The sequence below is a fragment of the Chrysoperla carnea genome, chromosome 3 (genome assembly GCF_905475395.1).
Source record: "Chrysoperla carnea chromosome 3, inChrCarn1.1, whole genome shotgun sequence".
Taxonomy (NCBI): Eukaryota; Metazoa; Arthropoda; class Insecta; order Neuroptera; family Chrysopidae; genus Chrysoperla; species Chrysoperla carnea.
The window spans coordinates 83592516-83829391 of NC_058339.1; the positions used below are offsets into that span (position 1 = coordinate 83592516).

At 27.5% G+C, this 236876-nt stretch overlaps 2 protein-coding genes across 4 annotated transcripts; both read left to right on the forward strand.

Annotated features, from left to right (window-relative positions):
• The first annotated feature begins 15283 nt into the window (after positions 1 to 15283).
• Positions 15284 to 232755, forward strand: LOC123297006 (hemicentin-1). Of its 2 annotated transcripts, XM_044878755.1 has the most exons (11): positions 15284 to 15408; positions 109809 to 110004; positions 123509 to 123783; positions 149273 to 149455; positions 227171 to 228325; positions 228713 to 229281; positions 229354 to 229783; positions 230031 to 230423; positions 230822 to 231166; positions 231398 to 231426; positions 232337 to 232407. In XM_044878755.1, exons 1-10 carry the CDS (start codon positions 15348 to 15350, stop codon positions 231412 to 231414), a joined length of 3624 nt encoding a protein of 1207 aa, XP_044734690.1. In that variant the 5' UTR covers positions 15284 to 15347; the 3' UTR covers positions 231415 to 231426; positions 232337 to 232407. The 2 variants fall into 2 exon arrangements, with proteins under 2 accessions (XP_044734690.1, XP_044734689.1); XM_044878754.1 differs by lacking the exon at positions 231398 to 231426 and having other exon boundaries at positions 232337 to 232755.
• LOC123297007 lies at positions 21086 to 25210 on the forward strand. Of its 2 annotated transcripts, none has more exons than XM_044878758.1 (3): positions 21086 to 21208; positions 21520 to 22414; positions 25071 to 25210. In XM_044878758.1, the coding sequence occupies exons 1-2, from the start codon at positions 21160 to 21162 to the stop codon at positions 22410 to 22412; spliced, it is 942 nt and encodes a 313-aa protein (XP_044734693.1). In that variant the 5' UTR covers positions 21086 to 21159; the 3' UTR covers positions 22413 to 22414; positions 25071 to 25210. The 2 variants fall into 2 exon arrangements, with proteins under 2 accessions (XP_044734693.1, XP_044734692.1); XM_044878757.1 differs by lacking the exon at positions 25071 to 25210 and adding an exon at positions 24223 to 24254.
• Positions 232756 to 236876: the final 4121 nt, after the last annotated feature.

Here is a 236876-nt window from a genome sequence, read left to right on the forward strand (position 1 = left end):
GCTACTCGTTATCGAATGGTAGTCAGTGAATGAACAAATGTATCAATTTTTGCCATATCGGCATCTCCTAAATTAGGCCTCAGATCCAAATTTGGACAGAAGTTTTTTTGTTGCTCTTGATTAGCTTATTTTGGTAAGCTGGGTTTCTGCACTCAATAAAAAGACATGGTGTATATGGTAGTCATAAATATTATGTTGTAGCAAATAATATTATTTTTAAACCTAAGTGTATTGTTGTTAATTAAGTGAAATATTCAAAGGTTTACAAGTATGAGTAAATGTATAATTGTTGTAATATATATAAATATAAAGATCTTGTTTAAAAAGTCTACTTATTAATCATAACAACAATACAAAAGCAGTAATTATTTTTATTAAAATACAATTGAAATATGTATTACATATTATTATTATTGTAATATGTATGAAATATTTTAATAAATAAAGAATTGTTCAAATTATATTATTATTGTCTTGTTAAGTTAACTACTAACTACATTTATTTTTAAAATGCCTACACAAATGAAATTACCAAATATTCTGTGAACAATGACCGTAAAAATATACCCATGAAAAAATAATCGTTGAAATTTGAAATGAATATTACATGATCTCAGTGACTTTTATAGCTAAGTTTCCAAAAATCGGTTTACAAAAAATAAATCGCATTTGTCGGGGGTTTTTTAAATTTAAAATTTCACCAGCTTACGTGTGACTATACTTATTATTGTTTAAGGCGTTTCGATACCAAAAGGAAAAGTGTTACCAAAAATCTAAAATTTTGTGTGTCAATTAATTAAAAAGTATTTAATACGTCTTCTTCTCAACATTTATTTCTTCGTAATAAATGTTAGTTTTTAGTAAACAAGTGCTTTAAAAAATGTTTCCATTTACATTAGGACTTTTATCAATATTACTCAAGTTTTCAGCTGCATAATCATACCAAAATTAAGAACTTTCTCTTTTTAAAAAACAAGTTTCGAGCAACATTTATGATCATTAATCTCTATCCAAAAAAATATGATTGCATCACTCAAAAGGAAATGAATGCTTTGTGGTAATTCAGAAAAAAATTCGAAAATCGTATTTATTCCATATTTTGATGTACAAGGCGTAGAAACCGCCATATCAATGGTAGATAGCAATATGTGGCCCACTGGCCCACAAAGAAAAGAAAATACACTTTCCTCACATACAAAAAAAAAACAAAAACAAAAACTTTACTGTTAGCCCATTTTTATAAATTTAATTAAAAAAAAGTTAAAATTTTATTCAAGGACAATTTATTTTTAAATAAACGTCTATCCCCAATAAATAAAAACAAGACTAATAAATTAAAGGTATTCGCTTTAATTTTTCCGATTTTCAATTTTATGGTTAATTGGTACCATATTTGGCAATTTAATTCAATTGTCGGCCTTTTTAATAACAAAAATACCGAAAAGTCCCAACGCTATGACGAAGCAGGCTCTCGAAGAGAGTTTTGATATGGGACTCCTTCAGGGCTAGATACGCCCCTGCCTAGGTACCTATAAAATACGTGATACATTTTGAAATAAATTATAGAACTTGTACCTATTATGTTTACATTTTCTTCTTTTTTTGGAAATGATATTCGGTATTGTCCATTTTATTCCAATTTATTGCTTCATTACAAAATAGTGACTTTTTAGAAGTATAAAACTATTCAAATATAGGTACAAGCAACACAAAAGCGACTATTAAAAGTATTGCACGCAAACGTTTATTTGTAATATGTTAAAAGGATTGGATCATGGATAATATTAAACAACTCGTTTTTATATAGTTTAAGAGCTGACCGGCTGGAAATTTACGGTAGTTAAATTTTTTAAAATTGGAAACCAGTTTAAGTATAAGTTTTCCATTTTATAAAATTCAAACTCTAATCTAAGAAAAACCTCTGTATGAGGAAACCTATTATTAAAATCATTATGAGTCGGTAATTTTTTGAAAAAACCATATGCTTAAGTCACGCTAGGTTAAGCTTAACTTTAATTTAAATAGTTCATTTTTTTAATTTCCACCGACTAGTTTTGGAGAAATTTATGGAAACATATCATACATCTACCGTTTTACAATAAAACCAATGTTAGTTATGTGTGCTTTTGAAATCATTTATTTATTTAAATAATCGAGCAAACCCCACTAAAAATTTTTGGAATTGATTTAGAAACTTCCTGGCTTTCACCCAGGAGGCTCGAGTTCGATTTCCGATATCGGAACCATGATGTAAGAGTTTGCTCTTACATTTTAATGTGGAGAAGAAATAATAACGACTAATAGACGTCTTGAAATCCACTTTTTAAGAATAATTGGTTGTTTATGTAACCAAAGTAATATATTGGAGATAGTAACCACAGATCTCATTCATAGAGATCAATTGCATTCGATCAATAAGAAATAAGAATTACCAGGTCGTTACAACTTCCAACTTCATGTAAAGAAAAATCAAGCCTTTTAGTTAAAATTGCCTTGGTGCTCGACTGCTCCTACATTCTGATCTGATCCTCTTGATGAAACTGAAGTAGTTTTTTTAGCTTGATTAAGTACTTGCTCTTGCACTAAATACTTGAACTATAGTTGTAGTGTTTTGTTTGGTATAATAGTGGTCTGGTTTTAATTAATGTCCTTGTAAGTTACATTTTAGTATTATTATTATTATTATTATTATTATGCATTGTAATTATTTCAGTAAATAGAATTGAATAGTATCATTCTACTGGTAATGGAATAGTTGGCGAATGGTGAAGGAGACTGAATACATTATTTAGTTGCATACAGATAAATACTGACTGTAGTATTTCATAAATAAAATTTATTTGTACTTGTATCTATTTGTAATTTTTAGACCATCATCTCATAATCAACCGAAAATTCATATGATTTCACGGTTTTTTTAAGTTTGAAAATGGCAAAAATTGAATTTTTAATCGTAAATTGAGTTTTTAATCGTGAATCGAGTGTCGAATTTATGGAATTAGAGTTTTTCCCTTTATAAAGGTGTATAAATTCGCCAAGTAAAATTGGTGAATGGCCATATTTCAAACAAGAATGGCTAATAATTCAAACCAGGTCGAATCGAATATTTGACAATCAAATATGGCACGAAACTCTTAAGTTCGAACCCGACACATTGAAATTTGAACGTGGTGAACTATAGACACACCCTTCTTTGTAAAGTGTACAGCGAATGTTTACATTGTCGGACGGAGTCAAATTTCTCTAGTCCATAGCTTAAAAACGATAGCTTCAACAAGACGCGCCCCTTCTCTATGTTGTTATAGTATCCAAAGACTATGTTGACACAAATACTTTACTTTTTGCAAACAAGCCTACAAGAAATATTAAATATCAGCTAGCCTTAAACCTAAACCCTCTTTACTGCAATTTTGAAGAAAATAGGGAAGTTTGTCGTCAATTTTGTGACTGTGGTTCCTATAACTTACCGTTTTGGAGGATTTATAAGGCTCAAAAATGGGAAAAAATTCGGGTACTAATCGTAGCTTGAAAGTTGAATTTATAAAATCCGAGTTTTTTTTTATGCCGTAAAAGATACGGGGAAGTCATTGACAACACAAAACGTGAAACAAATGGAGGGGATTTTACATCTATCGAATGCATGGAAAAATTTTTTTTTTTTAATATGATCTCCAGTCGCGAACTTTCTTCAATTTTTTTCAAGTAAAATGCCCGTTTTTCATAAATTCGATACGCAAGCTTCACTTATCTTTATTATTTCTCAAAAAAGTATCCAAAAATAATCATAGAAATATCGGTTCATTTTGGGCTCACGATCAATGTTTACAATTTATAATTGTGTAATTGTATACAATTACTAGTTGAAGTAAGTTGTAGCTTTTTGTAAAAATAAAAGACAACTACCACTCTTTGAAGACTTCTCTTATTATTACTGTTCTTTTCTTTTACTTCAAAGATATTGATGGTTTTCTTGTTTTTGGTATTTATATCCAAGCTAGAACCAATTTTGAACAGTAGAATAACTTTTTTGAATAAGAAAAAATAAAAACAATGTAAAAAATAAAGAAAACTTAAAATAGGATAAAATTTGTAAGCATTACTTAAGATTAATAACTGAAACGAATGACTTTTTTTTATTTAAATGACTTTTGGGCATATTGTTTCAAAACGACTTGGAACGGCATTTTTGAAACACCTTTTTATGTAAAATTTTTTTGTGCAAATTTATGACTACAGTTATTTTTTGATTTTTCGATTTTTTCTAATAATTTCTTCTATATTAATAGTGAACAAGTAAAATTTAAAAATGTAAAAACCCCGACTGTTTCGGGTACGGAACCCTAAGATCGCACTTGAAACATGGCTAAGAACACTCTCCATTATCTTAACTTTTAAACAAAACAAAAAAATTAAAAATCGGTGCATCCATTTGTGAGCTACAATGCCACATACACACAGAAAGATAGGCACACACAGCAGTCAAACTTATTATACCCTTCTTTTTGGGTTCGGGGATTCAAAATTACTCGATCGCATTGAGTCAATGTTAAAACTACGATTTTAAATTTTCAATATTTCATTAAAAAAAGTCGATAAGGCAGCCTGAAACTAGAATCAAACATTATTTAGATGCATGTCTTTAATATAAAAAAAGGCTAACTGTTCTAAGTTTATTTTTACATTTTACCCATACTACCTTAAATGCATGTTAAAGATTATGAAATTTATTCATACAATTAATTAAATTACCCCTCTTCTAAACTTCAATCGTTTTGCTATTTACAACTATTTTGAATATAATAATTGTACTTTAATGACAGAGCACCCTTGAGTATCGAAATATCTAAGAATATTTATACGCACTTTGATATTCTAAGTTAATTTCACGTCTAATTTCCGATGGATTCAAAGTAAGTCAAAATGATTTTCTGCTTCGTATAGTTTATGGATTCCAATTCGTAAATAAAATGTAATTGGTATGGATTTAAATATATGAATGTAAAGTACCTATCAATGTTCATTATATGTATAAAAGTAATTGAAACATGTTTTATTTAAGGTAGTTCCTCCGCGACAGTCCAGTCAAAAAGTTTTGGACTAATACTATCATTCAGTGCATTAACTGTGCTATGACTATTATACATATACCATATATTATTTTCACAAGACTGTAGTTACACACTAATTTATCTCCTATACGTATACAGACACACACTATGATATATACGTTTACCATTAGTTTCTATATCCTTTCCACAAAAAACATCGCTAAAACGAGTTATTTATTTAAGTTTTTTATCAAAACTATATGGTAAATAATTTTTATTTTTATTTATATATTTTCTAAATATAGTATTCTACATTATATTAGTTTTTCATAGAGATGGTGGACGTCATTCATTGGTAAATAAATATAATATTTGTAAATTTGTGTATTTTTATACGCTTCTCCCATGTACACGTACAAATTGCGTCACTTTTAATTGCTAATATCTCATGTATGGCATGGTAAATCATCTTCTAATTTTAACAGCATGTGTATTATGAATTAAATATTTTATATTCTGAGTTTTGAGAAATTCTTGAAATATCACTTTCGTGTAGGTACTACCTTAAAGCAATAATATATACATATACATACACATATAGTATTTAAAATTCATGCACGCATATTTTAGAGCGGGCGATCGTCGATTTTGAGGATGTAATTCCCGGTGAGTGCATATTTTTTCATTGGAACATGTAAAGGATGATTAAAATTGAGCTTCCTAACAAAATACCAAATAAAATGCGATATACAAAATTGCAATAAACACACAAAATGTAATATTATCTAAGTAATATTTTTATTAATCGAATATTAATTTTCCAGCTAGTCCCGAAAGATTATTTCGGCTATAACATGGCGGATGATAGCTTTTAGGTACGCCAATCTTGTAGGTGTGTTAATTTACCCGAGACTCTTAAGAAAACCTCCACAAAAAGAAATCCAATGGCGTATTCTGGATTGAATTGCTCACTAGGGGGATTAAATTAGCCATAATTTTCTCGAAAGAGTCTATACACACCTTTTTACAGATTTTTTCTTTCTACTGAACAAGTGAATAATTTCAGCGCTGAGTGTTAGTTAAACGATTCATATCATAAGAGGAATGTTTCAAACTAACATTTGACGTTTGAAAGATGCGAAAGTATGCATAGAATTTTATTTCTCGAGTTGCAAACATGGGAAGCAGAAATTGGATCACTCTTTATTACCATTCGTTAATTATTATAATAAAAATTTGTAAAAGTTTTGAAAAATATCGGATATAAAACACCCAACCGGTTTTCCTCGAGTGTTAAAATTTAGAACATTTTTATGGTGGAAAAATAGAAAAGTAATGCATTATAATAAAAAACCAATTTTGTATAAAAATAATATATCTTACTTACACTTCTTGGTGCTTCCATATAATTTTTAAAGACCTTGCACAATTTTGGAACGATTGTGATATAGCTGATACGATTTCTAACAAACCTGTTGGTCAACTTACGAAACTCCACCTTTTTTGTCATTTGTCAGACGATTTTGGTCAATATCAACGAAATCGAAAAAACTCATAAGTCCTTGAGTTTTCCATCCACTCAAGGTTCGCGTTACCAAGTTGCCAAGTAAAGTTCTCAAATAATTTATCGGTTCTTTAAAATGGAAGAGATGATTTCCGGTCATTCTATTCATATCTGAAGAACCTGGAGTTATAGATATAATGAGGATGATTTGTGTAGGTATCATTGAATACAAACACTAGAAGGAAATAGGAGGGTTTAAAATAATTCGAGTTATATCAAAGAATTCCAGTTATTGACGCTTTGCCACTATTTGACTTTTTCTTGGCTAAAGTGAAATTCATCGTTTCTTTTACTTCGCATCATGTATCAAATATACTAAAAATTTTTTTTTTTTCGTTCATTTCAAGGTATAAATTGAACGACTTTAGCAAATAAATGGTCCATTTTGATAAATTTTGGTCTAGAACAGAGAACTTTGCTGTTTTAGCCCCTGACTGACAAAGAGGTGTGTTATAAGTTTAAGCCATCTGTGTATCTGTGTCCCTGCCTGTTCCGAGTGCTCTTATATATGTTTCAAGTTCGAGATAAGATTTCCCGACCCGATAACAACTAGAAAAGAAGTGATGCATGATCTTCAAACGGATGAGCAGATTTTTTAGAAACCTATCAACTTACCTTTAAAACAAAAATCAAAACTCGGTTCAACCACTTAAGAGCTACGATGCCACTAACGAACTGATGAAACTGTGCTATTTAGAAAATAATTGAAAAACTTTAAAAAAAAAGTTAATTCTGCCATTTCACGTTCAAATTTTCGACTAGAATGAATGATATTAACGTAGGCTACCGAAAACATGAGCTCAACTGCTTTTTGAACACTCCTCTAAGTTTAGTAACCCGTTCTATCCACTTAAAATTCATGCACGCATCTTTGTTATAATGTTAGAGCTATAATATTTTAAGTTGAAGTAGCTTATATTTGTATATATTTATCTATATCAATTATAAATTATCATACCAGACTTTATCAGCAAATTTATATCTTATGGTACAAAAGCTAAACGATCTTTTTTTTTTCGAAAAAAATGGCGCATTACTTCTATTGTTTTCGATTTGTATATATGGTACCGCAATTATTGATAAGAAATTTCTTGTTCGGTAACTCTATCTCTTTGACGCCGTCTATCATTATTCAAGTACAAAAACTTGTTTTTTAAATATACCGTTATTAAGATAATTTTATTCCAATCCATAAAAAAATGATTTAAAAAAAATTGGAATAGATTTGCATATCTTTAAAAAATTGATTTGCTAAGTTTAAAAATCTTCCGATGTAAAAACTGCAAAAACACTTTTAAAATCTTACAATAATAAAAATCTTATCTTTTACTCTTCACCACTCTTTTTATATCAGCATCCAATCGGATGTTTTTGATAAGGCTAGTCCCATTTTGCATCAATTATTGACTAGGTATTTGCAGCAAATTAAAAATTGTATTATAATAGATTTTTTTGTAGGGGTAACATTCTAGTTTGGTGGTCACCATGGTTTGCATGGTCATCTCATACTCGACACGCATATTCACGATCGATCACTGAAGTTAAGCAACATTGGGCAACATTGAGCACTGCTTGAGGACATTCTGTTTTCTGTGCTGTTGCTTTTTATACCATGTATATGAAATATGCATAGAATATTAAGTCTAGTCCCAAGTTTGTAACGATTAAAAATATTGATGCTACGAACAAAATTTTGGTAAAGGTGTTCATAAAATAACCTAATTAGTCCATTTCCGTCTGTCTGTCTGTCTGCCTGTCGTCTGTCGTTTGTCGTCTGTCCGTCTGCCATCACGATTACTCAAAAACGAAAAGAGATATCAAGTTGAAATTTTTATAGTGTGCTTAGGACGTAAAAGTGAAGTCGAGTTCATAAATGAGCAACATAGGTCAATTGGATCTTGTAACGGTGGTGAATATAAACTATTGGCTCCAATGAGTACCCCTTCTTTAGCTAATAAATCTACCGTTTCATTTCCCCTTATGCCGATATGAGAGGGATGTCATATAAAAGAAACCAAAAAAAGTGGTCTAGGTGCGACCCGAGAGGCCCACACGACTAACGTCCCAGTGGAAAGGATAAAAAAATATCATATGTTTTAATATTTTTTTATTTTTTATTTAAATTAAATTATTGCATATCCACTTTTATTATTTTATATAGTTTTTATTATTTTTACAATTATACAATTTTTTATTCGGTACAAAAAACGGCTGGACCGATTTTGCTCAAAATCTAATCAGGTCTACGTTACATAATTAAATTCCCAATGTCAATATCATCATTTGTTCTCGAGATACGAAATTGAATCCGAACATACACACATACATGTGCACACACGGACATCCTTTTAATGATGATATGTCAAAATTTTCAATTTGAAAAATTGGACCTCATTACAATAACTTCCCATTGGGAAGTTAAAAATTCTATTTGTAATTTTGTAGAGCTCATGCTAATATAGGAATTATTAGGATTGGAAATTGGATTGGATAGGGTTGAATCTCCACTAATTGGCATAAAAATATTATTATTAGTGCTAATTTTAATTACCCAACCAGTTAAAATAATTTTTATTGATGGTCGTGTTAAAAACGCAGGACCATTTAAAATGGATATTTTAGAGTATCATCAATGTAATTCATCGTGTCTTTTATCATACTGTCCATTCCAACGAACAACCATATTCCAAAGGTATAACATTCTCTATCGGGTAGATGTGCGTATGGATATACTTTTTTCTATCCAGCTTACTAATTATTTCCATGATGGAATCTAGAAACGGGGTGAATTAAATTATACAGTCATAACAACTTGTAATATAATGATATTAATAATTGGTAACACGTTTAACCCATTACGTATATTATTTAAAACAGGATTCTATTTTATATTATATTTCGGTTGAGTAACTTCTCGCACTCACTTATCACCTGTTATTATGTGCGTTACCTGTAAAATTTAAATTTATTTATGTTTTTTATCTAAAGGTAAAGTGTGGAAAACCTATTGAAATGTCTATTTGAGTCTTTTTTTTCGTATTATAAATTCTACACTGTAGTCATCATCAGTATGAACAAAACAACCGAAATTATCCTCGTACGAGTTGTTACTATTCGGTTTTTCCCTAGTTTGGAGACAATTTTATCGAACTTACAATTATATAGGCTGTTCAAAAACTTCGAAAACATCCTAAATTTTAGAAAAGAATGACTGGAAAAAAACCAAAAAAATATTGTAGAATTTCGCTCAAACAATTTAATAATGCCGTGGATTTGACCTTAAACTTCAAGGTCACTTCAAGGTCTAGTCGATTTTTTTTAAATACATTTAATTTTGCTTGAGAAAAAGCACTGCAAATTTAGTTTTGCTCAATCACATCCAAGTTTTATTCATTTTTGATAAACCAAGTATGTCATCGTACTAAATAAGGTCATAATTTTCAAATTTGTGATCAAAATTAACCTAGCTTTAACAGGTTTCAAGAATGTGGAGTCCTGGTCCTGGAATTAAGCAGATATGTGATAGCTAGCCAAAAACTGACAAAACAGCTGAAAATAATGACCCAAAATTAGTGGATTTCAAAAAAAATTCCAAGAAGATCGAATCAAATTTGCCTGTCTTATCAAAAAAATCGAATTTTTTAACTTTATGACGTGATCAGAATTCAAAAAATTTAATTTTGCTCTATCAGATTACCAAACTAAATTCCATGGATCTTTTTGAAGTAAAATCTATGCCCATATGCAACAAAGTTTTTGGGTTGATATATATTTGTATTGTTAGAGTTGATCATCGAATGTGCATGATAATACAATCTTGTATCATAGATTTTTTTCTAATATAAACACTGCTTTAACTGCAATTATTTTTTGGTCAAGAAAAAAACAGCAGGTGATAATGAGTTGAATTCAATCTGCATTACTAATGATTCAAGAGTTTTTTGTGTGTGTTCTTCAGTTTGTTCAATAAGTTTTATGTGACTATTTTTAAACAATAGTATATTGTCAGATGTTTAAGTGAATAATTGTTATGCGCTATTTAAGATATTCAGCATGATTAAATCGGTTAAAATCTGAAGTGATCTAGCTGTCTTTTCTTCACAAGGATTTTGTATAAGCATTTGTAACAAAATTCCAGAATGTTGCAGGTGAAATTTTGTAAGCGTTATCCTACTTACGGACGTTAATCGAAACAATTTTAGTTTGCGTGGATATGATTTTATTGAGTATACTCATTAAAACATTTTCCAACGACTCCTATAAAAATCTACTGGTGCGAAGCTCATTCTGGGGAAAAAGACTGTTTTTTCGGTTTTATTTCTTCAACTATACATACAGAGTCTTAAACTATACAAACTTGTATAGTTGAAGATTTACAAATAATGTATGAGAGAAATTTGAAAAAATTCTCATTGATGTCGTGTTTAAATAAAAAACACTTCTTCACATTCTACGAATTTTCTTATGAAACGAAAGTTTTCGCATAAGAAATCAAAGAAAATATATGTTATTTTTTGCTCAGATCTCAAAATATATGTATTAAATAAAATTTAAATTTAATTTTTCTGCAAATGTCAAGTTAAACAAGTGAAAACAAACAATTAACTGAGTTAATTGTTTAAATACCATGTATAGCCAGTGTTGGTTACTCTATCACATTACACATAACCTATACATGTCACACAAACACAACTGATAATCCCATATTAATACGTACTATAAAATTTGCATCTAATGTGTGCCCTCGTGAGTAAACAGTGATGTTTACAAGAAAATGTTTGAAACAATAGTTGTTTATTTTTTAACAAGGAACATTTCCTACATTTAATCTTTTGTTCTATCTCTAACGGTTTACGAGATAGTTCCTACTGACCCAATTCTATATTGCTTATTTACGAATTCGACCTCTCTTTTCCTCAGCTTGATATCTTTTTTCGTTTTTGAGTTATCGTGTTCACAGACGGACAGAGGGACGGACAACCGAAAATGGACTATTTAGGTGATTCTATGAACCACCTTGACCAAATTTTTTTCGTGGCATCAATATTTTTAAGCGTTACAAACTTGGAACTAAACTTAATATACTATGTTTATTTCGTATATACACGGTATAAAAAGAAACCCTGTATAGCGACTGATAGGCGTTAATTTTTTATCTTTTTGCTATTTGTTTGGGGTATATCGACTGTATAAATATCAATAGTGGCGCCTAATAATATGAGAAAATGTTTACACAATCTGGTACGGAATGCTAATAATAAAAACACAGTTAAATGTTTTTTAATTATTTTTTTGTATTTTAAAATTTTTATCTGTCGTGCATCATTTCATCCGTGTGTTTATAATAATAATTAGTAATTTATTGACATAAAGTTGCAGATGTTCCACTGTTCGATTTGTAAATAAATTTTTTTTCTTCTCTCTTAAAAAATTGTTCAAATTTTTTTAACAATAGAGCAATACCTAGCTTGAAAAATTGATTGGAAGAGAGCGAATTGACTATCGTTATTTTTTCGCCATTTTTACTATCAATAAAAAATGCAAAACTGATGAATGGCGAAAGGATTTTTACATATTTTAAAGCGAGACCGACTATTAAGTAAAAGTCTATGTCTATCAATTTCTCAACCATATATTTGAAATCGGTTTTATATACGAGCTATATAGGTAACTTTAACACAAATGCGATTAATCAAACACTTCCAGTTTTGTAATAACATAAATGGCGTTCAGATTTAAGAAAGCCCGTGAATATAAATTATCGGAGGAATTCTAACGATTGGCGATGCAATTAGGGTCAAATTCAGGACCGAAGTTTCAAGTATGTATTGACCACTTAACAAAAAGGGTGCCATCAAGCGGACTATTTACGTTGAATCAATTCACGTTGAATCAATTCTAGCAATATCCAGCAACTTCGAAATTTTAATATTCGATATGATATCTAAAAATATTTGAGGCTAACGTGTAAGAGATTTGCAAGCTTTTATGTTACTCTAGATTTTAAAAAATATCCCCCTTTCTAAACAAACAAAAAATTTCATTAAACTGCTTCAATAAAAACATGAAGAATTATTACATTCCAACAATAGAAATAAATTTTAATAGTTGCAATTAAAATGGATAAGACTGTACAATCTCTACTCACAGAGAGAATCAAACATTAAAGTTTGCAATATGGTAAAAATCTAATAAAGGAATTCGATATGGTGAATAAAAATATTTCTACGTTTAAAACAAACCCCCAAAAATATATATATATATATAATCAAATACCAAATTACTTTACTGCACATACACAGAAGGGGAAATTCAACAAACACATAAATGTATATGTATAGCAAAAATACTTTTATCCCTTTCTCCCCCTATTTACCGTACATAAAACGTTATAACGTTATATTATTGTGTCGACTTTTTAAATCAAACATGTAATATTCGAAAGTAATATTTTTCGAACATCATTTCAGTCGTAAACCAGCTTGCATTTTGGTTACATGCAATTACATTCAGGTCAAATACATTTTGTTTTTTTTTTTGTCTGTTTTCTTCAAAGTCAGTTACAGTGTTGAGGGTATTTAAATTTCAATTGGGTTGCGTTCATCGAACGCTTGTTGATAAAGATTATAATAATAAATATCAGGAGAGAGATCTTAGTAACTGCTGTTAGGCTATTTTGTGCGCGCGGACTTGATGCTGTGCTGTGTATATGTTTTGTATGTATATTTTACTTTTTACCAACTTGGTGGTATCAAAAGTGCGGTCGGTGGTAAGATTACATGCAGGTGTTCATTTACTTCTTGGTTTAGACAACGTTGTTGACCTCGATGGTTGGCTGTTCGTTTGTATTTCTTTACTTAACTTTTTAGTTAAGTCAACACTTGGGCTTGAGTATGCTAAACCCGATGAGCAAATTATTTTATAGTGTACAGTAGCGTCACACATATTCGACACTATTAAAATCAGAGGGTGTCGAATAACTAGGATTGAATAAAAAAAATGCGTAGCGCAGGAGCTGCGTTAGCCAAGCTAATTCCCTCAGATGTTAATTTTTCAAAATTTTGGATTTGAAAACTAAGTGCCTAGAGAAAAAAAAAACAAGAGTACTTTTTTGCTTAAAACTGATCAAAAACACAAATATATTTTTTACTTTGAACAAATTCAAAATTTTGTACTTTGCGCATCTCCCCACCCCTTGTTATTCTATCGATTTTCTCATTCAATGAACTTCACCTTTCAAATACCAAAGCCCCTCTTCATACCAAATTTTATTCATATCGGACTTAAATTGATACGTATGTTCATATATATTTGTAAATTTTAACTATGGTCATTTTTGACATCTATTAGGTAGGGTCGATGAACATTAGAAGAAATTTTATCACCAATACAAAAACAATATCTTCATTTCCTTCGAAAATTCGCTAAAAAGTAATCGTTTTTGAATAAATGTTAATTATATTTGCTTGCTAACATAGTTTACCTCGGTCCTTAGTTGACGTTGAGCAGTTTCTCTAAAATCATCCAGAAAAAAGTTCATTGTTTAAGGTTTAAAATTTGAAAAATCAATTTTCTCGAATTTAGAGCGCTGTCAAAATTTTTTTCCTACGCGAATTTTACTTTTAAACTTATAAATGAACTGAAAACTTTCGCGGAAAATAAGAATCTTGGACGAAAAATCTATCGCTGTGAGCTCATTGGCTGGGTAAGCTTTTGAATTCAAACAAGGCAAAGGAGGCACAGTCTTCTTAAATAATTTTCGTTGGCATCGTATTGAATTATGAGAGACATTAATTTTTTTGAATCGACGAAATAGGATTGGTTTTTCTCTTATTTTAATTTGAATTTGAATCAATCAGTTGCAAAAAGTACATTGGGAAAATGCAAATTTTTTACATTGGGAAACAATCGTTTTTACAGCGTCTTATATAATTCTGCGACCCCAACCGAAAATATGAATCACTTACAACGAACATCCATCTAGGGGAAGCTAAAGAATCTGTTCAACGGACTTTGTATACTCAATCCCAGATAGATATAACAACAGCATTAAGTTGGGTTTACTTAAGTAAATTGTATGTGTGTATAAGGTATATGACTTATCTTACCTGGTGACCGCGCGCATATGGTATTGCTGTACTTAAATATGGCAACATTGATATACAAGTTTTTGTCGCCGATATAATAAACATACACACTATACGATATAATCCGAGCACACGATTCGGCTACCTTCGTATACTGTCTTGTTGCATTAGTAGAACTGGCATTGCTGTAAACAGTTGTCTTATGTATAGAGAGAGTTCGTTTTGTTGACTTGATGCGTTTGTTATAGTGTTACTTAAATAAAGTGTGTATTGTGTATACATTTTGAATTTTATTTTTAAAAAAGGCCTGTTTTTTTAACGAATTTTTATTGAAAAACAAAATTTTTATCAGTGATTGTTTTGTGAAGGCAGTGAATTTTATTGGTGGTTGAAAATATTTGAACCGACAAGGATTAATCGTGAATTTGTGTGAAAAAATAACTACATATGTGAGAATTCCAACACATGTTTGGATTAATTATTGTGGATTTTGAAAGAGTTTTTTTAATCCAGAAAAATGTTGTGTTTCAAAAAATGTGATTTCAATATTTTCTAAATAAAAATATGTGCAAAGTGTGATTACATTTTGTTTGTTGTTTTTTTTAATGAAATTTCATCAAAACTAAAAAACCCCAAAATTTACAAATCATGATTGGAATACGCTTTTATTCATCGAAAGGACTACTTCTTCAATTATCTTCAATATTATGTAAGTTTAAAATTTTTTTTGTTTATGATTGAGAAGTGATGGCGCGCGGAATTATAACGAACTTTTTTTTTGTAACGTTCGTGGAGATATCAACGCAACGTTAGACGCTATAAAGTTTTTTTTTTCTAAACTTTTTTTTTTTGAAAAAAGGTACATCGTAAGATATATATTCATTGCAATAAGATTTTTATGAGACAATTCAAACTGTTTTATAGTATTTCGAAGATAGATGTGAATGTCGTTTTGTGCCCATTTATAGTTTTTAGTACCTAAACTGAAAATTTTTATCATTTTTATTAGCTGACTCGTACCAACACGAACGTTCAATAAATTTTTATAACGTAAACTTATTATTTGTCACGTTAAACTGTGTATTAATATCTCGATATTTTTCTGTATGAAATATATCTACTTGGCTATAAAATAATATTTTTATTAGAAATTTCCTTAAAACGAACAAAATTTAATCGATGTGTTGTATTGTTAAGTATTGGTACAAATAGTCTAGTTTATTCGGGTGTTAAATGATTATTTCTCTTGAGACCGGCTTGTTTCCACTTCAATTTTTTGAGGTTTCTTGGCTAATCTGCATTATACATATACAGTGTGTCGCATTTAAGATGAAGACATCTCATATTTTCGTTATTTATAGGAATATCGATTTGAAATTTTTTACAGTCATCTAGGGTGAAACGTCACATTTAAAAAAAAAACTATTAGCGTCAGAGATGATTAGAGATATCGAAAAAAATTTGCCAATTTATAGTAGGCTGAGTTTAAAGTTTAGATTTTAAAGTTTCAGTTAAGTTTCCTATAAAATGTGACCCATCACCCAGTACGACTATGGCAAATTTCAAATCGATATTCCTATAAAGAAAAAATCAGGATGTCTTTATCTTAAATGCGACAATGGTATGTTTGAAAATTTGATAGTTTTAGCTCCAAAGAAAAAATTACGAAAAAAAAAAAACATGGCTTGTACTTTGAGTGCCCTTGGCAAAAAGTTTAGCCTGAAGAAATTCGTGGCTTATTACCGGACTGAAAATTGGTAGAATGTCGAAAAATTGAGAAATCAATTTCTGGCGAATCTCTTGTAGATTTGTTGATCTCTGTAGATTTCTTGTCTGATTTTTGTGCTGATTTGTATCTCATCCAAGTTTATTTCCCAGATAGCACAAAAGTCTTCATTTTCTTTAAATTTCTATTTAGAAAAATTTTGAACTTTAGTCAGTACATGATGCTCAAAATCTGAAGCCACTTATCGTATATTAATTATTCGAAAATTCAAAAAAATATAACTTAAAAAATACCAATTGGACGGTTAAATAATTAAATAAGTGATTTCCTTTTAAAGATTAGAATTTTATTAGCAGCAATATGTTAGAGTATTAGAGAGAATAATTGCTATAGGCGCCAATAAATGTTTCGGTAATAATTAAAATAGGAAATAACATATGGTGACCATTTTTATGGCGTAATTACAATGTAATAAACTTAGCTTACAATCTTAAATTTTAAATACATTTTATATGAATAAAAATCATTAATTAATATATTAAAATCTTATTAAAGGTTTTTCATTAAGGTTGTCTGAATCGAAATTAGACATATTATGAATGATATATATGATTAAATTTATTTATTTTTTAATTTATTCGAAATCGTATGAATTTATGCTATTTTATGTGATACGAGAGTTTTTTATTACAAATAAATAAAGTAAGATTTGCAACTTATTTTAGACAGCAGTTGCTTTAATCAATGCGGTTATGCGCGCAAGTAACCGAATTTCTGTCTGCCAAATTAACATTAAAATTTTAAACATTAGACATTCTTAATGGAAAACACTTTCAAGTTTTTGTTTTTTTTTTTTATTAAATTAAGTAAAAAATTAATAAATAAATTTTTATTATGGTTTTAATATTGTAAGTAGGTGAACGTAGGTGTTTGCATTTGTCAACACATTAAAATAAAAAATCAATTTCGATTATTTTTTGTTTGTAGATAATTTTCTCAATAATCGTAAAAATTATAATTTTAATGAAGTCATATTTTTTATCGATTTTTTTTACTTAAATGGAGAATAGTTTCTAATGACTTAATGGTTTCCTTATTTAATAAATGTATGGATTTGTTGTGATGAAAGATTTGTATAAAAGACTTTTTTAAACTGTGTTTAAATCAAAATGGTTGCCGCAACTTCAGTTAACTTATTAAAAGGAAACATATTCTAAGAGTCTGTTTATGATTTCTTACTCGTGTATTGATTCAATAATTTTCAGTTATAATTATTCAGAGATAATATTTTTGTAGCAATGGTAAAATTACCATGGTTAAAAATTGTCTGTAGATTTTATCACATCGAATAAAATACGACTTTTAGTTTATGAAAGCTTAAAATTTCCACAAACTTTATATTTTAAGCCATGAAAGTTTATTATTTAAGCAATTTACTTTGTCAGTTTTTGTTTTCCCGATATTATTTTTAGTTTTTCTGGAGTAGAAAAGATTTTTATACTCACGTTTTCTTAAAATCATTCTTAAATCGTGTATATGCATTTTCCTTAATTCCCTTTATAAGCAGTCAAATCTTTTAATACGCTTTAAGGTGTAAAATTTTTAGATTTGATATGTTAAATTTGGCGTGTTTAACATATATCTTCCTATAATGAAGTGTTTTTAAAGGTATGCTTTATTATATGTAACAAGGTTAACTATTTTAAGATTAATTTGGACAACTAATATTCATTAGTTAAAAGCATGATAAATAATTTCCTAGAAAGAAAATTATAATAACCAGCCCTTTTTCCATAAAATACACTTAAGGTAAGGAAATGAATGGTATTTGTGTATTATTTCTTGTCTTTAGTGTTTTTCTCTAAATATTTAGCCATCAATATTTCAAAAATTATGTTATATTTCGAAAAGTTTTTCTCTTAATTTTCGTCTAATTTTCTCAAGTTCTAACAAAATACACCCTCAAAATTTTAAACGCCAATTTAATTTTTTGGGGACGTCCTTAATTTTTAAAAGATTATTTCCTGGACATTTTTAGAAAAATATTTTTAACTTATCTACGTGATTAAACCTTCAAGAAAGCTGTTTAAGTCAATTATCGTTTTATATTAATTAAATTGGAAATTAGATCCTTTTGTTTAATTTAAAAAGGAAACACTCAGCAAAAATATTGATTATAAAAACAGTTATTACTTATAATATAAAATTTATTTTATAATAATAATAAAATTTATAATTTTGCTGCTTTGACTATAAAATTCTGAAAAACGACAATTTTCTATCAAAACAATTACAGTAATTACATTATTACTAATAATAAAATATTATTTACAATTAAATCTAAACAATACTGAGAACAATTTCAAGGATATTAATCTATAATGATAATAATTTAATATCATAAATTTTATATAATTTTTAATAAATGAAGGAAACTGTGATTCATACAATTCATTGATTAATAATGCTTTGCTATAGAAGAAATATGAACCACAAGTGATGACTACATGGTGGAATTATTTGAATTATTTTTAAGAATATTAGTTTCTCTTTAAACTCAGATTTGTACGTCAGCATTAAATACCAAATTAATAATATATTTATTAAAAGTAGATTTAAGTTAATGTATTTTACAACTAACTGTATTAGTTGTTTTAATACTTTTGGAACTATAACAAATATCGCAGGATATTTGTTTGCTGCTTGGGAGTTAAAACCAAAAAAACTTATTACCTATGAAACTAAAAAAATCTAGCTAAGAACACTCACCGTTAAATTACTTTTCAAACGAAGCCAAAAAGAAGCAAAATCCGTTTAGGCGCTACAATGCCACAGAAGACGGACACACACACATAGCGGGTAAACTTATAACACCCATTTTTTTTTAGTTGGGGGGTTAAAAATGAAACTGCGGTTCAATTTATTTGTTTTCTACAATTGCTTCTAACAAATATTTCCGGCCAAAAAATTTTATCATTTCGAGAAATAAAATAATACATAATATTTCCTAAAATAAATACAAAATATTTTGTGATTCATTTCAATGTCAAAGAATTTGTTGCAATTTAAACTTAAGATTTATTTTAGGGTAAAACAAACAAAATACTTAAGAACATTATAAATCTGAATAATATCAAACAAAAAGTATGCAAATGCTGCATACTTCCGACCTTAAATGATATTATGACGCACACTGTTGTTGGAATTATTTTCTAAAAATAGTTTTCTCTTTAAACAGAACACAGATCATTCAGTCAATCAGTGTTAATACCTTAATTAATATCATTAAAAAACATCAATAAAATTATGTCAAGATTAAAAAAAACTTTCTCTTGAAATTATCACTTCTTTTTTTAATGTATCATATTTTTATAAAATAATTTCTATATCTCTACATATTATTAAATATTTTTTAATAAATTATTCTCTTTGGAGTAAGCATTGTGAAAGGGGAGTTTTTTTTTTCTGAAAGAAAGTTTATTAAAAGGGAATGAATTCTCTTTATCCTGTAAAAGAAGGGTATTTTAGGGGTTGATATATTGAGTAATATTTCTTTGATATTTACTTATATCATCCACTCTCGAAATTGTAGAATATATAGAAACACTTGTGTCTACAGTAATTATTATGATGCAAAAATTTTAGTAGCTGTGTTAAATAATAGTGATCTATTGTTCAAAATTTTAAGGGATATACTATAATTGTGCTCTCAAATATTTTTGTATTCTTTACATCTGCGTTCAACCGTGATAACAGCTTCATACTTTACCGATAATAATCTCTTTGGATATAAATATGAGTCTTTTAGGATGTATGAGCATGACGATCAAGTAATATCAGGTAAACAAATTAAAAGGTATATATTTTTTCAATTTTGATAGTGAATTATGTTATATCTTGACGATATTGCAAGAAAAGTAAGAATAAAATTTTTCGACATTTAACGTAATAAAATATTGAAGTTTTCTTTAATTATTCAGCTTTAGATATTTCCAAAACCAAGGCAGATATCGAAAAATTTTATTCTGATTTTTTGTCTACATTCATGAAGTTATAATAAAATTCATCATCAAAGTTGAAACTAAGATAAAAATAATTTCAACCCTAAATCTACCCTGCTCGTACATCCCTTATATGGACATGTTTACTTTTTTCATTCGTTCCAAGTGAAAATTATCAAAAACTTATAAAAAATGTCATTTTTTGAGATTTCTTCGTAAGAGCAATGTATTTTACGTCGATTTCCGAAAATTTATATCGTTAAAATATGAACGAAGTTTTATTAGTTTCGTAACAAAGTTCTAATAAAATTTTATAATTTTTTTTACTAATTATTTAAAAAAATGGCACAAGTAATGATTGTGTAATATCTTGAGTCATATTTATTATATTTCAAGTTTCGTTCTCGAGATCACTGTGTGTAGTACCGCCTTTGTGCGCTTATTCATTACCACATAGTTCAACCATAAAATAAAATTAAGTAAGTGTATCCATAACAACTGGTTTATTTACCCTTCATTACGTTTTTTGTGCGTTTCAAGTAACATCGTTTTTTGATTTCTCTTCAAAAAAAAAAAAAAATCAAATATTATAATCTATCAGATATCAGAAGTAAAACACTAATTTGTTGCTTGTTCATTGATAAAAATGAATAAACGTAAATTGGAAAACAATTCTCATTTGGAGGTACTCCAAAAAAAATTAAAAAAATATCAGCATTTAATTGATCAGGAAATGTCATCAAATTTAGTCGACGATTCTGTTGATAATTCTTCATCTGAGGGTAAATATTAAAATATTAAAATACCTAAATAATTAAAAATATATATACCAGCATTTAATTAAATGATCTGGAAATGTCATCTAATTTAGTCATTGACTCTGTTGTTAACTGTTCATCTGAGGGTAAATACTAAAATACTTAACTAATCAATTTTTGATTGTTATTGGGCAACATTTTTTGTTGTACCTTGGGCAACAAATCTTATGTTAATAAGTTGTTGTACCTTTGACTGGGCAAACATTAAAAAAAAAAAAAAAAATTGCGTCAGGAAAATGATAGCTTGTTTTGACCTAGATCTTTTGCTCTTGCAGACTCAGATGTTGACGACCAAGATCAGAGTAGTAAATCTGATATTGAAATGGAAAATGCCTCAGATAAAAACTTGAAGGCGTCAGTGGAGTTGCAGGAGACGAAGGGTTCTGAAGTTCCCACCCTCAGTGAATCGGTGCTCCAAATCCTGGGCTCGGAAAAGAGACTTTTAAAGGATAAATGCTTTGTTTTGCACCCTGAACTAGCGTCATGCTGGAAAGATTTATTAGCTTCAGGCATGAACAAAGAAGATAAGTCTAAAATGATTGAAACTTATCCTAACAAAGGAAACTGTCCTCTAATTGCACCAACTCTCAATCCGGAATTACTCCCTCTTTTACATAAAACGGCTAAATCTCGTGATAAATTTTTTGCTAATCATCAGGATGTGTGTGGCCGTAGTTTAGTGGCTATTGGTACAGCCATCTGCAATATTTTGAATGATGAAGAGGAACCGGTAGATAAGGAACAGCTTTTAAAGCTTCTTTGTGACTCCAGCAGCATGATGTGTGACCTGTTTTTCCAGTTGTCCAAGTCCAGACGTGCACAATTGTACTCATGTGTTGATGGAAAAAGGAAGTCTGTTCTTGAAGATTCACCCACAGATGAATTTCTTTTTGGCATCGACCTTGCTAAAAGAATTAAGAATGCCTTAGCTGTTGAAAAAACAAGCTTGTCTTTAAAAAATCAAACTCCACGAAGAGATTCAAATCGACCTAAAAACTCTTTAAACTGGAGAAGCCCGTCTGCTTCAAGGATCAGCTCCAGTCAGACGGGCTACAGACGTCACTTCAACAAATCATCAGCTGCAAACAATCACAATCAAATCACAACTCGATCCCGATCAGGGAACCAACTCCCTCCAGCTCAAAATGCTCAGACACAGAAGAAATAAAGGTGAGTCCTACTGCGGGTAGGTTAAAGTATTTCGTACATGCTTGGGCCAAAATCACCTCCGATCCTTTTATCCTTGAGACGATCTCCGGATACAAAATTCCATTTATCTCTACACCAACTCAATCTTCAAAGCCCTCCAATAATCATTTATCTGAAAATAAACTTGAGGTACAGAAGGCTGTGAATGACCTTTTATCAACGGGCGCTATCCAGCAGTGTGCTGAGGAGGAGGGCCAGTTTTTATCAAGAATTTTTCTTGTACCCAAAAAAAATGGTAAAATGAGATTTATCCTTAATTTAAAGCATTTAAATAATTTCATAGAAACTGTTCATTTTAAAATGGAGGATTATAGAACAATTTTAAAATTAATATCAAGAGAATGTTTGATGGCTAATTTTGACCTGAAAGATGCATATTTTATGATTCCAATTCATAAAAATTTCTGGAAATACCTAAGATTTACCTGGAATAATTTCCTTTATGAATTTATTTGCTTACCTTTTGGCCTCTGCACGGCCCCATGGGTCTTTACTAAAATTTGTAAACCTATTATTTGCCACCTGAGAGGGCTAGGTTTGATATCAGTAGTATATCTTGATGATTGGTGGTTGGCAGCCGATTCTACTGCCCTGTGTTCAGAAAACATAAGAATTTCTCGTGAGTTAATAGAATCTTTAGGTTTTATTTTAAATGAGAGTAAGAGTAATCTTAACCCTTCAACATCATGCAAATTTCTGGGTTTTTTATTTGATTCAGTTCAAATGACAATTGAACTTACAGAAGAAAAAAGGTCTCATATACACAATTTAGTATTGAAATTTAGGGATTCCACTCATTGTACTATCAGAGAATTTTCCCAATTTGTGGGAAATATCACAGCAGCCTGCCCAGCAATTAATTATGGCTGGTTTCACTCTAAGGCGTTTGAGCAAGAACGTTATTTGGCCTTACTAAAATCTAATAATGAATACGATCATGTTATGAGTATATCTCCTTCTTTATTAAATGAATTTAACTGGTGGTCGATTAATATTATAAATTCTAAAAATCATATTAGAAATTCAACTTTCCCCTTCACTATATATTCAGATGCTTCAACTACAGGATGGGGAGCGTCGTATGATGGACAGGTGGCTTATGGGCGCTGGAGCCCCATGGAAAGATCGTTTCATATTAACCATCTAGAACTTTTAGCAGCTTTTAACGGTTTAAAATCATTTGCATCTGATTTTGCTAATTGTAAAATTCTCCTAAGAATTGATAACTCGACTGCAATTGCTTACATTAATAAAATGGGCGGTACCAAGTTTAAACACCTGAGCGTTTTATCCTATGACATTTGGTCCTGGTGTGAATGCAGGAATATATGGATATTCGCTTCATACATTCCTTCTAAGGATAACGTTGATGCGGACAGAGCTTCTAGAATAGAAAATATAGACATTGAGTGGGAACTGTCTTCTGGTGCGTTCGATAAGATAGTTTCTCAGCTGGGCAGGCCAGACATTGATCTTTTCGCATCATCTTCAAATAAAAAATGCAAAAGGTACTGTTCCTGGCATCGTGATCCTGCTGCAGTCACTATTGATGCATTTACAATCAATTGGAAACATTTAAATTTTTTTGCTTTCCCTCCTTTCTCATTAATCTTAAAATCACTTAAGAAAATCCAAATCGATCAGGCTTGTGGAATTGTAGTAGTTCCAAACTGGCGCGGTCAGCCATGGTATCCTGTATGGCTTTCGCTGCTAGACTCAGAACCTATCATTTTTCAACCAGATGTTAATTTACTTCTCTCTCCTTGTAGACAAGTTCAACATCCGTTGGCTCAAAAACTGTCTTTGATGGCTGCCCGATTATCCACCAGGCATTTAAAAAAAGGGGTTTAAATGATGAAGCCATTGACATCATTATCAAGTCCGTCTCTACTTCAACCCTGAAACAGTACTCCAAGCCAATAAAAGACTGGTTTTCTTTTTGCTCACAAAAAAAAAAAAAAAAAATTGATATGTTTAATCCCAAAGAAGAAATGTTGATTGAATATTTCACAAAAAAATTCAAGGAAGGTGCACGGTATAGTATTTTAAATACTACTCGTGCCGCAATATCCCTTATTTGTGACAAGGAGATTGGAAAAAATCCTTTGTTATCACGCTTTCTCAGGGGTGTTTATAATATTAAACCTGCTAAACCCAAGTATGATAGAATTTATAGTTTAGATCCTTTAATTGAAAATTTAGAGCGACTAAATCCGGTAAATATACTTAATCTACAACAGTTAACAACAAAATTAGTCGTGTTGATAGCATTAGTTTCTGCACATCGTGTCCAAACAATTTCTTTAATTAAGAGAAAGAATATTATTAAAAAGGATGTAGACTATGAAATCGAAATCCCAGAAAAAATTAAAACTTCCAGGCGGGGCGCGTTTCAACCCCTATTAATATTAAAAAAATTTAATAAAAATTCAAATCTTTGTGTGGCATCTACCTTAGAACAATACTTACAGGTTACATCAAATTTAGCCGATAACATTGAGTACTTATTTGTTACAACTCGGAAACCATATAAAAAAGCATCGAAAGATACTATTAGTAGATGGCTCCGATCCTTTTTATTGGAGTGTAAGGTTGGCGATAACTATGCTTCTCATAGTTTCAGACACGCTTCGACTTCAACTGCCTTCAATAAAGGAGTTGACGTAAATATTATCAAAAGTCTGGCAGGATGGTCAGATAAATCAAAGGTATTCGAAAAATTTTATAACAGACCAATTGTTAATGATAAAAAATCTTTTGCTGAGTCAATATTATCCTGATAATGTTAATATTATTTATTTAAACTTTGTTTTTGTTCACTTAAATTATTTTGCATATGTTCGTATTATTTATGTTTAATTGCTAATTACTAATATTTTGTTTAAAAAAAAAAAAAAAAAAAATTAATATTAATAAAGATGTAATTAAAAGGTCTCCCATTTAATTGATACTGTTAACTAATCAAATTTTAATTTATTAAATATGATTAACACAGCTCTGAACATCTACACAGTGATCTCGAGAACGAAACTTGAAATATAATTGTAAGATCGAGCGAGCCCGCCGAAGGCGGGTGAAGCTCGATCATAATTATATTGATAGTTTCGTTCGAAGAGATCACTCCCCCCCCCATTATACCACCCTCCCAGTGATCTCTTCTACCTAAACTAAAGCACTTCTGAACTGTATGAAGGGTAAATAAACCAGTTGTTATGGATACACTTACTTAATTTTATTTTATGGTTGAACTATGTGGTAATGAATAAGCGCACAAAGGCGGTACTACACACAGTGATCTCTTCGAACGAAACTATCAATATAATTATGATCGAGCTTCACCCGCCTTCGGCGGGCTCGCTCGATCTTACAATTATACGACATTGTTCATTATTTTATAAAATTTTTGTTTCACTTATTCTTTCAAAGCAATTTAAAAGTAAGAATTTAGAATTTTTGGAAAAACAAGGGTCACCATGAAAATTCAATACTTCTTAATTATAATATTTCTTTGATTGTTTACAAAGAAAGTATAAACCCTATTTCCATCTAATTTAAAAGAAAGCGTAAGATTTCATTGTTAATCTTTTCAAACCGTGTTAAGTTTTTCCCATTAATTCATAACTTAGCGGTACAAATTAAATTGTTCCTACTTTTATTCAAATCAAGATTAAGCGTTAAGATTAACAGTTTCCATTATTTAAATTTTATTATAATGCCCTGAATAAAATCTACAGGATCTTGAATGAATGAATTCTTTTTAGAAAACAATGATTCATAAAATCATGTATTAAAAAAAAACTAAATATTTTTTTATAATCTGAAATACAAAATTTATAACCAATTTCAGACTGGACCATATCAAATACGAGCGCCATTAAAAATTTATTGTTTTTATAATATTATTATTTCCATGCATCAATTCCCACTCACGTGCTTTTATCTCGTTTATACCTAATTCGATACATATATACAGTGTGTATAATTAAGTTGCCACTATACGAAATATTTTATGTTTGTTTTATGAAAAAAAGTTATTCGAGTTCTGCATGGCTTAAAACGCAAAATAAAATAATCAGTTTTTTAAGTATATCGTCAATGTTTATTAAGAAAAATTGATTCTTATTGAAATCTTAGTTCTGATATCCAATGTTGTCCACCTGCCACACGGGAAAAAAGTTTATTTTGATCTTCTAGGTATTAGAATTGATAATGTATGTCTACAGATAGACACAAACGCCAAAAATTGATATTTTTTTATTTCATATTTCGTTCTAGGCAATGCAGAACTTTTACGTTTCCATATGGTGCCTACTTAATTGGACACACTGTATATTCAATATTTTTTATCAGATCGTTTTTTCAAGTTGAATAAATATCTCTTGTAAAACTTATCTTGTGATAAGAAGTTTTTCTTGCATGTGCATAATTAAGATAAGCACCTGCTTACACAGTATTGCAAAATTACGTTTTATAGTTTCTTAATAAAGTAAAGTAAATGACCTGATACTTTTTTATTCAGTACATTATAAAGAATCATTTTTTAGCCAAAAAAGTGGACGGCGGCTTACATTTTTTTTTTATAATTTTCAGTTAATAACTAGTTGAAACTTCAGTTACATGTTTTTTCAATGATTTTTTCATCTTTTTTTCCATCTTGGGTTGATATATTTGATAAATATCAAAACAACAGTAAAATAATTTATATTTCGTAAAATTATATTTATAATACGAGTTTATTTCTAGAACATAATCTCTCCAATCATGCTTTTTTCACTCAATCGTATTTTTCTACGATATTAAGAATTTCTGAACCAATAGTTAGCATTCTGGATTAATATTACTTCACAATTTTTTTTTGCTGTCTAACTAACGATGCGATCGCTTTTGTGATATTCTGTATTAAATATGCACCTGTATGAAATCACAGTAATAAAAATAATAATGCATTATAGATATAAAACCTTGGTTCAATTTTCTCGATGTGCATATCCATATAAAATGAATTATCGTGTAGTTTTCATTGATAACAATTTTTATAAGAATTGCATAGCTGAACAAACCTTTAGAATATAATTTTAAAATCATTCCACCGTACAGCACATTAAACACTTAGAATGTCCTTAATTTGTATTCAATAACATTTCTATTTGATGGTTAAATACAGTAGTTATAAGTTGAAATTAAGGAGTAGCAAGATTTCTGGTAAAATCACATAAATCGCTTTTGAAGGATCAGCACTCATAGCCTGAATACTCGTCCACTAAACTGCGTAATTGATTAATATTTCTCTTGGAATTCTTTTGTTATTTACTCATGTTAAGTTCATTCTGTTACGAAAATTCTTGTAAGTGAGGCGTTCTTTTGCAAGGAGTTCGGGAAAATTTTGTGATATATATCTGTTTTTCACCTCAAATGCATTATTTTTCTTATTCAAATGGTGGTGGAGTACGTCTTGTACCTGGGAGCATTTGCGCGTTTGTAAAACAATCAAATTTCTGACTGGCAAATTAAAATTACAATCTTTAATAATAAAATGACTTGAATACGACTTTTTTAATTTTTAGAATTGCATCTGGTACAGTGCTAGCAACTGCAAAACTGTCTGTAATGTGTAATTTAAATTGATAAAAAGGCAAGAAATACCATGTAAAAAATTTATAGTAAAATGATTTTAAAAAAAAAGTAATTTTTGAAGCTGTTTACAAGAATTTGCGCTAGTAAACTTAAGGTAATCTTTTTCACATGCCAGACGTACTTGATCCCTTCCAAATTTCAATAAAAAAAGAATTATTCTCATTCCAACCGTTTTAAAATCAACTTCTTTTTTTTACGTTATCAGTTATACCGGATTTGAAGACATATGCAAATTATGATTAGTAGATACCGAAACTCCTTAACTAATAATTAAAAATTCTTATCATTATTTTTGTTTGCATATATTATTTAACGTTTATAAATATAAATTTAAAATAGCATTTTATTTATAAACAATGAGAAACTTGATATTTGTTTGCTTACATAGTAAGTTTTTGTATTTTTTATTTTAAAGTCGTTGGAATTTTTTAACGTACACAGAATATAATTATTATTTAAATACATGACGCGCCATTTTGTGCTGACCACACCATTAATTAAATTATATAACTTCTGTATTACACGGAGAGATAGATTATATGGTTTGCATACCTAATTAGTATAAGATTCCATTTAAAAATATTAGAATAGCTGGTCATTAAATCTATCGATAAGAATTTTTCATTAAGTTAATAATACTAAAAAGAAATTATTTTTGATAAAACTCGTCTTCTTAGAATATTTTGATATAATCGCGTTCACGTAACTAATTGCCTATAGCCTTGAATTTAAGCTATAAAAAGGGTTATTTTGGGATGAATTTTTTTTAGAGATCAATTTTGAACGTAGATTTTTTATTTTAGAACTCAAAGATCTATCAATTGAAATCTTTTTGAAATTCTTCTAAACTAAATTCATTTCAAAAATCAATTGTTATACAATCTTCGATATTTTAAAAGTAGTATGTTCTGGCTTTCATATTTAATCTAAAAAAATATTATTTGACATTAAATTTTCATAACTTTCTCGCTTATAAATTTTTCAACTCGTCAATAACAGGCGATTTTGCAAATTTCGAGCAAAGACTTACAGGCTTGAAAGGGCGAAAATAATATTGTTCTCATTCAATCCACTTTACTGCTTTAATAATGTTGTGCTGGTAAATATTGTCTATATTTGTATCATCGGAAAGGATGATCAATTATAATCCTTAGATTCAATTTACAGTTTTATATAACAAAACATTTTTAAACTTTATTTCCGCCGTACCTTTTCGCCCTCCTTTATCTTTTTTGATTGAGTTCCGCTATTATTGTAAATATTTCAAGAATGGGGATGATGACTCAATATTTTTTTGATCATTTAAAATCTCCACAAACGGGAAAGTAAAGGTAGTTTTTTAAAAGCTCAAATTTAGAATCAGTTATTTATCCAATTAATGAAACTAAAATCTTCAGTATGTCTCGCAAAAAGCTACATTTGGTGAATGAGAGCTGGATATTTAGAAAATGTTACATTTTTTCCGCTACGAAACTTTTTATGACGAGTTGGATACGAACCGGAATCTCGTTCCAATTTAATAAATTATTCTGGCTTGTATTTGTTTTTTCATTCACTTTTTAAATAAAAATTTTTTATTACAATTTTATTACCATTATTCCTTCAATTATTTTCGATTAAATATCGAAAGGTACTCTTATCGAGTGTCTACAAATTCTCGTGTACTATTTTTGATATGTTTTAAATTTACTTAAAAGGAAATAAAAATATATTTTTAAAAAAACATTGGATGAACGCATTGTTATTACACTTTAAAAAACATGGAGTCATGTAATAATATTTCGTAACGTATATATAATAATATTTTCCCATTAAAAAGATGTTACATTTTAAATTATAAGTAGTCTGTCTTGATTCTCACACATTTTAAATAGAAATCATAATACACTACCACCTTATTCATTGTAAATAATAAAACAATAATTCATTTAATTATTACTATAGTAAAAAAAAAAACTGAGAAAAATTAACATAATAAATATACATAGCACAGCATTTTAAATGTGTTATCATAAATTGTTTTACTGTATGCTTAAAAATATTATTATACCTTATAGCGTTTTTTTAAACGACCAATGAACAACCGTTGTAAAATATCATGTCCAATATGAATACAACGTTAAATTTTATTTAGGTTTTTAAGGGATATCTCGGAAATTACACATCCAATCGTATGTAACTAATTAACTTGTAACTTATAAACTGAGTTTTACCAAATTGCGAAAAAAATAATTTGGGTAATTTTTTTCAGATGGGTAAAGTTTAGAAAATCAGAAAAAATTTACTAAATATATAATTTTATTTATTATGTCCATATAACTTTAACACTCATTTGGACTCAAAAATTGCAAAAATCGGGTTCATTTGAGGATTGAATGCGTAGTTTCTAAGATATCTTCTTAAAATCACATAGAAAAAGCTTTTTCACGGCTCGATTTCGGACAATTTTTTAGAAAATGTTTGTCGGATCTCTTAATAAACTATATTTTCACATTATATTTTTTGAATCTAATTACCATAGAATATTCAAAAAAGAACAGTTTTTTGAAGTAGGTAAAGATACGAATCTATCACGTTTTTAAATTATCAAACTATCTGGCATCCATGTAGACAATACTTACAGGCACAGCACCATCTACGAGATTTTAATGCTTTTTTATCAAATTTAAAAAAAAACAATATCTTTAGTTGGTCCCGATATTCTGTATATATAGAAAAACATCGCCAAGAAATTACAAGAAAGTACTTGCTCCAAAAAATAATAAGGTTCAAGTAATAATTTCTTGGTTCAAGAATATCTTTAAGCATTCAAATACATATTTTCTTGAATTAGTGATTGGAATCGTTGACTCAAGAAATATTAACTTGTTATAAGAACTCACAGAACATACTATGTCCTTATTATTTACACACTGTTTCACTGTTTCATAATATTTTTATGCATTCAGTTAATATATGTACCACTACATAGCTATGTGTTATATATATTATTAATAGGGAACAAGCCATTGTTTTCACAAATAATAATTAATAAATTTTAATTATATATTCAAAAATATATTAATTATAATAAATTAGTCTGCGTATTATTATTATTATTAAAATTAATTAAGTGAACAGAAAATAGAATAATAATTATTGTCAACAAAGGTAATTTGTTTTGTTTCAATAATAACAATAATTTTAATAATGCAATTGACGAAATTCTGATACAATCACTATTTTCGATTAAATACAACAGGATAGGGGTGAAGCCACGAACGGACGGAGTGTTTGTTTTGATTGAAAATGTAATTATGATTTTAATGTATTTGTCGTAGATCGATTGTCGAATCGGCTATTTTTAATAACCGTTAGTTAGTTTAACAAAACAGTTTTTATACAAAAAATCTGAAAGCCGTTTAGCGGGTTTTAATAATCATTGAACTTTAACTTGCCAAATTGCATAAACGTTTTGCATTTATCAATGGAGCGGATAATGTAAATCAAAAATGAATAAATAAAACAAACTAAAATAAACAATTGACTGAGTTAGTTGTTGAAATACTCTGTATAGAAAGTTTTGAATGTCAGTGTTTGAAAATGGTTTAAGTTTTGCGTTTATTTTGACTCAGAGATACGCATATCAGTTTTAAATCATAGTAACTTACAGAGGCGTAGTGAGGGGTGTGGAAAGAACCGACCAAAAGTGTTCGAATTATTGAACGTTTCGGATTATCGAATGGTCAGATAACTGAGACTTTGCTAGATTTAAAAAGTACAAAGAAGGTTTAAAATGATTATCCAAATCTCCCTTTTCAGTTATAAGCAATGCTCATCAACTTTTTTTCTCACCAGGTTAGTTAAACGTTCAAATCAAAAACCTTATTTAGCAGTTATCAAAGTATTTATAATGTGTTTAGAATTCCATATACAATTTGCTGACTTCTAATAAATAATTAATTGTTATTATCTCTTAGAAAATAAAAAAAACCAGCCCAGTAGAAAAATACTTTTGATATCATATTCTCAAGCATTATTATTATTATATAACAAAGACTTCCTCGTAAATGGCTTTAAAAGTTATTCCATGTTTTGTCTATATTTGGACTTAACTTTTAACGTTTATTGTTTTAAAAACTTGATCGAACATTATTTTAATGAATCTTAAGTTCTATTTTTGGACTGCAATCTTGAAAGCTCAATAAAATGATACACTGTAAAAAAAACTTGTTATAAGGAAGTCTTGTGCTTACATAAAATTTTTCGATTTATCGTTTATTTGACCCGATTGACACGAGACAGTATTCAAATATCAAATTTTAATCGTCATTAAAAATTGAAACAAAATATATATAATCGGTCACATGTATCTTAAATTCAATAGATTTTTATTTTTAGTGTTCCATAAATTATTTTTAAAAGTCGTAAAATTTTGACATTATTTATGGTCTGAATAAATGAGTTTTCGTAGAAATTTAATAAATAATATAATTATAAAGAATTGGAATTTAATAATTTTAGAAAGTTTAACTCAAGTCATACATTCAGGTTAATTACAATTTTTATGAATTGTCACCAAACATATAAATAATTATAATGAATTCGTATTGAAAATTAATCAATTCGTATTGAAAATTAATTTATCGAATTTATTTTTATTTTCAAAATTTTTAATGAAAATTGATAGACAAGACAATATTTTTTATTTTTAATCCCTGACTAAAAAGAGGGGGGTTATAAGGTTAAAATGTCTATGTATCTGCGTGTCTGTGGCATCGTCGATTCTAAACGGATGAGTCAATTTGGATTTTTTTTTTGGTTTCGAAATGTAATTTTGATCGAGAATGTTATTATAGCTATGATTCAAGTGCGAGTTGCGAGATGTGGTTAGAAATGAGATGATGATACTTTTCAAACAAAAAAATATCGAAGTCGGTTCATGCATTTAACAGCTACGATGCCATAAACAAATCGATTAGATCTAATTTTGTGTCGAGAGTTTCTATAAATTTATTTGTTTTTATCGTATTCAATAGACATTGGGAACAAATTGACATCGATTAAACTCGCCGTCAAGCCGAATGTGGTCTATTCATAATTCTGAACTCACCAGTTTTGCAACTAATTAGTTTGATACCTAATTAAAAAGAAATCCAAAAATGGTATTGGTTTTCAGTTAATTAATAGAATATTTATCAAATTTATATCCACCCAACTGTTATGCCACAATTTACGTTCCAATTAAATATTTATTTCTATTAATCAACAATTCATTATTTATCCTATAATTGTGTTGTAAAAAAAAATATGTATCAAAAATTAGAACAAAGACCATTGTCAAAACAAAATGAATATGACATTTTCATATCATATTTATGGTATGATAATTAACAAAATTAAAAATACTTTTAATTATAATAAACACTCATTATTATAAGCATTTAAGTCATCATACTGTAAGAGATAAAAAAAAAAGGCATTTAAACGATCAAGCGGTGAAAATGGAATCTCTGAAACAAGAGGTTCCGCTTTTTTTATAGAAATAATTGATCCATTTTTTAACACGCTTTTATTATTTTAACCTGTATATATGAACTAGCCTCGTACCAGTTCGCTTCACTGGGCTTAAAATTAAAAACCACCGCTTTATAGCCTCCACCTCTCTTGATTTCACTTATTCCCCTTCCATAACACTCGCTGGTATTGTTTAACACAGCTAAAATATATGCACAGTTTTCATTTTTTTAAGTGTAAAATAGTGCTATCTCATTAAGTATATCAAAAAAGATGGCCATGCATTCTTTTACATATACTATTTTAAATTTTGACAGAAATCTTTAATTTATGGTAAAAAATCATGACAATAGAATTTTTTAATATATCTTTATAAACTATAGCTCATGTGTTGTTCTGATGTATGAGCTATATTGTTGTACTGTTTCATTCAAATCCATTCGGTAGTTTTAACAAACAAATAAACATCCTTACTTTCACATTTATACTATATGGGGATGTTACGGAATCTTTCAACGTAACTTTACCCTACTTCCAGGCATCCGATTGACTTAAAAATTTGCCCTTTTATCAAGGATCGTTGAAAGTACAATAATTAAATAACTTGCTATCCTGTCCAGGATCACTTGGATAATTTTCTTTCTAATTTCCTTACTAAAAATATATCAGAATACGATTGGAACAATGAAAACTTTTTTGTAGAGCTAAGACGAATACTTTCTTTACTGTTGCTCGTCGCATTTAACTTAATCGCATGTTTTAAGATGGTATCAATTAAAAATGGATTAAAATCTGAACTGATTCGATACGGAATCTTTAAAAAATCTACATAATTATATCTAAATATAACAACCAATTACAAATATGGAATGTTAATTATTATCTTCAAAAAAATAATAATAAAACTATGAAGTAACCTTTTTAAAAACCTTAAATTAGTAGCTGAATGATGAATAAGGAAAGCTAAAGTTTTAGAAAAAGATCCCAACACAAAATGTATATAGATTTTTTTTAACATACAAAACACTTAACTTTGATAGATTGGAAATTATAATTAACCTTAAAAAAAACGTACATAGGTATACAAAGTGGAGAGAGGACAAGCAACAGGCTAAACAACAAACAACAACTTGACAACACAACACTAAAATAAAACTGGTTAACTTGATGACCGGATCGTCGCCGTTTAAAGTTACGAGACTCCATTTAATAACATAACTTCATGTACCGGGTGGTTCTTTTAATAATGAAATAAGTAATTATATACTGACTAGTGATGTGCCGAATATTGTATGTTGTACATTCGCGGATGCAAATGTTTATCTCTATTATTCACGAATGCGAATGCGATCTTTTAAATGATTTTTTGACATGATGGAAACAAAAAATTAATAAAGAAAGCGATTTTCTTGATAAGAATTGTTTTCTGTTGGAAATGAGGGAAAAGGGAAATTTTGGATAAAAGGCTTAATCAATACTGAAAATTTAAGGGGGAGGGGGGGGTTGCCCGATTATTTAAATAATTACATAATTAAATGAGTTCAAAAGTAGACAAATTTAACATTGGTCTTATGGGAAAACGGTAGATGGATGATGTGTTTTCATAGATTTCTCCAAAACTAGTCGGTGGAAATTTAAAAAAAAAACTATTTAAATTAAATTTAAAACTTTAATAAATTTAATTGAAAACAAGAAAAAACCTGTTGTGCCCGACTAATTAAGGATGTATGAGGTTGCTAGTGGGAACACAAATTTTAAAAAAAGTATGTTTTCAATTTTAATGGTGAATTATGTTATAAGTTGACAATATAAGACGAAAAGTAAGAATAAAAATTTTCGATATCTGGAGTAATTTTTAAAATATTGAAATTTGAAAATTGGCTTTAATTATTTAGCTTTCAATATTTCGAAAACTAAGGCAAATACGGAAAAATTTTATTCTTATTTTTCGTTTACATTCAAGTTAAACAAAATTCATTATCAATGTTTTAAATAAGGTACAAATAATATCAACCAGAAAGTCTAAACTTGCCTTGGCGTTCGTACTACCGTAAAGTTACAATTGAATATCAAGCACTGCGATTATACCCTTTACTGTATCGATTTGTTATCGTAGTTGTAATTTCAATATGTTATCGGTATTTCTTTTCTATCTGCCCTTTTATTTTTTCGAAAATCCTGAAAATTTTCCCAATTTTCATTTTTCACACCCAGATACATTGTAATAAGACAAATTTTTATTGGTTTAGTGCAGGAAAAATACCCTCCCATTAAAATGCTGAAAGAAAAATTGTAAAATTTTCTTTCACCATTTTAGTAGAACATAGCCTATGGTATTTTTGAAACAATGCAAAGAAATTTTAAACCGACAATGAAGTAAACAGTAAATTCATTAAAATCCATCATACTGATTTTAAGTGAAATCTGTTGAAAAATGAATTCAATTTTAATAAACATAAAAGATATAGAAGCCATTCTGTATATATATACGTTAGACAAAGATAAATGCATGTGTTAATAATCGGCCTTCCGAGCGGTAGCTATTTTTTTTTGTTTTTTTATTTCAACGTTAGGTTGTTTAACCAGTTTTTGAAAATTATCCCGCTCTGTTAGAGTAAACACATTACACACACACATACATGCATACGTACATGTTCTTTGTACATCATTACAAAGTTCTTCACTTCGTCGTCATGATTTGATATAAACTATAATAACGTATATATAAAAGTTATTATCGTAAATTATTAGTGATGATCGTTAGCTTAGCTACTTTTTGTAAAATAATAAGTTACATTCGTATTGTATAGTTATAGGCTGGGTATCAGGGGCGCTGAGTGTTATTTTGTAGTAGACAGGGTTGATAATGGAAATCTGAGACACCAGGCATTGAAATATCATTTTTATACGGTAGTCTGCATGGATGTGTGGTAAAAAATTTCTCCCAAACGAAATAGCCAGATCATTCAAGTTACGCATTTCTATAATTTAGGGATGTATAAGCATGACAACAATGTTTGATTTAAAGGCTCAAAATTTTTTTATTGGTAGACTTTTTTTTTATTCAAAGAATTATATATGGTTAAAATTTCAGCTTAGGTATCTATGCAAATTAAAAAAAAAAATCATTGAAAATAGATATAAAATACCTTGTTCTTATGGAGAAATCTCAAAAACCACATATTTTGAAAGTTTTTCATAATTTTCACTTAGAAAGAATGAAAACAAATTTAAAAAAGAAAAAAAAAAAAAAAATTGTTAACAGAAAGTAAACATATAAGCAATGGCAGGGTATATTTAGGCTTGAAATTATTTTTATTTTATGTAGAAGAAAAAAACGAATAAAATCTTTCGATATCTTTCTTGTTTTTGAAATATCGAAAGCTGAATAATTAAAGAAAGTTTTCAATGTTAAATATCGAAAATTTATTCTTACTTTTCGTTTTATATAGTCAAGTTATAACATAATTCACTGCCAAAATTGAAAAAGTATATTTTCTTTTTTTTTTTACCTGAAATTACTTTATACACGCTCATACTGATCATATTTCCTTAAGTATTGAGAAAATTACGAATGACAATCAATCAGGCAGTCAATATTGTCAGTCATAAGCAGGCTTAAACCTTTAAAAAACAGAAGTGGTCTATATAATGACTAGACCTTTAAAAGAGTGTGCTATTTTTTATTAGACAGTTCATTCATGCATTTGAACAGTATTGTAGTCAATTGCTATGGTTGATTAGTGTCCAACTATTTATTCAACGCTTGCTGAAACCCAGTTGAAACCTTTTATCATACCTGGATATTTTTAATTTTTTTTTTAGCTATCTCGGTATCCCTCAAGTAAATCCTTTGAAAGGGATGAACAACGTAAAAAATTTGGTTTTTTTACTATCCAAAAAATGTTTGTTTTATTTTTCTTGTCTGTATGCTTTGTGGAATTTACATATTTTGAAATAATTTACACATGTAACACTTAAGGTAGCACTCTCGGTAATAGACTTTGCATTCAGAATTTAATGAAACTTGGCATAGTTGTCCATTATTATATCATAATTAACCAGTTACTTTCTAGGGGCCTTCAGAGAACTGAAAATCTGAACGTCCAGTTTTGTGAAAAAAAATAATGCAAAGTCTATTACCGATAGTACTACCTTAAGTTCCAAAAATTTTTTTTTTTTTTAACTTTCAAAAGATTTCTAAAATTTAATATAAAATATACATAATTTGTATTCCTCTATTTATACTTCAAAGAAAATTTTTATTTACAGTGTTGAGACTAAATTTAAAAAAAATACACATTAAAATATTGATTTATGGTTACAATACTTTGATTTCTTTTCTCGTTTCTTATATCTCTGATCAGACAGAAGAATTTTAAGCTTTACGAATAGCTAGCACCCATATCATCTAGTCTAATATCTAAGAGAGTATCTACTAATAATAATTGTATTCGTAATAAGTAATTTATTTATTAACCATAGAGTTAGTTCTATACTATGCAGTGAAATCAATTTACAATATGAATATTTGATTGGAATATGTAATTTCACTTGATTATTATTATGTTTCAATATTGTTTAGTTTAGTACATCATACCTGTATGTATGTATCAGTTATAGTTATGTATCTATTAGAGAATAATTGATTATTATGTAATTATTGTAATTGGATATGTAATTTTTTAATAAAAAAAATTTGTTTACAAATTTATGAATGTTATGCATATTATAGAATAATTTATTAATAAAAAAAACAATTCCTGATTTCAATATGAATAATTTAAAATAATGCATAAATGAGACAAAAGTCCGTTAATAAGTGAAATTCACAAAATTAAAAAAAAAAATCAGACAAATTTTTCGGTTTCAAAACCCTAAATTCACACTTGAAACATAGCTCGAAATATCCTCCATTGAATTACCTTTTTTCTTATATCGATTTAGAAGATCATCGCCTCTTTATTAGTTGTTTCGGGTACGGAATTCTTAACTCATACAAATTCATTCAAATTAAAGAAAAAAATCAAAATCGGTTCATCCAAATAAACACACATAGGGGTCAAACTTATAACAGCCATCTTTTTCGTTCGAGGTTTAAAAACAGACCGAGAGGTGACGCGAAGCGAGTAGCTACACTCTTTTCACTATAATTTATGTATTTTAATTAGAAATTTTTTGTTAATATGTCTGTTAAACACCAAGATATTCTGAAGAAATATCAAAATTTAGATTTACTTATACAATCAGAATGATAAAATCCATCGCACAACCTTAATAATTCTGGACAGTTCATTTTGGAGCTATTGCCAATAAACATGACTGTAATATTTTAGTTTTGATAAGAGTAGTCTCACATCCTTAAAAGCAATGTTTTGTTTATACATATTATTTGAATTATTTCGGCTACTTAAAAGTAGTTTCAAAGAAAGGCGGTGTACAGAAATTCAGGGTACTTCATTATTGAAAAAATACTTGAGTTCGGAATTTGGGAACTATAAAAAATAGAGAAGGTAATCCATTAATACAATATCGGTGCCTACAAAAGAGACAATATAATGAAAAAAAAAAAACTACCCTGTACTTCAAATGTATTCTAAATTTATTTCCAATTGAAAAGAAGCATTAAGGGCGTTATTTTAAAATTTAAAATCATTTAAGGGCGGGGAATAAGAAGCTAAAAGTTACACAGGTGAAATCACCAATACAATTTATTAAAGTTATGTATTTAGAAATGGGAACACTTTAAAAATAATTTATTTCAACTTTTTTTGGAATTAAAATTTGTGAAAATAGAATGTGGGTAAAAATATTACGTCTTTGTTGTGATTGTTAAAATTATCTTTGATTGAAAACAAGTTTTATTTTACAAAAATTACACTGACATGGTGTTCATTTAATTTGTATACTCTATGTCATTAAAAATACATGACATAAAACATTCTAAATATTATTACTTTAACGTTATGCGATATGTGTAAACTAAGAATGTCACTTACTTTTGTTACAAATATATTGACGAGGAGTATACTTACATGTTTACATGTCTTTAAATATTAAAAGGACTTTTAAATTTCCAAGGTAAGCTGGTCTACAAAAGTAATAATAAATATAATTAATTATAAATATTATTGGAAATAACATAACAAATGAATTCAAAGTTCAAGTCAATATTGATTTTATATAGATCACATTTTTTCCACTAATATCATTTTTATTCAAATGGTTTTTCTGCTATTTTCTTTTTATAAGGAAACTAGTTAATTTGAATTTTCCTAATATTTCGTTTAAAACTCACTTTATGTGAATTATGAGAGTACAATCTAAAAATAAATTCGATCAAGGTTTTAATAAATAGAAACCAAAACCAAAATAGCATCGAATACTGTCAAGTATTAAAAAACAATGACTCATCAAAATCGAGCATTCAGAGAAATTTTTTCATGAAAAATGATTCTGATAAACTGTATTTTCAGGTATTATTTTCATTCATCAAAACAATCTCTCAGATTGACATCAGTTCCTACGCTATAATAGGTTAAAGTGGTTGGTTCAGACTTAAACCATAATGTCCTTAGTGATATTCTATAAATAAAGACTGATTCCTTGTCACAATTCCATGAACTATCTAGATCTGTTAAAGAACAGAAAAAGCGTTTTGTTGTGAATGGACAAATATCAGAGAGTTCGCAAAATAATGGTTAACAGAAGGAAGTTGTATTATCAATATTATCAAAGCAAGAGCTCGCAATGACAGAGAAGTTTAGTTAGCGTATCTTTCAGCTTTTTGTCTTGGCAACTCCTGTGGTGTGCTTTTTAAAATTATCAGTATTTAGATAAAACAAGCATTATAAAAAATTTACCCAAATCGAACAGCCTAAGACAAAATTAAACTGAAATTAACATCATACTGCGATTGCCTTCTTGGAGATCTCCTTTCCCATGTCACACCTCGTCACGCAATATCTCTCCGCCCCCCGGCTGGCCTGGCGTATTTTATGGATAGCTCCTTCGGTGTAGAAATCTAAAATTTGTTCAAATCGATGTTATATTTATTCCGAGACACTGGTTATGTACCATCTGTATCGGTTTTAAATCGAAAATCTTATACAACCTCCTATCCAAGACATGCACTAATAATAAAAGGAAAATAATCTTCATCATTTAGAAATATTCTGATCTATAATAATACGATGTCAATTCAAAAAGTTTTATCAAACATTAAGCAAAGAAAAATAAAAACGATAGATTTTCCTTGAATAAAAAGTTTTTCAAATAAAATCTATTTAAATTCTGAATGCATCTGAATGCGATGTCACACCCACCATACCATCACCAAGATGATATGAACGAACGAACAACGATGTTGTCGCGCCATATTCCGAAACTAAATAGGACATCTGTCACTTAAGCGTCTTCTGGCTGTCATTCAAACTATTTAAAAACGATATTGTGTGATCTGTAATAATATTAGAGAGATATTGAATGCATATCATTCATTCATCTATATCTATCTTTGTGATTGATCAATATGTACAAAAATTCTACACCGAAATTATTTTTTTAGTTTTTTCTTATCTTTTTTAGACAATTTTAATAATATTTAATCTTTAAGAAATGAATATTTTTTGATGATAAATAGAACTGAGTGACATTAATGTAACATCTGGAATTTTTTTTATGGATTCAGTCTTGAAAATAAGCATATGGTTTCTTGTTCTTGTTTTAAAAAAAAATCTTTTGTCAATTTTTTATAGACGAAGAATCAATGAACTATTTTCTTCATAAATTATATTAGCGAATTTCCGAAGAAAATGGAGCTATTGCAACGTTCGCCATAAGATTGTGGCTGTAAAATTATTTAAACCAATTATTATTAATAAATCTCTCCTTTTTTTGTTTGGAACCCAATTAAAATAATTCCGTATGTAACGTAGCAATTTTTGATATAAAAAAAACTGCCCTACATAATATTTTTACCACAAAAGTTTTGATTTCTCTACCTGGCTAAATTATTTAAATTTAAGCGATAAAAAAACAACATCTTCAATAAAAAACGGTGCAAAAAGACACCAAAAATATAATTTATTCATTTCATTGATTACACTACAAAAAGTAACAATATTTCATGAAAGTTTTGTGTTTTTTGTTTGTGTACGTACAATAGTATGCTAAAGAATAGGTAAAAGAAACATGGTTAATATGAATGTAAAGGGAGAAAAATAGAATTTATTGACGGGTTTTATATGAAATGATTTTGTTGTATTTTAATTAAAAACACGTCAAAAACGTTCTGTTGTTGTTTAATAAATATGGAAAGTATAATATTTTTACCTCTATACATTCATATAAAGCTGGTAATATCAGAAACAAGTAAAATTTACAAAATTTAAAAAACCCTTAATAAATTTTTAGTGTACGGAATCTTAAACTCGAACTTGAAGAGCCTTCTCCAAACTGAACCGATTTTGAGGATCATTGCCTATTTTTTAGTTGTTTCTGGTACGGAACCATGCTAAGAATTTGAAACATTGCTTAGAATACTCCCCAATCACCTACCTTTCAAACGAAACAAAATAATCCAATTCGGTTCATTCGTTTAGGCGCTACGATATCACAGACAGACACACATAGCGGTCAAACTTTATAACACCTCTTTTTTTGCAATTTTCTTTTTGGAAGTCCTTATGATGCGTTTGGTGGATAGAGGCAAGACAAAAAAAAAGTGCCCGATACTGATCGATACTATTATTTTGAAATATTAAAGGTATTCTCAACTAGGCCTTGGTCTTATGGATGCTTTACTCTATTATCATGCAGAATTTCGTTAAATCGAAACCCATACATGGCAAAAAAAAATTTTCGATTGAAAATACATTATTTATGGCGAAAAGAACATAGTTCCTACCGGTTGTACCACAACATCTCTTGTTCTTTTGTCTTATTATAAGTTATTAAACATAATTTTGGTACGTCTGCCATCAGAGAGTAATTGTGTTTATTTGGGCGCATTTCCGATAAATTTTTCTTGTCTTTTTAGTGAAATTATATTATGCAGTTTTTAAAATAACACACCAGATATTATTTTAATAAGTATAAAAACGTTTACAAATCATAAATAAGATTATTTTGCAAGTGCACCCTCGCATGGAGGTCACGTGACGCTTACATAAGATTTTCGTTTTTAAAATAATAATAAACGTCAACCACATTAGTATATAAAAAATAAAAATAAAAACTAATAAGAATTTTAAATTAAAATTTCTATATATAAACATGGTATTAAATGTGTTTTTGGTTTGATAAAAAAAACGCCCATATAACCAAAAAAAATATCTTGGCTTGGCTTCTAGAACAACTATACAATACGGTTAATAGTGGAATGAATACAGGTATATATAAATTATTTTTTCAAAATGGAAAAAAAGATCCTTAAATAATATTACAAAGAATGGAGAATATAATTTTGTTTACCTGTGTGTATAGAAATTGTATTTACAAAAATTATTTTTTTTTAAAATTAAGGTTTAAACTTACACCTATAAGGCATTCAGGTAAGTACAGTTATGGTCGAAATTTTGATAAATAAATATTTTATTTTCAAAGAATAAAATTTCTTTTTGAGAAAAATTATTAAAAAAAGGGGAATTGAAATATGAAGTATCAAAGTACTTTTTTAAAATTTAGAATATTTAAATAATATTTGGTATTTAGCATAAATCTTCATTTTTATTTTAAGAACTTCGTCATCTATTTGTTTGTTGTTCCAGTTTGAGGAATTTTTAAGGAAATCACTATTGATATCATGTAGTCAATATATCAGTTATAATCTTGAAAAAAAACGACAGATCACTAAAATAATGGGATACTTTTTATTAGACAGTATTGCTGTATATTACTGTGGTTTTTATCATCCAACTATTTATTCAACGTCTACTTAAGCCTAGTTTAAAACTGTTATCGTAGTTCTATTTTATGCTATCGATTGTCACATGGCAAAATGATTTCCTTAATATAATTTTTGTAAAATATTATTAGTTTTTTGATACGAAATTATTTTAACGTTTCGACATTTTTTTGTACCGTTTTGTAGGAAGTTTTATCGGACCTGAGTAGTAGAGATTGCTTGTAGGAGATAAAAAAGAGTTATGCGTGTTAAAATTTCTTACAGTTAGTCAACGATAATTAAAATATAAAAAATAATTCTTGAAAACTTAAAAATATGAAAAATTATTTATCTAAAACTTTCTACTTGAATGAAAGAAATAATGATTTTGACATGAGAAAGATATTTTTTTCTTAGAAAGTACAAGAATAAAATAAAAAATGGTATAAAAATGCACTTGAAAGTCCTTGCACAATAAACATACGGAATATAAATATATATTCTCTTGGTTTTTGTTATAACGTTTTCTAACTGAAATTTTATCTATATCAGAGAATTATTTGTACGCTTAAGTAAACTTAAAAACTTTATTCTATTGCACAGTGAGTGCATTCATTGTATACGTTAGTTGTAGTTATTTGGAGAACGAACCCCACACAACAGCAAACAACTTTTTGTGTGTGTTATAAACGAAAGAAACACCTGGCGTTTTATTCTATAGTTTCAGATAAGATTACCTGCGATTGAAAAAAACCACTTCTTGATAAATAAAACGAACCATTGCAAAAAAATAAAGACTTTGTGTATATTATATATGTGTATGTAATTTAACAAACTGAATTTTTGGATTTTTATTAAAAAAATTGTTTATTATTTCACGCAAAGTTGCATGCAAACGATTTTAGTTTGTTAAATTATACTAAAATAAAAACACATCGGCTTAATTTAATCATCAAACGGATTCAATTTCTTGGAAAGAAGTTTAATTGACTCTTAGAGAGAAAAGATAATTATCCAAACAATTACTTTATGTTATTAAACAAACTATTAGTTATTTGCTTTAGGCTTTCTTTGCAAAATGAAAAAGAACAGTAAAACAGAAATTATAATTATTGTTTAAATTTTAGATAATGGTTAGATTGTGGCGCCCATTGCAACAACTATAAACTTTAAACTTCATTTTCCACGTTTCCCATCTGTTCAACTTTTTGGATGTAAATTTCACTAAAGTCCAAGATTAAACTTCAAAGCAATCTAATGATTTAAGGGTGTATGAGCATGACAACAATGTTTGATTTAAAGGCTCAAAATTATTTTAAAGGTAGACTTTTACTCAAAGAACTATGGTTAAAATTTCAGAATAGATATCCATGAAAGTTTTTAAGAAAAAAATCATTGAAAATCGATATAAAATACATTTGTTCATATGGAGGGATCTCAAAAAACGACATATTATGAAAATTTTTGATAATTTTCACTTGGAATGAATGAAATCAAATGAAAAAAAATATTGTAAATATCCATAAAATACCTAATTTCTAAGAAATCTTTAATATTTTATGAGTCAAAAGAATTTGAAACACTCACAAATTCATTAAATTATTGAAACAATTCAAAAATTTGTTATGCCACATTGTGAAAGTTTAACTAATTACAAAATAGTTTCAATGTAATAACTTAATATTCCATGTCTACTTCAAAATGAAATCAATTTACTTTTAAGCCCATCATAAAATTTTATGTTAAAATTGATTGATTTCAAGATGTCTGTCTAATGTAGTAAAATCATTTTGTCACATTTCAAAAAAGGGGTTGTAAGTTTTAAATATATTGAAACAAAACGCAATTCACTGATTTATTTATGAGAACAGGCGCTGGATGGGGTTGAGTGTGCAAAATATGAGTACCGCATTTTGTCAAATGATTCAGAAAAGTTTATAGATTTATATTGTGAATCTTGCCAGAAAACCTATTGGTCCAATTTTTGTATACCCCTCCCCCCCAAAGAAACACTTAAATGACAATTTTTCTGAATCAAGTAAAAGTTACTTTTGATTCTATGGGTTATTTAACGTCTTTGTGATTTTTTCGTAAACTTCTTCGTTTTCGAGATATTAACAGTTTAATGTTTGGAAAAACTCCAAAAAGTTCATTTTAAAATCTGAAAATTGAGTCTTAAAATTATATTTCAGAGCTTATCTAAATTTTAAAATAATGTTTGAATATCCTTTATGAAGGTCTGAAGAAAAATGACGATTCTTTAATTCTAAAGCCTCAACTTTTAATTCTTTAAAGATGTTTTAATTCTTATTAATAACAGTGAAGCCTCAACTTTTAATTCTTTAAAGATGTTTTAATTCTTATTAATAACAGTGTGTAAGACTGAAATATTTAGTATCTCTGTCTTACTCATTGTTAATAATGGGAATTATACATTTTAAGACTTGAAAAATGAGCCTCTAGGATGTTCAAACATTATTTTAGAATTTTGATAAACTCAAAAATCTAATTTTATGCCCTTTTTTATATTTTAAAATAGCCTTTTTGGAGTTTTTCCAAACATTAAACTGTTAATATATCGAAAACGAAGAAGTTTACGAAAAAATCACAAAGAGCCTTTTTGACGTTAAATAACCCATAGAATCAAGAGTAACTTTTACTTGATTCAAAAAAAATGTCATTTAACTGTTTCTTTAGAGGGGAGGAGGGGTATACAAATATTGGACCAATAGGGTTTCTGTCAAGATTCACAATATTAGTCTGTAAACTTTTCTGATCAAGAATCAATTGACAAAATGCGGTACTCATGTATATTTATATTTTCTGTTCTGTATATTTAAAGTATAGGTATATACAAATTTAAAATGCCACAAAATATGCCGAGGTACAACAAGTTAGGAAATATGTTTAGCACCCTCCTCAAGGATATTACACATTTGATAATGACATGTAAATTTTAATTCTATATTTCATTCAATTAATCCCTATTGGCATTAAAATAAGCATATTACAACATATTTACTCATATAAGAGATGATGCCATTTTCTTCCCCCTTTTATCTCATTTTCTCCCTATATTTATAATATTAAAACTTTCGTATCATAATAATTTCATACATGAGGCCTTAAGGCCAAACATATAACGTATGACGTATATTATATTATGTTACTTAAATAATAGTCAAGTTAAAAAAAAGTCCCCGGTTCTTATTATGAAGGGGGAATCATTCTAATTACATATGGAGAATTTCTCATGTACGATCTTAATATTTCCTATTATTTTTTTAGATTAGATTTTTTTTTTGTAAGGTAATGATGATCCTACGCGCCATTTAGAAAATGAAACATCAATTTTGTTATTTTTTTAAAAAGGGTCGTTGTTGTCGATTTCATTTATTAGTTTTTTTTTTTATATGGCTACAGGGGCCGGGTAAATAAATCTCTTTTTGATTAAATTGAAAAAAAACAAAATCGATATTAATGTTATTGAATATTTGTTTTGTTATGATAATATTTTTTTCTCTCTAGTTTATGAAGTGGGGGACCTTAGAAAATACATTTTGTTTCGTATTAGTCGAGCGTAGAAATAAATGTGTTGTATGTAAGGAATTTTTCGATTTAAAACTGTATAATAATATTTGTATATGCGATGCAAAATATTTTTTGGGGCCGAGTACCCTCCTTTGCATTGTTTTTTTAAAATTCAATAAAAAATAATATGCTTTATCCGTATTCGATTGAACTAAAATTGAGATAAATTGCATTTTTACAAAAAGGCACAATAAATTAGTTTTATTTATAAAAAAATAAGTTCGATAAAAATTTCTTCGCTACATATATCGCACTGGGGTTTGTAAAAATTTGTAAGACAATCAACACTCATAATTTGATTTTGTTCCAGTTTGTAACAAAATCAAATATAATGACATTCCCAACTAATTACGTTTTCTTAGGATCATCTTCTCATCAAAAACTATCAAATATTTTGTCTAAACTTTCATCTTATTTTCCCAAGTTCTAACAGAATCCACCCTCAAAATTTGAAAGCCTCGAATATTTTCATACACTCAGTTTTTTGGGACTTGAATAGCAATTCGTGATATTTAACTGTAAAAACAAGTAAACAGAGTTTCGATGATCGAAATACTTGATAATCGGAACACTTTTCGCACCGCTCGCTAGTAATTACTCAAAAATGATATTGTTTATTAGTATAATTTGATTCATTGATATGATTATAAAAAACACAATAAAATCTCAACATGTGATGCTATGTATTCGCACCGTGCGTGAGTTTTATTGGAGGCGTTTCCATGGTAACGATACACTACTTTAATTATAGAATTGTATGGATGCATATATGATTGTATGGATTGCATTTATGACTTACATTGAAAATTTAATATTATTGTCTCACAAATTTAAATAAAAAATTATGATTAATTTACATTTGAAAAATAATATTTGTGCAATTTGATTTCTTATTTTCACAAGTTTTAATGCATTAAGTTTAATTAATTAGTGTTTTTCAATAATTGTAATGACATTTTCTATAACATTAAAATGTAAAGAATTGCAAATTAGTCATAACAGCCTCCTTTAACGCCAAAATTTTTTCACTGGAAGCGCTGGCATCGATTTTATTGTCCCTACCATGACTACGCACACAACGAATACAGTCTCGCTCAAATACATACATTTTAATGCTGTGTTGCAATCCATTATTTTATTTACAATAAAGTTTTCCGTGTAATCCCAATTTTCAGAACAAATCCAGTAATCGGTATACTCCTGTTTTTTATGGAGTCGCGATTATCAAGACTACTGTATTTCTATATTTTCTATATGAGTTTGGCTATATATTTTCTGTTTTCTTAAAATATTTTTCTATTTTCTTTACATATCTTTTGATCAATTTCCATGAACAATTGAATAGTTTGTACAACGGAAGTAAAGACGATAATCCGATTAAGTAATTTGCTAGATTATTTGAATATGAAATGATACGTCATTTTTACAGTATAATCTTTCTATATTAAAGAGATCACAGTAGATTATAATTATCTGACTTGCCATATTTCTTTAGACATTTCGTTTCTCCCCACCATGTAAAACCTACATAAAATAAATTTTAAAACAATACATCGTTAATGTGTTAAATAAAAACCGTTAATGTTTACATAATTTTAATCTCAGTACGATATTAACGTATATAATAATTATTTATATATAAAATACTATTAAATTCGTTAAAAACTTACGTTCAAGATTTATGACTTTTAAACTCTCAACAGAATATATAAATGTAGGTATATTAAGTATAGTAATTAGTGATTATCTTTTACATACATTTCCGGTAATTTGAAATAGTTAATTGCATTTTGAAAATAAATGCTAATTTTCTTTTGTGTATACAATTTTTGATTTTAAATAAACTATTTTCCAAAAATATTATGTTTTAAAGTAATTATTATTAAAACATTTTATTTTATTTAAAAATTAATAACTCGTTTTTGTAATTAACTTTTCAAGATTTTGACACAATTTCCACACAAGTATAAACAGAGAAGTCGGGATATAGTTAAATTAAAGTAATTTTATCTCCGAATCACATAAAACTGATGGATTTTTGATGATATGTATATCCAAGTTTTCCATAATTCAAAATTCAAATAATTTAAAATAAAAGCTGCTCAGAACTGCCTTATTTACCTGAATATGAAAATAATAATTTAAAAAAATTCAAAAACTCCAATTCGTTAAATAAAATCTGAAAAGAAAGAAACTACTCCAGTACTGGACAGCCGTTTCCATTATGTTCATATTATGCTTTGATGTTCATGGACCTCGGCTGTTATACTACTGGACTTGTTTTTCATTCTTTTCAGATTTTATTTAATCCAGTCGGAATTTTTTTTACATTATTTATTTTATTTTAGACTTTTTAGTGTCTCGGCATTAAAAAATCCCTTTTAGCATACTATATTACAATTTTTTAACCAATTTATGATTCCTTATTAAATTTAAACATACAATTTAAATAAATTTTTATAATTACCTTTATTTTCGCGCCAAAAATCCGCCATTTTTTCCGCCATATACGAGTTAATAAAGAAATTCACAAACAAATATACATGCGAGATAGGCGCGAAAAACATAATCATTTCTTGACAGTCGGGTAAAAATAATCAAATATTGGTTGATGTTGGGAGTCGGAAGAAATTAAACATTTTCTGGAGTCTCCCTGTTACAGAGAACGCAACCCCTTGATTTTGGTGTGGCTAATGATTTGAACTACTTGATGCTTTCCATTTGTTGTGCGGCAATATTGTTCAGCTATACTCAACCTAATTCCTACATCGTTCTTCCTTAACAATGTTTTTCATGAATTAGAAAGTTAATTAAGTAAAAACGTTAAAACAAACAACATACAAATAAATCTCGCTAATTTACCTTCGAAATAAAACAACAGCAAAGTTTTTTTTTTAATGAAAAAATAAAAATAAAAAACCATTAAAAAGAAAGTAATTAAATAAAGCAATTATTAAAAATTTAAAAATAAAATTACAGTAGAAAATTATTTTTTTAATTCACCATATAAAAAAAAAACAACTAGCTAATCTTTCTCTAATCAAACAGAAAAATAGTTTTACAACGGAAATTTTAAATTTAATCTATGAAAAAAAAGATACCCACAGATTTGATGATCAATTAAAATTGATTAATTTTAATTGAATTGAGGAAACATTATAAAAATTTCTTTCACATGTGTGTGTTCATCAAATGTAGGTTTATACTGCGGATACTAAAAAAAACCAAAGATTTTTTTTTGTTAGTTGTTAAAACCAATATTGCATGTAAACGGATTTTTTTGTATGTCTAATTAATGGGTAATTGTACTATGTAACGGTTTATTTGCACTCAATATCTTCTTTTTTTAATTATATTTTTTTTTATTAATTAATATATTATTCTCATTTATTCATAACTCTGTTTATATGTAGTCGCCTAAAGGTATATTTTTTTACACATGATAATAATATGTAACTCTATTGTTGATATAAAAGAGGGCAGTATCATAATTGTAATAATGTATGAATGAAATAATTATGACAAAAGAGGTTATGTAAAATTTGTTATTCAATTATTTATTATTATTAAAATTGACAGGAGATCGAAGATAATGTATAATTTTGAATATTATGTATAGTTAAATTTCTAAAATATATTAAAACTGGCTGTGAACATCCCCTTTTGCTGGACAACTTCACCGTTCATCCCCACTTCCACTCCTCCCCTCACATGTCTTTGCGACGGGGTTACAGTTTTTTAATGCATACGTCACGCTCTTTTTTTTGATACCCCCACTTGGGAATATTTCAAAATATCCGATTGTTCATTCCCATTTTGTCGTTCCACCTTTTCACCCCCCAAAAGGTTAAAAATATATAAAAACAATCCTTTGCTGGTAGTATATCGTGTCAAAATTGAAGCTTAATCGATGCTTACAGCGTTTTTTCACATTTAAGTGTTTTGCTGTGTTCCAAATTTCATCCGAATCCGTTCAGTCGTTCTGGCGTGATTAAAAAAAAAGAAAAAGTTTTGTACTTTCGAAAATTATTGCCTGTCTCTTACTTGCAAAACGTATGAAATCTATATTTGTAGATGTTCCGTCTATTCATTTTTATATCCGTGAAGTAAAAATTATTCACCTAAAAAGAATAAAAAAATTAATCATCGTCCTTATTAATATACTAAAAACAAGAAATATAACAAATAATTAATGTGTATCAATATTATAAACATTTGTCGTGAATTAAAGTAGGAGTGCCACAAGGATTAATCTTAGGACCTACACTTTTTGAACTTTATATAAAACGACACTACTAAAACTTCCAACTATCCTTTTATTTGCCCCAGGTATACCTGTATTTTGTGATTCGAAAATAATAAGGGAAGTTTAGTTTTTAGTTGTATATTAGGTATTTATTATTAATTTTAAATTACTCAATTTTATTTCTAAGGAATAAAAATAATAAATATTTTAAATAAATTTTATTTTAAAACAAATGAATAAATGTGAATATTCGAGTTTTTATGCAAAATATTATTTAAAAACATAATTTAATTTATAAAAACATAAATTTGTTTTAAAAATTAGGTTAAATATTGTTCATATATAGCTGGTTTCATATTTTTGTGTAAATCGTTTTTTTTTTTTTGAAAATATTATTGATTTAACATATTTTATAAATACGTTACTTAAATTACAAAATTAAAATCCAAATTTCATGTGGTGTTCGTTAATTTGTTTTTATCAATGAAATTTAACTGACATATGGAAAGTAGAGTTTTATTGGGTATTTTAAAAATGACGGTTTGATTCTTACATAAAACTTATTTCAACAACAAGAAATGTCGTTAGACAAACACATCTGTTTTTAGAATAAAAATATTCTTATAGCTGGTGTTTCAAATGGCTTTTAAATATTCACTAGTGCAGTAATATGTTCTTAGACTAAAACATTTTAGACCAAAATAATGGGTCGGGGCTTTGATTTGATTTAAATTACCAAAAATCATTTATAGCCTACCTTTCGATAATTCTCAACATGTTTATTTCGAAAAATACCGAATCGATTGTCGCAACAAAACCTTTAACGAAATTTAAGTAAGATAAGTAATACATGCGATTTATAAAGCACTTTCAGTTTTGTGTGGACGAAAATAGCGCTCAAACTTAAGTAAAAAAATTTAATATTAAAATTTAATACGTTTCAATTAGACAATAATGTTATATGATACACATTTTAGATCAAATTTTCGAATTTAATCTGGGCATATGTTATCACTTTTCGTTGGTTAAATAAAAACCTTAGCCATGGCTAAGGTTTTTGGTAAGATAATTAAATTTAAAATATATAATTTGGAAATAATGATTCATTTAAACATAAATTAATTGCAAAATATAACAACAATTTCCAGTACTAAATAATTCAAAAACAAGACATAAGTAAATTATTTACTAAATAATACAATAAATTTTAGTTGTTAGGTCTATATTTCGTAGTGTCAGTATTAGTACAGCTGAAGTCGATTATAGCGACATTGAAGGGATCAACAATTTTTGTTATTATAGCCGATATTCGATAACCGATTTGTCTATTTTGATATTCTAATTTGATATTCTTATAGTGTGCACATCACACATGTTAATCGTTATTGCTGATTAATTCCAATGACAATTGGTCGCTGAAACCGATAAATGGATGAATAAGGTTCAAAATACAGTTAATAAGCCGCCTTAAAATAAAGTTTATAATAAGGATGGGGTATGTACAAAAAAGTATTATAGCTAATATATTTGCTTATAATTCCAATGAATTGTTCACTATAACCGATACAATCATTTACGTGGTTAAATAAGGATACAGCGGGGATCTTTCATTTTCGTCGTTATAACCGATGTCATTATAAATAACTTCGACTGTATTTCTAAGGTAAAACATTTTACTTGTGCGTGAGTATGAGAATTGTGCCTAACAGCTGCATAGAATTTATAATATAAATGTTTAATTTAGTTACTTTAGTTTTAGTGAATTGAGTTTTTGATAATAAAGTTTGTTTTTGATGTAGGTAAAATTAGTAGCTCTCTTTACAGTAATAATAAGTAGCTCCAGCGCCGCTCAGTTCCCAACATTACTCTTGTTCAGTATATATTTATATAACTAACATAATACATAAAGCTTTTCATCTGATGTGTATCTGTCATTCTATGTACAGATCGTGTATTATGTTCGTTTCTATATATTGAAGGGCTCAACTTATCTAGTTAGACAAGTTTTTTTCTAGAATCTGAAACTATAAGCTGCTGTTGATAGAGTGCAGTCCCAATCAATGTCTCGATCCAAATTTCTGACTCACTGGCTTACAGTAATTGGCTTGTTAAATAATAAAGTTTTTCAATTTTGAAAATGATCGTTTTTACAAACGCTAAACTATTTACAACTTGAAAACGGTCTTGAGGAACATACTGTGGAATCACTATCAGTGTAGAAAAGAATTGAAAATTGAAAACTTGAAATTTAGGTTTTCCATAACAAAATTTACTGATAAGAATTATGTAAGCATATATTTTTTTGGATAATTTTCAATCGATATATTACACACAAATTTGATTGCCTAATCAGATTTTATGAATTTTAATCTTTATTAGAGGTAATTGCACTTTCATTGTTTTGAAAATCTGTAGGTATGTATTTATTTGTATTGTGGCTCAATTTAAGCGTGTTTTATTAGAAACATAAATTCAAATTATTCAATGTCAATCATTGTGATTGATAAAACACATGTATTGTAAGTTTGTTATCAGAATAACGAATTAATTCATTTTTCATGATAATATTCAAAGACTTGTGTTGAACATTGAAGATATTTGATACGTACCAGGATTTATGAATCATAAACTAATGTTTGAAATACTGTTGTGAAACGTCTAAGTTTGCATCAAGAAATATTTACTTGTAACAAGAATTTCAACTTCTAAGTAAACCAGTAATTTAATAATAATAATCATAATAATGGGGTTTAACCTCGGTATCTCTGACATATGCCTCTGAGACCACCCATATCATTATTTGTTAATCTTTATTTATTTAACTACATGTATATAATTACATTTTTATGAAGTGGGTGGAATCGGTTACTTCTTGATCAATTCTGCACGCCTATTAATTATAATTTGTTCACACTGTCGCTGCCTGGATTCGAACCCGAAACGTCCCAGTCAGTAGCTCGACCACTGAGCCGGTTAACCAGTAATTTTACTTCAATCCAGTAACTTTATTTCTGTGCAAGAAGGTCTCTTCCTGTTTGAATGTTTTAGTTGGAAACGGTACGAAAGATGCCAATAATCTGCCAACTTCCTTATCTTGCCACAATGTCCGTAATTATTAACAAGTGTCTCATTTCGGCTTGTGATACCGAATTTCGGATACACAATCAGTATTAGGCTGTTTATTGTTGTGTACTAATGATTTTACTAAGTGTGTATATCATTTTGTTTGGCTTTAGAACAACATAACAACATATTGTCATCGTCAGAGAGTATAAACAAACATCCATTCACATACACATACAAGAAATGCCGCCCTTCAGTCCCTCGCTTTACTCCCTTTCATGATGCCTCACACAAATATTATAAACTAAATCTGTAAAATTATTAAGGCGTCACATTAATTACTTCGTTACATTAATCTCCCAAAAAACTGGTGGACCGTTATTAAAACTTTCATACAAGTACTCTATACAGACATGTTTCTTGTGTTGTTTTGTTAGTTTTGTTATCGTGTACAGGCTGCTTTATTTCATTTAGAACATCGAAATATTGGAGATATTAAAGTCCAAATAGAATGAATTGAAAATATTAGTTTCACATTCAAAGTTTTGAAAGTTTAAATGTTCCAACTATTCAATAAAACACATTACTTAAATACCAGAAAGAGTCCCATACTCATCTTATGGAAACTGGATCTCGGTCAATTTTGCTGATAATGTGAGATTTTATACATCTTGGAAAACCTTTAACTATAAAGCTATATTTTTTACAAAAAATATTTAATAAATAAAAATTCCACACGGTGATTATTGACATTCCAGCACCCATAGCTCAGAAACGTTTGTATTTGGATCGTCTTGCCCACTGAGAATTGTGCTCATGATGCTGTGATATACAAAATTTCGCCATATGAGCAAATTTGACCGAGCCTTAATTCTCGTAGGAGTAAGTCTTGTATATTTGACTCGTGGTTCTAGGAGCAGATTATTTGATAATCAATTCAAAAAAGCATGTATGAGTGACTCATAGATATAATTATTTTCTACCTTTTAGTACAATAAAAGCTTGCCTTATAAACGCTTTTTTTATTTCAATTTTTTTTTGCTTCGACGAAAATGCGCAGAATATTTTGTAGTATTCAACTTTTGTTTTATAAAGATTTTTAAAGAATTCAAGTGGCTTTTTTTTTACAAATCTACTTTTTTAAATGAAGTATTCGCAGTGTTTGACTTTGACTCATTCGCTCTAAATGAAGCACCCTGTACTTCTTATGGTGTAGTTGTGATATTAGGTTTTTCATACTTTATGTAAGCAGTAAACAAGAACACGGTTTTTGAAGCAATAATAAATCCATTTACATTTCAACTCCTTCAATTGTACATAAAATGTTACTTTACTATTATTATAGCTAGCAAGCTAGTTCTTATAGTTTTGGTGTGACATGCTAAAGTTTTTAGTAACGTGTAGTAGTAATTTTATTATTTTCTATGAAAAACGAATAGTTTTTCCATATGAAAAAGTGAAATTTTGACGTGAATAAAAACTTTCTGACATAAAATTATGTAAAGAATGGGATTTTTATCTTTACGATTTAATTTTGATAAAACTTTTTGAGAAAAACTATTAAAATCTTTTTGTGGCGCAAACTTTTTACACCCTCATTTGAATGTAATAAATTCTGTATATGTTTTGTAGAGGCCGAAGGGAGGAGGTAAAGTTTGGTACAGCTGTTTTAAAAATGATCTAATAACAACCTTTTCCAAGACTATGATATATTTTGCAGATATTTTTACACCTAAAACAACGAAATTCCATGTGTCAAATGCGATTTATGGATCGATTTGTTGCTGAATCATTCCCTTAAATTGTCCCTAAATATTTAGATTTGGAAGGTAATAACCGTGGGATGAAACTTAAAATTGAATTATATATTCGATTAAATAACTGTAATATGATTTAGTTTCTTAATATTCAACAAAATTGCGGATAAAAACAATTACATATTCAATTTCCCAAAACAAAAACAAAAAAAACTAATTACATTCATAATTCATTAATTTTTCAAAATAAATCATCTTTATTCTGACATTTAACTTATTATCCATGATGCGTAAGTAATTTACTCCAATTATCTTTCTCTAAATCCTAAATCGATTAATTTTTTTTTTTATAAATAATTATCTTTCAATTTATGTACTTCCCTATAAAATGATTTTTAAATTTATGATAGAAAACTATTTTTTTCATCTCGAAAATGTTTCTGGCTATTTTCTCTAACTCACTGATACTAAAAAAAAATTTAATGGTCTTTTGTCCTGAAATTCGCTAAAATTTACCGACACATCGGTACCAGTGGCACAAGTAGGCACTTTCGATTAAAATATTTCGAGTTTTTTGCATTTTTCTATTTTTAACCGACTTTAAGCAAAAAAGGAGGTTCTCAATTCGATTGTATTTTTTTTTGTAATGTTTGTTACCTCAGAACTTTCGACTGAGTGTTTATAAATTCCACTCGACAATGAAATATATTTTTCATCACTCATTAGCTAATTCACTGAAAGTTAAATTTTCCAGTAAATTATGGATCGGTTCTCCGAAAGTCGTTTCCATTATGATTTAATTTTTTACTTTGATTGAATATTCATGGAGGTTTACGTAGAAACATAGCCTAATTGATTTATTTAACATGGGTTTAATTGATCGTAATAAAAATTGATGAAAAAAAAACCATCTCCGAGTATCAGAAGACCCACAGTAGTGAGTCTAACTTATAATTACAAATTTAAAAAACATTGTTTTTTGACGTAGTGTAAAACTGAGTATCGCATTTAAATAATAATTATTGGAATTAGAAGACCCCACACAAATCTCTGATGATGATGTTAAACCATCCGACTAAACTACCATCAGATATACGTGGAGATCTTGAATTGATCACGTATTAACTAAAAATAATAATAATCTACTGTTATTTTTTACCTTAAGCATATTCATTCAAATACAAGAGAGTCGGATTGCCTGCTTGCTGTCTGTGCTAAGTTATGTGTGATGAAGAAGAAATCTTGTTTTGAAAATGTTGCTCTGATCTGCCTTAAGCAACATGACTTTTTGACACAATTTAATTTTAACATTCAAATAAATAATTTTCAAACTTCTTACAATAATTATTTTATGGATACAAACCCGTTAAATAAGCGATAATAATCTGTTTTCGATCGAGACTGTTTTTCCTGATAAATAATAATTTTTATTTTATGTTTTTTGATTTTACTCTATCAAAAAAATTACTTCTTTCAAGAGAATATGTTCTAAACATGATAGCAAGTAAAAGTTTTCTTTGTCGAAGCAAATTTCTCAGCAGTCCAATACTTAATTTTTTATATTAAGTATTCAGATCGTTGACTCAATAAATATTTACTTGTTATAAGAACATCAAGTAATATTTGCTTTAATTCAGTAATTTTTTTAACTGTGTAGAAGGCTGAAATCACACGATCTGTCAATAACGTACGTTTTAGAAATATTAAAATAACATTAAATGAAGTATTTCACACTGATGTCAATTTATGTTGAAGTTCTATTCAACACTCTGTAATTCTCTACCAAACGTTCGTTTTAGTCAGCGTGCTGACGCTTGTATGACCTCAGCCTTACGATTAAAAATACGTTTTGTGTTTATTGAAATTTAAGTTATTAAATTAGTTTATTTATTTGATTCACTTGATATTTTCAAACAGAAACTAACCTGCTAAAAATGAATGCCGCAACTACATGTTTTATCTTTTAAATAAGTTGAGAAATCGAAATGGATTTACTAACCTCTATCGAGTTTCTGGAATGTTTAAAAATAATCCTTTCCTGTAAAATTATTTTATAAGAAAACTAACTTGAAACCCGCCCGCTTCGCTGGGTTTAAAAGTATAGATTGGTAAAGAGCACCGTGTAATACCTTTACCTTGTTCTCACTTATCCCCCTTCCATAACATTCGAAATAATCTTAGGGATTGTTTTACACAATATACGTGTATACCTTTGATTTATATATTATAAGTGCGCATTGTACGGAGGATGTTCAAGAAATTAATATGTGTTCTTTTGTAGGTTTATTTAACTCATCATTTTTATAATAAAATTTGATTGTCAATATCAATGCTAAATATGATTTTTGTATTTAACTAATTTAAATATTCTGTTTTTTCTTCACCTTGACTTCTGTACAAAGTGGAGATGAACTTGAATGATTTTTTTTTAAATGCTGTGAACATCTTCTTCATAAAAGGTTAAATGCTTGGTTAAATTCTTTTAACCTTTTAAATTAAATATTTAAACACAATGGTTTTTTTATTAAATTGAGATAAAAATTTATTTTACATATAGAAAAAAATCCAAACATAATCTTCCATTTTTTATATCTGAGCAATTTACTTAATTTTTTTTTTCTTTTTCAGGTAAGTTATAAAACATTTGGAACAACTTTTGGATTTAACCAACATTATCTGTAATGAAAGGTTTGCCTGTTTAATTTAATTTTTTGGTTATTTTGGGAATTTAAAATAGTGGAATATTCAATTCATCACCAGCAACTGTCCCTTATGATCGCCAAAACTAGATTTCAAAGTTAATAACTTCTATAATAATTTTAATTGATCGTGGTAAGAAATTTGATACTATTTTGGCCTTTGTCGCTATTTAAATGCAAAGCTGATTCTGATTAATTATTTTTAGTTCATTCATACTTAATTTTTTTGGAACTATAAAAACGCCCACAATAAATTTAAACCCAAATGAAATCATATTTCTACTAAGAATGGTTCCATAAATAATCTTTAACGGCCAATAAACTAGACCCTTAATATTAAAAACTATCAAATTTGTAATGTGTGACTAATCCGAGTTAAATTAAAATCTGTAATTTTAAAAATGCTTTTTAAATTCGTTTCCATTTTTGTTTTTATTTACTATTGACAAAAAAAAATCTTTGTCAACCGATTTAAATTACTCCCACTCATGATAAATCGATATACGATTTTAAGAAATATGAAATAAACTTTTATTTATTATGTTTATTTACAAGCTAATGAAGGGAAATAATTTCAAAAGTAATTTACACGTTAAAAATTGCATTCGATAATTGATGTGTACTTCTCGAAATATCATTAAATCTTTCCAGAAGAAAACGATATGTCTGATTACTGTTTGGGACGATATTATAGAAAATTTATGAAAGTTTTGTTAAATTCCTGAACAAAAATCTGTGTTTTTATCGATTTTTCAAAGGGCTCAAGGAGAAATTTTCACTTTTCTAATTAAATAGAAAAAAATGTTTAGACTTCAATTTCAAGAAGGTTGCGTTCATAAGGCAATTTTGACTTAAAAATACAAAAATTGAATCCATTTGAGAATTAGATACATAGTTTCTAAAATATCGTCTAAAATCCCATTCCATGAGTGATATTTTCGACACAATTTCAAACCTGAATCAATGAAAATATTTTCTGTTTCTACGTACTTAATTTGAATATCTTTCCGATATTTACTTTAGAAAATATTAAAATGGTACGGAAATTTTCGTGTGGCAGTAATACAAAAAAATTAAATTTGACTTGTAAATGTTTATAATCAATTTTACGAAATTTCTAAGCTAAGAGAAATTCTATCTTGATATTTTTACCAAATTATTGCCAAGATGACAAAGTTAGTTTATATAATTATATTAATGTTTTGAAATGACGTGAAAGCTACCGTGTAAATAAACTCTACAAACTTCTTTTTTGTTAATTCAGATTTATTGGTAATAAACATTACTTCATGTACTAACAAACGGATATTACTTTCAGAGTAATTTTAATTACTTCATATAAAAATTAATGTTGATTCATGATAATATTATTTATATTTAAAATAAAAAAAATATTATTAAGTTTGATGTGATTTCAAAATGATTTCATTTAATCATTTCTAAGTTAATATCTAAATTAAAGTTTTTATTAATTTTTTATTAATTAATTAGTTTAAGTAGTACCAATTTATTTTAATTTTAAATTAACTGCATAGTCTTTAAAATATTATTCTTTTTCAATTTTTAGTTAATTAATTTTTGCGTAATCATGATTTTATTTTTATTTGATTCATTTTTACATAATCATTTACATTCCAATCTGTTTAAGATAGTACGTCCGTAAACCCATTTTGCTATAGAATTAACGTTCGCTTGAGCATTGTAAAATTTAAAAGTTTTTAACCGCCTAGTAAAAGAGACATTTGTAATAAACATTTTGATTGGGTTAAATGTACCAGTTTACTAAAAGTAGGCACATTTTACAACATAACTAAATTTTCCTTACATATTTTTAACCTCCGAACAAAAAAAAAGGGGTGATATAAGTTTGGCCGCTATGTGTGTGTGTCTGTGTTTATCGTAGCGCCTAAACGGATGAAATGATTTTAATTTTTTTGGTTTCATTTGAAAGATAATTTAACGGAGAGTGTTCTTAGCTATATAGAGTGCTTGACGGAGAGTGTTTCAAGTGCGATATTAGTGTCCCGTACCCGAAAAAACTAAGAAATTATGCGATGATCTTCAAAATCGATTCAGTTTGGAATGACATATAACATATAAATAATTACTATGGAAATGAATGGTCAAATAAACCTGGCTCCATTCATTTCAAAAAGTGAAATGGTAAAATAATTCAGAAATTCAAAACAATAATTCAAAAGAACAAAACCAACTCAAATATTTCAATTTCAATTAAAATATTTCCAAAAATTTGTCCCAAAAATTGATAGCTCTCAAAGTATCCTTTTCATCTCATCTGATGCCCTTGACCATCAATTTGGTATTGATTTAAGAAGAAGTTTAAAGTGTTTATTTGTGCGTCTATGTGTTTCTCAGAGGCATCGTAGCCCCTAAACGGTTGAACCAACTCGATTGAGTACATTTCATAGCTAAGTTTCCAAAAATCAGTTTTCAAGGAATAAATTACATTTTTCGGGGGTTTTTAAATTTTGTAAATTTCACTTGTTTTCAAAAACAACTTTATTGCTACGTTAATTTATAACAAATTCTCTGAACTTATAAATATGAAATTGAATGTATGCATACAATGTCCCAGTATAAAGTACAGTATCACTACTGATGTCATTCAATTGATGTACTATTATTAAAAAAATGATAAATTGGGAATAAAATAGGAAACAAAGTTCTCATATAATTCCATTTTCAGAAAAAATTCAGTAACCATACGCTATGTTATCAGAAATTAATGACGGGTAAATGATATTTAATGTATATTTTATAAACACGAGCTATCTATATATATAAAAATGTTATGTTGGTTTGGGTATGCTTCAAAAACTCAAAAAGTTCTATATCGATTCAGCTCAAACTTTTACACGATATACAACGCGGTTTTTATCTATTTCTACCCTCGGCGCAAGTGGGTTATGGAGGGGGAAGTGGAGATGAACAATCAATTATTTTCAAATATATCCAAGTAAGGTATCGAATAAAAGAGCATGACGTGTACATTACCTCCCTTACTAAAATCCCCGACGCAAGGGGATATGGGAGTGGATTGAAAGTGGGGATGAACAATCTGAACTCTTTTATCGGGAAGTTGTCAAATTTTATAAAATTTACAAGCTGTTAAACTTCTCATCTATTTCCATGCAACCATTATGTGCCACAGCGAATCGTGAAAGGGTACAGCTAGTTTGTTATAAAAGTATACACAAAAATGATATGAATAACATAATTATTTTCATTACTAGAGATCCGTTATTTCACAATATTTGAAATTTGAATATTTTTAAATCAGAATCAATATTTTAAATGAATCAAATGAATTCCTGGAACTGCTTTTTAAAAAAAAAATTATTAAATATCAAAAATATATAATTTTCAGAAAAACAAAATTTGAAATTTATTTTTATAAAATAATAATATGCATGAAAACATAATTATAGAAATATGAAAAAAAAATGTAAATAATTTTGTCTTAAATAACTAAATTATTTCTAATGTGCCTCAAGTGTTACACGAATCATAAATGTTTTACGTCATGGCAGGTTCTAATATTTACAAAATTCGTAACCATAATATTGTTTCAAATAATTTTTCATTTAAAATGATAGAACTTTAAACTGAAATGACTTATGTTAGACATTATTATACTTTTTATAACTATGTTCCTTATTGTATTGTATTTGGGAATAATACAAAAGTGTCTGACTGACACTTTATAATGTTGGAATATTAATGTTTTTAAATGAGGCTGTTGTCTCATGGTTAGGCTTTGTGTCTTGTGGCAAGCTTGCGGAAGATCGTCAGGTCAAAATCCATCCACGCCAATAAATTAAAAAAAAAATTATACTTCGTTTATTAACATCGGATTTTGATCTTTGGTAACTTCTGATACTTTTTGGTACATGGATGGGCTTTTGACATAAAATTTGAATAATATATTTTCTTTTGATTACTATTTTTTAAATGTCTCTACTTTTGATAAAATGGTATCTACTTTTGATTAAAATGGTAAAATAATAGCAAAATTTTTCAAAATTTGTTTCGTTTAAGCGTAGTTTTGTTTAAGAATACTACGCTCAAAAGAAAGGTAATTTTGCAATTTTTCTGTCACCATTTTAATGCGAGGGTATTTTTACCTGCCCGGGAACTGTAGAAAAGTTCTTTTCCACTGAACCTGGGTGTAAAAAGTGAAAATTAAGAAAATTAACAATATTTAATATAACAAATTATTTATATATTAACAAATTATTTTAATATATGGGTACTTTTTAACTATAAAAGTACTGCTTTTAATTATAACATTCTTTTATGAAAAATCGCCTTCCTTTCCACCAATGAATATTTAAGAGGATTCTTTAAAAAAATTATTAAGTTTCACGCCAATCAAAAATTTGTACTTAACAGTCTTAAGTTTAAAGTCTATCATTTAGAATGAAAAACTTTTTATTTAGCTCTTCCATCAATCATCAATGATAATTTATTTATTTATTTTTTTGTATAGAATTTGTGATATAAAATGATTTTAGTTCTATTATTAAATAATATTAGAACAGTATGATTTTTGTGTGCTACGGTATAATTTATTTAAATTCATAAACACTACTCCACTCACATAACATAATAAACGTATGTAATATTTTTTTTTTAAATTATTATTATTCAGTGCAGGTAAATATGCACAATTAAGAAAGTGAGTTGGAGTACATAAATAAATAATATTATACATTTTCAATGAAAAAAAAAAATTTAAATCATGAAATATGAAATATAACCGAAGGTTCCGTAAAACTTCAGTTCTTATATTTTTCTAAATTAATCTTTTTAAAACATTATCTTGCTATTCCCCGATGCTTTCATATTTTAATCAAATTCTTGATTAATTAAAGTCATTAAGTTTATACTAATTCAATGAAAATCTTTTGGCTCGCGTTTAAAGTACCCGGTACAGTAGAGTTAAAAATATTGCAAAATTCAAAACAATTGTACAGAAATTAATTTCAATGGGTAATTTATTTTATTTTCAAACTATTTATTATTTATTTATGATTTTGAAGACCAAAATATTTAAGATATTACGGATGATGCTTGTTTTCGCTACGGAATACTATTAATTGCAATATTTTTATATATCATAATTTATTTTTTTTCTTTATTAGTTTCATTTGAATAAGTTTCAAATGAAACTAATACTTAGTTATTTTTTGTTTAAAAAAATTTCATGTAGGTATGTACTTTTTCCTTTATTGATCATCAACTAAAGAATGAAAATAATTTTTCTTTTAATATTATACACTGGAAAATATGAAAACATATTTTTCGGATTTTTAAATGAAAAAATGGAAATTGCTGTTTGAACATTTTCGATATTATTTAATATCCCAATCAATATATTGGTTCATTTCTCTATAACAAAATCTCTTTGTACACTTTGGTACTTATATTTCGAACCTATACAAAAGCGCACCCCTTTTCCTTCACTCATATGTTTATGGCGTGAAAGAATAAAATAGTTTCTGTTTGTTACTCAAGAATGTTTGCTAGTGATAATTTTTTATGTTGCCTACTTTTTGGGTTGATGTCTGCGCCACAGACGAAGCACAGATGAAGATTTTGAGCTATCTGATAAGGTTTCGTAATTATTTTGCTCGGCATTGTTATGCAAACAGTTTTCTGTCTACCAATTCTTAATTTTGTTTTCAGTTAAGCTTTTGTAATATCTTTTTCATTCCTTTCAATCATGCTCAAAAAATCTTTACGAACTGTTTTAACTATTTTAAAATAACATGAAATTTCCTATAATTCTAGAATGGTGGTTAATGTTTAAAAAATAATTCTGAATAAACTTTTATGAGCTCAATTTATCAGGACCGTACTATATTTCTATTATAAATTAATGTAGTGTTTTATTTATTTAGCTCGCAAACATTCAAAGCATTCAGTCATCCAGCTATCAGTTATGATGACGAGCGCGATGATTGGTGTGTCAAAATATGAAAATGTACAGAAATAAAAAAAAAAAATAAAAATGAAAAACGTGAAATTTATTTTCTCCCCAAAAAAATTTAAATTTTCAATTTGATTAGTTAAACACTTTACTATATACAATATATTTAGCTATCTAGAGTCGTCAGTTGTCGTTATCATCAGTCAGTCCTCATTCATTCCACATCTGTGTACATGCACGCTGTTACTGTCAAGATTAGCTATTGCCATTTACAAATTACCCAGGTTTATAGTTTAAAAAAAAGTTCATTTTAAATTATATAACAGTAATTCACTTTATAGAAGTTCTTCAACTGTTTAAAATTAAGTTTTAAGAAGTTACGAAATCCAGTTCAATTGACTTAGAAATTGTTGAAACTTGACTGTCACGAATATATGAGTTTTTAATTTTGGATCTGTATTGTTGATATTTCGAGAACAGCAACTTTTTATTTTGCCAATGAACAGCAACTTTTAATAAAATTAATTTTTAAATGTAATTTAAACTAAACGAAAATCGCGTTCGTTTTCATCGAAAATGGAGACAGATTTAAAAAAATTGTCAATTGTTATTGATAGTGGCGTTTTCAGTTTTTTGAGGCAAAAAATACAAAATTTGAGTTGATTTGACTTCAAAAGCTCGGATATTATCTATGATATCTGCAGAAATTTGTAGCCCTGTATACTTTGGTGACATTGAGGCACAACCTACTGACAGAATCATTTTCCATGCGATAGCCGGGTCAATATATAATTGTATATAAAGGAGTCATAGTAATTTACAACAATATTGCTACTAAGAATGAACTTCCTAACTAAAAGAGTCCATTCTTTTAATCATCTAGTTATTCCATAAACTGCTACTCCTTTTTTGAAGATTTAAGTTTGCTTATGAGTTTCACCACTGTTTTACGTCATGACTGAAGAGTGGCTTGATTTAATGGTAACAGCCAGAGTTTATGCTTTATGTTCATGAATAATAAAAATTATTTCCATTTATTTCCCGTCTTGATTTCGTTATACAAAAATAAAATTGTGAATAATTTAAATAAATATATTGTACATAAATTAATTTTCTATTTTAATTTTCTGATCATTTGGCCTACTGTAGTAGTACGTTTACACAGAAAATCAAATAACTGTATATTTCCATATTCATCAGTGCCCTAATATGACTTACAAAGTGTCAAAGATGGTATTTTCTTAATGATGAGGGAACAAGTTTTATATTTCAGTATTTCATCATGTTGTTTACCCAAACAACTTTTAGTAAACCGTTGTTTAATATTTATAAAATCCTTTTTTGGAATATTGGCCTTAAATAAATGTCCACAAATTTAACCTACTTCTTTTAGCACACAATTCCTAATAAGTTCAAAAGTTTAGCTACTCGCCAAAATTCATCAAACAATTTTCAATCATAAAATTCCCGAAATATTTATTATTAGTATCATCTCTGGTTTTTTTAATACAAAAGAAAAATAAAACACAAAAATTCAATTCATTTGACGACTAGTACGTTTGCTCTCCAGATATCGCTAAAATTTTGTCAAAATTATTTTGATTTTGATAGAAAAATGGTAATTATTTAGCCTTCAAATTAGAAAAGATTTTTTTGATGATTGGATGGATATTTTCTGGTACATTGTGCAAAATTACCTTCGAAGAGGTAATCCTCAAATCGATTTCGGACAACTTCTTAAAAAATATTCTTTAAATAGTGAAATTAACTAGATTTTCGCAACTTTTGGAACTAATAATAATAATTTTTAACTTCCCGCTAAGAAAATAGGGAAGTTATTGTTTTCATCCCGTTTTGCCAAAATCGAGTTTTCATCAGATCTCGACGTTTTAAGGTGTCAGGAAGCTTCCCTGACTACTTCCGCGAGGGTGTCTGTATGGCTGTATGTATGTGTGTGTGTGTGTGTGTGTGTGTGTGTGTGTGTGTGTGTATGTAAACCTCTCATAACTTTTGAACAGCTTGTCCGATTTGATCGCGGTTGGTGCCATTCGAAAGGGCTTGACCAAACTTAGATTTTGTCTCAAAAAAACTGCAAAAAGAATTTTTTTAAAGTGGTTTTTTTTAAATAACTTTTAAACGGCTGTATCGATCAATTCCAAAAACTAATCAGCTCTCAACATCCACGTCGATCACCACCAGTCCGGTCAAAATCGGTTGATTCGTTCGTGAGCTATCGTTGACGAAAGAAAACCCAAAAAAGCGTTTTTTCGGAATTACATCAAAATTTTTTGTTCTATCAATTGAAACTTAAAGATTCTTCATGAAGCTTCAAAAACTGCGTCGAATGTCACCAACCGCGTGAAAATCGGTTTATTCATTCTAAAGTTATCGCGATTTGAATATTTAAAAAATAGTGTTTTATCAAACGCTTATGAAATTTTTGAGCTAGAAGCTTAATATAAGAAGGTTAAGAAATATAAAACAAAAAAATGTCGATTTAGTATACCATACCCAGTAATGAATTTTAGTATGATTGTAAAAATTTAATCAGATTTTAGTCTAAGATCACATCTAATTACAATAAAATTGCGAGTGGATTTAACATCATAATAGATAAAATTTTTTACACTTTATGAGTCAATACTTAGCGGGAAGTTACAGGGATGACCTGCAGGGTCAATCGTTTTCCAAATTGTTTTTTATAATTTAATTACTTTTTCGATCACAAAAATCCGCTCCTAAATTTGTCACTTCTTTACCGATTACTTTCTATATCTAAGACTTTAATTTCTTGACAAATAATCGCTCCAATTGGTATTCTCTTTGTCGTTAAACAGTTTTTAGATACGGCAGCTACTATTAAAATGTAATATAAAATATAACATTAAAAACATTTTTTAATATAAAAGTAGTAAGTTATAATAATAATAATATGTTGGAAAAAAAACCCATATTATTATTATGATTATTAAAAAATGCAAGCATTGCATTTTAATGAGGACGAATAATATGTGCAGCTAGCTAGGCACACAGTTTGGTTACCGTATAAGAGTCATAATATTACCCGAGTCAAGTCAAGTCGAGAACCACCACATATGAATATGATCTTTACTCTTCACGTTTTTACAACCAACGAAATGTATTTATTATATGTGTACATATAATATTTATATTTATGATACGTATATCTGCTCCGTTTAGTATATATGGGGCTAGAAATGGATTAGATGGGTCACGAACAATATTACAATGTGATACAGAAATTCGAGCTCTGAAACGAGATACCTCTAGACTAGAGGCTTAGACTTAGCTAGAAAAGTCGGCTTTACCATAGTTTTGATCAAAATCTTAGAATCCCCTTTTCCTTGTTCTATAAGTATCGCCGAAAATCGTTCCTAAATGAAGACGTTACCGGATCATTCGACTAATCGATGAACAAAACACAATTTGGTATTTTTAGTCAAATTAATGAAAGATTTCAAGCAATTTTTTTAAAAATTTTTGTCGAATATTCAATAGATGGAATCGGTTTTTACTTTTTGATCCCAATTTCTCCAGAAAGTCTATAAAACCATTATCCGAAATTTTGTTTTTGATAAAAAAAACACTAGCTTGATACCCACCTCCTTCGCTGGACTTAAAAGTAAAAATCACCGCGTTATAGCCTTCATCTCTTTCTCTTAGGGATTGTTTTACACAGGTTAAATATATGTACCGATTTAAATTTTCTTGATTTATTGAGTGTATCAGAACAGGTGGCCATGAATTGTATCTCGGTCAACATTTATGATTCAAATGATGCTCATAGATGGTGAAGTAGAGTGTCACAGACTAAATTTAATTTTTTTAATTTAATAAAAAATATATATTAATAAATTATAGCTCATGTGTTATTCTGATTTATAACAGCCAACACCAACAGTAATTTCTGTGCAATATAATTCTAAGCAAAGTTTTTCATAAATATGCTTATGAACTTAATCGAAAAATATGCAATCAAATTGAAAAACGAAAATAAATATTGTCATTTTTAAATATTGTCCTAAACTCTCAAGGTTAATTACAAAACTTTATATACCTAGTTTGTTATTTTGTGTGTGCGTTTTTGAATATTTATTTTATTAATTCATTTATCAGGTAGTACCGATAAAAGTTTATACCTACATTGAATAACTAAATAATTTATGGATATTACTATCAGTCACAGCAGAGGTAGCTTCAGCATAGAGAATCTGACTCCATCATCATGAGAGTTAAACATCATCATCAAATCAGTGTATAAATACGGAGAAAAAAATGGATATACACTTGTAATCAAAATGTTATAGACAAACAGAATATAAATGAACTAATTATGTAACTCACTGTAGATATAGATAGGTAACGACCAGGGAATAAGGTGGCCCTACGCTCAACAGAATTTGGCAAACAATTTTTAGATTTCATGCAAAAATTTGTCATAGTTTGCTGTAATCTGACAACAAAAAAAAAATCATATTTAATAAAACATCTAAACTTAAAACATTATATAAAAAACCCTGAATAAATTAAGTTTGCTATTGACTCCCATGGTTACCAAACTTGTTTGACTGAAAATAGCGACAGTGGCTTAACTCTTCCTGGAAAATCAACTCTTTTTATGGGCTTTATACACATCATATAAATAATCTCAGAAACCAGTCAAATATTCTATTGAGAGTTGGCCTGTTGAATTTTTGTAAGGGAAAAACAACGCAAATTAGAAAATGGAAAATTTATTTCAGAAATCTGTTTCCTTAAAAATTTGGAATTACTATTATTATTAGTCACATGGAAGAATCATAATCGAAGTTGTAGAAATTAAATTTTACTATAGCTTTGCAATGAATACACTATTTTTTTTAAGCATACTATCATTATTTCATTATGCAATAGTCTAAGCTAAATTCGCATTTCCCCCTATCGGAAGCAGTTCTATATCACCTTTGATCGTGTTAAGTCAGTTGCTTTGAGAACGCAATATATTAAGAAATTTACAAAACTTGGAAAATAAGTAATTAACTATAATTTTGATGGCGATATACTACATCACAAAGCTAATGAGATAATTGCGATTAAAATTGGCAAATTTTACGCGTACATCGTGAGAGAAGCTTGGGAAAATATAAGCTCTCCATTTTTTTGCTCAGTAGTAATATCAAAATCTTTATCAAAAATTAATATATATTAAAATTATAATATGTTAAAAATAAGTCTAAAAAAAATTGAAAATTATATACCAAATAGTTTCAAAGAAAAACTAAAAATAACAAAACATTTTGGCGATAATTTTTAGTGGAAGGAATACGAAAAAAATTGTGTGGAACAAGATAACTATGGTAGAGTATTGTGGTTGTAAGAGAAACAACTATAATAATATATTGTAAACATTTTTTTACACATTCATGAAGCTTAAGCTGGTACAGTATTAAACAATAAAAAAAAAAAAAATAAAAAGAAAACCGACTTCAAAAGAAAAAAGTTTCCAAAACAAATTAATATGCATTAAAAAGTAAAAAAATAACGCTAATATAATGTAGTTAAAATTATTGTTATTTTTGGAGTCAATAATAGACTTCGATTCAATAAATGTTATTGTAGTGGAGCAACTACCTTAAATGAGACATTGTGGAAATGTTTTAAAATATTTGATCTCTTCCAGTGGTTCCATGTGGTGAAAGGACATCCAGTAAATGCGATAGTTACATATTCAATACTACAAATGTAATTACATAACAAATTACCAACTAAAAAATAAAAAGGAATACCTTGCTTGGTATATAAAATAAAAATAGTTTGGTATACATATAACAAGCATCACTGAATAATAAAACTGGTAACAACAAAAACAGTTTGTGTAACCTAAATCAAAAAGTCGCAAAAAAAAAAACAAATTCCCCGCATTGTTGTTGTTGTGTGATTATTATTATTAATAAATAAATGAGATGTTGTTGTTTATGCAATGACACATATTGTATAAAGCTTTAAAGCTTTTCGTGAAATTCGAATTATGGAAAGTATATAGGATGTTAGTTTAAAATATGGATTTTGTTTTGCTAGCAATTTATATGAGAGTATCTATAGGATGGAATTTCATTGCTGTGTGTCAAATATTTAAAAATAATAGATAAAATGTGAAAAAATAGTTACAAGTTTTTATTTCACGCACCTCCACTTATAATTTAAAACTTGGAAGCGATGGAAAAATCAGGTCATACTTACACAAATTGCATTGTCACGATAACTAATCAGCCTGTGCTCAATTTCAGCTCGATAGCTTTAGTGGAAGTGAGTGAAATACTGATTGGAAAATTCCCTAAAAAAGTTAAATTTTTTAAAAATATAATTGGCAAATTTAGTTTGATAATTTGAAAAATATTGTCAACAAATTTGTGATATCAAGGAAATAATGATTTATTAAAAAAAAAAAAAAAAAACGAACAAAATTTTAGTTCTTTTGGCTGCTATCACGTGAAGAAAACGGGTTGTTGAAAATTAAACAATTTTTAACAATTGAAAATTTAGGCATTAGAATCAAACAACCTGTAGGTTATTACGCTTCAGAACCTTTTAAAAGATGTTCAAAGATGAATTTAAGATTTTGAAAAGCTCAAGAATTTTATTAAATTAATTTTCAGTTTTGAAAATAAAGTTTCTGGAGTTTTTCGAGTAGTTTTATTTGGTTCCAAAAATTGACATTTGACTGTTTCTGTGGAGGGATATACAAAAATAGGACCAACAGGGTTCCTGACAATTTGCGAAATATTAATCTAAAAGCTTTTCTGAACAAGAATCAATTGACAAAATGCGGCCCTCGATTTTTATACACTCAACTCTATTTACCGGCTTCTCTAATAAGTCTACGATTGACCATAGCTTTTATACTACCATAGATACCAAATTTATTAGGCTGAAAATTTCTATCTCTGTCTTTTACAACTCTAGTAAATATTAAACGTTATATGCTTATACCATCACAATTTTTAGTTCATTGGTACCTACATTACAAATACTGTTTTAATTCTTAATTTAATTCGAGTATTTTTATTTGTAATTTGTTTAAAATAAATTTAAAAAATAAATAATGAAAAATAAATACTTTTTATGGGAGAATACCATCTAGTCAAGCCTGGGTAAGTTATTTTAAGTCACCATTGTTATAACTTTATTGAGTACCATTTACTTTATTGTGTGTCTCGTTATGAAAGTCCGCATCGCTCATAGAGGAGGAAGCTAGACGGGTATACGACTCTTCTACCTATCTCAGTTTCTCTAATAGAAATGAGATAAGTATAAAAAAAATGTTGTTCCTTTGTCTTACTCATATTTTTGGTTGACACTGGTTAGGTTGTCGCTGTCTTGCTCGTTATTTAGTTACAGAAGTGTTAGGGATTTCTCTGAGTCACATTTGCCAATGCCTAATCTAGTTACTATATTCTAGTATATTCGGAGATTGTTCTCAGAAACCAATCTAACAAATAAAATTTTTTAATGTTTTTTATTTTAAATTGGTAAATCCGATTTAATTTTATTTTCATCATGTAAATATTTTCTCCGAATATCTCAAATTTCATGTATAGTATGGTTTTAGTCGGTCATGTATCCAAATACAATCTGCATTTTGTGTATATCGTATAGTTTTGTAGGTATTTGCTTCTATATGGTTTTTTTTTGCGCTTGTTGTATTTTAATTTTTATTATCATGTGTGTTTGTTGAATGCGGATTTTTCGTTTTAATTGTCGTTGTTATGAAAACAATAATGTATTTATTTTTTAACAAAGTAGATTTTCAGTAATATTGGTTCTCTTGTTTTTTTTTTTTTTTTTTTGTGTTTGTTATTGTATTTTGTGGATGTTATTTTTGTTTCCCATAAAAAAAAATAGAGAAAAACAACTATAAATATTTACATCCGTATTCAGATTATTTCATGCTATGTGAACATTTTTTACCCGAAATTTTACTTTAAATCAAGCTGCTGGGTTCTGGCTGTTCACAATTCTCGATAAATATGGTGTGAGCGCAAGTAAATACATAAGTAGATAGTAAAGTAATATAAAGCAATATTTATTTGCGTTTCCACCATTTATTGCATTTAATATTTTTTCGTAAATTTTCTAATGTTCCTCTCAACTTAATTTTTTCTGTCATACAAACCTTCTTCTGACAATAACTAACACAACAAAAAGAATTAGCGAAATTGTTCCATTCGTTCACGCGTGATTGGGTGACCAGAAGAAATAGGGATTCATTTTTATACCATGCGTTTAATTTACATCTTAACATAGGTATCTTCCACGAGTATGACAGAGTACATGCGTTAAGCAATGTGTATAAGAAAGAGGTATTATAGATATTTCTTGCAAGTTTTGTAGCTTCGGTTCCCTTTAAGCTATACGATGATTCTACTCCTATAGTGTGTACATCTCAACGCGTATCGAAGCAACATTCAACTCAGAGCAAGAAAACATGCCTATAACTCTTCTTTCTTGTACGCATTGCTTAATGGATACATGCGAACTCTCTCTTACTCGTGGAAGATGTACTATGCAAATTGTAAATTAAACAACCAGTATAAATAGATTTGAAAACACAAATATTCCAAAAATAATAGCCAAAAAATTAATTTTGTTAATTATCAAGAATTTTTATTTAAATTAACAACCGTTACGAATCTGTCAATATTATCGTGTAAAGCCGCTTTAAAATTTAGATCAGTAACCCGGAAAACAGCTGCATTCGCAACCCATGCCTGCACATATTTATACAAATAAAGTTTGTATATAGAGGTAAGGTGGCGCTCAAACCATATATTATTTTTAATGTTATTTTATTCTTGGATTATTATTCTATATTTGTTCTATAAACATCACAATTATTATGTAATCATTTATTAAAAATGAAGTTTCTCATTTTTAAGAGAACATAATTTAAAATGATTTTAAAGTCAAATTAGAAAGTTTCAAATGCGTTAAATTGAATTTTTGAAAACGTTTTAATGCTTTCAGTTTTAATTTTTTTGTAGATTCGATCCAATTTTTAATAACACCAGACCAGGGGTCAACGTTTATTTAATTAATTTTCAAATTTAATATAGTTTTTTGGAACAATTCTTTATCGCGCTTTTGACGAATGGAGGATAGATGTAAAAAAAAGGTGTGTCCGTCTCTTGTTTATATACATTTTGCTAAAAGATATCCCCTTCAGGATCTACAATAAAAATATTTAGCTAAATTTATAAAAAATTATTTTTATTCATTAGATTTACCGCTTTCCGGATGAATTTAGGTAAATATTTTTTTGTTCTGGGTCTTGAAGACGATATATTGTAACAAAATGCATAATACAACCCACAGAAATTTTTATCTTAATTTGAGTAACTTTTTCTATAGTTATTATCTTTTCTATAGAAATTATAATAGTTTTTTTTTAATGAGAGCCTGGTCTTGTGGTTAAAGTGCCCACTCCTAGCGAACGGGACATAGTTTCTGCCTTTTTTTAAGTTCAACTTATGTGGTGACCCAAATAAACAACAAGAAAATAAATTTTTTAGGAATGTATTGTTATTTTATTATGCTTGACAATAATGTTTTACCTGAGACATGTCCACTTGAAAGGGTTAAAAGTTATACAAAAACTATTAAATGCGAAAAAAAATACAGTTAACAAACTTGAAACAGTCACATGGTCATTTTAAAGTATATAAAAAAAGTGTAATTTATAAATAATTACAAATATTAAAAAAGAATACCATATCTGGTTTTCATTTCACAGAATTACATATTTCTTTTTAAAGTATACATTTTTTTTTTAAAAAGTACTTCTTTAAAAACAATCATTATTACAAGAGTTTTTAAGTTATATGGTCGGTTGTAGTAATAACGACCTTTAATGACACAAAGAAGAAACAAACTGCAGTTATACATAAATTGAGGACATTAAATAACAATCGACCTTATATAGACACACATACACAGAAGAGAGACACGTCGAAAATGGACATCATTATCCATCGTAAAACCTTCTTATTGCTGCATTCATTGTCGTCATCATTGTTAAATGTCTGTTTGAGAAAAGTTCTATGTGTATTCCGACCGATTCAACCGATGTCATTTAGAAGATGATGATGGTTCTTATTCCGCATAAATGCAATTACTGCATAGGTTTAAGATCCGATCACGATGTAGGGACAATGGGTATGATTATTGTACGATGGTTTTTCTTTCGTGAAGAAGCACTTAACTGAGAATCAATTAAATTCATAAAAATGTATGAAAATATTGTGTTTACTAATTTGAGTTCATGTTTACATGAACGAAGATAAGTAATGCGAGTTTCTCAAATCTGTAACACTAAACAAGCGCGTTATTTAGAAAACTAGATTTTCGTGATGCAGTTGTTTTTTCATTACTTGTGGCATTTTAGAATTATTTGCAATAGGTACATACTCATAAAACTTAAGATAATTCCATTGTTTGAACTATTGTGAAATCCACTTTTCGACAGAATTTAACGAATTTTTTTCACAGGCTAAGAATAGGGCTTATAATTAAATCCCAAAGTTTCAAAAATTTTGATCGTTTAGGACGCGAGATAATTAAGGCCAAATTTCAACATTTTTATCAAAGTTGAGAACTTAATTATCTCGTGTTCTAAACGGCATTAAGTTCTGAAACTTTGGGATTTAATAGTAAACCCTATTCTTAACCCGTGAAAAAGAATTCGTGAAATTCTGTTGAAAAATGGATTTCACGATAGTTCAAGCAATGGAACTGCTTTAAACAAAATCCAAATCTGTTTCTTTTTTGTGGATCTTATATGGAACTTGTGTGTGTGTGTTTTTTTTATTATATAGAAGTTAGAAAAACAAAGTTAACGAAAAATTTAAAAGATTATTAGTTAGAGATTATACTAAAAGCTACATGGAGAGAGAGGTTCTAAATTGAGCCGCATCTGGAATTGAGTCACGTAGATAATGGACGCTCCCTTTCTAGTACGTACGCAAGAATAATAAGACGCCATTAGTGTTATAAAATAATTATTTGCAGCAGTTTGCAACCATTACCAGTACTTTTGAACGATTATTTTGATAAATTTACATAATTTTCTAAATCTTTTTAAGTAAAAAAATAATTTTTTTTAATGATACATTTGATATTCTTATGCCCATAAACTCACAAGCAAATACAATATCTGGCATAACAGACCTATTGTTTTTATACCATGGATACAAAAATTTTTAGAAAAATTCTCTCAACGTTTTGATTTGTATTATTATTATAAATAAAGTTTTCTTAAATTATAAGAGCTCTTGACATTTTAGTATTTTTTTCTGTAATTTTTAATGTAATTTTAAACGAATTAAAGAGATTTTGTTGTATAACATGACGTCTTGTTATTACAAAACAAAATGCATTTATAATTGATGTAATGGCATTCTCATTGTCTTAATGACATTTCTTCCTTCATATGACTCTTGTTTTTAACAACATTAAATAGTTCAGGTCAATTATTAAAATTATAGGTTATAGAAGTTACCTTTTTTTTTTCTACTTCGATGAATTATTCATTTTTGTTTGTTCGTTGGATATATCTTGGGAATTAGTTTCTAATCATGGTGCCGATCGTTTGAAGATCATAGACTTTGATTTTTTTTTTTTACAAAAAGAAAAAAAAAATCATTACTGGGCTATTTAAATGCTAATTTTATGATTTTTTGAAGAAGAAATCATTAAAATTGGGGAAAAAATGTTGTTATTGTCTTTAAATGATAATCTTTGAAAGAAACGTTTTAAGTAGGTACAAAAAAAGTTAAAGCATAGTCAATTACAATCTCATTTCCTTTTACACTCGTCAAATAAAATAGATCGCACGAAAAATGGAATGGTACTCTGATGTGAGGCGCCACTCACATCAATTGCTTAAATCACTCCAAAAAAACATTTATATCCTACATCCAAGCACGTTTATCTCGAAAAGTAACGGTTTTACGATTGTTTTTGTTTTTTTTTTGCTACCCAAATTTTACCTCTCTTCAGAAAAAAAAATGGCCGCCAAAAATTTTTATATATTTTAAGTCGAGACAGGCTATTAAGCAGAATTCTATGTGTGCATATCAAATTCTTGGCCCTTTTTGGAATTGGTTTTCAATTTTACTTAAATAACTAACTCATATGCGGTTTATTAGGTTATTTTCTGTTTTGTATTTATACAAACAGCTAATAGTAACATACTTTGCATTCCGAAATTATCACGGGAAGACATATTTAAAAATAACTGAAAAATGAAATGGTAATATCAAATGTGATTCTAGACTACTTTTATTTACTCCCCTTATATATCAGGGCAAGTTACAGCAAAACGTGGCCGGGTTTAGCTAGTGTATTAATAATATCTGTAATCTTTTTCGATTGAAATTTCCGTGAATTTTTTTCTCAGCTTCATGATTGCCTTTGGGTAATAAAATGCCAAAATGTTTAGTTTTTTTTTTTTAATATTATTTCTTTTAAATATGAATCATGCAACGGAAATTCCAACAATTAAGTATTATTGTAAGATGTATTTTGCATTCATCACATTTGTTAATCACTCAACACCAACCCATTCACTAAAACACTGCTGAATCAAGAGTTCTCTAGTACACAACGTGACACTGAAAAGTGATCACATAATTTGCAGATAATATAAACCGTGGGATGATATCATTTTATAATAAATACCTCGATGACAAATAGTAGCAATTAATTAAATTAAAATCATTATTTTATTTGTATTGAACACTTTTTTTTCGAAAATAAATTTAAAACAATTTTTAACCACATTTTTGTTGATGATAAATTTTATAAATGAAATGCAGTGAAATTAGTTTACATCGACCTTTATTGTAACAGGATGCATTGAATATGTGTTCAATAAATTGTTAATTATATGACTTAGCTATCGACTCATGGTCGGTGAGTTAAACGATAAGAAAACAAAGCCGAAATGTTCTTCGATCATTTTTTTTATGATAACACTGTAACATATACCCATGGAAACAAATGATAAGCAATTGGAATTGATAAAAATAGTGTTGTTTTAAAATATACACTACTTTAATTATACAATTGTATGGATGCATATATAATTGTATGCATTGGATTTATGACTTACATTGAAAATTTAATATTATTGTCTCACAAATTTAAATAAATAATTATGATAATTTACATTTAAAAAATAATATTTATACAATTTGATTTCTTATTTTCACAATTTTTTATGCATTAAGTTTATTTAATTAGTATTTTTCAATAATTTTAATTTGACATTCACTTTAACATTTGCATGTAAAAAATTGCAAATTAGTCATAATAGCCTCCTTTAACGCCAAAATTTTTTACTGGAAGCGCTGGCATCGATTTTATTGTCCCTACCATGACTACGCACACAACGGATACACTCTATTCAAGAATTAATTAAAATTATGACGTTATAACGAAAATTTTTTTTGTCTGGCGTTTTCGTTTCTCTTTTGAAAAGTTCGTAACTGCCTGTAACTCTAAAATTATCATCAAAAAGTAAAAAATAAAAATAATATTGTTATAAAACTTACATACGATCTTTCCATTTTTGTCAAAAAAAATAGAAAAAATATAAATATTTGAAAGTAGATATATTTAAGTGCGTAAATCTTTGAGAGAAGAATTAGTGTGTACTAGAAAAATAATACAGCAGGTTTTTTGCTATGCACAGGCTTGTTCAGTAAGATGTTACCACGTAAATGTTAGAATCTTACTGAATAACCCTGTGTTATTTTGTTTGGAAGTATAATTTAGTTAAAGTTTAATTCTTAAAAAGTATAAATATATTGGAATCGAAATATTTTAACGTGATCGAACAAAATTAAATAAACATTTTTCACTGTATTTCACAGGTATAAATGTTTTTAAAAAAAAATTTATTAGTTTTTATGATAGAACAAATAAATATTATATTTTTGAGTATTATAGTAAATAAATAATTATTATTTATTTTAAGTGTTCTAATTTTTTTTTATTTTTAATTATTTATAAAATAAAATGTAAATAATATACACAAAATAATACATTTTTCACAATTGAATTATTAACTGTAAATAGTAATTTAATAATTTATTGAATTTTATAAAATATATATAATATACAAAAATAATAATAATAATAAATAAATTTTAATAAAATTAAATCGAGAAAATAATCACAATAAACAAAACAAAACACGATCCAAATATGTACGGAGTGGTCTAGATAAGTGAACGATTTTATAAACGCTGTAAAAAGTAAAAATCCTATCATTTTTTACTCAAATTATCTGTTTATTATCTTAAAACACAAAACATTTAAGAAAATTGAATAAAGAAGAAAATAAATTGTATTTTTAAGCAAATAAATAACATTAAGTTAATTTAGTAAATGAAGTTTTTAAGTACTTCGGCTGTTTGAGCAAGTAAGGTGCGGTAATTGATCGTTCAAAGTCCCTTGATCACAATTTACACAGTTTTTGACGTTTAAATGTCGAAAACTAGTCAAATTGCTCCTCAATTTCAATTAGTGGAATATTAGGCTATCTACCACTCCATTGTGACTGAGGTCTGGAGGATAGGAAAAACGTCTTAAACGAAATAAAACAACCTACTGATTAAACACAATTTACTTCATTAATATACTTACTTATAAAATTAATAAAATTTGTTTAAAAACACACTTAATTTTTTCCAGTATTTATTTTCTTAATTGCTTTTTATATAGTTTAAGATGGTAAAAAGATAATTTGGAACAAAATTGGATGGAATTTCATTTTACAAATCTTTTCATAATCGCACATAATTCTCTACGCTATCCCCTATAACAATAACAGTGAACTAAACTTGATTTGTTGCAAAAATAAATGCACTCTCATATTTTATTTTATTAGATTTCGAATTAAAATCATCATAAATTACTGGTCAGTGGATTGATATTTAGGGGTTATAAAGTATTTAATTATGGATTAAAATAAATACTATGTGAATAATATTATTGAATTGAAATTTTAAATTATTTATGGATAAAAAGGGAGTGTGTGAGGTAGAATTAAATAGTGGGATGAGAGTTTAATTATTTGCAATCAATTATCATAAATTTAATTGTATATGAAAATAATATTTAAAACAATAGTAAAAATTCATATTGATATAAATGTTGGTCAATTTTGTGAGTTCTGTTAATTAGAACTTAAATAATTAAACTACACAGTTAACGCTCTTGTTACAAGTAAATATTTCTTAAGTCAACAATCTCAATACTTAATACAAGAAAATAAGTATTTCGCTGCTTAACAATTTTTTTGAACCAAGAAAATATATGTACGTGCTACCATGTTGTAAATAATATATTTTCTTGCAATAAGTACTTTTTTCCTGCACGGTTTGCAGTTTTCTAAAATTCAACAATGAAGTCAACAATGTCGAGAAAAAATCTTTAAAGCCTTTCATTTAAATTATTAACGACAATCACCAATCCTTTTTGACATATCTGGTGTTAAAATGAAGTGTTTCGAAAAAGTGCCCAATATGAGCAACAAATTTCTCTTGGGAACCATGTAGGAGTTGGGTTTAATTCATGTTTGACGGATTCTTTTCTCATTTTGTTTTATTTTATTTTATATACAATCAAAAAATAAGTCAGCAAAATTTTTATTGAATTTAAATAAAAATAAATTTTTTTATCCTATTGTTTCTATACAGAAAAAATATTAATCACAATCACCTTTTGACAATTTATCAAATAAAAATTATTATAAAACTAGCTGGGAACTACCCGCTTTGCTGGGCAACATCCCCACTTGCACCCCTCCCTCCACATTTCCTTGCGTTGGATAACAGTTTTGTAATGTACACGTCATGCTCTTTTATTTGATACCCCACTTAGGTATATTTGTAAATATTCGATATTTCCTTCCCACTTTCTCGCTACATCTTTCTACCCTCCGAAGGTTAAAAAAATTTCTAAATGTAATTTAAAACATTCTGACCAAGTTTTGAACTATTAAAAGCCATAATTGAAAAATATGAATTTTTTATTCATGAACACCCCCGCAACCCCCCTTGTGGGTGGAATTTCGTAAAATCCGTTCTTAGCTGACCTCTACTTGGCAAAAGGAATATTCCTGCCAAATTTCAAGTCTCTAGGTCTTATAGTTCCAGAGATATCGTGATGAGTGACTATCTATATCTATAGAAAGTCTCCTATATATTTATAGAAGATTTAGGTGGACTGATAATTTAAAGTATATTTTGAGCCTTTCTTTGTATTTATAAAGTAAAAATGAAATTTTAAACCCATTTCATTTCATCATTTGATTGTTTCATTTATATAATTTATTTTAAAGTTTTGATTTTTATTTTTAAATAATGTAATATTAAAGTATTAAAAATGTATATAAAGTAGAATATAAATTATTAAAAGTAATTAAAATAAGAGTAATTTTAAATTGTATTCAATTTTTTATTACACACATAGCTTTTGTATACAGTGTTGGGAAAAGTAAATAATATCCATTAATTGCTACTACAATCATTTCAGTTTCTTACTTCTCAAAAATAATCAATTCGAAAATTGTGAGTTATTGGAAAAATAATTTATTTCGTCAATCCATTAATATTGATCTAATTAATCTACGCTTGCTGAAATCCAATTCAAGCATGTTATAGCAGTCCCACATTAAGGAAAAGGTGGTTCTATAAAAATCACTCAATTATAACATAATTATCAATTTGAGGAAAACTTTTTTGTGAATTTAAATGTTTTGTTCCTTTTAAGAAAATAAAACTTGAGAACTTCATAAATAGCCTCGAAAATTACTTACAAATAAAGAATTTTTGCATTTGATTTTTAACTTGTAATATGTATTATATCATTTCCAGTACTGTATAATATCAACGATTTATTTTATAAATACATAAAAAAAATAAATATCAATTTTTATTCTTATTTCGTACGATTATTACACGTTTTAAAATAAAAATATTAAAATTTATTTATTTATTATTTAAATTTTTAATCGTTTGGATATTCTGGTATCCAATTTTATTTTATTATAAAAAAATTAGCATTTTTTAACTACCAAAAAATTATTATCAAATATAAAAATAACCGCATTTATTAAAGCTTATAAATATTTTAAAACTTTACGATAGTTTTATTTAAAAAGAATTGATTCATAATCAATTTTTATCAGCTTATGTCTAGATTTTTTTCGAATTTTTGTGAAATGAAGCAATTGCTCATAAAAGTAAATGTAAAATAACCACTTACCAGAAAATCAAAGGTTATTTATGATATATAATTGAAAAAAAAATATGTTAAAGCACCAGCCACATCGAAAATATGGAATTATGGGTTAAAAAAATTTTATATTGAATAATTTGTTCAATCTAGCATGTGTTATTAGGTCATATGTAAAACCTATTCGAAAAGTAAACCTTTTTTTTATTGTATCAATGGTAATTGAAGTGAATTACGCTGTTATGTGTTGCATGTATGTATTGGCCTGATATTCGTGTGTAATAATTATTGAGCCATGTTTGTATTTAGTCTATCGGGTGTTTAAAAAGTGCGGAACCCTTTGTTGATTTTGTAAACGAAGATAAGAACTAAAGAAAAACGTGAAAGAAGAGTTGTTTTTTTTGCTCTGTTATAAGTTTGACTGGAAGCTCTTCGTTTCCGAAACCAAGGAAAGTTCGAAACTTTTTGACAACTCTGTCTTATATATTTTATTCCTTATATTCAAAATAATATCCATGCATATTTTCGAGTTTAAGTGTGGGGATTCCTCACGCCTTTTCATTTTCAACGAAGTTTAAGAGGACCTAAAGCAGATAAATTAATTCGCTTTAATCATTATTTTCTTTTTTAATTCATAATTTTTGGCAATTTGTTTCTCGAAATGTTGTTACTAAAAATTTAAAAATTTAAATAATTTTATTATTAATGCTTTTTTTTTCTTTTCAGGTAAGTAACCAGATATTCGATTTGTTCGAAAAAATATCTACGTCAGGTTGTGAGCTCAAAATGCATTGAACTGGTACAGGTTTGAATATTTTGTTTATTATTAAAAATTCCCTTAAATTCATTAAATCAATTTTACAAACCAGCTTTTGACTTTAAAATTGCATTTGGAGAATTAACTGAAATGGAAGAAAGAAATTTATGTTCAAATTAATTATACTTTTATTAAATTTCTAGGAAGTAGATAAAACGCTTAACAGTCCATAGGTTAAAGTTTAATGTTAAAAATTATCAACGGAACCTTATAGTTAGAATGCCGTTCCATGAAATCAAAAATACACATTTTAAATGCACGTACACATAGGCACAATTTTATTTATATGTTTATCAACATTGAAAAGCAACATAAAAATGCAGTAATAAAAAAAAATCTACAAAACCTGTTTAACAACTATTTTACTATACACATACAAGCATACTTACATGGAGTGCGAAGTACTGGCTGTTCAAAATTCTTGGCAAATAATGTTATATCAATATCATATCAATACTGCAGCCTCGTGAGATGCGACACTTATTGAGCTTGTAAGAAATGAGGCGAACAACTGATTCGTATTTTTCATAATTTAAAAATTGCTATGAGTTATTGAGAAATTAACGACATTAAAAAAGAGACTTTATAGTAATTGTTATTTTTTTAGATTTTGACAGTATTTTAACTTATTTAAATGGATGAAAATTCATGCGGTAATAAACTATTTATTCCATGCAAAATGAGTGGGCTAAGTAGTTCTTATCTCACGGGCGTAGATATATATCTTAATGGTCCTGTATGTATAATAAAAAGTTTTAGAAAGAAACCTGATTTCTGGTGGTATTGCTCTTTGAGCGTAACTAATCAATATAACATTTATCTTGAATATGAAATAGGTTTTTGTCCACTAGGAATAAATCAGTTTGATAAAAGCTTTAATGATTAATCATGACATGTAGATATCAAAACACAAAATTAATTTTTATAAAATATAAGGATTTTTATCTTTTAAAAATGATTTCTTTTAAATTATTCAACCGGTCACGTGACAGCAAACACCGGTCAGATGTATTTTGAAAAGCTGTGTAAGCTTACAAATACAAAAACTTGTAAACTTGGTAATACTTGTAAACTTGCATAGACAAAAATAATTGCATGTCACGGTTTGATGTCATTAAAGACGCCATGACACTCTACACTGTTTTCGAAGTAAATTTGAATTGGTTTTTTAAAATGCAAAATACAGAAGGTAAATAGTTTTCTTTTATTTTTTAAATAATACTTTTTTGGTGTAAATCAGATACTAATGTAACGTATAAACCAATTTGACTTTAGAACAAAAGCCTATTACCTACTACTATAACACCACCACTTTACTTTTTTCAAATTTTAGGCAGTTGAATTCAAAATCAGTTGATAATGCCAATCAATTTTATTGTGACCGTTATTGAATCATTCTGTACGTATTCAACATGTCTCTCTATACATACAATGATGTTTATCTAGGTTGAATGTTAAAATTGTATAGTAAAATAAATTGTAAATATAATTCGAAATGATGTGAACGATAGATGGATGATGTGGATTGTGGACGTAGATGATGACTATGATGATGATAATGATTGTGATATGATGATGGTAACAGTGATAAACAATTTATTGTTAATGATAATGATTTGTAATAAAACTAATATTTATTTTAATTGATAAATATATTTCAATTGGTGCATCATACAACTACATACTTTGGCTAGTTGTTACATTCAAATTACATTGAAAAAATGTTGATAAATATTGTTTAATTAGGGGAAACATGTTGAAAAATCAATTGGAACAATTACAACAATTTCCAACGTAAATCAGGAAACCATTTCTTTTTTATGAAAAACCTTCTTCAGTAGGAATTGTGATACTAGGAACAAATACTTACAAAATGAATGCAATAAATATAAAAAATTCAGTCGCAAAAATCTAATCAAAATTATGGCGAGCGAGAGGTATCGTGGGACACCCGTCAGGAAAGATTAACATCAAAATAATTTTTTTTAATTTTAAGTTTCGACCTAACGATCTGCTCCTCATGCGGAAGGTCTTTAATCACAAGACCACAACTTCATTGTCTTGATCAATAAGTGTATGTTTGACACTTTTTTTTGTCAAGAACGCATCCGTCGAACGCACGATATTGTATCATTGTTCCAAAATTTCCAATTCGGGCTTGATACTGGTTCATGCGCTAATCTAATCAAAGTTATTTGGATTAACTGAGTGGTTTTTACTGCTCAGTTTCATTTTATAAGGATCTTATCATGGAAGGAGTTCTATGCTATGATCCCTATTCGTTAATTGAATTTTTCACCATTTTAGGAAAGTACCTAAACTCTTGTTAGCTATACATACTGACAAATTTTTGAGTCTTTTTCGAGATTTTTGAACAGAGACTATCGTACATAGTACATGCAAGAAAATTATATATATGTGGTGTACATCATATGATTCCCACAAAATACTGTCATTGAGAGATTAATGGGATAAAATATTCACTAAATGAATCTAAATAACTTCGAAATTCGAAAACCGCAAACAATTGTAGGACAGGATCTGCATTCAGTAGTTTTTACAACCATTCGTGACAGAATAGCGTTCGTGAGTTGTATAAAAGCTTTAGTTTAGTGATAAATTTTTGTTCATCACCGTATATTTCGAATTTGGTTCAAGTTGATGTATTTGTTTAAAAATATTTTCAAGAATATTGAAATTCAAAAACTGTTAAAATAGAAATTTAAGTCTGATCAAACCAGTTGGAATGAATTTTATATTTCATAATAATCGCATTGTTTAGGGATACCTTATAGTGTTTTATTTTAAAATATCGAATTTCTTCGAAGACATTTATTATGAAGGCCACATTTAAATAACACGGGTATGTTCTCAGTTTACTGCATCGTATTCATCATTTAGATGGTAGAGATAAAATTCTTTTATAATTAGTCATTTTTGGACCAAAGTGTTACAGATTTACTTATAGTTAGTCGAATCTTACTATTCTTGTATTTTTTGAGATGATGAGAATTTTTGGGAAAAATGGGATGATAGTCATATAATAATTAATGCCTATCAGACAAGCCGGGTTTAGCTAGTATGTTAATCATTTAAATTTTCAAATTATGAAATTTTAATTATTCATACTATAATTAATTAAAAAAATTCAAAAAAGCACAGTTATTTCAAAGTTTTAAGATTTCACTCTTATCGGCAGGTTCCATGACTACCTATAATTTTTTCTTTTCACAATCAAAGCGTAGGTATTGAATTTTGAACGGATATTTCAGGAAATAATAATTGTTTAACATAAAAATGTTTGTTTAAATATTTAAAATACATAATATTGCGTCATTTTTTTCTAAACATTTTAGATAACATTTAAAAAACCACAATTTTCAATATAAAAATATTACTGTGTAAAACCAAAATTAACATAAAAACAAGTATTATATTTGGCACGAGTATTGTACATCTTATAAAAAACAATTTGCTAAGAACATCTTCTTTCTTCCATCTCTCTCCCGCATAGATTTGTTATTTGATAGTGTAATTAAAGTTTACATTTAAACGTCGTATTAGATAAAAAATACTTTGATAAATTGTTTAGAGATGTGAAGATGATTTAAGAACCGTATAAACAATCTAACGGTTGACTCTCTTCTTCAAAAATATAAAACCATATAAACTTTTAAGCCTAGAGCCGGCCGTAGTATAGTCTGTCATTTCAGTGCTGAAAGTCTGAGAGGGGTTGTTTAATTGATGCCTAATAATTTTTAAAGTGAAAAATTATTTAACCAGACTGAGCTATTTTTAACCCCCGAACTAAATAAGGGGTGTTATCAGTTTGACCGCTATGTGTGTGTGTTTGTATGTTTGTCTGTCTGAGGCACCGTAGCGCCTAAACGGATGAACCGATTTTAATTTTTTTGGTTTCAAAATTTGAAAGGTAATTTAACGGAGAGTGCTACTATGTTTCAAGTGCGAGATTAGTATTTCGTACCCGAAAAAACTAAAAAATTGGCGATGATCTTCAAAAGCGATATAGTTTGGAAAAGGCATAGCATATAATTTTAACATATAAATAATTACTATGGAAATGAATGTTCAAATAAACCTGGCTCCATTCATTTAGAAAAGTTAAATGGTAAAATAATTAAGTAATTCAAAACAATTATTCAGAAGAACAAAGTCAACTCAAGTATTTCAATTACAATTAAAAAATTTCCAAAAAAATTTTCCAAAAAATGATAGCTCTCTGAGTATCCTTTTCATCTCATCTGATGTCCTTGACTATCACTTTGATATTGATTTAAGGAGTGTTATAAGTTTAAAGTGTTTATCTGTGCATCTGTATGTTTCTCAGTGGCACCGTAGCACCTAAACGGTCGAACCGACTCGACTGATTTCACTTTAAATTATCGAATTTCGACCCGTTCTAATATGACTGTCAAATACTACACCTGGCCGTAGGTTTATTATGTATTTATGCTTTTAAAAAAAATATAAATTTTATTGACCTTAGGTTTTATAATCCGGTTTGCAGTGTCAAAGAATACCTGTATGAAAAAATACAACACACATGTAATAAAAAGAAGATGCAACTTTGTTTGTGTTATCGCAATTAATAACTGTATATTTCATATTTACATGACTCTGCGAAGAAGATGATGGAATCTTTATGTGACAGTTAAAATACTTATATAATGTTGTACAGAATCTCCCAGATTGTGAAAAAGTTTCCACTTCTATAATATTCTCGTTTTCCCATAGAATTTCTTTTCGAATTGGTTACATTCGGTTAGATTGTTATCGAATTCTTATTAAAAGTAAAAAATATTCACAATTTCATAAAAATCACTTCATAGAAAGTGCATTAAAAACTAATAATAAAAAAATAACGAGACGCCCGTTATGAAATAATTTTTTTTCGTAATAACTAAAATTTATGACGTGGATAAGTTTCGACCTGAAGACCTGTCGTATGAAGAGCGAAGTCAATACTTAAAGTATAAAAAAATTTTCGGTCGGTCGGGGTGTTTTGAAATCTGCGCTAGTTTTAAGAATTTAAAGGTTGCCCTGTATTTTTTTAAGATTGAAATTTACAATAACGAATTGTGCCTAATTTGTAATTAGAATAAAAACTTGAAATAGTAATGCTGAGACATTTTGTACGTGATATTCGTGGACACGTCTTTTTTAACAAGAATTCATTATGCAAATATGATTGTAATTTTGTTACAAGTTGTTTTATTGAGGTAACGGCAAGTTGATTGTTCCTTTTAAGTTTAATTTTCTAATTAAGGTATCTATCAGTATCAAGGGACGCAGATAATTACTTTTTTTTTTAAATTTACTCGTAAGGTCATTAAAATTATGCAAAATTACATGGACTTTTATGTGAGTGTCTTAAATTTTAGTCGATTGAGTTTTTAAAAAATACTTTAAATTCAACGAAACCAATTATTGGAAACTATGTAAACTTTTGTATTAAATAATTGAAATCAGACATACTCGAGGAAAAAACATTTTTCGACCGTTTAGTATATTTGACTTGTTTTAAGGTAGTACCTACACGAAAGTGATATTCCAAGAATTTCTCAAAACTCAGAATATAAAATATTTAATTCATAATACACTTGCTGTTAAAATTAGAAGATGATTTACCATGCCATACATGAGATATTAGCAATTAAAAGTGACGCAATTTGTACGTGTACATGGGAGAAGTGTATAAAAATACACAAATTTACAAATATTATATTTATTTACCAATGAATGACGTCCACCATCTCTATGAAAAACTAATATAATGTAGAATACTATATTTAGAAAATATATAAATAAAAATAAAAATTATTTACCATATAGTTTCGATAAAAAACTTAAATAAATAACTCGTTTTAGCGATAATTTTTGTGGAAAGCATATAAAAACTAATGGTAAAGGTATATATCAAAGTATGTGTGTGTATACGTATAGAATATATAATAATGAGTAACTACAGTCTTGTGAAAATAATATATGGTATATGTATAATAGTCATAGCACAGTTAATGCACTGAATGATAGTATTAGTCCAAAACTTTTTGACTGGACGGTCGCGGAGGAACTACCTTAAAGAAAAAAAGTTTCAAATAATTTCACATATTTTCAAATAAAATGAAAAATATTTGCATTCAAAAAAATTTACAGTAAGACAAAACGAACCATTTAAAAAACTTGACAATCTTAAAAATATACATGACACAAAAACAAATAACACATTCTCTTCATTATTCCCATACCACCATTTTCATCAGAAAACGACAAGAAAGCACATAGAAAATAGAATCTCAAGTGGTTTCACGAAAATAGTCAAGACAAAAAAAATAACATGTTTGGATATAAATTCTCATTTAAAACCATACATACATAACGTCATTCCTATAGCACAAATTTTTACATTTTTTTTTTTGTTTTTTTTTGTAAGAATTATTACTTTTTTTTATTGTTTTTTTATTTCTATTGTTTTTTGTTGAATTTTGTGTTATGATATGATCATTATTATTTATTCCGTCTAATTACAATGTGTATGTGAACACTACCGTGTAATAACAATATTAAAATAATAACATTACCACAAATAATTACCGTGTGAACTTACCATCATATTATATGTATAAGACCTTTTTAACAGTTGAAAAACACTGACTCCGCAAATGTATAACAAATATTACAACAACAACAAAAAAGTTAAAGATTCTTAAAAATGATTCATAAAACTTAAGGTGGTACGATCACTGTGCTTCATAGAGTATTAAAAGGTTATAGAAATAAAGCCAGCGAACAGTTTTTCAAGTCGTTTGCCTTCGATTGCTTCCTTCATGAGGAGGACTAAGTCCACATACATTAAACCACATACAACAAATAATTCGGAAAAATTGAATTGGATTTATAATTTTTCGAATTCTAGTTTGTCTATGTTTTTCCTGAATAACCAAATGCTTGGGAAAATCACGAACGATGTCCAGCTATCAATGCTTGAGTCATTAGCAGGCTTTAATCTTAAAAATACTGCAGGACATAGACCATTAGAAGAGGCGGCACAATTTTTTATAAGATATTTCTTGAAGCACACATTTGAACTTTATTTTTGTTAATTACTATGGTCGTCTAATATATGTCTATTCAAAATCTGCTGAAACTCGGTTTTAACCATTTTAAGCTTATAATCGAAGTTAATATATATTTTAAACCTGTTATCGCATGGCAAAATGGTTTTCCTATATATATATTCGTTTAGTTAAATAATTCTCAACTTTTCAAAACCGATTCATGAATGATATTTTGGACGAAAAAGCGTTTAATATCCATTATGCAACGTGATTGTACTGCCTTAATAAAGAGGAAAACTCTTGTAAATTATATGATAAAGTATTCTTTTAAACCAATTATAGTTTTTTTCATTCTGATATGCAACAGGAAATACTTTTATATCTAAAGAAAAAATCATTCATAATTATGATTTTTTATTATTTGTCTGTTCTTTGTGATCTGTTGTCGCTTATTTTAAAAATATGTTTCTTTTCGCGCTATCATGATTTTAATGTAAATAAATTTTTACTTCAGTAAATTTAATATGACACCGTTAGCGAAAATAATAACTATTTTTGTTAAAAATGTTATTTTCGAAGTGTTGACAACTTTGATAAATTAATTTCAATTATTATATTTTGTTTATCAAATTTTGAAATCAAAATATTTGAGTTCCAATAATTTTAATGTTTTAATAATACATAATTGGAAATACTAGGCACAAACTCCAATAATATTGTTCCGCTGTGTCGAAGTACCTGTTTCTATTATTGTTAAGAATTTTTAATTGATAATTTCGTATCTTTGAATTTCAAATTCATATACAAATAAATAAAATTACCCACAATTATAAAGCTCAGTTGTTGCAATTTGACTCAAATTGAATCGAAATACTCCGATTATTAAAAACCAGGTTTTGTGCCAAATTATTGTCAGCTTATGTTTTGTGAAACGATCCAATTCTTGCTTCAATTTTTAGCAATATATTAAGAATAATTTTTTTTTAAGTGTCTTTTAAACTGTGAGAATAGTTGTAAAAATTAACAGGAAGTACCAAAAGTGTTATTTTATATAATTAAAAATAAGACCGGTGCTTGTGCAATTAACAAAATTTCATAAAATGTACACTAATTTACTTAATTTCTGGTCTAGACTCTTTCCGGTTTAAAAAGTGAGAATTCATTTCATTCACCTATGGCAAAAAGTATCCTAGTTTGAAACGTATTTTAGCTTGTGTTCACGTGTTTTAGCAAAGGCTGATTTGATCGGGATGATTTCCAGATATATTTGAGGAAAATTTTAGTTCAATAAACATTTTTTATAGAGATATCGGAACGGAAATTCATACCAAAATATGTAATTTTAGTAAAGAAATTCGACTAAAAATTAATATTTTCGAAAAAAAAATTTGTATTTTTGAAATAAAAATATAATTCTATGATAATTGTCAACTTAAAGCATAAATAACTCAGGGCTAGATCTTTAATGATTTTGTTCGGAACAATTATTTGTAAATTACCCATGAAAACAAAAGGAGAGCATTTTTACCTTCAAACCAAACAAAAAAACATTCTTATTAAACCACAAAAACAACCAATCATTTAAATAATTTTCAATTAAAATTGAATAACGAAGGATAGACTCAATACAAGGGAAGTTAAATGTCATCAGATTATTTTAAACTCATTGAAATGCAATTATTCCGATTAAAAAGGTTAAAAAAAAAAAGTTCAATCAAGTTTTCTTTGATATTATTTCCCATTTTCATATATAAAATAATGAACGGCTATGTCTTCTGAGAATAAAATATTTATATCTTACAGGCATCTTTTATAACATGTAGAGTCCATTTGTCTGTCGAGTCTGTCTGTCTGTCTATATGAGTGCATAATAATTTTTCCCCAACTAATAGGTTAGAGCTAATACAAGAAGCTAACATATAACACACACTAATTGGAAAATTCATTTTATAAAAAACATTTTTCAATCGTTAATATTGCATTTATGTTATGGGTTTTTCATTGAGTGTGTCTGAACTTAAAGAAGTTGTGAACGAGATACCATAATTTTTTAATTTAATATAATTCTATCGAAGTTAGAGGTAAGGCGATATCTTAGAAAGAAAAAAATTATAGATCTCAAAATAGTAGTTGTATTAGTGCAGGAAATCTGTCAACGCTACAAGTGAAGCTACACAGTGAAGCTGCGGTCACCATTTGCTTGGTATTATTTATCACACAAATGGCCTGACATACTCCTGAAACTTAGTTCTAATTTTAAAATATTTTATGATACCTCTCTTAAATATGGGCACTCCTAATGGAAAACTCTATAACAGAAAAATTATAATAATAGGAAGAAAAATTCATTTATTATAACTTTAATAGCTTTATGAAATATAGAAAGAAAATGGAGAAAACATGACTTCATTCTCATTTGTATAAAATATAAAATATATTTTTATCGAGAAAATCTTTGAATATTATTTGAAATTGTTCTTTGAAATACTTATGTACATACCGTAGGTATTTGTTTTCTATTTTATCATGATATTGTCATATATTTGTTTGTTTATAACAAAAGTTATAATCAAGATATTTAATTAATTAATTAATTAAAATACTGATGACATTTATGAAATGTTAATTTTAATAAGTTTTTCCACAGTATTTTTTATTTACTTTATGTTATATTACATAATTCTAATTTAAAGTTTTGATTAAATAGGGTGTGATAATTTTTAGTCAAAAATCTGTAACATTTCAAACATTTTGTAATAAAATTCTGATATGGAAGTTAGTTATTAACAAAATGATTTTAAACAAGAGAAAACAAACAATTGACTGAGTTAATTGTCGAAATACCATGTATGGACAGTGTTGATTACTCTGTCTGATACTATAACTGATATAACCATAACATACATACTATACAATTTTGTGCTCTCACGGGTAAACAGTGATGTTTACGAAAAAATGTTGTTTAATATTTTATAAGGAACATTTTTTACATTTAAATTTTTGTTCTATCTCTAACGGTTTACAAGATAGGTCCTACGCAGCAAAGACCCAAATGACCTTATGACTCCTTAGAAAAATTCGAAAAAATCGTAAAAAATTATTTGTTTCGGAATTTGATGAAACTCAGTTTATAAGGTAATTTTGACCCAAGAAATTCAAAAATCGAGTTAATTTGGCGCTTGGCCGAGTAATTTTCGAGAAAAACGATATTTCGGATGGATTTCCGGTATTATCTCGAGAATTATTCGCCCAATCGTTAAATGAAACCGATTTTTGTATTTTTTGGGTCAAAATTACCTTATAAACAGAGTTTTATCGAAATTGGAGACGATAAATTTGTATCGATTTTTTGCAATTTTTTCAAGGGGTACCCCTTAGAAAAATTCGAAAAAATCGTAAAAAATTATTTGTTTCGGAATTTGATGAAACTCAGTTTATAAGGTAATTTTGAACCAAGAAATTCAAAAATCGAGTTTATTTGGCGATTGGCCGAGTAATTTTCGAGAAAAACGATATTTCGGATGGATTTCCGGTATTATCTCGAGAATTATTCGCCCAATCGTTAAATGAAACCGATTTTTGTATTTTTTGGGTCAAAATTACCTTATATACAGAGTTTTATCGAAATTGGAGACGATAAATTTGTATCGATTTTTTGCAATTTTTTTACTTGGCTGTTACAACAAATAAATATTTTTGAATCAAAAATCATAATACTTGATTCAAGAAACTGGGTATGTAGATGCTTAGAAATTTGAAAAAAAAAAATTGAGTTTGTCAGAAATTCTAAAGGAATAATAATTGAAATATCAAAAATGTTGCAAATTTTAATCCCTCATTACTAGACAATTCTATTTATCCATCTTGATAGTAATATCTATAAATCCATCTCATTAGTTTGATAAACTAAATATAAAATCTTTCTTTGAAAAGTAAAAAAAACAAGGAGAAATGCATTTTGTAAAGTTTTATAATAAAATAATAAGAATACACAGTTTGCTAAACTAAACGAAAAAAATTTTTAATAATAAAATTTAAAAAGATTTTTTTTATTATTTTCTCTTTTTTCTTTCGTTAAAATATAGTTTTTAAAAAAAGTGTTACAGTATTTTTAAGAAAGATTGGAAAAAACTAATTTTAATAAAGTTAGCCCACCCTCCATTCTCGATTTAATATGTAGTTTACTTTATAATAAAAGAGCGAGGGGTGTCGTGGTACACCTGGTAGGAACAAAATTTATGTATTTTTTCTTAAATCAAATTTAAAAAATCTAATAGACTTGGTTGGTTTTTGACCTGACGACCCCTCGCATGAGGCGGGGGTACCGTAACCATAAGATTACGGCCTAATTAGCAATAATACTAATAATTCAAGATAATAAACGGTAAAATTATAGTTCCAAAACAAAATTGAATATGTACTTAAGGTAGTACTATCGGTAATAGACTTTGCATTCAGAATTTAATGAAACTTGGCATAGTTGTCCATTATTATATCATAATTAACCAATTAAATTTTTAGGAACCTTCAGAGAACTGAAAAAAAAATATTTTAACATTGACCCTTATGGGAAATCACAGATTTTATTTTATTTCAAAAAACTGGACGTTCAGATTTTCAGTTCTCTGAAGGCCCCTAAAAATTTAACTGATTAATTATGATATATTGACATTTATGCCAAGTTTCATTAAATTCTGAATGCAAAGTCTACTACCGATAGTACTACCTTAACACGTATTCGATAGAAAATATCTTGTTAAACGCATATTTCTATTTAAATTTTTGTCGCATATTCTGTAAGTACAATTTTGGTACATTTTGTTTTGAACCGATTTTTTTTCTATTTCTTGTTAATACACTTAATTTACGATATAAACAACTTTCAAGGAAAGTATCTTAACCCATAATAATATGGTTAGTGAAATGAAGTCTTTTTCTTAGGAAAGAGCAAGTCTCCCTTTTAGCTCAGTTGGTTAAGGCGTAACAAATTCCATCCGCGGTATACTTAGGGTAGGGGGGTTCGATTTCTGCCGTCGCAACAAAATAATTTAATTAATAGTTGTGATGGGCTGGTGTAGTGCATGGTATATGGATGAAGGAGATGCACTCAAACTCTGAAATTGAGGGGCTGATAAATGAAATTATCGGAAAGGTGTTAAAACACATGTATGGTATCACAATGGGATCTATAGCCTAAGTGTATCCTTCGTGGACAGCCAATATAACCTAACCTATTCTAGGAAAGAGCAAACTTCATGCATGCCACAGTAAAAACTATGACACATTATGTATGGAATATAAATCAAGAATAACAATTTTTTTCTCTAAAATTATTTAAATGTTGCATTTAATATTCTTGAAGATTTTTTCCTCATCGTTGCAATAAAATTGCAACCATTATATCTCAGAGCAGCTATCCTGGTTGATACTTTTTACTAAAAAAAATTGTTACACTCTTCTTCCTTCCTTATAAACGACAATATTTTCATAATTATTATACAAGAAATTTGTTAGTATATTTTCTTTCTTTTCTCTCTTATAATTGTAGATAGAAGAATGTCTCCATCTTGTTTTAAGCATTTAAGTGTTTTATTAATTAGTTGAGTAAACATTTTTTAACAATTATAAAAGAGTGGTTTAACATTTTTACTATAACAATGTGAAAGAAAACACAGACTACTCACATCGTAAGTTGTTTGGAATGGGGATGATTGTTATTTATTTTCTGGGAAAAGTGCATAACAAAAAATATTTTTATATTCGTAAGCCTATAGAGTAAATAACAAATCGCGCCAATTTTGTTTTAAACTTGGAGATTTTTGAGCGTCGAACAATGCTTAAACCAAAGTTGGATAAGTTTTGTATTAAGATCGTTTCAAGCTTAGATGTCAGATATTGAAGCTTGAAACGCCAAAGCCTGGGATAATTTGATAATTGATCTCGCCTTGGTGCCGTATATGTATCTAAATAGTCGTGGTCTCTGATGCAGACACTGGTAGAGAGCATGGAGTCGTTCTTCTGGGACGTTGTAGGTTGCGATATTGGCGTTGTTGTTAGGTTTCGCAACATCGAATTCAGCGAGAATTCCTTGTTGTCCTTGAGCGAGAATTCCTACCGGCAATCCAAGTTGTTGGCCTTGGATTGCCGGTACCGGTAGATCGGCCGGCTAATGCCATGGCCATGATCTTAACAATTTTTTTTGTTGGGCGTTTTCGTTTATCTTTTGCAAAATTCTTTTAAAACTATCTGTAACTTTAAAATTATCATGAAAAAATAAAAAGAGTTTTGTTATAAACTTGTATAAAATTTGTTTCAAAATCCCAATTCCATCGTCGGGTTTGACATTTCCTACTTAAGTTGGACATAAATTGAAATATAAATTTTACTCTGAAATAAATGAATCATAAATTAGCTTAACAATAATTTCCATAGTAAATATTTTTTATTATTTTGAGAGGTGTTCTTTGTTCTAAACGCATAGACAGCCATTCACTTAACCTAGTTAATACACCTACATTTATTAAAACAAATATAGAAATAATATTTCTATAATTTTTAAATGTCAATTTTATTTAAAATATCATATTTTTATGATAAAAGAAAGTGCATGATAATGAAAAAAAGTACAAATTATAATAATTTATTTCAACTCGTAATGAAAAAACTAATTAATCATTATTATTTTGTGTCTGCTGGCCATTATAGATACAAATATATGATTTTGATATAACAATAATTGTTTTAGAATAATAACCATATAAGTCGAAATATGTAACAATGTGTTGACATTTGTAACATTTGATAATTAGTAATTTTTTTAAATCGAATATAAACCAATTTATTTAATTATTATTATTAATAATTAATTAATCATCATTTTTGACCTATTAAAAAAAGGTTTTTAATATTTTGAAGTTGAATGTCATTAAAAATGATTTTTAAGAATTTGTTTCGAGTTGTTTTTTAATAATGAATTACGACTATAAGTTCATTGCTCTCATTATTGATGAGATTGATTTCGTTAAATTTCGATTTAATATTTTTCCAGGTTTGTCGTATTACTCATGAAATCAGGAAACTTAATGGGAGTTGATTTTGACTTAAAGGTTAAAACTTGAATAGGCTGAGCTTTCGAAAATATTAAATTATCGAAAATATCCTATTTAATGAAATTTTATGTAAGCTGTAAAAGCTGGTGCCATTTCCCGTGTGATCCCATTTCATTTTGATTCAGTTCTGACGACGGCATCCATGAGAAAACTATAAAAGTCTTAAATTTACATTAAGTATGCACGACAAGAGGACGAATAACTCAATATCACGCCAACCGATTTGTGTACTTCAGATTTACTAAAAATCACAAAATAAAAAAAACTTTTCAGACACCGACTCCAAAAATAACAATAATTTTAACTACATTATATTATCGTTATTTTTTTTTTACTTTTTAGTGCTTATTAATTTGTTTTGGAAAAGTTTTTCTTTTGATGTCGGTTTTCTTTTTTTTTTAAATTTTTTTTTTTTAATATTTTTCGTATTTTTACATAAAATTATATTTCAATAAGAAGTTCAACTAAAAAATTTTCATTTCTAATAAAGAAAGAAAAACTGAACAATATAATCCTAGATCATGCTAAAGTGTTTGTATAAAATTTCCATTTTCAATATATAATAATAATATGACAACAAAATATTTTTCGTAAATCCTTTTTCAGGTATATATATTTTATCCATGTGTAGGATAAAAGATAAATTTAACGAAAATGTCCTTTAAAACTTAATCCAAAATACGAGATGTACAATTTTTATTTTTTTTATGAATGGTTGTACTTTTTAGCTTTTTAAATGATGTGCTAGAATTGTGTATATATATATTTTTTTCATATATAAATTCCCTAGTTGATTTCATAGTCGACTGACGACAGCTAACGAGAGCGCTGTGCCATCAACCGAAACGTCATCTCATCATCTTTCTTCGTCTGTAATATAACTTCTGTGTATGCTCTCATCATAATAAACTTGAGTGCTGGTTATTCTATTTCTGTTTGGTTTATCTAACTACTTCTTATAAACGTTTTTAATATTTATAATATGAGAGATCTCTCGTTGATGCAATCAAGGATATCGGTTTAAACTGTTTTTTTTTCTTGTAAAAACTATTACATATTTCTGTTAGGTTTCTGTAAATGCTCTCGACAATGTTTCATTTTATGATGCACATAAATTTTAATCGAAAAATAATATTTTTTTAGATTAAATATTTATATGATAAATGATTTTTTAACTTGAGATTTTTTTAACTTAACTAGGTCATGTGAAGGTTAAAAGAGCTCAGGGTTCATAATCTACATGTAGAATCCCTTTTAAGAACGTTACGCTTTCACGAAAAAACTACCGAAAGGGTGCATCATTATTACCGTGACTAAAATAAGAAATGTGACAAAAACGAAGGAAAGCCGCTATACCAATGTAGCCCAAGAATGTCCTTTTTCTTTCAAAAGAGCATTTTCCTCAGTTGCAAAGTTTGTTAACTTCAATGTCACAAATTTGACAATTATTTGAGTAAAAGAGTTTTATGCGATACCACGAAAATTTCGTGAAAACTGTTGTTTACTTCTTGGTATACCTTGTTTTGATTATTTTGGCTTGGGTCCAGAGTCAGAATAAATAAAATAAATATTATGTTGAAATAGTTTTAGAAATGCATATATCACTAATAGTACCTCGAAAATGAATAATTTGAGAAATGCATATTTCATGTAAGCTAATATATCTTCATGAAAACCAAACATAGTTTATACAATAACAATTTTACATTTAATTTATATAAAATACCACTGGACAAACAAAATTTAAACCATATAAATTTATCAAATACAATTTTAAACAAACAATAGTTTCAAACTTTTTAATTTAAAAAAAAATTCATCTTATTCAAAAGAAATTGAAATAAAAAAGTAGAGAATTTAAAGTGAACCGTATCTTAATTTCAAAAACAAATATAATAATGGAAAAAAAAACCCAAATCATTGGAAAAATTATTGAAGCAGAACAAAATCGTTGTTGTTGTTTATTGTATTCGTGATCATATCAGATCGTCAGATCCACTGTATTTTTTTTTTTTATTAAAGTTTGTTTGATTGTTTTTGATATGCTTGCGCGCGCAGAAATAGATGAGGTACGTCACGTGCTCATGATTAGAGTTTATAAGAAATGTATATTCAGTGTCATCTTTTTGTGGACGCATTTATATACAGTGTGGTCTACCAAAAATACAGAAATATTATTTTTGTAAATCGAAACCCTATTTTTGATTTCTACGGGTCCAATTAATGAAAATATCCAAATTAATGAAATAATGAAATTCGGGGTGGTGTTTTGATATCAGCTCTTAAAATAAGTTTAATTTTTTTTTTAAATTGATTTAATAAGTATATTGAAGTTTCACGTCGGGGGTCACCATTTGAGATGGTAAGGGTAGGTTTTCAATCCTCAAATACTCTCAACGCTTAATATGACTTAAGATACCTTTCTATTCAAATATCAAGTCGAGGAACCACATTAAAATGGCTTCCTGTAATGTAATTTATAATTTAAATAATATTACCTTGAATTATATCAATCATAATCATAACACTTATGACTTTTTTTTAATGAAAGATGCTAAAATTGTTCTTGTAATATTATTATAGTTATGTTGCGATTTATAAAGTAGGGGACGCCCTGTATGTGTGTTTGATTATACCTTTTATATATTAACTGTACATAGTTATTGAGTACAACTTGTTAAATATCTTTACGATATCTATAGCATGCATTGAACCACAAAACTCGTGCTATGAAGTGGTTGATTTTTCTTACGTGTTCCTTTTATACAAGCATTCTTCCTGTGAGTTTGTTTTTGTTATTTTTCATCCTCTTTGTGGTTCTTATTTATTCCTTAATGATTGTTTTTTTTATATTTATTTCGTCAAACGAAATATGTTCGGGGTTCCGTATAAGATTCTAGTAAGAAGTGAAGCGATTAAAAATTTTAAAAAATTGTTTTGTCTTATACCAGACAAAACAGATGCCCTTTGCCTGACAACTAAAAAATTTTCCACTCCTGTTTTTCGAGTATCGATCAAATATTTTCGAGTATCGATCAAATATTTTCGATTATTATTCAAATTTTTTTTTATGAAAAACGGATTCGAACAATTTTAAATAGCGTGATTAAAAAATTTATTGAATCCCGTGGTTTTCTGCCTAAGTCCGCCTATACTAATGCAAATTTTCGACTTATGATTAATAATTCCAAAAAAAAAAATTGGTTATTGATAAAATTACTAATGACTTCAAGCAGTCAATATTGGCAGTTATTACCAGGCTTTATTCTTAAAACAAAACAGGAGTAGTCTATTGAATGACTAGACCATTAAAAGAGCTATTTATTAGACAGATCATTCACATACCTGAACATTATTGTTGTAAATTACTATGATTTCTTAATATACATCAATTTTTTCAACATCTACTGAAACCCAATTTATGCCCCTACCGTGGTTCTATTTTAAGTCACTGATTTTCGAATGACTAAATGATTTTCTCAGTATACTTAGCATACTTTTGAATTCTTTGAATTCTTTCTAAAAATTTCGAACTTCAATAATAATTCTTAGTTCATTTTTACGACATACTTGACCGATTTTATTATATTTTTTCATCGGCTGCTGATTATACCATCATCACCCTTTATAAATATAGTTTTCGTACTCAATCACACGAACATAAAAAAAAAATTTCCAAACTGTAATTGCTGCTTTGCTTCATAGAACGTATATAATAACAAACGCTAGCTTTTATATACAACATCCCCTATTTACTTTAATGACTCTTCGGAAATTAGTGGTTGATTACACATAATATTTTTCTGTACTTTGTGTGTGGTTAAATTAGGGAATATATATTTTTTTTATTGTCATTTCGATGGTCATTGATTTGATAAAGGTTTTTTTTTGGGTGTTTTTTTTTATAATATCCAATTAAATTGAACAATCATTAATAATCGCTCCTATATCCGTACGCTGTTGCACTTGTTATTATCCAAACATGAAAAACTTTAATTATATGGAATGACTTTTCAAAAATATGATAATAATCTATGATTTTTTATTTTTTAAATTTTGGGGGAGTTTTTAATTTTGTATAATGACCAAGAGAAATTTGCTATGCAATAAATGCCACTTGGTAATAGGTAGGGAGTTTCATGGAAAGTTAGAATTAATAGTAACTGTTTGGAAGAAAAAATTCATTCAACGTTTTGGATTTAGTCATCAAAAAAATTTCTTACGATCTCGAATTTATTAACACTTTGTTTACGAGTTACTTTAACTTTAAAAAAATTATTTCTTTGCCTACATATGTTTTTCGCCCTGTTTATAATAATTAAACATGCTCCTCCTATGTTTGGAAAATTGTTTCTTTTCAAACTTGAAATTATAAACTTCTCAATTTATAGCGAATGGCATGAATCCGCAATACCTTCATCATGACCCATGACGGGATGTGCACAGGATATTTAACAAGCCAATATTTAACAAATGCCTTTTATACGGATATTCAAGGTAAATTAAATGCGGAAACGATAGTAATTTTAGATAAAAAATAATAATAACAATTTTTATTGTCTCGATTGTATGAACGTGAAAACGAATTTTTACACAGAAAATATGTAAGATTTCCATAAAAACGAATAATATAAATATTTATGAATTATACTTTCTGATATGATAATTAATAAATATAACAAAAAAAAAAAAAAAAAAACTGCCGTTATGCAGTTTATATTATATTAAATAAACAATAAGAAATTATCTATTTATTAATAATTTATTTTTTTGTTAAAAGAGACATCGGAATACACTAAAGTGTTCAATAAAATTTTTATTAATTATAAATTATTTATAATTATCTATGTAAAATCTCAGTCCAGATTATTATACACTTTTTAATTTTTTAAAATTATTTCTATTAATTAATTGTAATTACAGCATATTTACATTAATTAATTTAAATGATACATATTCATTATTTATATTTACTCAATTTATACGTTTCATATAATATTTAAAAATATATGATAATTTATTATTGGCTTTCTACAACCATTAATTATCTTTTATATTTACTTTTCTCTTTTTTCACACGACAAAAAATTTATTAATTATGCCGTTATTTTATATGAAAATGTTTTCCCCAATTAAAATTGTCATAATTTTTATTTCGTTTTTTTACTCGAAGTATTATGTATTAAAAAATCGTTCTAGTTTTTGTTCTTGAAGAAAAGTTAAAAATATTTTAATTTTCTTATTCCAGGAAAAATATCTTCCGCTTTTAAATTGTATTTACATCTATATTTCTTGTAAAGGAAATAAGTTTTTTAAATAAATGTTCTTGAAGATATAATTAACACAGAATGTTTATTTGATATCTGATATATATTATAATCGTATAACCAGAGTTCGGCATATAAATGGTACTTTATACAGCACACAGGAACCGCATTTTTTAAAGGAATATTGTAAAAGCTCTTGAAATGAATTTTATGCGCATTTTTCTCAAGAAGGCTTGATCAATTTACACAGTAACGTCAAATTACACAATTTACAGTAACAACTCTTTTTTAATTGCTATTGTCTGAAATACAACTCGTAGCGAATAAGAGCGAATATTTTGTTAGCAAAGCTGTTTTACCGAAGATTATGGATGATATTTTGCATTATGCTCTCCTGAAAAATCAATCGGAAATCCCAATTAAAACTATGCAAATTCAAAATAATCGCATTCCTAACTCATATGATATCTTCATTATTTTTTACTCCTGAAATATATTCCATTCGAATACCAAACATTTTTTTATCTTTATAAGGCAGTAGTGCTCGTTTAACCTTAAAATAAAAATTTTAAGATTAAAATCATATTGAAATGATTGAATTGATATAAAACACCTAACCGTTTGAAAAATTCTAATAAACACAATAAAAGAATGGATCCCGTTATAATCCAATCACATATTATTATTATAATTTATTTGTTCTTGACACAGTATTTGTTATATTTGATGCGTATAGCGTAGCAAATAATCGCTTATCTAATCCAGTAATTTTGAATAATCAAAAATATATAACACAAAAAACAAAATTGATTTTATTTATTTATTTAGAAGATTATTATTTATTTGTTCTATATTAAGAGAATAATGGTCCACGCAAAAAAAAATTTACAATTGTGTTGTGTAAGTCTTGGGTCAGGCATAGTAACGGGTGTTTGTTTAAGAGGTTCGAAACTCCAAATTAAAAAAAAGTCGTAGCGTGAAAGCTGCGTTATTTAAGCGAATTACCACAGAAATGGAAAAAATATCACCTTTTTCTTAAAATCGAATATGGCATTTCTAATTTTTCAAGAATTTTTATTTCGAAAACTAAGCGTCTAGATAAAAAATCACAATAGTACCTTTTTGCTTAAAACTGATCAAAAATTACAAAAATTTATTTTGGAAAAATTCAAAATTTTATACTTTGCTCTTACCATTTTTGGATAATCGGACAAGTGACTTTTCATATCCGCAAAGAAAATAATTTAATGGGTCTAGATCGCACGATCTTAGGTGCCAATTAACAGGGCCATTACCTGTAATTAATAAGGAATTTCATAAATTTTCATACAAATAAAAAATTTCAATTCTTTACTAGCGTTGCGTGAGTCTTTTCATCATGAAATGCAAACCAAACTATAAGCACAAAGCAACTGCCTACTGTCCAATTAGTTATCAAACAAAATAGTGTTGCCAATTCGAAGAATTTGAACCTCTAAAAAACACCCCTTATTTACTGTTATTCCAAATTGGCGGGAATTTTGGTAGGTGTTTACCAAGGTGTCTAATTTCTTCTCCATGAAAATTTTCGTAAAAGTTCTTGTAGATCTGGGAAATTTTTTTTCGCAAAAATAATGCAGAAATTATTTCTTTGGCTCTCGCCCAGGACCTATAGAGTTTGTATAAGCGAATTAAATAAAATTACAGGAAATGATTTTATAGATTGGTTAATATAAAACTACTTAAAAATATAACTCCAAATAGGTGTGGTTGAGCTGTGTCTTACAATTGATTTTGAAAAAAAATTAAATATTGAATGGTTAACATTTATTACAATCAAAACTGGTTTTAAATAATTATTTTATAAATATGTGTGTGCCGTTCATTTAATCTAGTAAAAATAATTTTAATTTGTGTAACAGAAAAAAATCTGATCCAAAATATTCCATACGACCTCTGTGTATAAACAAAAAATCGACTTAATTTGAAATTTTTACAAAATTACCTGTTTAAAAAAAACCGAGAGGTGTCGTAGAACACTCGGTAGGAACTATATTTCTTTCGTGCCTTGGTATATTATAAATGTGGCGCTTACTTTTTTTATTTACAATATCTTTTTCTGAAAGTTTAAAGTATTAATGTCTATCGATAAATTTGAATGCAGTATTTCGCTCTGAACTTCGCATCTATTATCTTCTGCATAAAGACGCAGAAAAAATATCTCAGTATTATTTTAAATACCCAATCATCAATTATCGCTTCCACTCTTACAAATAAATCTATGCTCGTCCATATAATTTCAGTCTGTCCATGATATCGCATTGTCGTTCACTATATGAATAAATATGTGAAACATACACGTTTTTTTGAGGTCATAATTTTGTTATAACTGTTTTTAATTTTATGTGTATATTTGTACACCTGTACTCGAAAAATGTGTACAAAAAAACAAAAACAAAAATGCCCTCTAGGGAAATATTGTTATCAATACATACACGCTGTGGTTTTTTAAATACCATTAAAAAAAATTTTTTTTACTTGTCAATCTAATGAGAATCGCATTTGAATTTTATTTCCATAATATGATTTAAATACATGTTCGTTCGATATGAGATATTTAATTGAGTCTATTTGGGTTAATTAAATTCAAAAATGTGTTAAAAATATTGTTTTGTTTTTTATTCTAATTAGGATATTGTAATTATTTATAGATTAGTAGTGTCTGACCGAAAGTCGATTTTTGGCCGAAGCCGATTAATCGCCTATCGCCACAACCTTCGGCCGAAGCCGCAGCCGAGCCGAAGCCGAAGGTTTAAAAACATGATTTTAAAACTTTAATATTAAAGTTTATCTCTAGAAGTTGATTTAGAGGTTATGATCTTGAGAAGTTGATCTAGAAGTCAATCTAAAGATTATTAAAAATATTACCTTGAAATTTATTTCAAAATAATAACATTTAGAACAATTCGTTCAATTCCGACGTTTGCTAAGAACCTTCGGAAGGTGGCCGAAGCCGAAGCTTCGGTCGGACACTATAGATTAGTAAACATTTAGATAGATTTGCTTCTTTTTTCGATATAAAATAATCAAAGATTACTTATACCACACCTAATTTTGATGTCTGTCAGTCAACTAATACAAAGAAAGTTTTAATCTTGTGGCATAAATGGCTTGATGGATTCTTATAACTGAGAAATCGTATAATCCCTTTTAAGTGAGAAACGCCTGGAAAAATTATATACCACGAAAAATAACGGATTAAAGAATAAAAAATCAATTCATTACGATAGTAATATAGAATCAAAAATATCAGAATAAAATGGGAAAAAACTTTAGGGTACCACCAAGGTATTAATACTTTAATTAAAATTTTTCTTTGATTTAATACATTTATCTAAATAACATATTTCTGAAAATCAAACATTCATTATTGAGTTTAAGTAAACATTATATTTAAATATATTAATCAAACAGCAAAGTAAATTCATTAAACAAATGAAATGTAAATTCTACGTAAAAGTGATGACTAATGTGATTGAAATAATATCAGTTTAGTCTAATTTTATCTTAAAATCATTTGCTAGTTATAATAATGACTGCATTCACACAATAGTCTTGCGAAAAAAAGGGATCGTACCCACTCTTTCCAATAAATTAAAATGACACAAAATGTTTCGTGAAATTTTCAAAAATAACTGTATCATGAGATTCGGTAAATTTTTTTGATCGGGCTTTGAATAAAATAGATTTAAGCCTTGAATATATTTTACTTTCATGAATTGAATTCTCAAGTATTTTCCACGAATAGTTTTTTATTCTGATTGAAGAAAATATTAAAATACCCAAGTTATTAAATCAAAGAAAATTCGAATCATAAAACAATCTTTTTTTAAGAATGATTATTTTTAATTAAATCAAAACATAATTAAAATTTTTCTCTACATCAATTAAATTTGTAAATTTATTCATCCATTTTCATATAAACAACAAAAATTACATCCTTACGTAAATAATACAATTCTTAAAAACTAATTTCTCTTAAAAAACTTCATTTCATTCCAGTAAAAGGCTTGAGTTTGTTACATTAGAAGGAAATGGGGAGTTTTTAATATTTGTGATAATTTGCTAGCATTTTATATTTACCTACTCACTTGCTTGCAAAACAAAAACAATGTGAAAATTTGTGTATACCAAAAATGAAATTATAAAGAATATAATGAATAATATAATGATAATTATTATAGCCATTTTAAAAGTATACTGAAACAATACCTATTAGTTAATTTATGTAAATAAGGAAATTAAATATATTTTAGGTTGGAGTATAAAATGGTCGAGCAATACCGCCAAGAGTATTCTATTTTAATAAGTCTAGCGAAATTATAAAATTTAGAACACGAAATATGTGTATATACTTAACATAACCTTTTAAAGAGTTATTTCATTTAAACACTCTTAATACATCTGTTGCTTTTGATATTCAAGACTTTTGTTTTAAATATTGAAAATTGTTAATTCATAATCTTGCTAGTCTTATTCTAATAAATTGATTTTGAAACAGCTACGCCCTAAAATTAAAAGGTGTAGGTATGATAATAATAATTTAAGAGACAAAATATATATAATGGTTTATTATTTATATTATTATAATATGTCAAAAAGTATACATTTTAATTTGTTTGTTATATTATTTTATATACATTCATGGAACTGACTAATGAGAAAGGTTTTTTAAGCATAAATATAATAACAATAAGTTAAAATGTCTATACTTTTAATTGTATACCAGCATTTTAATATAATTAATATATGTATAGAATACAATAAATTGCGTAGCTTTCGTATAATTTGGGATCTATATAATTTGGAGTCTCTCTGTGAAAGGATCTTGTACCAAAAAATATCGACCTTAATACGTTCACTCCTCCTTCGCAATAATTTCATAAACAACCCTCCTAATAACTCTTGACAAATCACGTCGATTTTGATAAAGAAGTTCAAAACTGGTATCTAAAGATATTAAGGTTTCATTCCTTCACCCCCAGCAACCCCAACTTTGTTATTTCAGATAGTATCGCCTACTATTTTTGATCAATAGTAGGCGATTTCAATATCTAAATCGACTTGTTTTTATTCAAAACAATAATCACTTCAGGTCAGGAGTAATTCAGGGCGGATACTTTTGAAATGAACACACTGTATAGGAGTGCCACCTGTGATTCCACAAATATTGGCGTTCATGACTACTAATTCAGATTTCAGCAAATCTTCTCTAAATCATACAATTTCTCAAGTATTTAATCAAAAATTTCGAAGTGAATAACAAAAATTTTACTAGATTCATATCAGAATTAATGACAGTAACATTCTTATTATAAAAAACAAGATTATCAGATTTTAGGAACCTTTTTCGCTTTAAATTTTGGTAAAAATCATACTTGACCGATATTAAGTATAATTATATAATAAATAAATATTACAACTGTTTTCACAGTATTTATTATTTATAATTATATGGTTTTATTTAGACAAGGAAAGCAATAACACGTATACAGGTTGATTCAATAGTACCTTAGCAAACTTCAGATATTGATTACTTGCATTAAAAGAAGCAAATAAGTTCGTATAAATAATATATGCTCAAAACTTTTCGTTTTCGATATACTAGTTCATAAAGTTTTATAACAAAAATTTAATGATGTTGAGTAAATTTCCAGATTTTCCATAGTTGAGTGTACCTCAAAAATGAATGTTTTGTTATTTTTGTGTAACAATTCTAAAAAAAAAAAAATACTATCACATTATCCAGTTTTGAAACTTTCTTAGACGAATTAATGCATCCACCCCGAAAGTATTTTAGTGTATTTTTGAATCATCCTGTATGCGTACAACATAATTCATCTGCCCTTCGTTGTTTTAAAACTCTCTTTTTAAAATTATAATTGGTTTATGTTTATTTAAATAAATTATTTATAACATTACATTATTGTCCTTAAATATATATGTAGGATTACCTGTAATATATTTCATTTGATATATGTAAACACATAACACATAATACAATCTGTATATATAATAATATTTTTAGTAAGACTGTAGTTTATTTTCATTAATATTTTGCTATAAATTATCGTATATTTATTATGACTATAATTATAATTTTCCACGTAATTCTAAACAAAACTTTTAAGAGCTTAGATAAATTTTATTATTGTATTAATTGTTTGCAATATCTCATATAAACCTAGAAAAATATTTCGGTTAAAAAGTTGTAAATTTCGAAATAAGTAAGACTTGAGTAGCCGTATAAATGTGACAAAAAAATATTTTTTTGGTATTATAGAATAATTATACCATGTATATATGGTATGTAATATATATCATGTTTAGTCCCCAGTTTGCAACGCTTAAAAATATTGATGCTACCAACAAAATTTTGGTATAGGTGTTCATAAAATCACCTAATTAGTCCATTGCCGTTGTCCATTCACCCGTCCGTCCTTCTGTGAACACGATAACTCAAAAACGAATATCAAGATGAAATTTTTAAGGCGTACTCAGGACGTAAAAAATGAAGTCGAATTCGTAAATGTTCGTAAATGAGCAACAGAGGTCAATTGGGTCTTGTAAACCGGTAGAGATAAAAAAAAGTTTAAATGTAAAAAATGTTCCTTATAAAAAAGTAAACAACTTTTGTTTAAAACCTTAATGTATGTATTATATGGAATATCAGTTATGTATGTGTGACATGTATGTAATGTGACAGAGTAACAGAGTGACACTGTCTATACATGCTATTTCAACAATTAACTCAGTCAATTGTTTGTTTTCACTTGTTCTTAACTTCCTCTAAAAAAATGTACTTTTTACAAGAAAATAGGTTCTTAATATGGTAACTTACTTAACAAGTAATTAATTTCTAGGTTCAATTAAACATTTACATTACATTTATTTTTAAGTAGTCAGATACGTATTCTCTTGAAGCATTGAAATGGTTGATTCAAGAAATATTTGCTTGTTATAAGAATTTAAACAGTCAAGTAAACGCCTTATCTTTTAATCCAGTAATTTTTTCACTGGATAGTGCGTTTAAGTTTGCGTAATATTTTTTTAAATATTCAAGAGGCTGCGTGGCCGAGCGAGTTTAGTTTTAAAGTTTTTTTTGACTTTAACTCCTTGACTACTTTGACTTAGATTGCGGATTCGAATCCAGGCAGCGTAAATGAATCACACTGTCGTCGCTTGGATAAGAACGATTGTATGGAATCTGATTTAGTTTAAATAAATAAAGATCCACAACAAAAACAAAATATTCAAACATCAATAAATTGAAGCAAATTATCCTAATTCAAAATTTTTGAACCTTTTACAAAATATTCATTAAATATTTGCTAACCTGTTACTTATACATATGTAGAAATAAATAAATGATTATTGAATTTGATTTTTATTCTTTTTTTTTTCTTTTTGTGTTGCAGTGGTGGCGATTAGTGTCACATACGCTGGCGATGAGGTAAAAGATACACGAGAAGGTGAAAATGTCACGTTAGAGTGTCGGTTTTCACCCATTGAAGTCTCAACGGATGAAGAACTAACATACTATTGGGTTAGAAATAACAAACAAACACATGATAACGTTGCTATTGGAAAAGTCCCTTTGGACAATAACTACAGGTGAGTAGTATTATTATAACATATAAATATATATTATTATTATATACCTATATAATACCGTCAATGTCACTTTGTATAATGTAATCTTTGTAACAAATCACATATACCAGGTAGGTCTGGTGGTCTGGAGTGTCTACCTACCAACAAGAACTATCATATCTGTAAATAATGCCACCTATGTTTTTTTCTTCGTAGATACTTCTGTTTTACAGGGTGCCCTTAATCGTTCTAAACTTAAAAAAAGCATAGACTATTTTGCATGAGCTGATAAAGTTTTAAAATTTTTCGGGTACGGAACTCTAAACTCGCGCTTGAAACGTATTTAAGAACACTCTCCATTAAATTAAATTTTTCCTTAGAGCCTTCTCCAAACTTAACCGTTTTTGAGGATTATCGCCTGTTTTTTAGTTGTTTCGTATACGGAACCGTAAATTCTCACTGGAAACATAGCCCATTAAATTACCTTTCAAACGAAACAAAAAAATTCCAATCGGTTCACTCGGTCATTCGCTACGATTGCACAGATAGACAGACACACATAGCGGTCAAACTTATAACACTCCTTTTTTTGGTTCGGAGGTTAAAAAAAGCATGAAAAATGCCATTTGCGAGACAGTTACGATTTTGTCTACTATGCATGCCATATTTACTGACGAATCAATGTTATGATAGAACATTGTCTTGGACAATGACACACAGAAGGAATGCAAGAAGGGTTGAGAAATAGGCTGTGGTGGATGAAAAGAATTCCTTAATCAATTTTTGAAAAAGTTTTTTTTTTCGACATGAGTGTCTGCTTTGTTTTTGTTTATCCATTTAGTGGAAAACCGGCATAACACTCTGTAACATGGATGTCTAAAACTTTTGATAAATTACAAAATTGTTACACTTCTACGATGTCGTTCGTCTAAATATATTGTATATTTTCCTACAACTTTCATATTTATTCGACGAGTATTCGAATTTTGTTTAAAAACTTGCTTTTACATGTTCTTATATGTTCATAGAGAGAACGAGAAGGAGCGTCAGAAGACTGGCTGTGTCATGAATGCATAAACAATTTTTTTTAACAGTTTGATTTCTTGTGAAAAAAATATGTGAATTTTCTCAGCTCTATATCACAGTGTGTCCTATTAAGTCAGCACCATATGAATATTTTTTATTATTTGTTTTATTAAAAAAAAAAAAGCAAATTCTTGATAAGAATTTCTGCAGGGCCTAGAACCCAATATGAAATAATCAAATGTCAATTTTTTGCATTCGTATACGAGGTTTGTCGAAAAAGTACATTGTGCCCAAGAGTAAAGTACATTTTTTGTTTATAATTTCGAAAATTTATTGAAAAAAGTTGATCGTAATTGAAAACTGCGGTCAGATATCCAATATTATCCATCTCCCATGAAAAAATCTAGCCCGAATAGTTTTAACTTTAGATATTTTTTTTTTCTTTTTTTTAATTTCCATCAATTTATTTTTTGAAAAAGCATATCATCCATCTACCGTTTTTTCATAAAATTCATGGTAAATATGCTTACTTTTGCAGTCAATTATTTATTTAAATAATCGGGAACCCTGGCCTCCCTAAAATTTTCAGAATTGATTTAGACTTCGTCCTACTTCATATAAAATAAATCAAGCTTTTTATTTAAAATAGCCTTGGTGCTCGTACATCCTTAAATCTCGATTTATAGACAAAAATTACCAATTCGAATACATAGAAAAGCTAGTAAAAATAACGAAATCTTCGACATATAACCGCTGTTTTCAATAAGAGTAATTTTGTCTCAATAGATATTGTGTAAATTTTAAAAAAAAACTTTACTCTTGGATAAAATTTTCATTTTTCGATACATTTGTGTACGAATGCAAACAATTGATATCAGATTATTTCCTTTTGCGTTTTAGACCATACAGAATTTTTTATCAAGAATAAGTTTTTTGTCATAAAATTTATATAAATTATAAAAACGTGTGCCATATGGTACCGACTGAATTGTACACCCTGTATAAGGAAATATACTTAAAGTAGTACATATACTTCTTAGAAGAGTTCCTTGTACCTCATTCAGAAACTTTTTCGTCGTACAAAAATATTGTATGACATTTGTTCTCATTTTAATATGAAAATTTATTTCATTTTTTGTGTGTTTTGTTCGAAATCTTACCTTTATCGAATACAAAATTACGTATTTATTTTTTGAAAAATTAGTTTTGTATGTTTGTTTTACTGTTTATTCTCAAAGGTCAGATTTTCCAATGTCGGAACATTTACTAGTGTTTCGTTTTTTGTCTACTCAAAGTTCATTACCCTTAACTTTTACATTTTATTAACCTTTAATAAAAAAAAATTGGATGTTATAAGCTTGAAGCGTTTATCTGTCTGTCGTTTTATAAAAAAAGCTTTAAAATGCTTTAAAGTGGAATTTTATTTATCGATATCATAAAAATTTGCAAAATAGTGAAATTGTTTTTAAATTTACCTATGTAAATACATATTTTTTTGAATTTATTTTGAAACCACAATGTTATTTAAACACGAACACCACATGATACAATGTGTCTAAAAAAGTACCAAACATCAAAAAAAATCCTATGTCGGTCTAAGGGACGGACGGTATAAAGTCAATCTTCACCCATTTGATAACCAGATGAGACATATTTTTATGAAATTTTATTGATTTTTAAAGACTCTTATCATGGTTTTTCTATCAACAATTGTGTTGATCTCTATTTTTAATTAAATTTTAATCAATTTTTTCCATTTTTTCCATGAACGGTTTCTTTAGGCAAATCTATATCATTATTTTCGTAATTGAATTATTTTTTTTCTGATACCAATCGAAATGGTTATCAGAAGAAAGATATTTTAATAAAAAATTTAATGGTGTAGACTTGCCTAAAAAACCATTCATGGAAAAAAATTGAAAAGTTTTTTTGTTCCTTTGCGGAATTTTCAGAAGTGAACTAGAATGTTGGTTTGGGTTTGTATAGTTCAAGTGTCGAGGGATTGAAGTTTTTGAATACGGTATGAAAATAGTTTGAGGATGTTTTAAGTACTCAAATATTTGTTGGAACTATATTTTAGACCACACAAAATATGTTACCACAAATAATTTTAATACCACCTTTTGATAGAAATACATAAACTTACAACAACATCAACAAAAAATTGAAAATATTATTTGTATTAACATAAACATTGCATATTGTATAACCAATTTATTTATCGGTTTATTTAATAAAATTTCTAACCCATAATATTAATAAAATAGTACAACAAAGAAATATCTTGTCTATTTCTTTGTGAACCTCAAATCGAATCATTTAAACTATAAGTAGTTGTGTTTTGTAGCCTTTCATCTGTTCTTTTCACCTCGGTGTAGTGAACTTAATGTAGAGAGAAAAAGATATTGTTAATAAGACCATCTTTTTCTATTCACTCTTATTCTACTACACCAAGCTAAAAAGAACAGAGTTATGTTTGTTTTGTTTGTTTATCATAAAATATAAATTATTATGGTAATGTGATAAATGAAAGGAAAGGATAAAGACTAAATTATCCGTACCAAAATTCAAATGTATATTATAATAAAATTATTCATATAATAATAATAATCGTTTTATTTTGTTTCATGTTGTGTATAATATGTTTTGTTGGTATTATTTCTTACTACATACTAGCCATTTTATTGGAAGTTTAGTTATAAAGCTGGTTGAAAATTATCCCTATCAGCTTAACTTAAATTTCTTGCAGAATCGACTTAAAAAATATTTCTGTCATCTGTTGAGAAAATTTTTTTTTTTTTAAACCCGACAAATTATTTGGGTACGGAACCCTAATTTCTCACTTGAAACATATCTAAGATCACTCTCCATTAAATTACCTTTTTTCTTAGAGCCTTCTCCAAACTGAACCGATTGTAAGCCTATTTTTTAGTTGTTCCGGGTACGGAACTCGAAACTCGCACTTGAAACATATTTAAGAACGGAAAATCGGTTCATCCGTTTAGGCGCTACGATGCCACAGACAGATAGACAGGCACAGATTCATAGCAGTCATCCCTTTTTTGGTTCTTGAGTTAAAGAATAATGAATTGTTTCTAAGAAGCTAGTTCACAATCAAGTATTAAAATTTTAAATGATTAAAACAAACGAATGACATATGTCAAAATACAATTTAAATTTAAAAAGTATTATTACTACAATGGAAATGTATACATTAAAATATTTTGATTAAATTGAAAAGTTCAAATAAAATTCAAGTTGGAACTGAATGTGCAAAAATTCATCCTGTATGAATGTAAAATGTTTTAACAGACATTTATTATTATGTAAGACACAAAATAATATAACCAATGAAAACGTGGAAAATTTACCAATGGTATTAAAACATTAGAGCTCACTTTTATAAATAAAATGGTTTTAGATGTGTCCTGTTTTAGTTAAAACTATTATTGGTAGTCAGAATTGTTTTCTGTTTCAACTAAATGTAAAATTTTGTTTTCAATTTTAACAACAATTTATAATATTGTTTAATATTTTCTTGTAAAACAAAAGGACACGTATAAAGATGGGATAGAAGGTAGCTTTTCTTAAAACCATATTGATAAATATAAGATATTAAACCAAAAAATGTTTTAATTCTTGAAATCTTTTCTTAGTATTCGTTTTGCTTTGAAACTATCTGATTTTTGCATCCTTAATTCAACTGATTTTTCATTGAATCCGAAGACTTATTAAACCATAAAGTAATTCAAATTTCTAATAAACAAAACTGTATCTAGCCTATAAATATTTTCCGCTCGTAATAAAATATAAATAATTTTAATTGACTATTTTGATTTTCAATAACTATTATTTAATCAGACAATTTCCAATCCATCAAATTACGTAATAATTATTAATAAAACACTATAAATAAAATCAATAGGTGTATATACATTCATATATACACAAATAATTTATATTAAATACCAATTTTAACCATAGGTCATTATTCATTGACTCGATATCTTTAAATCAAAGTACATAAATTTATATTAATTGCGTTTAAATTCTAAAACCCATTAAATATAAATTTTAGTAGTGAATAGGCCAACCAAAACCTTACTCACCATTCGAGCAGACTAGGATAGTCTGGGGGTCTGGTAAGCACATGTTGTAATTGAATAAATAAAACTTTAAAAATTTATTTTGTGGTTGAATTATATCTTACCTTTTTGTTTTATGGACATATTTCTGTTTTATTCTGTTGTAATTGACATTGTAGAATTGTGCAGATATTATTCCTACACCGAAAACAATCAACCTGAGCCAAGTAATATTTTCATGAAATAAAGGACAAAATTTTGATAATTAAAGGAAATTTGTCTCTTAAATTTATTGGTTTAAAAGATTTATTTTATTCTCTGGACTTGTATGGATTAAAATATACCTAGTATTGTTATGGCTAGTAATATGCATTCAGTTAAACTACGCGTAAAATAGAAATAAAAATGTCATGTTTATTTTTATACTATGTATATATGAAATATAGCAATATACCAAGTTTAGTCCTAAGTTTGTAGCGCTTAGAAATATCGCTGCTACGAACATAATTTTGGTATAGGTGTTCATTAAATCACCTAATTAGTCCATTTCCGGTTGACCGTCTGTCTGCCACACGATAACTCAAAAACGAAAAGAGATATCAAGCTGAAATTCTTATAGCGTGCTTAGGACGTAAAAAGTGAGGGTCAGTTCGTAAATAAGCAAACAAAGGTCAATTGGGTCTTGGGTCCGTTGGATCCATCTTGTAAATCGTTAGACATAAAACAAAAGTTTAAATGTAAAAAAATTTCTTTATTAAAAAAATTAACAACTTTTATGGAAATATCAGTTATAACATATGTGTGGGGCAATCTAAGAATGGCTATCTTTTCTACTTACATGACGTAAAACAACAAACGATTGCGCAATCAACACTGTCTATACATGGTGTTTTAAAAATTAACTCAGTTAATTGTTTGCTTCCACTTGTTAAGATGTGAATTTTTTAAATATAACTCAATAAGTAGGTAAAATTCAATGAAAAATAGTGACTGCATAACATGCTGAGAGACAGTGAGTGTAAGAAACCGTGCTATACGAGTAGAATTGAACATAAAACTCAATTGAGAACAATAATAATATCCATGATTGTTGATAAATAATTAATTAATTTCAATTTAACGTATATAATAATAATAACAATAATAATATAAAATTTTCTGTTAGATAATGAAGTATGATAAATAATTTATGTGAAATGATTAATTTTCCACATAGCAAAGTCAGCAGTCTTGTTAAAATATTAATAATTATTATAATCGCTAGCATTATTATTATTATATGAGTCAATGTGCATTGTAATATACCCGTATTCGCGTACAATGATGTTCACAAAATATTGAATTAGCATTAATTGAACTGAGCATCAAGTGACATCTTCAACTGGTATTTCTAATGACTAGAGATGAACGTTACTTCTATTTCTCACTTATAATCGTTTATCTTTACTTGGTAGCCCATAAAAAGCAAGAATATAATTGTCAAATTTAATGCATATATTATATTACCATGTGTTAATTTTACATTATATTGCTTGATTCAAGGTACATTACTTTCTGCATTTACCTCCTCAAAATTTAAAGTTATGTTTAAAACTGTAATATGATATATCAACATGCTAACAAATAACCAGTGATTGACGTTTAGTTAAATCGATAAAAAAATATACAATGGTCCGCTTGTAAATGAAATTCCCAATTTTTACTTTTCACATCAACAGAAATTTTTTGTTTTATTTTATTCGAAAACAAAATCAAATTGGCAGTCAGTCTTCAGCCTTCCTTCATTCTGATTAAATACACTATCTGCTTGCACAATCTGCTGAGAAACTACAGAATCCAAATGTTACTGTATATAGTGTTAATATTGATTCACGAAATAAAAATGCTATCGTCCAAACTTGAAACAGGAATTTACGTGGCCAAAATTGTTATGCTGCACTAGAAAAATTAGACTAAAAACTAACAATAATAAATATAGTAAAGCATAATATTTTTGCATGCTGAACTTGTTGTTAAAAGATTGGTCGATAGCAGAAAAAATATTCGCCGATTTTTGTCTCCATTTTTCTTCGTGTTAGTTGGTGATCGTTCACTTTTTCTTTACGAACTCGAATATATCACCAGTCTTAACTAAAAATAAAAGTCTTTTCTACAAATGAAGCTAAGATTGGTTTTGTTTCAATTTTATTCAACTGTCTTGTACCTAGGTAATGCTAGACTATTGTGCTGTTTACAAATTTAGTACGTATTCATTTTAGAAATCACAAAATGAGTTGAGTGATTGATTTGAATAAATGATGATTATAAATCTTTTGTAATGTAATAAATAATATAATATAATTATTCACTTTATATATTACGTTATATAATTTTATGACCTTTCAGACAATTAAACATTCTACGGTAATAATAATAATTTGTCTGTCTCCTCTATAGCTATTCTATAATATTCCTGATTCTACCACAGCTACTTATTTCTTCAAAAACCATTATATTTAATTCTATTCATTAAACTACACTTTATATTATCTATTAAAATCAATACACTTTGGTCGTAGTTTGTCGGTTCGTACGTGTTTCATACACTTCGAAATTTGTACTTGGGAAAATTAAATGATTGTGTCTGTCTTTGTGAATATATGTACTTAAAACAGAAGTAGCAAGAAGTAAAACTTTTATTAGTTCTTTGTTAATTATATTGAAAATACCCAGTGTATGATGTTAAGCAAGTAACAGTTTTGGGAGATGTCGTTTTTAAACCCTGCTCAATTTTTTATGTTTTGAATTATTTCTAAAATTATTCCAATCGGCATTGAATGATAGTGTGATTTCAAAAATAAGGGGTATTTATGAGTTTTAGAATTTTCTGATATAAAAAAATAATGGATTATTTGTTTTAACCCATCAGCACTCGCGTTATGAGTTTTGCTCACGCTCCATCTAAAACATAACTAACTTGTATTTTACAAATGGTATATGTGTGGTTCTAATTTTTGCTATCTTTTTTTTACCAATCATAGTTTTTATCTATTTTCGAATTATAAATTTTTCAACGGGTATATTTCTAATTATTACAATTATTGTTTCTTATTATATTGAAATATCTTCTGTTGTAATAATTGCTGTTTGCAAAATAACTTTTGTAATAAAATAATGGATTTTTCAATTTTCCTTTACATTCAAACACAACTTTTGCACATATTTTGAAAACTTAAATCCTAATAAATGATTGTAAACTTATTTTATTGCCACATTATTTATCCAGATGTCTCTTCTTGGTTGAAATGTGTTCAGATATTTTGTTACTAAATGTTTATATATTTATTATCTATTTCATATAAATATGATTTCAGAATGTTAAATCTAAACAAATATTCTTCAGACCATTTAGATAATATTTTTCTTAAATCTTAGAACAGAGATCTTCTGGGACATCGAAACAAAGTATGGTTTATCACTTGTTTTTACTCGATCTGAACACAATTCTTTGGCGATAATTTCTTTGCCGGTCTGCTCTACATAGGGCTCCTGTTACAACACAAAGTCTGGAATTCTAGCGTAAGCAAACTACGTATATCAAGCTAGCAGTTACCATCGTTAATTTTTTTTGTTATCTCTGAAGCTCTGTATTTAATTAATCTCTGACTATTTGTTTAAATTTTGTCACCCTCGATTGGTGTAACCGTTTGGATTATGAGTCGTTCTGTCTCTTTAATCAAAATAATTCCACCTATAAAAGACTGCAACTATCCTCTACAAATTAAGGATATACGAGCACCAAGACTTTTTTTATATGAAGTTGGATTAAATCTAAATCAATTCAGAAAGTTTGGGGGGGGGTTGCATATTTAACATTGGTTTTATCGTAAAACGGTAGAGATAGATGATATGTTTTCATAAATTTCTCCAAAAATAGTCAGTGGAAATTTAAAAAAAAAACTATTTAAATTAAAGCAAAACCTTAATAAATTATTGAAAAAATACTGTTGTGCCCGACTAATTGAGGATATATAAGAACGGTAATGGGACACAAATTTAAAAAAATATATTTTTTCAATTTTGATGGTGAATTATGTCATAATTTGACAATTAAGACGAAAAGTATAAGAATAAAATTTTTCGGTATCTGGAATAATTTTTAAAATATCCAAAATTGAAAATTTTACTTAATTATTTTCCTTTTGATATTTCGAAAACCAAAACAGATATCGAAAAACTTTATTCTTATTTTTCGCCTACATTCATGAAGTTATAACAAAATTCATCATTAAAGTTACTTTAAAAACTTGTTTGTTTAAATAAATAAAATTTAGGTCTTTTATTATAATTCATATTGAATATAGTAAATGACATAACATGAATTCTGTAGAAGTTATACCTTCTCCAAATTAAATTGAATAAATATTTAAATAATCCGGATGGTCTTACTAGTCCAAGAAGTCATCCATATATAAACGAATACAAGAGTTTTAAAGCTAGAGATAAATAAAGTGTTGAAGAAGAACGTCATTTGAGAATGGATATAATGTTTGAAAATAAACGATATGATATAAAAATTTAATGAAAGCATAAATCAATGTTTTATGGACCTAATCTCTATTCGTCAGTTGTACTATCTTATTGGTGGTATTAATACTATTTATTGATAGTACACGAGTACCAACTACCAGACGACTAGGTACTACTACCTATAACATACACTTATTCAATTTGTAGCGAACAGATAATATATATCTGTCAGTTGTTGGTTCACTTCCATATTGTATCGATATATACCGATATCAGTCTCTAATACAATATATATAAATACTTTTTATACCGTATTTACAGGAAGCGTTTAAAATGTTGACGAGAAAGAAAATTTTAAGCGAGGCTAATGTCATTGGTAGAAAAACATCCTATCATTGTTCTGTGTCTGTTCGAGCCTATCAAGCCCGCACAAATATGATACTTCAAGTATCCCAACATTAATTAAGCATAATAAAGCTTCATTTTTAACCCCTGAACTAAAAATAATTGGTGTTATAAGTTTGACCGCTATGTGTGTGTGTGTGTGTCTCCCTGTATGTCTGCCTGTGGCATCGCCTTAACGGATGAAACGATTTTTTTAGCTATGTTTCAAGTGCCAAGTTAGACTTCAGCACTCGAAAAAACTAAAAAATTAGCGATAATCTTCAATATATGTTCAGTTTGGAAAAATCTTTAAAGAAAAAGTAATTTGATGGATAGTGTTCTTAGATATGAGTCAAGCGTAAGTTTAGGGATCCGTACCCGAACAATTTGTCGCGGGTTTTTTTAACTTTTTGTAAATTTCACTTGTAATCTTATTCGATATATGTCAACATTCTGTTAGTGAAAGGAATTAGGTTGAATATTTCGAGAAACGAATAATGAAAAACATTTCGAATAAAAGTTATTTGTCTTATCTTTTCGTTTTTAGAACTAGAACTTGTTGCATTAAACATGCCCAGTTTAAGAAATCTAAAAGAGTATCGACATCCCATGCCCAGTTTAGAAAATCTAAAAAAGTAGTCTTATTTTATATCGATTTTGATTTATGTTCAATATTTTACAAACTCTATGTACTTTAATATGGTATAGTGAACTACTGGAGTCAATCGACCCGAAACATATCTACAACAAAACTTATTCTCGAACCGAACATGTATGAATGCAATTCATTTATTATAGACATAAGTTAAATTGAATCGAGATAGATTTTGTCTATATATACACAATCATTATTAAGGTAGTTATCAGGGTAATAGTCATTCATGAAGTAAGTCAGTCAAGTCAGTGAGTCTTACATTATATTCATCAGCTATATCCATCGATCAGTCTCACACCATAATATACGGGTCAAGTCAATTTATTTTATAACAAACTTTTTGTAAAATTATTTCTATTATTATTATTGTGATAATCAAAATAAAAACTTTTGCAATTTTATTTTGTTTTCAAACTGGAAAATTGGAAATAGTTTCGAATGAAAGTGTTGTTAAAATTTATTTTAACGTTCAATAATTACGAAAAGTTTAAGACGATAACTGAAGAAGGTACTAAAAATATCCATATTCCATACAAAGTAAAATAAAATTACTAGATTGAAGTAAACACGTTATGACAAGTAAATATTTTTTGAATCAACGAACTCAATTCTTAATTCAAGAAAATAAGTATTTGCCTACTTAAAAATCTAACTATTCCAAGTAAATATCTTCGTAAACCCAGAAAAACTTCTTACTCTGTATTTTGCAACTAGTACTTTTTCACAGTGTAATTATTTGATATTCTAAAAATTATTTTTACTCGGTGAAAGTTTACTCCGAACCAATCTAAAGAAGTATAATTTTTAAAGCTTATGTGAAAATCTATTTTTACCCAAAATTGATTATTAAACAAATTAAAAGCAAGCAATTGACTGAGGTATTTGTTGAAATACCATGTTTAGACAGTGTTGTTTGCTCTATCACATTACACATTTACCTTATACATGTCACACATACATAATTGATTTTCCTATATTAATACATACTAAAAAATTTGCATCAAATGTGTACCCTGGTGAGTAAACAGTGAAGTTTACAAAAAAATGTTTCAAACAAAAGTTATTTATTTTTTATATGTAAACTTGTTTTATCTCTAACGGTTTAAAAGATGGGTCCTACGGACCAAAGACCCAATTGGTCTATGTTGCTCATTTACGAACTCGACCTCACTCTTTACGTCCTGAGTGCGTTGTAAAAATTTCAGCTTGATATCTTTTTTCGTTTTTGAGTTATCGTGTTGACAAACGGACGGACGGGCGGACAACCGAAAATGGACTATAGTTAGGTGATTTTATGAACAACTATAACAAATTTTTTTTCAAAGTATCAATATTTTTAAGCTTTACTAACTTAGGACTAAACTTAATATACTATGTATAGTTCATATATACATGGTATAATAACCTTATTTCGGTACGATACTGAAGCAAGACTCAGTAATGTTGTAAAATTTTATTCATATTTTAACGAATTTATAAAAGTCCTTCATCGATTTCCCAAAAACAAACCAAAAACAAAATTTGTTATGAAAACCCAAATATTTTAAACATTTAATTAAATTTTTTGTTTAAATGTCTTCAGTCATTTAACTTCATAACAACCTTAAAAAAATTTATTATTTTTCTTATTTTCTAAAAAGTTATTTTCAAATTCATATATCTATCAAAAATATATATTTTTCTAATTTGTAGAAAAATGATATGTATTATTTTGAATGATTGAACATAAAAATTATTCAAAATGAAAAACAACTACTCGAAGTCAAAAAAAATATCAGAAATAATAATTCAAAATTAAATTTTATTAAAAACTATTGAAAGCTTCATTAACAGAGAAATATAATAACATATATATAAATATTAAAATGATTATCAATTCCATTTTGTATCAAAACTGTTGCAAACAAACTAAGTTCATAAAAGTTTTAATAAATATTTCTTTTTTTCTCTGGAGAGAAGAGAGAAAATGGTCCGATAACTATTGAAATAATTAAAATAATATTATTCTCACATAAAAAGTCTTCAATAATCAGTTTCGTTGTGTTAAACGGAAGAAAAACTCATTAATATTTAATAATATAAATTCAAAGTTCATTATATTATTAATTTTTGTGATTATTGAGATGGAAAAAATTTATATGAGAATATTGTTAACTTTTATAGAATTGTCTATTTCATCATTTGTATTTGATTTTAATGTCTGAAATAAATTTAATCTTTGCTGTTAATTTATTTTGTTAGTATTTACATATTTTCTTGGAAAAATAATTTCTTCGTTCAGTACTTTATTTTAGTTTATTACAAAGTTTCCAGTCCAATGATGCATTCATTTGTAACGCTCAGGCACGATAGACATCAGAAGGGACATTTGAGGACAAAATGGATGAATCATTTGCTAAGTTAGTCAGAAGTACTACAAAAAATATAGAAAGTAAAAATATTAATAGTATTTTCAATGAAGGTACGGACTTATAGGTAGATTATACGCGTGCTATGCGGAAGATCATCAGGTTGAAACTCATCCACGTTATTTTAAATTGTTAAAACTTAAATTGTACCCAAAAGAATAACATGCATAGTTCATACCGGATGTCCCGCAACACTTTTTTCTTCAATTTCCATATTACTAAACTTCATAAAAATGTGATCATATTCCAAGAAAATAAATTTTGATAAAAGCATTTGATTAACAAAATTTATGCTTCGATGAAAAACCTAACTCAATTATCTTAAATCATCCATAAATATCATCCTCGAAAAAGAATCTATTTGTAATTTAACGTTAATAATATAAAGTTATATTTGATGTGGTTTTCTTTTTTCTGATGAAAATTTTTACATATTTTTCTCTTTTTCTTGTTTACAGATTGGATAATCGACCGGAAATAGGAAGATATGATTTGCACATAACAAATGCTAGTTATGAACGTGACAATGGACGGTTTGAATGTCGTATAAAAGAAGGTGGAACCGGTCATGATCGCCATTCACAAAGTTATATGTTAACCGTGTTGACATTACCACAACCACCACGATTAGCTCCTGGTGCTTATGTTACAGCCACCGAGGGTAAACGACAAGATTTAACATGTTCAAGTACGGGTGGTTCACCTGATCCAAGTATTACATGGCATCGTGAAGGTATGTACTGACTATTATTATATTATGATTATGTTTCACTGTTAATTTATAAGGACGTTCATATGCCACCAATGATATAGTATAGTATATAAATTTGATATATAGAAAATTGAAAATTTTATAATAATTATAATCTTGTAAAAATTTCGAGAAGAGATGCCTGGAATTTTTGTTTCTTTTAATAATACATATTTCCCAAAGTTATTTTTGGCAAATATCGATTTATATCCCTTTTTAGTCCCTTATAACCTTGTTTTTGTCACTTTTTAAACATAAAATTCAACGAAAATAACTCGATAACAGTATATTTTTCTCTCTTAAATAATTAAAAACTATTTATACTTGTATTGTCTTTTTTCTCTCTATTTATATCATTATCGCATGAACGTCCTTAAATCTATCTACACTGTAGACATTCAATTAAAATTATTATTTAGTCAAAACATTTGATTGTTAATAATTAGATAAAAATGAGATGTTCTTGAAATATAGCCAAAAACCTCTCTAAAATATATGTCGGCAAAGAATACAATAGAAAATACACCACCAATCATGAAATAAACACTTTTTTTTTGTATTTTTTGGCTAAAATTACTTCATATACCAAATTCGGAAACAGGTTAATTTCGTCCACAAATCAATGTCGATGCAACGATATAAGTATATATGGTAATTAGACTCAAAAATTACAAAAATCTGGTCCAATTGATCATTGGGGGCATAGTTTTTTAGATATCTTCAATTTTTTGATCCATTTGAGGTAATTTTGTTAATGCTTAAATAAAAATAATCAAAAATTTATTAATTTTGTGTAAAAGACCACAAATTATAAATTTTTTAACTTAATTTGATAAAAGTAACATGCGTTGTTTAAGTCATAATTACATGTTTCAATAAAAAGTATAAATAATAAAATATTTTTCAAGTCTGCATTAAACTACGCTGCAAAGGATTCGCTCGTACTATAACCGCAAGAAAAACACTCGTCAGCTTATTGATGGTAACATTATCTATGTATCTTGATTATGATATAAATTGCTACTCAAATTGAGGGCTACACATATTCGTTGTGTGCGTAGTCATTGTAGGGACAACAAAATCGATGCCAGCGCATCCAGTGAAAAATTAAGGCGATAACGGAGGCTGTTATGACTAATTTGATATTCTTTACATGTTAATGTTATAGAAAATATCAAATTAAAATTATTGAAAAACATTAATTAATTAAACTTAATGCATTAAAAATTGTGAAAATAAGAAATCAAATTGCACAAATTTTATTTTTCTAATGTAAATTATCATAATTATTTATTTAAATTTGTGAGACAATAATATTAAATTTCCAATGTAAGTCATAAATGCAATCCATACAATTATATATGCATCCATACAATTCTATAAAAAAAGTAGTGTATCGTTACCATGGAAACGCCTCCAATAAAACTCATACACGGTGCGAATATATACATACAGTGTTATAGTTAAAAATTTTAAGTAAGAGAGTTGAAATAGAATTATTTTGAGATCAAAAATGGACAGCTAGAGTTTTAAGTTAAAAGAAATTTTCGGCATAAGATATTCTCGAAAAACATAAAATGGTTCAAATGATCTTTTTTACCAATGTTAACGTTTTTCTCAAAATTGCAATCTTTCCATGAATTTCCAGCTAACTCCTAAATTGTTAGCAGCGAAAAGTTTTAAAATAAATATAAGGAAAATTAAGATATTTCATATAAAAGCAAAAATTGAAAACATCCTTGGCTGTGTTTACTGGCTCCTAAAAAACCAACAACTTAATAATTGATATTCAACGTCAACGAACTTGATAGAAACAACATTATATACTTTTTTTCTTCTTCTTTATATTTTCTTATCATATAATTTGTTGTTCACCTAAGTCTTAATTCTTTTAAAACAAGTTTTATAAAAACAGATTTTTATCAGATTTGAATTTTTATAACATTTTAAAATGCAATAAAAAAATTTTTATATTGCAAATATTAGTTGAGAGTTGTGGTAGCAAAAGTAGTAAAATAGTAAAAAGAAAGCACGTTTTTATAGAATTTTAAATCCTCTATGAGTAGTTTACGAGTAAAACTAACTCTTAGGATTAATTTTATTTATTACAAAATTTAATAGATTTTTCACTTTAGTTTCTTCGACTTAACATCGTCATAAATTTAAGAATTGTTTATACATGTGCATAAGATACGTATGTTGTTTTTAGTGACTAAAAAATCACTGACTGAAACGAAACCTTTTATTAATGAACTCATTTGGAACGTAATAAAAGCGTAAAATGTTGTCACCTAAATTATTGTAGATACTTTTTTTTTTTTAGTTTTAATTAATTTTCACAAAGTTTGTTTACTTTTAATTGGTTTTAAATCTTAAAAAATTTTCCCCGGCGGTATTTTTCAAAATTACAACATCATGGTTTCCACATTTGGCACAAGGACTGGTATAAGCTAGCAACTAACACAAAAAATTGAAAATACCACCCAAAATTAGTGGGTTCAAAAAAAAATTTCATTCATATCAACAAAATTTGACAAAGATAATCCAAAAAATTAATTGTTTATACTTTATGACGTCATAAAAATCAAAAAATGTTATTTTGCTCTATCACACTCAAATTTGATAAACCAAGTATGTAATCCCACTAATTTTGGATCATACTTTTCAAATTTAACGAAACTGCAATATTTTTAAAAATTGCAACTTCATGGTCTCCGCGTTTGGAACAAGTACCTGAATAAGCGAGTAATTAGTACGAAAATTGCAAAATACAACCCCAAATGAGTGGGTTCGAAAAAAAATTTCTTTCAAATGGAACAAAATTTAGCCAATATATTCAAAAAGTGGAGTTTTTGCACTCTAGGACGCCATTAAAATGAAAAAATCTGATTTTACTCTATTTTACCCAAATTTATCGCAATTTAATAAACCAAGTCCACTAATTTGGGGCAAAACTTTTCAAATTTTTGATCAAATTTAACGAAACTGCAATATTTTCCAATATTGCAACTTCATGATTTTCACATTTGGCACAAGGATTGATATAAGCCAGTAACTAAATGAAAACTGGAAAATTCGACCCAAAATTAGTGGGTTCCAAAAAAAAAAAAAAATGCATTCAAACCGAACATAATTTGGCCAATATATCCCAAAAATTGATTTTTTATACTTTTTGACGTCATTAAAATAAGTAATCAAATTTCAACATCTAAGAATATACAATTGTTTAAAAGTGAGAAATTGTAATTATTAAGTTCTCCAATTATTGTTGAACAAATGAGTGGGTATAATGTACACGAATTCGACCACTTTAATGTTCTAGTTAAACTAATTTTAATTGAAATTGGTTCTAATTGAATTTATTACCCATTTGTTTATTGAATGTTATAATTTGCTACTCAAATACATTTAAATTACACTCTATAATATATCAAAAACTTTTAATTAGCTCCCCTATAACGTTTCAATTACGTTCAGTTTAATTCTATAGTTATAAAGTTCTTAAAATAAGTGTTTTATATTTTTTATGTTGCTATTTTTTTGTGGAAAATATCTCAATTATTTCGATGTACATAATATTAGTATATTTCCTCAAATATTTGAGTTAGTTTTCGTATTTATTTACTAGTACAAATATATACTAAATAAAATAGTAGCTAGTATATTTAATGGCTTGTTGTATGCTTGTTTGCCGGTAAACAATGTAAGTGAAATAGTTTATGTTATTTGAGAAAGGTGTAATAATTTTCAAATAAACCATGTTTTAATTCAACATTTTCGAATCATTTATTATTTAAATTTTATACGTTCAATTTAATTCGGTTAAATTATTTTAAATATTTATATAAAGTTATTTGATGGTTTTAATAACTGAGGTATTACATAATTTGCAAGGTTTAAGATATATAGATCCATTAAAAAAAGTTGAAAAATTTCCAATCACTAAAATTTATTTTATTCTAAATTCCAGCACCCTAAGAATTCACTCAAAGATTTAAATAAGAAACACACATTTTTCTTAAAATCGAATATAACTTCTTTTATTTCGAAAACTAAGCGTCTACAGAAAACTAACAAGAGTATTTTTTTGCTTAAAATTGATCCAAAAAAAAAAAAAAAAAAATTATTTTGAAAAAATTCCAAATTTTGAACTTTTCGTATCCCTTCAGCCGTTGTTTATCGGTCGATTTTTCTCATTAATGAACTTGACCTTTCAAATACTCAAACCTTTCTTGATTCCAAATTTTATTCAAATCATTTTAGACAGGATCGATTAGGTAGGATCGATTAACATTTGAATGATTTTTTTCAAAATTCCATTATTAGTACATAAGCAATAATGCGGAGGATGTTCCAATAAAAATGCTAAATTAAAAACAATAAAGATCATTTAGCGTAAGTTTCATTTGCATGCCAATATTAATTTTCTAAATAAATAAGTTTTTGAAAATTTGCTTGGATAGGCAGAGGATAATAACATTAGATGATTTATTTTAGAAATATAGAAACGTGATATCACATTTTGAATTATCTTTCATACCTACTAATTAAAAATGAAAGTTTGTAAAATTTTTTTATTAAAATTAATCAATTCAAACTTTTTTTTTTATAATTACATAAAAAAATAATTATTAAAATTTTCTTGTTAAAAATAAACACTTAAGAAAATTGTGTAAAAAAACTTTTGTAATTGATACATACAGCCTACATTCTCCACCGGACGGACGGCGGTAAGAAAGTCAAATATTAACTTGTGGAGTTCTTTTTTTATTTTTTTACAGAAAAAATAAATAATTTTCTCCTTTAAGAAAACTTAAAAAAAAAAAAACTTGAAACAACTACCTCGAATTAAATATGTAACTTTATTAACTCAATTTTATAATACAGTGGAAAAGTATTTTTATAAGGAGTGTTATAATCTGAGCACTAAATTGCTTGAATATTGCTTCAAAATTTTTACAAAATTTTACATTAAAAAAGAAAATGTCCTCTTATTTATCATTAAAAACAATTAAATTATGCAATTCATAGTGGTTTTAAACAATAGGGAATATTCATGTATTTTTTTATATTTTTAATTCATTATTTACACCGTTATAACAAATTAAAAAATATAAATACTGTTTTAAAAATGCTGTAAAAAATATTTAAAATACAGTATAATTTTGAGATGTTTAAACGCAGTTGTTTGGCGCTCTCTATTGATGGCGCCAAAGTACGTGATCTGTCAATTGGTGTCAGCTCAATGTATAATTTACACTTTAAAAAAATGAATTTACAACAGAGAATTTACACTCGTTATTACTAGATAAGTTTTCTAATAAAAAGCCGTAAAATAGTATGACTCAATGCAATACCATATAAAATGTAAGTAATTAATACCATACAGTATGTCAACAAATTGGACAAGCCAGTACTATGATGTCACGTCCGTATAAAAATTTGAATTTCCGTTTTATAAATTTTTAAATGCCCTCACTGAATTTGTACTTTTATTAATTAATTTTAAATAATGATATTAATTACTTAAATAAAGGTTTAGTTGAAATGTCCAGTCAATAAGGTTACGGAAGAAAAATATTTGAACCAAATTTAAATTTCATGAATATTCTTCCCTATTTCTCAAGTAAAGCAATACAAAAAATGCTCAGCTTACAAAATTTCATTGTTATTTATAAAATTTATTATAAAAAGATATTAATTTTTTTATATTAATAATTTTATTTATCATAACTAGAATTAAATTATAAACGAAATACCTACTTTTTTTATTATGATTAAACTTAATAATATTATGCTGATGTATGCTGCATTTTGTGCGTTGAAATTTTTAATATTTTTATGACTTTCAAAACATTATTTTTATTTTCAAACCAAAAATGGAGATATGAATTTATTTTTAAAATGCTTGATATTAAATAGGGCAGATTTTAATTGTGATAAGTCAATATTTAATTTATTTGAAAATTTTATGGCAGAAAAAAGTTTTGTTTTGAAAGCATTCCATAAACTGCTTTGTATTATCTCAAGTCAATCCATATTTATGCTAAATGACGTCAGTTGTTATAATTATAAAATAATGACCTACTTAGGTTTCAATACTTAAAATTCAGATTATATGTTAAATAATGGTAGAATCTGCTACATTTTATATTCTTACTAGAAAAATATTCGAAATTATTGTAAATGAATTGTACGAAGTTAATTTTTCACTTTGTTTTTTGCCAATCAAATCTAGTTGAAAAGCAATAAAACTTGATATTATGTCAAACCCTTGATTGACAAGATGACATTGATTGTCTACCTGAGGTTTACTTTAAGTCAAATTTAATGTGTGTCCAAAAAATTGAAAAAAAAGAGAAAATTGTATAGATTACACGAGATTTTTAGAAACTAACAAGAACCAAAACTATGATAAAATTAGAAAAAATTAATAGTAAAATTGTTAGATGTTAACATTAAAATCACGTCGCATTTTGTAAAATTACAATTCTTCTATCCAATTTATCCAGTATTTTTGTAAAATATTTTGGAATTATTGAAAAAACAGTTCGGTATATATAACTTAAAATTTCTTGTAAATTGTAATTAATATTTGTTTAGCTTTTTTTAAAATAGTGAATTTACAATTTTTTTACTGTGTACTGCAACAGTTTCCGGTACAGAATGCTAAGAATTTGACTATAATCATTAAATCACTTATTATTGATTCCATTAAAGAATACTTTTGTCGTTTTTGTTTTTAGGCGATAAATTTTAAGATAAAAACTTAAAAATATACCTTCACATTCCAAAACTAATCACGTGATCATAATTTTATTATTATTTGTACATTATAAAAATTATTATTAATATAAAAACCAATCGAGTTTTTTATTCTTTATTTTATTTTTTTAATTCATGTAAGGTGTGGCTCTCTGTCTGTTTTTTTTTTTATCAATTCAATTCGTGAATACTAATTAGATACGTTCAATATATTATCTTTTTGAAATTAAGAATAAAAGAAAAAAAATATTTGAACGTAAACGCTACATGAACTTCCTTTTAGCCAGCAACATAAAATTATTTGTACGCGTTTATAATTTACAAAATTTAATGAAAGATGAATGTCTGACGATAATGTTTTTGTTTAAAAGTAATATCTAAATTATTATGTTAGTTATTTTTTAAAACGTTACTAGAAGTTTAAATGTGAAATTTATTCTTTATAAAACATTAACAGCTTTGATTTGAAATATGTTTTCATCAATATCATTATTTACCGGCGAGGGCGCAATACTTTGGTGTCTATTTTTGATAAAGCTATAAAAGATAGGGAATAGAAAATTTGTATGTAACATTTGTATAAGTGGTTTTGTGAAACATTCTCGAAAAACGAAAAATATTATTGTAATTATTGTAAACACAATAATTAAGAAATTAAGAAATATAGGTCAATTGAGTCTTGGGTACGTAGGACCCATCTTGTAAACTGTTAGAGATAGAACAAAAGTTTAAGCATAAATATTCCTTATAAAAAAATAACCAACTTTTGTTAGAGATTTTTTTTCGTAAACATGACTGTTTACCCATGAGGGCGCAAACTAGGCGTAAATTGTATAATATGTATCATATGGGAATATCAGTTATGAATGTGTGACATGTATGTATGTGTAATGTGATAGAGTAATCAACACTGTCTATGCATGGTATTCCAACAATTAAGTTAGTCAATTGTTTGTTTTCACTTGTTTCGTTTGATATTTAGTTTCATTGTACTAACATGAAATATTGAAAAATTCATATTCAATTTTAAATTAGTTTCAAATTAATATCTATAAATACCTGGCTGACTTTTTCGAAAAAGGTTAAAATAATTTCATCCTTAATTTATTTTAAATCGCATTTGAATTGATTGCATTTGTGATAAACTACTATCAGCAAATGCGGATAATTAACTTCTAAAGCCAATTATTTCTCTCCCATTTTTGTTTCAATAATAATTAATCTATTGTGTATTTCTATTTTTAGCATAAATAATAATAATATATATCTGAATCATACATAACTAACTATTATCGAATGTTAATTACAAAGGTGCAATTATTACAGAATATGCAATTGTATAATTTTAATTGACCTTGAAATAAATAAAAATTATATTAATATAGCAAACCTACCTGTTTGACATTGTATGGATTTATTCTTTATTGTTCATTATGTTATGGGGCACTCGAATGGGTGTTATATAAATCTAGTTAGTAATGTAATTGGTGCCAGGCGCCAGTAACACCTTAGCAATACGCGTCTTTATTATAGAAACAACATTTTTTTTTTTTAAATTGTCAAGATAAAAAATAATTTTTTATCGAGGTTTTTCCCGAGTAGCTAATGAAGTGAACTAGTCGTCTTTGGTAACTCCGAAATAACAAAATACACTAGCGTTATGGTTATAATGAAAGTTTGCAAAACTGAAAAAACTCTTGAGCAAGTACGGTGAATGTTAATTTTTGAAGTCCCTTGATCGCAATTAACATTGTTTTGGGGCCTCTTGTGGGATAAATTTTGAATTATTTCATTTTAAATTTATGATTTTTAACACTGTATCTTATGGAAGAACAATAATGTTATTTGTATAAAAATCAATCGGTGCATGAGCTTCAAAAAAGTTTTTATCATAAAGAAAATTTATCACAGATTCTATTTATGCAAAAAATCATTATCTTACAGCGTTTTCCAAGAAGAAAACAAAAAAAAACTTTAGTTTTTGACGATTTTACGATATTTTTAGAGCATTTTATTACATTTTCGTCATACAAATAGCCTAGTTTACGATATTTTTAGAGCATTTTATTACATTTACGCCATACTAATTGCCTAGTTGACTACACAACAGCCGGACTACCTTAAATTGAAAACTGTTTTACGTTTGAAAATAATCCTCATGTTAATTCAAGATTTCTTTCTAAAATTTGCCGTAGTTTTACCATTTGACAGTTTATCCCCAAGAACAAAATTTTAATAATATTAAATTGTTAAAAAATGTCAACGTAACGGTATAATACATCTCTTTTTTTTGTTAAATATCGATATAACTTTGAAAATTAATAGCAGCTGACAGAGACTGTAAATGCTTCTAAAAATTTTCCTACAATTTTATGCCGTTGAAAGACCTTAACCATTCCGATTAAACTTACCTTTCAAAAATAACCAATTGTTTTTAGCGTATACAACCCTTTATGTGTTTTTTATAGAAAATGGATTTAGAATTAATATAAGCGTTAATTTTATGCGCTCATAAATTTTATACGTTTCAATAAATTTTTTAATTTTATAAAATTGTAATTTCATTATTTTCAAATTTAATGGTTAAATATTAGGTTCATTAATATGTTATTAAAAATTAATTATTAAAAACATATCGTTGTTATCAGCATCACATAACACCCATGAATTAGTAAATAAATACAAAATTCCGCAAATAGTTCGATTTTGCTTCAATTTATCTGTTTGTTTATGAAAACAATATAGCTTAATAAGAAATACTTTTATACCATGTATATGAAATATACCAAGGTATACTAAGTTTAGTCCCAAGTTTGTAACGCTTAAAAATATTGATACTATGAACAAAATTTGAGTATTGGTGTTCCTAAAATCACCTAATTAGTCCATTTCCGTTTGTCTGTCTGTCTGTCGTCTGTCTGTCCGTCAGCATCACATAACGCCCATGAAGTATTCGATTTCGCTTCAATTTATCTGTTTGTTTATGGAAACAATATAACTTAAAAAAAATTAAATAAGAAATACTTTCTATACTCAATTTCTTGTAAAAATTGCAAAGAAAACAAACATTATTACAGTTTTATTTACTTAACATAAGAACAATACAACAAGTTTAAAAGGAGAAATATCTAAACTAATTGATTCCATTCATAATAATTCAAACAATATAATAAATAAAGTCTGAATATAATGTTTTAAGATAAATTTCTGTGTAAGTAACTATCAATTAATTATAAACTATCGTCGTATATATCTACATACAATGGCCGTATAGTTATACAAAATAAAATACGTTACCCAGGAGCTGCGTAAACTATACGAATTTCGAATAATTAAAAATACAATTGCCCACAAGATTTTTTTAATTTTGTAGTCCGATTTCATAACCATTTTGGACATATATCAACATATACACACTGTTAAACTTTTAGCTTGTTATTTAATTTTTTTAATTTAACGAAAGCCCAAAATATAGTATAAGCACTGGCGTTTACGATAGTTTATTTTAAGATGGCTCTATTTCGGATATTTGTTTCCATTATTTATTGTTTTTTGTTTACTTATAATCATGCATACGATATTTATTTACATCATGGTCTATTCGACTATATTTGATGAAATATGATACATACAGGCGTAAACTAAATATTGACAAAAATCTTGTCTAGTAATCTTAATTAGTGAGAATTGAAAAAAATACACTCGAACCATATGTTTCCATATTGAAATAAGCAAAATAAAATCATATTAAAAATAAGTGAAAACAAATAATTGATTGAGTTAATTGTGGAAATACAGACAGTGTTGATTACTCTATCACATTACACATACATACATGTCACACATACAAAACTTAATCGAAGATGTGGGTTCATTTTAAAAAGGTTAGAGTATCTCTTAGCCGGAAAATCCAATAGCTCATTTTTCTTGAAAAGGAAATTCGGTATTATCGAAATTTTCACTTATAAGTATGTTTAATTTAAACTAACTCTAAGTAAATACATGTAGAAAGAAGACTATAGAGATGAAATCTATATATCCACCTTTGTGATAAAGATATCTAACAATAGTAAATGTACAGTTCTCAACATTAGAAATGTTTTCAATGAATAATAAATATTTATTATATTAAAATTATTATTATTAATCATTTCGTATTGGAAATAATAATTATGGTGAAAACTGTACACAATACCATTATAATTATTATTATAATTATTAGAATGGTAAGTGTAATGTTTTACTCCCTCGCCATTTCTAGATTGATGTGTTTTCTATTCAGAAATTATTGTAATATGTACAAATAACAATAGTGAAGGTAGAGCATTGTATAACTTTTATAAGATTGCATACATATTTACAGGGTGACCTAAGACTTCCTAATCCACATCTGTTCAAAAAGGATATTTTTAACACGATTTTATTAGCTTAAAATGTATGTATCAGTATATCGTAGTAAACTTAATTTTCCCCACCTTGTAGAAGTTCGATTAACTTGAAAATTTGCACTCCTATCAAGGACCGATGATAATAAAATAATTTAATAACTTTATCCAAGCATCCTGACCAAGATCACCAGAATAAATCTTATTTTTATTACTTAAATAATATTATCTTGAAATAAGAATACTTTTCTCAACGTGATGTAGTGCCGATGATGTCCGCTCCTCATGCGGAAGCTGGTGAGTTCAAAACCCATCCAAATTAATAAATTTTTTTTAAATTCTATTTTATTTCCCAAGAAGGCAAAATCTTTTACTTAGCGCGACTTAAAAATGAGAAAACAAATTATAGATAACGAAATCATCTGCCAAATCAGCTTATTTAAAGAGTTAAAGTAATGAACACCCCACGCTTTGATATTTATATTACGATTAACACTATTATCCACTCATTAGTGTAATACGTACTAGTTTTTGATTTAGAACAACATTATAGAAGAATTACCGATGACAAAATTATGGAAAATCAGAACACGGACTGTTAACTAAGAACAACATTTCGACATGTGAAAGTCTTAGGCTTTGGTCTGCTATATGTTTTTTAGTCCTTTGGGTTGTGCTAGAAGCTTTTCTCTTTCGAAGCTCTTCATTCCCAACTTTAATACTTGTTCTGAGTCCCTTAAAATACTCATGCCCATTTTTTATCCACCCTGTTATAGCCCACCAGGTTCTCAATCATGTAGTCCGCTGCATTGCATTTTGAAGGTTTATTATTTCAACTTCCCAGTTGTCTATGATTGATCTGGCAATTACAAAAAGTAGCAATTGTATGACTTTAAGTTTATGAATCCCAGAACCAAATGTTCGAAGTATACAAAAATATTTCTGGTTCTCTTATTTCTGTTAATGTTCCGTTTTTCTTTGCCATTTCTGGACTTTCAGGTTCGATTGACTTCCCTCATCGTTATTCGTTCAGATTTCTACATTTTCAAATGTTTTGGCATTTTTCTGTGTAAGTCTGACTACCTTTTTTTATCAAGAACGGAGAATTTAGTTAAGAACATTCTAAAAATCTTATGGAAGTAGATAATCATTTATTTTTGGATCATACGGTAAATATATACCATTCGTCTATGTTTAGATTATGCTTGGTTGGCTATTTGCTTAATACTAACATAACATCACACCATAGCAATATCCCTGGAATCATCAGGAAAATGGTATATCCATCTCGTTGGTTATTTCCTAACCTAACTCGAATAAAATGAATATCTGTAGTAAAAGAGGTAAAGACGTCATTCCTCAAGACATAACATAAACTCTTAAGTCTCCAAGTAATACTGTTAGCATCTCAGCTTCCCCATATACTCTAGAGATTTTAATATTTTCCTGTGATCGGATTCTCTATGAGCATCATATACATACGTATTGGTTTAAAAACTATACTAACTTTTTTATATCTAAATGGATTTTACTCAATGTTGTCTGATGTGTGGTAGGTAATAGTTTTAAATTTTTTATTTACAACTTTCGTGAAAAGTCGGAAAAATATTTTTCATATTGTTTTTGAAATATTTAAAATATTGTATGGTTTTCGTTTTATAAATGAAAAAATGTTATGCAAGTATTTTCAGTTTTTTTTTTATTATGTTGGTATTACTGTTAGAACATTACGTGAGTTTGGTTTGCATAAATTTTAAATTAATTAAAAAAATCATTTTTGTATTAAGATCATCTGCCTCCGAAATCAGATAATTTCGTGTCATCCATTCAATATTCAAACTAAAGATTTAAAAATTTTGGAAAATCACAGGAGTTTACAAACTTCGGACTAAACTTAGTATATCTTGATATATTTCTTGATAATATTTTCATTATTGTTTCGGTAGAGTTTGACAGTTTTTATCAATATCTCAACAATATTCCTCTATGTGGAAAATGAATTCCTGATGTAGTCGTATCTCGAAATTAGTGATAATCACCAAGGGCAAAACAATACTAACTTGGCTGTCCTTTACTTACACATTTAGGCTTAATCTTTCCCCTTTGTCATACACATTGGTCTTTGGCACTTTAAAATTAACCGATTCTGTCTAGAATACTTGGTGTTTGCACTTTGGCCTTGCTCTTACATATATGCAAGACCAAACAAGACTCGCATGACCAGAACTAATCAGCAAGACAAAAATGCTAAATTCATTACATTCGTTAAACAAAGAGAGTCAGATATAGTCTTGATTTTTTTCTTGGTATTGGTCTCGTTCATCATTACTTGAAATTGACGACGAAATCACGACTTGACGACGAAATCATATCGGTAGAATTCTAGGATTTATATCACACAAGTTTCAAATCGTTAGTAATCATCAAAATCTTTTTATATTCACTGTTAGAGAATTTATCTTAACCAGAAAAAAATTTAAAAACAGAAATATCTTTCAAATGTTGTTACAATTAACCATAAATTTGGTTCAGTAGTTAAAACTATTTAAAAAGCATCTAAATCTATCAACAGGAAAACCACAAACTTTTTGAATTGTCGTTAGCAAAATACTATTTTGCTTTTAGATCGAAAACTATTTTGTAAATATTCAAAGTAAACTCATAAAACATTATCTCCAAACACCACCAAAATACATAATAAATTATTTAACCAATTGTTTTATGCACTCTAAATAACCAAAACATAAAATAATTTATGGTCTTAACATTATCTTGTAAATATTGTTGGAACAACATCTGAAGAACACATTCATTTAAATTGTATAGTAGCGTAAATGAAATGGTAGCAAGAGCCTGGCTACCAGAGCATGCTGATTGTGACCACTATTTAGTGTCTTTGGCACGGTATATAGGGGGTGATAAAGGTCCGTAAACCCTTGAATTTTAGAAAATTTGGACTGAAAAAGAAGAGGTCACTTTTAAATGAGATTCTTAAATAATTTAATAATTAAGGTAGTAAGAGCACCAAGGCAATTTTTGATTAAGGGTTGATAATTATTTGTACCTTATTTTCAACATTGATGATGACTTTTGTTATAACGTCATGACTGTAAACTAAAAATAAGAACAAAATTTTTCGATATCTTCATCGGTTTTCGAAATATCGATAGCTAAATAATTAAACTTTCTATTTTCGATATTTTGAAAAGTACTCATAAAATGTTATTCCTACATTTCGTCTTATATTGTCAAGTTTTAACATAATATATATATATATATATATATGTATATATTAATTTGTGTCCCCACTTCCGTTCTTATACATCCTGAATAGTTGGGCACACCGGAATTTTTTTGTATTCAATTATTTATTAATTTCAAATCCCTTCCCTTTCAAATTTTCAGAATTGATTAAGACTGAGTCCAACTTCATATAAAAAAAGCCTTTTATTTAAAGTAGCCTTGGTGCTCGTACATTCTGGAGATCTCGTACTTTTTGAACTCCCTGTATAGTAGCATAAATGAATGGTAGCAAGAAGCTAGGCTGGAAACCAGAGCATGCTGATGGTGACCACTATTAGTGACTTTTGGCACGGTATATATATTTATCTACACATAATATGTTACACACAATTACACATACAATAGAACACTAAGTATAGAATTTGAGTAGCTACCCAACATTCACCCAGCTATCATTCTCCGGGAGTAACCAGAGAGAAAAGAGAAGTATACTACTTTAGTTCAGAGTATCTTGAGCTAGTTTTCTATTAAATATATATATAGGAATGTAAGGAATCCTCTACAATTCCTACTCTAACTCCTACCCAGTAAACTCGTATTGCAATTATGTTACCACACACGATACTCTTCTCTTCTTCACAGTTGCAGCAATAGCATTATTATCCATTGTAGGTATGGAGGTGGAGGTACGTACTAAACATTTTGAAGAGCATTTCATTTTGTGTTGTTGTATTATAAGAAGAACATGATAGGAAGTCCGCAATCTAAGTCGTGGTTGCGTCTGCATCTTCACTCTAATTAAATTGCTTTTAAACTACACCTTATATAATGTATGTATAAATATATACTTATATACACTATGTTTAATTTAACTAGGAATACACAGAGTCCAGAAAATATTCTAGGTGATATATATAAAGGGGATCACACACAATGTAATATTTTCTTATTTGTTTATTCGAGCGAGGTTATTTTCTATGACTTCTTGCAAGTTTCGGGGCATATTTCGGTTGTTACTTGACAGATGTTAGCTTTATAGTGATCCCACGTTGCTGTTCTGTTGATATAAATACGACTCTTAAAGAAATCCCACAAAAAGCAATCCAATGGAGTATTCTTGGCTGAACGTATACTCAATGTCAGAAAAAATTCTCGTTTTAAAACATTCTAAGTGTTACTATTATAACATAACATATTATGAGTACACTTAGAATGTTTTAACTGTGGCATTTTTTCTGACAGTGAGATACGTTACAATGATAAGTACGCCTTCTCCATCTCAATAGGATGGTTAAATTTAACAGTTCTTTAAGAATTGTAATTTCTGAAGAACAAGTCAACAATATGAGCGTTATTTAAATAATTTAAATCGTAAATGGAATGTTTCAAACTAAATTTCACGTTTAAAACAAGCGAAATTTTTCACAGATTTCTAATTTATCGAGTTGAAAATATAGGAAATTAAAATTGGATAACCCTTTATATTATCTAATGGACATTTTGAGAACGTTAAATGTGAAACCCATTCCAAAAAAGATTAATTCCTATAGCTTCAGCTCCTTCTGCTTTCACAAAGTATAGGAGGAATGAGAAGAGCTTTGGCTAATGTAAATGAGTATTGCAATCGATGGCATTTAAATTTAAATACAGAAAAAACAAAAATGCTTATAATTAGTAAAGGCTCTAAGCATAGTGTGAAGGAGCAGTGGTCTATTAGTGGAAAAATTATTGAGAATGTGAAAGTATTTAAATATTTGGGAACATACATCAACTATAATGGGCAGTGGAAGACACACCATGAAAATATGATAGTTAAAGCAAGGAGTGTGTGGATGTCCATTCGTAAACAAATGTATGGATACAATGAATTTCCTTTTAAGGTAATAATCCAAATGGTTAAAGCTTTGATAATTCCATTACTCACATTTGCTTGCCAAGTATGGGGTTTAGAGCATTCTGTGGAATTAACAAAATTCTTAAACTTAATCTATAAAGAAATTCTGGGCGTAGCTAAGTGTACGCCGAGCGATGCAGTATTGCTAGAAATTGGTGAATTTCCGCTGGAAGCATATTCAACTCTGCAATCTCTCTCTTACATGTTTAGAGTTTTGAACAATGAAGGTAGGCTGATACAAAAAGAAAGCGCTAAAAATTGTATTAATTACATACAAATGAATGACTGTGCTAGAAAGTTAGTGGATGAAGGCATACTTCACGTTGGGAACAATGTGGATTATATCCAATGGAAAAAACGCGTAAAAGCTCGTGTGGAAGATTTTTATAGAGATAATATGCTGAAAAGTGTTGCAAGCAAAAGGTCTCTACAAACCTTTAATATAATAGGAAAATTTGATAATGGAGCCCCATATTTAAAAATGTTAGATGATAGGAGTTTGAGAAGAGTATTAACAAATTTTAGACTCGGAAGATTTGCTTGGGAAAACAAGGCGAAGAGAGATGGAGAACGTGTGTGTGTTTTGTGCAATGGGTGCGAGTCAGGTCATCATCTTCTCTTAGACTGTGCGGGAGTTGACTTAGTAATGCGAGACCATATTATACGTGTATTGGGTGATTCAGTTGACAATATTTTAAATGTGAGAGATCCGTCTATGTGTGTGAAAGTTTGTAAATTTATAAGTGGGTTTTTGGAAAAAAGAAAAAATTTTCTTGTGTAAACTGTTTACTCTGCATCTTTGTATTTTTTCTAACTTTTTAGTTATACGATTATTATATTATTATTTCTGTTATTATTACTAGTCTTATTGCTTTCTTAATTTATCTTTTTTTTTCTTTAACTTTTTGTCAGGATTTGTTATTTAAGTTTGATCTTTGTTTGATTCAAATTTTATTAATTTATATCAATAAAGCTTATTATTATTATAAAAAAAAAAAAAAAAAATTCCTATAGCAATAGAAAAAAATAGAAAATGGTCTACGAGTGAAAAAGCTTTGGGAACTCAGATTCTCGACCAAAGCTGATTTATCCAAGGTAGGATCAACGATATCTGCTGAAAATTTGTAAAGTCGTATGAAGTAAATGAATGAATGTAAAATCGCCGTAAACAATGAAAAAAATTGAATTTGAATTATTGTCTCTTCCGTTTTCTTTCATAGTAAAAACATATGATATTCTTCCATAAGAGGAGTATCGTAATAGATTTTGTTTTTAATTCTCCTTCATTAATTCATAAACTCTCGGTAAATGCAAAAGCTTTGAATATATAGTTATTTAATAATTAAATACACTATGTTTTATATAATTATTAAATTGGGTTGAAATCTCTTTTAAAATTTTTACTTTTCATAATAATTATTATGTTTTTTAATCGTTTTCTTTTTAATTTTATTTATGAAATAATTTCTATTTCAAATTAATATTTTATAATAATATTTAAGTATAGTTAAAAAACTAAGTATGGTCGAGTGAACAAAGTAATAAGTGTAATCGTTTTTTCTCTTCAACTATTACTTCTATTTTGATAACCTTACTATACATGTAATAGCGTTAATTAAATCTGAGGTGATTGAAGTGTTTCTCAAGTTAACAAAATTTATTTTTTGTGGTAGATGGACAATAGTGTAAACAATAAAGGTACTTTATTTTTTGAAAGAATTTACAGGAAAAAATGATATCTAATTTTTTCATCTTGCGTTCTAGGCCATACAGAACTCTTTATCAATATACCCTTTTTCAATAAATAAAAACTAATAATGAAGAAGATTTTTCATATGGTGCCGCATCAATTGAACTAACTCTATGTATATATTTGTTACTTGGATCCCTATAGTTCTACCATCGTCAATTAATACCATCATAGGTGAATTTCATCCAAATTGAAGTCCTTTTATCCTTTTTTTTAAACTTTTAACTGTTTAAACTTCTGAAAAAAATGGTAGACTAGAAAAATCAGTGCAGTCCGCCACCAAATTAGCAAAGAGTAACATTCATAATAAGAGTAATCACTAGCTAATCCTACTGATGATGACTACTTGGTGGTCGGAAATACATATTTTAAAAATACAAAAAACTTATCGAGGAAATTGGGGCAAAAATCGAAATTTTTTTAGAACTAGAAAAGTGTACAGAATTAGAATAAAACATATGTAAACAAAATGGAAAACAACAATTACGTAATCTATTAAAATACATAAACATTATTAAAGTATCTAAGTCTAAAAGTAAATCTATACATCTACATGTGCAATAAACAATGTAAAACAAACTAAGTTCCTCTACATGTATTTGTATTTAACAATATAATTAGATAAATCTCAATTTAATTAAAATTACTTCATGTAATATATAGAAATATATATATGTGCGTAGTTTACGAAGCCCGTTGAATAGATCAAACATATAGTTTAGGCTGTTGTCTGGCTATCGGCATAGTGTCAGAAAGTTCTAAATAAAACAATTACTATCAAACGTTGTCAATGTTGATTGACAGTGTCTTCCTCGAGATAAACTTAATTCAGGTTTGGACAATTAACACGGAGAGCATTGGAGCTGTTGTGTTTTTTAATTTTAGATTAAAAACTAACTCTTAGATATTTTCAAAAAACTATTCATTTATGTAAAGAAAAACCAAAATTATTGACCGTTAAAAGGTTAAGTGAGGTTAAAAATTTTTTTTGTTGAACAGAAACGACTAAAGTTAAAATATTTTGGTCGAAGAGAAATAACTATATTTGCAGAATTTTAAAATAACTCATCGTACTCACTGTATATTATATGAAAAACAGTTGAATAGCACACAGTAGATAAAAATTATACATTACTAGAGTGATACCCACCCGCTTCGCTGGGTTTAAAAGTAAAGATTCATAAAGATTGCTCTCGCTTATCCCCTTTCTATAACACTCGAAATAATGGTAAGAATTGTTTTACACTGGTAAAATATATGAGTATAGAAAAGATGGTCGTGAAATATTTTATTTCTCTTGCATACTTAATGCAAATTTAAGACTTTTATGGTTTTTCATGGATGCCGTTGTCAGAACTGGACTTAAATGAAATGGGACCACACGGGAAGCACCAGCTTTTAAATAGAATCATCAAAATTGGTTCACTCAGTCGAAAGTTTTGAGGTAACAAACAGAAAAGAAAATACAGTCGAATTGAGAACCTCCTTTTTTTTAAGTCTGTTAAAAACTAGTTGAATCGAACCTAGGTCAGCGGACACCCATGGTGATAGTTATTAATATACTACCTACAGTGTAGTGTATAATACAACATTAAGTTAAAATTAACATCAAATAAATGGTTTGTAGATAATTGGTATATTTGAAAATGTTTGCCATCAAAAACCTCGTACATAATATAATAATTTTCCCATTTAAAATTGTGTCTGTGAACATCATATAATATAAATATTGTAAATGTTTTGTGACTACCTTTACCTTTTACCATCATCTTCTTCTTCTTCATCTGCTGGTACTGCTGGAGATGACGATGAACATACACACAACATTGGTGTACAGCTTCCAACAGTTAGTTCAACTTAAGTGAGTGTTGTACATGCCAAATTATTATTAACTTTTACCTTTACAATCATCCAGACAATTTTGTTGTAGAAGCCAGTAATAGATCGAGAGCCAATCGCATTATTCGACAGACGTTCTTTCGAATGTCGGACAAAATGATTTTAGCATTTTTCAATCGATTATCTTCTTCTTTAAATATCATCATTTATGAATATTTTCCAACTACCCGGAGAAAGAGAAGTCCTGATTGGCTGTACAAGAGAATACTCAAAATTACCGACTTCGTTAACTTATTAACTTCGCCAACTGAATGCGCTAGTGTATTTGCCGATATCGCAGATTTCCATACGTACCGAATTCGATCCTTTTTGCACCAACAGATGGTGTTTGTACAACTGTACCTGTTCACGAAATGATCCATATTAAAACGAAACCATAGACGTATGTACTTCAAATCAATGGTTTTTATTAAATTTTCCATTTTTAAACGATATACAAATATTTATAAGGGTAACTCTTAACTATCTCGTTTTTTAGTTAACCAAATAAAAAATAACTAAAACAAATGTTGCAAAGTTTGATGGGGGACGCCAAGTTTTGATTTCGTATTGGTCCTAGTTCTTCGGCTTTCTTTTGTAGCCAATTTAGATCCTAAACGGTAAGAGATAGAATAACACTTTAAATTAGAAAATTGACCCTCATAAAAAAGGTTATAAATTTTTCTCTCAAACTTTTTTCAAAAAACGTAAGCTTTCAGAGGATATGCGACTAAAAATTTGTCATTATTGCATTTAGCCGAAATAAAATACGCTTGAAGTTTATCGATAATTATATATCAAAGTCATGGACACAAACAAATTTTGACTAAAGCATTTTTCCGTAGTTTGTTTTCTTTCGAATAAATGCAATAATGGCATATTTTTAAGTCGCATTTACTTCGAAAGCTATCGTTTTTCGAAAAAATGTTTTGAACAAAAATTGTTAGTTTTTTTATGAGGATCAACTTGTTAATTTAAAGTGTTTTTCTATCTCTTACCGTTTGGGATCTAAAATTGCTATTAAAGAAACTCTAAAAACTAGGTCCAATCTGATGTCAGAACATGATGCCCCCTTCAAACTCTGCAACTTTTGTTTAAGTTACATCTTCAAGTTATTTTTTGATTGATTAGCTACAAAACGAGGTATTTATGTGCATAGATTAAAATGGCCCACCCAGCATTTCTCGATGTATTTTAATTATAAGCTGATTATAGGTAAAGTTTAGGCTATTAACTATAAATTTAAGATATATTGTAGTCTACATGCATTGTAATAAGAACAAATAAAATAATTTTGAACTTGAAGTTGTTATACACGACCATAGAGACACAGATCTCTCAAATTTGCAACCGCTTTAAAATGGCTGCGAAGTACTCTACACCCGGCTCTATAATTATAACTGTTTGCTGCTACTACTTCTCGATTTCTGCAACAAAATTGTCTGTATGGCTGGTGTATAGCGAAGGCAAGTTAATTTCATTTACGCGAACTAAAGTGTCTGTTTGATGTACACATAATATAATATATACCAATAAATGTTTTTCGTATGAGGTAATATCATAGGTATATGTTCTGCTGTATCTTTTAACTATTTACTGCTTATTTTGTGAAAATTGTTAACGTGGTGAAGTTTTAACACTCACCAGTTTTTTTCTTCGTAATGCTATTGAAAGTGTTTTATATTTAATCAAGTTATTGTTTTTATATCTTTTATAATATCTTATAATTCTTTATAAATCTATGGACGTTTAACACCACCGATGTACAGTAGATTTAAATTATCTAGCATTTCTTGAAAATACTTGAAATTTATTATTCCTCAATTGTTCTAAATTTGAATTCTTTTGTTCTAAATTTGAAAATTGGTTTATACGTTACACTAGTATCTGATTTACACCAAAAATTTATAATTAAAAAAAATACTATTCACAATATGTAATTGGAATTTTAAAAAATCAATTCAAATTTACTTCTAAAACAGTGTCGAGTATCATGTAGTCTTAAATGACATCAAACCGTGGCATACAATCATTTTTGTATACTAGCTTACAAGTATTTACAAGTTTACGTGTTTTTGTATTTGTAAGAACATCTAATCTTCAAAGTACATCTGATTGGTGTTTTCTGTCACGTGATCGGATGTATATTTTTAAAGAATTTAATTTTTTTAAATAATAATAATGCTTATATTTTATAAAAATAATTTTGTGTTTTGATATCTACACGTCATGATTAATCATTAGAAACTTTTATCCAACCGATTTATTCTTAGTGGACAAAATCCTATTCCTTATGGATAATGATTTCTCAGATTTGTTTCAAGTAATTTCTCGAAAATTTTTGTCCATTTGACAGATGAACTGATCTTAGTTAGTTCTGGGCATAATCGATTGTTCTTATTTATAAAAGAACTGTAAACTTGAAGGATTTATAACTATAAAAAGGAGCACAAACTTCATGGGAATGTATTAAAATATTATATTGAATTAACGAATTTATTACATGCCAACACAAGTCAGTCAGCCCTCTCTATATTATTCAGACATGTAGCTAAACTCTCTATAGACTCCATAACGTCTACGTTTTTATTTTATTATTATAAATTTTCTTAATTTTAATTAAGTACACCTCTAATCTGCCAGTTTAATCTTCATAAATAATAATATAATTTACATTTGATTTTATTTATACGATTTTATTATATATTTAAATGGGAGAGAGTGTGGTATCTTGGTCTAAATTTATATTTTTGTGATTTTTAAAACTTTATTTTTAAAACATTTTGCTTCCTTACGAAATTAAATAAACCAAACACCTACCGATAAAAAGTTTATTTTTTATTGCTAGGTATAGACCCAAGGTACAAGATTATGATGTATTATGAATTATTCCCTAATGTATCTATGATCAATTTCACCGATAGAATCTGAAGACGGTTTCTACAAAATTATACATACTTTTCTTAGCTAAATTATTTTCAACTTTTAAGTACAATAATAATTTATGTTAATAACATGTTTTACAAATTCGATATTTCCTCATTGGTACACAAAACACAAATGTTTCCCATACAATAAAACCTTACCCATTAAAAAGTAGTTTTTATTTAAATTTTTACCACTTGTACTATGCAAAGCTACATGGTGGATTATGTTTGGTCAGTTGTACGGTATGTTGTTCGATTCAAGATACATGACGGTGGGTCTGTTTAAACGTAACTCCCTGAGCATTTTACGTAAATTCGCTCTCGATTGCTTTTCTTCTGGCAGGTAAACATTGTCTTTATACATTTGCTGTCCTATATAGATAAAATATTAATAATAACTTAAAAAAAAAAAAAACAATTCTATCTGAGGTACTACACATTACCCTATGATTTTTATATAGTTCCATATAAATAATATTTGATTTTGTTTTTTTTAATGATATCACATCAAATGATATTAAAAATCGATAAAAATATTTTATGTAATTTAACCAATTACAGATTACATTCAAACAAACAAAGTTTTTATTACTTTAGTGTGTGTACGTTTTTAGTAAATAAAAAAGTTTTATTTAGTTCTTTTATTTAGAGCATATTGTGTGTCTCTAAGTTGATAAAAATTTTATTGTTCAATATCATTTAGATTTATTATATTGAATGAAAAAAACCGATTAGTATTTCACATTAAAATTAAATTAAAGTTCACTTTTTTTTTTTGTAAAAATGTTATGGTCATTCAAACGATAACTTTCCTCCTTACGTATTATAAACATGGGCAGTAAAAAATAACCCAGTTCGTTAAATAACTGGATGAGAAAATATCGAGATACCGAAATGTTGAAAACCTTTTCCTGAATATTTGAAGATTAAAATGACGATACTTCTAAGTACCTACATAAAGTGTTTCCTTTCGTAAAGAAAGGACTGTATGGTTCTAACTATTATTGTTATCTTAAAGAAGTCTTCGAATCACGTGAGAACTAAGTAAAAACTTTTTATACCGCCACCATATGAATAGACAAAAAAAAAGTTTTTATGTAGGTTCATTTAAGACATTTGTAGTAATTTAATTTGTTTTTTTTCTCATAATCAATGAATTAATAATTCGGTTCATCAATAAAAATAAAGTCTATTAAAAATAAGGTTAATTTTTTATGCAGTTATTTAGAAAAAACATAAATTAAAATCGATTGATTTTAATTACAAAATTTTTCATCGATATATATTTCATTGAATATTTTTATTGCAATTTAAAAGGACGATGATTTGTAGTTTATAGAAATATATATTCTTCTCCTTAGTATACATTTCTGACATCGCTATCTCTATATATGATAAATGCGAAATTAAGCATGTTTGTTTGTTTGTTACGCTTTCACGCTAAAACTAGCGAATGGTTTTTAATGAAACTGCACAGCAATATAGCTGATATATCAGAATAACACATGAGATATAATTCATAAAAATATATTAATAAAAAATTTAACAACATATTTTGATTTGACATTACCATAAATTACAGATTTTTGTAAAAGTATTCATTTGACATTACCATAAATTACAGGTTCTTGTAAAAATAGTCAAATATTTCACGGCCATCTTCTTTGATATACTCAATGAATAATTACTATTATACATTTAAAAAAATAGAAAACCATATGTCTAAAACAATCCTTACCATTTTCTCGAGTGTTATAGAAAGGGGATAAGCGAGAGCAATCTTTATCAATCTCTACTTTTAAGCCCAGCGAAGCGGGTGGGTATCACTCTAGTCAGATATTAAAACATTTATATGTCAATAAAGAAATTGCTGTCTGTATTTAATATATAAAGTGAGAAAGAAGTGCGCCACCTACCAGAAGTATCTACTGTGTAGCAAAATATCTTTAGCATGTGCCGTTTCTTTATTTAACGTAGCAAATATTCATCAGAATTAATTATTACTTTATCATATTTATATTTAAAATCTAAAAAATTTATTTTTTATATTGATTGCATAAAATTATAAACAAACAAAAAATTGTACGAATATCATTAGAAACAATTTAATAATTGTTTTATACAAAACAATACTAATTGTATTTTTAATTAAACATCAAAAAGAAAAAAATTCGTAAACATGTTGAATTAAATAAACATTTTGATAATAAATAAATAAACAAACAAATGCTTTAATTTCCAAATTATTTAAATTGTTGCTTTATAGAGCTTTATAGTATGTATAGCCATATATACTTCGTATACTTATCAAGCTCATTCAACATAAATAACGCTTTGTTATGTTGAATAAAAATATAATCAATTCCACCTTGCATTCTTTTTTGATAAAATTTCAATAATTAATTTATAAAAAACTAATGATTTCTATTAATTAATAAAATTATAATTATAATCAAATTTTTCTCAAAAGTTTCGATTTTTTCGTTAAAAATTTTCGTATACTCGCAATTGCCTTCTTTAAATCATGTTTAGCTATATCTCAAGAATTCAATTCCTGTGCTTTTTTCTCTTCAAATGCAATTTGTGTTCGTATAAAATATCTAATTGTTATATACTTTATTATTTTCAGGAACATCATATCCATTAGACGCCATTGTTAAAAATGGTGGTTCCCGGGATCAACCAACAACATCTACTTTAACATTATCACCAACACGAGAAGATGATGGAGCCATATTCCGGTGTGTTGTATGGAATCGTGCAATGCCTGATGGGAAGAAACTGGAAGCAACTGTCACCTTATCTGTTAACTGTAAGTAAATGAACATTTTTCTATTTTAAAAAAAAATTTATCCGACCTTTCTCAATGAATTTAGATATATTTCTCGATAATATTATGAAATAATTGGATGTTAAATGTAGTCCAACATTTTAAGACATATTCGATAAAATTATTTTTGTCCACGAAGTGTAGATAAAAAAAAGTTTTTCTGTTTACTTTGTTCATAGAAAGACACTTTTTCATTTAAACTAAATCAGAAATTATACCACGCAAGTAAAATATGTTTAGTTTAGTTACATGCATCACAACATCTTATGGATTTAAAACGATTAAGGCTTACCTATATGTACATCAAACTTGAGTTGAAAGCATCAAACTTAAAATACATGTTCTTATAAGCTTACAAAAGATTATAAACTTTTTAGTTTATATACAATTTTTTAATCGAAATATTAAACTTTAAAAATAATAATTAATTTTTATATTGGTTTATTTAAATAACTTTTCATATATATATGTAAATAAAAATTAAATGTTTCAAAAAATTATGTTTTATTGACTTTAAAATAATAACTCATTGTTTTCTCTCATTATTTATATAATAAATTTTTTTTATAATATTTTAATATTTTTTGTTTATTACTAAAAATACTTATAATCTAGCACGTACCAAATATAATAATAAATATTATTTTTATTATAACAAATAAAAATATTTTTCTTGGGATAATTTAACTATTTTGAACTGTTTGCTTTTGAACTATTTTCGCGTAGATGACTCATTTTCTAAATGTTCTTTTTGTTTCTTTTTCAATCTCGGATGTTAAAGCACGTTTTTACAATTATATTGTTCAACAAAATAGTAGCGCAATATTCAGAGCTGCGTAAGCTAAGAAAATTCCTTCAGATATTGAAGACAAAAAAATTCTTTTTTAAATTCAATATTGCATTTTTAATATTTCAAGAATTTTTATTTCGAAAACTAAGCGCCTAGAAAAAAAAATCACAAGAGTACCTTTTTGCTTAAATCTGATAATTAAAAAAAATAATTTTTGTTTTGAAAAATTCGAAATTTTGTACTTTGCGCATCTCCTCGCCCCTTTTTTATTGATAATTTTTCTCATTAACGAAATTGACCTTTCAAATACCAAAACCCTTCTTGATACCAAATTTTATTCAAATCGGACTTAAATTGCGACCGCTAGAGAGTTTACATTTTGGACATCTGATAGGTAGAATCGATGAACATTTGAAGAAGTTTTCCCAAAATTCCACCACCAGTACAAAAGTAATAGCTTCATTCCCTTCGGCAATTCACTTAAGGTAGTACCAGCATGAAATCACTTTTCGACAGATTTGGCCGAATTTTTTTTCTCGGGTTTATAATAGCTTTATTTATGAATTCCTAAAATTTCATAATTTTTGACCGTTTAGATCGCGAGATATTTAAAGACAAAGTTCGCGATTTTGAGGGTCATGTCCCATTTAAAGCATGTAAAATGTCCGGTCTCTCCAACTATTTTTTATGATATTATTATATATTGAAGAAAAAGTAGAAAAAAATGTTTATACAATAAAATTCTAAAAAAAAAATTTAGAAATTAATTTTCACTTTCGAGATATTAATTTTGACGTAAATTGATCGAAATTGGGACGTTGGCATAATTATTTCCCATTTTAAACGGTCAAAATTTCTGAAACTTTTGTACCTCTTACTATTGTACCATTGCTTTAACATAGAAACTGCAAATACCATGCTGGTAATACCTTAAAGTAAAAAAATTCAAAACGAAACTTTTTTATTTAAAATTTATGCAATTTTTCTTCGCTGGTTGGCTTGAAAAAAAAAAACTTTTTTTTTTACCGTAGAAATTCGATATAAGTAAATTTAACAAACCTATAAACGAGTGTGACATCATGTTTACAGGATAACCTACCGTTAATCTTTTTTGGAAATTCAAAGAGTTTTTAAGTTAAAAAAGTTACTTTATGTTGATAGTAAATTGATTTTTATCATTGTAACTAACAAAAAGGTTAATGGTGTCATTCATTTCTTTAATGGTGGTATCAATTTAAACCAGTAACAAATAATATTAACTCCATAAGTTACGAAACAAACCATATTGTTTAATATATAATTTTCTAAAATATTATATTTATCAATATCAATACAAATTTAATAATAATCTTACAAAATTAACAATAGCCATTAACAAAAACTTTATAATTATTTATTCATGTTACATTGATACTTAGAACCCACATACATGCATACATACAAACATCAACCAAAAACTTTAAATTATTCCTGAAAACTTTATAATAAAAATAATATATTTGAAAACTATACGTATACAGGGTGTGGTAAGGATTAAGGTATTATTTCTATCGTATTAGAAAGAGAAAAAATATAGTTCTCTAAATAGTAGTTGTATTAGTGCAGTAAATCTGCCAACGCTTCAATGAATATTCTTAGATAATACTCATCTTTACACACATTACAGCAAGCAGCACATTGGTAAATTGAACAGCTTTGCCGCTTGTATATTTCTATTTTATTTTTTGTTTTCGTTAAAAATGGACAATTACATCCTATTTTAATTTCTTTACTAACATATAACTAGTTTTTTTTTTTTTGCAAAGTTACTTTCTCTATCAATAATGCAAACTAAAAATGTTTAAAAATGTCTTCTTAATATTATGGAATATTAACTTGAATTGATTGTTGAATCAAGAAATATTTACTTGTTTTAAGACAGCAACAAGTAAATGCGCTTTCTTCAATGCAGTATTTTGGAACTATGTTCTTTATCGCACGATATTAAATCTTTGCTGTTTGGGAGCTAAAATCAAAAATGCTGCAACAGACACCAAAAATCTGTTTATAACTGTCAATTTGTATTTTTTGTCGAAATTTTATGTTTTATAATTTAAAAAAATTTAGTTGCGAAAGTTATTAGGAGTTAAAGAAAACAAAGATTATTAATAAGAGATAATTTCCATAATAAATATCCTAATCAAACCAAACGTAATGTATTCACATATTGGGTTGACTACTAAATCAGAAGTGTGTCTTTTTTAAACTAATACTACTACAATTATTTCATACAGTAAAAAAATTAGCTATTAAATTAAATTCAAACAAGTCAAGTAAAACCAAACAAGTATTTGACTTATAAAATTAATACCTTAAATTTTCAGAAAAATAGCTTCTAAATAAAAAAAAGTAAGTGCTAGATTTATAATATACCAAGGTACGAACGGAATATAGTTCCTACCGGGTGTCCTATGACACCTCTCGGTCTTTCTTTTTCTATGTAGACTTACATCGCACATTCAGAGCAACACTACTCGACATCCGAACATCTTCCTAGAATTAACAGTTAATCCTTCAAGACTGACTTAATGCTGGCAAATTTCAATCATTCTTATTATGTTACTAAGTCATCTAAATTGATATTTACTGTTTATTTTATTACTAATTATTTTTAAACTCCGTCTGGAAACATAGAGGACACCCTATATATTTATTATTGTAAATGGAAACTAAATATGGAAAACATATTGCTGTCTCGTAAATTATTTATATCATATAGACTGACTATTAAATAAAAATATACATACTTCTTGTACACAATGGATTCGAAAACTTTATATATGAATTCTTTTTATATGGATATGTGTTTTGTGTCTACTAAATAAACGGGAATATATGTGGTGTTATTGCGCCTTTATTTTTTTATTTTTTTTTATTAGTTGTACATTGTTTGACTGAAGCCGGGCGATAAATTATTTATATGTATCATTAAATATTACAAAATTTAAAAAACCCCCGAGAAAAATTTCGGGTACGAAACTCTAAACTCGTATTTTAAATGTATCTAAGAACATCCTTCATTGAGCCTTCTCCAAACTAAACCGATTTTGAGGATCATTGACTATTTCTTAGTTGTTCCGGGTACGAAACACTAAACTCGCACCCAAAAAAAATCCAAATCGGTTCATTCGTTTAGGAGCTACGATGCCACAGACAGACAGACTTACATAGCGTTCAAACTTATAACACCCCTTTTTTTAGTTCGAGGGTTAAACATGAGAATAGGTTAAGAAACTTTTTAATATTTTCGCTAGGTTTCGTTTATGAGTTCAGGAGTGATCTTTGAAAAATGACCCTGTATTTTCTGTATTTTGTTCAATGCTTTATGTTATTTTTCGTAATATTTCGAATCATTATTCCGTCTGATTACCAAAGACGTTTTGTAATTGGGTTACTAAACTTTTCTTGATTTTTTCAAACAGTTTTTTTCAAAACTAGTGAATCATTATTGTTAAACTCAAAATAAATATAAAACTAGTGCCCAGTTCATCTTATGTTCGTAGAGATATGCAAACGTTTTTTTGTTTTTTTAAGTGTACTATAGTATTTTTTATTTATTTATTTTATAATTTTTTAAATTGAAGTAAATGTATGCGGCAACGAGAACTTAGAGGTTACTACTTATTGGTGTTATTTATGTATCGAACGTGCTTTTATTATTTATTTTGACTCTCCCAAAAATACTGACTCCATGTTACTGCATTCGTAAACATCATTTCATTTTAAGATTGTTCGATTTTCAACACAAATAATAAAATATATATTTTTTTGTAATTATATTCCAATTTTTAATCCGAAAAATGGATTGACTTTCTAATCTGGAAGCCACCCATATCAATTGGTAGAATCCCCTTCAAAACCTATTTTGTCCACATTCAGGTTTATATCGAATAGTAACGATTTAAAATTTTTTTTAGATCTTGACTCCGTTTATACTTTTGGCAAATTATTTTTTTGCTCAAGTAAATTAAAAGCAGTTTATTTTCATAAATAATATTATCCCAAATTTAGCAAGCATGAAATGTGTCTTTTTAATAACCAAATAAAAATTATTCATTGATATTCAAAGCAAAATTTTAATTAATTTTCATTTTATTCGTCTAGACAGAAATCACTTTTCTCCTGTTTGGATTAATAAAAACAGATATCGTCTCATATATCATATTTAAAATAAAATGGAAAACATTTGCAAACTAACCCAAAATTGTTTAAAATATTCGAATTAATTTACAAACAAATCTTATCGTATGTATTCACGCCATCCATGATGACTGCTGTACCTTGTCGTTGTCTTATTATACATGCATGTTTGTTTGATAATAATTTAAAATGGAGCAGTTATAGAGATAATATTTCTATTTTATTAGTATGTGATTTGGTGGAGCGAAATCATTGCGTAGCGTAGATAATACCCTAATCAGAATGTCTACTGGTCGTTAAAAGCCTGGAAATTTTCTTGATATTTAATTTTGTCTTGGAAAACCTAAAAATGTTCTTGATTTTATATGTTTTTAATAAATTTTAATTTCACTTTCAAATTTTGTCATGGTATCAAGTCTAGTTTTACATTTTCATGGGTAATATGACCAATTCGACATCAGGGCTATCACCTATTGTCTTCTTATAGGTAACAAGCAACATCTACCAAGAAACTGAGAGGTGACTTGAGATACACTATCATCAAGGTACAACAATCTACCTTGTTTTAATTAATTTTCAAACAAATCTTATACTGTGGATCACTCCATATACATATTCATTACACCCTAACAAAATAGGTCATTATAAAATCAATCGAACCATTCAAAAGGCACACCACATATTCACATGGGGGAGAAAATCGAACTCGCATAACAAGATATCCTGTGTGTATGTGTTTTCAAGTGCTATAGGCATTTTAAAATGCATCAAATATGGTTATGGTATTATAGAAAGCGGAATGATGATTTTAACATGCCCTCAAAATCATAAAATATTGATTATGTATGAGAGAATATTTTGAATATTTTATTAAGTTAAAGGATATGTGAAAATGAGCAAATAATTCTCTCTCTTCATTTTATTTTATCACACTTAGTAAGTAAAAAATTTTAGTTTAATTAATATATAATTGAAATATTATAAAATGATATATGACAGATGGGTATGATGTACCTCTGTAGACGGCCTCCAGAATGAATATTAATAACATGGACAAACCACCTCCTTAAAAAAGAAACAATAATATTGTTTTACAGAAGAATAATGTCAAAATGTTCGAACAAGTATGAATTATATGAATGAATATATGATGTCAGTAGTAATCATCATAAAATTATATGACATTTTGATTACATGACACGAATGGTTTTTTCAGGATTTTTGAATCTACGTTGTTAGTTTAATTTTCTGCTCTAAATTCTTCTTCTTGGCTCGATATTGAAACACATTTCTATATTTTAACAATCGTAAAAGTATTTGTACCTTATTATCAACTTTGATGGTTAATTTTGTTGAATGGTAAAGTTCATGAATGTAGACAAAAAGTAAGAGTAAAATTTTTCGATATCTGCCTTGGTTTTCGAAATGTGGAGAGCGAAATAATTTTAAAAAAATGTTCAATTTTCCATATTTAGAAAATTACTCCAGATATCGAAAAATTTTATTTTTACTTTTCGTCTTATACTGCCATGTTATAACATAATTCATAATCCAAATATAAAATATATTTGTTTTTTAAATTTATGTCCCAACTACTGTGCTTGTACATCTTTAATTAGTCGGGCAAAACGGATTATTTTTTCTTTCCAATAATTTATTATGTTTTAAACTTTAATTTAAATAGTTTTTTTTTAATTTCCACCAACTAGTTTTGGAGAAATTTATGAAAACATATCATCCTTTTATCATTTTCCCATAAGGCAAATGTTTCATATGCCTAATTTTAAAGTCATTTATTTATTTATTAAAATTTTCTGGATTGATTTAGCCGAACTTCAATAAAAAAAATCAAGAATTGTCCTGGCGCTCGTACATCCTTAATTGTGAAATTACCTTCTGTATTTTCAAATAAAATAACAAATTGGCCTAAATTGAGGTATATTATTACATTATCTTCCTATTAAAATAACAAACGAAGCGGTATCAATTTTATATTTGTCCTTCTCGGATTTTGTGAAAGAAGAAAGAAGAAGTCTCATTAACGCAAATTTTCTTTGAGGAAAAATTGTTATGCACTCTATGTTAACGGGCATCCAAACTAGCTGATTAGTGTTTTAAAAATACCTTGTTTTTCAAGTTATGTTAGGATTCAATAAATATGGAAGCACTGAATAATTTGATCGAAATTTTATAGGATATTATAAATTGCGAAAAATTTTGCACGACCAATTGACTTCAAATTGTGAAATATTTACGGAATCCTAGAACCGAATATTTGGTATATTGTATATCATCGAGTAACCAAACAAACATGAGACAAAAAAAAACACAAACACAGACTCACATGCATACATAACCATTCATTTTAAATACATCCCAAAAAATAATAAATAAGTAAATAAATGCAGCCATATTTACATAAAAGTTTTAAAATGATTCTCATTTTGTGTATGTTTATTATTTTATATTCGTAGCCTCTTGTAGGTAGGTATTGGATGGGTTTCTATATTCATATACATATGTGTTTTGAATATATCGTTGTCATATTCATATGGATGTGTGTACCTATACATTTTAGTGTCTATCTGTCTATCTATCTATTAGACATTACCATATAGTCATTTTCTATCTGGTACATCCATTTCCCAAAATACAGAGACGTTTGAAATTGGTGAACCCAGGATTAATGTTTATTTATTGAGACAGTTTCTAAAAGCATTATGTGTCAGTTGAAAGTTACTCACAATTCTACCTTCTAGTACAGTAAAAGATGTTACAAATAAAGAAAAAAAAAAAGAAATCGCTCGCTATTTTATTAAAACCTCATGGAATGTGTTTGTTAGCTGTCAAATATCTTTAGTAAGGCCTGCGTTAATGTTGCAAATATAGGCAACTTGAGTTACGTGCACGTTATATATGTATAATAGATAATAGTTTTCGATTATTTGACAAACATTTAACATTTACGTCGTACAAGTTGCCTGTTTACTAATTTTTTTAAGTGAACATTGACCGTTTCATTAATTAAAAATTTATTGTTTATTAACAAATATAAACATTTGTACCACTATATCATGCCTAACTAATAATATTTGACATCTAAGAAACACATTCCATGAAGTTTTAGCAAAATGAGAGCGGTTTTTTTCATTTTAGTGTACCATTATATGTAAGTTGCTAACGAGAAGATTAGTACAATACCAGCTTCTGTAGTGTGAAGTGATGATAGAAGGTAAGAGGGCAGTAAAAATCAACATTGATTTAGTATCTCACAAACTGGTTACCGTTTTTATTCTCATTAACAGAGCTCGGTTTAAGATACTATCTATGCCAAATTGCCATGCTAGCTTGCACTGTGTAAACTCGACCCAGCTTAACGTAAGTAAAATGAGGACAAATTGACAATTCGAACTGGAAATATATCCAAATTGAAATGGTAGTTAATTACAACAAATTCTTAAGTAAAAGTGTAGAGATTCTTCACTTCCACGCTAATTAGACTTTTTTCACAGGCTTCCATGCTTTTACTGTGCCCAGAACTCTCATAACTATATTACTCTTTTCAAGTATTTTAGTGTAGACTCGTTATCATAGGCGATAAAACGGAGAACCAAGACTTTTTTTACGGTCTGTAATTCTAGACAAATAGAAAGTGTGGAGATTTTGGTCCTCAAATTATAAATCAAAATCAGGTTTTGAGCTCTATGAGTTGCTGTGTTTTGATTTTAATGCTATTTTCCGGTCAAATTTTCAACGGAGAAGTGTAGTTGATGTGATTTTTATTAAAAATCTCTAAATGGGTCAAATTATCCCTTCAATAATTTCCAAACGCTATTTACATATCTATATATTACCGTATATTATTCAGTAGTCACTTGTCATTTATTTCATTCAACGTCTGTCCGTCGTATTGTCGTCTCCCGTCTCTTCTCTTCAGTTATTGTTGTTGTTTGTTATTTTTTAACAATAGAAGGAATATTAAAACAATAATGTAAATACAAAACATAACAAGAAAGCACGTCCGACTTCGTGTAGATAAACAAAACAATATTGAGATGTGAAGAATATATGTATAATGCATGCTGCATGCCTTCATATCACGGGATAACGACAATCTGTTTGACGAGGTACTCCAGCGACTTGCGTATGATAACCTTTTTCAAAACAAAATTCAAAATTAAGAAATAGATCATAAAACAAAAAAATAAATACAAATTCGAAAATATGCTATATATTATAAAAATGATAATAACTTTATTCCAAACTCTAGTAACAACAATCTTCATGAAGTTGGGACAACCGCATATTGGCTAGACATGACAGTTATGTGTTCGCAGCAACCAAATTCTATCTATAAAGCAAACTCAAATAAATATTCTTTTAATTATTTCACTTCAGTGATTTTGAATCAATTAATTCATATTAAGAAAGTATTTTTACTTTATTTAAATATGAAACGGCCAACTTCGGGGTGAGGTCATTATTTTATTCTTGTTATGATACTCTGACTGACTTTTAACAATTTTTCGCAACCCCGTAGATTTGAAGTCCGTTTACATCAAAACCCTCTTGCATTTTTTGGTTAAGCACTAGAATTTAAACAAGCTCGAAGATAATATTTAAAATATTGTTCAGGAAATCAATATCTCGCATCTTATCGATGTATACATGTCTCAAAATCAAGAAGTATATTAGGTTAAAATAAATATTTTACGAAACTCTGCAGCTACCGCGTCGAGGGAAAATAAAAATTAATAAAAAGAAAGGATAATATATTCACGCAGTTTTTGTAGAAGATGAAAGTAAGAGAGTATCAAAGAATTAGAAAAGGTGATTTCAGAATGGTATATTATCAACGCTATCCGTATGTATTTACACGAACATAGAAACCAACTTATAACCATATTCTGTACGAAATCCATAGTTGTATATAATAGAGGTACGTGTAACACATACCCCCCAGACAAGGGACATAGTTTGACAGAATGAATAATAATAATAAAAAACTTTTTATTTTTAACTCGGAATTTTTTTTACCATACATAACTACAACATCTCTCAAATCATTTTGTGTTGTGTATAATTAAGAGAAGGCGATTTAATTTGAACCTATACAACTTTTAAAGTTTTGTAAACTATAATTAAAGGGTACACACACATTTTGAAAGGGAGATGTTACATATCATTTTTGAACTATGGTTATTATGGTATGGTTATGTACTAAAAGTCAGGACCCCACATTCTTTCAAACCTTTTATAGTCAGGTTTAAGTTGATCAGAAATTTGAAAATTATAACTCAAATTTAATTGGATTACATACTTTGTTTATCAAAATTGGACAAAATTAGGAGGTGATACTTTTTGAATTTTGATGACATCGTAAAGTTTAAAAAATCGATTTTTGGGTAAAACAACCAAATTTTATCTGTGATGTTAATTTTTCACTACAATTCGCCTATGTGCTAAAAGTCTAAACCAGGACCTAGTATTCTTGAAACGTAAGATAGTAAGATTAAATTTGACCAGAAATTTGAAAAGTATGAACCAAATTTTGTAAGATTATATACTTGGTTTATCCAAATTGAATATAATTTGGAGATTATAGAACAAAATTAAATTTTTTGGATTTTTATCACGTCCTTAGTTCTAAAAATCTATTGAATTTCGAACACTGAAATATTTTAGGCAATCTTTTTGAATTTCTTTATAAATTTCAAAAAGTTGTTATTAAGGAACATTATTGAAACTTTAAAAATTCATTGATTAGTAAATCAATAAATAATGAAAAATAATATAACATTAAAATCTAAACTATGTTAAAACATCCTGTATGTTTATACAGGTGGAGTATACCATATTATATTCTCAATGGTATTTTTTTGTAATGTAAAACGTGTTTGTTTAATCAAAGAATATGAACGTACAATATTTTTGTCCTGTAGCAATCTCTCGGAAAACAACTCTTGTATTGTTTTTTTATCTACGTAAAATGGTGACAAACTAAAGAAACAAAAACACTATATAATAAGTCTTATCAATAATTTTTTTGAATTAAATAAAATGCAATTATTTTTTCTTCATTTTACTTTTCATAGCCTTTTTCAATGATGAATGAAATTATATTTCTAAAAACATGATAACATTAATTTTTTAAAGAAATTTAAAAGGGATTTTATACTTAAAAAATATGCGTACAAAAATATTATTCGGTCATCAGTTACGAAGTTTTAATGTTTATTTTAACTGAAGTCAAATATAAAAACCATTTTCACCATCATTTTATGAATAATAAATTATGCGGTTATCATAGTGGTTAACGAAAATCCACCCTATTTAAGGTTTTTTAATACGTTAAATGATATATTATTGCACCATAGAATGTGGTCAGTATTATTAATTGTAACTGAATTTTTTTCCTAAAATTTTGGAATCTAAACCTTTTAAGTAAAGTATCATCTTTATCGATCGCTAATTTTAAAACTCTTTGTTTCTGTTAGCCCAAAGTCGAGAAGCACATCTATTACTTCTTAGACAAAATTCAATCAGTATTTAATTTTAAAATAGGATAAAAATCACTTACTTAGTAGAGGTGAAGGATTTATAGGTTTCGTTATCGAAAATTCTGATAGAGTAATGATACAATTTGGAATTAATATTGAAAATTTATAGATATAAGTGTAATAAGTCACCGGTTTTTTAGCGAATTTCCGAAAGAAGTAGAACTATTGATTTTGCACTGATGAGGGAATTTTCAAAAAATTTCTTGATATGTTCACAATACGTTTATGTGTCTATAAACTCTCTAGCGGTCGCAATTTAAGTCCGATTTGAATAAAATTTGGCATCAAGAATGTTTTTGGTATTTGAAAGTTCGAAATGAAGTTAAGTTCGTTAATAACAAAAATCGAGCGAAAAACAAAGGTTGGAGAGGTCAACAATGTACAAAATTTTGAATTTTTCCAAAATAAATTTTTTTTTATATTTTGTTATCAGTTTTAAGCGACAAAGTACTCTTATTTACATACTTTTTTTAGGTGCTTAATTTTGGAAAAATTAAAAATGCAAAATTCGTTTTTAAGAAAAATGTGTCATTTTTTAATCTCTGAGGGAATTCGCTTAGCTAACGCAGCTCCCGCGCTACGAATTTTTTTCACGTTCCTTCGAAATCATAAAAGTACAAGACCCAATGTGTATGTCCTTATTTCCATTGTATTTTCCAACAAAAGGCAAACATTCAATTTAAATTCGAAACCCATATTTAGAAAGTTCTTACATACATATTTATGATAGTTGAACAATGTTCATGAATTCAATATTAATAAAAATATAAGAAAAAATTTAATATTTTATAAAATTTCTTGTATTCTTTGTCTTCTTTGTCATTTAAATTTAAAAATTTTAAAATAAAAATAAAAAAAGTTATTTAAATATTCAATGTAATAATATTTCTATATAATAACCATCAACATGAATTATATTAAATAATATAATATTGATTAGAATTTTCAACAGAATTTTCGTGATATTTTGAAGGTGGATGCTTTTTAAATTGTACAACCACGGTTTATCAATCACCGTGGCTGTCTCGGATTTAAGAAATGCGGAAATCGTAATATTTTATTATTTTAAGAAATCAAGAATAAAATACTTCGTCCTCTTACAAGACTATGTTACTGCTTTTTATATTGAAAATCGACGAAAAAGTTTCGGAACATTTAAAACCTTCAAAATAGCTTCCATTGTGATTTAAATATGATTTCGCTTTGAAGCCTATTAACTCCAGGAGATGCGAGTCAGCGGGGGAAAAATGTAAAATACAATATCCGACATTCTTTTTGGCGGGTAGTCCAATAGTGATCTTGGATTTGACCAAGAACATAACCTGAAAGCTACAGCAAGCCCATTTTTCAAATGGGAATCTCCACTTTTTATTTAAGATGTGAAAAGAGCGGAAAATTTTACGAAAAATATGATTTTGATCATGACCTTAAAGTTCATTCGAAGGTCTTAAGTTATTTTAGCAGTGGCAACCTCTGCATAACCACCATATCCGAAATCTTAGATTTAATCTTGAACATAACCTTAAAGCTACAGCTAATTAAAACTCTATTTTTCAAAGCGGGAACTCCAAGGTCAAAGATGCCAGTTCATAGAAAACTAAGGCAAAAGGGACAATCTTGGTATGGTATTTTTCATGTTTTTTTCCCGTTGACTCCATGCGATCTTCAAGGGTTTCTTACTTTTGAGACATCCTGTATACAGTCTCTTTAATTTTCGTGTATTTCTATAGCTTGATTGTAACATATTGGTTTTCCTCCTTCATAATATTTCTAATATTTTGTATCACATACATTCAATATAATTTCAAAATACGCTCTATTGCTATTATCCCCCGACTAAAACGAAGGGTATTATTACATTTATGTGTCTGCAGCATCGTTGCTCCTAACTGGATGAACCGATTTTAATTTTTTTTTTTTTGTTAGAAAGATAATTTGATCCAAATTTTTCTTATCTATATTTTAATAAAATCGATTTGTCTGTTTAGGAGAATTTATTGTAAATTTTGTTTAAAAATGCCAAGTCATATTTCGATTTATTTTTTTATGTTTTCCTCAAACTTGATTATCACATATATAGTGTTTTCCTCCTTGATAATGTTTCAAACATTTTGTATCAAATACATTCAATATACAATTACCATATTATTTTGTATAATGAATTCATTGAAAAATTACATATAATATTGGGTTTTTTAATATCATACATAAATTTATATTGACTAACCAAACATTTAAAAATAAATTCTACAAATAATAATATAAAATCGTTTTGTTGTGTTGTTGCTATTAAAACTATTGTTGGTTTTTGGTTTTTTAATAATGAACATTAATTTTCAATTACCAATAATACACAAGCACTCACACAAACTAAATAGCCTAGTAATAATGTATTTATTGGTATATATGTGTCGATATCATTAAATATTATAAATACAAAATGTAATTCATCAAACATTTTTATATTATATAGGTATTGATTTTATATATAATGGTAGACTATTCGTTTTAAAAATGGAAGGACATCATAGTTTGAGAGGTTATCGGAAAAATTGATTGTGATCAAAATTGTTCAAAAAAAAAAGAAAAAGAATCAGACGTTATTTAACAAAATAGAATTTAAAAAAACCTCTACATAGGTTTCGACCTGGGGATCATCCGCTTGAGGAGCGGGCATCGCAAATAAAAGACCACGTCCTCATTGAGAATACTATTTGTTTTTCAAGACAATAAACTAAAAAGACACTTTAGTCCGTATGCGTCGAACGTGCGAAAAATAATATAATTTCAGAAGTTTTAGAACAGCAATGAAGAAGGGTATTGAATTTCCTTAAACCTATTTTGACTAGTTTATGTACAAGGAAATGTGGTATCTTAAAATTATGTGTAAAAATTATTTAAATTTCACTTATTGTGAACTTAGCACTACACTTTTCATTATATCGTTTTTATAAAAATACATACAATCAAAGAAAAAAATAGGCAATCGGTGACCTTTTATTGAGATCGATTCTTTGACTATAAATAAAATTGAGCTTCATTGAAAAAATTTAAATGTTTTCTATAATATAATATTTCATGTTTTTTATATGGAAATCAAGCTATTATGTTCGAGTGAGTCGGATCACGTACTTTAAAGTTTGTTTAATTATAGTCTGTCTAAATAGATTAAATAGAAAGTAAATCAACTAGAAATTTTTATTTTAAAATTAAAATTTTTTTGAAACATTTATTAGAAAAATATTATAAATATTTTTGAAATTCAACTTAGTAAAATTGTGAAATCATTGAGAAATCTGCTTTGAATAGGGCTTTTCATTTACAAAATGATTCTTTTTTGTTTCGGACTGTTTTCAATTAAGTAAAGATATATCTTATATCTTCTGTCCTTGTCAAAAAGCGCTGCTTGAAAAAGATAAAATATATTTAACTTTCTTAGGTTGAATAGTTTTTTGACAACTGTCCGAAACAAAAGCAAATCGATGAAAAGGTCCATTGCTAAAGAGTGTTTTGACAATTAAAAACAGTATTATGAATGCTTAGTAACGTAGTTGTTGTACAAATTGTAATACATTTAAGGGATCTTTTAAGTTTTTTCGCCAAAAATCGACTTTTTCTTACTCATTCTGAACTGATTTTTATTACGCGCGTTTAATAACACGCGTTAGTTTTGATTCGGTATTTATAAAGTTATTTATAACTTATAGTAAGACTTTTGTTTTATAATTTTTGGAATATAAGTATTCTAAACATACAAGATATATAGTACAATAGTTTAAAAAAAAAAGTCTAATATTTGCTTCTTTTATTTAAACTGAAAAGATCCCTTTAATAGGAATAACTGTAGCATGGATACTTGTGTTCAATTATTACATATTATATGAACAAATTTAATTACATTAAAAAGAACGATGATATGCGACTACATTACTACACAACAACTATGGTCTCTATTTACATAAAACATACATATTTCACTTGATGAAAACTTTGTAGTAATAAATATAAGGCCCGGCGCCATACTTGCTAATTATTTAAGAGCGGAAACTTGAAATTTTTGAGGCTTTGGCAGAAGACTTGGGAAGATAAATAAATAAAAAATAAATATTTGAGTCATACTGAGTGGAAAGATGGTACTGGCATCTCATGTATCCTAAAGAAAAAATGGATTAATATAGATGGGACGCGGGTAGTAGCACTTTTTAAGCGAGTAATTAGTAGTTTGATTAGGTGCTTAGTAAATTAACTGAAAGTTCACTTCAGCTTATAATTCTACCATATTTTCCAAAAGCAAAGTAGGACATCTTGAAAATTTGCATCTTTTATCTGTTTTTTGAATATCGTCCTAAATATTCATCAATTTTAATGTGGCTCTACAATTAAGTTTCCAGATACCATAAGAGAAAAGTCTCCGAGTATGAAAATTTTTTAGAGGGAGAAGCTATTAGGCACGACTTTGTCAATAGCCTGTTAAATTTTCAAACGTTGTGAAATAACTGTCAAATTCATTGTCTGGCTCTAAACTTGCTATTTTAAAGGTATTCAAACCGCTCCACGAGAAAGGATTATTTTAATGACTAAAATGAATAAAAAACTGTTTTCCTACTTTTCTATTTAATAAAAGTTATTATTTTGCTACTTACAAAAATAATTTTTATAAGTAAGAAACAAATTATTATAAATATATAAAATTTTTTCGAAAAAAAAAAAAAAAAAATTATTTTAATTTTTTTTAAGTAATTTTATTTCGTATATTATTATTGTCTGAAAAGTTAATTATCATTAAAAAAAGAATATAATAATGTTAAAATCAATATAATTAAAATGAAATAGGACGCCTGTTGAAAAGTCAATGCTATTATTAATCTTTAGCTCGCTTGCTGGATTTCATTTCTTCACCCTTTTTCTTACCTTGGAAGGACGTGAACGTTTTGTTTTATTTCACGTATTTGACGTGGGTTTTATTTCTTTTCCCACTTTTGATTAAATTAAAATGGTTTTTTCATGAAACATAATAGTGTAAAGCTATATTAATCTTGTAGGACATTTGAAAAAAAAAACAATCTCATTTTTTAACTTTATGGAGAATCTGAATGATCGGATAGTCAATAAAAAAATTAGTAATAAAAAAAAAAAAAATGTTTGTATTTGTTGAATAAATTTATAAAGTAATTTTGATACCACTTCACATATTGAATTTTTATGAATTGTATCGATAGGTAATTATGAAAAAACAAAAAAAGTTTTAGACACAGTATCATTATTTTTCAATATGTTTTTAATTATGGTCGATTAATATGCTGAAGATGTTCTTGCGTACTTTTTGTATATGAATACAAAATATTGTTTTGTACGGTTTTATTTTTATTAAAATTATTTTTTAAGTAGTCAAGAAATTTGTATGGTTTACTGAAAAGTATTTAAAAAACAAAAATGTGGGAAGCCAAGTAGTTATAAAAATAATAAATATAACATGTATTCGTTCATGTAGAACGTAGAACGTTTTTAGCGCCGTTAGCAAAACTTCTTATAACTTTAGCTTATTTGATTTTCCACACAATTATTGCGTCTCTTATGCAATAATATTAATAAATTATATGATTGTTTAAAAATGCAGGCAATATTATAACATTAATGATCCAAACATTTTGTGAAAACTCTACGAATGAGAAGATGATAATGTTTTCGAAAAATACGTATAATACGTACTTTTTTAATGATCAGTGCGGAATTTCGAAGGTTGATATTTTAAGGAAATTAATTTATAAACCAAAATTGCTGCAATACAATGAAATTTATTTTAAATTGGCCTCTTTGATTATTTTTGGAGCGAAATACGCGTAAAGATTTTCCTTCAGTGGATTTAATGTTATGATTTGTTTATTAATTCCCGATAATCTATATATTGTTGGGTTTAAATAGGTAATCCATTGATTATATCGGCTTTATATGTATTCAACAATAATCCTATCTGTAAGTTCCTTTATAACTGTGGTATTTAATCATTGGAAAAATTTCTTTTAAATCGGAAAATCACAAAATTTTCTTTCTTTTGAACTTCCTTCTTTCTTGAATAAAGCATTGAGACCATTAACTAAAGAAATTTCAACTTGTTATTAGAACATCAACATCTCACTAAGCACATTTACTTCAATTAAGTTTTTTTTTTACAATTTTCGAACCTTCAACAAAAGTTTGATTCATAAATATTTTGATTCAAGCTTCGTATCAAAATGGTTCGAGACTTGTCGGTGAGAAAAATTTAAAGCAGTAATCTTAGATGAAATGATTCAATTCATAATCATTTCCACTCAATTAACATCGTATATATAATTTCTCTAGTCTTGTTTTCTGTCACGTGGCGATATCATGCTTATTCCCTTGTCAAATGCTATGACTTCCCCATTCTAAACCTTATCGTGTTAGCTAAAGACTCAAGATCTAAAAATGTGTTGGAATATACAGGTTAGAGAAATAATATTAAGATTAATTTTGTTCATTATGTAATTTGTATATCATATCTGTGATAAAATTGCCTATAAATAAAAAGAAAGTAAATTACTAACTATATATTATTTCTTTCAGTATTCCGCAAGGGTTGAGCAAATATTTTATGTTAATTTAAACTTAGGAAAACGGTCCTTTCCCGTAGGTTAAAGCACTTTTAATAATATTAAATTATATAAACAAATTTTAAAGTAAAAACTTACAGCGTTGTCTTATTTTATACATCTTAAAAAAGAAAATTTCCATTTTAAACAAAGCAAAAAAAAAAAAACTATACAGACAGCCAACAAAATAAAAATCATTTAGTAGTGTTTTCTTCTACTTTACTGACTATTGTTGTTTATTATTGTTGTTCTTGTTTTTAGATACTAAAACACTAAGATTGTGTGCTATGTAACTGGTTATACATGAATGTATAACCATTTTCATAGTAAAGTAAAGTGGTTACATTTGAATAAACAAGAAAATTTTTGCTATTACAACAATAACTACTATACGATATAAGTTATTTTTCTTTTCCTATTTAAAGGGTGATCCGATAAGAGTTATACATTTTAAATGGGAGAGAAAATGATTTGAGAATGCATAATGATTTTTAAAATGAAAGCTTTTTTATTCTGACAAAAGTTTAAGCGACATGATAAGCTCGTAACAATTAAATACAAGACTAATAGAGCTAATAACCTCTGAAGATAACTTCCTAGATTTCTAGGTTCCTTTATTTTATTTTTTAGTTTAGTTTATATTTTAATAAAGATAGTTTTGAATTAAAAAAATTGATTTACAAGCGATCAACTGAAGTTAAGCAACCTTGCGGGCACATACGGTACCGATCTAAAACCGGCTGAGAGCATTATGAGCTGTTGCCTTTTTACTATTTATAATAGTTTCTTAAACATGAAATATCATAACGTTTTGCTTTTATTTCAAATGAAATATGTATAAACCCAATTTGATCATTCTGTATTAGTACCAACTATTTTCTTGTATGTACGTTTCGTATCTCAATTGCATTTCAAATGTTGTAAAAACAATTGAATTCGATATATATTATTTTATTGAAGTATAAGTCATCATCAGTTGGATGAGTTTTATTTTGTGTATAAAAATTTGTATAAATCCCTGCAAGTTATTGAAATTGGAATACGGATGAAATTAAATGTAAAATATATTATATTATTTCATCCTAGTTTTGATGGTAATGGACCTTGCAATATTTATGAATAAATCAATTTTTTGCAAGAATACTGTAAAAATTTTGTGAGCATTAACTTCTTGGGTGTTTGTTTGACCGCTATGTGTTTGGTCTGTCTGTCTGTCTTTGGCATCGTAGCGCCTAGATGAATGAGGTGATGAGGCGAAAAAGGAAGCAATGATTTTTAAAATCGGTTCAGTTTGGAGAAGGCTCTAAGGAAATAGTTATTGTAATGGAGAATGTTCTTATATATGTTTCAAGTGCGAGTTCCGTACCCGAAAAATTTGTCAGGTGTTTTTAAATTTTGTAAATTTCGCTTGTTGGTGTTTACTTGAACGATCTTGACGGTATTCACATCAATTGTTAGAATTATCTCAAAAAACTTTTCTAATATACTCCAATAATTTTCATTCACGTTTTCTAATTACTCCGAAATTAACGATTTAAAATATTTTCCCCTTAGCGCTATTAATGCCAATATAAAAGTGGAAAGTGCTTGACAATGAAAGTGCATTTGTGGTAATTATTAAACTTTAATTTAAAATCTATTCGATAAATAGTCGAGAGTTTGATTTACCTACACTTTTGCTTAATTGTATGCCTCGCTCTAAAATATGTATAAATTCTACACCCGCGCCATTTAGAAGTTTTGTTTTAGTTTTGTTTAAAAAAATTATCTTTATTTACCGAAGTAGACATTTCTGAGAATTATTGGAGTAAGACTATAAATATTTTTTGGAGTAATTCTGACAATTAATGTGTCATCGGACCCACTTTTCACGACAAACATTGGTCTATTATAATTAGATAAATAAATAAATTAAAATATTATTTCAATGTACTGCATATGTTGTCGACTTTATAAATAGAATATCATTTCATTATATATAAAATGTAAAATTCACTTTATACACAATATAATACCTCGTTATTATATCATATTTATGATATAACACTCAAACTATAATATTCTAATTCTATATTCACACAGAAATTTTAAACAAGAAACATACTTTTATACTCTTTTTTAAAAAGAAATGTAATTGTATAAATTAAAGAATAATAATAAATGAGGGTCTAATTAGATTTTTATAATATATATTTAAGTTTTTACATATTTATACATAAAAAAGTGTAGAATATAGAAGTGTTTTGTTGGTACATTGTTAAGGTTATACGATATTACAACATCACAATTCTAGATTTCCTGGTTACAGAACATGTTCTACTTCTTGAACAGGAACATATTTTTTAGATTGTGAATAAAGTCTTGCATAGAAATACAGTAAAGAAAAGTCCTAGCAGCAAGAAAATATGTACTTATTTTCTTGAAGAAAGTATTGAGATCGTTGACTGAAGAAATATTTACGTATTATGACAACATTAAAAGCTCAGTAAATCCGTTTTAGATCCAATAATTTTTGGAGTACTATGTAAAAGTTTTAATAACATTTGAGATAACTATTATTAATAATTGTTTTTTGCCAAAATTATTTTGATTTCCAAAATTAATTTAATAAGTAATTTTAAGAATGTTTTTGTAAATATTAATATTTTTTTTTTCTTTTCAGGTAAGTAATCAAAAGTTTGATATATTCGATCGTCAGGTTTGATTTCCAAATACGAAAATGAAAATAACTCATCAGGTTTGAATATTTTGTATTTTTTTTCACAATTGTAATCTTTTTGGATCTTTCGACTTTATTAAAATCTGGTTTAGCTTTTGAAAAATTAACAAAATTATTTTTTCTAGTTATTGCTAGGAGAAATAAACCATTTTTTTTATTACAAATATAACCGGATCTTCCACTATTATTGCAAAAACCAAGAGTTTTTTTTAAATATTGTAATACTTCAAAAAACATTGATCCTTTTCGAACAACCTTAATATAATTATATACAAGGAATTGTTTTAATTGCAACGTTAAGATATAGAATTTTATTTTGCATATAAAAACGGTTAGATTTTTTTTATATGTAATTAAAATATATATTATTCACTTTTTATTTTTTTAAATACTAATTTTTATTATTCCTTTTAGCTTCGTTTCTTTATTTAGTTTTATTTCTTTTATTTATATTTTGTTGTTAGTTTCAAAGATATAAAACAGTCATTTCAGTGCAAAATCTTACTTAAGTTTTTTTTTTCTTCTTAAACTAAAGTTTTTTTTTGTACATAGTCGTTAAATTCACAAATACATGTTAATGCTGTGACGTCATAAGTACTTAATTTACATGTGTAAAAATTGTTTTGTTAATTTTTGTCTTTTAAGGTTGATGCCCTCTGGTGAAATCAAAATATATTTTATAAAAATTCGTGACTAATAAGTTTTAATGTATCGATTTCTTTTCTTGTATCTTAGGGTGGAATAATAATAGGCTTTATTACGAAATATTTAAATTTTTTCTTATTTTTAATATTCAATTTGCAGAAAGGAACTTTTGTCTTGCGACAACCGATAGCTTAGACTAGAACCATGATAAAAGACTCAAGCTGGAGTTTCAAAAGGCCAAGAATAAAAACAGAGATATTAAGAAACCGAAGTAATTTACGAGAGTACTGTTAAAATGTTCGAATGAACTGTCTAATTAATTTAAAGTCGTATCGTACCCAAATTTTCGGCTGTTTTAAAGTAAATAAACTACAGTGAAAAAACATTTAGTTGAAAGCCCTCCGATAAATATATATTTATAAGCAATAGATTTAATAGATTTGAAATTAATATTCCAGTTTAGATGATAGATAACAAAAGCCATTATCCATCAATATAAAACGTCACTATAAATATATATCTCATGAACCGCCATATTTGATTATTTTTGACGTCAATTATATATCAAATGCAATCTGTATAAATATATAATATATATAAATACTAATTACAACGATGCATATAATGAAAATGCATTTATTTATTAATCATTTTATTATATACCTATTTATAAATTAGATAGATATATATGGGTAATAATCATGTAAATTCTATGTGCTCTGTTCAAAACCTCCCAACCTCATTTCTTCCAGGCTCAATTTCATGTTTTTGATTAATATGAACTTCTAAATCATGGCAAATTGTCGTGTTTATTTCCAAAACCATGCATAATTTAAAACATTTCGACCCCTATTTTTTACCTTTAAAAATTTTTAAAAATACTCAAAATTGATTTTTTTAAATTCAAGGCACAGACAATAGAGAGATTTATAAAGAAGATTCCCACCAAAGAAAGAAATCGGCCGAGTAGAACTTAAGATATCATGTCAACCACCTCGAAAAATATAGTTTCAAGAAAAACTTGTTTTAAGTTTGAAAGCAATTACCGAGCTATTTTGCCTTCTTTTCAAACAGCAAAAGCTCTCGGTTCAGAGCGATCTATTCGAATTTCGTTACCAGAAAATCTGTTGTGTCTCCGAAAATAATTCGAATTTTGAACAATCCATTTAAGGACAAATCCTTAAGGGTCTAATTTTTAAAAATATGCACACAAAAATCGATTTTTTCAAATTTCTTGATCAGAATATGACCTTAAAATTACTATTCATTTTTTAGTGCAATAAAGTCGCTCTATTAGCTCAGTTGGTTAAGGCGTAATGGGTTCGATTCCCGCTGCAGCAAAAAATTAATTTATTTACTCGTTGTAATGGGCTGGTGTAGTGCATGGTATATGCATGATTAACGTGCACTCAGCCTTGGAATTGAGGAGCTGGTAAATGAAATTATTAGCGGAAAAGTGGTAAAACACATATATGGTATCACAATGGGCTCTATAGCCTAAGTGTGTCTTTCGTGGACAGCCAATATAACCTAACCTAGTGCAACTAAGCGTTCTTGTTTTAGCTTTTTAAACTTTAAATTATTGTTTTCTTAAAAATGAATCATTATTTTAATTGAAAGTTGTACCTAGAGAAATTGCAGAAAGTAAATTATTTAGTACGATGACAAAATTTTATAGAATTTTTACTTAAATTCGACTTTGTTTTTGATTGCTCTCTTAATTTCTCAACGAATTCCAACTGGTTTATAAATATATAACCAAAAGATAATCAACATAGTGTACCATCATAGAACACTGCTTATATTTCAAATACTAATGGATGACATGCAATAATATACCAAACATCATGGTTCTATCCATATAAATATAGAACCATACATGATGGTTCTACATTGTACTTCCCAAGTAATATGTTGTGAAGTAACTGTGTAAAATTTAATTAAATTAGTAAACATGATCTTGGTTATATATATGTATAAAGTTGGGTGTACATATGTACAGGATGTTCCAATCTGCAGCTTAGTATCTTTTAAAATATAACCTATTATTATAATTCATAGATATTTAAATATGACACATCCTGTGATTGCAAAAATTTAAAAAAAAAAATAGTTATTTGATGTAAGTTAATAAAAATTTCCAATTTTTGTTATTTTGTTTCTAAGGTGTTAATGAATGATCCTTTTTTTATACGTCTAAAATTAATATCGATTCTCTGAACGGTTTAGAAGAAATTAACTGTCAAAAAGTCAGTTTTTAAATAAGTATACACATTACTCATAAACATAGAGAATCGATATGAATTTTTCACAAAAGAAATGTTGATTAATTGATAAATAAAATGAAAAATTTTTTTTTATCATTTTCATTTCAATTTTTTAAGGTGTTTCGATACCGTAAATTCAAAATGATACAAAATATTTGAAATTTTATTTATCAATTAATCGTTCTTTTATACGTCTTTTGTGAGAAATTCATATTAATTCTCGTTACGGTTTAGGAGAAATTTACTATCAAAGTCAGTGTCTTTACCAAAAAAAAATTTTCATTTTTCTGCACAGTTCTTAATTTTGGTATGATTTTGAAGCTTAAAACTTGAGAAATATGGATAAAAGCTTCTTATGTAAATGTAAAACATTTTTAAAAGCACTTATTGGCTTTTTCACTTTTTTTTAAGCACTTAAAGTACGGATATCGACTAGATATTTTTACAAAAGGTGTATTAAAAATACTCATTAACTGAAACACAAATTTCAGTTTTTTTGGTAACACTTTCGTTTTCGAAGCTTAAAGGAAATGATTTCGATAAAAATGGCTTACCTAGGCAAAACTTTGGTAAACAAAAAACAGCGATTTTATGCAAAGATGGGGGTTCGTATTTTTGACATGGCACTGAAATTTTAATTGTAAAATCCAATGCGCCAACCAACGTTAATAAAGCCTATATTTAAACTATTTGGACACTCTGTAAATACAAAATTGTGTATTCTATATAATAATGAAAAGAAAAAGAGCTAATTGATTGAGGCTGTCATTGTTTATGTAATGTTTACTATGCATCATGACGATGTAATGGATCTTTATATTATAGAGAGACTGTATGGAGTTGAGTTTGAGTTAAGTCGAGTGAGTCCTGGTGGTAGATACTCACTACTACTTATTTTACTCGTCTGGGTACTCACTTTAGTGTATAAAGCTATTAAAAATATTATATACATTTTGTAGTATAATTATCTTTGAAAATAAATGTGTTCATATATACTTTGTGTATTAAAAAGGAGTTAAGTATCGAATGTAACCAGTTTTATGTGTGGGTTTTTAAAGGATATCGTGCTGATCAAATTTCACAATTTGTTTTTATTTTTTGTTTGTTAGATAATTATCATGTATTAAAACATTTTAAATTCGAGAAAATGTAATTTAAATTAAAAATCGATATTGTCTATGAAACATTAAACCCGTGCCACAAGAGATAGGAGATACAAGACGAGACGTAAATCAATGAGCGAGAAAGGAGATTAAAATTGGGATTATTTCGGATATTCTCTTAAAAAACTATTGGATTGAAGTAAACGTGTTAAGTTGGTTACTGATGTTTGTATAGGTTAGGTTATATTGGCTGTCGACGAAGGAGACACTTAGGCTATAGAGCCCATTGTGATACCAGATGTGTTTTACCACCTTTCCGCTGATAATTTCATTTATCAGCTCCTCAATTTCAGAGGCTGAGTGCACCTCCTTCATGCATATACCATGCACTACACCAGCCCATCACAATTACTAATTAACTTACTAAGCATACGCTACCCTAAGCATACCGCGTACGGAATTGCTTATGCCTTAACCAACTGAGCTAATAGGGAGACTTGTGTTTGTATAGCAAGTAAATATTTCTTGAGTCATTGATCTTAACAATTATTTCAAGAAAATAAGTATTCGACTGTTAAAAAATTTTCTTGAAAAAGAAAAACACTCACAAGTATTTATTTTGTTTTTCAATGTACACTTAGAAATAATTTCTTTCTAATTTCCAAAAAATCTTCAACTTTAGAAAGGAGACAAAAGAAAATGATTGAAAACTTCTAAAAATTGATGATACAATTAAATACTTTGCTGGAAAGCTTCTTTTAAGAAATCTACTCGAAAACCTTTCTAAATATTTCTCTTTTGAATAAATTTTTTTCAATTAGAAAAAAAAAAAGTTCTGACGTTAATCAGGAAAATCTTGACAGTTTTATTGTAGTCACTTTTCATATTCTCTGATTACAATTATAAGAATGAAAAATCAGATTAATTTATTATTTTACAGTTAATTAACGTAAATTGAATCACTGAGATTGTCACGCAATTACAATTCCTTACAAATAATAAATTGTAAAAATATACACTATAAATTACATTTGTTGTTAAATATATTTAATTAAAGTAAATTTATTTCATACATGTATGCAATTGTAATAAATAATAATAAAGGAAATATAGTCGAACTTCGATAAACTCGGGGAAAAAAGTGTCCAGCTAAAGTGTAGCACAGCTAGATGGTAAGTAGGTTGAAGGATTGGTTCGTCAGTGACGATACTCGCACGGAGGTCTGAGACTCAAAGTTAAAACCTTTTAAGAATTTCCTTTGTCACCGAAAATCTTTCCAAAATATATCGAGCTTCAAATAGGATTTTAGCTGAAACCATAGAAAATATTCGATCAAGTGTCAAAATAATACGATTTTTGAATTTTTTGGTTCAAAATTACTCTATAAACTATTTATCAAATTTTGACACTAAAAAATTTTTTTTTTTTTTTAAATTGAGACAATTTTTGTGTTTCCCTTATTTGGATAATAATAAATAAGATAATTTTAACCCAAAAATTACAAAAATTGGCTTTATATAAAGATTGTTTAGTTTCTCAAATATCGTCCAAAATTCAATACAAAGAGCGATTTTTCGGTTCGTTTTCAAGCAATGTCTTAGAAAAAAATTGCCTAGTAATTAAATGAAGTGAATTTTCGTATGTTTTGGATCCTAGTTACCCTGAAAAATCTCAAGTCAATAAATAAAATCATAAAAATGATGAGAAATATCACTTCGATAAAAGTGACATGGTGACATACTTCTATGATATAATTCGAAATATTCTTGATTATCTTTCGATCGAAGTTTAACTGTAATAGTAATCACATAAACACAATTTGAAATAATTTTCTAAATGAATAGATTTTATAAAAATGATAAAAAGTATTTCAAAACAGCGGTTGTATGTGTACTTCATATATTACAAAGTATTTAATATCTTGAACAGATCTCTCTCTAGTTATTGAAGGAGTAATAATGCTCGTATAGTGTTGCTCCTACAGATATTCCTACACAGATATAAAATATAATCCAAACAAAAAGAAAACATTTTTATGTTAAGAGTTTAATACAAAACCATCATCATATTATCAGTACGAGATCCCATTACATGCACGTATTATATACGTAAAGTCGTAATGTACGTTAGAAAAGTCGAACTCGATGAGAAAAGTACAGAAAAATCTTGTTAGAAAACATTATATTATTGTAAAAGTTTCCCTTGGTCACAAATAATAACAAAACAATGTTTGTTGTCAGTTATTGTTTAAGTATCTACAACAAACCCTCTAGCAAAAAGTTCCCCAAGTACATACTACTCTCTTTTCTATATTTGTTACGCTATGCCTGAAAGGACTTTCTTATATTCACTCCGAAATAAATCAAAATAAATAATTGGAACTATGTTCCTTATCGTTTGCTGGTTGGGAAGTATAGTCAAAAAATGTGCAACAAAAAAAAACCACACTAAAAAACGACTATTTTAATCTAAATTACCTACGAAACTAAAACTTTTTCAATTGATTCAGCTTGCCATGAATTTCGAGGAAATGGAAAAATATTATTATAATTCTCAATTTGAATTTTTTTTACAAAATTATATGTTTTATCATTTAAAAAAATTGGATTGTGGAAGTTATCAGAAGTTAAAGATAACAGAGATAATTTAAAGTAATTACAATGAAATTTTTATGTTATGTCATAATAAATATCCTGATCAAACCAAACGTAATGTACGCACATATTGGGTTGACTACTAAATCAGAAATATGTATTTTTTAAACTTAATATACCTAATACAATTAATTCATACAGTAAAAACTAAAAGTAGCTATAAAATTAAATTCTTTAAAGAATCAAACAAGTATTTGACTTCTAAAATTAATACCTTAATCTTGTAAATAAAAAAAGTAAGTGCGTCACCAAGGTTGAAAAGGAATATAGCTCAGTACCTAGGGGGTGTCCCACGATACCTCTCGTTCCTTTTTAATTATATGGAAATCTTTCAATGTGTGTACAGTTAAAACTTCTTTTAAAAAATATGTTTGCCTGTGTATGATTCAATTTTTGACATGTGAAAAATATACATTAACTTAAGTCTTGCTCTTTTAATTTACAGTTTTTTTTGCTCGCTCTGAAAAGAATACCCTACTTACGACATTTTTCGCTCCCCCTCACTTTCCATTCCGTTAAAATATCTCTCGAAAATGATATTGTTTGTTTGTATATACATCTAATATAATTCATTGTTAGATTGTTTAGATGAGTATAATGACTTGTCAGGACACTATTGATGTGTTCTCCTAAGATCATATCCAACACAGCTTGTTTAATGCTGCTTTATGTATGTGTATTGTTGTCTCAGAACAAATATCAAATGAGTAATGTAAATAAAAGATTGGAAAATAAATATATACTTTTATACACTTTTTGTGCTTATTTTTGTAGGGTAAAACTTACTTTACTTTTTCCTGTTTGTTACATTTTATTTGTTAATATAAAAAATATTTTACTCTTTATATAGATATTAATATTTACTGAATGAAATCAAAAACCCACTTTTGTATAAAAAAAAATGTTTCCATTTTTGTGTCATGAATATTGATTGAGTTTTTTTTAATTGTCGTTTGATTTCATTTATTATTCACACGAGTCTTAGTTTATGCAATAGTTTGGGAATTGATTTATTTCTGAAAAATATAATGTGACACAAACAGAATTTCAAATTGACAAGGATTAAAAAAATTAAAAGTGAACCTTTTTACATTTTCAAAAAATGGTAGTTGTGTAAAATTTACATTTATTCTTTTTTACTTTTATTCTTATGGGAAAATAATTGAATGACTAAAATATTTTGCCGCGAAAAATGTAGGAATGTGCATTGAAAGCGCGCCAGACACTTCCACCAAAAAGTTCTATGCTCTTTAAATTACTCGTAATGGTGCAATATACGAAAATACATCCGCCATGTTATACTTTTAAGATGAAATTATACAAGTAAAACTTAAAAAAAACTCTTGACAAATACCGGGTTTTCTTTGTAACTCTCCCCAAACTGAGCCGATTTCCTTGAAAAAAGATAAGAACGTTCTAGATTAAATTACCTTTCAAACAAAAACAAATCAAAATCGGTTCATCCGTGTAGGATCTGCGATGCCATAGACAGACAGTTACACGCAGCGGTCAAACTTATAACACCACTCATTGTGTCGGGGTATAAAAACAAGTCGATTAGTTCCTCTTTTTTTTTAGCAAATATTTAAACAAATAAAGAAAAAATTTCTTCATATCACCAAACATAAATTTTTTCATAAACAAGCACATACAAATTCAATGTCAACTTTCAACAACTTCAAAATATAATAATGATGAAAAGTTTATAAAAAAATTTTCTTTTCTTTAGTTTTTCTCGAGTACCTAGATACCTATACCATCGTAATTTTTTATCAGTTATAAAAAAAAAAATGTAAATGTTGTTTTCTTCGTAAATAAAAATAACATTATGTGTATGAAATGACCGGTGAAGTTTTTTTTGGCAAACTGCCATTAAGATTAAAATTCAAGTGTATTATAGGTTTCCTCGATGGAAAATTTTTTTTCTTCTATAAAGAGAAAATTCTCATTTGGTTATTACCTACAATATCTAGAATTTTTTTTTTTCATATTGATAATAGAATATTGTTATGACGCATGTTTTGAGAGAAAATCTATAAAAAGTAGTATTTAATTTTCTCGAGAAAATAAATGAGACGATATATTTTTTAAAACAAAAATAGTTTTGGTCTGATGATAATCCAGTTATTTTACCCTTGAAATTATTCTTATCGAAATTTTAAGTTTTTGAATAAAAAAACTTTTTTAAAATTGTTATCTCCGTGTACATTTTATAATTGTTTTTGATATGTAAGTTGCCGTGTTATTCTAATTCCACGTAGTTAAATGGATAAGGGGGTATGAGGTCAAAAACTCTCTGTATGCGTCATTATCACCAATAAAAATCCTCATACTGGGGTTTTTCCAAATTTATTATGATACTTTGTGAGCGACAAAATTTGTAGTTAGTATTTTTTTTTAAATGTTTTTTAATTTTACTATTATTTGCAGAATTCAAATATTTCTCAATGCATTTTTATAGAAAAAAATTAATAATTCATAGCATATTTATTTAACACAAATAAATAATTCAGGGTAACCTCGTGATTTAATTTAAAATAAATTCAATTTATTTTTTTATTTAAACTAATAATTTAATAAATAATAGATTTTAAATTACTTTCACTTTTATTTCACAAAAAAAAGATCAAATTTTTTTTGTCGATTAATAAAATTGATTTTAACAAATATCATTCAAATATGATTGGCATACAATATTTTTAATTTAAGATAATTTAAGGTTTTTTTATTTTAAAACTCGCCTGAATGACATTTAACCCAATATTTTATGGATACCGATTTAGTTTGCATTTTCTCCAAGGTCCTTTAAATAAAAGAGAAGAAGGATTTCTTGAACGAAGAATAATTTTGATATTTAATAGGATGAAAAAATAGGAGCGAGAGAGAAAATTTTACATTTCTAATTTTAGTATAAGTAAAATAAAAGTTTTCCCCCGATTTTACTCGACAAATTTAAATATATTCGCCCTCTTAATGATCCCCAAAAAAATTGTATACCTATATAATTCTCTCTGCCTATAGAAAATAAAATTATTCTTCATTTCCATTTTATATAATAATGTCAACTTAATCTGATTTCCTTAAAAATTTTTAATTGAATACAATCCATTATAATTAAAAAACGTAGTTATAATATACACAGCAGTCAGTCAGTATATTGTAGACATTTCTACCTGAATGACAATAGAACGGAGGTAGATAAATTTTAGGTAGGTGTATAAGTCTATAAGGAACGAAAGACACCCCCAAAGAAAATAACAAATGACATACACAAGTCCAAACATTATATTTTATACCATAATTATCCATCATTTTACCTACATGGTAACAAGGTTTACCTCATACTTATGAATAAATTTTTTATTTTATATTGTATGCAAAATCAACCCCAAAACATGTATTTACAGTTCAAGCCATTTATAAAATGCAAAAATTCTCTTTCTGCGCAACCTTTCAAATTTTCTTAGGCGAAACAGGTAGTATATCATTAATTATGATATTAGATTGCATTGTAGGATTTTCTATGTTATTAGTTACTAAAGATAGTATGATCACTTGCAATATAATTAAATCGTTAATTATAGTAAATTCTCCTTTCTATAACCATGCAATGTGGTCATTTTAGAAATATTTCTTGCAATATTGATACTCATTCTTTCCAATGTTTTTGTTGTTTTCGACTTATTCTCTTATACGATTACGAACTTTAAATAGAGAAGTTACATTGATTTTTTGTTTTGCCACAAATTCATATATAAACGAAAGAATAATTCATCTAGATAAAGTATATTTAAGTAACTTTTTTTTAAAATTAATAATTCCACATTTTTATGTATTATTAATAAAAAATAGTTATATTTTTGAATAAAAAGCGGTAATTTACACTCGTTAACGGTAATTGACAGCGAGCCAATCGGAATCAGGCTAAATTTACATTTTTTATTCGATTTTTTTTTCTATGAAAAATTACGTTTAAATATATTGAAGCGAAGTTTAGAAACAAACCATTTATAATTCTGCTTGATATTTTATTATTTCTTCGTGCGGTAGCGCTGCTAAAACGATGTGTTGACGTCACTGGCGTTTGAGTTTATAGTTTAGAAAAACTATTTTCAATTTTCGAATTTGTTTTTGTAAACTTTCGAAATAAAAATTAAATTAAAAAAACATTCAAATTCTCTATAATAATCAAGTCACTGCAGATAACAAATCTGTACGGATTCCAAAACTGTCGCTACTAGAATCAATATAGGCTCAATAAAATTCCTAAAATATGCCCAACACGCTGTTGATTGCATTCTTAACAAAACATACTTAACAAAAATTTTTATTTGACACAATAATTAAATATGCTCAATAGTGTTAAATTCTTTAGCCGAGAGTGAATCACTTGATTGAATAGTTTTGTTAGTTCGTGGCCAAAATTTATTTACTTAGTTCAAGGGTATTGTTTTCTTGGGCTGAAAAGACAAAGTGATTTCAAATATAAATTGTATTTTCTAGAAAAAAGCTTTCTTGCTGAAGTAGATAAATAAATCTTTTACGCGAATATAACTTGCAGAAGATGTAGGAACTGATATCGAATTCGCAAAGCAAAGATTTACATTAACCTAGTTTTACTTTTTTTTTATTTGGTTTAAAACATTATATTTGTCTTGAACTGTATTTTGAAATATATTTTAGATAAACAATTCATAAAGACTTGATCCAGGGACTATTTTAATAAAGTTATCATTATATTATTTCGCATGACACAAATTAAAGATACGTCAAGAAATTAATTATATTTTTACACTTTCTAATTTATTTTATTTTTTTTATATATTATATATTTTATTTTATAATAATTTTTTTCGAATGAATTTGAATAGAAATGAATAATTATTATTTCATTTATTCTCTTTATGCTATTTCATTTTGTCATGATACCTAACAAGGTATTTTGTTCTTTGTAGCACGGCGTATCACACATAGTGTAAGTAAAAAAAGATAGCCTTATCACGCTGTCATATTTGTTATCTTTTTCTCCATAAACTTGTAGTGTAGTTAATCGAGCTAAAAAGTATAAAAGTAAGCAGAGCCTTGTTGCTTATGGTTGAATTGAATTGAATGACATAATAAATTGTTTTTTCATAAATGAATTGTTTTAATTGATATATTATTAATTTTAATTTTTTTGCACACAAATTATAATTATTATTTTTTTGTTATGCATGCTACAACTAAGTAAGGTATTACAAAAGTTTGATGGGAAAATGTTTAAATATGGTAAGACAAAAAAAAAAATGAAACAATAACAGTTATTTTAATTAAATTTAATCATGCTGTTTCATAACGTTTGTTATTTGGTAATGTCTATTTATGAAAGGCGGTTCAAAAGCTGAGTAATTCACACAATAGTTTTTGATTTTAAGTCAAAAAAGTATGCAAAGTAGTCCTAATTGATACTACTGATGATTTTCTTTCAAAACTTTCTTCAATTTTATTAAAATATAGTTAAATTTATCTAGAAAGTGTTGAATATCCAGTGGTTGTATTATTGTTATAAATAAGATAAATAATAAAAGAAATATATTTATGCAGGCTAAAATTATTCCCTCATTTTTTAGAATCTTCAAATCAGGATTGTTATCATCGTCTTGTCTCTCGTTTACGTATTCTCGCATTGTCTCGTAACTCGCGGCATCACTAAGATGTATTCAAAATTAATGTGCTAAAAATTTTTGATATTATGTAAAACTTTGTGTGTGTAAATGAGAGCAACATACATCAGAATATTCATTATCCATTCTTATATTTATATGTTCACACGATTGTACATAATAATCTGTATTATATACAACAACCAATATTGCTATCAATAGAGGGTGTACCCAGAACAATCGGAATAGAATAGTAGAACGTTTTGCAAAATTTTAAGCAAGAAGTTATGTTGTAGGGATTAAATAGAAAGTTACGACATAAAATGTCGTAAAATATTATTGAAATTATTTCGAGTCTAATTTTTTTAATAAGTTGTATAAAATAAAAATTATTGCAAATTTTTTTGAAAGTTGAAAATTTAAACGTAAATATAAAATCTCATTAATTCTATGCCGAATCCAAAAATTTTCTCTATAGAATTTTATTATCTATTGAAAAATGATATATTAAGATTCAGATTCTTACAATGCATACACATGTTCGTTTTTATTTTCACTGCTAGATGACGAAAATGACCACTTAATTTGGTAAATCATTTAAATGAACGTATTTTTTAAGAAAGTCGTGATTTGACCATGTCAAAATAATTGTAATGTCTTCGATGATGAAAATTATTTACCAAATGGCCATGTTCACCATCTATTAGTGAAAATAAATACGAAAACTTGTATGAATTATACGAATTTTCCATACTCACTAATTCTTCAAATACGGCAGTTTAAAGCCATTCCATATACATATAATTTATTTTATATAAAGAAGTAAGTAATTTAATATTATCAATCATTTTTATTTATATTTATTATGAAAATATTATGCTTTATCATTTTATTCTATATTATTTTTTGTTTTTATTTCTTTTATACAATATTATGCAAAACAGCATTTGGAAGTAACACATACATTAAGTAAGAATATTAACAGGTTGTTCTTTTTAGTTCGGTGTAATAAATTAAGTGTCCGTTAAAAAAGTTCGTCTTATTACACTGTCAGCACTATTTTTGTTTACTTACACTTAGTGTACAATATCTTGGTCAAAAAGAACAATTGTATAAGTATACTTTTTCTCGTAACCTGTGTGTGTTACTTTTTTTTTCAATTTATCACATGCAAATAGAAGAAAAAAATACAAAAACAAGTTTTACATATCTAATGAATCTAATGAATCATTTCCTTAACAAATTTATATAAAAAAAAAGCATTTTTACTTTGAATTAATTATGCTTGGGAAATTAATATTTAATTCACACATTATCAGGACTGATTTTCACGTAACTGTATTTTGAATAATATATTGAACTATGTTAACAAACGTTCTCATTTTTAATTGTAAAGGGGCTTCAGAAAATTAAGATCAATTATTTGGAACAAAAATAAAATTTGTATATTAATTTTCTAGGCATTTCCACGGCGATAAGATTGTTTATCACTTTTAGTACGATTCAATTTCGTGAATAATTGTCTTCATATTTTCCTAGGGCGCCAAACTTTCTTTGCCCTTCACAAACCATATGCAAATATATTTTTTCATACCTCACGGAATCCACTCTCTTATTTGCTATTGGTAGAACATAATGTACCTACTTCTAAAAAACAGAAAAAACATGAAAACATTGAAAAATCGTCTTCTTAATGTTTTAATCGAGTTCTATTTTAACGTAACTGTACTCAATTGGATGGATTTATTCTAAAATTAAAAACCATCCACAAACTACATTAAATATCACATAATTCCTTGAAGGATTTTCGTTACATTTTCATTCTCTACAATAATCATAATACTTAAAACCTTTTAATTTTACATTTACAGCTTACAAGTTCAATAAAAGGGAATTACATCATTTACTTTAAGATGATATCCGTTAGTTTTAACTAGAAATAAAAAAACAACACCGAGCAGAGAGGGTGTACAAAACTGTTTTAATAACAAAACTAAACGGATCATTAAATTCTAACACGATTAAAAAACGAACGAACCTATTTCTAGATTAATTCATGTATAATCTATGACTAAAAAAATATTCTATGTGTATACATAGAAAACATAACACAAGGGTAAATGTAATATTATTAAAGCTATATAATAATGTTTTGAATTTCTAAATACCGTTAGTGTATAGTAGTCGATTAACTCAAATATAGTTTATTCAAAAATACCATCAGATTATTTTTTATTGAAGCAAATATTTAAAAAAAAGAAAATTTCAACATTAACTATGCTTATTGGTCACTGATATAAGTTATTTTGATTCAAAGTACAAGACGATATTTCTTATCAAACTTTACCTTCTCAATATTTAACGTTATATAAAAATTAAATATTACCCACCAATGATTTAGATAACATAGGATTTCGAGCTCATGAACACAGCTTTTTCAATTCTCTGATATGTGAACATGTCTTCAAAAGTAAGAGTGATTCATGGACAGAGCGAGGAAAATGTGTCGGGACTCATTTATAATCTACTCCAATAATTCTCATTTACGTTTTATTTACGTAAGAAAAACACCGATTTAACGACGTTTTGTACATATTTTAGCACGAGACAGACTATTATTAAGGTAAATTGCTAACCCCCATGCGAATTGTTATCAATTTTCCGTTTTGTATGTATATAAATGGCACTCGGTTTCGAGAAAATTCTGACTAGAGACCGGATACCACACTCTTTCTATTTTTTACATCCTGGTTTCTTACTGTATTTTTCCAATTGAAAAGTTTATGAACAATGGAAGATTCAATTCTCGAATAAACAATACTTTCCCACGCAATGTACAAATCGTATCATCGTTGTTGAATATGTGATGACTAATATTATAATAAAGGAAAATATGGTAAGAAATACTCTGAGATTTTTAAATAAACCATAGATTAAATAGTTATGTGTAGCAGCTTCGAACGAAGATCATAACATTTGATTGTGTTAAACCTAGCATATAAGATTGATGGTATAATAGGGTAAAGTGTGAAATATCCATTTAGTTAAACATATGTAGGGTATATATATATATATATATATATATACATATATATATATATATATATATATATATATATATAATATAAGCAATCAACCCCATATAGATATTATACAAACTCCTCTCACACAATTCAATGAACTATCGTTCGCTTACGTCATCCTTATGAATGGACTTAACATGGATAAATAGATGAAGGTGTTTGTAATAATGTATGGGAGTATGGGGCTAGTGGCTGTAGGTTGATACGTATAATATCTATGATATTAATGCAAATTCCCACAAATAAACCCTTCATGAATTTACATTGAACATACATAGATTTCCATACCATAAATAGAGAGTAACTTATCTTGTAAATGCATTTATTATTATTATTTGTCGGGAAGATGGAATGGGGATAAATGCAAGGCGGGATATTTTGTATATGTGTGCGGTATTATAAACGGAATTTTGATAGAAGTTTTTAGTTACTGTAGACACAAACATATTCCATACGCTGTGTTTTAGTCGAAACGAAAATGCATCAACATATACAAGAGCAACGTTTTAAATCATATCACGTCTGTTTGTTTATATGTTTAATAAAGACAAGGAGAATGTATTCGGTTGAGGGTGAAGATTGAAATTCGTCAAACGGTAGTCTAGCTAAATTGCTTTTGATATACACTCATTTTAATATATTCCTTGTAATAGAAAAGACGTTCAATGTTGTCTCATTTCTATGTTTATTTTAGTACTTAGGGTAATTTCCTCATGATTCCTGATTTTCCTGATTGTTAATGTAGTACGAGCGCCAAGACAAGTTTAGACTTGTGGTTGAAATTATTTGTCCATTATTTTCAACTTTGATGAAGAATTTATATTTTCATGAATGTAGACGAAACATAAAATTTTTCGATATGTGTCTTGGTCTTCAAATAATTGAAAGCTAAATAATTAGACAAAATTTTCAAATTTCGATATTTTAAAAATTACCACAGATATCAAAAAAGTTTTATTCTTATTTTTCATCTATATTGTCAAGTTATAACGTAATTCACCATCAAAATTCAAACTTTAATTTAAATAGTTTTTTTTTTAATTTAATTTTTTAGGCATATTTAACTTTGGTTTTATGGGGGTTTGCCCATAAAACCAAAGTTAAATATACCTACTTTTGATGTCATTTAATTATTTATATTATCGGGAAACTCCCTTTAAAATTTTCAAAATTGATTTAGACTTATTTCAACTTCACATAAAAAAAATCAAGTCTTTTATCTAAAATTGTTAAATTGTAAACTTTATACTGTTAAAAGATAAAAATCAATCTTTTCAACCTTATTGTTTCAGAATTGACAGAAACTCAGTTTAAAGAGTAATTTTAGAAAGATTTTCGATTATATTTCGAGAATTATTCATCAAATCTTCACATGTACTTGATTTTTATGTTTTTTTTGATACTTCTTAATTGGTCTAAAAAATCATCGGTAATATCATTATCTGAGAAAAAAAATCATTATCTGAGATATTTAAATTATAATTACATCAAAATTCATTTTATTGATCAATAGTTTCCAAATCTTTTTGATAATGAACTCAAATAATTAAGTTTCAAAATTGAGATTAGTACACGTACCCATGAAATTCTTTAATTTTCTCTGTTTTTTTAGTAAGTACCCTTTATCTTTTTCTTAAAAAATTTTCACAAAATATTAGCATTAGTAAAGTTTTCCTGTTTTGATTCTTGAACTAGTGACTAGTGAATATAATATCCGAATCTGACATGATATAGACGTCTGATGTTTGTATACAATTTTATTTGGTGCAGAGCAATAGAAACTCATCTATCTGTGTTTAGAATATGATCTAAACTAAATTCCGTTTACTTGTTTGTAGTGTATGTGATATTATGAAATTTGTTTAGAATAATTTTCCTTATGCATATCCATACTTCTTCTATGTATGTTGTTTATCCTTATACTATTTGGTCGGTTCGGTACACTCAACTTCTTATTAAAGCACCATCATACTCAGTCAGAGAGATAGTATTATAAGCATTTCTAAAGGATTGGAGATTTTAAAGTATTTGATGAATTTTATTTTTAATAAAAATATGAAAATATTATATTTCTTTTTACAGTTTGTTTGGTTATCTATACGTTCTTCTTTTCTCGAGAAAGTCATAAAACGAGATTGGTTTAAAAATAAAAATTTCAGTCGATGATAACTAATGAAATATACAAAATCTTTCAAGGTTTGAGGATAGATTTTCCGTCTATGCTCGCTGAATTCGAATGATAATGGTTAGATTAAATTATGTTGTAGAGCTTGATAAGCAGTGTCGATTTTAAGCCAAAACCTCTGTAATTGTCCCAAAACCTTCACTTTGAAATGATTTCAGCTACGACGTAAAACATGGAAATGTTTTAAAATAATGCATTCAAAATTATCAATATAACTTCAAATTTTTTATTGTTCTCAGCTGTTTTGCGATGTTGTCATTCATTTCTAAATAATTTGGGAAAAATTGATGAATGAATGTTCGTCGAATATAGCCGTTTGATAGATATAATGTCCCACAAAGACACTTTAAACCTTTTCCCAGGCAGTGAAAAAATTTTCTTAGAAACCTCATAAAACTTCTTTCTCATGCCATGTGCAAATATTTTGCCAATAAATGTAGAGTAGGCTAGCTCAATTCGCCTACGTCTGTTTGCCTTAAAAAACTTAAATTTGGTAAGATCTCGGAGTCACGAGATATATTTATGATTTAAATCCTCTCCCGGAGTTAATATAGTGTTTTGTATTAAGGTAATATGATTGAAGAGTTCATAATCAATAAAAGAAATTACAAAAACTCTTCAAAAGATCTATACAGCAAATTTCAACGATTAAATACTAATTAAATACTTAAGGTAATTAATTTAATTATTAAAAGAAATAATTCCACTTTTAACTTAACTACCGTTAACTAATTACTATATGTTGTTAAATACTTATCGGGAAGTAATTAAATAAAACTTTATAAATGTTTTAGAAAGAGCTAAGCTACATTTTTTATTTGACTGCAGTTATAAAACAAGTATTATTATTTGACAATTTATATGAAAAATAACGTTTTAACATACCTTTACTAACAAATACGATGATTTGATATCGAAAACAACTGTTTTATCAATATTAAAATTGACATTTTTTTTTAGAAAGAAATAAAGTCATATAAGCAGAGAGAAAAAGGTTTTTTTTTACATACATGACAGTTATTGAAAAAGATAATAATAATATAATCAATATATATTTCATATTATATAGTAATATATGTAGGTATCTATTCTCGACATTTCAAATCACAAGGGTCAAAATATCAAATATATTGTTACGAACGAGAAGAGTTATCTCCTATTTTTAAAGGGTTCAGTACAAAAAGAATTTTCGAAATGATAACTCAAATACATCTCTATATATTATAAATGCGAAAGTAAGCATGTTTGTTTATTTGTTAGTTTGTTACGCTTTCACGCTAAAACTAGCGAATGGTTTTTAATGAAACTGTACAGCAATATAGCTGATATATCAGAATAACACATGAGATATAATTTATAAAGATATATTAATTAAGAAAATAAAAAAAAATTAAAAATTATTTTAATTTGACATTACCATAAATCACAGATTTCTGTAAAAATAGTCGTTTGACATTTACCATAAATTACAGATTTCTATAAAAATAGTCAATATAAAATATTTCAAGGCCATCTTCTCTGATATACTCAATGAATAATTACTATTATACATTTTAAAAAATAGAAAACCATACATATATTTTACCTCTGTAAAACAATCCTTACCATTATTTCGAATGGAATAGAAAGGGGATAAGCGAGAGCAATCTTTATCAATCTTTACTTTTAAACTCAGCGAAGCGGGTGGGTATCACTCTAGTATGACAATGTTTTATTTTCGAAACACACAATATATCAAAAAGAAGGAAAAATCACTTTGATATGAAGGCCCCTGTCACAAACAAAATTTGAACGTGTAAATTCGTAAACTATTGATCCTAGATCAATTTTGAAAGACAATGTTTTCCCTCACTGATTTCTGCTATGGCTTACCATAAATTCGCTCTGCTACCATGTTGAAATTCTATTTTAACTCCCTTTCTTTTAACTCGTAGCGTCTGCTTGTCTGCCGAAAAAACTTCAATATTTATCTCTTTTCTCATGATCCAATTGAGCTAAAACTTAGCAAACAGACTGGACGATATAAAAAAATCGTGGCGCTAAAATTTCATTAAAAAATATAATTTGAATTTTTCAAAATTTTAACAGCAAGATAGTATAATAAAAACTTGGTTTAATAGGCTAGTGTTTTTTTACAATTTAAACTCAAGGTATTTTGAGTTTGCGCTTTTTAGATCCGTTGAAAAAAAATTCTACACAGAACTATTGAACCGATATCATGAGGTTTCTACACCTTTAGCAGAATTGTTTATTCAGTTCGCATATGATTTTCGTTATAGTACTCATCCCCAAACAACATATATTTAATAAATTTATTTACCTTCATTGACAGAGTGATTTAAATTGCTATATTCATACGACAATATCGAAACATATACCGAAACGAAATGAAGGTGACACACAAAGAATCGAATTTATCGTTTATTTACACAAAATAAAATATCATATCATCACGACGGGCATTAAAGCAATATAGTAACTTTTTTTTTTGTATATAGAAAACCATCGCGCAAAAATATTTAACAACAAAGGAATATTTATATAAAATCTTAAAATAAATTGTAAATTTAATGTATGCGATAAATTTTTTTTTATTATTAATGTAGCGGAAAGTGTAAGAAATAAATAATTTATTATGAAAAGCTGGTGAAAACACACACACACACACAAACATAGAGAAAAAAAAACAACAAAAATAAACAAATTGAAGACGAAGACGAAAAAATAAAGAAAATATTCTTAGCAAAAATTTTTGTTAATAAAATTATAATAGGCTTCCGTTTTTTAGCTCATATATATGGTACCAAAGCGTGGTTTTTCATCCCTCGGTGCTACCTAATTTTGAGTATGTAAAGACTAATGAGAAAATTTAAGATATATTTTGCCTGTCGAAATTTTCTATAACTCTCTTTTGTTTCGAAAACTATAAAAGATTGAAGATGTCTCGATGAGCTTCGATGGGATGGTATCCGATAATATTATGATTACGATAACGTGAGTCCAAAAATTATCAGTTTCAAAAAAAAAGCAATAGCAACAAAGTAAATAGTTCAGTTTGGAAAATTTTGGGAAAGTTTATTTTTTTTTAATAGGTTTCTTTCCTTCTAAAAACAGAGACAAAGGGATTTCCGTTTCCGAAACGTTCCGTACGACCTTCTGCACCCGATTTTATGACAATTTATCTGTACATTGTTTCCTTTAATGACGTTTTTTTGAATGTCTGTTTCTATTGATCGGATTGAGACGAATAAAAAAAAGAATTATTTGTTATGAATTTCTGCATCGATATTACCTGCTATCTAACCCTGAACATAGCAAATAACCTCAAAATCAAAAGAAAGCCGCAGTAACCTCATATTTTCAATTTTCTATGACAATTTTTCGAAAAAATGATAGAATTTATGGATGGAGTTGAAATTCTAGGAAAAGATATATCTTATGATCGATCATAAAAAAGTGTAAGTGTAGATAAATTTTATCCTGATAATAACCTCAATTTTAAGCAAAACGAATTTTTCTGGAAAATTTCAATAGCGTTTTTTTCAATTTTTGTACCTTGTAATGATGCAAATCTTAATTTTTTCGATCCAAATATGAGGCTTTTTTTTCGTAAACGTCCACTTGATTTGCAACTTATACTGCAATTTATAGTATGATATCTCTAGATGTTTTGCATGCTCAATTTCGATTAGCATCTCGTCTAACCATCACGTTCGTATTTACTTTAAAAACAAATGAGTTTTTTTTTAAGATAAAGAAAAAAAAAAAGTATATAAAAATTAACAAACAAAACACATTGTACAAAGAAAAAGTTTAAAAAACATAAAATATTTAGGAATTTTTTCTGTATAATTTTCAGTGAATCTTTATCCTTTATAAAATTGTATACAACCACTAAAAAGTGGATTAATTAATAATATGAAGTTCTTTTTAATTGTTTGGACATTCACTGTTGTTGGTTTTCCACTTTAACTAAAAGTCATACACCATTTGTATTTTTTGTTTGTCTGCTAGATATGTTGTTGTAGGATATCCATCCACTCCTTTAAATGAAAGAATAATATGCCCTTTTTCATAAAATAATAATTCTTTTTTCTTTTGACTTAGATATAAGTTACGACGCCTACTTGTGTCTTTCAAGTATATGTCAACCAATTATTTTGTATATAAGAAAGTCACAAAAATTTTTAACTGCCTCAGAAAATATAATACAAATAGAAGAAATATTCTAACAACGTTTCTTTGAAAGGCAAACTCGATGGCATTAAAAAATGGCTTGTTAAAAGAAATTTGTAAAAATCTTGAAATTCCTTTCAGTATGACATCGTAGTGTTGATTACGCAATCGTTTGTTCTTTTACGTGATGTAAGTAAAAAAAGATAGCCACTCTTAGATGACCACGCATACTTCCATGTCACACACATATTAAACCCATATAACTCGCACTATATAATTTTCGTGATGTTTACGAAAAAAATGTTTCAAACAAAAGTAGTTAATTTTTTTAAAAGGAAATTTTTTCCATCTCTAAGACCCAATGTTGCTCATTTACGACCTTGACCGAATCGTTTACGTCCTAAGCAAGCTATATAATTTCAGCTTGATATCTCTTTTCGTTTTTTAGTTATCGTGTTGTCAGACTGACAGCCGGAAATGGATTAATTAGGTGATTTTATGAACACCTTTTCCAAAATTGTATTCGTAGTAGCAATATTTTTAAGCGTTAACAAACTTGAGACTAAACTTAGTTTACCTTTATATATTTCACATATACATGGTATAAAAAGTGAAAGATAGATAATTTTAGTTTGGAAGAAATATTAAAGTTTTGACGAAAAATAATAAATGGCATAAGAATATTCATTCTGTGAAAGTACTAAAAACAAATTTCTTTGACTCGAAATGTCTTGTTAACATTCTGATTGTAGATAAAACTATACGATGAAAAAAATTAGGTTATGATGAGAAAGTAGTACACCCGTAACAGACTACATACACTTACCTATATGCATAGTTTTTCGGAGTTTGAAATAACTCGAATGAACATAACAAATTTCTATCTTTTATATAGTTGAAGTTACAAATACGATATCATTTCTCTTGAATACCATATTTCGAGAAAGCGACGAAGATACATAACTAAATCCGTATAGTCATATGCTTAAGAGCAACAAAATCGACTCGATGTATTTTTATGCATTTTAGAATTTCATTTAAATTACGAAAATTTTCTCGTCTCTTCTACATGAAGTAAGATCAAAATGTGCTTGTTGGGAAAATCACAATCAATATGGCAGCCACAAGCAGCCTTAAATCTTAAAAAAAAATAATAGTGGTCTTTGGAATAACTAGGCCAGTGGAAGAGTGGATATTGCGATAGTATTGCTGTAAATTACTTTGATTTCTTAGTCTCCATTTATTTATTTAACTGCTGAATTCCAGTTTAAACTAGTTGTAGTAATTTTATTTTAAGACGTTGTCGCATGGCAAAATGGTTTTGGAAATATAATCCTGTTGTGAGTACACCAATCTATTTAAGGTATTTTGACACCAAAAAAATAAAAATGATCAAAAATGAATAAAATTTGAAATTTTATTTATCAATTAATCATCTTTTTATACGTCTTTGTGATATTATTATAACAGTTTTTTCTGAAGGATTTAGGAGAAATGAACTGCCGAAGTCAGTGCTTTTACCAAAAAAAATTTCCCATTTTTATGCTGTTTTTAATTTGAGGTTTTAAAAGCTTAAAACTTGAAGAATATTTATAAAAGTTTTTTATGTAAATGGAAAAACATTTTTAAAAGCGCTTATTGAATAAAAAAAATCAACGTTAATTACGACTTCTTCATATATCACCATGTAAAAAGGGCTGTTTTTAACTAATTTATCGTAAACTGTAGAGAAAGTCAACTTGAAATTTATACAGAAGGCGTATTACATACTCATTAATTGACACACAAAATTTCAGTTTATTTGTAACACATTCGTTTTGGTATCGAAACACCTTACTTTCCAAATTTCCTTTTTGGTAATCTAAACATCCTTAGAACAAACCCTGAAAATATGTCGACTTTCTGGATTATTTCCCGTAGACTTCAGCAAAAACACAATATGCAACAACTGCCTAATTATTTCAGATATTATACGGTGTTGAAATTATCCATGCCGTGGTAATTCCTTCATAAAATCTAAAAATTGAGTCAATATTCTTGCTTTCCAGTGTATTAACTACATGTATAGTTTGTATTGATATAAAACTAGTGTCGTCTCATTGAAGGAGAACTTCACTACACATAGCTTTTTATTTCCACTATAACGCTTGACGTTCCATATTCTTTAGATGCACAAACGTGCTATAATAACGTGCACTCTATAGTAACATAGTCTTAGATTATATTCTAGCGTTTGAAATTAATGTTTGTGATTGTATAAAAAAAACCATATTAGAGAATAAATAGAACAATAGAGAGTTATAATGAAATAACAAAAAACTATTTTTACTTAGATATCAGTTAGAAATCATTTACTTTTGTTTAAAGAAAACCATTTTCTAGATAAACAGTTTTTTTTTTCGACATATACATTATGTACAGAGTTAAGATTGGGGAATACAGGTTTTTCTTCATATAAAAATCTGTCTGCATCTTCGTCTTGTCTGTGTTCTTTAAGATTTTGAATACTCCGCTAAAGATATAAAAACAATCATTACATAAAAAATTGAAACTTTTTGTCCCATTGAAAGTACTAGCATGGGAGACTGCTTGAGAACATTGTGTGTTGTTCCTTTTTTATTATTTATAATAGTTTTTTATACCCAAAAAAAAAAACTTAAACGAAAGTTGGAGAATTTAATGGGGGGACATCATGTTCTGACATCAGAACGGCCAATTTAGATCCCAAATTGTAAGAATTATAATAAAACTTTACATTAGAAAGCAGATCCTCATAAAAATCACTAACAATTTTTGTTCAAAACAGTTTTTCGAAACCCTTAGCTTTCGAAGAAAATTCGACTTAAAAATATGCGGAAAAATTCACTAAACTCGATCGTTTATTTCTTTGTCTCTAAAAAGAATATCGACAATTTCCAACTTTATATTTATATTTCTCTGGTGCAATTTACATGGAAAAATCAATTTTTATAGTTTGTATACTGTGTACTATCACCATGCTAAACAGCTAGAGGTAATACAAATAAATTTTGTTTTATAACCTCCAAATTTAACTTCTTGTTACTGCTGTAGAGTTTTATATAGTAAAATTTAATGGCTTGTTTGTTTATTTTTAATAGAAAAAAAGTATACATTGTTTTTTTTCGAACAAAGATTAAAACAATCCATTACTAGAAATTCGAATATTATCCTACTTTCTACACAATAAAAATTTCTTGGCATCAATCGACGACTTTTTTTTGAATAAATTACATCAATTTATTTCGATATTAAAATGCACTTGTAAATATATTTTCAAAATTTTATTGATAGGCACTTAAATATGTTCTATTTTGATGTTATAAAAAACAGTTTTTTTTAACTTGAATGATTTATTATCTATTTCTGCGATATCTATTAAAATTAAACGTTTCATTTTATTGTTATTAATGATCGAAAATTGAAGCATAAATTATTTTCTCAGTTGCGAAAACATAAAAACTATAAAATAGAACATTACAAAATTTACAATCGAAAAGCAAACTCAAAATAAACAAGTGTTAAATTATCAAATAATTTATTAAAATTCTAAATAAAATTTTAAATCGCATCAGTTTTTTAATAAATTTATATTTTGAAAAAATTTTAGGTTTAGGAATTTTCAGCTTATCTGCCAAAATGAACGGTTTCTGCCAAATTCGATCCTGAAAACGGAAGTTTCGCGTATCAAGTATTATGTTATGGCTTACGGACGATTATAATTTGTTTTAACCACGAAAGAAGTGTTATAAGTTATGTCTGTCTGTCTGTAGCCTCGTAGTGCCGAATGAACCGATTTTGATTTTTTTTTTGATTCGTTTGAAGGGTAATTTAACGGTGAGTGTTCTTAGCTATATTTCAAGTGCGAGTTTAAGGTTCCGTACCCGGAACAACTAAAAAAATAGGCGATGATCCTCAAATCGGTTCAGTTTGGAGAAGGCTCTAAGGAAGAAGGTAATTTAATGGAGAGTGTTCTTAGATACGTTTCAAGTGGAAGTTCAGGATTCCGTACCACAAAAATTTCCCGTGGGTTTTTTAAAATTTGTAAATTTCACTTGTAATTGCTTCTGCTTTTCTAATATTTAAAGAACTATTGAAATAAAGTGCGGTAATTGATAAATAAAAGATTAAGGCCTTGATCACTTATAATCAGTTAAAAAAATAAGTTTACCCGTATTTATCACAATATATTTACAAAGTTGTATCAAGTAATTTGAAAATTACAAAATCTATTACCAAACACAGAACATACCCTACAACATCGATGTTAAATACCAAAAAAAAAGTTTTCAACATTCAAAAATTTATGAAAATTGTTATACAAAACTTTTTTTTCGCTCGTTGTTTTAGTGTATAATTTATCATACAACATAATAATATTTTTAGGTGAAGATAAATGAATATAATAGTACCTATAACGTAAAACACACGGGAGAGAATATATGACTGTTATAGAATGTGTAACAGGGATCAGAAATGTAATATTTTAAGTCAAAAAAACTATTTTTGAATTTTGAAACCTTGGCATAGTAGCTCCTTTATAATATCAATTTCTTTACATTCTTTACATTAATATATTCTCATGATAAAAAAAATTATCACTGAACGAAAATGCAATCCTTGATCTTTAGTATTCTAAACCAATGGTCTACCTCTAAGCTACCTATTATATAATATATTTTTAGTTAATAGTAATGAAGCATTATTTCCAATAGCCAATAATCTCTATAAAATGAAAATTTTCGTAACCTCAATAATTTCATAAAATTTAATTTTAAGATGAATTATACTTTTTTTTATATATTTAATACTAATTTCTTTTTTTCTTTTCAGGTAAGTAATCACATATTCAATTCACCATCAAACACCATCTTCAGGTTTGATTTCCAAATACGAATTCATAAGTTGGTACAGGTTTGAATATTTTATATTTTTTATCAATGTATATAATTTTATACATCCTTTTCCTTTAATTAATTTGGATCAAGTGTTATCATGTTCGTTGTCTAAGGTGGGTTAAATTAATCGAATTTTTTTTAACTTTCGATACCGAAAATTAATTACTATACACTCCTAGAAAATTATCTCCAAATATGAGCTCTTAATATTAATAAGACGGTCTCCCTCATCAAAAATTTTATTAAGGCTTTTTAAATTTTACAACCTAATCCAATTATAAAAATTCTAAATATTTATAAACGTAAAAGAAATTATGAAATGTCAATTTGTAGGTAACTCCTTTAGAACTCTTTAACTTTTCAAAATTTGCATAATCAAAAACATTAACTTTGTTCTTTAAGCAACATTTTCTTGATAATCACATAAGATAAAAATATAGGAATTATTCTGTTGATTGTAAAGTAGATAATCCATTCTAAATTTCCATTCATAGGAAAAAAATTACGGAATTAAAGTAAACGAGTGTCAATGTTGAGTCATTATACTTAATGATGTCAATACTTCAAGAAAATAAGTATTTGACTACTTAAAATATTTCTGGAAGCAACAAAATATTGACTTGTTATTATATTAAGAGCATATTTTTTGTTTTTACTAGTTCTTTATTATCAGTATTTTAGAACCTACTGTCATCATTTTAGAAACTCTCCGTAAGTACTGTATCGATGTACTTACTATTTCTCCTATAAACAGACAATCAGTTAGGCGGCTTAATTCTTCAATAACGATTTTAAAAACAACAATATAATGATAGATTACAAATATAATATAAATTTGTTATTGTTTTTGTTGTCTAAACTTATCGTTTGTAAGTAATCTTAAACATTTTTGTTTACTTTATGTATTGTTTGAAAGCTTTTAACTCATACAAGTATATAATGGTAAACACATGTTTTCACGTTCAGAGCAACAAAAACCTACTATAATATAAATTTCATTTTAAAAAGAAAATCCTTCGGAAAAAAGAGAAGCAAAATTGTGAAACGTCCTTTTCCAAGCGTATTAATAAAGTTAAAATTTTAAGATCGGTAGTATTACTTACTAATAAAATTGTAATTTCTCATTTCGCATCCGATTTTTGTATTCCACAATCGGAATAAAGGTAACGAATATTTTTTGAATTATTTCCTAATCAAAAATTTGAATAGAACTTAATATAGTATATTGCACTACAAAGGCAGAAAGTTTGAAATTTCTGCACTGCGGGATATGATGCCCGAGGCTGGAAAACTGATGAAACAACACAGATTTTTAAAAATCCTTTTTTTTGCGTTGGATTTATTAAACCTTTAGGAATATTCCTCAGCACTAACCCTCTCATTACTTCGAAAAATGAGATAATTATTGTAATTAACTACAGTTCTTGCAGAATACCCTTTATAATCTGCAAAGAAAAACGTTTTTCTTCAATTTCATTTGCGTACATATTTATCTGTTAGCATCGGTACGAATTTGTCTTGATATTGGTGGAAAAAAGTTCTATCATACCTATATTATTATTGCGTTGGTGATCGAATAACCTTACGTGAAAAATTTATAATAATTTGAAGACACGCATATTGCATAAAAAATATTTTATCTTTCTTTTTTATTATTATTAACATTTATAATATTTTTTTCAATATTTATTTTCACCTCTGCTGTTATAGTTAATGCCTTTTTTATATGAATAAATATGTCTATATATCTCTTCAACATGGAACAATAAATATATGACTTTATTTTTTTTGTTATTTAAACAAAGAATAAACACAAAACGCATTTATATCGTTTTAGGTTGTAGGTAGTCAGTCGGAGTATATAGAGAAGAGTTATGAATATATGATCTCTATAAATTTTGTAATATTATCTATGGCTATATAGATGAGATGGAAATCGTGTTGAAAAATTAAGGATACCTTCAAGGAAGTGGCGTGTGTAGCTTCTCCATACTCGGTTACTTATTTATCATGAAATATCAATTTGAAGAATTAAATGCAAATGACCGATGCCATATGATGATTTACATGTATTGGGAAAACTATTTTATCTACGCCCGTGAGTAAAAAAATACTTTTTTCACTCAGTATGGGAGGGGGAATAGTTCATTATCACCCTAGCGTGATAATGAATTAATTCCCGCGCTAGGGCGGTAATGAAATCAGTTACTTTAGTATGTTACATATTATTTTATCAAAAGGCCATGATAAATTTTAAATAATAATTATAGTTTCTTTTCACATTTTAGAGCGTAGATAAAGTTTTGTACGATATACGTATGACAACGCATTATTAACATACTTCTTCGCTTGTTCAACTCGTGTTACGCACTTGTCGTGCAAATTTCGCATGCGTACGTTTAAAATACTGTTATCCCACTAGTATCGTACCTTTAAATAAAACTACCATTACAAGTTGAAATAGGTTTCAGCATGCGTTGAATAAATATATGGATATTAGGAAATCATAGTAACTTATAACAATACTGTTCAAATGTATGCATAAACTGCTTAATTAAAAATAGTCCACTCTTTTGATCTTGTTATTCCATAAACCATTGCTCTTTTGTGTTTTAATTTTTGAGTGCTTATGATTGTCATATTAACTTTGCTGTCATTAGTGGTTTTCTCAACAGATAATATGATCAAGTAAATTAAATTTTGTGCTTTATACATCGTACATTCAACGAAATGATATAAATGAAATTTGTGTGTGTTATATACTTACCCTTTTCTTTAATAACAAACACCATGCTATGTGTTTTATACACAATTTGTTAAAAAGATGGAGTTAAAATTTGACGTTTAACATTTTACTAGTTTATGTTACAGAATATTGTTGTTCTTATACAATATCCACATCCATCAGTAACACCAAAGTAATAATGATAATAACATTATACATCATCATATTCACTATATTTCTTCTTTAGAAACATTCTATGTATCTATTATAATACAGTGTGGACTTACACTTTAAAATAAATCTGGATAGAGATCTTGGAAGTGATTTTAGTTCAGCAATTTATTCTTTATCCTTATTGACTGCAATGGGTATCAAAATACATGAAAAAACGTTCTTTTTAGACTAACGACATCCTGCCTTCAGTTATTTAATAAAAACTATACAATATGTATTTTCAATTTGTAAATATCTCAATTTGTTCCATTTCTGTCGAATTTCCGATATTCATTATTGGTTTTAGTTGTCTTTGTTCAAGATATCTTTGACTCCATAAAACGTATTGCGTAATCGTAAAAAATGGAATAGACCGAAAATTTTAAAAGGCCGTAGTATTGTTATTATTATGAGTTGGTTGAGTTGAGTTTATTGACAATAGTTGGCTAAGTTCTGAAGTTGTTTGCCGTTGTCTTCAAAAATGGGACACTATTATGGTCTATTTTTTCCTAAATTCTGTATTGTATCTGCATCATCTTACAAAATTTGCATCAAATATCATGTTGAGAAAAGTGAGCTATTAGTATTAATTTTCAAAATCGAAATCGGATCTCTCACAAACGAACCCATCACATGGAATGAACTGGTGACCACCTTAGAACTTTTGAAGGTGTACCTTTGAAAAAAAGGATGTACAATAGATCGAACTGGTAGTAGTACAAAAGAACTTCTAAATCTTACAACTAAAAATCTAATCCAATCCAATTTTGTTCCTAGGATGATATTTTTTGTTATTCTGAAAAACATCGTTTCTAGATATAGGATAAAAGGCCCAATGCTCGATTCTTGAGGAACTCCCGAATATCTCAAAGTACTTACATAAATATATAAAAAGTATCTTGTCAAATTGACTGTGGTGATTTTTCCTCTGATCTCAAAATGAAAAAGCAGCATTCTTTAAATATTGTGAATTTACACCGGCGAAAACAGTACTTTGTAGAAATGCTAGGCTATGTAGATAGGTATACTTGCAAGGGGTATTGTTTTGGTGTAAGTTAGAAATTCATTCGTCAAAACTCAAATGTTGACATTCTCATTTAAGTTTTGTAGCCATGTGTGTGTGATTCTTTGACACCCAGTAGATTATATAAAATAATAGACACCATCATTGTTTTGTTTGTTGTTATATTTCGTATTATATTATAGATGATTATTATATGAGAGATGGAGGACAACCAAACTCATCTAATAATATGTTATATATTATTCTGTAACTTTATATTAAAATAGAGGCTACTTTATGATTATATTAATTTATATATATTATATAATATTTGCATGTGTACTTTCATAATATTCATCACTATGGATGAATCCTTTTATGTTTTTACATATTGTCTATTTTGCACCCGTTTATCCTTTGCGCCGTAGCCCCTTACCCTCTTAGTGTGGTTTATATTTTTTGACATACAGAGTTATATTATTATATTCTTCAATTATGATTACTTATAAATGTTTTATGCTAAAGAAATACATATTTTAATAATTTTATGTATACCGTTCTATAAATATTAAATTTTGATGAATTCTTAATAATGAATAATGTTTGCTAAAAAGGGAACGTTTTTGTTATTATTAAATACTTTTTGTGCTTTTTGATGATGCTTTTTGGTGTATATATATATATTTCATAAAAAAGAGGTATTTCTCTGTTTTTAAAGCGATAATTTTAATATTATGTTATTTGAAAACAATTTATAAATACCTTATGTAGACGAATAAAATTTAGCTTATGGTTAAAATTTAATTCGGTGAAATTTTCAACGTTAAATTTTTTTGTATGGAATTCCGATCGTAAGAATGGATGATAGGCCACAACCAAAATAAGTTTTAGTACCGGCATTGGGAATGATAGGAGAGTTTATTAGTTATTAATTAAAATGGTTTTTATCATTACTGGCACCAATATCTGATCAATAGATCTCACGATTTCTAACATTCCAAGATAACTCTACGATAAAAGTCTCAAACTGAGTTTCAGGTGTTAAATAAATGAAAGAATATTAACAAATCAGAGATATTTTTAAAATGGTTTACTCGTCAAATGTATGATTTAACTGTTTACTAAAAATAGCTCACTTTTTAAGCATTAAGGATGCAATCATTCCATATACATCTTCGGTTTTTGAGATTCAGGTTACTTTTGACTCTCATATTGACTGCTTAACGTTTTATTATTTTTTATTTCTCTTTTAGTATTTTGTAAAAATTTGAAGAATATATAATTTAAGGTGAGGGCCGGTGACAACTTTCTATAACTAAAAGATACAGAATTAAAGTTAAAAAGACCAAAAATTAGCCAAATATAATTGTAGATTGAATTGTTTGCTTTTCAATTAAATCGCTATACTTCAATTATAACCAAAAAAATACCGTACGTTTTTATAATTCTCTGCTTAATTATTTTTTATTTTAAAATAAAAAATTTATATTCAATAAAATCAATCAATTAAATTAATCAGAAGTTACATTCTACAAGACTTTTAAAAACTAATAAAAATTGTATTTTGATACGAGAACCATAAAACATTATCTGTAATTTGAGATACCTTTAGTTTCTTACAAGAAATTTGTGTATTGAAAGAATCCAAATAAAATTTACATAAATAACATGAAACTTAAAACTTGATACTAAATTAATATCTTTTTAAATAAATAAATCGAATCGAACTCACAATATCATATAAAAACAGTAAATAAAATAAACTTTTATATATATTGTTTATAAAAATAAATAAAATAAGATAACACCAAACATCACCTACACGAAAATAATATAGAAACATCGAATATATATCATTAAATTGAATGTCCGACTCATATCTTAAAAATGAAAAAATATCTGAAATTTTTAAGAAGCTTAAGTTATTGCATCGAGTAGTTAAAAATCGTTCTATTTTTAATCATTTCAGACTAATTAATAGAAAACAAATTACAAATCCGGTCTCTCAACAAAAGAGCACCAAGTTTTGTAATTATATAATATTAAAAAGTTTTTAAATAAACATAAAGATAGTCATCGTTAGTTTTTCAACGTGTTTTCGATCTCATTATTGATAATTCCATATGGTATTGTTACTTAACAACTAAAACCTGATATTCTCAATTGAATTTAATACTTATCATTTATAAGTATAGATACGTTAGTATAAGTATATTGATTTACTTCACTTATTTCTTTTCTTTCGAAAATTTAGCATATTGTAAAAATACTAAATCAAATACCATAAACAAAAATATATAAATAATGAATAAACAAAATCATTTAAATAAAAATACAGTATGGTTTAATATAGACACTTGCGCTTTTGTCGAATGAGAAACGGCCGAAAGCGTTTTAGTTTTAGAGAAAAATCAACTCTACTTAACTTTCTTGGAAAACATTTAGAAAAAGTTATTTTGAATAGTAATTTAACTTTTTTCTGCTACTGGAGAGAAATATTACGAAGCCAATAAAAATTTGTTATTCCAAATTTCTTTGTTTCTTAGTTGTGCGAGATATGTACGTATATATACATCGAAACTGATTCAAATGGATTTAAGAATGAATGGACACTTACTAAAACGAAAGTAAAACAAGTGAAAACAAACAATTGACGGAGTTAATTGTTGAAATACCATGTATAGGCAGTGTTGATAACTCTGTCACATTTCACATACATACATATCTGACATATTTAACTGATATTCTCATATAATGCGCAAGTGTTGATGCGCAATCGTTTGTTTTTTTTGACGTCATGTAAATAACAAAAGATATTCACTTTGATATTCCTATATTAATACATACTATAAAATTTGTACCTAATTAACGCCCTCGTGGGTAAACAGTGATGTTTACAAAAAAATGTTTCAAACAAAAGTTGTTTATTTTTTTGTAAGGAACATTTTTTACATTTAAACTTTTATTCTATCTCTAACGGTTTACAAGATGGGTACTACGGACCCATGACCCAATTGACCCATGTTGCTCATTTACGAACTTGACCTCACTTTTTACGTCCTAAGCACGCTGTAAAAATTTCAGCTTGATATCTCTTTTCGTTTTTGAGTAATCGTGACCACAGACGGACGGACGGACGGACGGACAACCGGAAATGGATTAATTAGGTGATTTTATGAACACCTATACCAATTTTTTTTTTGTAGCATCAATATTTTTAGGCGTTACAAACTTGGGACTAAACTTATAATACTATGTATATTTCATATATACATGGTATAAAAATCTCATTATCTCATATTTTGAATTTGTTTAGACAATTTTGTCAGACAAACAACATGGTCGACTGAAATCTGTGAATTAGACAGCTTTTTTTTTAAATGTATTTACTAATTATACATCCTTAATTAACATCTGAACAATGCTTTATCCAATTGAACTTCTTTACTGATACATTTTGTAGAAAAAGTTTAAAATATACAAATATTTAAGAATATTGAGCAAAGTATTATTTTACAAACAATACCAGCACACATTTTGTACTTCGTCTCTTTAATAATATAAAAAGAACAACCATCCAGCTATCACAACGCTACAAATACCAGTATTTGTATTACATATAAACAAATACAAGTTGTTCTATATATAGGGCGTCCTCTTAAGAAACGACCAAATTTAAAGGGTGTAATCTTTGAGTAATTTGGAATCGAAAATGTCCCTTACACTTTTTTAGTCAAGCTCGTTAGTCAAGAAGCTACGAGCAATATAAAATTTCAAAGAAAATATGGTAAGAAATTTTTTGTAGATATCACTATATCAGTATCTGTGTGAACATCTTTAAAAAGTTAAAGGGAAATTAAATATACTTCTTTAATTTGTTGCAATCCCTATGGCCAAATAAAAGATGCAGGTAAAAAAGCAAAAAATCAAAAAAAATCGAAGTTTTCTATTTGTTTCAACTGTATTGATATGAAAAAAATTTTATTTTTATTTTTGAAAAATACTAATCCGATGTAACATTCTCTACAAAAAATTCCTTATACACTTTTTTTAAATTTTGCTTCGTTTACGAGCTATTTTGAAAAAAACCCAAAAGGGTGCTTTTTCATCCCTACGTTCATTTTCTTCCTTCTCATTTAATAACACTTCGCGATTTTTTCTTCTTTTATAACCCATGGAACAATTTCTGCAATAAAAAATCGTGAACGCCTTAGTTCCTTTCTATATATAACATAATCTATAGTCTATTCCGATCACCTCTAAAATTTATTGGTATGTAATTCCTTAACTGGTGGGTTTCGGAACAAAGTATAAGAGACATTTTTGTCTTAAAAATACTGAAGAAAGCCGCCCATTAAAGTTGGGATGTTTATTCCATGCCCTGTATATATTTGTTATATGTATATACAACCATTTAATGGAAATTCACTTGAAATAATAATACATACAGAACAAAACATATCTATTTTGTATACATTATCATATAAAGTGCAAAACGACATTATTTCTATCAATAAACATCATATATCAACGCTGAAGTATTATTTCGATACATCGACACAAAATATTTTAGCGTATTAACAAAATGTTAGGAGCATGAAGTATCAGAGTATCAGTTGATATCAACTCTATGAGGAAAGAAGGTTGAAATATATATATAATAAAATAATATACAGAAAATTATGAAAATATTAATAAGCTCTGAAGAGTTAAATAAAAAGGACAAGCTTTTATCGTACTAAATCAGTCACTCATACATAAATAATTGTAAAAGCTAGAGGTGCTCAATTTAAAATATCAGGGATAATCCGGAGCGTCTCAAGCTTTTACAAATACTCATGCATGTGTGACTCATACAAATAATTATTTTCAATTTTTTAGTACAAAAAAAGCTTGAACTTAAAAAGTATGCGTATCAAATATGAAATCGATGAGAAAATCATCGCATGCTTGCTATAAAAATGTATTTCATCATCCGATTTACATATGTTGTTCGTATTTTTCTCAGAAAACTCTTTCATTTGATATACATATCATTGGAGTGCGTAAAAAAAAGCACGCCCCCCGTCATACTGGATTTAGAATGACTATGTCATATAACTGAACATGCATTCTCTAATCTCTTACAATCTAAACATGTATGCAAAATTACAACACAATTTGTTCAGGCTAACTGCTTTAAAATAACAACTGCAAATAAGCTAACTATTTTGAAAGAATTTCCACGTACGAGCAGAAATCTATTCTGGTCGCATATATAAAAGGAATGTTGACTAAAATCGTTGTTGATTTAAAATCTTTAGGTACTAATTAAACAAAATCATTAAACAAAATAGGTACTAATTAAATAAAAATAGGTACTAATTAAGAGAAATCTATAAATTAGTGATGTCATTGTCCGATATCATCATACAGATGCATATAAAATACATATAAAACTTTGTTTTGCTAAAAGGAGATGGGCAACAATCTTTGAATTCTTATAACTTCTTCGTTTTTTAATTAATTTTAATTTCACTTTCAAATTTCATCATGGTATCAAGTCTAGTTTTATATTTTTTATGCGTAATATGGCAAATTATACATCAAGCAACAACCGTATTGCACGATGAAATTCGAATAATTCATTCGATTCATTGTTTTTTTCTAACATTGATTATATAATAATTATTTTCTTTGCGCCTGTAAGAGAGTTATACACACGTTCCGGTTCTAAACTAAAACAAGCAACTACAGTTACATAATAATTATTTCCGTTTTATCAAATTCCTTTTTCAAACTTTTAATAACTCTCTGTACACCCTACGTTTTGATATCGCTTATCAATAATATTACATTATTATTATTATTAGCTCTGAGTATTATTACATGTTTATTTATAATATTGTTTATATAGATGGTATGTAACTGCATGTTGTAATATTACATAGCTACTACTAATAATTGTAACGTTTGATAATATTACTTACCTGCTCACATATGGGGTGTTTTCTACTTATCCGGCTTAACGAACCAATCAATAGGGAATATCGGTGAATTTTTTTTTTTTGCATTTCTTAACAAAATATGAAAAAGTAGGTTATTTTTTATAAGAGAGTTCATTCATTCATTTGATCAGTATCGTTGTAAATTACTACACATTCGTAACCCAGTTTAAGCCTACTATCGTTGTTCTATTTTAAATCACCGGCTGTCAAATGGGAAAATGATTTTTCCAATACCTGTGTAAAAACATCTGTGTTCACTGTATGTTTCCAAAATTAACACCTTTTATATACTGCAAAATGGTCGATTCTCAATTCTATAAAATTTCGTAACAAAATATTGTATGTTGTGTATCTATTTGATTATTACTTTTATATATTTTAGTTGATAACAGAAATTATATTTCGAAAATGTCAAATGATTCTCGTTTTCCATGCTGTATGTATTTTCATTGATAACTGATATTCGAATATTTATGAGTGGCTTCAATTATATACATATCATAGTCTCTCTTAGTTGCCATATTGCTTATAATAATGAGCTCTTGCCTAGCTTCAATGATTAGCTGATATACTATACCTACATTAATTTGAATTTGGTTTACCATATATTATTTTATACCGGATGACTTACAAAAAAACTTAAGGTATGGTACTTATTATACTCCCACCATCTGCGACTACATTAATCTCTGATGCTAGGTAAAATATTGAGAAACAGCTCTAAATATTTGTCAATTTGTAGTAGGCTGAGTTTAACGTTCAAATTTCTGTAAAGTGTCTTAAAAAATGTGACCCATCATCCTGTATGACTGTGCAAAATTTCCAATTGATATTCCTATAAATAACGAAAATACGAAAGTGTCTTCATCTTAAATGCAACACATTATATTAATCCGGCTCGAAGGACCAGTCAATGTTCCATATTAATTAATAAAATTAAATTTTAACGGATTAAGTATTTCCTACATGTTTTTTCTTAGTTAGGTACACAACTAGTCTAATATTTGATGATAAAATTTACTAACAATCTCACAGGAATAACAAAAACGACATTTATGTATTCCCGCTGGATTATACATGTTTAAAACCAAACGTACTATCCCAAAATACACTCCACCTACCAGAATAGTTTTCTTGTAATTATCGAACGACTCAGAATATAAATGTTACAAAAAAAAGCTGATTCAAAGAATCATATCCTGAATACTTTATTAAGTCACCTTATACAAAAAACTGAAATAGGTGTATATTGGAGAGAATTATTACTTGAACATTTTACATAGAAATTTACCACTGTACACAATTCTGTTATAATTATTGGTATATATGCGAATATGTTACATATATTTCTCCAGTTACTCTTAACTCAAACTGACTCAACAAAGAACAAATGTTACCATTTAAACACTACCTTAGTGTGTGTACTTTATAGTATGTAATTGCAAAATGTTGAAAACAAACTTAACAAGCGTTATATACAGCCGCATGCAAAGAAATCGGATAATTGTCAGTCACTGAAACATTGATCAAATTTTATTTAAATAAGGTAATACAATCGTTCTAGTCAAGTTCATAAAAAAATATCTCTATATAGGGTGGACCATTTTAATCTATAATGGCTAAAGCTCGTTTTGTAATAAACCAATTAAAAAAAATTGTAGATTTTGATGGGGGATATCATGTTCTGACATCAGATGGGACCTAGTTCTTCGGGCTGCTTAAATACTCAATTTAGATTCTACACGGTAAAAGATAGAATAACACTTAAAATTATAAAGTTAATCCTCATAAAAAAACCAAAATTTTTTGTTTATAACATTTTTAATATACGACTTAAAAATATGTTATTATTGCATTTAATCGAAAGCAAATACGCTTAAATTTTATCGATAATTGTTGGTCAAAGTCATGCCTTTGACAACCTTCGGCTAAAACATTTTTCCGAAAAAATGGTTTAAATGAAAAATGTGAGGTGAATGAAATGAATTTATGAGGATCGACTTTCTAATTTAAAGAGTAATTCTATCTTTTACCGTTAAGGATCTAAATTGGCTATTAAATAAAATCGAAGAACTAGGTCCAACCATGACAGGTCAGAACATGACGGCCCCCATCAAACTCTTCAACTTTGGTTTAGGTTATTTTTTTATTGGCTAATTACAAAGCGAGCTATTAGCCATTTACGCTTAAAATGACCCACCCTGTATGGAAAATATGTGCTTTTTATCTATGCACATTTTGATTGATAATATCTCATTCCATAGACGATTAAAAATTTCCTTTTTTATTAAATATAGAATACTTTTTTTCGAATTTCCAAGGAATGCCATTTTACGATTAAATTGACTTAAAGTAAAAAAGTATTCATTCATTCGACTCGAAGAACTAATCAATATGAGAACTAGAGTTGAAAGTTTACGAAGATATTTTAATGGTACTTCTTGAAATACTTTATAAGTAAATTTGAGTAGGTATTCTGCTATGAGTAAATCTTTCCTAAATATTTTCTTAAGCGCTCTCGTTCTAATTTTGATTTTAGAATTCTACTTCTTCTGTCCACAAGTGTATATTTGGTATATATTTGTTTACATTAGGTATATATGTACATAAGGTACATTTATTTATATTTCGATCGTAAATAAATCAATCGTAAGGTATATATTTATTCAGCTCTGTTAGTATTATCAAGTTTTAGTTCAATGTACTACTCTATTTAATATTATAAATGTATGTGTAAGTAATGGCTTACCAAAATATTTTATCATTATATAATCGAAAGACAAGGCACATATTTTAACTTTTTAAACGTTCTAACATAAATGCAATAATACACGTCTTCGGGAGTTTATATATTTGGAAGAATATTCTCTTGGGATCAACGAGGTCACACAGTCAATGAAGTACTATTAAGCCTTTATTAGTTAAATGTCAGTAATTCATAACTCAAATACTCTTTTTTTTCGATGTTGGGAAAATCACTGATGACGTCAAGTAATATATGTCAAAATTACACCATATATAGTGTCTTTTTTAAGTTGACATATGCTTGAAACTAATCAAAAGCAGACATTACACTTGACCTAGGTTTTCAAGCTCAATAAAAAGGACACTTTCAATTAGAAAGTTATTATTGATTAAAAAACTAAAATTTTATCGGCTTAACAAGGAAATATCTATAAAGTGGTCTTCTGTACTTCAAAAAATTCAAAGGGAACTTAAGTAATTATTTATAATTTATCCGCTAACTGACAATTATTTGTACGTGTAAAAAAAGCTATAACACGAATTTTAACAACATTTTTATGCAAAAATTTTGCTCGCTTTTTATAATCCATTATAAATTATGCATAGTTTATTAATATTACAATCTTTATGAATTATTTTTATAGATTTTTAGTTTAAAATTGAAATAATAAAGTAATAACACAAAATTTAAATACAAAAAAGTGTCAAAACACTGATTAAAACAAGATAATCTCGTTACTATATTATAAGCTGGCTATGCTAATGTATATAAAATAATAATGGCTGATTATAAAAATATAATATTTATAAACAACGTCAAATTATTGGTTTTCTAATTTACATATTAACATAATGACTTTTTAATGATCGCCATTCGAAATGTATTTATATATATGTCGTAAAAATATAGCTAGTTTATTACCTTCTCTCTACTATAATATTAGCATTCATCCCGGTTTGGTTCGGGTTCATATGGGTTAAAGAGCTGACAGTGTAATGATAAAAATTCGTCCTACAATCTAAGAACGATTGTCTTTATTGCGTTTACTAATGCGTGTTCCCGAAAAAGCTGTGAAATCTTTTGATGATTTCAAAATCATTTTAAAACAATTTTTTAAAATCATCTTTCAGATTCATTAATAAATATAAATTAAAAATGCGAGACAGTTTTGCCGTTGTTAACACTGTTTACAAATATTGCGCTTACAATTAAAAAAACGTTTACAAATCGTTTTAGTGGGGCTTTAATTTTAATGATTTTATTTGAGATGTATGAGCGTGTATTATCTAGTAATTTCAGGTAAACAAATTAAAAAATGTATTTTCTTTTTCCACGGCCGGAAGTAAGTAAACTTACTGCTTCTGTTGGGTGGTAAGCTTTGATACCAAACTTTTCAGCCTCCCAAGAGAAGAAAGTACAAGTACATACTTTCAGCCGAAAATAAAGAAAAATAGTATACATAACACGTGTGGAGAGCCTTGAAAAGGTCTGCGCCATGATGCCCTTGACTTGCACAGTGCAGGAATCTCAAACTTTCCTCCCTTGTAGTTTGATATACTAATTTTCAATTTTGATAGTGAATTTTGTTATAACTTGACGATATAAGACGAACTTTGATGATTTTTGTTCTTATTTTTCGTCTTCATTCCTGAAGTTATAATAAAACGAATCACCAAAGTTGAAAATAAGATAAAAATAATTTTATCTAACATGCTCGTAATCTAAATCTAACTTGCTCGTACAATCCTTATATGTATTTTATTTATCTTATTGTATTTTAGATTTGGTTTCATTTGTTCCAAGTGAAAATTATCAAAAACTTTCAAATATGGCGTTTTTTTTAGATTTCTCCATAAGAGCAATGTATTTTATAACGAATTTCAATGATTTTTTTCTTTAAAATTTGCATACCTAAGCTGAAATTTTAACCACATATTTTTTGAGTAAAAGTCTACCTATAAAAGAATTTTGAGACTTTAAATCAAACATTGTTGTCAAGCTCATACATCCTTCTGGAATATAATTTTAATTTGACAGGAGTTAGGTTACTACACTAGCACGCATCTCGCATTAATTGACACAATCGCTCTCAGATGTAAGATGTACTTCATACTAATTTCCATAAGGAAGGAAATATTCAAAATTCATCTATCTTAACATAAAATCTCGAAAACTTTGCCCGCTCTCGTACCATATAATATTGAAAAAATATTCACTTCTATCTTCTTTCTATAATAGTACTAAACTTTGAGCATTATGTATATTTCTCTGTTTTTATAGTATAGTTTTAAATATACGTTGTTTTTAATGGTAGTAATCAAAAAAACTCGACTATCTTGTTTGCAAGATTTATTATAGAAAGGAAATTGAATAGTTTTTTTTGTTGTTGTTGTTGAGAATTCAATGATTACTGTTTGATGTTCATTACAATTTTAATTTAGATTCTGTTTTCATTATATGCAAATACCACCAATGATGGACCTTCAGTCATATGCACAAAAGATGATTATTGAAAAAAAATAGAAACAGTAAAATTTATTTTACTGGCACCTTTTATTATCTTAATATTTTTTACTCTTTTTTTTTAATATTCAATTATCTTTTATTATATTAATTAATTTGATAACCAATTTTTTAGAATCATAGAAACATTACAATAATATAATTTTCATAAAAATTATACCATAAATAATTCCCGGAGCGAATTCAGAAAAACGATTTTTCAAAATAACGATTTAACAAATACAAATTATTTTCGGTTTTATAATAATTCTAAGTGTATGCGAAAAAACTTTTCAAAATATTCAAAAGCTTTTCAATATTTTGAATGAAAATATCTCATTTTTGTTTCATAAATATGTATGTGCAAGTGAAATTTACAAAATTTAACTCAAAATTAAAATTCAAATTTAAACTCACATTTAAAACATATCAAAAAACACTGTCCATTAAATTACCTTTTTCCATAAGGCCTTCTCCAAACTGAACCAATTTTGAGGATCATGGCCTATCTTTTATGTTCCGGGTACGGAATCCTAAACTCACACTTGAAACATTGAACACTCTCCATTAAATAACCTTTCAAAGGAAACAAAAAAAATCAATCGGTACATCCGTCTAAGCGCTACAATGCCACAGACAGACAGACAGACAGACAAATACACCGGTCAAACTTATAACACCCCAGTTTTTTGGTTCGTGGGTTAAAAATCAATATTCGGAGACACGGAGAGTCTTTTCCCTTAGAATTCAAAATGGTGGCCACTTCTTTTGGAATTGAAAAGAGAACCAACCATTAAAATTTCTCCGGACATTGTTTTAATATTATATTTTTTAGATAAAGGTGTGTTAAAAAATTAAAATAGAGGCTTCTTGTGTGCATAACTACAAAATTTCTTGTACACTTTGTAACAAAATCATTACGTATTAAATATCAATATATGAACATCGAAATAAGCGCACAATAATTATGTTTGAATGATAGATAACCAAATGATAATTTTAATAAGCAATAGTTATCATTATTAATAATGTACAACATAATAACACGCCAATTGAAATAAATTTTGAAACTATATAGTGGTTTTAAAGTCAGAGATATTAATTTGACATAATGAGGAAATTATATCCTTCTGCTACCAACAAGCTACCAACTTGTAGAAATTCATTCAGTATTAGATTTTACAGTGTTGACTATACACACAGTGTTCCAGACCACCCGTACCATCCAATTTAAAGCTGTAGCAGTGATTATTTCAAATGAATAAAAACAAATAAATTTATATTTCGTATTCTGGCTATATCACATCAAACTAGCGCATTAGTGCTTTGAAAAAACCACCACTTTTTATTTTAAACGGGTGAATACGGTTATCTCTATCTCTGTATATTTTAAATGCGAAATTAAGCATGTTTATTTGTTTGTTTGTTACGCTTTCACGGTAAAACTAGCGAATGGTTTTTAATGAAACTGTACAGCAATATAGCTCATACTTCAGAATAACACATGAGATATAATTTATAAAAATATATTATTAAAAAAAATTTGACATTACCATAAATTACAGATTTCTGTAAAAATAGTCAATATAAAATATCAGGCCATCTTTTCTGATATACTCAATGAATAATTAGGACTATTATACATTTAAAAAAATAGAAAACCATACATATATTTTACCTTTGTAAAACAATCCTTACCATTATTTCGAGTTATATAGAAAGGGGATAAGCGAGAGCAATCTTTATCAATCTACTTTTAAACCCAGCGAAGCGGGTGGGTATCAATCTAGTTAAGTTATATTTACATATTCAGCTTATTTACATTCTCAGTCGGTTTTCGAAAAATCTTTGGGAGGAAGTTTTCATATTTTCTAGAATAGGAGCTAATATTATAAATTAAAATTATAAAAATGTTTTCACTTTTTAGAAATTGTCATTTCCTAATTTGAAAATCGGCGAAACGGGTGGTCTGAAACACACACCCCATGTATGTGAAAATGTATTTCTTAGAATACATTACAGATGTATATACGTGTATGTATACAAATGTTTTGTTAATTATTATTATAAATGCGGAAAAACTTTTTTAATTACTCAACATAAATAAATACATACAATTATTTTGTGACAACTGAAAGCTTCTAACTAATTCATCTAGTAATTTAATACGATTCCGAAAATTCTAAATAATAGTATGTATTTCGAAATTCTAACTAAATTTGGTTAACCACTGACATCGTTAAATTAATGATTTCGGTTTAAATATAGTAAAATTTTTTAATTATTATTTAATTGGATAAAAAAGTATTTCTATCGTATAATTTATCGGATTTTCGTTAAGCTCAAAGATCTGCGATTTGAAATGAAAATCTTCCTGTATTTTTTTAAGCTTTTTCAATCAAAATGATAAAATGTATAAAATGGAGCAAAAAATCAATTGGAATTTTAAATAAAAGATAACTTTCGTGATTTTAAATATATTAATTGGAGCATAAAAAATATAAAGCAACGAAAAGAGTAAATCGGTTCTCAATTTTGGTCCAGGCTTTCGTTATTCAATTAACAAACAGGAAAATTTTGCATTTATTCGAAAATGCTTCTGTAAATTTTCGAACTAAATTGGATTTATCGAAGTAGCAGGTTAAATACAGTTTAATTTTCCTAAATTTTTGACGGTTGTTTTTCGTCTGCCTTGCGTGGAAACTTTACATATGTTTATAGTTCTTAAATCTTTCATAATTTATGTTTTTTTGTATAAACTTTAAAAAATTGACATAAAATATGGTAAAAAATAAATTATCGATTTTTTTTTTTTGTATAACAATGAAGAAATTATTTACAATAATAAATATTAATATACTAAACAATTATTGTTAGAGGGAATATTTTAATCAACATTCTAGTCATGACGACTTCCGTTACCATATTTGCATTTCTTAATAACATTAGTTACTTTATTTTAAAGCCACAACTAGAAAACTATAAGCGAAGACAAAATGTCAACAAGATATTTTGCATAAAAATATCATTATTTTTCCTTGTATAACATAATAATACAAATGGAAAATGCATTTATGTATATGCATTTATACATAATTTTTACAGTGAAACTTCTTTAACAAAAAATTTAAAGTAAAATTTTTAATATATTATTAAATTTTCTTAAAAAATTGTTATTGTATATAATGAATGAACTTCAGTTAAAAAAGTCATGAGGAACGTCTTTTTTAACACGAAATTCCATGTAAGTGTCTTTAAGACACTTTACCAGATAAAGTTCTCTTTATAGGTTGCTAATTTGTCCGAAAGTTAATTTAACATAAATTAAAGTAATGATTTTACAAAAATTTGGTATGATGGTATTTATTCATCGGATACAATATTGGCTACAAAAACCTCACCTTAAAGTAACATCATTTCGTTGACGTAGAATATAGTGTTAGTTGCATTTGTTACTCTCTCACTTGCAGTTTTTTCACCGGAATTCAGTAAAGAATTTTGATTGATTATGAGCCGAAACATTGCAAAATAAAAAGGAAAAAGTTCAGATTTGCATCATTACATATAAATATTGCCAATTTTTTTCAGCTTTAAATTGTAATTTTCAATTGTACCTTTTAATGATGCAAATCTGAATTTTCCCGAGTTTTTTACATTTTTGTTTTGCAATGTTTCGGCCCATAATCAGGTTTTGAAAAAAAAAAAAACATTCGCACTATCCGAAACTACATTATATTGTTGGGAAAATAATTTTTCCATGCAATTAGCTTTGCATGGAACTAATTACAAGCTCAAATTAGGTTCCAATAAGTAATTAAATTGATTTTAAGAAATCATAGTAATTTACAAGAATACTGATCAAATATATGAATGGACAGTGCATTAAAAAATAACCTACTATTTTAATCATTCCGTACCAATCGTTTTTTTCAAGATTAAAACTTCTTTATGTCTGCCATATTGATTGTTTTGACGTCAATAGTAAATTTTACCAAAATTTACAAGTTTCACTATATTTTAATATTGACACACAAGGGAAAAAAACTAGATAAAAACTCCCCAAAACCACATACATTCATATACATCTATCGTCATCACGTACCGGTTCTCTGCAGTAAATAGACATCATTTTCTTTATATATTGTAATACATATTATGATTATTATTCATCTTAAAACAATGACTTTATAAAATACAATGAATAGAAAATGAAGAAGAACGGTAGGTTTACATACATACATGCACAGTGATGCAACTAAGTCCTACCCGATGCGGTCGGAATCCATCAGTATTAAATTTTTTTTTTTAATTTTTTTTAATATAAAGTATAAAAGAATCACATTATAATAATTCATAAAATACATACATTATATAATAGTATTCTTATTGTACTTTACTATGTATATTTTATAGAATGCCACATATTATAATGCATATTATATAATAATATGCATTGAAATATATTTTTCTTCTTACTAGAGAATGACCATTGACTTGTAAAATATGTCATCATATTAATCATAAGAAGATGGCGCGGCGTCTAACATTATAGTCTCTCACAAAAAGGTTGCGTTTTTAATCATAAACAGATTGATCGCAAATCGTCGCAAAGGAATATAATTGAACCTAACAACCTGTCAGGTTGTTCCTATTGTTAACGCTCGTTATCAATCTATTTTGTTTGCTGGCTGGAAGGTAAAACCAAAAAAAGTGCAAATAAAAAACGACACCAAAAACAGGCATGTAGATTACCTAGGAAACTAAAACTTTTTCAATCGATTCAACTTGACATGAATTTTGAGAAAATGCAAAAATATTTTTATAATTGTTTATTTATATTTTTTGTCAAAATCTTATCATTTAAAAAAATTGAGTTGTGAAAATTGCCAGAAGTTAAAGATAACAGAGATAATTTAAAGTAAATACAATGAAATTTTTATGTCATGTCATAATAAATATCCTGATCAAGCCAAACGTAATGTACGCACATATTGGGTTGACTACTAAAGCAGAAGTATGTCTTTTATAAACTAATACTACAATTAATTAATACCGTAAAAAAAAAAGTAGCTATAAAATTATTATTTGATTTCTAAAATTAATACCTTATATTTTCAGAAAAATATCTTAATAAAAAAAGTGAGCGATACATTTATAATGTACTTAGGTACGAAAGAAATATAGTTCCTGCCGGGTGTTGCACGACGCCTCTCGTTTTTTATTTTTTGGAGCTATAATAGATAATAATTTTAACCCATATCTAATATAAGCTTTTTATTTCTGGATTTTACACTTAAAAAATTCCCAAGATATTAAAAATTTTTACAGCATCTGTTTTTGGAATAAAATGAGTAAAACATAAACAAATAAGACAAAAATCTTACTCGGATAAGTATAATTTTCGAGATATCACTGAAAATCTCTCCAAAATATGCGGATTTTTGTCGATATCATAAAGAATACTCGACCAATCGGCAAATGTACGATTTTAGAGTTTTTGAATCAAATTTCCAAACATACAATTGTTCGTGGCTCTTTCGTTTTCTTTAAAATAAAAGATTATTCTTAAAAAATCGAGAAAATATTTTGTTACCAATTTTAATAAAACTAAAAGTACCGAAGATAATATTAACCCTTAAAATACAAAAAATTTCATTGCATTTCTTAGAATATTCAAAAGTGATATTTTTATATCTATGGGTTGGTTTTCCGGATTTAAAAAAAAAACTATAAAATCGAGTCCATTATTATATTATATAAACTTTTTTTTTTATATTCTTATTAAACAAAAGTTATTATATTAATACATAATTTTAATTATTAAAACATGAAAAGACATTGTTTTTCACACAACTTAAGTTTTAAAGAAGTAGAATTCATTAATTTATTACCATTTACCACGATATACAGACATAAGATATGTCATTTCGCAATCTCTATGTTCGGAATATTTATCTTTGCGATGGTAAATTCAATATATTATAAACATTATTTAAATAAACATTAATTTTTTTATACTCTAAAAAAAAAACGAAATATGTTAACATGGTAAAAAGTAAATATTTTCTTGGTTCAAGAAAATATTTACTTTCTATATTTTACTTTTTTACGTACATACTTATTTTTCATGAATACTGTGCCCAAAAAATAAGGTGACATTGTATTTATTTTGAAAATTCTTTATTTATTCTTCCAAATCAATTTCATCCCCTTCAAAGTAATCCCCTTTTGATGCAATGCACTTATGCCAACGGATTTTCCAATCTTCGAAACACCGGTTGTAGTCACTTTCCGGGATTGCCTCCAGTTCAGTCTTCGCTGGGGCTTGAATCTCCTCTATCGTATCAAAACGGTGTCCCCGGTGCGGTCTTTTGAGCTTGCTGAACAGCCAGAAGTCGCACGGCGCCAGATCAGGTGAATACGGTGTTTGTGGAACGATATGGGATGAGTTTTTGACGAAATGATCACGAATTATGAGTGCATTATCGTGGTGTAAAAACCATGAATAGTCTTTCCACAATTCCGGCCTTTTTAGGCGGATAGCGTTACGCATATAACACATAACGTTCAAATAATATTCCTTGTTGACTGTTTGGCCGGGCGGAAAGAATTCATAATGCACAACAACGCGCGCAGTTTAAATGGAAATACCTTTTTTTTTTTGACACAGTATGCATGTATTGAGATCGTTGATTTAAAAAATATTTTCTTCAATTCAATAATTTTTTTTACATTGTAGGCTATATTGCTGCTGTGTTTGCTAGTAACGTCATAAAACAATCCGAAATAGCATACCTTATGGTTTCTACATAATGAAAATTCATTAAAAAGCATTATAATTTTTTTATATCTCCACAAAATATTATAAAACATTTTTTTTTTTTTTTTTTGCCAAAAGATATTTTTTTAAGCTGTAATGTTTATCTAATTAGACGAAGTTTTACCATTATGTTTACTTAATGTCTTTTAATAAAGTATACATTTTTATTAATTTAGTGTTTAAGAAAACACATACACGTCAAAAAAAAACATGTGTTTTTTTAAAAGATTATACACAAAAGATATCTGTTTTTTGTACATAAATTAATTTTTTGTCGATAGTTTTTGACTTACTTATTACACCACATTATAAGAACAGATATAAAATATTTTATTTGTAAAATGAAATCATCTGCGGAAATATATTTTTGAGTATAAAAGCATCTGTTTTTCTTATCGAAACTTTTAAAACGTAAAACTTTTTTTTAACTTCTGTACTATTTTAAATGTATTCTGTTCAAATGAACTTTTGGTATATGTATTTTAAGTGTTCCGTTTCAAAAAAAAAATACTTACTCTAAAAAGCAGTTAACACGTTTTCATTCTTTCTCAATATAGCTTTAAGAAGTATATTTCAACGACGGTAAATATATTTCATAATGATGTAATAGTTTATTATTTTCAATTATTATTAATCAATTTCGGAATTGTTGGAATCGTAACAAACTCGAATATTAAAAATCTAACCATGGAAATTCCAAGTACCCTAAAATGTAGGGGGAAAATGAAAATTTTAGATTATGATTATAAAAGGAATAAGAAATTTGTTATAAAAATAAATTATGGAATTTTCGAATTGATACAGAACTCAAATACAGCACTCAATATACTTCAGATATGTTCATACTTGATCGACCTTTTTAATTATGATTACTAAAAAACATTTAAAGAGTAAAATATTATTACATAAACACATTAGCAGACACTTTTGAAAATAAGTTTTGTAGAATATGTTCTTATTATTCTTTAACCCTTATTTACTAATCTCTTTGAATACTTATGCATCGTTTTTAACTTTCGGATAGAAAAAGTGGTTGTTTTTGCCCCGAAAATCAAAATCATTTCTATTATTTTATTTTTCATTTCATTTCTATTTTATTTCTCATGTGTTATTATGATGAATTGGCTACATTATTATTAAGTATCATTTAAATCCATTCATTAGTTTTTGCGTGAAAGCCGTGTTTTCAGGAAAAACTGAAACATAAAATAAAGTAAATTACCTTATTTAAGTGATCAAATTTGTGTCTCTTTAACTCAAAAAATACCGAGTAAAGCTGGTACTGAGACTTTTAAAAATAGTGGACTATTTTTTATTTTATCATTCACGCTTACATTTAAACAGTATTGTTATAAATTATTATGGTTTCTTAAGATAGTACTATCGGTAATAGACTTTGCATTCAGAATTTAATGAAACTTGGCATAGTTGTCCATTATTATATCATAATTAACCAGTTAAATTTTTAGGGGCCTTCAGAGAACTGAAGAACAAAGGACCCATAAGGATCCATGTTAAAATATCTTTTTTTCAGTTCTCTGAAGGCCCCTAAAAATTTAACTGGTTAATTATGATATAATAATGGACAACTATGCCAAGTTTCATTAAATTCTGAATGCAAAGTAGTAAATATTACCGATAGTACTACCTCAATATCCATCTCTTTATTTAACGCGTGTTGAAACTGAATTTAAACCACCATGGTAAACTGATTTTCCCAAGAAATATCGTGCTCTTCATCTTGGCAATAATCAGAAAAGCATAGGTCTCATTTAAAAATCACATCTACCATGGCTTGCTGAATATAATTATCGTGAACAAAATATGGTAGATTAATATTTGTAAAAGTATTTAAAGTCTATTTTTGTTTTTATACACAATTTGTTTTTTCTGTGTAGAAAACATTCCTAAATACTTATTTACTATACTTACTACTCGAAAATATTTTAAGTAAATTTCATTCAAAATTACATGCAAAGTATTTTGAGTTTTTGTTTTGTTTTTAGTTTCTTTATTTACTTTACAGGGAAAAATATTCCTCGTTTTTATACTTCTCCTGTATTTTAAGTTTTAAATAAATATTTAGAAATGAAACGATTATGTACACAAGATGCAAATGATTTTGTGTAGACAGCGTTGCTCTAGTATTTCTATTTGTTTTCATTTTGCGATAAAGAAAGTAATGAAAAGTTTTAGTTTGTATATGTATGCACCAGCCCAAGTGGAAGTTTTCGGCCTTTATACATTTTTCTATACACAAAAATTGCTCAAGGTAATACATCAAATTCTTCGTTTAAAGCAACATACAAAATTTAACATATTTTGTTTTGAAATTAAGGAGAGAAATGGTTGTATCTTGATTGAACAAGAAAACATCATTTTTTATAGCTTTTTCTTTTAAAAATGAGTTAATAAAATTAGAATCTGTTCCCAATTAACTTAAGACTTGAATAAAACTGTCGGAAGCACTTGAAGATTGATAAGGAATATTTTTTTTTTAATTTAAATCAAAATACAACCAATAGATTGAATTTTAACTCGATAAATCATCATTTGACATAAAAAATAAAAAAAGGATAGATTTCGTGAGACACTCGGTAGAAACTATGTTCCTTTAGTACAAATAACTGTATTAGTAATTAATTATAATTATTGGTTTTGTGGTAAGCTACCTTGCAGGTTTTTTATTTTTTCTCTCTCGATACTTTTTGCACATCTGTGCATTAATAATTCTGAAAATTTATAGGATTAATTTAAGAAGTCAAATACTTGTTTTATTGTTTAAAAAATTAAATATTATAGCTGCTTTAACTCTATACTTTAAGAATTTGTTGTAAAAAAAGACACACTTCTAATTTAGTAGTCAACTCAACATGAGGGTTCATTACCCACAATTTAATCGATCAGGATATTTCTCAATCAATTCAATTATCTCTATTATGTTTAAATTCTGATAACTCACAACTTATTTTTTTGAATGAAAAACTTAAATTTTGGACAAAAAATACAAATTGACAGATTGTAAAATATTTTTGAAAATTTAAAAATTAATGGCTATCGTTTAAAAAAGTTTTAGTTTCCTAGGTACCTCCCAACCAGCAAACAACTCATTTCTTGCGATAAGGAACATAGTTCCAATAGTTCTAAAAATGCACTTTTATCTAACTGAAAAATAAATCAATCTCAGTCAGTTCAAATTTCTATACTATCTTCCCCTACATTAAATACTGCTACTTAAAATTTATGATTGTCATATTTAAACATAGAAAACACTTTCATAGATAATTTAAGATGGATTAAAGACTATTATTATTATTTACATTAATATTAATAAAACTGCATTTAATACCTAGAAATTTCTAACATAAATAATATGTATCTACTTTACTTCTAACTGGGTGTATAGTTTAGAATAATAATATCTAAAGTACTTCTTGTGTGTGAATGTTATAGTTAACTACAGTTATCTCTAGCTCTGAAGAACATTTTGTAGTATGTTAAAATATTTATATTATTGCAAATGATTTAGAAGATGTGAATTCTATTTGAAATGTTACTACCACTGGATAAATATTGTATTTTAGATGAAGGGGTGGTGTTATTATGTAGTAATTCATTGCAATATTTCAAGTACAAAACGAGGCAGAAAAGTGTGCGATTTTAAAATCGTTGGAAAATGCTGGTAAATTTTAAAGTTGATTATTACTTCCTTATCACTTATTGTTACATTCATTTTTTTAGTGCTTCAATTTTAGGTTATCCATCGCTTCATTGCAGTAAAACGTGATAGTTTAATGGAAAATATGACCTATTGATTGATTTCCAATAAAATTTACTTAATTTATTTTATGTAGCTAGCTAAAGGAAATAGTTTGGAAAAAATAGAATTATTTTTACAGCGTTTTCAAAATATTCAATTTTCTACCCCACCCTGTATATTATACAGCGAGCAAGCAATGTTAGCGTTTATTCTCTTCGTCTATTCACAATTATTTGAAAACATTCATTAATCTTAGTTTTAGACATAATACATAACGAACGCAACAGTGAACTGACATTTAAACAGGATGGCATTCAAAATGTCACACATAAAGTCATGGCAAAATCCCCGACATAAAACAACAAACATCTTCAAATGATCGATCAAATTTTCATCAGAAAGAAACATTTTTTATGTATATACGTATTCATCTATGTATGACTTTCTGTTTAGATATGTGAAGGTGACTTACTTGATCGCGCCGATAAACCACATACATAAGACCACTTGGAATTCAATATTTTCCGCGAAATCATCGATTTATCGGCCCCTTGCTGCTCGTTGAAGATTATGTTTCATACGAGCCAGTCACAGTTCCTTTAGACACAATCATATTTATACATAATTACGGTAGTTGCTTGATGTTGAATTTGCCATATTACGCATAAAAATGTAAAACTAGATTTGATACCAGAACAAAATTTGAAAGTGAAATTAAAATTGATTAAAAAACGAAGAAGTTATAAGCATTCAAAGGTTATTGCCCATGTCCTTTTAGCAAAACAAAGTTTTATATGTATATCAACTTCACTTTTCTGTCCGTGCAGTGAGAATTCTTCACTTGAAATGATAAAAAAAAATTTAGTCAACATGCCTATTATATGAAATTAGCTTTCCAATGAACCCATATGTGTTTTATTTCGATTTAAAGTTTCTACCCTTAAAGAAACATCTTTTAATGTTGAAAGATTACAAAAAAAATACACTCAATCAGGGATCGAACTCACTACCTCTGGCTTGTCAGGACAATGCTCTACAATCTGAGCTAAACAAGTTTTTAATATACATATTATAGAAATATTTTTCGAGTGCCGTTTTGTATACAAGGAACAAGGAAAAGGATTTTATTTTATATTATATAGTTTTATAATTCCTACTGTGTTTAGGTAAATATTAAAATTGTAAGAGAGATGTCTGTTTCATTACATATTAACTTTGTTCCTTGCACATTCCCTTATAATTTCTATTATTTTTTTATGTTATATATAAGTATAATATGTTTTATGAAGTATTTTAATAATCTCTTTTTCTTTTGAATTGAAATGAATTTTATATTATATATCTTACAAACTCTGTTGGTTTTTAATCATTGTGTTTTATATATAAATCAGAATTCAATCATTGTAGAAAATGTATAATAAATGTTTAAGAGGGTGGCGATGTTTTGAATATTCAACTCAACATTTGTGAAATTTTACTCTGTTATTTTAATCAAAATCAGACATATAAAGGTTTGAAACTCAAGCATACTTCCTTCCATACTATACGAGTCGTACTCAACCTACTAAAGTATAGACAAAATAATTAAAAATGTTTAAAACAAACACAAATGCCAAGATAATGAAGAGATGTTAACACTCAACACAATATTTAGTAGCTTAAAAACAAAGCACTTGACCAGAATTCCAACGAAAATAAAGTCGATTCCCGCTTGGTTGTAAATTTCTTCATATTAAGGGAGTACGAGCGTCAAGGCAAGCTTAGACTTGTGGTTGAAATTATTTGTACCTTATTTTGAACTTTGATGATGAATTTTGTTATAACTTCATGAATGAACAAATAAGAATAAAATTAAATGTCGAAAGAAAGAATAAAAGGAATAAAAGTTAAAGAAAAAGAATGTTGAGCTCCCGAAAATTGGATAACGAATTTTCCAATATGTTATCCCATGGATTAATTCGGTATTTTCCCACATTTTCGGTGTTTTCAATATATAAGTACTGAGAAAAGATAAACAGAAATTTTATTTAATTCTCTGTCTAATAAAACTATCTGAATGAAAAACGCTTGAATTATTTACAGCAAATTGAAAAATATTACATTATTGATAAACTATAAATTTGTTTTTTTTACAAAGCACAATAGAATTAATATTTAGATTAATTTCTATTGTAAAAAACAAATTATCAATAAATTAATTGTTCAATGCAAATGAAGCAAATAATGAATACAAAAATAAAAATAGAATTTAATAGGAAAAAAAAATTAAAAATTGATTTAAAAAATAAACTAACCCAATTTGTATTCATTTAAAATCAATTCGATACTCTAGAAATAAAAAATAATGCAAAAAAAAATAGGTAATAATATAAATTATAATTAATGTAACTAAATATTCGGAAATAGAATGAAAAAATTATTTTTAATATGTTTATTCAAACATTAAAATATCAATTACATTCGTTAAAGTTTGCAATGACACTGTTTAAACACGTATTTGGAAATTTAAACCTGGGTGAAATCCCTGGTAAAAATATTTACCGTATTACAAATTATCAAGGCTTCGGGTCAAAGTTTAAGAATATGAGAATACTGTTAATTTTTTATTTAAAAATAGTTTTCATTTCCATTTAATTATCGATATCACTATATACACCAATTGAGTAATAAAAGTAGTAGATGGAAAAATTTGTAGCCTTTAAAGGTTTTTAGAGCTGTTTTGAAAAAGTTTCACAGAAAGCCATTTTTTCTAGTCATATAGATACTATAAATATATGTGTAGCTTTGATCGCCTGTAGCTCGAAAATTATTCGTTAAAAATTTTTGTGGCCGTGAGAGTTTTTGGTTAGACGATCTGTAGAACATTATGAGGGCGGTTTGAAAAAATTTCACAGCAAGTCAATTTCCTAGTCATATACTAAAACTATAATATATTCGTCGCTTTATCGCCCGAAGCTCGAAAACTACTCGTTAAAAATTTTTGCGTCCTTGTGAGTTTTGGATCAGAATGATTCAAAGAACATTTTAGGGTGGGTTAGAAAAAGTTTCACAGAAAGCCATTTTCTTATCTAATCTTGTGTGGTACTTTCTAATTACAATACAATAAAGTTTTCAGCAATATAATAATAAATGCACCTTGCTAACTTAATAGATATAATTTCAATTACATAAGATAATACTTTGGGTGATTCTATGTATGTCTTTACTCTCATTTCGTTATTCAATAGTTAAAGTTTCACATACGTACATTGTATATAATTTTCTTAAGTTTATAATGAACTAACTATTAAAATGGCTCCCCTTATATCATACAACAAAATTGCATACAAAACGGTTAACTAACCAACTAACCCTAACTGAATATATAAACTGAACTGAAAACTAATAACTATATTGATGATAAAATATCTTTTAACCTCTCTATAGAGTATTATAATATGTTTAAAGTTAACTTCATACAAACTTAATATGTGTTCTTTAAATATATCGAATAGCTTGCAGTTAATAATCATTTTGGGTTTGGGTGTCTTTTCATATGATATATATTATTTTACTTGTAAATTAAACACTTGCGGAATACTTATAAATTTCGCGGATTTCCTTAATATCATCTTCTTTGATTATTTTAATTTATATTTCAAAGGGGTTAGAAAACTTGTAAAGGGAGCGTTGATATTTACAGGGTAATGTGCATAGGATTTCAAAAATTGTTTTTGTAACGTCAAATTTTCTGAATATATGACCTAAAAATAGTCAATAATAAAAATTGACGTATTCTTTCAAATGCATACATAAATTTGTTTTCGTTTTGATCACTACATGACAGGGCTACATGTAATTAATAATTTAAATTGCAGACTTATTGTTAGTATAAATAATACTCAAAATTAAAAATTCTTCAAAGACACTTCAAAATTTTTTGATATTCTGAAAACAATAATTTTAAGAAATTTGCATTTAAACTTTTACTTTTAAATTATTAATCGCCATAAGAGGTCACTCCTGACATCTAGTTTAAATATGGAAACAAAATAAGTGTGCATTTTCAAAATATGTCAGTTTGTAAGTGGTATGTGTGTTCAGCTTTATTTTTTGGAAATAAATTTGAATATACGTCTATCTTATAATTAGTAATTTCAACTTGAAAAAACCGAAATAAAAATATTTTTCACTATGACATCATTTGGCCCTTTTTTAAATTGTATCGTTATGAATCTAATTCCTCCTACGTACTAACTCCAGAACCATCGAACAAACTATTTTTCTCATAAAATTTTGCTATACTTTTTCTAAATAAATAAAAACAAAATAATTATTTTGACGTGTAATTTTCACGTTAGCATGTAAATAGATATTTTGTTTAAATATTGTAAAATGTAATATTAATTATTCTTATTTTGTTTATTTCCAGATATTCCTCGTGTTGAAGTTGGACCAGAAAATCCATTACGTGTTGAAAAAGATTCACCCGCTAATTTACAATGTACAGTGGACGCCAAACCAAAAGTATCAAATGTACGATGGAGTCGTAATGGACGATTTATCAGTACTTCAATGAGTCATACATTACATCGAGTTAGTCTTCAAGATGCCGGCAAATATACTTGTAGTGCTGAAAACGGTTTGGGAAAAGCTGGAGAAAAAGAAATAATTTTGGATGTTTTATACGGGCCGATTGTCACATTGGAGGATAAGACGCGTGAAGCTGAGGAAGGGGAAACAATCGAAATTAAATGTAATGTCACATCAAATCCAAGTCCAAATTTAGTCGAGTGGGTTAAAGAAGGAAAACCAGATTTCCGTCAAAAAGGACATATCTTACGTTTATCACGAGTAACAGCAGAGAATTCAGGAACATATGTATGTCGAGCCACAAATTTAATTACACCAAGTGCACTGCCTATTAAAACAATCGAAAAAATTGGAAATTCATCAATAGCAGTCTTAATTCGACATAAACCAGGAAAAGCACAAATTAGTCCCGATCGACCTGTAGCTAATGAAGGAGCAGGTGTAACACTTACATGTAATGCAAATCCTCCTGGATGGCCTGCTCCACAATACAGATGGTATCGCGAGGAAGGTTCAAAAGGACAAAATGTTTTGGCTACTGGAACAAAGTACACAATTCCACGTGTGCTTTTAAGCAGTGAAGGTGTCTATCATTGTCAAGCAACAAATGAACTAGGTGTCGGTGAAAGAGCTTCGATTACATTAGAGGTTCGACAACCACCAAAATTCCTTGCAAAATTACCACCACACACAACACGTCCTGTAGGTGATTCAGAGTTTGGTGTATCATGCAGTGCTGTTGGTAAACCAAAGCCAACAATACGTTGGTTAAAAGATCGATCTGAAATTACACCTGATTTAAATATGTATGAAGTACGTACTGAACCAGCTGAAGGTAGAAATGGTGTGTTTACAGTTCAAAGTAAATTATATTTCAAAGGAAAAGCAAGACCAGATGGCAATCAACTATTGCCTGGTGACAGAGGAATTTACTCTTGTGTATTTGAAAATGAAGTCAAACGTGCCGAATCTACAATGCAATTGAAAATTGAACGTAAGTTATTTTATACATAGTAATTTTGTTTCTGTACAATTTTATAATTTTATTCATCAAATTTTATTTGAAAATCATGTTTGAAATAAATTATTATACAGTCCGTATCTTCGAATATGTTGAAGAAGAAAAAGATATTTTTCCAGTCAAACTCGATTATTCTTTATCAAAAACAAAATCATAAAAACTTATTAAAGGAATTTTCAATATCCTCCCATTTTCTAACATTTAATTTAAAATGTTTATTCTTAAACTGTTAAATCATTTATTCTTAAAAAAACCCAATCATTTTCTGAAAAGTTCGAAGTTTTAGTTTCCTTCAACACTAGCGAAACTCCATTAACAAAATGGCGAAACTCTTGCTAACGTTTTTTCTTTTTTTTACAGATGAACCAATTGTACTTCATCAATACAATAAAGTTGCTTACGACATCAATGAATCGGCAGAAGTTTTATGTAAAGTTCAAGCATATCCAAGACCAGAATTCAAATGGTTCTTCAGTCCAGGTTTAGCACCTTTACAAATGTCATCAGATGGTCATTATGAAATTAATACAACGACGGATAACAACGATGTATACACAAGCGTATTAAAAGTTTCCAATATTAAACAGCACGATTATGGTGAATACGTTTGCACTGTAGTCAATAATCTTGGAACAATCGAAACAAAAATACGCCTTCAGCCAAAAGGACCCCCAGAAAAACCAATCAGTCTATCAGCCATTAATGCTGGACATGATTTTGTAACATTATTCTGGGAACCTGGTTTTAACGGGGGTGTTTTGACTACAAAATATTTTGTTACATATCGTAAAGTACCAAGTAATGACGAATTCGCTGTCGAAGGGTGTGGAATTGTTTTGCGATCTGTTGAATGGCAAGAAGTTGATTGTCATCAAAATATCCCATGCAATGTTACTAATTTGGATCAACATCAAACCTATGTATTCAAGGTTTGTATTCATTTTTAAAATTATTGTTATTTTTAATTGAATTTATGTTCTAATGATGTTTGTAATTTCTAGGTGAAAGCGGTGAACACTAAAGGAACAAGTGATATGTCTGATGAAACAACTGTTACGACAAATGTAGACAAAATTCCAATTCCACAACATGTAACTTTTGATCCAAATACAAATGGACTAACGATAAATGTTGAACCAACATGTTTACCATTAGTTGCTATCGTGGAATGTATGGCAAATGATAATTTACCAATTCCAGCATGGCAAGTTATCGATACCTTACCAATGGATGTATCTGGTGTGGATCCAACATACAAGGAAACAATTTTAGACCATATGGATGCATCAAGATTATATAAATCAAACAGCGGACGTTCTTTGGTAGATGAAGAACCAATTAGTGTTGCCGATGAGTACAATACACGAGTTCGTGTTAAATTCTGTTTACGAGAAAGCCAAGATTTATGCAGTGAATACACTGAAGCAGACTGTAAGTTTAAATAAATTTTCCAAAAAATTAATCTAAGAAATGAAGCCGGATATAGGCCAAAAAGGTGGAAATTCTATGGAACAATATCTATTTTTATAAGACCCAGCTCAAAATGTTCCTATGAGTGTGTTCTTCAAAGTTCGTTCGATATTGTTTTATAGAATTGTAGCCTTAAATGATTCATTTCCTACAGTATATAAAATATATAAAGTTTTGAACAACAAAGTAATTTTAATTTTCTTTACAGTTGGCCAATCATACATCAAAGAAGCATCAGCACTTGCAACACCAACACTAATTGTAATCATTGTATGCTGTGTTATTTGCATACTATTTATTGGTCTAGTTTTAATGTTCTGTCGTTGTAAACGAAATCAAACGAAAAAATCGAAACAAGCCAAAGATTATGAAATGGATTCTGTACGACCGACAATCATTACATCACAACAATCACAAGCTCCACCACCATATTATCCAACAAGTGGAATGGAAAATAAAGCGTTGGAGCATTCTATGGATCTAGCATTAGCTATGGAAGATCCTAAAAATCCTGTTTATGCAACACAAAATGGTTATGGGTATCATGTTGCTAATACTCAAATACCAAATCATCCATCACATCAAAACATTAACGGGGAATGTAAGTATACTTTTGTTGTTTTTTTCCTGGAAATGAATGTGTAGATTATATTTGTGTCCTTGTTACTATTACATAAACTAATGAGATGATTTTGACAGTCAAAACTGTTTTGCTTTTTTCATAAAGAAAAAGGCATTAACTTTTTTCAAAAAACTATGTTTTTGAAAGTTAAAAAATATTTTTTTAAAAACACTCAAAGAAGTATTTACACTATACATATTTATTTTTATCCACACATTTATATAAATGTTTCTCTCCGTACATAAACATTTCTTTTTATCTAAATTAACGACTAAGATTTTTGATATTTTGTTTAATTCACTCACAGATGGCGAGACTATAGTTCGTAATATACCTTAAGAAACGTTTCGTATTATTAAGTATTTTCTCTTTTTTAGGGGTAAATATGGGATACATGGAAAATAGTTACTCAAATTCAAACAACGGTGGTAGCGTTAATTCACAAGATTCATTATGGCAAATGAAAATGGCCGCGGCAGCAAATAATTCTGTAAATCAACAACATATAAATGTTGATCGTCAAAATTCTTATGGATATGATCCAATTACACATGGAGGCTATGGCGCCGTCGATGATTATGCTCCATATCCCCATTTAACAACCCAAAGTAATCATGGTGATGATTATATGCGTAATAGTAACAATCCATCACGACAAGAATATTGTAACGATCCATATGCAGCCGTCCACAAACCTAAGAAACGAGTTGATCAACATATAGGTAAAGCATCAAAGTTTTTTAATCAAATTTTTAGAAATTTATAAGTTAATTTTGAATGTTCTTCACACGAATATTTTTATTCAAAGCACAACTTTATATTAGAGTCAATAAATATTTTTCTCATCCCAATAAATTGGCTAACAACGAAAACATGCATGCAATCTTTAAACATGGAAATACAACAAAATTGAAATAAATTATTTTAAAATTCTTTTTAAATGCTTACGTTAGGACGCGCCATACTTTAGATTAAGGGAAAGGTAAAGAAAATATTTCAAATTACTAATTATTTATGTTATTGCTTTTCCATTTTTTATTATTTTCTGACATTTTATTGAGTTGCGCCCAAAATGAAATAAAATTATTTTTTATTTACAAATTTTTAAATGAATGGAATATGTTTGCAGGAATATAATTTTTTTTCGTATGCACGGTCTTTAAAGAATGGTGAAATGATTGCACTTCTTGAATATTTTTAAGAATTAATTCGATTCGTAAAATTACAACATTTTCTAATCGAATTAATTGACCTAAAACATTAAAATATTTTTTTAATAAAGTTTTTCAAAAATGACTTATTCATTATTTTCTAAATAACATATTGAAATCTCTTCAATTTGAGCTAATATTGTGTTTTACATAAACATTTTAAGATCATATTGCCTGCCACTAAAAGCTGAAGATAATTATTTAGAGAGCGACAAGTCGGACTAAGGCCAAACTTTTTTGTTTCGATAATAAAATATGTGAATTTATGAATTTCCAACCATTTATATATAAGAATGGACAACCACTAGCGAAAGTCGAAAACTTTAAAGATATCGAATTACTTAATGTTCCAAAGAAAAGTCATTTTTGAAAGACTCTGTATATTTTTGTACGCTTTATTGAAAATAAGATTGCGCAATAGCCAAACTAATGCCATCTGACAATGAAACACCAATCTCATTTATTCAGAGCTCCAACCGAGAACACCTCGTGTATTTTACAGAAAACTGTAATTTTATTGAGTTGAATTTTGATTTGATAGACATTGAACTCCGGCATTAATTCCGAGATAACGCAATCTTAGTTTCACTTTTTTTTCTTTTATCCAAAATGTAACCAGGTTTGTTAAAACGAAAGTATTGTAAAAAATAAAAGTAAACTTATGAAATATATTTGTTACAGAATCACCTTATCATGATGTGAGTGGTTTGCCAGATCCATATTTAGAACAATTAGAAGATGAAAAACCTCCACAACATATGTCATTAAGTTACGAAGAAAGTTTAGAAAGTGGATATTCAACACCAAATTCACGTACGAGACGAGTCATTCGTGAAATCATAGTTTAATATATAAATCCCATAACAAAAAAAAAACAATGTTTGTGTGTTCTTGCGCTATGTTAGACGCTTTTTTGAGTAAATTTTGTGAGAATATTTTTTATTTCTAAAAAAATAATTACGTTTTCAACAAAATTTTAAATCGGTGAACTTGTGAGTGATGGGTAAGTATATTAGAATGCTCGTGTTAATGTGTGATTCCTGAATTTTTCGAATGAAAGTAATTAATATGATTAATTAACACTTTAGAAATAATATATATAAGAGAAAAGAAAAACATTATGGAAAATTGTGTAACTGAAATTTTTTTAAATTTTCAATTACACACAATCTGAATACGTGAAAATACAATTTTATTCTCATACTGAGAATATTTGGAACTATTTTTTTAACATAAATTAAAAAATTATAAATTATATTATAAAAAATAAGATATAAATGTCGATTACGCCATTCAGTTTTTAAAGAGAAAATTCAATCTAAAAACAAAAAAAAAAAAAACAAAAACGAATTTTAGAATGATATGAAATTTTGAATTTGTTTGTAATTTTAAAGTGAAATTTTTATAGTTAATGTAAGATTTTTTTATGACGATACAATGAAAAAATGACTTGTTCTTAGAAAAAAGAATAAAGTTTTAAGGACGTTTGGTATATTTTACGGTGACAAAAAAATCGAATAAAAATTTTTCGAGAATAAAATGCATATTTAAGAATCCTGCATGTGTTTTTGTAGAATTTTTAACAATTTATTCTTAAAATTTTAGAAAGCAATGTTTTTTATGATATATAAATTTTATTTATATCTTTTCTTTTTTAAATTTGATATATTATAATAATCATTCTTTTAAATTTTTATGTTAACTTATTTTATTCTAAGTTGGTAATAACAATATTTAAGCATGCAATTTTTGACCACGTTTCGACTCATTATATCCAACAACTTTCATACCAATTGGTTGATAACGAAATATGGTACGAAGATTGGTGGGAAGGAATTTATTTCTTTGATTTGAAAATATCTATGAGCTTTTATTCTACATAATTTAAAAATCTGGTTTTTAAATGCGCTACAAATTCTTTTATCTTTAAATATGAAATAGATTCCTATAGATAAAGCGTTAGGTACCCACCTTCTTATTTGAAACTATATAAATTTCACTTTTGTCGTGTGATATTCCTACGAATAAGCCACACATTTTTTTATTTAGCGAATATTTTTATTCCGAGACTGAATAATTTTAAAGAATTTTTTATGTCATTCTACTTAACAAATTTAAATCAGTTTTATTTTGAAATTATTTTTTCAAAATTGTATTTATATAATAAAAAAATAGAAAATGTTCCCGTCATCGACTTCGACAACAAAATTTCTCTTGTAATTTTTCCTATTCTTTTACTCATTCCATTAAAATAGTTTTAGTTACAATAGTTAAATTTTTTACAAGTTTTTGTTTTTTAAATTCGAATCTCCAGTTATCTTGATCAAATTTAGACGCTTTTTAGCCCTTTTTTATGTAAAAGTTTCCCTAATTCCGTAATGTCGTTCAATTTGAAATTTATATTGTTGTTTGAGAATATTCATTTCAAGTGATAACGGGGGATGCTTTCTGAATGAAGATATTATAATGCAACGTATCATGACAAATCTTAAAATTACATAAAACTGATTTAAATGAAAATATTTTTATTGTAAAAAATAAGAAATTTATAAATGTATGGAAAAAAAGGTAAAAAAAAATTATTGTTATTTCAATGTTAGTGAATTTACTAGTGTAATGCAATGTGATTCAATGTTTGCAATAATTGTGTATTACGTTTAATTATTAAGACTTTTAAGAGCTCTTTGCTGCCTTCACAAAATTTAAAAGAAAATGTAAGCGATGCCATTTTAAAAAATAAATAATTTTTATTTAAATTTTTTTAGTAAGTTTTTTAGTTGAAAAATAAACATATCGCTTAAATTGACGTTTTGAATTAAACTCTTTACGATTAAATAACTTTTTTTTTTTGTTAAATTTTATTTATTTTATAAAATTTTACAAAAAATATTAATTCTTTGGTTGTGAAATATTGGCAAAGTTATTTTTTTGGAATGACCTTCAAATCTAATTACAGTTGGATCCACCTGCTGTTTTTTCACTCCCTAACTTGTACTCGATAATTTGCAGAATGAATGAATTACTTTATACTTTGAATGTAATTATTTAATTTCAATTTAATTGCACCTTAATATGTGCTTCGGGACTTAGCCTGATTTGGCGTTCAGCCATGGTCAGTTAAGTCAAGAAAGAAAACGTATATTTATTAAAGAAATCATCGTTAGTTGAATTTGTTTGCGGCGATTACTTCCAAAGAAATAACTAATGAAATAAAGAAATCTATGATAAAGACTTGTGAATTTTAATATGGCTCTAAAAAACATTTATAAACCCAGAATACAGAACAGTTTTTATCAAAAATTTCGAAAATAATTCTAAATTTTCTTTTAAAAATGGAAGAAAGTAAAGAATTAATTAAAAAAAACTATCGTGAATTATTTAATTCTCAAATTAAGTGCCATGTTTGATACGAAATCACGACGCAACAACAAAAGATTGTATAAAAAAAGCATTTTATTTTGTTAATAATTTTTCTTTTATTATTTCGATACCAAATATGTGATAAGCATTTTTGAAATTTATGATTTTCTATCGTTTTTTAGTTTAGACAAAAAGTGTTTGTTTTTAAATTATGTTTTTAATTTTAGGTTCATCCGTCCGATATTTACATTTAATTATTATCACAATTTAATTAATTAATGTTTATCATATTTTTTGTAAATATAATAAAAGATTTCAAAAAGAAAATTTTTTTAGAAATATGAAAAAAATTTAAAAAAAAAAAAAAATTTGTATTCGAAATTTATGTGGTTTTTTTGACGATTTGCATACGAAGAATAATTTTTAATATATTAACTATTGTTGATAAATTAATGTACTTAATTAATTATTATAAGTAAATGTGTCGTCGGTTTGTAATTTTATCCCAAGTAATTTCAAGTAAAAATTTTTGAAATTTTATTTTTGTTTTAAAAGTATAGCAAAATGTGATTACTGATTTATTTTTTCCGTACAGTAATATCTCGAATTTTCATGGTTCGGAATCTCAAAATGGTTGGGGAAAGTTAGTAATTTTGAACAAATGAATTAATGCTTTGTAAAGATTTTTGGTTATTAGTAAGGCTTGTTTTGGTTATTGCCCGGAAAAAGATTAGGAACATACATTTTATGTCTGTCTCACCTCGTGCTAGACTAGTTAATTGCGTGTCAATGCAGTCTTTTATATTCTTCTGGCTACAACAGACAGAAATTCTTGGCTGCGTACTGTGTGGTTGAAAATAAAGGTCGTCGCTGTCTCTTACGATTACCGTTCAACCAACTTCGAACCTCGTGTTTAAATATACGCAAAGCCTGGAAAGAATCAATTTGAATAACTATAGAAATAGATGTTGCGATTAGAAGCGGCCTCCTAATATTAGACCGGATTCTAATTCTGACTAGAGCTCAAGAAGTTTCGCTTATCATAAATTCATTTTCCGTGATTGTTTCCCATTAGTTAAAGCTGAAGCCACAAAAAACTTTTACAGTAAATGTATCCTAATTTTCGAGATTGATCGAGATACTACTGTATTCGCAACAAAAATTGAACAAATTTGATTGCAACTATATTGATTACAAAAATATGTAAAACATCGGCCTTTTTTCGACCTAAGTACATTAAAAATTAAGAAAAATCAAAATTTTATTTAAACAATCAATTTAGTTACTAATTTTCAAAATGAAATTAAATCAATGTAATTGCAATCCCATTTTTTGAAGCAAAACGAACAAAAAGTGTTTTTTTCTTAAATAATTCAAATAAAAACAAAACATTATAAAGTTATTTTACATTACGCAAGAAATCGTTCAATTTTTTTACAACAATTTTTGCATAGCGTAAAAAAAACTGTAACGAAACAATAAGAATTCAATTTTTTTTTTATTGTTCAAACAAAAGAAATTTGATCTCAGAAAATTGATTATTTTCTTTTTAAAATAAATATTTTATTTAAAAAAATTAAAACACAGAGAATAAAGCACAAAATTATTTTGCAGAAAATTTATTTAAAATTATTTGTATAGAAACAATTTTTATTTTATATTTGACAATTTTTTTTCTTTTATTTTTAAATTTGTATATAATTTATTTGTAATATTTTGTCAAAATATAAAATTAAATAATTAAATCTTGTATTATAGATGGAATTTAATTGAAAAATCAACAGAAAAAACAATTTTTTTCTTTTTTTTTTTTAAATATTTAAAATGAATATTATTAAGTGTATTTCATAAAAAATAATAT

What these genes read in the sequence shown, in the direction of transcription:
- LOC123297007 (XM_044878758.1), top strand. Translation starts at nt 21,160, where the DNA reads ATGTCATCAAATTTAGTCGACGATTCTGTTGATAATTCTTCATCTGAG. An exon ending in TGATAATTCTTCATCTGAGG is followed by an intron (nt 21,209 to 21,519) that starts GTAAATATTAAA and finishes TTGCTCTTGCAG; the next exon opens with ACTCAGATGTTGACGACCAA.
- LOC123297006 (XM_044878754.1), top strand. Translation starts at nt 15,348, where the DNA reads ATGATTGGAATACGCTTTTATTCATCGAAAGGACTACTTCTTCAATTA. An exon ending in ATCAAACCTATGTATTCAAG is followed by an intron (nt 229,282 to 229,353) that starts GTTTGTATTCAT and finishes TGTAATTTCTAG; the next exon opens with GTGAAAGCGGTGAACACTAA. An exon ending in TGAATACACTGAAGCAGACT is followed by an intron (nt 229,784 to 230,030) that starts GTAAGTTTAAAT and finishes TTTTCTTTACAG; the next exon opens with TTGGCCAATCATACATCAAA.